This window comes from Prionailurus viverrinus, chromosome B2, assembly GCF_022837055.1.
Source record: "Prionailurus viverrinus isolate Anna chromosome B2, UM_Priviv_1.0, whole genome shotgun sequence".
In the NCBI taxonomy this organism is placed as follows: domain Eukaryota; kingdom Metazoa; phylum Chordata; class Mammalia; order Carnivora; family Felidae; genus Prionailurus; species Prionailurus viverrinus.
This window is the reverse complement of record NC_062565.1, coordinates 45,205,003-45,493,360: the sequence shown is the minus strand read 5'-3', so window position 1 is coordinate 45,493,360 and position 288,358 is coordinate 45,205,003. Positions and strand designations below refer to the sequence as shown.

General features: G+C 39.1%; 4 protein-coding genes and 1 pseudogene across 12 annotated transcripts; 1 reads left to right on the top strand and 4 right to left on the bottom strand.

The window, feature by feature from the left end:
* Positions 1 to 10,087: 10,087 nt before the first annotated feature.
* Positions 10,088 to 34,023, bottom strand: ADGRF4 (adhesion G protein-coupled receptor F4). Of its 6 annotated transcripts, none has more exons than XM_047860813.1 (11): positions 33,805 to 34,023; positions 32,608 to 32,897; positions 25,691 to 25,800; positions 24,472 to 24,526; positions 21,626 to 21,777; positions 20,622 to 20,873; positions 18,380 to 19,759; positions 16,150 to 16,191; positions 15,703 to 15,762; positions 14,614 to 14,670; positions 10,088 to 11,020 (listed from the first exon to the last, which is right to left on the bottom strand). In XM_047860813.1, exons 3-10 carry the CDS (start codon positions 25,775 to 25,777, stop codon positions 14,623 to 14,625), a joined length of 2,076 nt encoding a protein of 691 aa, XP_047716769.1. In that variant the 5' UTR covers positions 25,778 to 25,800; positions 32,608 to 32,897; positions 33,805 to 34,023; the 3' UTR covers positions 10,088 to 11,020; positions 14,614 to 14,622. The 6 variants fall into 6 exon arrangements, with proteins under 6 accessions (XP_047716769.1, XP_047716770.1, XP_047716767.1 ...); XM_047860814.1 differs by having other exon boundaries at positions 10,088 to 11,009; XM_047860811.1 differs by having other exon boundaries at positions 10,088 to 10,475.
* Positions 33,338 to 78,715, bottom strand: ADGRF2 (adhesion G protein-coupled receptor F2). Of its 4 annotated transcripts, XR_007152541.1 has the most exons (12): positions 78,531 to 78,715; positions 69,814 to 69,990; positions 63,087 to 63,187; positions 58,012 to 58,051; positions 57,156 to 57,307; positions 54,480 to 54,713; positions 50,842 to 52,203; positions 44,864 to 44,905; positions 41,937 to 41,996; positions 39,193 to 39,269; positions 35,337 to 37,745; positions 33,338 to 33,349 (listed from the first exon to the last, which is right to left on the bottom strand). XR_007152541.1 is itself a non-coding variant. In XM_047860817.1 (11 exons), the coding sequence occupies exons 3-10, from the start codon at positions 63,156 to 63,158 to the stop codon at positions 39,222 to 39,224; spliced, it is 2,010 nt and encodes a 669-aa protein (XP_047716773.1). In that variant the 5' UTR covers positions 63,159 to 63,187; positions 69,814 to 69,990; positions 78,531 to 78,715; the 3' UTR covers positions 35,094 to 37,745; positions 39,193 to 39,221. The 4 variants fall into 4 exon arrangements, 3 of the variants coding, with proteins under 3 accessions (XP_047716773.1, XP_047716774.1, XP_047716776.1); XM_047860817.1 differs by lacking the exon at positions 33,338 to 33,349 and having other exon boundaries at positions 35,094 to 37,745; XM_047860820.1 differs by lacking the exons at positions 33,338 to 33,349; positions 35,337 to 37,745 and adding an exon at positions 38,533 to 38,634.
* Positions 78,716 to 113,325: 34,610 nt separating this feature from the next.
* CD2AP (CD2 associated protein) lies at positions 113,326 to 255,025 on the bottom strand. The gene is made up of 18 exons (XM_047858581.1): positions 254,897 to 255,025; positions 218,622 to 218,782; positions 199,498 to 199,651; positions 188,409 to 188,509; positions 184,823 to 184,943; positions 166,062 to 166,249; positions 163,653 to 163,731; positions 163,166 to 163,260; positions 160,940 to 161,044; positions 155,722 to 155,758; positions 153,718 to 153,780; positions 137,542 to 137,707; positions 137,012 to 137,154; positions 127,418 to 127,530; positions 126,606 to 126,707; positions 124,701 to 124,882; positions 120,506 to 120,569; positions 113,326 to 116,356 (listed from the first exon to the last, which is right to left on the bottom strand). The coding sequence occupies exons 1-18, from the start codon at positions 254,898 to 254,900 to the stop codon at positions 116,315 to 116,317; spliced, it is 1,920 nt and encodes a 639-aa protein (XP_047714537.1). The 5' UTR covers positions 254,901 to 255,025; the 3' UTR covers positions 113,326 to 116,314.
* LOC125165543 (serine/threonine-protein phosphatase 2A 56 kDa regulatory subunit alpha isoform-like) lies at positions 226,919 to 227,715 on the top strand (annotated as a pseudogene).
* A 25,677-nt stretch (positions 255,026 to 280,702) lies between the features above and the next one.
* LOC125165806 (spliceosome RNA helicase DDX39B-like) lies at positions 280,703 to 282,237 on the bottom strand. Its single transcript, XM_047859144.1, is given in 2 exon segments — positions 280,703 to 281,621; positions 281,624 to 282,237. Coding segments are annotated over 2 exon segments (1,278 nt in total). The 5' UTR covers positions 282,072 to 282,237; the 3' UTR covers positions 280,703 to 280,791.
* Between the last annotated feature and the right edge of the window lie 6,121 nt (positions 282,238 to 288,358).

The window sequence follows — 288,358 nt, the reverse complement described above, 5'->3', positions numbered from 1 at the left end:
TATATAATAACATATATTTTTACTCAAGATGAGGCAATGCCCCAAAGGAAGATTAAATTGTGATTTTTAAAAAAGCTATTTCTGGTGCAGTTGAGTACGTGGGTTGAAACTATATGTCTATTAGATGTGAATATGTATTAGATAGGTAGAAAAACATAACTATCAAGTCATATATCTCAATTTTTTGTTCAAAATTATGCAATCACATTGGCATGCTAAGTGAAAAATGATATACTGGAAAAACTTTGTACTAGTTAAAAAAACCTGAATTTTGATCCTCAGTCACTATCCCCAGCCTTCTTTCTGTAGCCTTTACCCTCTTCTTCACTGAAAGAAATTATGATGTTTTTTCCATATTTCTACTGGTCAATAAATATCAGCCATGAAGTCAAGAAGTTACTTTGAGGAGTACATATCTAATGTCCATAAACCTGAAGATTTGAAGTAGTCAGCCTTATACTCTATGAGTCTTAATCTTATATATTTCCACAATTGCCCCCACTAATACTTACCCAGGTTTATTTTTTCTTTAATTTTTTTTATGTTTATTTATTTCTGAGACAGAGACACAGCATGAGTGGGGGAGGGGCAGAAAGAGAAGGAGACATAGAATCAGAAGCAGGCTCCAGGCTCCAAGCTGTCAGCACAGAGCCCGATGCGGGGCTCGAACTCACAAACTGTGAGATCATGACCTGAGCCGAAGCGGGTCGCTCAACTGACTGAGCCACCCAGGCACCCCCCTTACCCAGGTTTAAAAAGAAAACAGGAGCACCTGGGTGTCTCAGTTGGTTAAGCGTCCAACTCTTGATTTCTGCTCAGGTCGTGATCTCATGGTTCATGAGATCAAGCCCTGCATGGGGACACGGTCAGTGTGGAGCCTGCTTGGAATTCTCTCTCCCCCTCTCTGTCCCTCCCCCACTTGCTTGTGCTCTCTTTCTCTCTCTCTCAAAATAAATAAATAAATAAACTTTTTTTAAAAAGGAAGAAAAAACTAAAAAGGGAATATCAGGATTGCCATATAGAGTGAGGCATCAGCATTAATGCTCAACTAAAGACAATCTCAAGGAGAGTATTTACTAAGATAAATGATAGTGTGCCTTTCTCTGAAATGGGGGCTGGGTGCTACTTTGTAAGACCCCAGTAATTCTGACCTCTCCAGCCTAGTAACAAAGTGAGCATTGGATTTACCCAAAGTTAACCGTTACTTGATTCTGTAGCCCCTATGGGAACTATATAGGACTCATAGCAGCATAGAGGGGACACTAAGGAGATTCTCAAGGTATTATGTCAGTGTTGACTGCAAAAAAAAGAAGGCTTGAGAAAGCTTTTTAACAAATGCAGTCTCTCTCTCTCTCTCTCTCTCTCTCTCTCTTTCTCTCTGTCTCCCTCCCTCCCAGGACCCTCCCTCCCTTCCTCTCTCTCAAGCTTTTGAGGTGTTGTCTGTGCATAAAGGAATAAAAAATAAACACAAACTGGTGCTAACAAGTCTTCTGTGACCTATGCGGAATAGAACGAAACCCTTACTAATAAATGAGTCATAGATAGAAGCTCTCCTATAGCTACACGGATCCAACTCTTAGCAACTCTGGATGCCACCCACTCCTAACGCTGGCTGACATCAGAGTGTAGGCCGCATAAGGGCCACTACTGAACAAGACTCAGCTCTAATATGGTAAAGACAACAGAAACTTGTGAAATCAGTCAAAGTGTACCTTATGACGCCCTAACTATGCTTCATTTATTCAGATAATGAAATAATAAGGAAACAGTAGGGCAAGAAAAAGAAATAAAAGATCTAAGTATTAGAAAAGAGGGAGGCTGTCTTTATTTGCATATAACTAGATTGCATATGCAGGAAAAAAATCTAAAGATAAGCCATTAGAATATGTGAATACATTCAGCAAGGATTCTGGATATAAGAGTAATAAACAAAGATCAATTCTTTTCTTTCTACCTAACAGCAGTTATTTCTACTTAACAATTAGAAATTAATACCTCAAACTAATACCAACAATGTACAAAAAAGACCACACCAAATGCCTAAAAATAAATATAACAAAAAGATGCAAGACGCCTACACAGAATATTATAAAACATGTAGAGAATTTAAAGAAGACCCATGGGAGCTCCTGGGTGGCTCAGGCGGTTGAGCATCCTACTCTTGATTTCGGCTCAGGTCACGATCTCATGGTTCGTGGGTGCAAGCCCCACATCGGGCTCTGCACTGACAGTGCAGAACCTGCTAGGGATTCTGTCTCCTTCTCTCTCTGTCCCTCCACTGCTCTCTAGCTCTCTCTCAAAATAAATAAATAAATAAATACATAAATACATAAATACATAAATAAAATATTTAAAAAAAAACTTATAAAGAAGATCCATGGACCAAAAGCCTAACATGGGAGGATGAACTCCGCTAATGAGTTAGAAGGCACCATCTTGCAGAGCCACTAAGTCTCTCCCAGGTCAATGGAAGTCCAACCAGAAGTCAGTCAGTTGTTTCCCTGCGAATCGACACACCGTACTTAGACCTGGGGTCGCACAAGATGAGGGTTACTAGTACAGCAAAGTCAGGCTGACCTGGGCTCTAAACCCAGCTCCACCCCTTCCTGCCTGTGTGATCCGGACCAAGTTACTTAACCTAGCTGAACCTTACCTTCCACGTCTATAAAGTGGAGACAACGTCTCCCTCGTAGGGTTTCGAGAATAAAATGGGCCAATGTAGATAACATCTTTTGCAGAGTTACCCACTATTAATATTTTCTAGTGAACTATCTCTTTCCTTTAGTACGCAATAAGCTCCTTGCAGGTGGAGACTGGGTTTGGTTTTTTTTCCCGCAATCATAAACACAGTGGAGATGCTCAGCAAGAGTTAAAGTAATAAATGTATTTGGAAATATTGAAATGGGAAATAGATGGCACTTCGAGCAAATACTGGGCAAGAAGGCGTTCCTATGGAAGGTCAGGGAGTTTTCTGGGTAATGGGCAGAATTCGTGGTAAAGAACATCTGGAAACAGACATTGGCTATGGTCAGGGAGGAGCTAGAGGAATAGAGAAGGTTGGAGAAGGTTTGGAACTAGGTGGAGACCCAGCTTTATGTGGGCCTAAGGTCAGAGAAGCCTGTCAACACAGGGCACAGGCTTGTTATTAGGCCTGCTACACTGTGGAAAGGAGGTCTCAGGAGAAATGTGGACCCCAGGTACCACGACTGGGGCACATGGTCAAAAACAAAACAAAACAAAAAGACCTGTTTAGTTACTATTGAATCAGCTTGTTGACACAAGGCTTCTTTCCTCTGGATTAAGAACAAAATCAGTCCTAAAGCCTAAAGCCCGTCTGATCCTAAATTTTAAGATCAGGGGACCACAGTTAGGAGAAAACACCAAAGTCCAAGTAGGTCCATCATGTACCGGAGAGCCTTGCTACCAACACTGATTAAGACATAAAATAATAGGGTCTTCTTCTGTTTTTCAAAAAAATCTATTGGGGAGAACTTGTTATTTTTAAGAACTTCTCTACCGAGCTCTGTTCTGGGACAGGGCTAGAAGGCAATAGCAGCTTGTGAGGTGGTAGGGATAAGGATTAGAAGGAAGAAAAAACTCTTTCTTGCAGTATTCTGAGACCTCGGTAGAGAAAGCTAATGGGGAAGGAGAGGAAGCAAAGCTGGGCTGGACCCACAGGGAGTGAGCAGTCATCAGATTCCCAGAGTTCACAGGGGCTGGGTAACAGGTGCTTGACCTGGACCGTGAGCCCTAAGGAGTCTAGGATACTACAGGGGGCAGCAGCCAAACATGCCTGGCAAGGACGATCGATCCCAAGTGGCTGACCAATGAAGCAGGGCTCCAGCCAGGACAGAGGAACTGTCCAGAGAGGAAGTCAGGGCTCTGGTCCTGCAAGGTGGACAAGAGAGTAGGGAACAGTCACGGCACAACAGATGTTCGGTAAACCTGACACCGCTGATCTAGGGGATAAAGGAAATAGAACAGGCTAAGACCCTCAGGACTCAGGACTCATCCTTGGCATACCTAACCCAGACTGATAGCTGCAAGTCCCATGCCCTAAGCCCCAGAGTGCATGATTCTCCGAGCGTGCTTTCCAAAATGGTTGGACTTAGCTTAGACGTGGGCACAACTGAACTGAGAAGTAAAAGGCTTCAGTATCATAGCGACAGAGGCTGGAAGGCTGGGGCTGGAGCGGAGATCCTCTACAGACGGCGCAGGTCAGAGGTGACCCCACTGACCCCAGTGGTAGCAGAAGTGAGGAAACTGGAGCCTGCAGCTTGGGCCACCGTTCCAAGGTTGAAAGACAAATATTTGCTTATATTTGAGGTGCTTGTCTCCGAGTTCCTTTTAGGCATTGAGAGTCAAGATTAGAGGGGAAAGAAACCAAAGACCTGCGGCCTTGGGCCAGAAAAAAAAGGTGTCTTGAGGCTCCCAGTAACATGGTCCAACCCACTTCCTGGGTCTGGCTTCCCTGTGGGAATATTATTGCCCATTGAAGTGCTGTGAGGAAGGGCGCTTGGGTGGCTCAGTCAGTTAAGAGTCCGACTTCGGCTCAGGTCATGATCTCGCAGTTCGTGAGTTCGAGCCCCGCGTCGGGCTCTGTTACTGACAGCTCGGAGCCTGGAGCCTGCTTTGGATTCTGTCTCTCCCTCTCTCTCTGGCCCTCCCCTGCTCACATTCTGTATCTCCCTCTCCCTCTCTCTCTCTTTCTCTCTCAAAAGTAAGTAAACATTAAAAAAATATATTTAAAAAAAGGAAGTGCTCATGAGGAAGAGAAATAGCCAAAGCATTCCCCTTGCTTCTGAGCCTCTGACAACAGTTGGTCAAAGACATGGAGATTTGGGATCACAGCCAACCTTCTTTGCTCTTTGTCCACAGTGATAGGTGAGGAAACAGATGAACAGGAAGGTTGACTTTTCTTAGGTCCCATGCTTCGTAGCACACGGGTGCTCTCAAGAGCTCATAGCAGGTTCAAGAGCCTGAGTTTTTCCTTGTTTGTCTTTAGTATATAGTCGCTCTAAAAATCAAGAAAAGCACTAGACTGCTTTCAAAGTGGCCTCACTCCTCGGGTAAGCAACCACATCCCAAAACACGTTGGGTGGCCACATTCAAGGTCCACATTACAGGGTCCTAGAGCAGCCCGCAAGGTCATTGACTGGCAGCTCTCTAATTATGGCTGAGGAACTTGAAATGTGTGGATCCCAGGTGACCCTGGCTGCCGTGGGCTTATTAAGAAAAAAGTGACACTTCCTTTCAGAGGGCATGACCTATCATTAAATGTTAGAAAATTTTCCCCAATTCATTCCCTCAGTCTACCTTGCGGAAGGCTCAGACTGGCAAATACTTCAACTTCCTCTTCACAAAGAACAGCATTTGTGCATCAGTAACAATAGGAGACCGTGTGTGATGTCATTGGTCACATGTCCGGGAACACAGCCGCTGAGACGGAGGTTCGCTTGCATGAAATTTATTGGGGAATGTTCACGGAAACACCCATGAGGGACTAAGGGGAGCTAGAGAGGGCAGAGAGAGGATCAAACTGTGGTGCAGTCACAACAGAGGCCTCCGCTGATCCTACAGGAATTCTGGAGGTAGGTAGCCCTTCAAAACGTTCCCAATTTAGGCAAGGGGGCTGGGCCATGCAGCATCACTCAGTCTTTAGATGCAAGCGGATTCCTGCATGACCTCCGGGGAGGCAGGGCAACCTTTGCAGGGCACCGTGAGAGAGGAACCTTGCTGCGAGCCATCAGCCAGCAACACGCCTGGCGGCTGGAGGAGCAAACGTCTCTCTCAGTCCTGAAGGGAGAGTCCCAGCGGTGCACCGCGGCATCCACGACAAATGCTCCCTTCAAGAAGGTACATGGGCGACCCCTTTTCACAGCCAACCTTTTGCAGAATGGCCTCACATAGCCTTGGTCTATACCCACTCCACTAGCTGCTCTGATACTCTTCCCCAAATATTAGGATTAGATGTGTCTTAAGTGAAATCTGCCCCATTGTTGGCATTTTGTTATATTAATACTTCATTCTCCGTATGACACTATAACGATAGATACATCTCGTTGACCATACGTCCAAACCCATAGAATGTACAACACCAAGAGTGAACTTTAATGTAAGCTGTGAGCCTGGGGTGATTATGATGTGTCACTGTAAGTTCATCCGCTGTCACAAGTGTAGTGCTCAGGTAGGGGATTCAGTAATGGGAGAGGCTGGCCACGTGTGTATGTGGGAAATCTCCGTACCTTTCTCTCAATTGTGCTGTGAATTTAAAGTTGCTCTAAAAAATTATCTTTTTTTTTTTTTTTTAATCTCTGGGCATGTGTATTAGTTTGCTAGGCATGCCATGATATAATATCACAACATATATGAGGCTTAAACAACAGAAATTTATTTTTTTCACTATTCTGGGGACTAGAAGTTTGGGATTAGGGTGTGGCAGGGTCCATTTCTTCTGAGGCTTCTCTGTGTGACTGGCAGTGGCCACCTTCTCTCTACATGTTCCCTTGGTCTTGCCTCTGTACTTATCTGTGTCCTAATGATTTCTTCTCATAGGGACACCAGTCATGTTCGTTTGGGCCCACCTTTATGACCTCATTTTAACATAACCATCTCTAAAAAGGCCCTATCTCCAAGCACGGTCACAAACTGAGGAACTGGGGGTTAGGACCTCAACGTAAGAATTTTTAGGGGTGGGGCGCCTGGGTGGCTCAGTGGTGAAGCATCCAACTTGAACCCAGGTCATGATCTCACGGTTCGTGAGTTCGAGCCCCACGTCGGGCTCTGTGCTGACAGCTCAGAGCCTGGAGCCTGCCTCGGATTCTGTGTCTCCCTCTCTCTCTGCACCTCCCCTGCTCATGCTCCATCACTCAAAAAATAAACGAACATTTTAAAAAATGTTTAAAAAAAAAAGAATTTTGAGGGGACGCAACTGGCCCAATAACAGCATGTGGGAAGGGTTCATACTTTTACTACCATCCTGTAGCTAGAGAAACTGAGCCCAGGCTATCGATAGCTCTGCACACAGCTCATGTTACCCATGAACTTCTTAACTGTAATGAAGTGTAAAGCCGCCTCTCCCTGAAGAACCCTCAGTACATTCATTAGTTTTAGCACATGGAGTGCCCTTACTGCTAATCTTCCACAAAGCTCGCTTTGAATTGTGGAATTAAGTGACTAAAATCATTCAAGAATGGAATTTACCTGGGTGGCTCAGCTGGTTGAACTTCCGACTTTGGCTCAGGTCATGATCTCATGGTTCCGGAGTTAGAGCCCCACGTCGGGCTTCCTGCTGTCAGCACAGAGCCTGCTTCAGATCCTCTGTACCCCCCCCACCCCTCCCCCACTCATGCTTGCTCTCTCTCAAAAATAAATACAACATTTTTAAAAATAAATAAATAAAAATTTTAAAACAAGTGGAATTTATCTTCTCCATTACTCTGAAAATTATTGTTATCCCACACAGAATCCTTTACTCTCTTGCACCGGGCTCCGGATCTAGTTTTGATTTTTGTTCCTGAAGCAGATCACTTGCTCTGAAACCCTGCCCCATTCTTATCCTATGACTGGGCCAACCCACTAGAAAAGACATTTGAAGCTCTCTTCCAGCTCTTGCTCTCAAGTCCAGTGAAAATCCTAGCATACAGGCCCTTGATTCCACTTCTCCAGTCCACACCCCCACCCCACCTGCTACACAAAGCCAAAAGCACCTTTGGAGAAAAGGCAATGTACTCACACTTCCATCCCCAGATGAATAGAAGGATGGGGAAGGGGAACTAACTTTTCTGAAGTTCAAGTCTCCCATCTGTTAAGACACGGAGGAAGGTACTTTCACAGACATCACCTTCTTCGCCGTCCACGATACCATAAGGTATAGTTTAGATTACCACGACTTCAAGGATAAGCATTTTATGGAGACCCCTGAAGGCTAAATAACCTGCCCAAGTCACCCCTTAGATGTAGAAAGGACAGAATTGAAACATACATCTGGTTGTCTTCAACACCTGTCTTCTTTCCACTGGTCTACTCTGCATATGTGTAAAGGGCATCCCAGAGCCCCAGTCCACACCTATTCTATCCAAAACTCCCCAGGCCAAAGGCTGAGATATTTACAGTCCCTACTCCCTGAAGGTCACAGCCCATGCCTGTGTCTGAACAAAGGTTCTATCCACTGTCTTAAAACGTCTTCTGTACCTTGATTGTTTCCTGTTTAATGAGTTTCAACATCCTTCATGTGTTTTATCAGCTAAAATCTTTCCTGTGCTGGCTTCTCAGGTCCTGCCCTCAGAGCTCTTTAATCTTAGCAAGCCCCCTCCCATGGGAAGTTAAAGGAAAGGGACAGGATATGAGTTCCATTCTCTGGCTGCTTCTTTTAGTGCCACTCCTTGACCGACTATGTCCCAGAGATTCTGTATCTCTCTGGAAACCAAGGCGCCAGTCCCTAAACAGATTGCTACCTTTTGAGGAGCTGGGATGGCAAAGCAAACACCAAATAAAAGCCACCCCTTCTGTTTGTCATGCAAACTTTCAGGCACACTCCTAAATGAAATGAATGGGACATGGGAAGGTGGAAGGGGTGATAAAATATCACCTGGCCACATAATGAAGTTGAAAAATGGATTTCTCAATGGAAGTACAACCATTTAGCCACTGAGTTGTGTTCAAAGGTGAGCATTACCAGCAGGAGAAAATTCCTAGGAGAAAATCTGTCTTTGAGCTGAGCTGCTCAGGGCTAAGATACTTCTGCCTAAGATTCTGCCTGGATGTTGGCATATTATATCCCGAATCTCACGTTTCCCATAAGTTCTGTGGGTCTTATTGCCAATTTTGCTTAGTGTGGTGATTTTTCGAAATGAATGTGTTCTGTTATTGCACAATTGGCTACTCGTACCACAGTTCCATTAACAAGATGAAGAGCTTGGGAAAATAGGGAAAAGAAAAGAGACTAAATGCCACTATCATGAGGAAATTATTAATTTGACCTTGACACAATACCAAATAAATCTTCCAAACTAAAGGCAATCATTGGGCTTGGAATTACATGAAGCTCTGGAATTTCTAAATCTCGGGGGGGGGGGGGGGTGAGAGAAGTAAGAAGTTGTTTCCATAATGGCTAGAGTCAAAAAGGAAATATGGTCAAAAAAATAATATTCAGGAAATTTGATAAATCTGGAGGTTAGGTTCATGCCCCTCATTATGAATAATTTATTTTAATTTCAGGAGAGGGGCACAATTTCCAAATGACTGAGATTTTTCATCACTAAAATAATTGCTGTTCGATTTGAAACCAGTCCCTGTCCCGGTTCCAAACTACCAACACTAAAGGCTCTGAAAGCAGGCCTGCAAAGAGGTACTTGTTTGTGTGTGTGTTGTGGAAAAACAATGACTTAACAGGCCTTTATGTCTTCTGCTTTGGTCAAATTGCACTACTCATGTCCACGTGGCCAGCTTCAGACCTATTGACTAGTTGACTGTTTAAAACCAAAATTGGCGATAAAAATATCACTGAGCATGTCTGAAAAACAGTAATGCTGTTTGCCAAGTTTTCCCGGGTTATCACCTTGTAAGCATATGGTAGGATTACATTCCCGGGTCTCCTGTGTGTCTGATCAAAGGGCTGAGGTCGACTGATAAAAGGGCTGATACCCAAGAATGTTGTGGTACACTGGGGCCATCTACCTTGAGTGAACTCACACATGAGCCAGCTGTGAAAAGTAAATGTTTTTATTTTTATTTGTAAAGTAACAACCAGAATCTGTTTTGTGTATAGGGGTTTAAATACACACACACACACACACACACATACACACACGCAAATAACAATACCTACAAGAATATTTTTTAAGTTTCACAAATGAGGAAACTAAAACCCTAGCAGTTAAACTATTTTATTCAAGGCCTAAAATAGACTAAAATAATAAGCACGTTTAAAAGACCTTTTATTTTGCCTCTGTTGCCTATCTTTAGGAAACCTGCCATAACTTAACTGTTTCCAAAGTACTTCAGTATTTCTGCTGCCACCCCACCCCCAACACCCATGCCCACCCCCTACCCCTGAAACTGGATCTAACTCCCGTCCCCCAAAGTGCCCAGGATCCCTCCAGAGTGACAATGACAGGGCCTATGGAGCCACAGAGCAGGCCTTGGGAGTGAAAGCACACAATGTCCAGTAGAGCCCCAGGCGTGTCCAGCAGGTCAGAAAATGGCTCTTTGACTTAATCTTGCCAAGGCTGATCAAGAAGCCGGGCCCTTGCAAGTCATGGGCAGAGTCAGTGGTCCTACCTCCTTGAAGCCCCGTCACCAAACGGTATTCTTTTTCCTCAGCAAACATTTTCACCCTGACAGCTTAACTGTCACGCCTGGCAAGAAGAGAAAGTCTTCCGGGGAAGCACGGGTTGTCCCTGCATTCCAGTCTCCCTCTCCCAGACCTCAACTCTCAGTCCAAGACAGGGAACGTCCATGAGGAATGGAGCGGCCTAGGCAAAATGGTCAAAACTCGTGTTAACAGGAAGAACAACAGGCAATTACTGCTCATTCGAATCAGGAGTTATTCTGAGTCCTTAATATGTTAGCTCATTGAGTCCTGAAACCATCCTGGGAGGTATGTGTTATTATTAGCCTCATTTTACAGAGGAGGATATGCACCGAGGCCCAGACAATCTCCTCAAAGTCACACAGTAGGGAGGCTGTTCCTCCCCCCTACCCCCCACCCCCACCAAGCTTCATTTTTTCTGCACCCTCTGTCTTCTCCTTGCTGCTCCCTTAGCCCTAAACTTGGGGCTCGGTGCCCTTTCTTCCTCTCCAGCTATCTAAGCTTGGTCTCTGGAATGGCTGCTACTCTGAATGGACAACTTAACACAGAAAACGCTGTTGCTTTCCTCCGGGTATTTGTTCAGTCAGTCTCATTTCCCACTGCGGAATGAAGAGTTCTGCATCCTTTGAGGTGAATTCAGGCATAAACAAATATGTGGAAGAGATTTTACAGGAACCGAAGAGACTTCCTGGTGACCCTGGAATAACACTGGGTAAAAACAGGCTCCATTTGGGTTGTAGCAAAGGCCCGCCCTTCCTATGAACAGCAGAGGGCGCTGTGCAGCTGGCTTCATGGGAAGACCGTCTTCTCCCTCCCTCCTCAGCCTCCAGGATGGGATTTCCCCAATTAGAATCTATACCTGAAGCAAACTGCCAGGTCTCCACACCTCTGCAGTCCCTCCCTGACCTCAAGACCTCCTGACAAAACTTTCTGGACCTTATTTCCAAGAACAGTCAAACCTGAGGTCACTGGGATATGAGGAACTGCCCCCCAGGCTCAGGGTCTCCAATCTTTGCAAGACCCATTATGACTTCCGGCCCCCTTTCTCAACAATGAAATCCTGCCCATCTCCTCAGACTGCATCACCCTTTGATTTTGTGTTCTGATCAAGGCCGGAAATACTACTCTTCTCCTTGTGATTGGGCCCTGCCTTGGGCTGCGACCTGACTTGCACTTACCAAACACCCTGCGTTGCTGAGCTGTAACTCTGCCCTTAACCCGTGGCTGCAGGCCCTCTGTCTGCTGACAGAACTCCCTGGTTCTGCTGGGTTTCTATTCGCTTGCTGTAAATTTCCTGTCCCTGACCTCTAACTTGTTAGGCCCCTAAGATGGCCTGCCCCAGTGACAGCTGCTGTTCCTGATCTTTCTGGTTTCACATCCATCCAGATCTAAAAGGCACAGCTCCAATTCCTGACAAAATTCAATAGGCACAGAGCCACCTGTGGAGGACACACTGAAAGAATGCGATCCTCGGTTCATTCCCCACCTCACAGGTTCAAAAACAGAAGTTGAAGGGGGAGCCTGCGTGGCTCGGTTAATCACCCGACTTCGACTCAGCTCATGATGTCACAGCTCATGAGTTCGAGCCCCTGTCAGGCTCTGTGCGGACAGCTCAGAGCCTGGAGCCTGCTTCAGATTCTGGGTCTTCGTCTCTCTCTCTGCCCCTTCCCCGCTTTCTCTCTCTCAAAACTAAAGAAGCATTAAAAAAATATATTTTTAAATAACAGAAGTTGAAGAATCATGTGTTGAAGAATCAAATGAGGATTTCTTTGGGGAGCTGTTAGTGCATTCCCATCTCCTTCCTACACTTCCCCCAAGTACCAGTGGAAGCTTTATGCACCTCTCCGATTCCAGGAAGTCGTGCAGCCCAGATCCTGGATTCTACTGGTTTTCTCCAGTTTTTACTACAGCCAACCAGGTATGCCCAACTGGCTAGAGATTAGACTTCAACCATGCCTGTCTTCTCTAGGATGGTTAGATTTAGTACCCCTCAGGAGGCAGAGCCTCCTCCCCTTGAGATATCTAATGAACTTCAGAAAACAGGTCAAACTGGGACCTTGATGGAAAGGTCAGCTTTTACAGGTCATCTGAATCACCTCTTGATTAGTGACTAATCAAGAATGTTATAGTCATGTTCCACTATGGAGGAGCTCTTTAGACTAGGAAATGGGCAGAGGTGGGAGAGTTAACTTTTTTAAAACTCTACAATATCTCTCCTTCCCCCCTTTAAAGTTCTAATACAAAAGCCCAAATGTGAGAAAGATTAATTAAGAATAGTATGGGGGCACCTGGGTGACTCAGTCGGTTAAGTTTCTGACTTCGGCTCAGGTCATGATCTCACGGTCCATGATCACGTTCGAGCCCCACGTCAGGCTCTGTGCTGACAGCTCAGAGCCTGAAGCCCGTTTCAGATTCTGTGTCTCCCTCTCTCTCTGTCCCTCCCCTGTTCATGCTCTGTCTCTCTCTGTCTCAAAAATAAATAAACATGAAAAAAAAATTTTTTTTAAAAGAATAGTATGGTGGTGTTTTCCTGGCCCCCCACACATGCCTGTCAACGTATATGACAAAGCCCTCTTTCTCTCCCACCCTCTCCCAGGACCGTGCACCAATGTCGCACAGCAGCACAACGTGGGTTTGTGGGACCTGTAACACAGCAGGTCCCTTCATGATCCTACCAACTTAGAATGTCTTTGATGCCATGCGGTTGTTTCAACTCTTTGCTTTGCCCCGTTGTTCAATAGTCGGCTGTGACTCAGAAAGAGAATGAAATGTAGAAGGAGATGTGCCTGCCGCCAGATGGTGTTTAAAAAAAAAATCTGAGACTCATCTATATCCATGTACAAGGGCCGTGAAGACCTTACCAAGATTGATCACCCCTGCCCACACCCGCCACTACCTCTCAGGCTTCTGGCTGCCATGCTGCGACTAATTGCCCTTCATGGATGCCTAATATTTGTTTTCCTTCCATTTCACCTGTGGAGAAATATGTCTTATAGGTTGGCTGTTAGACAGCTAACTTGCTACAGTTCTACCCACACCCCCTTAGGGATGATTTTGGGCTCCAACTTCATTAGGGAGAGACAGGCTTGTTGCTTTGTGATTTCAATCAATTAAGTCTTCCTTCTAAACAATGAGGTTATTCTAAGTGTCACCACTCACTGACAAGATGAAATGAGGGTGTGTTGAGTGCCATAGACAGTAAGGGTGTATGCTACATCAGTACAGATGCGATGATATCATCCTCTCACTGAGGAAAGAAAAGGATTCCTAAGATTTGGTCATATAAGAATACAAAAATAGTAACTCAAAGTGATACATGCACCCCAATGTTTACAGCAGCATTATCTACAACAGCCAAATTACAGAAATAGCTCAAGTGTCCATTGTCTGATGAATGGATGAAAAAGAAGTCAGATAGACAGATAGATAGATAGATAATGGATTACTCAGTCATAAAAGAGGAATGAAATTTTGCCATTTGCAATGACGTGGATGGAGCTAGAGAACATTATGCTAAGCAAAGTAAGTCAGAGAGAGACAAACACCATATGATTTCACTCATATGTGGAATTTAAGAAACAAAACAAATGAGCAAATGGGAGAAAGAGAGAGGGAAGCAAACCAAGAAACAGACTCTTTATTAGAGAGAACAAAATGAGGGTTACCAGAGGGACGGTGGGTGGAGGGATTGGCTAAATAGGCAATGGGGATTAAGGAGCGCACTTGTGACGACACTGGGTGTTGTAAGGAAGTGTTGAATCATTGTATTGTACACCTGAAACCAATATTACACTCTATGTTAACTAACTAGAATTTATTTTAATTTTTTTAACGTTTATTTATTTTGAGAAAGAGAGAGAGCATGAGTGGGAGAGGGGCAGAAAGAGAGACACAGAATTTGAAGCAGGCTCCAGGCTCTGAGCTGTCAGCACAGAGCCCGATGGCCTGATGTGAAGCTTGAACTCGTGAACCGCAAGATCATTACGTGAGCCGAAGTCAGATGCTTAACTGACTGAGCCACCCAGGTGCCCCATGTTAACTAACTGAAATTTAAATTAAAACTTAAAAAAAAAAAACGATATGGTCATGTAAACTGAGATGACATAGGTTTTAAATATGTGCATGTTTTCATTTATGCGGTGAGCAATGAAGAAGTTTTTAATCTCTGAAAGATATATCCTCCTGTTCCCTCCCCACCTCACTCCTGCATCACATCGTAGGCAATAGTGTGCTCACAAGGAGCATTAAGGAGTTTGTCACAACTTGCAAGCAAAGCTTCTCCTTGAGTTTTTAATACTCACCTGTCATTTTCACCGATTCATTAATTTAGATCCATTGGTTGGGCTTAATGATGCATTCTAAATGGGAGGGAAAAAGGAACACTGATGTCAGTGAATAAGGGCATTGACAAAATGTATTCATATTTATGTATATGCTTGTCTAGAGATATAAATATGTAAAAATGGAAACATGAAAAGAAGTACCCAAACTGACACAGCTACACAGAATTAAATTATCATATTTCACTGAACCTAACATTGTAAGCCACATCATTATTTTTTTATTCCACTAAGAAAAAGAAAGGAAAAAAAAATCTTACCAATTAAATCATGGCATGCCACTGATTGTAAGACACAGTCCAATTTTAGAATTGTTAAAAGGTGAAGAAAATGCCTATCTTAGAATTGATGGACTATGGTACCAAAAGTCACACTCAGTAGTAGCTGACTGTAAATGCTGACTCTCAATGTGTGCAGAAAATTTTTTGTTTGTTTATTAAGAAAGTAGCTCTTATTAAGAAACTGTTGGTGGAGTAAATGGCTTCTTTCTAACTAATATAACAATGATGGTAATTTTAGTTGGTACCTTACAAGACAGACAGCTTGGTCAAAAGTCATCTTCAAGATCAATATACATGTACTTCAGCCCAAGAATGTGGCTTACTGAAGAGTCTTGAGAAAGGAGCACGCTAACTCCCATGATTCTCTGGGAGACTTCAGGCAAATCTCATAAGTACACTGGGTCCTGGTTTCCTTACCTATGAAATGACTAGGTTGGACTAGAGTCTCATTTCTAACTCATCTCTCATTTCCCAGCTCTAGTGTTTTATGAGTCTACGATCCTGGTTTCATGTTGTCCCATCTCAACGGTCCAGATGTCAAGTTGAAATACATCCAAGGTGGAAAATTCTCTTGAGAGGGATTTTCTACTGACCTGAAGCTTTAGCAGGATACTCCAAATTTGTCAAGTGAAGAAATGAATGATTGAATGCATGTCCTAATAATTCTCTTTGCTAACAAATCCTGAATACTAAGCTACAATATTTGTCTCTTCATGACTCTGCTGAGGACACTGACCCTTAAGTATTGAGACTGAGAGGAAGGGCTTACCTCTACCGCCCTTGATCTCCCCTTCAGTGAAGACATCCTCATCCGCAAAGCATCTCTTATCTGAAGAAGCAAGGACAGTGAAGAAACGACAACATCCCCAAAACCCAGAACTTCGAGACCAATAACCCTGGCAGAAGCAACGTCAGAAGCACTATGCTTAGCCAATAAAAGCTGAGGTGTCATTATAATTGGATTTACGATTAAAGTTAAAATTCTGGTTATGGTTTTTATTCTTCTAGATACACTCATACACAACCTCCTGTTGACTTGATTAAATGCAGGAAAGGAAGGAGTATAGTTCTCTGTTTTCCTCCTCTAAGCTGATGCCTGAAGCACCCCCATAAAATTCACACCCAGGGACCAGGCTTTCTTCTCAAAGCTGCTTCATCCCCCTGCTACCTGAGCCATGTGAAAATGTTTACAGTGAGTGAAACAAATTCAAATTACCTTGTGGTCCATGATGGTTCCAAACAGCAAGATGAAGAATCCCTGTGGCAAAATTCAACCGAAGTATGAGGGACTGTGAGGCAGACAATATCCCAACTGTTATTTTAATATCACTCTTCTAGATATCTTCAAGGACAGTTATTGGGTACTAGAAACTTCAGCTTCTATTGATGCAGATAAAAATGCATTGGCAAGTATTCTCTGTGATTGTACCTCAAAAAAAAGGATCACCTTCACGTCTGTGCATGAGAGTTATTGATATTTATTGAGTGGCTACAGATGGAAGAGAGTATTTTCTACATTATTGTATCTGTTTACTTTCCAAACCTTAAGTAGCTGATCTTACTCATAATAACAGCAACATGACACAACATGACATGGAATCTTGTAGTTCACAGTGACAATCATGGAAGGTGTCTGAGAAATGAAACCTGTATTATAGTTTACTTTCAGTTGGAATTAAAAGCCAAGAAATAGCAGGGCCTCTGAGCTGGTGGAATAAGTTTATATATAAAAGAAAGAAAATTACAGAAATATAAAATGCCAGGGTCTGTTCAAGTTTAAATTCTTTGGTTTCCTATGAAGTCATAATAATCGATAGTCAATCTTTCTAAATGGTGGAAGTTGAACTTTCAGAAAATTCTGCATCCTTCCATGAGAGTGGAAGGAGCCTGGGTTTCTGAGGATAGTTTCATGGCAAAGAAACACTACTCAGAAGACTGAAATTTTTAAATGTGAGTCACAGGAAAAGCTTGCTAAGAAAAGTTGGAGTGTATTTACCTAAAAGTTTTTCAGTGTTTTTCTTTTGAAAAAGAAACAGAATAAAACTTTCAGGGTTTAATTAAGTTGCAAAGTAAAAAATAAAATAAAATAAAATAAAACGAGATCATCAGTCACCAAAGTAACTTCAAGAGTTGGAGAGATTTACATGAGTCCAAGAGCTTTTGATTAAAAAAAAGAAGATGAAGAAACAAAAAACAAAAAAAAACCCATAAGTCAAAGGTTTCTCCTTAAAAGCCATGCAAGGGAAAGAGTGGAATGTTCTCCACAGTTATTGAAGAACGTATGAGGAAGATATATAACTGATCTGAGCTGGCATTTCTTAAAAGCCTACTTTCTGTTTTATATAACGTTTTAAAATAGGGTAATGGGGACATGCTATAGGAATACATTGTTGCTTTACTAAGCAGTTATATTTATATATTTAAAGCAGCGGTTGGAAATTTTTTTTCTGTGAAAAACCAGGTAATGCATATTTTGAGCTCTACAGTTTCTGTTACAGCTAGCCAACTCTGCCATCGTAGCTCAAAAGCAGCCATAGGCAAAATGCAAACAAATGAGTATGGCTCTATTCCAGTAATACTACTTACAAAACCAGGCAGCAGGCCGTAGTTGGCCAAGCCCTGATTAAAAGCCTAACTAAGGATATGAACTTGCCCAATTTGCTATTATTCGTAGGCATAAAAAGTGGTCTGGCTAGCGACGGCTTCCCAAAAGTACATGCACAGTAGTCACATAGAGTACAACAATTTTTAGAGGGATCATTTTGCCAAACCAAGTGTGGTTAAGGCAAGATAAAGACAATATAGAGGATTTTAGATTCATATCTTTATCTTACTAAGGAGAAGGCCGAGGCCCAGAGAAAAGTGACATCTCTAAGGTCCGGCAACATGTGCAAGATCCATTTCAGGGAATCACAGCCTACATTTATTTCACAGCGAAAGCAGGGAAGAGGTGTAAGAGCTCCTCACTGGTTAACATTCAAAGAGAATGGCAAGGGTTCTCTCTCCATAGTATGGAAAACGACTGTTTCACTGAATCCCTAAACTCCTTTAGAAAGGATAAAAAAACTGTGCTTGTTTTGAGGCATTATATGTGAGTGTAGACTCACACATCTTTGGCCAAAGACAAGTCTTTGATAAATGAAGGTAACCTTCTTCTGACATTGAAACGTTAGGAGGGATCAGGGAGGACGGAAGGAAGGAGATGCCCACCTAACCAGCCTGATCAGCTAAATCCAACTTGACAACCAATAAGGTAAGGGAGGCCACAGCCAAATGTCACTAAGACATGGAAAGAGTTAAAAAGAACATTTTGTATTCTATATTTTTAAATCATGGTCATAGTTTGTTGTATAGCCAGAATAAGAAATTATGAAATAAAAATATCTTATGAGTAAGACAATTAATAATAATAATTAGTAAAAATAAGTCTCCCTCTTGGAACTTACCTGGAAAGCATTGAGCAGGGCAAAGATTATATGGAATATCAAGGAAGTGCCTTCTATAAGTGTGGCTATTCCAAAACCCCAGGTCAGTCCCAGCAATGGGGTAAGGATGGCAACATTTTTGCTGATCCTCATAATTATGGCCAGATCCTGAGCCTTGGAACTGCCAATAGAGGGCCTCTGAGTGTTGACAGCAACAACCAAAACCACCACAAGGTTCACGGCCACAATGACCAAGGCTGGGATGGCAAATGCCAAAAGGGCTTTGGTGTTGTCCCAGTTAAGCCAGCAGGCGTCGGGTCTCATGTAGCCTTTCTCCGGGACTGTGATAGCAACTGTGGTGCCAGCAATGACCAACGGGCACCCGTAGCCAATGGCAAAGCCGATGGCCATCATGCGGGACTTCATCATCCTACGGAAAACAACCAATATCCCATAGACGATAAGCAGTGCTTTGAAGAACATCCAGAAAAACAGAGAGAGGTAGAAAAGGTGGCTGAAAAATGTCAGTGCAACACACCAGTTGGAGTCCTGGGCCTTTTTGTGAAAGTTAGAGTTTATGATGAACCACACGTTAGCAATCAGGAGCGACACGGCTATGTTGACGATGCACACGTGACGCATGTAGGATATCTCTGTCACAACCACCCGGGACCACACAGCGGCTTCAATGATCAGGCAAAGAATCAAGCTAAAGATGGAGATGCTGAGCCCAATGCAGGTGATGTAGTCCAGGACTTTGCTGTCAACAGATTTGGGGGACATCAGAATGGAAAAGGACATCACCATGCCAGTGTAGTTACACTGGCATTTTACTTTGTTCATGATCTCCAGCGTGGTTTCACACACATTTTCGTCCCACCTCCTTTTCCTGGAGTGCCAGCCAACACACTGGGCCCGGGCATTCTGGGATTTATTGATCTTCTCGAAGGTGAGTAAGACTTGCTTCAATCTTTCTGGTAAAATCACTGAAAGGACGAGACCATTTACAGGTCTAGGAAGACTCACATTCGGCAGGTGGACTTCTCTCAGTATGGCCCCCAAGGTGGGAAAAGCTATGCTAATGGCTTGGGATGCATTTGGTGGCAACTTCCACAGCTCTTGCCTGGGAATTTCTATCATTCCTATGATACCCTCTGTCACATTGTTCATGCTCGTGGAGAAGTTGAACTTTTTCTCTGAGGTATCATTGTTGATGTGAAACCCCTTTGTCTGAATGAAGAGTTCATCTGCAATGTTCTCAGAATCCTCGTGGATGTGGAGTTGCCTTGCAAACAGATTCATTGACTGCAAAAAATCCGAGCTGGTATTTTTGTCTGGAATGAAAGCCCAATTTGAAATGGCTGCTGTATCGAGGATGTGGTTGGCCACTTCACTATAACTCTGCCATGGACAAAAGTGGAAATTTACACTAAGGATTTACACATTATTGTAGAAAGTCAATTTCTAAAATCTGAAACTTGTGAAGATCAAACGATCTGATCTTATTTAACAAAATTTTCTTCCAATTCCCCGTTTATTAGAATTTCATGCTAATAAGCCTTCAGAGAAGGCAAAAAAGTGAAACAATAATTAAACTCAAATAAAAGTCACAGGTATAGTTTACTTGCTTTATTATGTGCCCTGGTGCAGCATTTGTAAACTGCAGTCCCTATAACCCAAGATTCCCGTGAGATAGCAATGATTGTTTAATGGAGGGAATTGGGAATAGATTCTATAAAAACCTACATTTCAGAAATACTGTGTGCCACATCCCGATATCCCCTACTCTTATAAAGAGGGCCAAACTTCGTTAACATATAAAAGGTTCTAAAAAGTCCCGCCATAAGGAAACCTGCTTAACTTTGTTTAACCCAGAATTCCTACATGTGTTATGTACAGAAATCTCCGTTAACATTTCTCGAAATAATTATGTTCTCCAGAATGAAATTTGGGCAACACTAGAGTGGACACAGTCTTGTTCACAGCCATCCTTTTGTGACATTCCCTTGAAAATAGTCTGTACAAAAACATGTATTAAAAATGTGCTAACTTCTCGAACACTTCCATAAACTAGAGTGAATTGATACACCAGGCTGAAATAAAATGCCCATCATTGTTATGGTTGCCGTGGTTGTCAACCTTGTACCCTGAAGAGTACACTTGAAACTGTTTAAATGCAAGATTTGTTTTAAAGAAGAAGAAGAAGAAGAAGAAGAAGAAGAAGAAGACTGTCAGTTTTTTCAATGAAACGAACAAAAAATACCTTCATCTTCTCTGGGGTAACATTGTCGGACAAATCCGTAGAAATATTTCTTAATAACTCCACTATAAATGCAATGTTTCCAGACGTGGCTTCTGACGATTTCACAACATCAATTATGCAGGCGTAATCAACTGGACAGTTCCTGCGGATTCCTTGGGCTACACTCTCCAGGGGCTCTGGAGCTCGGAAGTCAAGAACATACAGAGGGACAGATGCTGCGGCTACGGAAAGGCGTAATGCACTATTGAAGTCCTGTTTTTAAAAAAAAAAAATAAAAAAACAAAGTTGCTTTGTTCAAATGTGATTAAGAACCTAACATATATCAGAGTAAAGGAGCTAAAGGCACAATAAGCCACATGGGGAAAACAGAGAAGCAAGTGGTCCTAAAAAGTCATTGGGATGCCAGAAAAGACCGAGAGGAAGGTGGAGTCACGCACAGACCAGAGGTTCCACCAAAATTGCCCCAGAGATCAGGATACTGACCTGTTGCTTCCAGGACAGTGATTTTAACTCCAGTATGATAACAAGACAGTTTTCTCCAGACATGTGGAGAGATTCTAAAAACAAAATTTGCCTTTTTGATTTTTTTTAAAGGGGGTCCCATGGAATTTAGGGGTGGGGTGGGGAATGGGTTTTTGGAAGTTGGCAGGTCAAACGAAGAATTGCTAAAGTATCATTTCAAGAAGTTTCGAGTTCACTAATTAGGAGAAAGTAAGCACAAATCCATATTTAGAGCTCACTCTTTAACCTGTAAGCATTCACCATTGTGTGAATGAGTTTCAGATCTTATTTTTAGAAAAGATTCTGAGAGGGAGAAGGGGGTGGGGGGGAAGAGTACCGGAGAGTTTGGGTAAGGAAGGAGAAGAGACAAATTGCACCCACTGCACCATTTTCCCGAGTCCAGATGTGAGATTTATTGTCGTGCTGAACAGAACACATGAAGAATGCCTTTACCACATCCTGGGCTATGAGCCCCAGAAGCCAATAATATGCAAATGCATCACCTTAAAGAATGTTTCCACAGATAAGCTTGTACACGTTTCAGTTGACTTTTGCCACTTGTTTTGATGACATGTAAATCCTATTTCTCCGCGAAAGTGCTGAGCACAAGGCTGGCTGCAGTTGGAAGCAGTGAGGCAAGGTCCACGGCATTTCTCTGAAAAGGAAAGGGGAGGGGGCTACTCAGCATTTCTGCACTCTGACAGAGGCAGCTAACATTCCAGGGATTGGGGGATTGCTTTTCAGAGGAGGTGACACGGAACAGTGTCCTCAGCACCAAGTAAGGCTTGCCAGGCGGACTGCAAAGCTGATGTCTAGGCAGAGAGAACAGCACATAGAAAGTAGAGATCACAGGTCATACAGAAAGGCTAGGTCAGAGCATCTGAGCGGGGTGTAGCAAGAGATAAGGATGGGAGAAATAAGCAGAGGTCAAGGCATGAAGGACCTTAAATTCTGTGCTAATATGGGGGTTACCAGAAAACATGACTGGAGTCGCTTTTGAAACATAATTAAAGATAGTGTAGGCAGCCAAATTTTCTGTAAAGGGCCAGATAAAGTTGCCAGATAAGATACAGGAAGCCCAGTTAAATATTGATTTTATTTTTCAGATACACTCGATTCTCATTATTTGCGGTAATTATGTTCTACTGCCACAAGCATCGAATGAAGGGAAATCAAGGCAGGTTCTTACGAGCTTCTCCTCACAGCCTTTTCATCAACCAGTCAGTATATGGGCTTGTTTTGTGTGTTTCTATTTAAAGGCACCTTATTTATGTTGTTGATTCATTAGCATTGAACTCATGGCCAATAGCACCATCGCTCATAACAGCACAGGAACAAAGTTTAACTAACACATGCATTTACTCCTTAAGACACACGACAGGCTTCTTAGGAACACCAGAACTACCCTCAGGAGCCATTTTAAACTGCACCAATCACCAAAAAAATCACCAACAAAAAGCACAAAAGGCAAAACATAGGGCACTACGTACATCACAAAAAGAACACTTGTTTAGAGTAGGAGACCTGGAACAAGAAGGCAGAGAGCCACCTCGTTTGACTCGGAACTTGCACCTTAGCTAACTCAAATTATTTTTTTTCTGTCTGTGAATGATCCAGAAAGCATGGTGAGTAGAGATTGGGGGGTTACAAATGAATTTCAATGAGCAAGAGAATTTGCAAATACAGAATCCACAAACAACAGGGATCCACTGAAAGCATTCAGTTACACAATGAATAAGTTTTTAATATACACATGACCCATGCAATATCCTTCATTGTTTGTCCGACACGAAAGCTTAACGAGGCAGTCCATATTTTTAATTGCTAAATGACGACTGTGGCCAGAGAGTAAATATTTCCAGCCTTGAAGGCCATGTGGTCTCCGTCAAAACTACTTAACTCTGCCTTTGTGGCATGAAGGCAATCAAAGACAATACGTAAAATGAATGGGCATGGCTGTGTTCCAATATAACTTTATTTCTAAAACTTGGTGGCAGGCCTAATTTGGCCCTGGGGTAAGGTGGATTGACTTGAGGCAGGGAGCCCAAGAATGAAGTTGTTGAAGTAGTCCCAGGAAGAATTGCCTTAGGAGAGTGGTAGTGGAATGAAAAGAGGTAGATCATAATGAGAGCTGGTAAGGTGTTGAAATCAATAAGATGTAGTGAGTAATTGGCGGTGAGTCAAGGGATGCATCTATATTTGCGGCTGGGACAGCTCCGTGGTTGACTCCATTCATGGAGAAAGGAAACAAGTAAGTTTGCATTTTTCTTTACCATCTACCCAACTGCCTCTGGTTTGGCAAGTTATTTAAGCTGAGTGCTTCTCAATTTCTTTATCCAGACAATTGGAGGCAATGCCACAGTCTTGTTACAAACATTGAAGGAAATAGCATCCTGTACAGCACTTAGAACGCTGTTGTCATAAATACTCAATGAAGGTTACCTATCTTTCTCTCTCTTTTCTCCATTCTGCATCTATGTAGAGATGTGTTTGGGCTAAAAATATAGTTGGCCATGTCTGTGGAGAATCCAGGTATCTCTACTATTTGGGGGAGAACCACATGTTTGCACTATCATAGCATGATTATCTCCATAGTTTATCTCTGACTTCTTGAGAGCAACCAGTCTCACCAACATGATACCTATCTTACATCACTTCAATAGACCTCTCAGAACCAGTGTTACATACATTTAAGCATTCTGAAAATATCTTTGTAGGAAGGAAGGAATTCTGTCCTGTTCCCTCTTCTGCCTTGTGAGCTCATTAGTTCAAACACATTTCCCTTCAGGGTTTTAAAGTGAACACTTGCCTTCTCCTCTAGAACACACGTGAATATTTGCTGAATTGCATCAGTGACTATGTCATAGATAATGTACAATTGTCAGTGAGTCTATCAATACTGGTAAACAATGAGAACTTGTTAGAGACTGTTATTCTAATTTTTTTTTAACGTTTTATTTATCTTTGAGACAGAGAGAGACAGAGCATGAGCAGGGGAGGGTAGGAGAGAGAGGGAGACACAGAATCTGAAACAGGCTCCAGGCTCTGAGCTGTCAGCCCAGAGGCCAATGCGGGGCTCGAACTCGCGGACCGCGAGATCATGACCTGAGCCAAAGTCGGACGCCCAACCGACTGAACCACCCAGGCGCCCCCCTTTTTTTTAATTTTTTTTTAACGTTTTATTTATTTTTGAGACAGAGAGAGACAGAGCATAAGCAAGGGAGGGTCAGAGAGAGAGACTGTTATTCTAATTGAAAGCTCGTGGTCTGGGACATGCTTGGCGACAGCCAAGTCTTCCTTTACTCTGTCCAGTCTCCATATGGAAGAAGACTGTTCTGTAGACACATACCTTGTATCGTTCCAGTCTTGAGTTTCCCTTCAGGATGTTGATGTTTATCTCCATCCTGTAAAACATAAGTTCCCAAAGGTCCGCTTTACTAGACTCTCCTCTTTCATCTCAACATAGAGGCTCCATGTGGATATAAAGTAAAAATGTGTTCAGGACTAGGCCGGAAAACTGGCATCCATGTATGACATCATGGGAACTTGCAGAGGGAAGCATTAGAGGTGAGCACAGACAAAGAACAAACTATTTTCTGATGAGAGCTAGAAGCTTGCCAGTGGTCACTTGGGCTCTGAAGGTCAGGTTAATGGACTGAATCCATATTTTGGAAAGCTTTAAAAAAAAAACAATGAACATTACTCTTTTTTTTTTTTTTTTTAGTTTATTTCTTTTGAGAGAGAGAGAAAGTGCAAATGGGGGAACAGCAGAGAGAGAGAGGGAGAGAAAAAGAATCCCAAGCAGGCTTAGCACTGTCAGCACAGGCCCAGTGCAGGGCTTGATCTCACAAACCATGAGATCATGACCTGAGCTGAAATCAAGAGTCCAATGCTCAACCGATTGAGCCACCCAGGGGCCCCTGGAAAGTTGAAGTACCCAGGGAGAACACAGATGTAGCAATTGTAACACTAAGCTGGTCTCCATCTGTATTAACTGTAACTATGAAATGGAGCTTATATGACCCTCCAGATACCATTATATCCCCCAGAAAGGTAGAGATGAGCAGATGCTAGGAATAATCAGTAGGTGACAATAATAAAATCACAAACTCTTTTGTTGCTATAAAGGGCTATAAACATTATCTAAAAGAAAAAAAAAATACCCTGTAGGTTACAGATAAGGAAATTAAGACTCAGAGAAGGAAAGCAACTTGTGCAGCTAATGAGAAGGAAAGTTAAGGTCTGGAGCTGAATCAGTAGCTGCCATGCTGGTACTTCCTCCTCCCAATGGCTGCCTGTCTACATTCTCTGGGGCTTGAAAAGTCATTTTCCTACTCTCCTATAGTTCCATGTCACACCCTGCAAATATACTGTTGCAAGGCCCAGCCACCTCTCAACATTTCTTTGTTCCCTTTAAAACAAAAACCAAAAACAAAAAACTATTAGCAAGACTAAAACTGTAGTCATTTGAACATTTATTTAAAATCAGGTCCTGTATCATAAATTTAGCTATCTGGGAGAACTGACAGATTTCTCTATGGGACCACGTAAGAATGGATCAAACTTACTTTGATGCGCACCTTGGATCTATAGTGAGAACATTCCGTGGCCAGGAATAACATTAAACAGCAAAGCATCGTTTCCTGGGACTTCATTTTTCACACATTAGGATCTTCACCTGCAGGAGAATGAAGGTGGATCCAGCTGAAGGTGATAAGGCCGAACAATGCAAAACTTAGCCGACTAACAAAACACTTGGTGACCCTACAGGGTATTCTGAGATATGCACACCAAAACGTCCTGCTCTAAGAAAGAACACCAATATCTACTTTCAAGTTAGCTAACATGTAAAAGGAAGAAAAGAAAGAAAGAAAGAAAGAAAGAAAGAAAGAAAGAAAGAAAGAAAAGAAAGAGAAAGAGAGAAAGGAAGAAAAGAAAAGAAAGACTTTTTCTCAAATGTTAACTTTTCTACAAATAATACATGGGAATGATGGAAGCACCAGGAAAGATACATGTTCACCAAGACATCGTTTCTGGTCATTTAATTGATAATTTTCTGCGATAGTAACATTTCTCAAGACCTTTTGTTTCTTAGTCACTGTTCTGAGCGCTTCCTTTACTGTCTTCATTGCACCTGTGGAGAAGCTAAGGTACAAAGTGTTGAGCAGCTATGAGCCAAGTTCACTCAGATAAAAAATGATGGAGCCCACAGTTCAACCCAGAGGGTGCAGCTGGAGAGCAGAGTCTCTCGGCAATGGTACCATTGACATTGTAGGCTGGATAGTTCTTTGTTTTGGGGGGGGCTGTGCTGTGAATTGTAGGATATATAGTAGCATCTCTGGCCTCTACCCACCAGATGCCAGGAGCAGCCTCCTCTTTAGTAGTAACAGCCAAAAATGTCTCTGGATGTCTCCAAATGTGCCCTGGGAGAGAAAATCACCCTCCGTGGAGAACAACTGTTCTACAGTGTACTGTCTGTCTAGGCATATGGAGTCAAGTAACTTAAAATAAAATGAATATACACTATTGTCTGCTACTGGAACAAGCAAGGAAACTCTCTCATAGATAGATCAACTACTACTCAGAGAAACTAGAAGCACTAGAAGATAACTCTCTGTTCTCTGGCTATGTCTGCTTCTTGCCTGTTTGTTCTTTTTTTTAACATATCATTGACATGTAACACTACATTAATGGAAACATATCATGATTTGATATTTGTATTTTTGCGACATGATAGGTAAGTCTAGTTAACATCTGTCACCACACATGGTTACAAATGTCTTCCTTGTGGTGAAGCCTTTTTCTTGATAGTTCCACCTTGCAAAGACAGATCTCCAAGAATGCATCTTTACAACAGTTGGAATTCATGGACACCATCATGATCATCGCCATCATACTTATAGGCTAGTGGAAACTAAGACCATTTATTGGAAACAAAGTTCCCTAGAATGATTTTCCTGGTAGTACAAATGCAGCAAAGTGAAAATACCATGGGTCTTAGAGTCAGCATGAGTTAAGTTGTTATCATATTTATGCTATTGATGAACTATTTGACCTTCATGGATCCCATTTTCTTTCTCACTCATTTCATAAAATGTAGGGTGATTATTTATTCTACCAATGACCCTTTTTCAAGTGCCTCCTATTTGCCAGGCACTGTACCAGCCGCTGGGGTATGGAAATAAAGGTTGCTGTCATTTCCATTAAGGATGTCCAGTGGGGAATACAGACATGTCAAAGCAATAGTGAGAAGAGAGATCATCTACATGCTGCACATGAGGCAGAAACTGAGCCTCAGCAAACATAAATCCCTTTATGCTCCAATGGAGATGAACGAATTCTGATCCATCTAGGCCCACCAGGCAATCTGTAGCCAGGGAGCAAACAAAACTCAGTGATCAGGGATCAAACCCTTCCGAGGTGGAGTCAAGACTACGATGGACTTTCACGACTCCAGTGAGCCTTTGCATGAGACGATGAGCCACAGGTATTTACAGGAAGGCTTCCAAATTATCTTTGAGTTTAAAATTCTTTGAGTTCCTAACCAATGAACATATAGGGAAAGTATTTTGACTTCTACTGTCATCTTGCAGAGCAAGTCTGAGCAAGGGAAAGGAAACATGGCAGAATGACAGGCAAAGTGCGGTAATGGATTTGCATAGTTGTTGGGATATGTGTGTGGAATTCATGATCTTACAGGAGTGGTTGAAAGAAGTTCTCCTGTATGCAGCAAATTGGTGGATTAATACACTAAGCAATTTGCAATATTAATATTGTTTAGGGTAGATTTTTAACTGTCATCACAAAAGGAAATACCAGAAGAACCAGAATAAGTTGTCTTAGAAGTACCCATATGTTTCACATATATACTTGTGGATTTCAAAATTTTTTTTATCCTGACACAATAAAAAAAAAAGATCTTACATCATGACTCATTGTGTACAGACACATTAGAGATGCCTACATAAAACTGAAAAATACATAACCTTTATATTTCAAAAACTTTTATGTAAAATTACTTATCCTTCCCATCTATGAGCAAGATACTCTGCTATGTCTGTGATTTTTATCTTGCATTCCACTCTACCTGACATTCTTTCAGGGATTGGTTGCCACCCACTAAATTGACTCCACAACCCTCTAATGGATTGTGACCTACAATCTTAGAAGCAGAAATACAGACTAAAAGATTCATTTTCATTATCAAATCGAAAATCGTTCACTTCTCCCACTGAAGTGGTCCCTTTGGTCTATTCTCTTTCCTATTTTTCACAACTCTGTCGAAATCTCCTTCCCAAGATGCATTCATCAGGGAAAAAAGATACCTGCATTCAGGGTCAAATAATAGGACTGATGCTGAGAGTAAATGCAATTCTCTTCCACCTGGAGAGCATGGTTTGGAATGCACAGCCAAATGGGTGAAGGCAAGCCCACAGGAGGCCACTTATAAATAAGAACACCTGCTATCTAAGGCTTCAGGAGGAAGATTTTACTGTGTATGGTTTTCAATATAAGAAGTTTGCTTTAAAGTTAATCTTGCTGGGAGAAAATCAGACATCTGGCACAATGATGTGATGTGATGTGATGTGATTTGGGAACTCCAAAACTGTTTTCCCAACCAGTGCTAGGACTTTTAAGTCCACAGCTCCCAAAAGTGTTCAGAGAGGAAAGGATCCAATAGTCACGGCCTTTTCTGTAGATCATTATGCTCTATGTGGAACATTATGAAATAATGATACATTCACTTTTTTAAGAAAAAAATTACTAGCAGACAATCCATATGCAGTGTGAAATCACAAGCATGACCATAAGAAGCATAAACTTTGAACTGAGCACAACTAGCTGTTTGGAGAGTTTTGGCTGATAAACTTGCTATTCCATCAACCACGTTCTTATAGTCTGATGTACGCAACCCATCTACCATTCTGTCTGATAATTGTATGGTAAATTTCCTTCAATTATGACAAATGGGAAGGGGGGGATGTTTAATAACGTTACCCAAGAGGAGTCACCGCATTCTTATTTGTGTCCATTTTGACTGGCAGGGATGGGTCGGATGGATAAATGTTTTCAAGTTAGCCCCAACTGGATTGTTTCTCTTCTCACCAGAAAGAGTGGAATGGGATCCATCCTATCACAATTTGGATAGCCGAAGCCAAAATCCAGAGCATTCTGCACGGAACACTATGAGCCAGAGCTTTAGGGCTCTGAAAATGGAGACTTAAAAAATAAAAAGAAGCATTTCCAGAATAATTCATAATCCGAGGCTGATATTTCATAGGACAAAATGGAAAAAACATACTTTCTGAGATTCATCATTGCTAAAGACTTAATTAAAGTGAACTTTGAGTTTTGTGTAATGCCAAGCTAAAAATTTTCTGCAAATGAAAAGTACTTCTCCAATACCCAGCACAGTGTCTGCATGTGATAAGTGACCTCTTGAAAGAATGAGGAAAAGAACAAGGACACAAAATCTAAATATTAAATGTGACACGAGTGGACTGTCCAAAAGAACATCAGCAAAAACGCGGACAGTACCGAAAGAGGCAGCTTTCCAGTGTGAATCTATTCAAGGGCAACTTGCCTGGCCCAAGGGTCTGCTAGTTCCTAGTGAAGAGAGCCTGGAGTCAATGCCAGGTCCTATCCTACCTGGAGAATCCAGAGTTATTCTATCTCCAGTATGCTTAAATTACCTCCATACCATTTATTGACTTCTGGTTTTACAGTGTGTTCAGTTTAACGGCAAAATCGTGTGTTTTCATAAAATCCCTGCCTCTTTAAACCCCTTGGGTATGGCGGCAGGAAAACACTTTGTTGGGAAGATCTGTCACTGGCTATTTACATCAAGATCCTAGTCCCTGGTGGGGGAACATAAAAATAGTGAGCAGTAACTCTGACAGAATAGCGCTATAACAACGCATATTTATGCCTAGGGTTGACACATATCATCTCCCGCTTGCCTGCCAAGTTCGTAGCAGGCACCAAAGTTGAATTTTAAAAGAATGGAAGAAAAACCTGACGCTGAAGGCATTTTTATACACTGACTTAAGTGTTCTGTGATTTCAGGAAATCTGCCTGTTTTCTTCCTAGTAGGCAAACACTACAGAGTTTCGTGTCAATTGCGTTTGGCTGGGATACTGCGTCCTGAAGTGGGTTTCTGTGGAACGCGAGTCTCATAAAACACCAAGGGGTTCCATGGTCAAATGGTTTGAAGAACGTGCCAGCACCAGCACCCCCAACCCCTCACACATACATATATGCATGACACGGTTTCTGGGCATCCTTGTGGCAAAAAGACCTGTTTCATCCCGATTGGACCAAATTTACGCTATCGTCTAAAGTGCTCTGGGGGAATTTAAGGCTATTGTTCGAGGACCATATGTCATCTTGGAACACGTTAATTCACCCAGACTCAGGCTCCACGAGCATTTGTTGGGCGTCTACCACAGGCCAGTCCCTATGCTAATACCTTCATAGAAGGTCATTCACCGTGACCCAAAGCAGCGCAGCCGAGAGGAACAGACCTAGCCTTCAGTGAATCCTGAAAGAAGGAGGCGGTGGAGAGGTCATCTTCAACAGTGAAAAGAGTCAGAATTATCCTGAAACATAATGCTCCGGCTGGAGAGCTGAGGAAAGGCAGGCACAGATGGGGTGGGTGGCAGTCAGATGTTGGGGATGATCACAGGAAGGGGAAGGCAGACTCAGAAACGGATAATTAAAAAGAGGAGGAGAAAACAAGATGCAGAACTTGTACCTGAGGCCTCCATGGTAATTAGGTAAATAAAGGGTCATCTGATGCTTAGGAAGAAACAAGGCCTGCATCTTGTTCCCAAAGTGCCTGAAAGATGACCTATTTCAGAGGTGGAAGCAACAAGCAGCCTGCATTGGCAGCTTCTCAGGTTCTAGAAAAGTAGCATCCCAAATTCCTCCCCCCTGCTTCCCCAACCTGCCTCTCTTTCCCTGTGCATCCTTATAAAAGCTTGAATTACCAGCTACCATCCACTTTTGTCTTTCACTTGAGAATAAACAGCAATTCTAGGCCACTGAATGGAAGCCAGACTCTCTGCTCTAACAGAGTGATCACTTCAAAGAGAGAGAGCGAGAATAGCCTTTGCTGGCCCCAGAGGCTGATGACAATGTAGCTAGCTAGACCCAGTAGTCCCAGTGGCTCAGTCACATCAATAGATGCCTCCCACACCACTGTGTGAGCTCGAGGCCCTGATGACAAGGGGTTAGCAGAGCACAACACTCGGTCGTCCCAGCCCCAGAGCCTGAGAGAAGTTAGCCTGCATTTGGCAGATTAGGACCAAAAAATCAGGTTGTCATTAGTCAGGAGGCGAACACAGAAAGATAACTTCTCTGTCCCCAGCACCCCGCGGACTGTGAGATGCATAATTGATACCCAATAAACATGTGTTGGATAAATGGATGGATCAGTGAATGACCCATGCAGAGAATGATGCCAATTTCTGAAGCTTTTGTTTAAAAATCACAAGGCAACTTCTCTATCTTAGATGGGAAGATAAGCATATTTGCAACTCTAGATGCTTTTGAAACCTGGTGATTTAAGTAGAAATGCTGCCAGGGGTGCCTGTGTGGCTGAGTCGGTTAAGCATCTAACTTCGGTTCAGGTCATGATCTTGCGGTTCATGGGTTCGAGCCCCGCCTCAGGCTCTATGCAGACAGCACAGAGCCTGGAGCCTGCATCAGATTCTGTGTCTCCCTCTCTCTCTGCCCCTCCTTGCTCATGCTCGCTCTCTTTCTCTCTCAAAAATGAATACGCATTAAAAAAACTTTTTTTAATTAAAAAAAAAAAAAAGAAAGAAATGCTCCCAGCCTACCTCTTTGTTATACTACCTGGAACCTTATGTGACACAGGATGGTGAGGTCCCATCCAGGTGCAGCAAAGAACAACGTCCTGCCAGATTAGTGATGTCTGCCACAGGCGTGGCAGGCAGCCATCCTTTCTGCCCAGTCTCCACAGTCAGAACTCACAAAACATTTTCTTGAACAGACCTAGGGGACCCCAGCTGTTCCGAAACACCGTCTCCTATCTGTGCCACCTCCCTTGTCCTAAGAGCTGAGTTTCTGAATGACTTGGAATTAAATAATACAATTAGTCTGCCTGGGTCCTAGGGCTTGTTTCCGATATGCGCTAGCATGGGGTGGGTTGTGGGGAATGACTCATGAAACGGAGGCACCCCACACCTGCCTGGACACGCCGTGCGAGGGCTAGCATCAGGACTCTCAAAGCAAATTAAGAAGGCACAGCCTGGGAATGGTAACCACAGTCAGCCAGGAAGGAACGCGCTGAAAGCCGTGATCTCTCAAACCCCTCCACACAGAACACCCTAAGATGAGCTGGGTGGGAATGTTTGCAAACGAAGTGGACCCTTTCCCAACGGGTTCCCCTCCGTGAACTTCACCCCAAGGTGAGAGGGAGGGCCTACCCACTTGTTGGCTAACCTTCCAGGCAGCAACTCACCTCACACTCCTTGGCCAATCCCTTTGATGGGAAGAACCAGTTCAGAAAGGTTAACTGAGGGTTAGGACCTTAGAATCTGCTGACCCACATGTTGGGGTGTGTGTGTTTTGTTCCCCTCAGCTGAATTTCATAACCGTGCATCCCATCTACTGCGCTGGTGTAATTAGAACTCTGGTTATATAGTCAGATGGCTAACAAGTTGTTTGCGCGTTCTTGATCTCAGCCATCAGATGGATTCAGTCACTCTTACCAGCTGTCCCTTGCCATGGAGGAGCTGTTTCATAAGGAGCCTTGGAGGAAAGAAAGATACAAAAGATCTATCAGAATCAGAAGCATCTTATCCCCGCCTATTTTAGATGGCTTCCAGCCCATCTCTTTGTAGCCCAGTATCTTTTCTGAGAGTTGCAGTCTGGATTCAAATGCTGTTAAGTTTCAAGAATCACTTGATTTCAGAGTCCGGAAGGGATCTAGCATCTGGCCAACTATCTTGAGATTTATATGATTTTAAAGTAATTGACAGACGGGGCAATTGCTCTGTTCCAGGAAGAAAGTTTGCTGGAGTACTGCAACACACACAAAATAGCACCTTAGGACGCACACTTGAAAGGCCACACTTGTCCTCAGAATATAAGGAAGATAGGTCATCAAAGGTACTATAGACCACTCAAAACAAGGGTAGGTGCCTTTGCAAAGAGGTTTCAGCAGTAACTCAAGGAAATGTCTTAAGTTGGTATAAAGACAGCTTTATCAGCCCCATTAAAAGGAAAAACTACTAAAGAATGCTTAATTATATATTTATTTACACACACACACACACACACACACACACACACACAACTTTACAATGAGCCTAAAGGAAGGCAATCGAAAGCTGGTTTGCTCATCCACTTTATCCAGCAAGGGACAATCAGAGAACAGAGAGTCTAATCGCCTGGTGCTTTGCATTTTCACTCCTAGGAGTGAGCAACTGGACCCTGACAAATGCCTTTTGAAAGAAAAACAAACACAAAAGAGATCTAGGAAATACTTTAACCTTGGGCTAGCCAACTTGTAAATAATGTTAGGGAAGTTTCCTGCAGCAATCAAGCATTCCAGACAATACCACCATAAATCACACATTTTCCCCATCCCGGAATACATGCCAAAACAATCCGGTCTTCGGTAGGAGAAAGATTTTGTTGTGACATGTGTACTCACCGCATCCAGGAAATCTAGCAGCCCAGCAGGGAAGTCGGCACTGAGTTCCCCACCGCTGTGCCCCACCATCATGCGTGCCTGCCTTTGCACCTCTCATGGTCCCCCCTTCAGTGGCTGTGATCTCTCTTCTCCATTTTTGAAAGGGAAATCCAAGAGGCCCCGGTGCAAACCAGCCACCTGTTGTGAGAAGCCTATCTGAGAAGTAAAACCGCCCGGGGTTTCAAGGCTTGTGTAAGTGTGTGATTCACTCCACAATGGGTGCATCAAGCACGCCTAAGAGAAATTACAGGTTTCTCTCGTCTGAAGCAAATCCATTAAAATGAGTCACTTGTTTGTGCTTTAATGCCTCATCTTTATCTCGGATGATCACATGAGGCTGTGTTGCATCTACTGCACTGGTGTAATTAGAACACAGGGGACAGAAGGCGAAGTTGTGCCACTCTTGTAGATGATTCTAGAAGGCTATCACATTTTTGTCTGTATTGATGGTGAACGTGGGGGGAAACTGGCTAGGAAATGGATGGGTAAATCATGATCTAATCCCTACCTTACGCCAAAGAGATTTTTGTTTGACTTATTTATTTTTTAAGTGTTTATTTACTTTTGAGAGAGAGAAAGACACAGAGTGGGAGTGGGGGAGGGTCAGAGAGAGAGGGAGACACACAGAATCCAAAGAATCCAAAGGCACAGAGCCTGATGTGGGGCTCAAACTCACAAACGGTGAGATCAGACCTGGGCCAAAGTCAGACGCTTAACCAACTGAGCCACCCAGGCGCCCCTGTTTTACTTTTTTAATAACCGGCCAACAGTTGTTACTGAGCCTCGGGCCACGGCCAAGGGAAATTCAGACACAGAAGGTACAGTCTCCACTTGAAGGAAACGTCACATGGTTTGACTTCCGACAGGATAGACAATTTGGCTTTTCTTCACCACCAAAACCCACACATCCCAATTCTAGTGCCTTCTATTTACATACCCTCTCAGCCAGGAAATCTAATGCGAACCTGTTTTTAAATATTATGGGGGAAATGTTGACAGTAAGGAGAAATAAGGGAAAGACAGTTTGGTTACATCTTTTTGCCGTAGTGAAGATTAAGGAGGTCATGAAATAGGTGAAAATAGGTCATTTCTACCGAGGTTGCTAGTGAAGCACCGGGTCATTGGGAATCAGAAAAGCCAGTATCATCAAACCTTTGGTTGTGCAATCAAAGGCCTTTATTGAACACATTCTGTGTGTAAGACACTTTGCTCTGCACTTTGGGCGTGCAGAAGGGAGTAACATAGTGAGTAAATAAAGTGAGTAATGCCATCCCCCCAGGTTTACAGAATTATCTGAGAGAGAAAATATATGTACACCGAAAGGCTAAAAGTAAACAAACAATAAAACAATAAATACTAAATCTAAAGTGCACGGCACAGATTATAAATATTATAGGAAATCAGGTGAGGACAACCAGCACTTCTGGCCGGACTCTTCAGGGAAGAGTTCACAGAGAAGGCAAAAAGTAAAGCAGAGCTCAGACATGGTGCACCCTCAATAGAACCCCATGATGTATACTCTTTCTCAGTCAGGGGACTCTGTGTTACAACCACCACGGTAACACTGAATGAAAGAATAGTCTAATGGTAAGCTCGGCAGATTTTGCTGGCTGATACCCTCGATGTTGAACAGACCGAATCAAATGCTTCATTCTTTTATTGAGAAGTCAGTGAGCTAACTTCCATGAGACTGTCAATTTCCAGACTCATGCAAAGGGCCACAGTTGTGTGTTTGCTTGGGTTTGTGTGTGTTGTGTGTGTCCGTAAATTCACAGGTACTCTAATAAAATTAAACAGCTGACACTGTAATGGCCAGGTACTATTCTAAGTATTTTATCTACACTTATTCATTTAGTCTGTACAACACCCCTATGAGGTAGACTCTACTGTGTTCAATTTATGAATGAGAGAATCAAAATCTAAGGAATTTAAATAACTTTCCCAAGGATCACCATGTATCGAGTATCTAACAATGAATCTGCCTTAGACACTCTTAGCACCAATCTGTCCTTGAGCCACCTGACCAAGGCCCTTCCTCCGTGAGGTGTGAGTAGGACATTGAAAATGTCTCCACTCAGGGACTTCCAAAGTCAACCTAAACATGTGGTTCACTGACACCTTTCAGGAGGGGGCAGACCAGGTTGTGTGCTATAGGAGCAGAGGCACACGTTTTTTCAAGGGAGTTCCAAAAACTCCTGGAGTTTCTCTGTTAGCATCCATGGGCGCTTTCCTGGTTAAAAAGAATCCCAAGACAGAATATCTTCATTACGGCCGTCCCATCCTAGGAAGTGAGCACCTTGGAGCAGAATGTGCTCTCATACTAGATGTGACCGTCAAGTGCTTAACACATAATACTGACGAAAGACCAATCTCTCTCTTGCTAGTGTTCAGAGTTCCCGTCTGCAAGATGAGGCCATTGGACTCCACCTTTTCTAAAGTTTATCCAGATTTCTAATTCTATAACTATCTAGTTTCATGAGCTTCTGTCCTCGCTTCAATACCTTGGCTCTGGGTAAGTCACGTTTCTTGGTACTGAGATCTTTGCGTTACGAAAACCAGGACTATGCCTGCCCCACTCCCTTCCCTTGGAGAGACTCTACAGAAATACCAGGAAATGTCAAATTAAAATTCCTTTCTGTCTTCATTTGAGAAAAATGTGATTATTGTCACAAGATAAGCCATGCCACTGGAAAGATGACTTATTCTGCAGGTTGGTGTATTTTTCTCCCTTTGGATTGACTTCTTTATTGTATTTTTTGTTTTTTTCAAGCTTCCTTACTTAGAGAAAGTTTTTTACAGTAAAAAAAGAAAGATGGAGAGAGACCCCTACTCATTCACAAGTGAGTCTCATTTTCCCATTTGTTATATAACATCATTAACACTGGCTTTGTGGTAGGATAATTAGGGGCTACTCGCTGCTTCCTTTTCCTTTATCCACTCATGTTGGTCTCATGCATCAGCCTGGGTGCTTGCTTTATAAAGGAGCTTTCTTTTTCCCTCTGAAGGGGCTTCTATCTATTGTACTTCTCTCTTTGTTTGAATGTCAAATTTGTTTACATACAACATTAAGAAGATGAGCAGCTCTCTACTTGAAATATGATGGTTCCTCTTCCTCATCACTGGTTTCAAAAAACCATATTGTTGGTGAGGGTTAATCTTACATCATCAGAGTTGACAGCGTCCCTCGGTGGCTCCATGTCTTCAGGTGACATGAGTCCAGAGCTGGGAGCCTGCAGACTTGGGTTTCTAGCTCTGGCTTGAGCCTTGATTAGCTGTGGTCCATCACTCCAGGCTCCAGGCTCCTTAACTTACAATGAGCATCTTTCTGGTTCAAAAGCTCTATGTTTTTCACTTGTCTCACGGCCAAGTTGCCTCTAAGCCCAAGCCAGGCTAACCGTGTAATCAATTTAAATTTGGACAGGTGGACTGTGCTGGCAGTTGGATTCCTTTCGTACAAAGAACCAGCCATGACCTACTTAGAGTCAGCCCAACTGTTGGTGGCTATTCATGAGGGCCCCTCCCTTGGCAACCCACAGAATCCAGCCAAGTGACATCCTAGGCCACCTTTGCCAAGATGAACCAGACTCTCTTCCTGAGGATAAACATGACCCAACAGCATGGAACTGGAGGCTCCACAAGACCAAGGCTCTGCTGCGGCCCACTGTGTCTTTCTGTCCTGTTGTGGACGCCTGGCATGGCGTATATATACATTGATAGTTGGTGGGGAGAAATGTTCAGCATCACAGAGCAGCTTGGACAGAGGGGTCTTCCACCCTCCCCATACTTCACATCTTCCTCCATCAGCACCACAGCATGGGAGGCTTCCTTCATACTCCCCAGAGGCAAGAAGACAGGAGTAAGCACATTTTTCCTGGGGCTCTGCCATTCCCGGGATGTACGACCTTGTCAAGAACAGAAAACCACAACTTTAATGAACAGGTGGCAAGACCCGAAAGCCTCACAGCAACTACACTACAGGCTCACTCTTTCTGGAACAATAAGCCCCTTTGGGTAGAGCCTCCTTAGCAAATGGAGAGTCTCTTTATCTTAAGTCACTCTGGAAACCAGGGAACAGGCTGGTTTTCCACAGCTTACAAATGCTGAGCTACAAACCTTGTCTTTCTGTAAGCAGGACCGATTCCTTTCCTCTTGGAAAAGACCCCTTTCTTTGTACAAGGCCCTGGGCTGCCACCGAAGGTCTCAGCCACAGAGGCTCATGGGAGCCAGGAGGTATTGGGATGGGGGGAGGGGAGGGCCTCTGTCTATGTATCTGAATGCCTCTCTCTGCATCTGTCCTCATTTCTGTTGCTGTCACTCTATGTGTGTCTCTGAGTGAGGCTCAGTCTCTGTGTATGTTTCTGTTTCTTTCTGTTTTCTGGGTCTCTCTCTGTAACCCTTGGCTTCTCTCTGTATCTCTCTGACTCACCGCAAATGTGGGCATCCTGTTGTGGGTGTCTCCATCTCTCTGTCTGATCTTCTCTCTCTAGATCTATAGAGACCTGGACACAGAGGATTGGAAGACTTGCCTGCACATGTCCACATGTCTGGGTGGCTCTCTGACGACCCAGAGTCACCACGCCCCTCGGTGTCTCTGTACTTGTTTCCCCTGTGACTCCCGTCTCTCTGTTTCTACATCTCTGTCTCTCAGACATTACCTCAAAAGTGAATTAACTTCTGCATTATCCCTGAAGCCTCTCACAGGTGGTGTTTACGATAATTCCTTGATCTTTCAACACTAGGGAACGAGAGGGGCCACAGCAGGATGTGTGGGGACATTACTGATATCATGTCCTGGGGATGGGGAATTAGAGAGAGAAGAGAGGCAGCAGTCATGTAGAGCTGTGCAAATGCCCCCCTTTAAATACACTCAGGCTAACTTACAACCATTCTCAGACACGCCTCACTGTTTTATAGCGACAACAAAAATTTCAGGAATGCAAGAATTAGAAGTGTGACTGTAACTCCAACCATAGCTAGAGGAGAATAGATTGTATAAGAAGAATCCTTTCAGTCAAGAAAAAAAACATTCATGGGCACCTGGGTGGCTCAGTCGGTTAAGTGTCTGACTTCAGCTCAGGTCATGATCCAGAGGTTCATGAGTTCGAGCCCCGCTTCGGGCTCTGTGCCGACAGCTCAGAGCCTGGAGCCTGCTTCGGATTCTGTGTCTCCCTCTCTCTCTGCCCCTTCCCCCTGCTCGCACTCTCTCTCTCTCCTTCTCTCTCTCTCTCTCAAAAGTAAATAAACTTTAAAAAAACAAAATTTCAAAAAAAGAAACATTAAAAAAAGAAAAAGAAAAAACATTCTTAATTACAATGTCATGAATTTGGGAACCCCTTCCTTTGCACTCACCTCCCAAGTTAGGAGTATAGCCGGCTGTGTTAGCTTGGCCCTTTGGTGGGGTGACCAGAGAAATCAGTAGAAAGATTCTGTTGATGACAGAGGCATAATTGCATTTATCATTATTAGTCTGTTTTCAATTATCACAACTAGTCAAAGCACATAGAGAACTGTGACCCACAGCAATTTATTTCCTCCCTTCACTCTAACCCCCTCCTTCTTTGTATTAGCACCGCGTACAACACAGGAACAGGCCCGTGTGAGAGATCCCCCGGCTCCCACCTGGCCTGGCTCCCGGTCCTGAGGGGTCTCTAGTTTGGGAGGGAGATGGGGAGAAGGCAGCTGAGTGGCGTGGAGAGACAGAGCAACACTAGAATGCCTCCTAGCCCTCAAATAGCTTTTCTCAGCAGGCCTGCTGGAATCTTCCATGATACAGTCATCCTTTTTTTTTTTTTTTTTAATTTTTTTTTCTTAACGTTTATTTTTGGGACAGAGAGAGACAGAGCATGAACGGGGGAGGGGCAGAGAGAGAGGGAGACACAGAATCGGAAACAGGCTCCAGGCTCTGAGCCATCAGCCCAGAGCCTGACGCGGGGCTCGAACTCACGGACCGCGAGATCGTGACCTGGCTGAAGTCGGACGCTTAACCGACTGCGCCACCCAGGCGCCCCAATGATACAGTCATCCTTTTATAATGTACTTGAGTCTAAAAGATCCTCGTGTTTTAGGTAAATGTTGCTTAAGATGCATCAGCTCTCTGGTGAAATGATTACCGCATGAGCGTGGACTAACTCACCACACCGGATATCAAAAGAACACATTTCTTATCCTGAGTTTGGGGAGCTGGGACTGATGCCCCGCAGGCAGGTGTGACAGGGGAAAGAGTTCAGCCTGGCCTGTAGGAGATTGCTACACGGGGAGCAGAGGTCTGCAAAGCAGGAGAGAAGACAGACAATAAGCCCTACTTCCTCTGAGGAGGGCTGATAAAACCGACTTGGAACAGCCTACAGCTAGCGGGCAGGGGAAGGATTGTAAGACATTAGGATAAATTTACCAGGTTCCTAGACCAGTGGTTCACAGCCTTGGCAGCTCTTCGGAATCACTGGGAAACTTTAAAACAAACCAAAAAAAGTGACAGGCCCTACTCCCTGCTTTAAATTTTCTTGGATGTACGTGGTATTTTTTTAAAGTTCTCTAGATGTTTCTAAGGTGCAGCCAGCATTGAAAACCACTGATTCAAACAACCAACAAACTGGTAACAAAGTTCTGGGTATAATCCTGACTTGTATTTAAGTACAGACACAAAGAGAAGTGGGCCAGATGATCAGAGAGCAATTCACCCCTGTGGTGGCTGAATGGATCAGTACTAGAAATGCATAAGGAAAGGAACAGTGACAGACTGGAAGCAACTGGAAGAGCCAAGCCTCTCCTGAGAGCAGGGGACAGACCCAGTGAGGTGGTAGGGGGATACTTATGCCAGGCAGACTGATCGGGGAGGCAAATATGTACAATGCTAGGTAGGGTCTCAGCATCGGCTACGTTAGAACCACCCGGGGAGCTTGTAAAACTCCCAGACACATCGCAGACCGATCCAATTAGAATCTTCAGGCGTGAGACTCAAGCAACATTTTTTGAAGCTTCCTAATTGATTCTGATCTTCGGGTCATGTTGAGAACCACTGCTTTGGGTAACTATTGACGTTCATTCTCAATAAAACTTAGCTTTTGAAAATTTCAGCTGGAAAAGATATAGAGAGGTCAACAATCTGCCAGGTTTGGAGACCAAGGACCAAGTTTAGGTAAGAGTAACAGGAAAGGAGACAGGAAAATAGAGGGAACAGAAAGGAGGGAAGATAAAAGGGGGCCTAAAGAGGAGAGAATAGAAAGGCAAAGGACATATGGGGGGCCAATGCTGCTACTCAGGGCCATGGGTACCAGGTCTACAGTGATGGGGCACCCCTCTCCATGCACATCTCCTGCAACCCAGTCCACGCAGGGCGGTATAGATCCCATCCGATGTTGGCATGGGAAACTGTAGATTGCCTTTTCTCTTGTGACTCGGTATGTTCCCTGGGCCAACACTGATCCCCTCGTGCTGCCACTTAAACATTTTTTAGTTCTTCCCTCACTCAGAATAGCTGAGGGAGCGAACCTTTGCATAACAATACGTGATTTCTACACTACAGTGAACATCAAGGAGAGGGCTTGTGGGCTACTAAACTGTAGAGCCTTCTCCACAACACCGCTGAGCACCCCCGAACCTTCTCTTACAATTCCGGTAACCATGGCAGTCACCCTTCTTGAAAATCAAGCTATGAGGAAGTTCTTTGTGGAGGGTCAGAATTTGTCTCCCTGGACTTTCACACTGTGGATGTGGTTCAACCGATTGGAGTCGTGGAGAACGAACAGCCTATCACGGGAAGCTGAGATTTTCCCTTCTCTCATTTCCCTGCCTCATCACAGGCTTGCTCTCCCGCTGCATGGGTCGTGGTTTGTCCCTTCAGGTCCCCTCCCGACCCCCTGCCTGGCCACTCTCCTCTAAATGCATTTAAGTCTGCTTTCCTTTCTTTGGATGTGGTCCCAGCACTCCGGAAAGAATCTGAACAGCTCAAAGAGGTGCTCCCTTGGCACTTCTGGAAAACCCATACCACAGAGCGTTAAGGTGCTTGGTTTATTAACAGTCCATACGCCAGAAATGCCAACACTGTTGTCATCTTGTCAAACGTCTAAATGCAATAATGCACGTGAAGGCTTTACCTCTGAGATTCTGGAGATCCATTTTGCAGAAGTTACTCGACCCTTTAAAGCTTCTCTTATCTGGATAGAGAACAAAAGGGGTTAATAATTTAAAAAATTATGAGAGGCCATCACACGTGCCGGGGCCTGGCGAACGCTCTGGCAAGGGAGGGTGATACCAGCTGGGTCCTGTCGGTGGGTCATGGAAGGATCAGGAACTTGGAGGAGTGGTTCGGGAAAAGGTGGAGAGAGGGGGAAGCACAAGGAAGATGAGGCTGGCACAGGACACTCATACTCAGGGGCCTTCAACATGAACCCAGTAACTAAGAAACACATTTTGCCACGGGTTAGAGCAATCTTTGACTTAGCACTGGGAGTAGTTTTTTTTGCAGCCCTTGAATAGTTGAACATTTCCCATAGCTGCCAGTTATTTAAACCCTGCTTCCTAGAGGTCAATCCAAAGCTAAAAAAAAAAAAAAAAAGAAAAAAAAAGAATGCTATGCAACATGGCAAAAGCCCACGGAATGGAGAATAATAAGAATAATAAATAACAATTATGTTTTGTTTTTTAAATATATATTAAATAGATTTAACGTACATATAAATATGAAAGGTAAATCTATTTAATATATATTCAATACTATATAATATATGATGATATATTCTTTATTAATACTAATATAATATATAATATATAATATAAATTAACAGAATATTAATATAGCATATTAGTGTTAAATATATTTTGTTTCGTTAATTGTATTTTATTGTATATTTATATTTTGTTTTGAAAAAGCACTTTAAAGTCCTTTTCACACCTGCCATCTCATTTTATCCAAAAAACAGTCCTGTCAAATAGGTACTATTATTTCCATTTTATAATCGAGGACATTAAGTTCAGGAGATGAAGGGACACCCAAAGTCAGTTGACTGCTGAGAAGAGCCAAAAAGTCAGTTGACTGCTGAGAAGAGCCAAGACTTGAGTTCATGTCTCCTGACTCCAGACCAACCTGTCATTTTCCCTCAGTCTCTCTGGCTGAATGCAGGCAGGTCTTCTTGTTTTTTCTCTATCTTCCCTTCTGCTTTACAAAATGCTACTCATCTTCCAAGGCCTTATAGTTCTGTATTGACAGTTAATGGATGCCAAAGTCCTCCAGCTCAGGACTTCGCCCTTCGCAGAAAATGTGATATTCTTTGCCACACACAGGCTCTGGAGAGGAAGGAGCACCCCCCGGGGTTTGGGGGCTGTGCCCTCAAGGGTCCATGGGGATATGAGAAGACATACTGGAGGTTCTCTTTACAATTCTTTCTTTTTATGTTTCACAGTGTGCAAAATACATACTTTGTAAATTAATAATGAACACATCTGGGGACACATGCTCACTGTTTTTTACTGATGTAAAAATTTGACTACTGGCATATACAGCTTTGTATCAATTAATCATGTATGGTCCTGTGACATCTTTGAGTCTTTACCTATTATAATTTTAAATATAAGAGGTTTTGATCTTGATAGAAAGTTGTAGGTCTTAGAGTTCTTTGCACATCTCATAACACCTGGTAAATCAGTAAGAAAAAATGTTGCTGCTGATGCTTTGACAACAATACGAGTTGTGGTATTATGGTTAATAAAAAAAAACAAACCACAATCATACGGTATGCAACTGTGTACCACCTTAAATGCTTTGTGTGTTTTTTCACTTGCAAAATCACATTGGTTCTCTACCTCATCTAGCAGAAGAGGCAGGAAAATCATCATTATCTCTGCATTCTGTTTAGGGGATCTGGGTTCCTGAGAGTGAAGGACTCCCCAGTGTCTCAGAGATAGTACATAGAAAGACTGAAACACTAATACTCTGCCACCTCTAAATAATTTTTGTTAGGTTGATATGGTATCCTCATAACAAAATGAAAGGACCGGTGTGAACTGCCCCTTTCACAAACCCCAGACATTAACTTAATAATAGAATAGCATAGATAAAAAATTAATTCATTAACCGCCCCTGCAGGGAAAGTGTTTGCAACTACATTTGAGAGGGTGGCTTGCTTTTCTCACTCCAGGAGGCAGGGGGTGAAAGAGGGTGATCTTAGAAGGCTGGGTAACCATTTGATATTTTATTCATGTTTAGTTTTTATGTGTTTTCACCACTCACCACCTATACACACTCATCCGTATTTGGGAAATTCCCTTCTCTGGGTCCACCGCTCTATAAAGTAGAACTCACTGTCCCAACTTCCCTTGCAGCTAAGATGCAGCCATGTGACCTGGACTCAGCCAATCAGACATGTCAGTGCAAAGAAGCAGGTGCCAGGGGGCCCCAACAGGCAGGGTGAAGGTGACCTCCAAGACAACAGTAGCAGCAATTCTAGCTTACCATCTGCTACCTGACCTTGGCCTGGCAAGCTGTGCTATCTGGGCCCAGGAAAATGAGGAGGAACATTGGTTCCATGCTATGGATGGGGAACTGGGATGCCTCCAAGGTTCTAAGCCAGAGGGACGTCCCCAAAGATGATATTGTAAGATTTCATGAGTCCTCTTTCTGCTTCAACTTGTTAGAGTGGGTTTCTGTAGAGATCATGGGCAAGTTTAACCACTCTGAGTCTCAGTTTCCTCATCCATAAATGGAATATAAGAATACCCAAGATTGTTTTAAGGATTAGAGGTAATGCACATAAAATGCTCAGCTCTGTAAGAGTTTGTAAGATAGATATTACTTCCATCATAAAAAAGAGTGATGCCCTGTTTGAGTGTGTGCTCAAAGATGCTCAGTAAGGGGTCTTTCCAAGTGAGGATTCCAGGGCCAAATACAGTTAATGCAAGAGGAGGAGGAGAAGGAGGAAGAAAATGGGGCGGGGGGGGGGGGGAAGAAGAAGAAGAAGAAGAAGAAGAAGAAGAAGAAGAAAAAGGAGGAGGAGGGGGAGGAGGGGGGGAGGAGGATTTACAATACCTTTGGATCCAAGATTGTTCCAAACACCAAGATGAAGAAGCCCTGAGAAAGACAGAAGAGGAAAGAAAAGCCATTTACAATAATAATAATAATAATAATAATAAATGTTGGTATTTGTCAGTCCTTTTCTAGTTTAAAAAACAAACGAAATAAAAACAATTTATTAAATCTTTGACTCTGTTAAGGCCACACGACCTGGGTTCATACACTCAATGAATATTCATTGAGCCTCTTCCACGTGCCAGCCACTGTTCTCGACACTTGGGATACGTCACTAAACCCAACAGACCAAGGTCTGTGATTCATACAAGAAAATTATGGGGATTTCTTTTTAAGTAGGGCAAACTAAAAGCATTTAGCATTGACCAGGAGCTCGCCAGAACGTATATCTCACTAGAACACAGTCTGAGCAAGACTCAGAGGAGATGTTAGGCCATGGACAGCAGTTTTGCAGTCCTTGGACAAACTATAATGAAAGAAACTTCCATACAAACAAAGCAAAGCAGCTATGCTCAGCTTCTGTTAACACTCTCAACTTCCTTCCCCCATCCACAACCAAAGAAAATTATAAAACTTGAAAAGAAAAATCAAGTACAGGGGTGCCTGGGTGGCTCAGTCAGTTAAGCGTCCCATTCTTGATTTCAGCTCAGGTCATGATCTCACCGTTCGTGAGTTCAAACCCTGCATCAGGCTCTGTGCTGACAGTGCAGAGCCTGCTTGGGATTCTTTCTCTCCCTCTTTCCCTGCCCCTCCCCTGCTTTCTCTCTCTCTCTCTCTCTCTCTCTCTCTCTCTCAAAATAAATAAGTAAACCAAAAAAAAAAATTTTAAGGAAAAGTCAAGTACATGGGCCCTAAGACATAAAACAGATTGAGCTTCTAAGCACATAACAGGTGCTCAGAAACAGGTGCTCCAAATATGACATAGAGGGAATTATAGCTCTCATATCCCTTACCATCCATTCAAAAAGAGACCCCATTAAAGTCAAAAGGAGGGTGTTCCTCTATCATTACAGTCCATTTGAATTGGCACAGAACCCCCCTGGAAGAAGGAAGAAAAAGTATTCATCCCATTTTTCAGACAAGTAGAAAGAAACTCAGAGATTCAACTTTCAAAATGTAACAGATAGCAACATTCATTAGATAGTTTCTCCTGAAGGCGTGGTTACTTGAGTCCTGGCCCACCTGAGAGGAGAAGTGAGATAATGATTTTGATTAGCAGGGCATCCCTCTGTTAGGCTGCTTTGATCTCATAATCGAATGTGAACCCTTAGCTAAGCAGATGCCTATGAGGACACATGGGTTTAATACAAGTGGTGCCATAAAGATGTTGCGACTCAGTAGCAGCATATCAAACCCACTGCTACCTCTATTTGTAAAAGCTTAGCTGACAGGTGGAGGATTTCACAGGGACCAGTGCTGACCACGAAGCTCATCCAATCCCCAAACATACTAAATCCACCTCTCCATTCAGCCAGTCCAGCAAGCACTCCAAAGCTTGGAGACCTTCTATGAGATTGCTTTTCTGTGTGACACTCTTAGCCTATAAGATAACTATTGAAATCTGTCATTGTGTCTACCAAGAAAATGTCATCGCTAGCATGGTCATATAGGTGACAAAGCATCATTCGTATAAAGATGCCTGGAACAAATACAACCAGGTCTGGTTTGGGTACCGGGAATACATTTTAAATCAGAATCTCCATGAATTTGCCCAGGAGTTAAATTTTTAAAATATCTAGGAACTGTACGTTTAGCCCGTTTCTTCCAAAACATGCATTCCTTTGGCTAAAGGACTAAGAGGAATTTCTCTCCTTGTTAGATTTTCAATTTCTTGAGGCTAAACCAATTATATTCACATCTGCAACATTTAGCATAATGCTTGACACACAATAAGTACTCAGTAAATGTGTGTTTCTCTTTGTGTGTGTGCATCTATATCTGTGTTTGTGTGTGTTTAACTGCTTTATTATGCAACCTGAATTTGTACACTCATAAATATGTAACAGGAACATATTCCAGTAGGATCACTTTTTATTGGTCCCACCTTGGGAAAAGTTACACGACACGAAATACCATTCAGAAAATTTGGATAGATTATTAGTCAAAGTTTTAGTATCTGATTGATAAAATACACTGGTAGTAGCTTCTTTGCATTTCTTCTAGTAGATAAAGCTTAATTTGAGCAGATAAATGTCAAGGTGTTCTCCCATGTTTTAAAATACATGCTTTACTGCTATGGAAGGAATGTTCACATCCTCTCCGCCAAAATGTGTATGCTAAATCCTAATGCCCAAAGTGGAGGCATGCATTTGGAAGGTAATTAGGTCACAAGGGTGGGGCCCTCATGAAAGGGATTAGTGCACTTACGAAAGAGACCCCAGAAAGTTCCCTTGCCCCTTCTGCTATGTGATGTTCTAGCAAGAAGATGGTATCGATCTATGAGGCAGGAAGCAAGCTCTCTCCAAACACCACATTTGTATGTGCCTTGATCTTGGACTTCCCAGCCTCCAGAACTGTGAGAAATAAATTTCTGTTGTTTGTAAGCCACCCAATCTACGGTATTTTTGTTACAGCGGCTCAAATGAACTGAGACATTTATTTTCTCTAGCCACAACAGCTATGAGGGGGGCCCCACAGCTTACCCAACCTACAGTTACTGCTATGGAAGGCATACAAAAGGAACTGTATTTACAGTTGTATTCAGTAAATACAAGAGAGGATACCAACCAGAAGTTGTGGATTACAAGTGAGCAGTCAAATCAGCAATTGACTACATAATAATTATGATTATGGGGATGATTGAGCTTTAAAACCAATGGAGGTGCTCACATGGGGCTAGGACCAGGAAAGCTTCAGAAGAGTCTTTCTCCTACATCTTCTGGACCTCCCAGCGTGTTTAGGAGTCTCTCTCCCCTCTCTGCTCTATCAGCCCCAGCTGCCCCTCATCTTGGCTCTTCCTAGGACTCTGATTGTCCGGCTTCCTTCTGCTCACTTCATTGTGTCTCCCACCTCAACAGATCTGTGGCTCTCCTTTCTCTCCTCCGACACTGGGCATCCTCAGGATGCCCTGGTCCACGGGTCTGGTAAATAGCAATAACCGGCTCTCCTAATTTGAAGCACTTACCAGTCTCCATTTAAATACTCCCACCCTGGTTGATTTAAGTCTAGCAACACGACATCACTGAAGATGGAGTTAGAAAGGGATGGACACATCATGATACAGGGTTTTCACCGTACAGATACAGTAGATGCAAATACCCTCACAAGCATAGTAAAATGTAAACAAATAATTAGGAAGTAATGCATTTGGAGGATGTAGGACCTTAAACAGAGCCGTTGTTTTATTTAATTAAAAGTTTATATATTTAATTTTTAATGATGTCCCTTTGCAAAATTCCTAAAAATAGAAGTCATTTCTCTTGAGCCAGGACAAACCAGCTTCAGCACACCGGTGCCTAATGCCTACCAGTCCTCGTGCCCAGGGTCTACCCTTCACCCACACCCTGCCCTCAGCTTCTCACCTCCATCAGTACTGGCATTTGGATGAGCTCCATCCCCCTTGCCAGGAGTCAAGACAGAAACTGAGTTGAAATTACAAGTTGATCCTGTCATGACAGGTAAAGGAACTCATGGCACCGAAATACAAGTGCTCTGAGCCTAGTCCCAACAAAAATCACAGTAAAGATCTGCGCCCCCAACACTGGGTGACAAGGAAAGGGAAATGTTGAGGAGTAGATACATCAACTCCTTAAGGGTTCCTGACAAATAGCCATGGGATATACTGAACAGAAATTTAAGAACACTAGGTTGTTCTCCCAGCCCTATGCATGACTAGCCACATGAACATGGATAAGAGCTATACAAAAATTATAGGATACTATTCATACTTTCTATAGAAATGCATAAAAACAGAGATCCCAAAGACAAGGAACCATTATTATCATTATTATTAGCTTTGTTCTCCAAGGCATCAAAATGCTTATTATAAAATGAAATCACTGGGGCCCCTGGGTGGCTCAGTCGGTTTAAGTGTCCGACTTAGGCTCAGATCATGATCTCACGGTTCGTGGGTTCAAGCCCTGCGTTGGGCTCTGTGCTGACAGCTCAGAGCCTGGACCTTGCTTCAGATTCTGTGTCTCCCTCTCTCTCTCTACCCCTCCCCCACTCACACTCTGTGTCTCCCTCTCTCTCTGTTTCTCTTAAAAATAAACATTAAAGGGGCGCCTGGGTGGTGCAGTCGGTTAAGCATCCGACTTCAGCCAGGTCATGATCTCGCGGTCTGGGAGTTCGAGCCCCACGTCAGGCTCTGGGCTGATGGCTCAGAGCCTGGAGCCTGTTTCCGATTCTGTGTCTCCCTCTCTCTCTGCCCCTCCCCCGTTCATGCTCTGTCTCTCTCTGTCCCAAAAATAAATAAACATTGAAAAAAAAAAATAAATAAAAAATAAACATTAAAAAAAATTTTTAGGGGCACCTGGGTGGCTCAGTCGGTTGAGCGTCTCACTTCAGCTCAGGTCATAATCTCACAGCTCATGATTCAAGCCCCGCATCAGGTCCTGTGCTGACAGCTCAGAGCTTGGACCCTGCTTCAGATTCTGTGTCTCCTTCTCTCTCTGCCCCTAACCCACTCGCATTCTGTCTCTGTCTCTCTCAAAAATAAATAAACATAAAAAAAATTTTTTTAAATAAAAATAAAAAATTTTTTAATGAAATTGTTTATACACAAATCTTAAAATAGAAAGAGGAGAAAATATTTGACCCAAAATCTCTATTATCCATTAGGTAAAACATTTATTTCCGAATAAGCATACACTCAGAAGAAAGGATTATTTTAAAGGTCTTTAGAAAGATAAAAGCTTTCTTATCAACTAGTTCCTATCTACATATTTAACATTCAGTGTAATAAGTTTTGGCTCCTTGGTACCCTGTGACAGAAAAAAAAAACAATGAAAAAAATTCAGTCAAGTAGAGGATTATTGAATACGGCATACTATCCTGTCGTATTTCTACATGGTAACCTGGTAAGACGCTACAATGTATTTTTAAGTGAAAAAGTAAGGTGCATAATAATGTATATTTTAACCCCTGTATTATGTGAAAATATATTTGTATATAAGCATAAAAAATTTGGCAAAGATACCCGTGAAACTGTGAACATTGCTTAATTCATAGAGGTGAGAGAGGAGAAGAGAAGCCATCTTTAATATCACTCTGTATGACTTGCCTCATTACAATAAGATGGTTTCCAATGGGAACCAGAAATTCTAAATGGAAAGAAATGCCATGAATGTGCACATTTTAATACCTCCAGTTAGGTACCTAGATTTGGGGGAAGTAGTGGTATTTAGTGTCTGAACAGTAGCAGCTCAGCCTACTGTAGTGCTATTCATGATCTTTAGGTCATTTTTGAACTTGATGCTTTCCACCCACTGTTTTATTTCAGTATTTCAGGCAGGCAGTGGTAATACCCATTTTATAAGTGAGAAAAATATGGCTCAGAAAAGTTAATCAAATACCTCAAAAGAACGTTATGTATCAGTAAATGAGAGAGTCAAGATTTGCATCCAGGCCTTTCTGGGGAAAAAGAGTTTATTTCCTCACTTAATATTCTATTCCAAATCTATTGTCTTTTATAAAGAAATATGATTCTATGGGGCTCCTGGGTGGCTCAGTCGGTTGACTTTCCAACTCTTGGTTTTGCTCAGGTCATGATCTTCCAGTTCATGAATTTGAGTCCCACATCAAGCTTTGCACTGACAATGTGGAGCCTGCTTGGGATTCTCTCACTCTCTCTCTCTCTCTCTCTCTCTCTCCCTCTCTCTCTCTGCCTCTCCCCTGCTCGTGCTTGCTCTCTCTCAAAATAAATAAATAAATTTTTTAAAAAGACAGAAATAAAGAAATATGATTCCAAAAGCTCCCAATCACAAAACTTCTTCCTGAATTTTCTCACTTAGTACTTGGCCAGTAGCATCTAGACTTACCTGGAATGCATTGAGCACAGAGAAGATAATGTGGAAGGCAAGGTTGCTGTCATCAACGACCATGGCTATTCCAAATCCCCAGGTCAGTCCCAGCAGTGGTGTGAGGATGGCGATGTTCTTACTGATTCTCACAATGGCTCTCACCTCCTGGAACATGGAACTGCCAATGGCGGGTCGCTGGGTCTTGACAATCACGAGTGTGACTGTGACCAGGTTCACTACCACAATGGCCAGAGCTGGGACCACAAAGGCCAAGAGGGCCTTGGTCATGTCCCAGTTGAGCCAGCAGGCCTCAGGCCGTAGGTAGCCTTTGCTGGGCTCAGTGGCAGCAACTGTGATGGCAGCAATGACCAAGGGGCACCCGTAGCCGATTGAAAAGAGAGCTGCCACCAGGACCGACTTGGGCAGCGTATGGAAGACAATCAGGATTCCATAGAGGATAAGGAGTGCTTTGGCAAGCATCCAGAAAAACACAGAAAGGTAAAAGAAATGAACAAAAAATGTTGCTGCCACACACCCACTGTGATGTGTCACTGGACCGCTAAGAAAGGAAGCCACAACGAACCACACATCAGCCATCAGCAAGGTGGCCGCAACATTAGCGATGCATATATGGCGTAAGTACGAGATCTCTGTCTTTGTCACCTGGCCCCAGACCAAGGCCTCAATGGACAAGCAAAGGATCAAGCTGCAAATAGAAATGCCCAGGCCTATGTACGTGATATAAGTCAGGATCGGGCTCTCCAAGATGTGGGGTGACATAAGAATGGAAAAAGAGGTAAATAACTTGCTTGGCCTACATTTGCAAACAGCTTGCTGGGAGTTTTCTTGAATTATTTGACAGGCCTGCTGGTCCCATCTGCTCTCCAAGGAGTGCCAGCCAACACACTGTGTCCTCTTCTCCTCTGACTTGTTGATCTTTTCAAAAATCAGTGAGATTCTTTTAAGTTCCTTGGGCAAAATGACAGATAGGACAAGCCCATTCACTGTGACGTTTTCCAAAAAACTGGCTTTTAAGATGGCCCCAAGAGTTGGAAATGCAATGCTGATGGCCTGAGAAGGAGCGGGCACCTTCCGAAGTTCATCTCTACTGATCAACACCTGCCCAGTGATCTCACTGCTGGTGTCATTAACTCTCATTGAAAAACTGAAATTCTTTCCAGTGTTGTCTGGGGATATGGCAGTGCCCATAGTATGAATGAAGACATCTGATATGTCAATCGGATATTTATTTATAAATAGCTTTCTGGCAAAGGAGTTGACTGAGTGTAGCAGGACACAGCTGCTATTTCTGTCTGGGATGAAGGTCCAGTTTGAGATGCTTTTGCTGTTAAGAATGTGGTTGGCCATGATGCTGTAACTCTGCCAAGGAAGAACCAGCATTAGTACTGAGCTGCTCTGGGCATCTGCCAGAACAGTCAAGAGTCACTTTCATCAAGTGTGGTCCTCCATCCAACAGCATAGACGTCCCCTGGGAACTTCTTAGAAATACGCAATCTCAGGGCCCACCCTAGACCCGATGAGTCATAATCAGCATCGTAATGAAATCCCCAGGGTACCCACACACCACCAAAATGCGAGCTAAAGGATAGAGCAAGGAGTGAGTTGCCCTCGGGTCACATATGCAATGTCTCCCTGTGAGGTAGCCAGGTGGGCAGCTCATGGACATCATCGGTCCCACTTCACATCTTGGTGAAGCCAGCAACTCGCTTACCCTGCTCAGCGTACCCATCATGCAATTAACATCTATTAAATCTCAACTGTGTGCAAGACCCTGTGCAGGAACATAGCGAATTGACAAGTAACCCCAGACGCTGAACCTGCTTTTTGTCCTCTGCCTCAAAGATCAAAAATAAGGGGTGTCTGGGTGGCACAGTCATGCCACCCATTTTGGCTCAGGTCATGATCTCACAGTTTGTGAGATTGAGCCCCACGTCAAGCTTTATGCTGACAGCACAGAGCCTGCTTGGGATTCTCTCTCTTCCTCTCTCTGCCCTTTCCCCACTCGCATGCACTTTCTCTCTCAATAGATGATAGATAGATAGATAGATAGAACTTTTAAAAAACACATTATTGAAAAAAAAAGAAAGGAAAGGAAAGGAAAGGGGAAGGAAAGGAAAGGGGAAGGAAAGGAAAGGGGAAGGAAAGGACAGGAAAGGAAAGGAAAGGAAAGGAAAGGAAAGGAAAGGAAAGGGGAAGGAAAGGAAAGGAAAGGAAAGGAAAGGAAAGGAAAGGGGAAGGAAAGGAAAAAGGAAAGGAAGGGAAGGGAAGGGAAGGGGAGAAGAGAAGAGAAGAGAAGAGAAGAGAAGAGAAGAGAAGAGAAAAAAAGAAAAAAGAAAGGAAAGGAAAGGAAAGGGGAAGGAAAGGAAAGGGGAAGGAAAGGAGAAGGAAAGGAAAGGAAAGGAAAGGAAAGGAAAGGAAAGGGGAAGGAAAGGAAAGGAAAGGAAAGGAAAGGGGAAGGAAAGGAAAGGAAAGGAGAAGGAAAGGAAAGGGGAAGGAAAGGAAAGGAAAGGAAAGGGGAAGGAAAGGAAAGGAAAGGGGAAGGAAAGGAAAGGAGAAGGAAAGGAAAGGAAAGGAAAGGAAAGGAAAGGAAAGGGGAAGAAAAGGAAAGGAAAGGGGAAGGAAAGGAAAGGAAAGGAAAGGAAAGGAAAGGAAAGGAAAGGGGAAGGAAAGGAAAGGGGAAGGAAAGGAGAAGGAAAGGAAAGGAAAGGAAAGGAAAGGAAAGGAAAGGGGAAGGAAAGGAAAGGAAAGGAAAGGGGAAGGAAAGGAAAGGAAAGGAGAAGGAAAGGAAAGGAAAGGAAAGGAAAGGAAAGGAAAGGGGAAGGAAAGGAAAGGAAAGGGGAAGGAAAGGAAAGGAGAAGGAAAGGAAAGGAAAGGAAAGGAAAGGAAAGGAAAGGGGAAGGAAAGGAAAGGAAAGGAAAGGAAAGGAAAGGAAAGGGGAAGGAAAGGAAAGGAAAGGAAAGGAAAGGAAAGGAAAGGAAAGGAAAGGAAAGGAAAGGAAGGGAAGGGAAGGGGAGGGGAGGGGAGGGGAGGGGAGGGGAGGGGAGGGGAGAGGAGAAGAGAAGAGAAGAGAAGAGAAGAGAAGAGAAGAGAAGAGAAAAAAGAAAAAAGAAAGAAAAGGAAAGGAAAGGAAAGGAAAGGAAAGGAAAGGAAAGAAAAGAAAAGAAAAGAAAAGAAAAGAAAAGAAAAGAAAAGAAAAGAAGTCCAATTCCATTTCACACTTCTGCAGCACATATGTATGGCTGTTTTCTTTGCATTCAGTCATTTTCTATTTTAGCAATCTGTTATTCTGACTCAAAAATAAAAGTAAGAAAAGTCTCTGCAAGAACCAGAATGGTTCTTAGAGGTTTCCAGTAGTTAAAATACACATTGGAAAGCTTATTCCGGTATCTGATCCAGTACCCAATAAGTGCTATCTCTAAATGCTTACTGATGGAGCATGTTCACTTTTCTATGTCTTTTGTTCCTTGTTCAGTGAACATTTATTGAGCATTTATTGAACCCTTATTGTTATGCTACGCATTACAGATACTGATGTGAAAGAGGTGGTCCTCGGACCCCAAAAGCCCACCGAATATTCCAATCAACCTGCATTCCTTTCCACTGAGGTATCATTCTGCCAAATCAAGGCTACTCACCTTCATCTTCGCCACGTCAACATCTGTCAATAACACCGTGGATATGTTGTGTAAGAGCTGCACAATGACAGCGATGTTTCCCGGGATCCGGGGAGACTGCCGAATGTTCCTGATTACACAGGACAAATCCTTCGGACACGTTTGCATCAGCCTGTCTGTGATGGTCTCAGGCTTTCTGGCATACTCATCTACTTTTGTATTTCCTCCTAGTGGTTGGATCGAATATAAATTTGTCTAAGAAATGGCAAAAAGAAAGTTTTGATTATGTTACTTTTGTTTTGAAAATAAAAGCACCTTTACTAAAAGTGAGGACAGCCTTATCACACAATTGTGTATCGCAGCGTGTTTTTCAATTTCACATCTTCAAAGTCACATCTGCTGTGGAATAACTTGCCCAATACCAAGGCACACGGACAGAAAATGAAAGTCCCAGCTTGCCAGCTGCCTGCTCCTTAATCCCCTCCCTCCAGAGAGTAAATGTTATCTTTAGCATACCACTTCAGACCCCTCCTGTGTCTCTATATCGTATATATGTCCTGTGCACGTAGATACATTTCTAGTGTCATTTAAGCTTATTTTTACTATTCCTGAGGGGCAGAGCATGAGGCACGAGCGTATTTTAAAAAATGGAAATTCTGAACTAGATTTAGATGAATCAACTGACACCAAGGCAAAAGAATGACTGAACATAATGATCAACAGTATCGCCTACAGATTCAGCCTCTGGGGCCCACACTTCTGTGTAGGAGTGGCAAACATGGCCCCCGACTGGCTGCCTGTTTTTTGTAAATAAAGTTTTATTGGGACCCAGTCTGCTCATTTGTTTAAGTATTGTCTATGGCGGCTTTCATGCCACAATGGCAGGGTCAAATACTCGCAATAGAGACCCCATGACCCACAAGGACTAAAATATTAACTGTCTGGCCCTTGACATAAAAAAAAAAGAAAAACAAAAAACTGCCAGCCCTTACTTCAAAGGACCCCTTTCCGGCCTCCTCTAGCCTGGCCCTTCACAAGACAAAAAGTCTGCATGGGCCTAGAGGATACGCCTACTCAGAACTCATGTCCCTGCATCAAAGTCCCTGCTTAGCAACCCCAAGTCCACTTCCAGGGCCTGCATGGCCCTCCATCCAACAGCATAGACATCCCCTGGGAACTTCTTAGAAATGCTACCAAGGATGGACCAAGCCACCGGGGTGCTAGCCGCTAGGCCCGACAGGTGGCACAGGGACCTCTGTTTCCAGGGTTATGAACAGGTGGCCTTGGCTTTCCACCACCCTACAGGTGCAGGACGGAATCTGGGATGAAAGGTCAGCAGAATATATTCTACTTAGTGGTCTGTAAGCTTGATTGAAAGCATTTAGATATTAAAGTGTGTGGTACGTGGCTTTCTGTGAGTATCTTTGCAAAGGTCCCTCAAATTAGGGGTGGGCCGGTGACAGACACCCTGGAGAGGGCAGCCTTTGAAGTCTGCTCAGGGACTTCAGGTGAAGAATCCACTGGCACTCCCCGTGGCCACCTGCAAAACCACTGAAGGGGGATGTTCCTAGATGCTAAAGCATTGGCTCCTCTGAAGGAATCAGGAGCTGCACTTCAGAAAAGGTAAAGCCTCTAGGAGAAAAAGAGTACAAAAGGGACACCTGGGTGGCTCAGTCTATTAAGGGTCCGACTTCAGCTCAGGTCTGATCTCACCATTTGTGAGTTTGAGCCCCGGGTCAGGCTCTGTGCTGACGGCTCAGAGCCTGGAGCCTGCTTTGGATTCTGTGTCTCCCTCTGTCTGTCTCTCTCTCTCCCTCTCTCAAAAATAAATAAACATTTAAAAAAAATTTAAAAAACAAGAAAGAAGAGGAGTAAATGAAACACAAAGAGAACAGAAAGTATTTGTCCTGATTTTATCAAACATGTGATTTTTTAAAATGTGTAATTACTTAAGTATACATGGAAATGTGCTCATTTGTTTGATGACGAAGTCCTTCCCTTTAGGTCAGCTTGCTTCTCATGCTTTACTGAGCACAGAAATCACCTGAGGTGATTGATACCATGAAAATTCAGATTCAACAGATCTGGGATGGGGTCTGAATTCTGCATATCTAAAAGTTCTCAGGGTTGCCCGTGCTTCCGGTCAGCGAAAGCTATGTTAAATATCACAGCTCCTGTGATTAAAAAGCTAAAAGCTGGGGTGCCTGGTGGCTCAGTCGGTTAAGCATCCGACTTCGGCTCAGGTCATGATCTCACGGTTCGTGAATTCGAGCCCCACATCGGGCTCTGCACTGACAGTGCAGAGCCTGCTTGGGATTCTCTCTCCCTCTCTCTCTGCCCCCTTCCGACTTGCACTTTCTCTATCTCAACATAAATAAATAAAAATATTTTAAAAAGCTATGAGCAAAGATGGAGAAGTAGGCCATGATCCTTCCAGAAAGCCCTTCTAGCTCTGACCTCAGGATCAGGTTTCTTTTTGTCATGAAGCGTGTGGGAGACCAGAGCACAAACTTTTAGATGCCCACAGTTAGGATCTCCCTCCTTGTGCAGGGAGAGAAGATGAGCGTGTGTTTATGTATTCACGTACAAACACACTCGCCTACCAGCCCTGCCTTGTGCTCTCCCTCTCTCTTATTGACCATGCAATGCATTGCTAATGTGGGGACTCCACTCTGTGTGCGAGAGAAAGGATATTACCTCAAAGATGTTGAAGGCATTAAGAGTCTGACAGGTTTCAGTGATCTTGTGCCATTTCTTCTGCCTGCATAAAAACCCCATATTTCCCTGCGAGTCTGGAGGGCAAGGTTGACTGCAGTGGGAATTGTCCACACAGACGCCATCACACACACCTGGGGAAATAAAAGGTATCACCATCAGATGGAGAGGCTGGGGCTCTGGGCTGCACGGGACAATCACCAAGACGTCAGCACAGCGAGGGCACGTAAACCCTGTGGACATCGGGTGTGTTTTCTTTGCAAAGTGGGGGAAGATGGAAATAGATCAGTGATTGTCATATTATTTCGGTGGCAAACACCTATTGCTTCCAACAAAACATTATCCAGAACTCACACATATAAAGCAGATAAAAGTGGAACTATCCCAGTTGAAGTGAGAAGCAAGAGCCCGTGTTCAGTTCACTAGGTCTGTCACACTCCACAGGAACCCGCTGGACACGTCCTGTAACCCCTCCAGCTTCCCAGAACACAGTATGGAAGCCACTGCGCTCGATGTTCTTGGAGAAAGCTCCCAGCTCCGGAATGAGTATGTTATCAACGAATTCTCACAGACCTGTTCCTAGCCACTGCTCCCATCTGAGTTGGCTCAATTGAAAGAGTTTATGGCAAAGAACTCTCAGGCCAGGATGGAGCAGAAGGTGCTGAGAGGAGAGGGGAGCAGGGGTCAAAAGTACAATTTAATAGGAGAAAGATAAACAATCCACATGCCAGCCATCCAGGCGTCCCGTCTGCCATGCCAATAAACAGAGGGCTGAGCCTGGCTATTACAATAATAAACATAAAAACTTCCATTTGATTACTAACCGCTGCCGACATACCTTGTGGCCTGGGAGACATCTCCTTGCTTTTGTTAGCAACCTAGAAAGGGAAAATCAAAATACACATGAAAATTCATTATTGATATGCCAGCCCAATGATTCATTCTAGTCACAGACTAACAGCCACATCGGACTCAGCTCTGATGCCAAGATGCCTCCAAAAGCTGAGACCATGAAGTAAGTCCCCAATGGCCCCATGCCTCATCAGCCTGGATGGCTTTCTCTCCCACTGCTACTCAGCAGGAGCAGTCTGGCAAGAAGGATCAACATTCTATCCAAGAAATGCACCAGGAGCAGAGGTGAGCTTACGTGGAGATTAATGAAGGTTAGGCTGTAGAATTCCTTGTGTGTATGGGCCCCTTCCAAGCACTGAAAGAGGGTTTAGCAATGTGTTCACATGATCGTGTATTTTATTAAAATTTCAAAAGCAAAATAGCTTAACCACCATCTGTTCAGACCATTATTTTTTGCCACTTCACCTTTCCTTACTTCACACTCTCCCTCATTCTGGATAGCACTAGAGAATCTGGAGAAGTAGAAGTTGAGTTGGGGATACATCTAGTTTGAATTTAATAGCATGTATTTATGTAATTTGCAGTCATCAGCACATTACAAGGAGGACATCAACATATAAATGGTATTTACTTTAAGAGTAGTTACAATCAGGGGCGCCTGGGTGGCGCAGTCGGTTAAGCGTCCGACTTCAGCCAGGTCACGATCTCGCGGTCCGTGAGTTCGAGCCCCGCGTCGGGCTCTGGGCTGATGGCTCAGAGCCTGGAGCCTGTTTCTGATTCTGTGTCTCCCTCTCTCTCTGCCCCTCCCCCGTTCATGCTCTGTCTCTCTCTGTCCCAAAAATAAATAAACATTGAAAAAAAAAAAAAAAAGAGTAGTTACAATCAGTCACAGAACAAGAAAATTCTAAGTGTTCTGGACACTTTGCAGGTCATATATGAAAGAAACTCGTTAGATGTTTTCCCAAAGCTGACAAAAATCTTACATATTTACATGGCGTTACTAATAATGAAACAAGAAGCTGAAAGATATTCTTCTAAACTAGCAATAATAAAAAACAAATTGAATCAGCAATGCTAGAGAGAAAACTGAATAATTTTTCTATTTTCTCTCTAGAAAAAATATTACAAAATTATTGGCATGCAAATATGCAGCTAAAAATGTAGAGACAAAAATGTGGGCAGTTCATTAATTAAAATATTGCTATTTTACTGGACTTATTACTGAATAATGCTGAGTAATTACCGAATCTAATTCTCTTCGGCATTTCTAAATTTGAAATTTGTTGCAATCACTTTCCTAAGTAGATTCTCACTTTACCCTCAATCTTGTATTTGCATTTTGTATTCTTTTTCTTTAAAAAAAATGTTTTTAATTTTATTTTGAGAGAGAGGGCAGGAGGGGCAGAGACAGACAGACAGAGAGAGAGAAAAATCCCAAGCCGGCTCCACACTGTCAGCACACAGCCAGACTCAGGGCTCAGTCTCACAAACTGTGAGATCATGACGTGAGACGAAATCAAGAGTCAGACACTTAAGCAACTGAGCCATCCAGGAACCCCTGTATTCTTCTCCTTTTGCAGAACTCTCTTCACATCTGGCTTCCCCCTATCCTGAGCGTTTCCCACCCCTCCTGATTAAAAACCCTTCTCTAGCCCACCCATTCATCAGACTAGACCCCTCACTGAGCAGCAGTATCATATTGTGGTCGAAGGGTATACTCTTGGAGCAGACCGCCTGGGTCCAAATCCCAACACCACTACCTGAGACCTTGAAAAAGTTCGTCTCTCTGGGCCTCAGGGTCCTCATCGATAAAGCAGGGTGAGAATGATACTATTAGAATTGTGTGATACCTCAGAGCACTTTAATGAAGAATAAATGAGATCAGCTATGGAAAACACTTAGAATGGGGCCTGGAATATCGTAAGTGGTACTTAAGATTTAGCTCCTGTTACTATTCTCTGACTATGAACTTACTGTCTATTACATACAGAGCTCAAGTTCGTCCCTTCCAAGAAGTCTTTCCAGTTTCAAATGGTACATCCTTCCCTCTCTGTCTTCTGTAGGATTTGTTGTCTACACCACTATACCTCTCATTCAATGCTTCACATATACTCACCTTCCTGCCTTTGACTCTTTAATCATTTTTATATATGCATATTATCTCATTTAAATTGTATGTTCCTTAGGAACAAAATCCATGGATGGATGTTGTATTGTGTTTTTTATACCCCCCTAAGATGCTAGTTCTGTGTCTTGTACATATATGTGTATATACACATTAGCTTGTATGTATATACTGGCATACATGTGCGTGTGTGTGTACACGGAGAGAGAGAGAGAGAGAGAGAGAGAGAGAGAGACTGAAACTTCCTGTGTTTGTACCAGAAGTTTGCTCTCTAGTGGCTGGGAAGAGCCATGGTCCAATTCTCCAACTTGCATTCCAAGATCTAAACCACTGGGGAAGGAATTAGAAATTCAGTGACTCAACTGTGTGACTAACATGTAGAGGTCATGTCCCTCTCTCCTTCACTATATTGTTTCTCTCTGTGTTATCAAGAAGCAAGCCTGACACTTCCATTTTCTCTACCAAATAAGAATTTAAGAGAATCTGAATTGAGCATTTAGGGTCTGTCTAAAGTGAAGGGTATCACTGCGGACTCGTGAGTTACAATATCCTTCAAAGCACTGAGGCAAGCTGACTTCCCATTTTACGGTCTACAGATTCAAGCCTTATTTCATACCTGGGAGACTCAAAGGCTTTTGACCCCAACAAAAATAATAAAATGGCATATTTTTTTTTAGTTTTGAAAGACCTTCTTATTTTATAAATAAACAAAGTGCATCTTTGATAGACGAGGTGATTTACACAAAACCATGCAGGGGGCTCCTCTTAGAGTTGGAACTAGAACCCAGGTCTTCTCAATCCTACAACACTGTTCTTTCCACCAAGCCATCCCATATGCATGTGGAGAGAGCAGAGGAGGATGTAGGGTGTAGGGAGGTGATGCTCTAAACTCATCCTGAGAGGGTCATGGTCTCTAATACACCACAATAAAGCACTTAAAAGTGAAATTCCAAGGGCGCTTGGCTGGCTTGGTCAGTGGAGTGTGCAACTGTTGATTCTGAGGTTGTAAGTCCAAGCCCCACGTTGGGTGTAGAAATTACTTAATAAAGCCTTTAAAAAAAAAAAGTGAATGACTCCAGATAATACTTGGCCCATTATACAGACTCCAGTGAAGTCACATTATATTGATCAGATATGTGGGCAGAAGACCGTGGCATGCTATTTACAAAGAATTCTAGAAATTCTACCTTCTTAAGTGAAAGATCTGATTTACTTCTTCCCAGTGAATTTGCCAAAGCACATCCATATATGACTCCTGGTCATTTCATTTCTAGGGTGGCATCCAATATGAGCCACTTGAGCTTCAGATGTCCTCAATCTTCAGGAGCGCCTGGGTGGCTCAGGTGGTTGAGCATCCAGCTCTTGATTTCAGCTCAGGTCATGAACCCAGAGTCATGGGATTGAGCCCCGTGTCGGGCTCCTCTCTCTCTCTCTCTCTCTCTCTCTCTCTCTCTCTCTCTCTCTTTCAATCCCTCTGCCCCTCTTCTCCACTAGTGCTCTCTCTATCTACAAAAAGAAAAAAAAAAAGGTCTACAATCTTCAACATAACAGTAGGAAAAAGACCCTTTGAAAACCTGTAATCTGCTCAACCTGAAAAGCTGCCTGAGTGCGTAGACAGGTCAGGAGAGGGGTAGCACTCAGAAACTCAGCATCCAGCAACTTCTAAATTGAGAAGAAAAGGATGGAATGCTCATAACTTGATCCCCAATAACCAAGAAGACAAAGTCAAACTCCCAGGCTCTGCCTACTCTTTAAGTTCTGCCTTGTGGGAAAATATGGATGAGGAAATGAAGAAGGGGAAGAGAACCAAACTGTGGGGTCGGGATGTCTTCTGAAAGAGGTCTTTAGCCTCTCCCAGAAGCCAGACACCAGTTCAGTGCTGGGGAAAAGGGAAGTCATGGAGAAAATTCCCATCCAGTGGCACACCACTCAGAAGATAAAGTAAATATCATTTGGAAATTCCCAGAAAGAATTTCCAAAGTCATTCTTTCCTTTAAGGAGGCTTTCGCTAAGAAGGCACTTATTAAAATGGAAAGAACAGGAAACAGAATCTGAAGAAACCGGGGCCCTGGCCTTGGTCCTGTGGCTGGGTAGATATGGAACCTCAAGAAAATCACATTCCACACCATGGGCCTCAGTTTCCCTATCTGAATGTAAGAGATGGAACTCCTGTCCAGAACTTGTAGTCCAATAATAATACACTGTTCCTAAGAAGGTCAAAGTAGTCTTAGTCCTTCTCTCCCTCTCTCAATCGCTCAATGATTCTCCACACCTAGTTTGAAGTAAGTAACTGTTAAGGACATTAAAATGACTTATGGTATGAGTGAAAATATTCTAGAGAGAGTCATAAGGCTCACTGCCCCACAAAACTTACAAATAGTACACTGCTACAAACCTTACCCCAGTTAAACCTTGATTAACCATTGGCTGTCAGAGTTCCTCATTTCTCCTTCTGGCCCATCCACTGTGTTCACTATCACGATTCTCATTCTGGGTGGGACAATGCCTCATTGAGCCAGACCTATTATTCCTAGGGCCTGCCCACTAAATGCCATTAAGTATCTCCCAGTCATTGTGACATCCCTCACTGCCCCCACACTTTCAAGTGCCTCTACGGAAGTAGCACTGTCCAGTGATGAGCAATGAAAAGTCATCACCGTCAAAGGATATGAAAAAAAAAAAAAAGAGTTTATCACCCTTAAATCATTTGAGCCTCATTGCATCTCGGAAACTTGTAGAAAAAAATCAAAAGAAAAATAGTCTGAGGTTATTAGCTAAAACAGGTTTTGGTTACCCATAGCTGTAAGTTCTTCTGGCTGGACCACTATCTTCTCCCTTCACTTGAGCACAGGTAACTACGAGCTGCCTGACAGATGGGTTTTCGTTTCCATTTGCTCTCTCCCTACCGGTTCCTTCTCCCACCTCCCTTTGCTTACCTGGCATAATGTCCTGCAGGATTCTGTGGGCAAAAGAAACACTAAGCAGTAGAGCAAAAGCATGTGAGTCATCGTCTTCCACACCGTTGCCTTTCTTGCTTCTATAAAAATAAATGAAAAAGCAAAGTGTCTCCAATCTGAAGCTTTCAAAGTCTCTCACTGCAGTCAGCCCGTAAGTCTGGGTTCTGTCCTGAGTGCTGTCAACTCAGACTTCTCTGCCCCAGAGGTGGCGTCCCTGTGGCCTCCCATGGACCTCACCAGGAGGCTGCAGGTGTGAGCGGCTGGTGCCAGGAAGCACAGGCAACCTGACACCTGAGGTAGGAATCCTTCCAAAGGAAGCTGCCTGCTGGGGTGTAATGAATAATAGCCCACGTTCAGGGATCCAGAAGGATGGTTCACTCCCTGGGTTAGGCAGGCCTGAGAAACGTGTGGGTGGCTGTGGTGGAAGCTGAGTTGGGGTGCCTATGTGCAAACTCAGCCCAGAGACATCTTTCAAAGGAGAGTAAGCACCAGGCTTGGCCTATTATCTCATTCCCACCCAACTGGATTTTTGTAGGTAGGTAGCAAACTTCCCAAACTGATCTCAGACAAGTCCTGCTACTGGTATTTCTGCCAAAATTGATCTTAAAACTAAAATGATTCGTCAACACCTAGAATAGCGCTAGAAACATGGTGGTGCCCACAATATACTCATTGAGGAAAGAGAAAAGAAGAGAGGAAGGCAAGGCAGGCAAGAAACACTGATGATTTATATCTGATCTGTGCTCTATCAGATCTGATCTATATCAGATCTCTATTTTTTAATAGTAAATTTTAATAATTTTAATATTTTTCATTTTGGGTGAAATCCTCTTTGAAATGTATTTGATATTTCTTTGCTTTTAGACGGCAGGGTTCAGAAGACTTGGACGTCATCAAGAAAGGCCAGGAGCTTTTGCAATGGCTGATATTTGCTCTTTGACCATTTTTAGCCAGAAAGGAATAGCTTTTATCCCATTTGTGCATAATTCTACAGCAAATAAGGCCATTATTTTAAAGACTAGGCAAAATGTCTTTTTAGCCATATTTCCTATGTTGAAATACTAACCTAACTGAAATTCCACTGAAATCCAAAGGTTATTTACAATATTCTACATTGCCTGCTGCAGCCTCTTTCAGTGGTTTTCTAATTGTGAGGCTAACAACCAACCTATTTCTACCTATGTGCAGTCTCTTTGTTTTACTATAAATGGAATCCTGGCCTCTTGAAAAGAAAAAAAAAGTCACCATTCTGCATTTAGCTGTATTCAGATATTGCATTTCCATATATATTTTTTTTGTTTGTATTGTAAAAAATTCACATAATGGAGCGACTAGGTGGCTCAGTCAGCTAAGCGTCCAACTCTTGATTTCAGCTCAGGTCATGATCTCATGGTTCGTGAGGTTGAGCCCCACGTCGGGCTCTGAGCTGACAATGTGGATGCTGCTTGAGGTTCTCTGTCTCCCTCTGTCTCTGCCCCTCCCCTGCTCACTCCCTATCTCTCTCTCTCTCTCTCAAAAATAAATAGTTTTAAAAAATTCACATAATAAACAATGTTGTGATATAAAAAGAAAAAAAAAAAGGCTTTCTGCTGAAGGTCCCTAGTTCTTTAAGCACAAGGATTATGTTGTTGCTCATCAGTTTTAAGTATATTTAGTTGCAACCCACATGGGCATACAATTTCAAATAAATTTCAGCCACATTGGGGGCGCCTGGGTGGCTCAGTCGGTTGAGCTTCCAACTTCGGCCCAGGTCACGATCTCACCGTCTGTGAGTTCAAGCCCTGCATCGGGCTCTGTGCTGACAGCTCGGAGCCTGGAGCCTGCTTCGGATTCTGTGTCTCCCTCTCTCTCTCTCTGCCCCTCACCCACTCATGCTCTGTCTCTCTCTGTCTCAAAAATAAAATAAAACATTAAAAAAAAATTTTTTTTTTAAATTTCAGCCATGTTGGCATCCTTTTTTTCCAAGTCTTCCAAATGGATAACAATTCAGTATGAAAATCATCAGTCTTACCACAATGATCACCAATGCAGTTACTGCTTTGGGTAAAACCGTCAAAATTTTTAAAAAAATTAAAAGCCACTGATGAATTTGTTAACATAATTTTCATAAAATCAGAACAGGAGTCCATGTTTTTCTGATTTACACAAATTTAATTTCATTTTTTTTAATGTTCATTTTATTTTTGAGAGAGAGTGAGACAGAGCATGAACATGCAAGAGGCAGAGACAGAGGGAAACACAGAAATGGAAGCAGACTCCAGTCTCCAAGCTGTCAGCACAGAGCCCAATGTGGGGCTCAAAATCACGAACATCGAGATCATGTTGGACGCTTAACTGACTGAGCCATCCAGTTGCCCCTATTTTACTTCATTTTAAATAGGCTCGAATCACATGCTTGGGGTACCTGGGTGGCTCAGATGGTTAAGCGTCCAACTTCAGCTCAGGTCATGATCTCACAGTTCGTGAGTTCGAGCCCCACATCAGGCTCTATGCTGACAGCTCAGAGCCTGGTGCCTAGAGCCTGCTTCAGATTCTGTGTCTCATTCTCTCTCTGCCCCTCCCCGACTTGTGCTCTGTCTCCCACTGTCTTTCAAAAATAAATAAATGTAAAAAACAAGAAAAGAAAAGAATCGCATGCTTTACTAACTGAGCCAGTCAGGTGCCCCTTCATTGGTTTTATATTAAAATTCTCATTATACAGAACGTTTTCTCTTTAACTAAAACTACTTTTTAAAAAGATTTAAAGAATGATAGAAGACAACAAACTTTCACTGTTCTGCCCAAACACTCAAATAGATTCTTTTTTAAGGGCTGGGAAGAAGTTGAATACCTAGATAAGTTCAACAAAACAATATGAAAACTACTGTTTGCTTAAAATGTTAAGGTGTTATATTGAAAAAAGATCCTTATTTTAGGGTCCCATTGTTTTAAATTTTAAACATAGCTGTTTTAATTTTATCAATATGCATTTTGATTATTAATAAAATTATTTTTATGCATGGCAAAATGAGCACTTTGTGCTATATGTGGTAATGCCCTTCACAGACCTTACAGTATGGACTTTTTTGATAGTTATTCTGCTATTAAAATTTTGGAGCCCATGGGGCGCCTGGGTGGCGCAGTCGGTTAAGCGTCCGACTTCAGCCAGGTCACGATCTCGCGGTCCGTGAGCTCGAGCCCCGCATCAGGCTCTGGGCTGACGGCTCGGAGCCTGGAGCCTGTTTCCGATTCTGTGTCTCCCTCTCTCTCTGCCCCTCCCCCGTTCATGCTCTGTCTCTCTCTGTCCCAAAAATAAATAAAAAAACGTTGAAAAAAAATTAAAAAAAAAAACAAATTTTGGAGCCCAGAATTTTCTAACAACTTCTTTGCTATCCGGGACTAGCTTGTCATGGAAGGACTGGAGACCACAACTCTGGAATGCTATCTTTGCCCAAGTTTCAACAACAGTGGAACTCTAAGTACATTCTGAACTTTTTCTTAAGTCTTTTACTTAGAAGAAACAGTTTCTAAAGTTGGCTTTTTTGGCATTTTGCTTAAACACAGCTCTTTAAGTAAAGTGGACTTCAATAAAATCAATTTTCTTCCAGACTTGTTGATATTAAGCCATAGTCATTAGCTCTTTTTCCAATCCTGTGAAAGCAAAAAGTTTGAAAGAAGACAAAAGTATAGGGGCAAAACAGCAGCAAGAATCCAATCTTTGGACCCCCACCGCCTCCCACCTTCTTCCGATTTCCTTCTGAAAAGTTTTTGGTTTCTAATGGTTCAGACCTCCTTCCACCAGCTCAGCCTCACACCTTTCTGAAATGCAAGGTGGGGGGGGGGGGGGGGGGGGGGAGGTTGGGAATGTAACTCTTCCCTCTAAAACAAATGTTTGTAAATGTTACTTTTCGTGTAGCCCAAGCCAAACAATTTGCTACAGACATTGACCTCAGAGGAGGCTTATCTCTCAAGAACATACAACCTGAAAAAACAGTCATCTCATGCGATTCACACCAAAAAAAAAAAAAAAAGGCAATTACATCAGCACTGACATTTCACAAGGTAAAACGTGCCAAATACAAAATGTTACTTTTTTTTTTTTATTGTTTAGTTAAGAAACCACTTCCCTTCTCCTTTATAAAGGAGGAGGAGGAGAACAGTAAAGGTACTGGTAACTTGGCTAGATCTGCAAAGAGATAGTATTTCCAAAACATCCAAACTAGAAGATGTTTTCCCATTCTCTGCTGTCTGCTTTCGAAATCTGAAAAAGGTGCCTAAGATGTTTAATGTATGTGTTTATTCAACAGACAGAAAATGAGCTCCTCATTTGCAAGCAATGTCCTAACAGCTCGAAATTAAACAACCACAAAGATAACTTCTTTCCCTGTCTCCTCACTACCTTGGGGAAGCCACAGGCTAATGAGGCTTCTGAAACATCTCCAAGGGTTTGGGAACTTGGATGGGCTTTGTTCCCAGAAGTCCTGCAGACTCTAGGAGTCAAAGCTAGTCAAACAGGCATGACAGCAAGGATTCCAAAGTTCCAAATTTCACAAAAAGATTCTCATCTTTGCTAACAATTTAATTTCGAAATATCTCTTCCTATCTCTATGTCAAATTCCTCCAGCCCAAAGCCACGCGTTGACTGGCAACAGGCACAGGTCACTAATGAAAGACAAAGCAGGCAGGAAGAGCAGGTGAGCTGCACGCTGGGACATGTTCTCTGTGTGGCTCCATCAGAAACAAACATTTGCTTAATTTAAACGCACACACATCAGCGAGGGAGACCAGAGCTATTTTATAATAGCTTGATTAGGGAGTAACAAATCTTGATTAGGAAAAAACAAAGGTATACTGGAATACGAATCGTGGCAATCACGAACAAAAGGAAACAGAAGTCCAGACAGGACTTTATCAGCCACTCAGGAGTATTTCAATCACCAGCTGTCAGCTGACAGTCTGCAGCTATTACTTGCATAATTAGGTTTTGCAGTGAGTTGCTGAGGCTTCCAGTGAGATCTGCAAAATGCTGTCAAAGCTCCCAAACAGCCTGGGAATACACTTCAGATGATCTCAGGGGTGGATGATCCCATTGCGTCTGTCATTTAGCCATCCCACTGTCTTACCTCCTAGTCACTCACCAATCCCACCCGTCCTGCCTGAATCAGACATCACAGAAGGGAAGAGGAGAATAAAACAGTCACTGTCTGTTTACTCTGTGTCTGGCACTATGTCTGCCTTGACTCTTTTATTATTACTATTATTATTTTATTTATTTTTGAGAGAGAGCGTGCACGCACAGCAGAGAGAAAGGGAGACAGAGAATCTCAAACAGGCTCCAAGCTGTCAGCACAGAGCCCTACACGGGGTTCAAACCCAGAGACTGGGAGATCATGACCTGAGCCGAAATCAAGAGCCTAACACCCAACCGACTGAGCTACCAAGGTGCCACTGCATTAATTCTTTTAATGTCATCAAGTAGTTCTGTGACATTGAAGTGACTTCATGTTTTTACAAAAGTAAGGGGCTAAAAGTTGACCCTGCCTAACCTCACAGGTACTAAATGGCACACTTGGGATTTGAACCCAGGTCTGTGATTTTTTTTTTTTTTTTTTTTTTTGGTATGTCATATGGCTTTTCTTTTTTTTTTTTTTTTTAATTTTTTTTTTAATTTTTTTTTCAACGTTTTTTATTTATTTTTTTTGGGGGGGGGGACAGAGAGAGACAGAGCATGAACGGGGGAGGGGCAGAGAGAGAGGGAGACACAGAATCGGAAACAGGCTCCAGGCTCTGAGCCATCAGCCCAGAGCCTGACGCGGGGCTCGAACTCACGGACCGCGAGATCGTGACCTGGCTGAAGTCGGACGCTTAACCGACTGCACCACCCAGGTGTCCCTCATATGGCTTTTCTAATAGAAGAAAGAGTTGATCTTTGTATGGGGTTAATTCTCTCAGAACATTTTCACAGGTAACTTTCATCTTGCCATCATAAAATTTTATGAGCTAGGCAGAGAAGTTATCATTTTCCTTTTTATCAAAGAAGAAATTGTCCAGATACCAAGTAGCTTCCCCACAGTGGCACCCCAAGTTATTGGAAGACCCTGACTCTTTTCACCCCAATCCAGGCTCTTTTAACTACATCATTCTGTCCTTTCCTCCTTCTTGTCATGAAGATATAAAAAGGCTGACCATCATCTCTAGCAAAAATAATAATAATAAATTGATTGATTAATTGATTGATTAGATAGACAGATAGATAAATGAGAGAGATCTAGGTTTAAATGACCTTAAATAAACTTAAAAATTAAATAGAATTGCCTTCAGAATTCCTTCTGTGCTTTTCCTGAGTCATGTCCCATGCTGTGCCCAAATGCTCAGGCTCTTGCTTTCAGCTGCAGTCTAGAAGCTCCCTCCTTGGACAAAACTCCTCACTCTGAAGCAACCTTTCTCACATCAAGGCCCTCTTTCCTAGGTCTTAAGAAATTCATTTGACTGACAAGAGGAACAGTTAACCAATCAGATAAGCTGACTCCCAGTGAAGTGAAAATGAATACCAGTGGTGATGTGATTTAGTCATCCCAGGTAAGTATACATTTTAACAGGGTTTTTCTAGAGGTAACCTCTCCCACAGGAGGAAATAAAGGCAGGGACCCAGGTCAGTAGGCCAGATTCTTGGGAGTAAGGATGGCTCTCCATGCCCCAAACCACACCCACAGAGCTACATACTCACATGTTTAGATGAGCCCTCAGGTTTCTCCTGAAACCCAATTTTTTTTAAAACTTTAAATCATTTTCATTGGTTTCCCCAAACCTTGGCCAGCTTCTCTAAACCTTTTTTGAACTGGCTGCTTTCCTCCTTAGGCATGTAGGTTTCAAGCAGTGCTAAGTAATGGATGATTACTCATACCTGAAAGATAAATAGTAAACAGGGATGAAGGTGTGCAGAGGGCATCGATGTCAGGCACTTGGTATAGGTGTGCCCTGAGAATCAGCTCCCTCATGAGTCACCACAAAACCAAGGAGAGGATTTATCTAATAGTCAGAGGCTGCCAGGATGAGTTAAAGAGATCATACAAGTATACAAAATGTGGAAAGGAATGCTGAAAAGCCTGGTAAACCCAAATCATTGTAGGACTACAACACTTCTGGGACCCTAGCATATAGAAAGAGCTGGTAAGGCAAAAAGCATGGTGTGCAAATTTGCTGATGGCACTTGTACATACAGTAGCAGAAAAAAGAATATGGGAACAGTATCAATGTCAAACAACAATGAAGGGGATAGGAAAGTATGATAAATCTGTATAAAGGCAAGTATAATATTTTGTCAAAACACTGGAAGGACACCAAAGTATTAGCAACTACCAAAAAAAATGATCGAATAATTTTCCACATACTCCATTCTTTATTTTCCACAACTAATTAGATTTATAATTGGGGAAAAATAAACTCTTTAGCATTGTGGCAGAAAGAGCATGAAGTAGGTTGAAAGTCAGAAGATCTGTGTTCTTCCTCCAATTCTGTCATGATTCATGTTCTGAAATTTGGCAAGATCTTGAACTTCTCTGAGCCTCATTTCTTCATTCTTTCAGAAAACATTTATCTTGGGTCTGTTTCATGCAAATAAACTTGAGGATCCAGAGACAGTTATGAAGGAAGACAAACAAGACAAGGTCTTTGGTAATCGGAAGTCTAACTACAGAAGATGGAAAATATAAAGGGTATACATTAATGCTGTAAGTATTCCCTCTGAGGTCTACAAAATATACTTTACAAACCTATGGCAAAAAGTCATAAGCTCTCCCTCCAGGGACTTTGGGGAGCATCACAAACAAGGTGGCATTTGGTGTGGATCTTGCCAGGAGGTGAGGAAGAACAGTATTCCAGACAGAGAAATAGTAGGTCCAAAGCAGGAAGCATGAAACAGCCAGGCATGTTCAGAGATGACTGGGAAGGTCACAAAGTTGAAACAACAGGTGTGTGATGGAAAAGCGATATATGTAGCTCATTAGCTCTGATGCTCTGATGCCAAAATGAGGTGGGTTATGTGCCACAGGAAAGCAATGGGATTCTTCCATGGACAATGAGGAACCATCAAATCTTTTAGTGACAGCATCAGAAGTCATTTAAGAAAATTATTCTACCAACAGTGTAGAGGGTAGGAAAGAAGGCAGAGATGAGGGCCAGGAAGCCAGTGGGGAGGCCGTTCCTTAATCCAGGAGACCAATCATAAAGCCAGGACCATGGCAATGGCATTCGGATGGATTCAAAAAGAACCCAATGACCAAAAGAGCAAGAAGAAGGGATGAAGAAGTGACTACTACTAAAACTTAGGTTTAGAAGAGTAAGCAAAAGTTTAGGAAAGAAAGCATTCGTGAAAAAGGTAGTAGAGAAAAACGTGAGGTGGATGTTTCTAGACTAAGCATCCGGGTGGGTTGGGGTGACCTTAATCAAGAGAGGAAGTACAGAAGGAGAAGCAAGTCTGGAAGACAAGAGAAACAAAAGAGACAGCTGAGCTAATATTCAGGTAGTACATACCTGGAAAAATATGTCTCAAGAGTTATGTATTTCCATTAATGTGAATTTGCTCCCAAAGCACTTCTATCAGCTTTCAGCTTTCAGGAGTCGTCAGCATTTTTTTCTATAAAAGCCACACCACTGTCATGGCTGTGGACGACATGGAGCCATAAATGCTTTATCCTTCTGCAAAAGCCTCCCAGAGCTGTATCATCACAAGAGTGAAGGCTCAGAAGTGAACAAGCCCAGCATAAAAGCACATAATAACTAATTGTTATAAAACAACTCTTAGATGGTTAAAAAGCATAAGTCTCATCACCTAAGAATGATTTCTGAACTATGGGTGTCAATAAAAGCATTAAATTTGAATTTTGTACAATATAAACCCTCATAATTATGCTCCTTGGTGAGTAGTAATTCCATTTTCTTTTCACAAAATGAGAATATTAAAGTGAGAAATTAAAAAAAAAATTTTTTTTAACGTTTATTTATTTTTGAGACAGAGAGAGAGACAGAGCGTGAATGGGGGAGGGGCAGAGAGAAAGGGAGACACGGAATCGGAAGCAGGCTCCAGGCTCTGAGCCATCAGCCCAGAGCCCAACGCGGGGCTCGAACTCACAGACCGCGAGATGGTGACCTGAGCTGAAGTCAGAGGCTTAACCGACTGAGCCACCCAGGCGCCCCCTAAAGTGAGAAATTTTAAAGAGCATTCTTACTCTGATCAACATGGTAGTGGAGGGATTAAAAATGTGGATTTCTTGACTCAGTGCCTTAATAATTACATTAAAATATGCACACTCATTCAACCAGAGATATTTTTCATTAGATCACAGGTTGGAGTTTTAGATTATTTTTTTTATTTACTTATTTTTGAATGGTTTTATTTCTTTTTGAGAGAGAGGGAGGGAGGGAGAGAGAGGGAGAGGGAGACAGGATGTGAGTGGGGAGGGGCAGAGAGAGAGGGAGACACAGCATCTGAAGCAGGCTCCAGGCTCCGAGCTGTCAGCACAGACCTTGAACTCCTGAACTGCAAGAACCTGAGCTGAAGTTGGCACTTAACCGACTGAGCCACCCGGGAGCCCCTCTGATTACTATTTCAAACTGAAAATAGTTATTTCAGATGAAAAACGTCCGTGCTTTTATTTGGTGCTCTTTACATGTCTCACGTTTGACATTTGGTACCCTCTCATTTATATTACATATATTTGAAAGTAATTATCTAGGGGCGCCTGGGTGGCTCAGTCGGTTAAGCGTCCGACTTCGGCTCAGGTCATGATCTCGCGGTCCGTGAGTTCGAGCCCTGAGTAGGGCTCTGTGCTGACAGCTCAGAGCCTGGAGCCTGCTTCGGATTCTGTGTCTCCCTCTCGCTGACCCTCCTCAGTTCATGCCCTGTCTCTCCCTGTCTCAAAAATAAGTAAACGTTAAAATAAATAAATAAATAAATAAATAATAAATTAAAAAAAGAAAGTAACTATCTATAACTCATATGTATGGAAGAGTCATGAATTATTCTTTTCTAACATAAATAGAAAAAGAAAAATGTCCTTGAGTAGATCTTCAAAAACTATAAAACAGTAAAACAGTTAAAAAAAAAAAAAAACACAAAACACTAAGAAACCTGAAAGGGTATTTCCATCCTGTTTAGTTCTACATATTGGACAAAAAAATCTTTCTGGGGCACCTGCGTGGCTCAGTTGGTTAAGCGTCCAACTTCAGCTCAGGTCATGATCTCACAGTTCATGATTTCCAGCCCCGCATCGGGTCTATACTGACAGCCTAGAGCCTGCTTCAGGTTCTATGTCTCCTTTTCTCCCTGTCCCTACCCCACTCACACTGTGTCTTTCTCTCTCTCTTAAAAATAAACATTAAAAAATTTTTTTAAAAATCCTTCCACTTTTGGTTCCTTACATTTTACTTTCTTTCTTGTGTTACATGCCTTTTCTCTATATTCACTTCATTTCTTGCTGGAATGTATCTTTTTAAACTTCCTTTTTTTTTTTTTTTTAAGTTTATTTATTTATGTTGAGAGAGAGAGAGAGAGCGAGCCAGCAGGGGAGGGGCAGAGAGATGGAGAGAGAGAACCCAAGCAGGCTCTGGGCTGTCAGCACAGAGCCCACCGTGGGGCTCAAACCCACAAAGTGTGAGATCACGACCTGAGCCAAAATCAAGAGTCTGACATTCAACCGATTGAGTCACCCCGGCACCCCTTTTTAAATTTCCTTTGATGAAGATGTCTGCATTGCAAACTCTGTTAAACTTTGAATGTCTAAAAATATTCTTACTTTATTCTCATTTTGGATGATTCAATGAATGTAATGATCAAAGCATCAGTGTTTCCTTTTTTTAAATGTTTATTTACTTTTGACAGCGGGGAGAGGGAGGGGCAGAGAGAGAGGAAGACAGAGGATCTGAAATGGGCTCAGTGCTGACAGTCCAACGTGGGGCTTAGGCTCACAAACTTCGAGATCATAACCTTAGCCGAAGTCAGATGCTTAACCAACTGAGCCATCCAGGAGCCCTAAGGCAGCAGTGTTTCTATTCAAAGGGTGATTTGTTTCTAATTTGGTTCTTGGACAGAAAGAGACTTGCACCAAGTAAGTTTTGAAATGGCTTTCATGGAGGAGATCCCACAAGAAGGACAGCAGGCAAAAAGAACCAAGGCACAGGGAGCTCATGTGAATGAGGCAGAGCGTCTCAGGCATAGCCAGCATTTTGGAGGAAAGCAAGATCTTCTGGATAAATCCATCGGGGAGGAGTCAGCACTTTCTATATTTAGAACAAGCACACCATGACCGTGATGACCATGTGTAGCAGGCACACAGTTAGCAGTCATGAAACCAGGTTGGCACGGGGGTAACTATGTTTTGCACTACAATTGAATGTAAACAGCACTGGAGCCCTATTTGAACCAATGATGGAAAATTTGCCCATACAAGATCAACTCATTGATTTTCAGTTTAAACTAGGTCTCTTTTGAGCAATTCAACATTTGCTCCTTCTTTTCCTCTTCCTTTCTCCCCAGGGATGATATTCTAGCATCAGAAGAGAGGCATGCAAGGCTAAGCCTCCAGCCATGCTACTTTCTGCTGCTCTGGACAATCACAGCTGGTCTTTGGGCCTTGGTGTTCAGCCTGCACATCTGTGCCCCACTCTTTTCTCTGGCAGCCAGGTCCACAGAGATCACACTGATTATTTTCTCAATGTTCAAAAACTACCCAGATCAGGTCCGGTCTTTGCAACTTCCCAGGGACACAGGGAACTGCTCCTCTCTCTCCCTGCTCTGATTCAGAACACAATCTTTCTCTCCCCTAAGGTCCAGTTCTTGCTCGAAGAAGCCCAGTCTTCTTTTCGGAATCAGCTGGAAGCAGGACTCCATTCAGCCATTTTGCATTGGCTTTGTGCATCTCCTGCTTTCCTTCATCAGTTATTCTCCCTCCCCAACCCCCACGCCCCAGAGCACAGAGACTCCCTGGACATTGGCAACCCAGTTCCCCTGGAGGTGACAGGACCTTCCATGGGTACTCAGGGGCAAGGGGCACTAAATGCTGAGATACCCAGCATTAGGGGCCGTCACAAAATATCTGCACGACAAAGCTTGCACAGAAGTGATGGTGCCACTCTCTTTCCAGCTATGAGACAATCCAAGACTGCTTAAGACTTTCAAAATTCTTGCCAGACTCTTCAAGAGGGAACCCCTTCAAAGACAAGGCTGAGATAGAAATTGCTGCAAGACAATTGCAGGGGGAGGGGTGACTCAGAGACTGCTAACCAATTTAGAGAATTTCTATATGGAAACATGAAATCTTAAAGACCAGATGTGTTCTGGGGGAAAATGTATGCTTGCCACAACTGGAACATTGTGCCCAAGATGGGGCCTTTAATGGTATTTACTCATACACGTTGTCTAATGCATAGTAACTTATAAGGCCTGCTTTGATATGGACAGACTTTTCATTTTGTTGTTAAATAGATTTAATTTGTACTTTCCTATACAAAACTCTCAAAAGAACAGAATCATTCTCCATCATTCCATTCTTTTAAAACAATGACATATAATTTGAAAAATACCAACAATAGGAAATAATGACTTTGACTTCTCGACAGTCAGGTGTTCTTGAATGTAGCCTTTCAGAACTCAATGTGCATTTCTTTTGGAGGAATACACTGGACCCCTATTATGATTATTGTTATTAATAATTTGCCTAGCCGTCCCCACAGCACTCACATATGTCTGGAAACTGCTTATGTCATTCATGTTTACTGTTCATGCAGCCATTTTGAAGATGGGCCAGGCCAGAGCTGAGCCTGTCTGGGCCAATCAGTCCTCACCCCAGGGACTTTCAGGCTTCGATAGGAGGAAGGGAATGGGAGCCACTCATTTCTAGAGAAGCTGAAAAAGAAAGCCACCCATAGCAGTAATTTCTGACTTTGGTTGCACATTCCCAAAAGAACTTTTTAAAAAATTGCCAATTTCTAGACTCCAGTCTAGACCCATTGAATCAGAACTTCTGGCAGTAAGGCTCAGCACTAATATTTCTCCAAAACTATTTATTTTATTTTGAATAATTTCGTTACTACTGGAAAGTTGAAAGAATTACACAGTGAACACTAATATACCCCTTCACTTAGATTACATTAATTATTAATATTCAGAATGAATGAGTTTTTAAAAACTCCCCAGCTGATACTAATATACAGAAATGAGATCACACCCCCTCCCCACCCAGCGATCTGTAATTGCGAAGAATCCAACTACAAAAAAGGACAGTACAAAATGAAGCAGATATGCCAAGAAGGAAAAAGATTTTAAAACAAGAGAGTCCTGGTAATGCTCAGAATTTTGTATTTCATGCCCTGGGTTCCACGAGATACCCTAGTATCTTTATAATAAAATCACCTTTGGGACTTAAAGTAGTATGATTTAGGAGCTTGTTCAGTGCAATCAAAAAATTCAAGAATAATATACAAAGACAGTATGATTCTACAGACTCGCCCCTAACTAAAAATGAAACCAGAGTTTATTGACTTGAGAGATCAAATACATTAAAACACATACACACATGCACGCACGGACGCACGCACACATGCACTTAAGTCATGAATTCCCGAGATAATGGGATCACAGATAATGCCACATGCTAACCTAGGGCTCTGTGGAAGAAGCCACTGGTGTTCTAAAGCAGACTGTTTTTCCACTGGTGAATTAAGTCCCGTCTTGTGCAATGCAGACACAGTACCAAAGAGGGGGAGGGGGGTGGTGGCTGTGGGAGTACCCTGCCCCAATGGTGGGAACTAAGTATTCTATCAGTGAGGTGGTTCAGAACCACCAGAACATGCTGATAATAAAAGGGAGACTGAATTTTAGCTGGTTCTATTATTTTTTTAAGACACAGTTAGAAATATTATTCTCCATAGATATTGCAACCCATTATCTCCTGGACCCAGAACCACTCCCACCCCAGACCCTGTACCTCTGCTCCCTGGTCCAATTTTAAATATTTATTTACTTTTGAGAGAGAGAGAGAGTGCAAGCAGGGGAGGGGCAGAGAGACAGGGAGACAGAGGATCCAAACTGGGCTCTGCGCTGACAGCAGAGAGCCTGATGTGGGACTCGAACCCACGAATCGCGAGATTCACAAGCTGAGCCAAAGTCAGAGGTTCAACTGACTGAGCTACCCAGGTGCCCCATTCGTGATCACGTTTTAGAAAGACCAAGCTGTCACCAGGCTTGGAGCTGTTCCTCCGCCTCCCACCCCCACCCCCCCCCCCCCAATCTCAATACATTTGAATAAGAGTTGTGGTTTGTATTACAGATGTTCATTCATTTTGCAAAAAAAACAAGGATGCTGTAACTGTATATCATGCAAATACAGGGTTTGGACTAGTGCCATTTTAAGATACTAGCCCTACAGGCATAACGTACAAGTTTTGCAGTCTTTTAAGGCTAATTATTTGCCCTGCAATGTACTTGAAATCATTTCTCTGAGCTACAAATAAGTTGATGTTTCCAAACTAGAAGAATAAAAACAAACTCTGAAAGAGATTTAACGCAGTTAACCAGAGATAGTGTGAGATGAATTCAAGCCTCACTCTTTCATCTGTGCGTTTACTGTAGAAACACACACTTTGTCAAAATTCAACGGATAGGAGTTTTTAAGCAAAACTAAACTCTCAAAATTCACATTCAAGAAATAGCGATAAAGAATCCTTCTGAAAAAGGCAGGAAGAGCTAAGCAGCCACCACAGTAATTTACAGCAGGATGTGAAAGTCAATGGAAACAGAGGGGTTTGGGCATCCCCTGCCCACTGTGGAGATTGACGCAATGCAGAAGAGCTTATGAGCTGAGAGAAATGTCCCCAAAGTTTACAGGCCTCCTGAGAAAGTCTGATCTGAGGAAAGTGAGATTCAGGATCAAATTCTCAATGCCATAGGTTAGTCGTTGGAAGTGCAGGATCCTTTTTGTAAAAAGTGTAAAAATACTCCTGTTTTCAGAGAGACTTTGAAAGCTGGTGATATCCAGTAATAAGTAAAATTATAGAGAAGACATCACAAAGGTTGATGAGGGGAAATAATGATTTAATAAACAGTGAATTCGCTTCTCTTATTTGCACTTAATCATTTTGAGGCCATTAGAAAACAAAATGATGTCTTCAAAGAATCCAATTTCCTGGACTCTGATACTTGGATGGAATCAGAGGAGCAGAGGGTAATAAAAACAAAATATTTTCCTACCGGACTGGAGCTCTTAATGAATTATGTCAAGTGCCTTCAAATGATCAAATTCCTTTTTAATACTTATTCACCGTGTATGTTATTAATTAAATCCCAAATTACAAAGCCTCTAAAGTGTAGAATCATAATGCATGGCTCATCTCTGAAATCCTCTCCAAAGGAAGTCACTGGAGGGAGAAGGAGGACGTGGGAGTACTCACTGTGGCTAGCCAACAGCAAAGTCACCGGCACATTTGCCCCACTCCGTGGCAGCTGAAGACACAGGTGTCAATGGCTCTCCTCCGTTGTATCTGGCAACAAATCAGCACGCTCCTGTACCTCTGACCAGTCAATTTAGCCCCGAATGTCGGATACTCAAGCTGAGGCATTCAGGCTGGGCCCTGCCCTAGTGCCAGCCCCAAATACAGGGGCCCCACAGCCCGACAGACGAGTCCTGCATAGGAGTAGCTCCTGCAGTGGGAGGGGCACAGTACCGGAGAATGGATGAGTCACACACTAGATGATACACTCACAGACTCTCACAATAAGCAAAGGCTTCCCTTTTTGGCAATGGATCCAGGACTACAGTGGTGGCTCAGGATCCTTCGTTCTTGACTATAGCTATTGACATCCTTACGGATCTGCCTCAGCCTGAGAATGGGGAATGGAAAACACAAGTATCTATGCCTGGAGCTCTGTCTTTGGCTGACTTTCTGGTCACTAGGGTTATGGGACTATGGGTCTCTGCTTGTTTCTGGTTGTCCCTAGATCCAGGCACAAGGTAGCACTGCAGTTCCTAACCTCTCTGTGGGTCGATGGGGTCATGCATGTTTTTGGCCATGGTGACCAGCAATTCAAAATGGTAGCCTGGGTCACCGAATGACTGTGAAAAGCAGAGGGCCTTGCTGACCTCTGATGGGCATGAGCAAAAGTTACTCCTCATTGTTCTTAGTCACTGAAATTTGGGAGTCATTTGTTACCTCAGCATAACCCAGCTTCTATTCACTGACACAAGGACCAAGGTATTTGGAAGGCAACATGGGCAGTGATGTATCTTTCTAACTTCAAAACACTCTAATTTTTTTCTCTTTTTCAGCATTCATGGTCTTTCTAGCTCTCCCAATCTTATGTTTCAAAAACCACACTTATGTTTGTTTACGGAGTAGCATTTTTCAAAACCCTAAGAAGTTGTTATAGTGTTGTGGAGACATCCCTTATTTTTAATCCCAGCAGCAAAGTCACCGGCACATTTGCCCCATGTTTGCTTCCTGGCTAGTTCTTGATCTTCTAGGGCGTGGCAAGAGATTTGAGAATCCCCTTTGAGGCTGAAATCCACTCGAGTCCACCCATTGAATGGGAAAATCCAGCATTTTTGTTGTGTATATACAATGTGCCCAATGTGCCATATAGTGGTGGATATATTGCCTTACGTGAATATGACCCCTGATGTCTCAGGGCTCATGGTCTGGTTTGGAAGAGAAGAGACCTACACGTGAAAGTGGACAAGGCCTTCTCTGCTGAGAGCTGAAGCAGTTAGTCCAGTGCAGGGGAAAGTTGATGGAGGCTGGGGGTCAGGGCCGCTTCCTGGAGCATGCAGGGCTGGGCCAGGGCACATCCATTTATATGGATGAGCAGAGTTTGGGCAGCAGGAAAGAATGAGGCTTGTTCTTCGTTCATTTGCTCAGCAAACTTTTATTGAGCCCCTACTAGAGACCAGGAATGTAAAGGCTGGATGTGTTCCCAGAGATCATCCAAGCCCAACCTCACACTGCACACTGAGAAACCAACTCGGCTCTTCCTACCTGGAGCTCTTACCTTTTTAAAAGGTAAGTCCTGGCCTTAACTAAATAAAGCAGCGCTCACAAGCATGCCTCCAGCCTCATCACCAGTCATGCCCTGCCTCACGTGTTGCACGCTGGTAATGCCTTACTGTTTTCATCATGTTTCAAGGGTCCAGGCCTCTGGGCATACTGTGTCCTATGCCTAGGACAACTTACCCACTTCTGTTCGCTGGCTAACTCCTTGTCCCGAGTGAGGATTCAAACTCACTGTCTCTTTCTTGAGCAAGTCTCCTCCAGAGCCTGAGGTGAATTGAGTACGTTTCCTTCTGCGTACATCTTTATGGCTAATTTTGCGATGGCGGAATCTGAACCTTCCCCTCTGAAGTCATCTTCATCAGAGTTGCAACCTAGCCTGTCTTGTTCATCTTGCTCTAGCTGCCAAATTGGTTCACATCCCTTTTCCTTCTATTAGCCTCTTCTGCAGCCTGAAAGGCATCCGGCTATCCCCACCCACAGCTTCACTTGGATGACTCACTCCTCACTCTTATCCCCAGTCTCCTCCACTGCTGGACCGTCCAGGACCAACTAGCCCGGCCCGGTTCCCTGCTTCACACCGCCGTGATCCGTGGCACCCAAGACCGGCACCACCTCATCATTTAGGTTTCAGGTCAAATATCATCTCCTCGGAGAAGCACTCCCCGATTTGGCGGTCATTATTTACCTGTACAAGGTACAGGTCCTTTTCCTTGCCCAAAACCCACATCTGATGACTCATGATTATTTTGAATCAACTGTGCCAATACGGGTCCCCTTTGCTAGTCACCGAATCAAATGTGGGCAGGTGACTGTGTTCAGTGAGTTTCAGGGGAAAGTCCACTGGGAGATGACAGAGTTCTAAGAAGAAGTTTCTCCTGATAAAATGAGGGAGCTACTGTAGGAGGAAAAAAAGCTATCTTTTCTCCTTTCCCCCACCTCCTTCTCTCTCTGGTTTTGGGAGCCATAAGAAGATGTGATGTCTGCAGCTATGGCAGTCATCTTGAAAACACGAGGCTGAAGAAAATGAGGAAAATACCAACATGCTAAGGAGTGGAAATGAATGGAAAAAAGCCTTGACCCTTAATGACTCCACTAAATTACTGAAATCAATAGCATCTGCCTTTTTTAAATAGTTAAGGCTCCTAAGTCTTATGCCACTGTTAGGTTTTCTATCACTCATAGCCAAAGTAGTTTAACTCATACTCCAAACTCCCTATCTTAAGTAGCACCCCAATCATTCTCTATTATATTCCATTTATTTTCCTAGTATATATCACTAGTCAAAATTATCGTGCTTATTGGGATGCTATCGGTTAATTGTCTTCCCCCACTAGAAGGTAAGGACCCTGGGGGCAGGAACCTTGTCAATTTTATCACTGCTATATTTCCGGCACCTAGAATGGTGCCTGGCACTTTGTAGGAGCTCAAAAAATATGTGTTACCCAAGTGATTAGATTAATACCTCCGGGGACAACTCTGTTTCTTCTCTGTCTCTTATAGTAGACTGTGAGCTCCTTTAGATCAGAAATCCAGATTGATTGATTGATTGATTGATTTATAATACATTTTTTCTATTTTTATGTTTTGAGAGAGAGAGAGCATGAGTGGGGGAGAGGGGCAGAAGGAGGGGGAGGGAGAGAGAGAGAGAGAGAGAGAGAGAGAGAGAGAGAGAGAGAATCTTAAGCAGGTTCCATGTTCAGGATGGAACCCAGCGTCGGGCTTGATCCCACAGCCCTGGGATCATGATCTGAGCTGAAATCAAGAGGCAGATACTGAACCAACGGAGCTACTCAGGCACCCCAGATTCTATTTTTTCCCCCAAAACAGACTGCTTGAAATACAGCAGGTAATTAATAAACATTTAACGAATAGTGACATGTACTCTCTAGACCCTTCTTAGTAACCACACTCCAGTTAGGATACAACTGGTGAGTTTCCAATATGGGACACCTTGGTAAAGGAAATCTGGACTATTGTTTCATGATAGCTAATCTTACAAGAAAATTTTATGATAATGTCTTAACCCGGCAAAATATCTTAGGGATTGGCCTCGTAGACCAAACTTTCAGATGAAATACTTCCAATAATGAAGAGCAGATCACCTGAGGAACCAGTGCTCACTGTGACATTTCAATTACATTATTCCCCAAGTGAGCTCAAATAGGCTTCTTTGCAACTGACAGCTATTGACAACTGTCACGCTGTTATCTATGTATGTTGTCTGTGAAACCCAACCCCAAAAGAAATGCCTTTTCCATGTCTGCACACAAGCAGATGAACCTGGCAGGGATAAAACTGTCATATGTCACTGACTCTAAGATGCCACCGATTCTAAGATTCCCATTATTTTATGACCCACTAAGAAAAAGCAAAGCTGATGATGAAACTCTAAACAATGATATAAGTCTATGGAAGTGTCAGCCGAGAGAAGGAGGCAAAACTGAAAAAGAGCAAAGACCTTTATTTGTGGCCTCAGAATTGCACTTGGGGGGAGCACAGATTCCAGAGTAACCGGAAAAGTGTTCCACTCTTGTGGGAAAAGGAAGGGGGGGGGGGGTTATGAGAGAGAAGGATAGGGTAATTATACAGGTTAAATACAGAAAGGGGAAAAAATTAATTTGGTTCCAGCCAGTTGACCCACTTTTGATTACTGTGTTATTATTTTATTGGTGCCATCAAACAAAACTGTCCCTGGCATGTATTAATTAAATGTACTGTCCTCATATGATCACAGCACCAGTTGTTTGTTGAAACTTTATGAGCAACTGCTTGTGGAACAGGTGCTGCTTCCGGCCCAGTTCAAGAGTCCATTGGTCGGAAAGGAAGATGGGGTTTCAAAATGGAGTCTCTCCTGTCCTGAAACTCTATACAATCCCATAATACCCCCTTTCAATGAAGATTTTTTCTTAGAGAACGATCAGAGATCAACATTGTTCCCTCCTGGCCAGAGTCTGTTCTGTTCTGGACCTTAGGTAAGAAGCCTGTTGCATCTCTCATTACCCACTCAGTGTTGGTCTTGAAAACAGCTCAGTTTTGTGAAACAGTTTGTCTCATTTTAGGAGGTGGCCCCGCAGATAGGCTCCCAAAGTTAGGCCTTTCCTGTACAAGTAATCAGGTAACTAACAAGAGGCATTTCTCTGGAAACAAAAGAAAAACAAAGTTTAATGCTTGGAGCAAATGATAAAACCCAGTGTCTGAGTCGTGAGCACCGCCAGTAGGAGATTTCTAGTGTTGGGCTTGGAGCATCTTCAGATGCAGTGAGGGCTGTCACTGTGGTCTGACAGGCATGCCTGGTCTTCAGTTTGAATGTCTCTGGTGATCTTTTGTATAAACATGGGCCGTTTGGGCAATTTCTCTGAAGTTTACCTCAAGTCACCTAGCTTCTGTTTGCAGAGCTTCTGGAAAGAGGGAAGTTTCCGTTCTCAATGATTCCAGCTCAAAAGAATGGGAGAAAATTGGAGACCTTAGCTTGGAGAGTCATAACCGGATATTTGAGGAAACCAAAGAATTCAGGATCCAGCCCAGTTTTAGAGGCAAACAACAAAACCCTCAAAGACGATCAAAACCAGAATCTAACATCCATAAAGGTGTGTTACTGAAACATGATTTTTCTCTCTAAAATCACCCTCATTACTACCAAAGATAGCCAAAATAAGACTGCTTTGTTTGTAAGTCTGGTTTCAACAAACTTGGCCTGATTATTTACTTAAGCACAGCAAGAATGGTGATTGAGCATATAGGTTCTTCTAAATTGGCTTTGCTAGAACTTTTCATAAAGAATTTCAGATTGAACTTTGAACAGCCTCTCAAGGATAATAAGTCAAGCCAAATATTTGCCATCAGACTCACCTGCAATACCTATAGATTTGGGTGACTCTTCCCGAGGTCCCCCCAAATATCCTGAGGTTCTTGAGCCTGCCAGGAAGTGACCTTCTTTACTTATCTGGTGAGACTCCCAGAAACCCTATAGGCAAAGTATCAGGCAGATTTTTTGAAGGGGTTCTATGGGCTTCATGCTTCATAAAGTCAACCTTAGTTCCTTAAAGCTGTATGGTCATATCTGAGTCTATGACATTCCAAATATGACATTCCAGGAGTACCTGGGTGGCTCAGTCGGTTGAGCATCTGACTTCGGCTCAGATCATGATCTCATGGGTGGTGAGTTCAAGCCCGTGTTAGGCTCTGTTCTGACAGCTCAGAGCCTGGAGCCTGCTTTGGATTCTGTCTTCCTCTCTCTCTGCCCCTCCCCCACTCATGCTTTGTCTTTCTCTCTCTCTCTCTCAAAAATAAATATTAAACAAAAAAAATTTTAATGACATTCCAAAGTCTTGGTAATATGACCAATGTTGCTAATGGAGTCATGTTACAAGGAGAACAGATTCTTTATTTTTCTTCCAAGATTTTATTTAAATACAAGTTAGTTAACACACAATGTAGCATTTGTTTTAGGAGTAGAATTTAGTGATTCATCACTTACATCTGACACCCACTGCTCATTCCAACAAGTGCCCTCCTTAATGCCCATCACCCATTTAGCACCTCTCCTCCAGCAGCCCTCAGTTTGTTCTCTGTATTTAAGAGGCTCTCATGGTTTGCTTCCCTCCCTGTTTTTATCTTATTTGATTTTTTCCTTTCCTTCACCTGTGTTCATCTGTTTTGTTTCTTAAAATCCATGTATGAGTGAAATCATGTATTTGTCTTTCTCTGAGTGACTTCTTTCACTTAGCATAAGATACTCTAGTTCCAGTCACGTCATTGCAAATGGCAAGATTTTATTCTTTTTCATTGCCAAGTAATACTCCATTGTGTATATATATACCACATCTTCTTTATCCATTCATCAGTCAGTGGACATTTGGGCTCTTTCCATAGTTTGGCTATTGCTGATAACGCTGCCCCTTTGAATCAGTATTTTTTTTATCCTTTGGGTAAATACCTAGTAGTGCAATTGCTGGGTTAACACAGTTAGATAAATCAGAGAAGAGGAAAAAAAAAAACTAATTTGGGGCTGTCCAGTTGGCTCCCTTCTGATTACTATCTCATTGTTATATATGGTAGCTCTATCTTTCATTATCACATACGGTAGCTCTATCTTTAACTTTCTGAGGAAACTCCAAACTGTTTTCCAGAGTGGCTGCACCAGTTTGCATTCCCACCAGCAGTGAAGAGAACAGATTCTTACTGAACTTATGCAAATAATTATAACTGCCCTGAAAGTAAGAATACTCACTGAGTTTTCAAATCCTAGAGGGATCAGGTAGGGAGAAAAAGAGACATGTCTTATGTTTGTTTACAAAGGAATATTTTACCAAATTTCTGTAAGTCGTAGATAGCTTAAGAGAAAACATTTGCTAAAATCTAGAGGAGCAAACGTTAGGGAACCAGCAAGGTTTCAAGCAAAAGTCGCAGAAATTATAACTACCCTCCTCAGTCCATTCAGCCCCTGTCATTAATTCTTGTTCTGTTGGAATCTAGTTGTACCACTAGTGTCAGAAATTCTCCATTTAGTTTTCTGATCTTAAAGGTATTAGAAGCCTGTATTTGTCCAAAGTGTTTTCCAAGAATCTCCTTGAAAACGGAACACCTTTGCAAGAGCATCAGGGTAAGACAGTAACTGCAAATGACAAAAGACTCAACAATGGTCATGGTTACAGATCCAATGAGAGTTCACTGTAATGCAAATGAGAAGGAAATATGGTAATTTCTGTGACACACAACACTTAGAATTAACACAATAATTAGAATTAACAAGTGGTAACATTATACCAAACATATCAAAAATTTAGGAATTTCGTGTAATTTCTAGAACAGTGATATTAATAGCATTCACCTATACAGTATAATCTAAAAAGGTTTATCTTCATTTATCTGACAATGCTTTCCATGTAATTTAACATACCAAATAAATAAGCCTAATTAGTTAAAAAGACTTCATTTAGAACTTGAATTTGGGGAATTTTGTTAAAAATATCAGAAGATTTTAAAGCACATGCCTAAATAGGATCACAGATCATTGCAAAACTTAATACTTAATTATCCATCTAGCCAAGGTGACAATAGAAAATTCTAAAGGCAAGGGGCTCCTGGGTGGCTCAGTTGGTTAAGCGTCTGACTTTGGCTCAGGTCAAGATCTCATGGTTCATGAGTTTGACCCCCGCATCGGGCTCTACTCTGACAGCTCAGAGCCTGGAGCCTGCTTCGAATTCTGTGTCTCCCTCTCTCTCTGCCCCTCCCCGACTTGTGCTCTGTCTCTCTCTGTCTCTCAAAAATAAATCAACATTAAAAAACAAAAACTTTTTTTTTTACAAAAAGCAAATTCTAAAGGCAAATACTGAAGGTCACATAGTTGTTAGTAAAACTTCACTTTTTATTTTTATTTTTTTGAGAGATAAATAGAGAGCAAATTGGGGAGAAGCAGAGAGAGGGAGTCAGAAGCCCAAGCAGGCTCCGCACCATCAGCACAGAGTCTGATACAGGGCTCGACCTCACGAACACAAGATCATGACCTGATTAGAAGTCAATAGTCAGACACTTAACTGGCTGAGCCACATAGGCGCCCCAAAACTTCTTTTAGTATTAAGATTCAGTTTTCATTCCCAAAGACCTGATCAAGACAAAACACGGTAACTTTGTTTTTCTAGGCAGATTACATTAAAAGTGAAGAAAAATCTGTGTTAGCAATTTCTTACTAAGGACAGACCAATAATCTAAGAAAATTTTGTCATTCTAACAGAGAAAAATGAAATTTTAATCTTGCACCACTGTACTTTTGATATCAAGAAAACCAAAACAGCTCCTTCATTACAATCTTCGTCAGTGATAACCATGCATAAAATTCTTTCCCAAAGATGCCTTTTCAACGAACTTTCTACAACTTTTTTTTTTTTTTTCCATTCAGATTTTGTCTGTGTGTTTCCTCTTAAAACAACCAGCCTCACTTTAGGATAAAATTTCTCTTTTTCCTCAGCAAAAAAACGCATCTCCATTGCTCCTACTTTTCTTACCAAAAAGTACACATCTTATTCTCTCTCCATACAAAGATGGTTCTCTCATCATTTCTAGTAGTTTTATTATATTTTTTAGAATTTTTAACTCTTAGAAACCTTAATTACTAACAAAAGCTAAGAAGTAAGCAATTGTGAACTGTTATACCAGCCTTCTTTATATTAGCAAATTTATGAATACATTTCACAATTTTTAGAAACAAAGGCCTTCTTATAGTACATTTCTCAACATGGCAGAAAACGTGCTTATTAATTGAGTTTCTCTGTAATAGGAAGTGAAAAGGAGATAAACCCATGGTTAGGAATGTTGCAGTATTTCATCATCTTTGGAAATAACCTAAATATTTAAGGATTATCCATGATGCAATTTAACCTGGCAAAACTAAGCTTTTAAAGTTACAAAAAAATTATTTGGGGAAACTTTTAAGCAGCACAAAAGTTGCTGAAAAATTGTTATAAACTTTTATCTTACTTATATTTATCTAATTCATTTATTCTCTGTAATTATTCTCAGATTAGTTAGGAAAATTTCATGAGACATTAAACAGTTAACCATCACCTGTAAGTTATCTTTCTTGCTGACAAATTCTGTAACAGAGATAACATGAGCTTGTTTGACTTTGGGTAAACCTAAGTAGAATAAAAAGTAATGTGAGAAACAAAGGCAAAAGAAAAAAATTAAATTTTCTTGCAATTTACATCCCATTGACAAGTCCTTGAGACAGGCAGAGTGGACCTTCCTCTAGAAGTTCAGCTGCCTCCATGAGGAACTTTGCTAAGGGCAAAAGGCAATCTTAGCCTGATCCCCCAGGATTCTCTGAGTCTAGTTTATTATTTTTTTTTTAAGTTTACTTATTTTGAGAGAGAGAGAGAGAGAAGGAGAAAGAGAGTGGGCAGGGGTGGGGCAGAGAGAAGGGCAGACAGAATCCCAGGTAGGCTCTGTGCTGTCAGCTCAGAGCCCATTGTGGAGCTTGATCTCAGGAATCTTGAGATCATGACCTGAGCCAAAATCAAGAGTCAGACACTTAACCGACTGAGCCACCAGGCACCCCATAGTCTACTTTAAACATATAGAAATTCCTTTGGAAACTGCCTTTATCTCAAACCCCCAATCTGTATGTTGGCAGACATACTCCAAGCATATGGCCCCCTGATAAACATCTGAAGGGCCTCATGACTGAGGTTTTGCTAAACAGTAACAAACGACCCTTTCCTAACCCTTTCCTAACAATAGCTAGCTGCCTCAGGGCCCTGGAAACCTTGTTTCCAAAGTATCTTGGAGGTTTATGCCATCCCTAACCCCCTCCCAACTTGAAGGTATATAATCAGCCGCCTGTCACAACCCCAGTGCAGCATTCTCTGCCCGAGGGTCCTGTCCATGTGCTTTAATAAAACCATCTTTTTGTACCGAAGACTTCTCAAGAATTCTTTCTTGGCCAGCAGCTCTGAACCCCAACATTTCCACGTGAAAAAGTATTATAATGCTGACAACTCTAAAAACACGCCAGTGTCAATTCAACCAACAAACTTCAATTCGCTTTTATTAAAGGTTAATCCAGATCACATGAATTTGAAACTCACTTGGGTTGGTCTCTATTCTAATTTTGAGAATTTAATGTATACAAGTGCTTAACTTTCTTTAAGCTAATTAACAGAGCTCTTTTACAAGCTAATTTTGGCAATACCATCCAGAGGTAGAAAATAGCACACATCCACATACAGACAGACACAAACAAAAAGCTTATAGCTATTTTGTCACCTTTTTAGCCACGAGACCGGGACAATGATGCAGAACTCACTAGTTTGTTTATAAAACAACAGTTGGATCCAAACTATTTTTCTGGCAGACAGAATAAGTTAACGTTACCTGTTCAGATGGCTAAAGCTTTTTTTTCTGCTAATATCTGTGGAGAAGACACTTAGGCTTTGTATTATCCTTGACAAGTAACCTTATAGAAGCTGTGGGCTAATTTGGGCAGGGATGCTGTATTTTTAAAAGGTCTCTTTTTTCCCTTTTGTATTTTTTTTTTCTTCAGTGTTAGGACTAGGGGATGATCTAGGTAAGGGTTCCCAGAGGGGTTACAAGACTTTTGAGGCAAGTGGGGGAGGTTTGGGATTGGTGAAAAGTATAGGTTGAAGGCCTTTGAATTATTTCTGGGATTGTATCTCTACTTTTGCCAAGGTTTGTAAGACAAGGACATTTTTAATCCTTTGAGGAATTGAGTTGCAATTTAAATAATACCATAAGTTGATCTATTCATCTGACTACATTATAATCAATTTCTTTCTTTCCCTCTAGGTACATAGTTCTAATTTTAATTTAGGGGAGAAGGCTTTTAAAAATTTCTACTGGGGCTCCTGGGTGGCTCAGTCGGTTAAGCGTTGGACTTCGGTTCAGGTCATGATCCCATGGTTGGTGGGTTTGAGCCCCACATCAGGCTCTGTGTTGACAGCTCGGAGCCTGGAGCCTGCTTTGGATTCTGTGTCTCCCTCTCTCTCCCTCTGTCCCTGCCCCGCTTGCCCTCTCTCTCAAAAATAAATAAACATTAAAAAAAAATTTCTATCAGGCTCTGAATATCAGCTTCCAAGGACTACAGAGCTTTTTTTTTTTTTAATTCTTGTTGATTTTCAGTCAAGACAAACAGTAAATATTTCAGTATTTGAATATGACAGTATTCAATAAGTAAGTACCCACGGTCTGGAAGACAGGTTGCCAAAGAGGGTGCAAAGAGTAGTACCTTCCCAAGCTCCAGAATCACCCCCAAAGATAGCCAGAAGAAAGAACTGACAGCCTGCATGTTCAGGCAGGCAGACAAAATGAGACAAGTAGGAAGGCCACGGTTATTTCTCGAGCCCACAGGGTCTCGAGTGCCTCTGATGTGGTTTGAAGTTTGGGTCCATGAGCCAATGGCCAAGAAAGAATGCTTGAGACCTTTTCGGTGCAAAAAGGTGGTTTTATTAAAGCACAAGGACAGGACCCCTGGGCAGAAAGAGCTGCACTGGGATTGTGAGAAGCAATTGACTATATACTTGGGAGTTGGGACAGGGAAAGACAAAGGAAGTTCCCTGTAGGATTTTCATGTGCTATGGAAGAATCCCTGGATCCTGGAGGCCTAGCCATTGTCAAGGTAAGGTTGTTTTTCCCTCTAGCAAGGCACTAACGTTAAAATAATTAGGAGTTCCTGGAGGAATGTCATAGTCTGCGTGCCTCAAGTATTTGTCAATGGGCTGCAGGTTATAAGGAAGTGTAGTTTTATTTACATGTCCTTTTGTCTCTTTGTTCTCCGCATCATTCCCTCCAGAACAGTTTTGACCCTTAAGTGTTTAAGGTTGCCGAAAGTGGAAGGTCTTCTTTTCTGTAATTTCTTCCTGCTGGATAGGGCATAGAGATGTCCCTACCTATGGGTCAACATTGGTGTGTTGTGGAATTTACATATAGGAGTTACGGAAGGCAGAGGCAGCCAACCCAAGGTAGACGACATATACGAACCTCCTCAAGTAGAAAGGATGATCTGTCAGCTAGAAGTTATGACAGTGAAAGAGTCTTGTCACCAGGCAGGGAGACAGCAGAAAAGACAACGAAATAAGGTTACTATTATTAAGAGAAAGAGAAGCCTGAATAAATGACCTTTGACAGTTGGCCAAAATTTCCCCCCAGTCCATGAGCTTAACAATCACTAAAGGAAAGTGGGAGATCATGTAAAGCACCGATTTCAGTATCCATGTCTTTTAGCAATCCTGTTACATTTTTGTGTTATCTGGGATACATACACCCTTCTGTTTTTTAGGATAGCACATTTTCCACCTTGTGCGGCAGTTAAAACATGTAATGCTACTTTGAGAGGCCTTTGAGGCCTTAATGGTATTAGCCATCAGATACCCTGTTCGGTTCAGCAAGCAATCAGGTAATTAACAAGAGGCACTTTTATAGAAACAAAATAAAAAATATATAGGTTAATAGTTGGAGCAAATTATAAACCCAGTGTTTGGGTCTCAAATGCTACCAGTGAGAAGATTTCTAGATGTCAGGCTTGAAGCATCCTCGTTTGGAGTGGGAACAGGCAGCGGGAATCAGAAGGGCTTTTCTGTTTTGTAATTCAAATGTTTCTGGTGATCCTTTTGAATGGCCCATTGTAAGAAGGAATTGTCAGTATAAACAGGGGAAAGGAGAATGAAAAAGAAAGGTACAGCTGGTGAGGGAGCCAAAGGCAAGCCTGGAGTAAAGCACAAGCTAACAACCCAACTGGTAAACACCCCCAGGTGGGAATGTGTGCATTCCTCAGGCACTCCTGGCTACCCAAGAACAGAGGATAGGGAAAAACAAATGGTTAACTAATGGAGATCACGGTCATGCCGGACAGGAGTCTCCATCAGTTTACAAATGTCTTAGTGAATTACAAGGAAAAGGCAATCTCTAGAAACCTATAGACTCAGTTTCCTGGAGCCCTAACAGCACCGTCCCCTCCACAGTGATGTGGGGAACAAAGGCAAAAGAAAATGTAGATAGGTAAAATTAAATCTCTTTAAAACCTGCAGCCCATTGACAAATAACTTGAGGCTGGCAGAGTAAAATGTTTCTCCAGGAACTCCCTACTGTCTTAATGTTAATGGTTTGCTAGAGGGGAAAAATAACTTTAGGTCAACAACAGTAAGGCCTCCAGTATCTTGTGAGTCCTGTTTAGCATATTACAGTCCTTTTGGAAACCTCCTTTCCTTAGCCACCTCCCAAAACCATAGTATATAACCAGTCACTCCTCACAACCCCAGTGCAACTCTTTCTGCCCAGGGGTCTTGTCCCCGTGCTTTAATAAAATCATCTTTTTGCATCAAAGACAGCTCAAGAATTCTTTCTTGGCTGGCGGCTCTGGACCCCACTACCATTCCAAAACCACATAACAACCATCATTTTCACCTGAAGAGAAGTTTGAGGTCTTCCATGGGTTCTTAGGAATAAGAAGGTACGTTAGCTGGCACACTGGATTCCTTTGCGGAAGGTACAGATTTAATTCTTGATATATGAGTCCATGAGGAATATCCTTCTAATGTTATGGTTATGGGAGTACATAATGTGACTTGATAGGGGCCTTTTCATTTGGAATTAAATCCCCTGCTGTATTAGACTTCCAATTCTTTAAATAAACAATTTCTCTTGGGTTTATAGGCTGTAGGTTGCTAATAACTGTTAGATCAAGTTTAGAGGGGATATGATTTTGCATATTCATTTAGAGATTTATGAATTAACCCAGGCTCAAGTGAGTAATTTAATAAAGCACTATATTCTTTATCTATTGATTGGTCTACAGTGGGAAAAGACTTTTCATATACAATTATTGGGGAGACTCCCCCATTTTCTAGTTGTTCAAATAATCCTATGTCCATGGGTTCTTTTGATTATACCCACAGAATAATAAGCAAGAAGACTGTCTATACATGAGCTATTTCTCTGAAGTTTACGTCAAGTTGCCCAGCATCAGTTTTTCAATACTTTTAAGAAAAAGGCAGTTTTCATTATTAGTGACTTTAACTCAAGAGAATGGAAGGACTCTCCTTAGTTGGAGAGTCATAGCCAAATATGTGAGGAAACCAGAAGAATTCAGGATCTGATCTAGTTATAATAAGTAGTATTAACATATAATATCTACAAAGATGTGTTATTGAAACATAATTTTCTCTACAATTACCCTCATTTCCAGAGATAGCCAAATCAAGACTAAGACTGGTTATTTCTGTGACAGCTAACACTTCAGTAATTACAATGTTAAGTGATAATTTTATTACAAAAACGTCTTAAAGCTTTAGGAATTATATATATACTTGAACAGCTATAGCATTTACTCAAGCAATACAATCTAAGGCTAATTATTTGTTGACAATGCTTTCCAAATAACTTATACCAAATAAACAAGCCTAATTGGTCATAAAGTCTTCATTTACATTTAAATCTTGGGGAAGTTTGTTTAAAAACCTCAAAGTTACAGAGCACATGCCTGAATAGGATTACAGATCATCGTAAAACTTAAAACTTCTTTATTTAACCAACGTGACAAGAGATTCCAAAGGCAAATATGTAGGGTTAAATAGTGGTTAGCAAAACTTAGCACCTTTCATACTGAGACATTTTATTTTATTTTTTAATTTTTTTTTAACGTTTATTTATTTTTGAGACAGGGAGAGACACAGCATGAACAGGGGAGGGTCAGAGAGAGGGAGACACAGAATCTGAAACAGGCTCCAGGCTCTGAGCTGTCAGCACAGAGCCCGACGTGGGGCTATAACTCACGGACCGTGAGATCATGACCTAAGCCAAAGTCGGCCGCTTAACCGACTGAGCCACCCAGGCGCCCCCATACTGAGACATTTTAACTAAGTAATCAAAGATCTGAGAAAGACAAAACATAGAAACTGGTTTTCCAGGCAAACAAAAGAGAAAAAAAACCCTTGTTTATATTTTCTTATCAAGAGCAGACCAGCAGTCCAAGAAAACTTTTTTTTTTTTTAACAGAGAGAAAAGCAGCATTTTAATCTCATACCCATGTGCTTTTAAAATCCATTCATTTCAGGGTGCCTGGGTGGCTCAGTCGGTTAAGTGTCCAACCCTTGATTTTGACTCAGGTCATGATCTCACAGTTCATGAGTTCGAGCCCCACATCCAGCCCTGCACTGGGCCCTACGCTGACAGTGCAGACCCTGCTTGAGATTTTCTCTCTTTCTCTCTGCCCCTCCTCAGCTCATTCATGCTCTCTCTCTCTCTCTCTCTCTCTCTCCCTCTTTTGCAAAACAAATAAATATACTTTAAATAAAATCCATTCACTTCAACTATAGTCCTGACCACATATTAAATTCCTTTCCAAAGAGTTCCCTTCATAAGCCTTCTACAACTTCTTTATTCAGCGTTACTTCTCTTCTTTCCATCAGTCTTAACTACATTTAGCAGAGGAATTTTTACTCTTAGAAACCTTAGTCTCCAGTGAAAACTAATTGTGAGCTCACCAATTGTGAGCTGTTACACCAGGATTCTTTACATGGCAAGTTTATGAATCTATGATTAACCACAAAGCATGTTTTCCAACAGACCCAAATATTCTTAGTTTCTCTGCAATGAGAAGGGAGAGTGAAAACCTACATTCAGTAATCAATGCTTTAGTATTTTGTCTCATTTGGAAAAGGCCTAGATGTCCAATGAAATCAATCTAATTTATCATCCAAACAAAAACTTTAAAGTTTCAAGTTACCAAAGACTTTGAAAGCTATCTTAACAATTACCCATGAAAACTTTGAGACTGACAAAATTAGCCGTCATCTTTTTGCTGACAAATTGCAACAGAGATAACATGAGTTTATTTGGCCTTCAGTAAACCTAGATAGAATAAGTTTCACATTTAATGCTGATAACTCTAAAGACAGACATGTCTATCTGAATTAAACCAACAAACAAATTATTTTAAATACCAAATATGCTCCACCTGGATCTTCTTTTGAGAGTCAGTTTGTTCCCCGTTGTCAAGTTTTGCCTGGGGCACTGCTGAGGAAATCTGAAGTGGGTGGTTCAAGTCCAGGGAGGGGTGCTCTTTGGTCTTCAACAGTGAGGAGCGGAGGAGGAGCCAGTGATGCTGGAGGCACCAAGGACGGTACAGAAGCCAGTTATGCAGGCCCTGCCCAAGGTGGTGCAGAAACAGGAGGAAGGGGAGAGGGAGGCAGAAGAGGTGAGGTGCCCCCAGGGAGGCTGGAGGCAGATAAAAGTCCACAGGGCCGAGAAAGAGGTCTCCTGGTTCTAGAGCTCATTAGCTTGGACAGATGAAAAGACATATGTTTTTTCCACCAAGAAGTGGAATTAGGCAGTCCATGTCTGGCCAGAGAAGATGGGGAACTTCGCCAAAACAAGGACTCTCGGCAGCTGCTTGGGAATATTCCTTAAAGTCCCCATCCCAAGGTAGACTAACCAGAAACAGTAGGCTCCAATTCTCATAGCCATTAACTAGGGAAATGAATGAGGGAGAAGCCCTCACATACAGCTGGAGTATCCTGGATCTGTTAGAAGGAGCAGTGAGAGAGAGTCAGCGTCCCCTTTGTTAGGAGTGGCCTGTGTTTCCTCTAGAAACCTGGGTTTATTCAGAGAAGGACTGTTTGTTTTGTTTTGGTTTGGTTTTAGATGTTTTATTTATTTTCGAGAGAGAGAACACAAGCAGGGAAGGGCAGAGAGAGAGGAGGACAGAGAATCTGAAGCAGGTTCTGTACTGACAGCAGTGAGCCTGATGTGGGGCTCAAACTCATGAACTGTGAGATCGTGACTTGAGCTAAAACCTGCAGCCCATTAACAAATACTTGAGGCAGGCAGAGACAAATGTTCTCCAGGAACTCCCTACTGTCTTAATGCTAATGCTTTTCTAGAGGGAAAAACAACCTAAGCTTGACAACAGCTAAGCCTCCAGTATCCTGTGAGTCTTCTTTAACATATGAAAATCTCACTGGAAACTGGGTGGACTTTACCCCACCCAACTCCACAGCGTATAACCAATCTCTTCTCATGGTCCCAGGGCAGCTCTTTCTGCCCTTGGGTCCTGTCCCTGTGCTTTAATAAAATCACCTTTTTGTACCAAAGATGTCTTCAAGAATTCTTTCTTGGTCATCAGCTCTGGACCCCACGAACCCTGCTGTCACCCCCAAACACTTCATCAGGAAGACTGTTTACACGATTATCATCCAATATATCAGGAAGGGGTTTACTAGCCAAACACATTCTGCAAGAGGCCTTTAGGTCAGGTTGCTGATTTAGGGCTGAAAGGGCGGGCCTACGCCGGCCGACTCCATCTTGTTCTGTGTCCTTCACCTTGACCACACCTCCTCCCCTTGAGTAACCCCCCCCCTCACCTGCCTAACAGGACTCGGACCCTTCCCCAGGACCCTTCCCCAGCCAATCGGCTGAGGCCATAGCCATTACCTCACCAACTGCCCCCAGGCCCCAATAAAACCTTTGTCCTTTTGAAACTCCCTCTCTTTCCCTGGTATCTCACCGCTGCGTCGGTGCAGGTAGGGGATTGAGCTCGAGCTAGCTCGAATAAAGGCTCTTTGCTTTTGCATCGGACTCAGCTCCCTAGTGGTCTTTGGGGATCACGAATTCTGGGCATAACAGGGCCATGAAGTCTTAGACATAGGGTACCTCCGTTCATTTGCCCTGTTTCCTACAGAAGAGCTCTAACTGATAGATCATATTGAAGTTTAATGTTCCATTAATGGGCCGTTTTTTCTCTTCTCCTAAGGAGTACTGAGACCATGCAATGTTACAGAAGATCAGTCCTTTCTTAAATTTTGCAATCCGGATTGTTTACAGTTGGTTAAAAGGCATCCCAAGCGAGAATCCTTGGGGACTGAAGAAGATCCCATGCTTCTAGAAAAGTAGAGAAGGTCCATTACCAAACCCCCACCCCCGACTGTCAGGTGGCTCCCACACAGGTTATGTCAGAGGTTCCTGGTGTCAAGGCAACTGGAGGTGTCCCTCGAACAAAAGCGCTGTGATCACCAACCTCCCTGTCATAAAGGCCCCGCAGGAGGATACTAAAGCCCCCCTTCCCCATCTAGTTTACAAATTGGTGCCGGTGAATAGACCAAAACACCGTGCCATGCCTTGCCTTGCTCTGAAGGCTGTGCTGTGAAGAACCTGCCATTTTTAACCCAGAGAAAATACTAGAAAGGTTTTACAAGGGGATATTACCCAATTTTGTAATTTAAGTAGTTAGTAGGGGACACTGACAGCAAACAGTAAAGACAGAAATCCATCATGGTCTAGAGATATTCCAACACATGTAGTCTTTTACAGCCAACTTCCCTAGGAAACCATCCAAGGTTGGGTTTTAATTCACTCAGGTACTGGTTTCGGCCAGCTCCAGGTGGAGGTCTCACTGCCAGAAGCGGCTAGAACAGAGATGTGTAGGGGATCGCATTAGACCATTAGGGGGAAACCTCACACGGGAAGCTTAAGATCGGCAGCCATCCTGGGGACTTAGGTGGCTGTCCCATACCCAAGAAAGACAACTTTGTTTAAGGACAGAAATGAAGGGCATCAGGTTTATGGGTCTTATTACCATTCTGACCAGGATACTAACTTCCAGGCAGAAAACAGGCTTTCTCCTCATGGTAGAGTAGCCAAGGGCTAGAGGATGGCAGCCTGAGCAGTCGAATGAAAGTATTCCAGTAAGACCACACTCCTTGAAAAGCCCCTGAAATGAAAAGTAAAAGGAGAGGAGAGGAGTTACTAAGTTTGTGCCAAGGCTTGGAGTCCAGATGAGAAGATGAGAAGACTCAGGCCACCCGTTCAGACGCCAAAATGATGTGGTTTGAACTTTGGGTCCATGAGCCAATAGCCAAGAAAGAATGCTTGAGACCTTTTCGGTGCAAAAAGGTGGTTTTATTAAAGCACAGGGACAGGTCCCCTGGGCAGAAAGAGCTGCACTGGGATTGTGAGGAGCAATTGATTATATGCTTGGGAGTTGGGAGAGTAAAGACAAAGGAAGTTCCCTGCAGGATTTTCATGTGCTACAGAAGAATCACTGGAACCTGGAGGCCTAGCCATTGTCAAGGTAAGGTTGTTTTTCTGTTAAGATAATTGGGAGTTCCTGGAGGAATGTCATAGTCTGCCTGCCTCAAGTATTTGTCAATGGGCTGCAGGTTATAAGGAAATTTAAGTTTATCTACATTTCCTTTTGCCTTTGTTCTCCACATCAACTTCAGCTCAAAATAGCCCACATACCAAGATGGCACATTTGGGAGAGACTTACGAACTCCTTCCGTCCTGCCTTAGAAACTTTAAAGAAGTTTCACAATCTAGAAGGTAAGTTGAACTTTCCGTGCGCTGATCTGTTATTTCCCAAACCATTTCCTCCTTTTTTTTTTTAATTTAAATTTTAGCTAACATACTCATTTCCTCCTTTTGGGAGAAGGAAATATGTGCCTGATAAATTTCAAAACAAAAATTAAGAATTTAAGGTTTCTAAGAGTTATATTCTAATAAATATAATTAAACTAGTAGAAATAACAAGGGAAACATCCCGTATGCAAAGAGAATAAGATGTATATTTTGGGGAAAAGGAAACTGAAAAAAATAAAAGCCTTTATCTGGGGTCTCAGAATTGCACTTAGAGGAGCAGAGATTCCGGAGTAACCAGAGAAGTGCCCCATGTGGGGAACACAAGCTGTGTTTATGAGAGAAGGATAGGGTGATTACATGAGGTAGATAAAGAAGAGAAGAGGGAAAAAAATGGCTAATTTGATCCACTTCTGATTACTATCTTACTGATTATTTTATTGGTGTCATCAGTCATCAAAACTGTCCCTGGTATCTATTGATTAACTCTGATGCCAGTTGCTTTGTTGAAACTTTATGAGCAACTGCTTGTGGAACAGGTGCTGCATCTGGCCCAGATCAAGAGTCCATTGGTCGGAAAGGAAAATGGGGTTTCAAAATGGAGTCTCTCATGTCCTGAAACTATACAATCCCATATTACAATACTAGACTATATCTCAATTTCAGAGGTGTGTCTTAGAATTGATAAAATATAAAATACGGTAGTTTTAGTTTAAAATAATGAATACAGAATCTCACAGCTGCTCCACACAGAGGATGCATCCTATTATGATTCACTGGCAAGCTCTTTTTTTGCAGGATCCTGCGTGACTGATGACAATAAATTTGCTCTCTTCAAACCACTGACGTAACTTCTCCCCACCCTTCGTGTGACCAACCATACCTCACATTTCACAGAGAAAAATAGAAACCATCAGATGAGAACTCTATCCACGTCTCACCTCCAACCCCACAAGGCCCCCTGCAGGTACCCCCCACGTTCTCCTCCTTCCCTCCTGTCATGTTAGAGGAAGTATCTGTCTCCCGGTCAAAATTTGTCCTCCCCAGGATTTCTATCCCTTCTCCTCAGGGCTTTGTCAAGGATGGCATTTCTTTAGATTCCCCATTTCCTGCATCATCAATGTCTCCTTCTACAATGGATCATCCCGTTAACACTCAAATATGTTCAAGTAGTATCTTCTTTCCTAAAACAAAACAACAGCCCCTCTTTGTTGCTTCTGCCCCAGGTTTTCCTTCCTAGCTATCTTTCTCCTGAGAACTGTGTCATGGCTGTCTCCACTTCCCAGCCTTCCAATCTCCCTCAATCCAGTTTTCTCCTCCATGCCACCACAGCCAATGTAGAAAGGTCACCAGTGTTCTCCATCTTAATAAATCAACATATCAACTGTTCTCCTCTTGCTTGATCTGGCAGCCCTCAACGTGGTTGACCACTTCTTCCTTTTTTTTTTTTTTCAACACTTAAATGTTGAAAATGTGGTAAAAAAAATATATTTTAAAATTTACCACCTTGCCCATTTTTGCCATTGAATAGTGTTAAGTATATTCACATTTTTATGCAATAGGTCTCCAGGACTTTTTCATCTTATAAAACTAAAACTCTACCCACTGAACAATAGCACCTCATTTCCTCCTCCCTCCAGCCCCTGGTAACCACTATTCTACTCTTTGTTTCTAGGAGTTCGACTTGGCAGGATATCTCATACACTGTAGAATCATACATTATTTGTCTTTTTGTGACTGGCTTACTTCCCTCAGAAGAATGTCCTCATGGTTTATCCAAATTGTAAGCATTTGTCAGAATATCCTTCCTTTTGAAGGCTGAGTAATATTCCATTGTGTGTACATACCACATATTTATCCGTTTGTCCACCAACGGACATTTGGGTTGCTGAAACACCTACGTAAATCCATATGCTTCTCACCGTCCTATTTCCTCTCTGGTGCCTTCTCCGCTGACCTCTAAGTGTGGGTTTCCCAAGCCCTCCCCCCTCATCCCTTGACTCACTCCACTCTCCTTTCTCTCCTCCTCCATCCTTCCCTGGAACAGCTCATCCACTTCCACGGCCTAGATCCGCAGGCTACGTCTCTCCTCAGCTCCACATTCACCTGTCAGCAAGTCCTATGATTTCTTCCTCAAAATACATCTTCAATCTGTCCATTTCTCTCTATATCCATCCAGTCTACATCCAGGTCCTCTTTTCCCCTTGCCTACACTAATACAAACACTTTCGTACTGTCTCCCTGATTTTACCCTTGCCCCCTTCCAATCTGCCTTTCAAGAATCTTCTCAAACATATGCTCAATCACACCATTGCCCGGATTTAAACGTATTAAAAAAAATTTTTTTTAATGTTTATTTCTTTTTTAGAGAGGGAGAAAGAGAGATAGAGCATGAGCAGGGGAGGGGCAGTGAGAGAGGGAGACATGGAATCCGAAGCAGGCTCTGTGCTCTGAGCTGTCAGCACAAGCCCGACGTGGGGCTCGAACTCACGAACTGTGAGATCATGACCTGAGCCAAAGTCAGACACTTAGCCGACTGAGCCACCCAGGCGCCCCAAACCTATTTTCATTGCACTTAGAATAAGGTCTGTGCGCCTCATGTACCCTCCAAGGCCAAGTTGACCTGGGACCTGCCTGCCTCTCCAGCCCCACCTTGGGCCTCTCTTCCTCTTATCCACTCTGATCTAGACATAAGGGCCCAGTGGTAGAAATGCTCCAGAAACATACCAAGCTGTTTTCTACCTCTGGGCCATTGTGTATCCTGTTTCTTCTGCCTAGGACCACTGTTCCATGCCTCATTCTCCCCACACACTGGTCCTGCTGCCTTCTTCAGTGCACGTGTGCACGCACACACACACACACACACACACACACGCACATGCACGCTCCACATTCTTGGGACCGGTTATTTCTCTGCTTCAGCATGCACCTGGGAGCAAGCCTTAAGGAGGCCCTCACTCTCAGGGAAGTCTTGGGTGACTCTGAGAGTGAGAACCTCCTTAAACTGTGTCATGTCCAAGGCCCCTCTCCTGCTTCACCTCAGTCCAGCCTGGCTCCTCTCTCAGGTCTTCACTCCGGTAAGCCTCTCACAAAGGCCTTCTCTGCCCGTTCTCTCTAAATAGGAGCCTCCATCCATCTATCCAGCTCCCCGTAATCCTGAATCACTGCACCATTTGTTTCTCTCGGTTCATTTATTCCAAGTTAACATTATCTACATATTTCTTTATTTGGAGGTTGCCTGTTTATCCTACACTTCCCCAGGAAAACCAGAGCTCTACACACACAGTAAGTTTTTGGTTTTGAATGCATTTAGTACCCACCATTACTTCAGCCATCCTCGAAAGAACACTGCTTCCAATCCTATCAGTCTCTGGTCACCTTCTTTTGCCTTCTGGGGGTAAAGGAGAGGGTAGAAGGGAGAAGGGTAAGAGTTGCCACAGGACGAATATGGGAAATACAGTTTCTGTAAGCTCTTCGAATTTCCAAGGGTGAAAAAAATTCAAGGATTTCCAAGATCCTGGAAGAATCCAAAGAGATCTTGACATTTAACCCAACATTCAAAATTTCAAGGCCATTTGGTATGATACAGTTGGCCTCATTTCTGACACTATACAATAAAGTTTCATACAGGAGAGCAACACTTCACTTTAGACATGTCAACTGCCCAAATGACTACCAATGTATTGCTCGAACAAAGCTGATCAAAGTGATCAGCTGAACAAAGCTGATCAAAGCTGATCAAAGCTGAACAAAGTGAGACTCACAGTCTCACTGTTGTATGTAGTGAGAGTATACCAGCTTGGTAGATTTAGTTGGTTTCTGAAGAGGGAAGTCAAGCGGGGATATTTATAGGGTTTTCAAGCCTTGAAAACTGGAGAACTGGCTGGGATTGGGCAGTCTACACTATAAAGGCTTGGCTGGGTGGGAACGACACAGCAGAGGTCTCCAGCAAGTCTTGATGAACAAGCTGCTGCGGTCGATACTGAGCTATTCTACGCGGTTCGGAGCTTATCTTCCAGGAGAAAATATTTCCTGGAGAGCAAGTACCTGAGCTATTTTTGCTTATTTGTGTGAGTGTTATTTCACACTGGGACAGGAAAGAATGTTTAGTTCCAATATTGTTTCACACAGGAAAGTACTTGGTTTGAAATCTCAGCCATCAGGAAAGCTTATTTGTCAAGTTCTAAAGCTCACCCTCACACATTTAATTTGCATTCATTCCCAGTTCTTCGCCCACCCCTCACTGTTCTTCAACTCCATTGTTTAAGTGGTCAATAACCTCATTTACCATCTTAACCACTAAATAGGCTTTTAGGCTCAAATTTGATCAGTAGGAGATCCTATTATTTTTCTCTTACAGTGTCATTATCTACCACAAAATTAACCATCACTGGCTAACTTGACGAGTCAGGTTGCTGGAAGGGACTGTAATGGTGAATGACTCCCATCGGGGGATGCTTTTCCTTCTCGTTGTATTCATCAGTTCACCTCCCGGCCCCCTCCTTGCTTTCCTTTTTAAAAGACTGGTTCTTTCAGCTGATTTCCTGTATTGTGTAATATTTAATGGCGGCTCCAGTTCTGGTTCACTTCCAGATGTATCTTGCGATGTGTAGTGTAGTGTGGATGCTGGTGGTCTTGCTTGGGGTCCAGTGGGTCTGGGGCTCAGCAGAAGGCTTCCAGAAGCCTCTGCTTCCCTGCCTTTTCAGGGGCTGCTGGACTCATGGGTAGACACTGCTGACTTGTGGATTACAGAACCCCTCCCTAAGATTAAACAACAGTAACTCTGAAGAAGAGTTACACCCAACAGTTCATATAGGTGGCATCAAGGGCAAGAAAGGGTAGCACTAAACACGCCACTTTTAACCTGCATACGTTAGAGTTTTAACAGCCCTTACAATTCAAGTTTCTAATTTTTCACTTGAAGAAACAGATCCAGAGGTGTGATAAAATCTACTCAAGATCCCTGAGATGGTGAACACAAGGGCAGGTTAGATTGCAGACCTCAACCCCTACCTCCTAGTTCAAGAGTAGAAAAGAACTGTTGAGGGATTCTCAAAGCGTACAGACCCACGGCACCCGGGCTTGATTCTCTAAAAGGCACATTTATGCCTGCTCCATCACCAACCAGCTATGTGAACTTGGCCAATTATTTAATCTTTCCTTCCCTCGGTTTTCTCATCTGTAAATGGGGGTGTGGCAGACTCCTATCTGTCCACCCAATATTTATACTCCCTTTTCCTTACTAACAAGCTCTGATCTTTTTCAGAGTCGCCGTGTACTCTGTTAGAATACACACATTCCGGGGCGCCTGGGTGGCTTGGTCGGTTAAGCGTCCGACTTCGGCTCAGGTCATGATCTCACGGTCTGTGAGTTCAAGCCCCGCGTCGGGCTCTGTGTTGACAGCTCAGAGCCTGGAGCCTGTTTCAGATTCTGTGTCTCCCTCTCTCTCTACCCCTCCCCTGTTCGTGCTCTGTCTCTGTCTCAAAAATAAATAAACGTTAAAAAAAATTTTAAAAAAGGAATACACACATTCCAACAGACCCTTGCCACTAGGGCTGCGGATGTGACCAAGTTCTGGTCAATGAGATGTTAACTGAAGCCACTGCGTGATGCTTTAGGAAAATTTCCTGTTCTTTTGTACTAAAAGAAAGTGAAGGGGGGGGGCGGTGCCGGGAAGGGGGACAGGCTCAGCAGGCACATGAAAGCAGGTATTCCCCCTTTCTACCTGGGATTCAGACGCAATACCTATGCTGTAAAATTAACAATGAAAGCCACAGGCTAAGGATGCCAGAACAGAAACAGGAGAAGCTGTGGTTCTTCACGACTTCCTTGAGCATTCTGCACAAGTTCTGGGCTGACCGCCTCCCGATTTGTGACATTATGAGAAAAACTTACACTGCACCTCAGTTTGTTTTTTTTACATGCAGCCCCAAACGGGATTTGATAATATTACCTGCCTCATAGGATTGCTTGAGTGAATCCATTTAAAATCACTTCAGTAATTTTTTTAATGTTTTATTTATTTTTGAGAGACCGCAAGCCAGGGAGGGGCAGAGAGAGGCGGGGGTGGGGGGGGGTGGGGGGGTGGGGGTGGGGTGGGGAGGGGTAGTGCGCGGAGGGCAGAGGATCCAAAGCAGGCTCTTCCCTGACAGCAGGGAGCCCCATTTGGGGCTTGAACTATCAAACCACGAGACCATGACCTGAGCCTAAGTAGGACGCTCAATGACTGAGACACCCAGGCGCCCCTAAAATCACTTCAAAGAGTACCTGGCAGTTCACATGTCGTTATATGTGTTAGGTATTTTTACTACGACCCCTACTGCTTCAGTTACTACCCTTATTACCACTATCTCTTCCACCACTCGTATTGCTTCGGTGTAAGCTTGGAGCATACTTGCCTTGTAGGGGCAAGTAAAACAGAAGAGCAAAACAGAAGAAAAAAGCTGGAAAAGTACAAATCACACTGGGATGTGCTTTAAAGCTCAGGCATCGGAGTTCTATGCACCAGCTTGTGAAGCTAATCTGCCTTCTTACAGATCTAGTGGAACAGAAAGGCAGGGGTTCTAGCAGACTAATTAGCCTTAGGAACTCAATGTTGCATGATAAAGAGCTCATCCTAAGAAGAAAAAAAAGCTCCCCTGAGATGGAAAAGCCTCATCTGGGGCAATGCACCAGGGTCCGGAGGGGGTTCGACTAGAGCAGAGCATGAATGAACTTAACATTCTCTCATTAGATCTTCTCTAGCCTCGCTCTCCTCTCTCCTTCACCCTGGGCGTGTATTAATGGGTTTGTATCAATGTCATCTCCAGCTATAGCTACCATAGAGTTTATTACCACGGGTAAACTCGGGATAGGGGCTCAGCCCACTTGGAGCCCATGCAGAGTGATGCTGTTAAGAGAGATGTAGGGAGTATAAATTGGTACAACTCATTTAAAGGACTCTGGCCACATACATTAAAAGCATTAAACGTGTTTATACCATTAACTAAGCTGGTAATGCCACTTCTAGGTCTTTTTCAAAAAAAAATTTTTTTAATGTTTATTTTTGAGAGAGAGAGAGAGAGAGAGAGAGAGAGAGAGAGAGCACTTGCGCGTGCACGAGCACGAGCGGGGGGAGGGGCAAAGAGAGAGGGAGACACAGAATCTGAAGCAGGTTCAAGGCTCCAAGGTATCAACGCAGAGCCCAACGTGGGGCCAAACTCACAAACTACAAGATCATGACCTGAGCCAAAGTCGGACACTTAATCAACTGAGCCACCCAGGTGTCCCTAGGTCTTTTTTAAGAGATATATCCAAATATTCACGTAAAAGACGGTTTATCACAGCCTTAGAATAGTGCAAAACAGAAACCTATGTAAATGTCCAACAATCAAACAGTAAGTTATATTATATAGTATAACCATATGATGGAATAACACACAGCATGTAAATTCATGTTTTGAGCAATATTAAATGATGTGGGGGGGAAAAAATAACAAAATGTCAAGTAATAAAATATCCAAAAATATATCCCCCTGTCATGGGCAGCTATTTTTAAAAAGTTAAAATATTTGTAATTATTCTCTCCTTTCTGGTACCTGGGCTTGTGGGAAATTTTTTAGACTCTCATATTTTCCAAGTTTTTACAATGCATATATTTTCTAAGTTTAGAAAGGCACAAAACAAAAACCTTCCCCAGTCGGAATTCAGCTCCGAAAACTACAAGCAGTTCTTGGTATTCCGGGTACGGAGGGTTTTAATCTAGAGAATTCGAGAAGCTTCCACATCTGTCAGAAGAGAGGCGGGGGGGGGGGGGGGGGGGGGGGTGTCAGCAATAGGAAGCTGTCACCCAAAAGTGTCAGCCCGCAGCTGCAAAGTTGCTTTGCAGGCCGCGGGTGTCAAGAGCCCCCCAGAAGTCACAGAGTCTATGCGGACTCACCTTGCCCTGGAGACAGAAGGGTCAGGAGGGAAAAGCGCCCGGAAGTACGCGGCGGCCCCTGAGGGCGTCCAAAGACCGCGCTGTGGCACGTGACGCCCAGGCGGCAGCGGCTCGCGTGTGCGTGGGGCCCACAGGCTCCGCCTCTCGCTCTGAAGACCCACCCCCACCCCCATTTACCTGCGGCCCCAGCGGCCATCAGGCCACACCGTAAAGTAAAGGCCATACGGAGACGCAAAAGAGGAAAGTGTGTGTGAAAACCAAGCAACGCAACGACAACAAAAGTTTCAAAAGTGATAACACCATGACAGTTTCCACTTACCTCGAAATTCCCGCTTGGGGCACCAGAGTGCTGGGGGTGTACCGGGGGAGGAGCTCCTGGGGGTCTCGAGAAAAGTGGTGTCCAGCCAGTCCAGCTGTCTGTTGCACGTGAAACAGCACGTAAAGGGTTCTTTGTTTTGTTCCATGTTGTTTTTGTACCAAGGGATTTGTACAGCACCCTGCAGTCTCGAGTCTGACTGAACTCTGTGAGCAACTCACTGCTCAAACTCTGGGGATGGCTTTTTGAAATACATCCCCTAGAAACATACTTTTCTTTCACATGTGAACTGAATCGTTCCCCTGAGGCCTTTCCAGCTGCTCCAAAAAGAAGAGAAGGGCGAGTGCCTTAGCGCAGAGAGGAGGAGGCTGGGTTATAGGAACATTTCAGTCTGACAGGAAGCAGAGAGCCTGTGGCAGGCAGAATAATGGGGTCTCTTCCCCACACCATAGATGTCCGCCTGTGAATACATCCCCTTGTGTGGCAAACAGGATTTTGCAGATGTGATTACGTTAGGACCTTGCGAGGGGAGGTTAGCCTGGATTATCCGGGTGAGCCCAATGCAATCACAAAGGCTCTTGGAAGTGGAAGAAGGAGATGGAAGGGTCAGGGTCAGAGGGAGATGTGACCACACAAAAGGGTGGAGAGATGCAATGTGAACCCCCGCCCCCCCCCCCCCGCCCCCCCAAAAACATTGCTGGCTATGAAGACAGAGAAAGGGAGTCCGGAGTCAAGAAGCATGGGCAGCCTGTGGAAATTAGAAAGGGTGGGGAAGGAATTACTCCCCCAGAGCCTCCAGAAACCCACCTGGCCCTGTCAACACCTTGATTTAGCCCAGTAAGACTTCTGATCTCCAGCACGTAAGACAGTACCTTCTGTTGCTTATGCCACTAGTTTGAGTTTGTGGTGATCCCGGAAGCCACGGGATTGACTACAGAGCCCTTCTGCTTCTGGGACAGGAGGGGCTGGGAAGACAGAGCAAGAGCAGGGCAAGGAGATGAGATTAAGTATCTTCTCAGGTCTACACTCACCTGGGAAGGAAAGGGCAGAGGGAAGCAAGGGGCTCAGAAATACACAGCTACACTTGAGGAGACCCAAGAACAAGGATGAAAGCCTTATTTCCCCCAACATGTCACGGGGAGTTTCACATTAACCAAGGGGGTCTCCCGAGGTGCCCAGCATGTTGCTTAACGTTGAGTCAAGATACAAATAGAAGGAAAGGAAAGCGTGTAGTAAGACAAATGTTACGTGACCATCTGTTTTCCCTTGCCTGGGTATAACTTTACCTGGAAATCTGTGGATGCCATAGTTAGGGGAAGCTTCGAGAACTGTTAGAAAATTGGCATGGGATGAGGCAACGTTCAGAGACTCATTACCGGAGATTTTGGTGGGAACCAAGCGCATTATCAGTGCGATGGCATGAGAAACGAGCCAGGACGAGCAGCACCTCAGTGGACACGGGATCAGTGAAGATACTGCCCTGGGAGGGGAGGGGATGGACAGTGATGGCTCAAAGGACAGAGCACAGACCTGGGGTCTTGTCTCCTCCTGCTGCCAAGATGATGTATCTAATTCCCCTCAACACAGACACCACACTAAGAACAAAGGCTCTTGGGTCGGGGTAAACAGCTTGAGAAGAACTTTCATTACTACTTTATTTATTTAGTAATGTAAGCCATAGAGGATTTGTTGCCTTTGAATGACAAATTTTGTCTTTTCTCCTACCATCAGCGGGAGCAAGGGCTTTTTAGATCAAGATGAAATCAATAAGCACAAAGCATTTTTGCACTACACGTACATTGACACATGCCAGAAGGTAAACACACCTTATTTTATTTCATTCTTCATTTCCTCCCCTCCCAACATGGGGCAGGTGACATTCTTGGTGAGGTTAAGGAAATGGCTTTCTACATCTGAATACTTTTGTGTCCCACCTTGTTTTTGTCACACTCCGGAACCTTTATCACTGTTAAGCATCATAGATAACCTCTAGTTTTGTCACTTGCTCAAAATGACCATCTAAGCCTTGGACCTTTGTTTCCCGCCTGATATTCGTGGAAGCTTACTTCTCCCGGAAGCACACTGCCGATGGCTGGCTGTTCTTCTACTGGTTAGTGGAAGGGGCTACGTGATGTTCTCTCAGCTCTGCCCTCCTGCACCCTCCTGACCATGTCCTTTCTGTGGTGCTATTGTTCTCTGCTTCTGTGACCCTGTAGTCACTTCAGCACCATGAAATGGACATTTTCATTCTTTTTTGGAGAGAGAAGTCATTTTAGGCTTAGAATTTGAGCAGAAAATAGATTTGCATTTTCAGGCACAGTCACGGCACCACGGAGCCTCCATCGACCACCTGCTCCCGGCTGTCGTGCCAGACTCCAACTCTATGGCAATTATACTAGGCCTCTGGGGTCTTCACGAAGCCCACAGCACACGCTCATGATTTTGTGAGCTTGTTACAGAAGTGACCATGGAGATTTGTTCCCTTTGGCCTGGTGGGTATGGGTACACATTGCAGGACCAAATGGAGATACGGGAGCAGCTCCCAAGAAGCAGGGGCTGACAGTGACAAATCACGTGTGAGAAAGGCTGAAGACCCCCTATAGCAACCTGGGACCTGGAGCCTTCATGGTACCAACATCCAACAGGAACGACAAACAAGAGAAAAAGGTTTTGTTGCTGCTGTTGTGATAGGGTCGTTCTCGCAGGGGAAAAACAAATACAAAGCACTCAGAGCCCCCTTCCTCTCCCTTCTTGGAGTCTATGAGGCTGTTTTAGCAGTAATTTCTTTTTTAAGTCTCCTAAGAGATCAGGGAAGAGATGAGATTTGAGTGATTGGCCATGTTCACACAGCTACTAACTTTTAAAGCCTGTTTTCAAAGCCCGATCTCTCAAGATTCCAAGGCCTCAGGTCCTTTCACTCCATCTTGTGGAACCCAGCAGAAGTGGCTAGGCCAAGAAAGTGTGGTGCTGGGCCCCACTTCTGCATGAATTCAGTGGGCTGGAGCCCAAGGATTTCATTTGCAGCTTCTACAAGTCTGAGTGGTTTACTCAAGACACAAAAGAAGCTGAGCTTTATTAGGCTGCCATCTAGTGGGCATCTCTTTATGAAAGCTAAGTAGGATTTTTTCCTTCCCCACGTCTGCTGAAAAGCCATGAAAATCACTGAAGTTTGCAAAGATGTACACTAAGAAACAAAGAATCTTCCCTATAATCTTATGTGTTACCGTGTCACACAGAGAAATCTAAACGGACCAAGGGATCATAGTCTGATTGAAAAATTTGATACTCAAAGGATTACAAAGAATGAACTAAAAATAGAAGAATTTCTCAATTCAGGCTCCTTCCTTCCTATCCATGATCTATGTAGGGCTAGCACACGACCAAGAGCACAGGCTTCGAAACCTGTCTGGGTTTACCTCCATCCCTTGTTAACTGAGCACCCTTGGCCAAGTTGCTTAACCTCTCAAGCCTGTTTCCTCATTTGTGAAGGATAATAGTACCTATCACATAAAATTGTTGAGATAGACAGATAGATAGATAAAGATGTCACTTGCAACAGTGCTTGGAACATGGTAAGCACAACACAAACATTAGCTATTAGTATTTGACATGATGCCCATTTTTATAGTAAAGATAAGTTTGCTATTACCCTTAGGGTGTTAAACGGACCACCAAAAGCCAAGTACAAAATGTGTTAAAAGCATTTCTAGAGCCCAGTGCAGACAAGCCTTGGAAGCATGGCTATTTTGTAACAATTGGCATGACAGTGGTTAGTCCTGAGAAGCTATTTCAACTTGAATCCTTGAATAGTCAAAGACAGAAAAGGCAGGAGGAGAGGGGAAAGACATGGGGAGAGAAAAGAGGCCACATCCTCTTTGTCATTCATTTATCGATTCATCCACTAAACACTTACTGATGAAGTACCAGAGGCCAGGGACACCACCAGGTAATTTTAGGTCAGCAGTAGTTAAAGTGTGGTCCAGGAGGTCAAAACTTTCAAAATCATACTAAAATGCTAGTTGCTTTTTTCGCTGTTGACATCTGCACTGATGGGTATGAATGCTATCGTGGGTAGAACTGTGGCTGTTTCCGTGAATCAAGGCAGTGGCATCTAACGGCCATATTCTCTGCAGCCACACTCCCAGTAAATGCTTGGCCCTGCCCTGCCTGTCAGCATGATCCTTGCCCTTTTCACTCACTTCATACAGTGCATGAAGATGGATACATTACCTGATACCGAATCTTTCCAAGTGAGATTGGTCATGGTGATCAGGCTTAAAGTTATGTTGGATTAGTAAAATGAATTGAGGAATTTTCCATTTTCTGAAGCTGTAATTTAAAGCAGTTAAAACAGCTATGATTTCACTTTGGCTTTGCTGCCTTTTTTAGTGGTAGAGTTTTAATTACATATCCTATTTATTTATGGTATGATTAGCCAGTTAAAAATATTGATTTCTTTTTGGATCAGTATTCATTATCCTAAAGTTCCAGAACAACAAAAACGGGTCTTGGTGTTCTCCAACTTATTCCATTTTCTCCCTGGGACACTGGGATTTCTACTTGCAGGATCAAGCCTGTGTTTTAGGACCATTTGTTTTACACATTTGAATATAGCACATGCATCTAAAAAGGCACTTGTGTGTGGTGTGTCTGATTACTCACCTTTGAATGGCGTCAGGGACTTGCTGACTAGCACCGGGAGGAGCGCAAGGGAGAGAACCACAACGTTAATTCGGTCTGTTACGTAAAAAAAACAAAAAAACAAAAAAAAAAAAACCACCCTCTCATCAGGGCTGTTTTCTTTCCTAAGAGCACATCTCCCTCCCCCTGGTTTTCAGCCTTCAAATTAATAGTTGTAGTTAGTTGGCTTCTTTCCGCTGCTATTCTGCTGTATCGGATTTGGGCCTAAGATAATCAGATAAATATTTCAGAGGAATCTGCGTCGGACACAAGGTCTGTGGAGGCTTATGTATGTCAGATTTCACGCTGTCCCTCCTCCTTTTCAAATCTCAAACCATTTGGGAGGTTTTTGGTTTTTGTTTTCTAATGTTTATTTTTATTGTTTTGGGAGAGACAGAGACAGCAAGTTGGGGAGGGGGACACAGAATCCAAAGCAGGCTCCAGGCTCTGAGCTGTCAGCACAGAGCCCCATGCGGGACTGGAACTCTTGAACTGCAAGATCATGACCTGAGCCAAAGTCAGCTGCTTAAGTCCCAGGCGCCCCTGGGAGGTAATTTATTATAAATTGTGATGGTTTCCTTATTGGAGAGTGACTTTTTATTTTACTTCTCTTTTTTAATCTATTAAATCTAATTTTCAACCTACTTGTTTTTAGTTTCAAGGGAGATGAATAAAAATGTCATTACTCTGTCATATATTGTATTTGCATTCTGTTCAGTTAATGTTTGAGGAATATTACTAAAAACACACTATATACCATGAAATGTTAAAAAGTGATTTCCTTATTGAAGACTTAAGTTACTCAGTACACTTAAAAAATGAGTTTTACTTTTAATAACTTTATTCACACATCTTTTTTAGGAACTGAAATGTGGCTAATAAAAACCACTTGTAACTCGATAGGAAAGAATACCACCCAATAGTTGCAAAATGAAAACCACAACACCTTCTGTGATAGAAAAGATTATTGGCTCTATACAAAAAATATTGATACCTATTTCTAAATTTATTTTCCTATATACAACAAGCATATTCACAATAAAGGTGTTACTCACAAAAGGAATAGTGGTTAGGATTCAAAAATTTTAACATCAAGACCCAGTCTACTCTCTAAATCTTAATTGGCAAGTAATAACACCAAATAGATCCATTTCAGTTAAACTAAACTGCTCTCTGCATTTACTTCCTAGAATTAGACTAAATGTGCAATTGTGTCTTCATATAAAACGATACGCACAGGCATCGGATTGTCCAACCCCTTCAATGTCCCTTCAAATACAAAAATTCTATTATCCAAAAAATTTTAAAAAAGTAAAATTCTGTAATCCAAAACTTCACCATCCTGTGCTTTGTAAAGCTTAATTTATGCCCAGTGTTTATAAAAGCCAGTAAGAAGCATGTAGTTTTCAAACTAAAATTTTAACTGAAATGACTTGCCACAGTTTTTTTCTATAGGACTTCATCGTGGTGTCTTATTCCTTTTTGAGGATTCAAATCTTCCAGCGGATTCTAAAAAGCTAGAGTCCTGTGCGTGGTGTATTTTCAGCAAGAGGACATCGGCCTGGATGTCTTCAGGACTCTTCTTTTTTTATTTTTACCAGGACTTCCAGTTATGAGTTCAGAAGACCAAAAACATTTATGAGCAAATTTATGCTTAAGGAATCCAGCAGTGTGGATGGATAGCTGGGACTAGAATGCTTTAAAATCCTTCTGGATTGTTTCTTACTCTTTATGGTCTATTAAGATTTGTTCTTTCAAATCAGCGCTTTCCAGATAACAGACTTAACTAAGAGAGCAGTGCTTCTTGTTTCAAACAAACAAACAAAAAAATTCCGAATTTTAAAAATCTGTCTGAGTCAGTAATTCAATTTGGGCAAAGTACTCTCCCTTGGGTCAATCACCTCCCTGGTGGTCAGGAAGGCAGAATCTGTAGGCTGGGAGCAGTTTCATTTCAATATAATGCAAATGTCAGGAGTTATCTTTCCCCAAGAAAAAGGGATGCTGGACTCAAAAACAGCACAGGATGGGTAAGTACTATGCCTCCTTTCTTTTAATCTTAGCTGTCTAATTTTCATCATACATATCACTGTTAAATGCTGTTGAGAAGAGTACAATACAAGCTTCCACTTTTTTTTTTTTTAATCTACTCAATGCCAAGTATTCTCTAACATACTTTAGATAAATCATTTCAAATTCTCCCAATAAACCTGTGAGGTAGAAATTACTATCTCACAGTTTCAGGGGAAAAACAGAACCACAAAGATTCAGTAAAAGTCAAATAGGTCTAGAACTTCTAATGCTTCCATTTTACCATTTGCATGGTTTCTTGTATTGGAAAACTCAACCTAATAGAATTTCCATCATATTGTGCAATAAACATATGCTGATGTTAATGAAAAATAACCAGTAAAGACCGACACAACTGGCAATACTATTCTTTATTGTCTTTCTCTTTGAGGGAGTAGCATGCTTTTTTACAGCACCTGTAAACAAGTCAGTGAAGTATACTATTTTGAGTTTCCCCACATATATATTATTTTTATTTTTTTGGAATGTTAGAATACCACAACACCAACTGCATTACATTATAGTTACTGAAGGCAAGTCAGGCTAAAACAAGGGTAAAATTTTATGGCTAAAAATATTCATAGCAGCAACTTTTAAAAGATGATTTTATTAAATCAAGTCATTGCACTTGGTCATTTTATTGCTACAGCAAAACAAGGCCATTAAGTTTTTAACGCTTCTCATTTCTGATTTTAACTGATTGTCTCATTCTGTTCATACATTTCAAGTTTAAATGCAAGCATAAAACATTTACCAACAAATCAAGAGAGCACTTGGGTTTTTTTTTTTCTGTGATCACAGTAAGAAGCATAAAAAAGAGAACCCTCTGTTCGATGAGGCCCGTTCTCTCTTCCTATCTTCAGACTTAAATTTTGTGAAGAGGTAACAGCTTTATAGTAAGACCAAACCACTAAAGTTTAGTGGTCACACACAAGCACACACACACACAATACTCCTAATATTGAAATACAAGTAGGAAAATTAGTAGTATTATGCGCTTCAAATAGCAAACCTGAAAAATACATTCACTAATAATTTGGCAATGACAGACTCCATGCTGTTTATCTCTAGTCTGTCATTTATACTCACTCAGGAAAAACAATGATTTATTGCCAAATAAAGGCTATTATCATTACATACCATTTTGTGATATGAACTTTATGAATAAAAATACTAAAATCCCCATAACAAGAGCAAACACTGGTAAATTGCTAGACTGAAGTAATCATTTTTTCCCTTTGAGTTTGGCTTTCTTTACTATTTGGTCAATGGCAATAAAATAGAGACACAATAATGTTCTAAAAGAGACACAGTATTTTAATTTTCTATTCTGACTGAGGAGTATACAAAGCAAATACTCTAAATGTATTTCGGCATTCATGACCATCTTCATTTTATGCACTAGTGAGAAAATGACCAAGAAAAACTTTAAGGATGACCTGAAATCTACTGGAAACTTCCTTCAGCCCATTATTAGGGTGAGGAGGGGTCACTTAATAGATTTTCCAGTCAGAAAGCTGGAGAATGATTTCTAGGATACAAAGTTTTTATTTCTACCTAAGGACTTTCATTAAAAGAAAATAAAATCTAATTTTTTAGCAAGAAGGAAATCATTCATTTGACAAGTCATTTAAAAACATTAGAACAGGGGTAAACAATTTTGTTCAGTAGTGACCGCATCAGAAAAGCCCAAGGACTTCAAAGAGTTAAAATGTACATACTCAATGCACAATCAATGCACAATCAGGTTTCCCCAAAATCACTAATGTAAGTTGTGAATTTAACATTAAGTAATTACTGGAATTTCTATTATTTTCTACTTCAGTTTTCTTTTATACGAGACAACATGGCAAAATTTCATTTAACACAAGATTTCAGTATATAAAATTAAAACTTAAAGGCAAAATCTTGGTTTGGTGGTTTAAAATAACACAAAATGGAAGCATGATAGGTGGTATTCAAAATCTCAAAGTGTTTGTTGTGTAATAAAGCTGAAAATCAGGTTTTTTTGCAAATGAAAAGTCAATTTTTCTATTTTTAATATGAACCCACATATTTTAAGACATATTACCTACAGACGTAACATTTTAAAACATTCAGCTGTTCATAAGTGACTCTGAAGAAACTACCAATTCATCCATCTTGCATTCAAAATGCATTTTGAATATGGTCAACTACATTTGGTTTTAAATAAGCTGTACTGTTACAGCTTAATATAACAATAATATATTAACACTCTTTATAAAGTTGGTACCTTTATAAATGACAGCCTAAACTATCTCCACCAGTTAGTTTGGTCTTTTAGGTAAATTACACATTGTAAAACCTGAGCATTTACATGATGACAATTTGCCAAAGTATGAAACCTCACACTGAAGTTCTGAATGTTCTTAGTTTTGTTCTCCTTGTGTTATCATTATTAAAAGTCAGAGGGAGGAGCATGAAAAAGTAAATCACAAGATCATGAAATGAGTAATATCTGAGCCTGTAAAATAAGCAGGAAAGTACAGCAGTAAGGCTGGTGTTTGCATATTATATGTGCTGTAGTTTCTAGGCACAAGTTAAGGGTTAAATTGACATTTTTAGTTCCTTAGACCTAATGATTTTTTAAAATATAGCTCATATTTTCCCAAATATAGTTAACAATCCAATACATTTTAACTAAATTCCTTTTATGAATCCTATAGTGCAAGCAATATAAAATATTCTAAAAGTTGAAATTATTTTGATTATTTCATTAGTTATTACTATATGCATGGGTGAGTAATCTGGTTTATAGCTAGGAAACTCCTATTTCATCACCCAGAGTATAAACAGCACTGCAAACAAACAGGCACAACAGTGTATCCTGGGTAAGAAGCTAAAAGTAAAAAAAATATATATACAAAGTTTATATCCCTTACATATTATGGGAAAAGTAGTGGCTATAGTTACTATAAAGCTAATTTGTCCCTCTCAAATAGTATATTTTACAGATTATTTGTAAAGATATCCCCATATTTATAGTATAGATCTCTTTAAAAATAATACTACAAGTTTCAATAAAAAAACGATTGTGAACTTTCCTTTTTATACAGATTCAGTAGTATTTTCAAGCAAACTAAAAAAAAAAAAAAAAGTTTGCAATTCCAGCACATGAGAATTAAGGCCTCTTTTTTTCCATATTGGCAAAACAAAATATATATAAAAAAAATCCACCGTCTCCCTACTTTTCTACAGATTATAGTTCAAATACTCATATTTATCAGGATATCAGCATTTGTTATTTTTAAGTAACAAGTCAGGTGAAGTTCATAGTGTTGCTTCTGAATCCCTGGAACATTAAGAACATGGGCCCATGCCATTTCAAGAAGACAGGACTGCTTTTTTCAGCTTCTCTATTTCCACCTAAAATACAAAATGTTAAGTTGATAATAGATAACATTTCTTTAGTAAACTTTACTGTATTCTGTCATTAAGATCCAATCATACTTTCAAGCCTCCAGATTTTGATTTCCATTCTAAGATCCAATTTCTAAAGGTGTGATCAGTACAGGACAAGTTTAATAGAAGGTCACATCACAGTGCAAGTTCCTAAATGGCAGGAAACACCAAAAAGTAACTACAATTGTTTCAGCCAGAACAATGTTAAGTAATGTGAGTCTCTGAAAGAACTGTAAGAAAATTAACCCTCCAAAGAACAAGAGAATCCTTGAAACCAAATTAAGAAATGTAAAAGTACCTGTAATTAAACAAAGGGGGGCCATATAGAACTACAAAAATAATAATAATAAAGGACCAATTTAGTTCTATGTTTATCACTTACTACCTATGTGATATTGGTAAATCACTAACCTCACTTGGTCTCAATTTCCTTATCTATAAACAGTACGTTCTAGATTAAATTATTATTTAAAACACAGGAATATACCTAAGATTCAATGTGTTGGAAATATTTTCACCTATAGGCAGAAGGCATCCTTCACTTAACTGAAATTCACAATTTAAGAAACTTAAGAGAATTAGGAAAATTCATTACATGTTCACAACTGAGAACAGAATTATTTAATTCTGACACATAACAGCTAACAGAGTTGAGCACAAGATTCAATACCATGCCAACAGCTCCACACTAGCAAGTGGTATGGAACTTGTATAGATAGGGTCTCAGACTCTGACACCTACAATTTTCTAATCCTCCCAATTACATAAGGTGCTGATGATCTCTGACCTTTCACTGCATGCAAGAATATTTAGGCCTTACCTTCTCTTGATAGCATTATCCCTGTCCACAACATTGCATACAAATAACACATTCTATGGCTAACCTCTGACAAATAATTTATTATTAAATGATAAGCATTTTGTCACAGTCAAAATGTATGATTTCCATATGTTCACAATCTCCTAAGGGATTCTAACTACTCAAGAATGGTTTGTTAGTTGGTTCCAGGCTCTGAACTGTCAGCACAGAACCTGACGCGGGGCTCGAACTCATGAACCATGAGATCAAGACCTGAGCCAAAGTCGGATGCTTAACTGACTGAGCCACCCGGACGCCCCTCAAGCAGATATTTTTATTGCTAGAGTTTCTCTTCTAGCACTTATGTTCCTTGTTCACCTTTAGTTTTTTTATCATCCCTCAGGATAATTTAATACCATATGTTAACTTCATAGTTCAAAGTACTACTTTTAATCTTTGGGAAATGTAATTTCTCCTCTAAAGGTATGATCTTAAAACTCCAATGTCTTATTAAGTGTGCTTTTATAAATACAAGAGTCAAACTTTCTCCATTAGGAAAAAAAAAATTATAACACAAATCAGTGTGAGGCTAAGTAACAGCTGATTTTGCTTAAAAATTGAATCAAATGAAAGTCTTCAAAAAAGAAATATTTCATTGGACTCTTTTCATGATTTTTATGACAAATTAAATCATATATACAAGTTTAACTCTGTATTAGTTTCCTCTTGCTTACCTTGTTACCTTATTTTCATATATGTATGCAGGAAATATTTGTGTATGTAAGAAATACATATGTGTATGTAGGAAAGATGAGGAATAAAGATCAAGAAACTTTTTTTTAAATGTGTTATTTTGGGAGAAAGAAAAAGTGCGGGGGGGGGGGGGGGGGTGGATGGGAAGAGAGAAAAGGAGACAGAGAACCCTAAGCAGGCTCCATGATCGTGCAGAGCTCAATGTGAGGGCTCAAATCTCACAACCGTGAGATCATGACCTGAGCTGAAATCAAGAGTCAGACGTTTAACCAACTGAGCCACCTAGATGCCTCAAGAAACTTTTTATTATTTTTGAATTTCTACTATGTTACACACTGGCAATTACTGGGAATTTTAGACATTTTTAATATGTATTCTTTAATTTGAAAAAAATTTATTAGCTATCTAATATGCATAAAGCACTGTGCTCAGAGCTACGGACAAAGATGAAACAGAGATTTCCCTGGAACAGTCTTACAGTCTACAAGATGGGCAAAATAAGTCCTTAATGTCACAGTGATAAGATGCAAAATTATTACTTATTTATCCTTTTCAAAACTAAAGAACATGAATGTGGAAAAAGACAAAATTACTTTGAATCAGAGGATGACTGGTACTAACTAATGAAGGTGACTATTGTTGGGGAGCTTTGAGAATCTGTAGAACTTATGCATGAGAAGATGACACAAAAGGAAAATCCAAGAAAATACAATAAGAGCAAAAATTCAGACAAATTAACTGTGAGGGGCAACTGAAGATCAATCAGTGAACAAGAAAAGAAAGATAAACTAGGACCAGGATATAAAAGACCTCATATGCTAAGTTGAGAAGTCTGAATTTCATTCACCAAGTAACAGAAAGTTCTTCAAAGTACTGAGCAAGAAAGATTAATTTGAGATAAGAATGAGAGAAACTTAAACAGCTAAAGAGAAGATAAAGAGCAAGGGAAAAAGACAAACACTAGAAACAAAGAGATAAAGGTGAGGGAGTCAAGCTAGCAGGCCTGAATGGGAATGGCTTTAGAATGGAAGTACCATGTCTCCAGACTTGAAAGTCAATGAAACCATCAACAGAAACAGAAAATCAGAAGATGATGAGTGTCAAAGGGGACATGAAGAGTTCTAAGTTCACAGTGGAACATCCAGGGAGACTAGCAGCTGTAAACAGGACAGAAGGTGGGAAAAGATGAATTAGATTCAGAAGGGAGAGGCACAGAGCTAATCACGATAGATACTCTGTGGGCACAGGTAGGAAAAGAGAGCAGATACAGAAAGGACGGCCGGGGCAGTTCTGAAGGAACATTTTACCTTGGTTGTTTCTGTTTTGCAATAAATGAACTTCAAACGAAAAGTGAAAACTACAGTAGATCAAGAGGGCAGCTGGACCTGAAAGGGGGCTTTTGCTTTTTTGGAAAAGGGGAAAAATAGAATATTTTCATAGGAAAAGGGAAAGTGCCAATAAAATGGGTATGTCCAATATAAGAGTAAAAATGGAGTTTGGTAATCTGCCAAATACCTTCACATGTATTAACAACTAAAGCTAAAAGGAGGTTAAACAGTATAACTCAAGTTCAAACAGTATAACTTAATCCCTAAAAGCAAAGTTTCCGAAGTCTAGCTGTTTCTTTTAAAAATTTCAGCTCCACTGCTGACTTAAATCACTCTAAACCCTAGTTTCCTCATCCTTAAAACAGGAACAATAATCCTTACAAGTTGATATGTGTGTCTATTAATAATGTACAGAAGGTGCCAACCTGACACATAGTTTAGACCTGAAAGTCACAACTGTAAGTCAGAAGAGGAGCTCAAGTTTTTCTTATCAAGTCCCATGTTCTGTTTCACAATGTTAACAAGAGAAATAGGTAAAAACAGGGAAGCGTATGAAATACTTAAATACAGAATGGGAAGAGCCTTTGAAAAAAGGCAGAATAGGCTTTCTTTGAAATATGCAGAAAAGAAGTATACAAATGAAGACCAAAGTCAGTGAGGATGGAAAAAAAGTTAAGATAAAATAAATGAAATTGTCAGTCATCAGCACAGAGTGCAGATGTTAACATTATGGTTATGAAGTGAACTCTCAGTGAAGAAATCAAAGTCAACAAATCTAGAGCCATCCCATTATCACCCCTACCCCCCTCCACCCTTGCCTCCAGGCAAAAAATAAAAATGGAAACATTTAAAAAGAAAGAAAAGAAAGGGGGAAAAAAAGGTAACTGTGTAAAAAAGAGAGAAATAGCTCAAGAAAGCAATGTTGAGTTCAAAAGATCTAGAACTACACACTTACGAGGCAAGAATCATGTTTGTTTTATTTAAGAAAATATATACCTTATGCCTCATGCACTGTCTAAGAGAGTTAGTGCTCAAAAGTATTTGCTGAATGAATGAACGGAATGTGACAGGGAGTCAACAAGAGATTAATTAAATGGCTATCAAGCAGCAGGGAGTGTCCAACTTAAGATAGCATAATTTGTAGTGAAATCAATCACCTAGCTGGGATGGTGATTTATGCTGACTAGTTTATTTATGCTGACTACTATCTCAATGTTAGGAGAAATGAATTACCTCTAGATTACTTCTCATTGCCTTCTCTTCTTCCAAATCCTTTCGTAGTTTTTCCAGTTCTTTCCTAAAAACAATTTATTACTGTTAAGTCTTTCATTTAAACAGTATATTTGACTAACAGGATCTGTTACCTGACAGACCAAAACATGGGGGAAACTTTTTTAAAGAAAATAGCCATACTGATTGAGAAAAACTTCATTGGAATGGTTCAACCCAACACTTAAAAGCTCAGCAATACCATGGCAAACTTATCTGCAATAAAGCAATTTTTTTAAGTGAATACAGAGCAGCTCATGATAAAATAAAGAAATAGTAACTGGCCTTTAGAAGCAGTTTTCCATATTCAGTTATCATGCATTTCCCAGGCTGGACAAAACCCAAGTGATTTGGTAATGTCAAAACATGTCACAGAACAAGGCAAATGATTTAACACGATTACCTGTACATTTCTCTTTCTGTATTTTTTCAAATGAAACATTACATTAAAATTACCAAACCAATAAAAAAACATTAGCCAACAATCCTTCCTCCTTAACTCATGTTTTCATTTTTCTGTGTTTCCTTCTTTTTCTATAGTCATTTTCCCTCCACAGCTGCAAGTATATACTCCATATTGTGTCTTTTCACAAAGTATTTAAAAATACTTCCGTGCTGCTAAAATCATCATATTTCTGATAACTATTGCTTGACACTCAAATATCCAAGTTTTTTTGTTTGGTTACTTGGGTTTTGGGGAGATGGAAAGAATAGGAATTTTATTTAACATCATTAATATACCAGATATATCAAATTTCTAAATCAAAAAGTATGGACAAGTACAGACATTTTCAGCCCCTTGAAAATGATCTTCAAGAGTATTATAGAAATATGAGCTTGAGAAACACATTAAAATGCTAAGAAAGAATATATAAGAAAGGAGGTTTTCAATTATATAGTTTTGAACTAGTTTCTTCTGTGGTTTTAATGATTATAAAACTATATTGAGAGTTTCTACTGTTTCAGCTGACTATAATTTTTTAAATATTTAACTCAAATTTATCTACAGTTTATTTTGGTATATGATAGAAAATGAACTTTGTATTTCAAAATGTTATCACTAAATTAAATAATGCTTCCTTTTTCTAATTATTCTATTATTCTGAGTTTATTATACATTTAATTTATATCTAAATGAAGATCTATTCCTAAAATATTTATCCTGCTCTGTTTATCTTTATTTGTAACAGCGTTACATCATTCTATTTGCTCTTTGATCTGATAATTTAGTACCACTCTCACATTTTTATTGTTCTTTTTAAAAACACATTTATAATATAAAATTTTTATGTAACATTGTTTCCTTTTTACAGGAGCAGATCAAACTATGTATCTTGTTCTGTAACTTTTCAACTAAAGAAAGAAATTACTAATATATTTGTCAATCTTTCCATGTCAATATCATTTAAATTTTTTAAATGATTTGTTCCAAACATTTTAGATTTTAATACTGAATGCATAAAGATTCTGGATGTATTTGTAAGCTATAAAGATATAATCATAAAACAAAAACCCTGGAACTCCAAGTCAGCTTAAGAAATAAGTTATTATTACCAGTACCTCTGATACTCAGTGTCCCTCAAATCTATTTCCCCCTCTCCTTGATAGGAAAAGTTTTAGAGTATTTATTATTTCTTTTCTAATTTTACCACATATATGAATATATCTTGAAACAACACACTTACTGTTTGATTTCAAACTTTATGTAAATACTGTAGCATGTCGCTCTGACTTGCCTTCTCCACCCTCAACCTTTTTCAGATTAATTACATGTTGACATATGTAGTCGTAATCCATTTATTTTTTATTGCTGTACACTGTATAGTATTTTGTTGTATCAACATACCAGTATGTATTTATCCATTATCCTGTGATGCCTGTATTTTTCAGATTAAAAAATCTGCTATCCATTTCATTTTCCCAGAGGAAACAAGACTTTGAAAACATTTGCCCTTTGGAAAGACTTCTAAAATATCTGATATATATGTTTTAAAATATATATAAATCATAAAGATTTTGTTCATCCAATAGCTAATTTAAGAACACCTACAGGCAGGGCACCTGGGTGGCTCAGTCAGTTAAGCATCCGACCTGGGCTCAGGTCATGGTCTCCCAGTCTCTCTGTGCTGACAGCTCAGAGCTTCCAACATGTTTCGAATTCTGTGTCTCCCTCCCTCCCTCCCTCCCTCTCTCTCTCTCTCTCTCTCTCTCTCTCAAAAATAAACGAACATTAAGAAAACCCTACAGGCAATTTGTAAACATAATTATTAGTTCATTAAAAATAGCATACTTGGTATCAAAAATGTAAATGCCAAAATCAACAAATTAGGAGAGTTCTCTAACTCATACATGGGTGGTATTCAATAAATACTTACTAGATGAATGAACTTATGATTTATATTGTGTATATTGTGGAATCTGAAAAAAATCTGCAGGACTCAGATAAACTGAAGGATTCAAGAAAAGGCCTATCATGTGTCAAATTATAAACACACTCTCTCTAATATATATACACATAAGTACGTTTATTTAAGTAGTCACTCAAGGTAAATTTTTTTGTTTCTACCTAAAGAGACATTTGTAAAAGTGCTCTGCAACTATAAATACGTCATACTGTTAATCTCAATATTGTTTTTAATAAACAACCCAATGCAAATGAGAATTGAGGGAGAAATGGTAAATTCAGCTCAGAGGTAACATGGTTTCTGGCAATGACTTTTTTTTAATGTTTATTTTGTTTTTGAGAGAGAGAGAAAGAAAGGGTGCCACCGCGCGCGCACACACACACACACACAGACACACACAGACACACACACACACACACACACACACACACACACACACACGTGAGCAGGAGAGGGGCGGAGGGGGGGCAGACAGAGGATCTGAAGTAGGCTCTGTGCTGGGAGCAGACAGCCCAATGCAGGGGGACTTGAACTCACAAACCAACAGATCATGACCTGAGCCGAAGTCAGACACTCAATGAGCCACCCAGGCGCCCCTCTGGCAATGACTTTTATTCCAGATTTCAGATTCCATCAAATACTTTTAGAGGCTACAGGGGAAGCTGAGATAGGGGAAGAGAACCTGAGCCCTCAGCCTCAGTTCAGTTAGATCAGCTGATCTCTGATTCGTTTTACCTACTGGTCCTTTGCAGAATTATGTTTAAAATGTTAACAAGTTTTAAAATTCAAATAATAATGGTTATAGAAAATATCTCTAAACCAACAGAAAATGGATTTGAGTTGTAGCTCTGCCTTTTAAGAACTGTGTAATCTTGGGGCGCCTGGGTGGCTCAGTCGGTTAAGCGGTCGACTTCGGCTCGGGTCATGATCTCGCGGTCCGTGAGTTCAAACCCTGTGTCGGGCTCTGTGCTGACAGCTCAGAGCCCGGAGCCTGTTTCAGATTCTGTGTCTCCCTTTCTCTGACCCTCCCCTGTTCATGCTCTGTCTCTCCCCGTCTCAAAAATAAATAAAACGTTAAAAAAAAAAAAGTTAAGAACTGTGTAATCTTAGGTAAAGAGCTTTCTCTCTCTGAACCTTTCTCTCTTTAGTTAAAAGAAGAGAGGGGTCTATCAGAGGTGACCTTTTACATCTATTTTGGCTCTAGACGGTCCCTAACTTTCACTTAGGATCTCATCATATGCCATTACCAAAAGTTTCAGAGTTAAGAGAACAGCCTTAGAAATCACCTAAACACAACTCATTGGTTTTATTTAAATACCAATCTCAACCCTAGCAGAGACAGTGATCCAGTTCCTCTGAAAAGTAAATCTACATATAGATACACTCCAGATCTAAAATACAATTGGTGTTGGGATGAGCATTGGGTGTTGTATGGAAACCAATTTGACAATAAATTTCATATTTAAAAATAAAATAAAATAGGACTTTTCCTAATATTTTTGAGACTAATTAACTCCTTTGTTGGACCAGAAAATTTGTACCCTTAAATTATACCTACATATTATACCTTTTCTACAATCAAGCTACAAGAACAAATTTTCAAATTCAAGATTTTTGCAGAGTACTATTAATGAAAATTTCACTGAAAATATACTTGCTTATACCAGAAATTTGGCAGATTACATCCCTGCTTGACATGAAAGAATTCTTTACATACGTGTAAGTAGTATTGAAAGAAAACAAGGGCTACTTACCCATGATCCTTTTTTAGCGCTTCTACAATGCACAGCAATTCAATAATCTGAGCTCTAAGTTCATCCAAGGGATTTTTTTTCCCATCATCTGATTCTACTTTAGCTTTGACTTCCAATGGAGTTAAAAAAGCAGCTGTATTTGGTTTAGAAGCACTTGAAGGTGTTGAAGGGTACACAGATGGCTGAAAACATAATAGCAAATGTTAATTTATTGTATTTATATTTATAAAACTTTCATAAAAATTTTTATAGCAAGGAGATAATTAAAATAATACTTCAAGATAAATGATAAACTTGAAAATTCAAAAATCAGTTTGATAATATTCACAACTGGTAAAACCACCAAACAACCAAAGAATAAACTTGCAATCACTAGGGGTTTATGTGAGAAATGTCAAGGGCTTTATCAATAAAAAGAACAAAAAAGTGGAAAAGAAAAGAAAAATCTATTAGATTTATCTTACGAATGGTTTTCCCGGTGGCGCATCTAGAGACAAGAATATATCAGCATTTTTAAGGTGCTGTGGGTTTTTTTTTAAATGTTTATTTACTTTGAGAGAGCAAGAGAATGCGCATACACACACGAACAGGGTTGGGTAGAAAGAGGGAGGGTGAGAGAGAGAATCCTAAGCGGGCTCCATGCAGTCGTGTCAGTGCAGAACCCGACACAGGGCTCAATCCCATGAACCATGAGATCATGAACTGAGTCAAAATCAAGAGTTGGATACTTAACGGCCTGAGCCGTCTGGGTGCCCTGTGCCCCATTAGGGTGTTGTTTTGATCCTCCATATTACATATCCTAAGAGGTTCACTTAAAAGTAATTATGAACAATTTAGCAAGGCATTAACATCAATCCACGGCCTGATGCTCTTGCAGTATTTCACTAAAGTAACACGAAATAGAATTTTAGTCTAATGATGACAGTTGAGAGAATCAGATTAAATGTATCTGATAAATTTTAGCAGTAGCCAAATGCCCGGGAATGAATTTAAAGAGGAAACATGAACTTAAATTTAAGATGTGTATAGGATGTGATAATACTATCTTACATAACAACGACAAGAGTTTAGAAGAGTCTTAACACCATGTAATAAATGGAAGAATCCATGTATTCTGCCATTATTCCAGGATATATTCAGTGCTCATTATGGTGCCAAACAACAAGCTAGGTTAGGAATAAACAAGTGATGGTCTCTGGAACACAGAGTGTACGTTTAATGGGAAAATGAAACAGATGGGCACGCCTCGGTGGCTCAGTCAGTTAAGCATCCGAATTAGATTCAGGACATGATTTCGCGGTCTGCGAGTTCCAGCCCTGCATCGGGCTCTGTGCTGACAGCTCAGAGCCTGGAGCCTGCTTGGGATTCTGGGTCTCCCTCTCTCTCTGTCTCTGCACCTCCCCTGCTTACACTCTTTCTAAAATAAATAAACATTAAAAAAAAAAAAGAAAATGAAACAGATGGATGAGCTATGCCTTAAAAAACAGTATGAAGTATTTAACATTTATATTACTCATTTACAATAAGGTCCTCTACAAAATGAGCTACAGAGGATAGTGTGACTTTCATAACTCAATTTTTTAGCAGGAATTATTTTATTTCTTGGTAGAAACAACTTTTTTCTTAAATACTATTTAAGGGATGCCTGGGTGGTTCAGTTGGTTAAGCGTCTGACTCCTGGTTTCAGCTCAGGTCACGATCTCATGGTCCATGAGTTCGAGCCCCATTTGGGATTATCTCTCTCTTCCTCTCTCTCTGCCCCTCCCTTGTGCTTTCTCCCAAAAATAAAGAAAGACAGGAAAGAAAGGAAAGAAGAAAGAAGAAAAGACACTTTAAATTCCACAATTTTGCTATTCACAAAGAATCCTACAAATTATATAAATCTTGGGCCACAATTCAGCTCACCTTTGGAGAGTAGCATGAATCCTTTTTAAATTCAGATGGCTTTAAGTTGGCACTATCTTCTTCTTTTGGTAACTTCAAGATTTTTTCTGGGCTTTGAGTTGGCTAAATGATTTTTTTAAATCAAGAAACAGAAAATACCAAAAAAGGAAAAGGCAATAAACATTTGGATAATAAACTAAGTAACTAGTATCACTGTTTTTAGCAGTAGCAGCTACTATTCCAGATACTCCATCATTGTTAACAGGATAGTACATAATTTCAAGCTGAACAACAAAGTTGCATGTCTTCAAGGTAAAAATAGCCTGCCTCTTAGCAACAAAAATTTTCTCTACTTAAGTAATTTAAAAGCACTGTAACGCTTAAGAGCCAGCGTATTAAGGCACTACCAGTATCCCAGGCAAAGTCCAGAAAGCATAAAAAGAAGCCACACATTATGATACCAGCATTAATGCTACCAAAAAACCAGTGACTATCGCACAGGAAAAAAATGTTCTCATTCCTTCCTAAAGTGAATAGGTACCACTCAATTCTAATTATTGTTGTTAGATGGGTAGATTACATAGATACCCTGACCTCTTTTGACACTGTGCTTTTGTGGTTATGGTCTCAGGACAATTCTTTATTCCTGATTCTGTAACCTTCCATTCCAAGTCTCTCTGCAATGAACATAACCTCGTATCTCCCTAAATATAACCAACCATTTGCCACTTAAGTATCACAGCTATCTTCCTGATTTTTAAACTTTGGTGGAGGCATAAATCCTCCATCATTCTTAGAAACTTTTGTGTTTTACAACAGCAAGTGTAACTCACAGAATGTCCACCATTGAAGCGGCCAGGTAACCTTCTTCCAGGCATTTTCGGCCTATTTGCAGTGAGATGTAGCAAGTTTTCTGAGGAAGCTATGTCATCAAAATTTAGAAGATCTGGAGAATAAAATTAAACACATCTACTAAGAGATAACTACATTTTAAAAGATAAAAAAGAATGCTTCTGGATTTTTAACAAACTATACATTAAAAAGAGTACCACTAGGACTCACAAGTTAACCTGTGCTTTTCATATGCATTTGGAAAACAACACTCACCCTTAGAAACAAACATCCTCTTTACTGAATACATTTTAGAAGACTTTATTAACAACATAGAGTTCCTGTTTCTAATAGAGACTTAGACTTCAACAAAAGTTCTTACTGAAACATATAAATCTGAACCCAAAATTGTGGTATCATAAAAAAGCTTGTAATCTTAAGTCTTGCTTGTTTAAAAAATAAAAAAAGCATAATCTACTTCTTCAACTCATAATTGATTACAATATATCAGAAACTCAACACATAAAATTTGTTTTAAATTTCAAGTAGTATCCTAATATTCAAATTTTAAGGACTCAACTGTATGCTTTCCAATTGCATTTCTCAATGTAAAGTGAAAGTATAATGAGCCTTTATATGTGTGTGTGTGTGTGTGTGTGTGTGTGTGTGTGTGTGCGCGCACAGTATGTTGTAGCTGGGATTCAAACTGTTCATAGTTCACTACACTTTTGCTTAGACATTACCATGTTTAGGAACTATAAGATAAGTTAGAAATCTAAGGCAAATTGGGTATCAAGGAAAAATGCTACAAGGATGGTTCACATGTTTCCCCACCATCAGAGTCTGGTTAACTTTTGATTCAGTAACTTGGGTTTAAAGCCTATGTAATTCGTATCTCTGAAACAATGGTATATAGTATCTTCCCTTTTTCTAGATGATCTAGAAAACCTTGCTGAAAGAGGTGTGATCTTTAATTTTGAAGCCTAGAAATCTGTAAGTGATCCAAGTATCCTAAGGATAACTCTAGACATTTCCATTGTCAATGTAATCTTCCTTTATCCTAGATTCCAAACTAAGGCTATCAATCACAGTCAAGATAACTGATATGCCAACAGCTATCTTTGGTTTAGAAGACAGAAAAAATTCTGTATATTACCATTGCCTGGATATTTATAATGTTTTCTGTCGAATATTTAAATATCCAAACTCAGTGATTTGTTATTTCTTAACAGACATCCACAAATAGTTACTATTACTCCCCTCAAAGCTTATTCATCAATTTTCATATTCAAAGTAATTAATTTAGAAAAAATTTTAAGGGTTAACAAAGGTATCACTGTTTGACAATATGCATTTTATAACAAATTTAAGTATCTGTTGATCTGTTAATTCTTTTCCATTTTCACATTCTGGATTACTTTGTGTGTTCTATCTTCTATCTAGTCATGAGGTTAATACATCACAAGAGGCAATCAAAGGAGTTTAATTTTGGTCTTGAGTCTTGATAATTGTTCATATGTACTTATAAAATATAATAAACCATAGTAAGAGACACAGTGGCTTTAATGGCAAATGCATTATATAATGTGAAAGACCTTGAGTTTAAATATATTTTTAAATATTTCACTTTATTTGTAAATTTCATAAAGAAAACCAATATTTAAAAGATGTTAAAAACTTGCTATGGTTTGAAGGGTTAAAAAATGCTGAGGGGTGCCTGGTTGAGCATTCCAACCGACTTCAGCTCAGGTCATGATCTCACAGTTCATGAGTTCCAGCCCTGCATCGGGCTTGCTGCTATCAGCACAGAGACCGCTTTGGATCCTCTGTCTCCCCCACCCCCCGTAACCCCTCTTCAACTCCTATGCTCTCTCTTTCTCTCTTTCAAAAATAAACATTTAAAAAACTGCTGATACATGTGAGTATTGACAACCGACACAAAAGTCTAGAAAAGTACAATCCAATAATTTTGGCATGTGAAGATTATTTTCAAATGCATATTTAAGCAACTTGCAGAAAGAAAAAGAAACAAACAGAAAAACATAGGAATGAAGAGAAATGAAACTGAAAAGATAAATAAAAGGTAGATCTATAAAATTATAGACCATGCTCATGTAAAAAAGCCTTCCATATGTCCAGTTTGGGGCTACAACACCAAGACAAATAATTTTACTATTCTAAAACTCTCTCAGGTCCTCCATTTAAGCAATCAGGTTAGTAAAATAGTGCACATTTTGGACTCATGATCTACTTGAACACATTTAAATTTGCCTAAGAGTGATAAGAGTAGATTTATACTGTACACATGGCATGAAAGGCATGATAGTCACTTAACTCTTGCAATTACGTTGCCACTCTGCCAGCCATTTACATTTCTACATATTGTCTAAGAAGACATGGAATTTTAAAAAGTCAAAGTGAAATATCAAATTTTGGGAGAAAATAAATGGACTTTTACAGTTTTCAAATACAAAAAAAAACTTTTATCAAAAGAATATCTTACAGTAATCAGGAAAATTGTTCCAACATCAGTTTTATTTTCAAATGGAAAACCAAAAGGGTTAGAATAGACAGACAAACATGTACACTTTTAGTACAATTACAAAGAAAAATCAATGTGCACCACCTATTTATATTGAATATATTGTTTTGATTTCTTTTATAAATTGTCATCTTACCAAAATGGAGAAAGGTAGGATAATTTCCTGACACGTAAGAAGGGAAACATGGCAAACAGGCTAGGAAACAAAATCTGGAAAGAAAAGTCAAGGATAGGAATGTCTAGAAAAAAGACTAAACCAAAAAAATTATTTTACAAAGCAGGAAAAAAGAACAGCTGTAGAATGAATAGAACCATTTAAATGTTTAGCATATACCTACTGCAGTTTATCTAAACTTATATAAGATGTGTGGTAGATTTTAGATTTATTGTCTTTTCAAAAGAAAAAACGATGACTAGTATTAATTTCAATACACCATTAAGTAGAAAGAAGCCTTTTTAAAATTACTCACTGAACACCAACACAGCTTCGAAAAGGAGTTTTAGTAAAAAATTAGAGGTGAGAGTAATAAATTGATAGCTAACATATCAACTCATTAATATAGTTAGAACTAAAATTAAACTACCTTTCAGTCAAGTTTTAGTCTTTAGTGTATGACAGTAATTACAATGAAAAAGGCAATTTTAATTCTCTGGTATAATAAAAGAAAAATAGGACAAACAGTATTTTTAAATATCACTATAAAAATACAACTTATGCAACATTTAAAATCACATAATACATAAATGAAACTTCAATTATGCTTTATATGATACTCTCTATAAACATCAAGAAAATTATTATAGTAAAATAATTTTAATCTCTGCTCTTATTCTCCAGGTAAGTTCCACATTTTTGGGTGTGTTTTGTTTTTGTATATAGACTCATTTTTTATAGTGTGCACCACTCAACAAGTAGGCGTCTTAGAAAAATTCCACCTTGAATTCTTTCTGGAAGAAATATATGAATAAATATTGGGAAAGCAATCAAACAAAAATAGATCAATTATCAAGCAAAACTAAAGAGAAAGAATATTTCACCATTTAACAATGTAATGCTTTGGGATCAAATAATGTTATACATCTCTACAACTTCCTTTTAACCCAAGAATTTATCACAGAAAGTCAAAAAGGATAAAATACTGCACTATAAGCATACTTCATTAGCTGTGCTTTCTCACTGTAATAGGTATGTTACCACTAAATTTTCTATCTTATATTTTAAGACTAATTTTTAAATCAATGTTATGTCCCAGAAAGCTTACTACTTTAGAAATATTTAGACCATGTGAACTTTATAATTAACCAGTGGTAGCAGTGAGATTATTCTAAACTAATTTTTGATGAAGTGCTTGAAAAAGAGGGGAAAAATTAAAACATGGTTCTAACAACTATGCAATTTATAGTACTACCTTATATGTGAGAATATATACTGAAGGACATTTATTTTTAAAATAGTTTACAAATGGCTTCATATACAGGAAAGTCATATCTGAGAGGAGTGTTACAGATTTACATCCTCTACAGATGAGAGCAGAAACAGGAAACAGGATTAACAGAGGAAAGGAAAAGAATGGAAATATCACTTTATAACAACTTCCACATCACATATTCTAGTAGATACGTTGGACCAATTGTTATTTAAGCTAGAAAACAGATTAAGAAACAAGACCATGATCAATGAGTTGATAATTTAAAACCCCCATTTTTAATAGCAAAGTCAGTGTCCTTATTACTATATCATCACCTGAAATTATTTTATGTAATAATGAGATTCTAAGAAGATCTTCATGTATGTTTTAAACTTTCTGAAACATGTGAAAGGTCAAGTTTCACATACCATTTTAAAGATATGAAACCTGAAACTGAGCCAAAAATATAAATTAATATATCTAAACCTACTGCCAAATCTGAAGTTATCTGATGCAGAACAGTATTTTTTTTAAGGTGTCAATACCTCAAAAAAAGGATTTCAAACCCTTTTATGCTACAAATACTAAAAACAACATTCCAATAAAAAAAGGCAATGAGGAACAGCCTGAGTTGAAGTTTGAAACATGAGCTGTATGTTATCAGCAGCCAGGCCTTTTGTCTTAGAATAGTACTTGTGACTAAAATAATACCTGGGTATACTTGCTCAGTAAATATTTTCTATGTAATATAAACAAAATTTCCAAAATTTACAGGCATATCTCATTTTACTGCACTGTGCAGATACTACATTTTTTTACAAATTGAAGGTTGGTGGTGGCCCTGTGTTGAGCAAGTGTATCGGTGTCATTTTTCCAACAGTATTTCCTGAGTTTCCATGTCATATTTTAGTAATTCTCGCACTATTTCAAACTTTCTCATTACTATTGTACTTGTTATGGTGATCTGTGATCAGTGATCTTTGGTGTTACTATTTTAACTGTAATGAACTGTGCCTACGTAAGATGTTGAACTGAATCCGTAAGTGGTGTGTGTGTTCTGAATGCTCCATGGAAAGCTGTCTCCCATCTCTCTCCCTCTCTTTGAGCTTCCCTATTCTCTGAGACACCGAAATGGGGCAATTAATAACCCTACAGGCCTCCAAGTGTTGGAGTAAAATGAAGAGTCACACATATCGCACTTTCAGTCAAAAGCTAGAAATGATTAAGCTAAGTGAGGAAAGCATGCAGAAAGACGAGACAGGCCAAAAGCTAGGCCAATTATGCCACCAAGCCAAACTGCAAACGCAAAGGAAAAGTTCATGAAGGAAATTAAGTGTTACTCTAATGAATACATAAATGAGAAAAAAGCAAACAGACTTATTGCTGATAGGGAGAAAGTTTTAGTGATCTGGATAGAATATCAAATCAGCCACAACATTCCCTTAAACCAAAGCCTAGTCCAGAGCAAGGCCCTAATTCTTCAATTCTGGGAAGGTTGAGAGGGGTGAGAAAGCAGCAGGAAAAAAGTCCTGAAGCTAGCAGAAGTTGGTTCCTGAGGTTTAAGGAAAGAAGCCGTCTCCATGAAAAAAGACTGCAGGCAAAGCAGCAAGTGCTGAGGTAGAAGCTGCAGCAAATTATACAGAAGATGTAGCTAATTAATGAAGGTGGTTCACTAAACAACAGATTTTCAATGTAGATGGAACGGCCTTGTATTGGGAGAAGATGCCATTTGGAACTTTCATAGCTAGAGAGGAGAAATCAACGTCTGGGCTCAAAGCTTTAAAGGACAGGCTGACACACTTGTTGGGGCTAATGCAGCTGGTGACTTGAAGCTGAAGTCAGGGCTCATTTACCATTTTGAAATTCCTCAGGCCCTTAAGAATTATGATAAATCTGGGTTGGCTAGTTGGCTCAGTCAGATAAGGGCCCCGACTCTTTGAGTTCAGCTCAGGTCAGGACTTTGCAGTTCGTGGGATGGAGCCCAATGATGGGCTCTGCACTGACAGAACACAGCCTGCTAGGGACTGACTGACTGACTCCCTCCCTCCCTCCCTCCCTCCCTCCCTCTCTCTCTGCCCTTCCCCTGCATGTGTGGGCTCTCTCTCTCTCAACATAAACTGAAAAAAAAAAATTATGCTAAATCTGTGCTCTATAAATGAAACAAAAAAAGGACAGCAACATTTATTTACAACATGGTTTACTGAATATTTTAATCCCACTGTTGAGACCTGCTCAGAAAAAAAGATTCTTTTCAAAGTGTTACTGCTCATTGACAATGTACCTTGTTACTTCCCCAAGAGCTCTGATGGAGATGTACAACAAGATTAATGCTGATTTCATGCCTGCTAATATAACATCCATTCTGTAGCCCAAGGATCAAGGACTAATTCTGAATTTCTTCCAACTTTCAAGTCTTATTATCTAAGGAAAAGGCTTCATAAGACTATAGCTGCCATGGATGGTGATTCCTCTGATGGCTTTGGACAAAATAAATTAAAAACCTTCTGGAAAGGATTTATGATTCTGGATGCCAATAATAACATTCAGGATTCATAGGAGAGGTAAAAATACCAGCATTAACAGGAGTTTGGAAGATGTTGATTCCAACTCTCATGGATTAGTACTTTGAGGGGTTCAAGATTTCAGAGGAGGAAGTAACTGCAGATGTGGTGGAAACAGCAAAAGAACTAGAATCAAGTGGAGTCTGAAGATGGAACTGAATTGCTGCAAATCCAAGATAAAACTTCATTCATGAGCAAAGAAAATGGTTTTCTGAGGTGGAAACTATTCCTGGTGAAGATGCTATGAAAATTATTGAAACGACAAGAAAACATACAGAATAGCAGATAAACTTAGTTGATAAAGCAGAGGCAGGGTTTGAGAGGACAGACTCCAATTTGGAAAAAAGTTCTACTGTAGGTAAAATGCCATCAAACAGCATCACAGGCTACAAAGAAACTGTTCATGAAAGGGAGAGTCAATCGCTGTAGCAAACTTCACTGTTGTCCTATTATAGAAATTGCCACAGCCACCTCAACCCCCATCAGCCACCACCCTGATCAGTCAGCGGACATCAACATCAAGGCAGGACCCTCCACCAGCAAAAAGGTTGTAACGTGCTCAAAGCTCAGATGATGGTTAGCATTTTTTAGCTAAAGTATTTTTTAGTTAAAGTATACACATTTTTTTAGTCATACTGCATTGCACACTTAATAGACTACAGTATAGTGTAAACATAACTTTCAAAGGCACTGGGAAACTAAAAAATTCATCCAATTTGCTTTACTGCAATATTCGTTGTATTGCATGGTCTGGAATGGAACCATCAATATCTCTGTGGTGTGTCTGTGTATTTTCTGAACTTAACTGGGTGTTAGGTGTAGTACCAAAGGCAGCCTGATCGTGGGAGGAATGAAGTACACCAGTTTAGAAGTCAGATTTTAGTCTTCTGTCCTTACATACGTCTTGGCTCCTCTAACTTACTTCCTTATTCATTTGAAGAAAAAAAAATTAGGAATTTGCAAACCCTCTTTCACAAAGCCTCTTTGTTTTTTAATGAAGAGTAAATAATGGCTATGGATAAAAGAAAAGATTTGGACCAAAAGCAATAAAAAAAAAAAAAAAATTAAACTATATAACCACCAACAGTTTGACATTACTACATGTGTTATTTCTACTAAAAATGTAGCAAAGGAAACAAAGCTTGGTGATTATATATAGAAAAGTTTTTTAAAAGACAAAAATTTACGGGGCGCCTGGGTGGCGCAGTCGGTTAAGCGTCCGACTTCAGCCAGGTCACGATCTCGCGGTCCGTGAGTTCGAGCCCCGCGTCAGGCTCTGGGCTGATGGCTCGGAGCCTGGAGCCTGTTTCCGATTCTGTGTCTCCCTCTCTCTCTGCCCTTCCCCCATTCATGCTCTGTCTCTCTCTGTCCCAAAAATAAATAAACGTTGAAAAAAAAAAAAAGACAAAAATTTATCTTAATTTAGTTAAGTTTTTAATAGTTTCCATAACCTTGAGACAACTAAATAAAGCAAATAGTCAAGAATGTTATAAAGCAACAGAAAAATACAGAAAATACAGGCTCTAAATATTACTCTTTCAGCTCCTGAAGAGACTCAAAATGTAAGGCCTCTGTGATAAAGATTGCAGAAAACTGTAGAATTTCAAAAGACGATACAAATGGATTCTTTTATATAAAAATTTAATTTAGAAGTGTGCACACTTAATCTTTTTTGCTGAAATATTATTTTTGAAAACATATTTTCAGTAACATTTTAAATCAAAGAGAAAACAGTAAAAGCTGATAGAGTTATTTTTTTACTACTGACTTCAATAAAAAATAAAGGATATTTTTTAAAAACCTGTTATAAAGAGGATTTTTATTTTTGTTTTTATTTCACCAACGGTAAACAATTTTTACCAGATAAAACACACTAAATATATTTGAGTGAATATCTCTAAAGTATAATCAACATCTCACCACTTTCCAGAAATTATTAATGAATATGGTTTCAGTCAGAGCAGGCAGGAGCCAAATATAGAATGAAAGGATCTTTATAAAACGTTCAAATTAAAAAAACTGAAGGAGGCCATGCACAGGTCAGAGCTTTTACATTGGCAAATGACAATATGGAAAAATAATAAGATCACCTACAATTTTCAAAAGGTTAGTAAGCAGCATATCTTATAGTGACAAAAAAAATCTAAGCGTAATTGACCTTTAAGTCTGAATGTATTTATGAAATGTTAACATGAAGGCTAAAAAATATATTAAGACATTAAAACTTTTAAAAGAATATCATGAGCACTTTAGGGGATTTAAAGAATTCTCTTCTGATTTACATGATCTTGGACATGTAATGTGTCCAATAGTTTGATGACTTTAGACACAAAATAGCATCTGCCTTTTGGAATAACTATAAAGATAAAATAAGAATATAAATGAGAAAGTGCTTGGAAAATGTAAAAGAACTAAAAATAAATGCAAAGTACTATGTAAGAACTATTACCACAAATGATTGTGCAATGTTTTAATACTGAGACCTTTATCAAAACTTCTGTGTTCCAAGTTTTCCATTTTACAACTAAGAGGTATAAAAGACCAGGAGACAAAAATGATGGGTTGAAAAAATCTGTCCTAAAACTTAAGGAACAACATTTAGCTAAGGAAGTAAAGCCTGCTGATACACGCACACACGCATACGCGCAGATATAAAAAGCATATTTGCCTGAACTGGAAACAAAAGTACCTTGAGATAAAGTGAAGAAGTAAAAATAATCTTCAATGTAATCTAGTGTTGGCATTAAAAATCAATGTGATCTCTTTATTCTTAATTTTTCAAACTAAAATGTATTCCTATCTGCCTAAGTTAGATAGTACAGACATTCCATCATGAGGGGACAATGATAAATGGATTATCTTTTAATCCATTTCTCAGTCCTTATGTGAATCAAGTATTTTTGCCCATTTACCTTCTTTTAGTTTTATTTTTCTATTCCAGCTTCATAGATTTTAAATAAATTTTAATTAATTTCCACTATATCTATGCAGATATAAAATGCATGCACAAATTTCTTAAATAGTTTTTGAAAATTGTATTGGCAACTTTTTTTAAATGCACCACCTTTCTACACGTTAACTTACCTGTTTCTTTAGAGCTCCTAATTGTAAATGAATCTAGGTCTACTGATTTGGGTCTAAGTGGTAACTGTTCAGAATCTAGCTTTGGTTTTGATACAGGCTCAGTTTCAAATTTTGACGAAATGGTAGAAACTTCCCCATTAATCCTGAAATGAGAAAATCAAAACATATGTAGAAATCACTTGTATATGAATCATAACCATTTTTTAAAATTATGAATTAATGACACTAAGGATATTATAGCATAATAGTAATTTTTCTCTTTGTTTCACAATATTATTTCCATAAACATAAATCTCCACATTAAGACTAATCACAATAAAATCAGAAATGTAAAAACAGCCTCATCTGTGTGTATTCACCTAGTATGAATATAAAGTTAACAGAGAACCATCACAGTCTGCAGAAAAAATATGGAAAACAAATACTTTAGAAATGATTCTGAGATTCAGAAAAGCAGGTAATCAATAAACTTGAGATAAAGTAAATTAGTAAAAATAATCAGGTATAACTTAAAATTAGGTAAAACTTACTTGGCTGTGGGAGGTGGTGGAGGAACTGGTTTTTCAGGTCGCTTTGGGTACACGGTTCCAGGAGATCTCAATAAATTATTGGCTTTGGTGGGTGGAGTGGGCTTCTTGGGTGGGACCTGCGGAGCAGCTGGCTTAGAAGGTTTCTGCTCCAAGACTGATTTTTCATCTGATTATTTAAAAATATTTAATAAGTTATTAACAATCAAAATTATTTAGGTTTTTCTATTTCCTAAAGTTAATGTCAGGCTGGAAACATGTGAAATAGAAAGAGAGACATTATTTGTATAAGTGTACAATGTTTTAAAGTTATAACTTAGTAAGATTAAATACCTAAAAGAGCTTATTTTGGGGGCACCCTTTGGTGGCTCAGTCAGTTGAGCATCCAACTCTTGATTTCAGCTCAGGTCATGATCTCACAGTGGCAGGATGGATCTGTGGGGCTCCATGTTGAGCATGGAGCCTACTTGGGATTCTCTCCCTCCCATTCCCTCTGCCCCTCCCCTGCTTGCACTCTCAAAGGAAAAAAAAAAAATTAAGTTTAGTTTGGTAAGAAGGGGGACCACTTGTAAGTTTCTGAGAAACAAATAATGCCCGGTTTTTCCTGTCTTCCCAGCATCCTTTGTTTTTAGGGGTGGTATACTACTCAATACAATCACATGAGTTTACTCGAAGCAGAAAGTAATATTATCTATATTCAAATCCAGACCACTTTCTGAAAGTGAAGTATAGGAAACCAGTGACATTTAACATACGTATTTAAAAGTGATCACAATGACAAAGAATGCTAACAGGATAGCTTGATTAGACACAGGAGAGAAAATTACAGACTTGTACTTATAACCCTCATAATTGTACTAGGAATGCATTAACACAATTTCATTTTTTTCCAGTTTATTAACACCCTTAAAAACCCTATGAAGTAGATAAAATATGCTGGAAATAAACAACACAGGGAACAGTTTTATGCCATGTTAATAAAAATAATTTTATCACCAAAAAGGCATGATACTATATATAATGACATACTTGATTCCTCATCTTTCAGGTACTAAGAACAAGTATTAAAATTGACACGTGACTCTTAAATTCCAGAGAACAAACTGGTGGTTGCCAGAGGGTAAGTGGGTGGAGGCGTGGGCAAAAGAGGTTATTTTTTTAATTGACACAGGTGCATACATACTAGATATTCATGATAACACAGGAGTCAGCAAAAATGTGTCTAACACATATAATGCAAAAAGAAGAAACTCTTAGGTGCCATACTGAGTAATTTTCAAAATTTACTTGGTCTTTGTAAAGAATATCACAGGACCACAAATAATTTCACACCAATAGGAAACTGCTGATTATGAATCTTGAATATTGCAAGCCACAGGTAAACCCCCTCATTCAAAATAAGAGATTTAATTTAATAATAATGAAAATACAAACTACCATTGTTTCAGTTTTACTATTTATGTATAGTTTCCTTGGATCATTTGAAAATACAGCTTAGTCTATTAAAACCACGATCATCATTTGGTACAAAAATCCAATTTTAAATGGCCTCAAAACAAACAATGCATCATATAATTACATCATAATTATACCACCCAATCCTAACTATAAACCAACATAGCCATCTGTATCAGTTGAAACAGTCAATTAAATTTGTAGAAAATATTAAGAAAGATGTTTTATATAAAATATGAGGAAAAATACTGAAGGTCAAATAGAAGTTCACTGATTGAACATACTTCTTTTAACAGATACATAAATAACAGCTTGAAATCAATTAAACTGTGTAGTCTATTCTAAAACAAAAGAATACATTTAATATTCATGGAAATGAAAGGTGACAAAACTAAGATTCATCATTCCTGGTACAGCCATGACTAAATCAACTACAGTATGCTGATTTATCATATATGATGTCAATGTACGAGGTTTTATTTAGTTTTATTGAGGTGGAATTTATATAACATAAAATTAACCATTTTAAAGCGAAAAATTCAGTGCCAGTTAGTACATTCACAATGTTATGTAACAACCACCTTTCTCAAGTTCCAAAACTCATCACTCCAAAAGAAAAGTCTGGTTCCCGTTATTCAGTTACTCCCCATTTGCTCCTCTACCCATCCCCTGGCAATCACCAACCTCCTTCTGTCTCTACAGATTTATGTATTCTGGGCATTTCGAATACAAGGACTCATCCAGTATGTAACCTTCTGTGTCTGGCTCATTTCCCATAGCAAAGTGTTTTCAAGGTCCATTCTCAATGTAGTATGTATCATCATTTCATTCTTTTTTGTGACTGAGTAATAACCACTATATGCATACAGCACAACCCATTCATCTGTTGAAGGATATCCGGGTTTTTCCCACCTCTTGGCCATTATGAACATTTGCATGCAAATATTTGAGTATCTGTATTCCATTCTTTTGGGTAAGTATCTAGGAGCAATGGCCAGATCATATAGTAATTCCATGTTTAACTTTATGAAGAACTACCAAACTTTTTCACAGCAGCTGCAAGATTTTACATTCACATCAGGAGTGTTATGACGGGTCCAACTGCTCCATGTCCATGTTAACACTTGTTATTTCCATTTTTATTATTAATACAACAATCCTAGTGAGTGTGAAGCAGTAGCTCATTGTCATTTTGGTTTGCAATTCCCTAATAATTAATGATGTTGAATATCTTGTCATGTACTTATTAGTCATTTGTGTATCTCCTTTGGAAAAATGTCTATTTCAGTCCTTTGCCCATTTTTGGATTAGGCTGTCTTTTTGCTGAGTTGTAACGACTCTTTATATATAATACCAAACCCATTATATATTCCTGATACCAAATATAGGATTTATGCAAATATTTCCTCCCATTCTGTGGTAAATCTTTCACTTTCTTCATAATGTCCCTTCAGTGCACAAAAGTCCTTAATTTTAATGAATTACAATTTAACTTTTTCTTTTTTAAAATTAATTACTTTTTAAATTTATATCCAAGTTAGTTAGCATGTAGTACAACAATGATTTCAGGGGTAGATTCCAATGATTCATCCCCTATGTATAATCCCCAGTGTTCATCCCAACAAGTGTCTTCCTTAATGCCCCTTACCCATTTAGCCCATCCCCATTCCCACAACCCCTCCAGCAACCTTCTGTTCTCTATATTTAAGAGTCTTATGTTTTTATATTATTTTTGCTTCCCTTCCCTTATGTTCATCTGTTTTGTACCTTAAATTCCTCATGAGTGAAGTCATATGATACCTGTCTTTCTCTGATTAATTTCGCTTAACATGATACCCTCTAGTTCCATCCATGTGGTTGCAAATGGCAAGATCTCATTCTTTTTGATTGCCGAGTAATACTCCATTGTATATATATATACCACTAGCTTTTTTTTTCTTTTGTTGTCTGAGCTTTTGGTGTCATATCTAAGAATCCATTGCCAAGCCCAAGGCGATCAAGATTTAGCCCTATGTTTTCTTCTAAGAGCTTTAGTTTTGTACCTCATAATTTAGGTGAAGGATCTATTTTCAGTCAGATTTTATGTATGGTATGAGGCAGGGGTTCAATTTCATTCTTTTGTATGTGGATATCCAACTGTGCACAGCAGAATTTTAGTTTAGGTAGAAATTCACCAAAAACAAGAAGAAATTTAAGAAAAAAAAGTCTTATGTTATTTCTTCAAATGCCCAAAGAAAGAAATATGTAAGATACAGATGTTATAATTTAAATAGAGAAAAGAATTATCATAAGAGTATAATTTTATTGAAAACAGCTAAAATATACGGCAGCTAAAAAAATGCCATCAACATAAATGAAAAATTCCACATCTTATTACAGAATACGAAAATATATTATTAACACTGTATGTAGTAAATTAATCCATCTGTTAATTCAGATGATGCTTAGTTCCCTCCTGCATGAGTAAGAATAGATAAAATTCTCAAAAAACTAAAAACGGAAATACCATATGATCTAATAATTCCACTACTAGTTATTTACCTAAAGAAAATAAAAATACTAAAAGATAATATGCATCCCGGTTCATAACAGCATTATTTGCAATAGTCAAGATACAGAGCCAGTTAAGTGTCCATCAACAGATAAATGGATAAAGAAGATGTGGTAGGGTGTGTGTGTGTGTGTGCACGCGTGCATGTGTATGTGTGCGTATGTATACATCCCGTTAAAGAAACAGTTTCCTACTCCAAGTGCATAGAAATACTAGCTTATGGTATCTTGCAAAATATTTGTGGCACCACCACCCACATAGAACTGCCTTTTTTAATGCATACTGTAAAGTAGGTAGAAGCTACTAGGTAAGGTATAAGGTATTTATATGGTAGGTTTAAGATGTAAGTTTCACTTACTGAAGAATGCCCTTTACCACTTCTCCATAGTTGCAACTTTGGTCATAAGGCAGGTACCTATCAATCTATTTCTGGATTCAAATTTAGGTACAATGAGAGGTAGAGGTTAAGACTTACTTCTTATATGGATATCAGTATCACTCATTTAATTCATCTTTTCGCTACTACAATGGCAACTTTGCTTATAAATCACAAGGACTTAAAGTCCTCCTAAATGCTTCTTGTTACCCTGACTACTTTGTCAGCTATTTCTATAATTAGACCAGCTTTCTTTTGACTGGCATTTGTCTGGCATATTTTTGTCTACTCTTTTAATCATTCCTGAATTCTTATCATTAAGGTATGTCTCTTGTTAGCAGAATATGGTTGGATTTCTTTTTTCTTTTTTTTGAGTCTAGCAATTTTTCTTTTAACTGGAATGTTTAGTCCAGTTATATTTTCTGTAATTACTTAGTATTTATTTTTTCTTGCTTGGTCTGTTTCATTTTCTCTCCTTGCTTTTTTGTATTTTCATTATTCTATGTTCTCCCATTATCTTTTTATACATTATTTTTTTGTAACTGCCTAGCGATTACAGCACATATCCTTGAAGTCATATATAAATTTTTCTACTGGCCCTAACACTTTAACTCCATTTACACCCCTGCTGCCTTGTTGCATTTTTATTTCTATAAATGTCCAGAAGGCATTATTAACATTTTATACAGTAAATATTTAGATTTACCTATCTATTTAAGCATTTTTTAAAGTGTATTTATTTTGAAAGAGGTAGAGCGAGGGAACGCACAGACGTGCAAAAGGGAGAGGGGCAGAGAGAGGAGACAGAGAGTCCCAAGCAGGCTCTGTGCTGCCAGCTCACTGCCCAACACAGGGCCTGAACTTATGAATCATGAGATCTTGACCTGAGCTGGAAATCAAGAGGTGGAAGCTTAACCAACTGAGCTACCCAAGCATCCCTATTTAAGCTTTTCTGTTGCTCTTGATTTCTGGATCTCCCAGTTGGTATTTGGAATCATTTCCATTCTGCCTGAATAACATCCTTTAAAACTGCCTAAAGTACTGGCATGCCAGAGATAAATTCTCTCAGATTTGACTGGCCTAAAAATGTCTTACTTCATCTTTTTTTCCTGAAGATATTTTCATTGGCAATATAATTATAGGTTAGCAGTTATTTCCTTTAACACTTTGGTGACATGATTCTATGGTCTTTCAGCTTCAAACTTTTTCCAATGAGAAGCAACTGTCACTCTTCTTTTTGTTACTCTAAAATTAAATGTGTCTTAGTCTCTGGCCGTTTTCAATATTATTTTTTGCTTATAGCAGCATGACTAATAGTGAGTATATGGAGTAGTTTTCTTTGTATATATCCAGACTGGGCTCCACAGTATTTCTTGATTCTGTAGCTTTTTGCTTCATCATTTTTGGAAGACTGGAAACCATTATACCTTCAAATAAGGTTTCTAGTCCCTTCTCTCTCCTCCCCCATCTGGATCTTCAATTACATGTACATTAAACCTTTTCATTCTATTCTATATGTCTATTAAGATCTTTTCTATATTTTCCATCTTTCTTCCCACCATAAGCTTCAATTCAGAAATTTTCTTTTGAAAACACATACACATATATATTAACATATACCCACACACATATATCATATCCAGTTGACCCTGAACAACATGTTTGAACTGTGCAGGCCTACCTATATACAGATTTTTTAAATACAGTCCAGTACTATAAAGGTATTTCTTCTCCCTTATGATTTTAACATTTTTTTTCTACTTTACTGTGAGAATACAGTACATATTATATATAACGTACAGAATATGTGTTGATCGATTGCTGTTATCAGTAAAACTTCTGGTGAACAGTAGGCTATTGGTTAAGTTTTTGTTGAGTCAAACTTGTACGTACAGTGGGCCAGCGCCCCAACCCCTACATCGTTCAAGGGTCCACTGTATATTTTATAGTTACACAAATTCATTTACACTTACATGGTTTTTAGTTATGCCAAAATTATCAATCACATCTTTTATTATTTTGAACATAAATTAGGCATAGATACTTTATAGCCTGTGTCTGATATTTCAAATACCTAGAACACTGTGGACCAGGTTTATTTTCTGTTTCTAGTCATGTGTCGTATCTCCAAGTATGCCTGGTTATTTCTCTATGAGTAAGAGACATAAAACATTTGTGTGAAAATATACAAAGATAATTTAAAATTCTAGATGATGTCTTCTTCTCCAGGGAATAAGGGTTTACTTTGCTTCAGGCAGCGAGGCGAAGCCATGGTAAAATCCCAGAGCACCTTCTCTTCCAATCAGACTGAGACAATCAGCACGTGGGCTTCAGTGCTTTTGAGAGCTAGTTCTACTTCCATTTCACACTTCTTATTAAACGGAGTCTTTTTTGGAACCCAATTAAAGTTCAAGAGTCTACTAATGTATCTCCTTTTCTGTGGGCCCTAAACTCCAATTTTTGTCTTCTCAAACCCAAAAATACATTGAAAGTTCTTTTCATAGTCTCAGCTAGCACTTTCAGAAATGGCAAATGCCTCAAAAGGAAACACAGGCTCAAATGCCAGACTCACTTTCCTGGGCTCCCCTCCTCTCCTACATCTTGACCCTGTAACTTCTTGTACCCTTCACAGCTCTCCTATGTCTAGTATATATGTATATATTTCACACAACCTTTCCAGTTATTCTCACTCAGATCATTCTCTGCCTGTCTATATGATCACTCATCAGTTTTCTTCAAGAGTTCCAGTTCATCTAACAATTTCTCAAATGTACATATTCTAAGACTCTAAGCTAAACTCTTCCTATTATGATTTTAAGCAACCTTCTTGAACACCCTTACCTGTATCCATAAATCTAACTAGCTAACTTCCAAGACAGCACCTTACAAATAAATGCTTAATACAAACTCTCAACAAGATTCATCCCATATTTCCTATATTCATATCAAACCGTGTATCAAAAGCTGAACTCATGTATTTTCTCCTAGAAACTGTCTTTATTTTATTTTATAAATCACATCTCATTTTCCCATCCTCACAACCGTTAGGATCTAATTAGTCACCAAGATGTACTACTATAAACCTAAACCACCTCCCTTATGGGAGAGCCTGAATATATCTCAACATCTTTAGCAGATAATGTAGCTGATTCACTCAAATCTATCCTACCTTCATACGATCATACCAAGCTATTAAATAGACAGCATTCTTTTTACATTTATCTGGAATTGAACATGTACCCCAAATTGGTCCAAGAAACTGAAGAGGACTTACTTTCCACAGGTGTGGAGAGGTTTTCCTCTTTCCTATTAAATGGACAAAATATCAGGTTGCCCTGATGGTCACAGTCAGCATTCCTGTGACCTCAAGGGAAACCAATCTGAAGACAAAGTAGACAATAAAGATGGCAAATGGAGAGAGATATAATCCAGGTCCATAATGAAATTATTCAATGGAGGGTCATAAGACTCCTACTTCTAGACTTCCAATTATATGAGACTGTTTCCCTATTGTTTCAGTTTGAATAAAGATTTTTATTCTTTGCTCTGAAACCATTCCAATTTCCTTTTTATCCATACCATCACCAAACCTATTCAAATAGCACTAAAACAGTTTCAGAAAAACCTATCTGAACATGTCACACCAGTTTTTAAAAGCCTTCCAATTACATAGTAATTATTGTATTAAATATCCCTTATTCATTATATATTTTGCAAGAAACTACAGAACCAATGTCTAATAAGATTCAGACACACACACACACTACACCTTTGCCCCATAGGGTTTAGTGGTTTAGTCAAATGTGGGAAAAAGACAATATACAAAAAATACCTAATGTACATGTAACATACAATAATGAGAAATAACTATTTTTAGACAGAGTAATAAAGAAAAGACTAATGTCAAAGAGGTGACATTAAGATGGCTGTTTTAAGCTGGAATCTGAAAAAATGAGAAGGAATCACGTATGGAAAGAATCTGAAGGAGTGCAAGATAAAGATGAGATGCCAGGAAAAGGATACTATACCATGCAACTGGGAGGGCAGAAAACTGATATTCTATGAATGTTATACACTGGGGGAGCCGACCACAAACAGTTAACAAGAGAAAACTCAATAGGGAGCCAGATCACTCAAAATCTGGTAGGCTATATACTAAGGCTAATGTGGTCAAGAAAGTCTGCTTTTGGGAAGAAAACACTGTAGGCTAGAGTTTTTTCCCAAATGCAACAGAAAATGTTCAAATATATTAAGTTCATGTGCCATGCATCATAATGACCAACACATATTTATATGAAACATGTGCATATACCCTTTATTTCCATGATATAAATTCTGAAATCCTTATCACTACTTTAAATCCTTTTTGGTGCAAGGCAACATATAAACAGATAGTTAAATACAACTCTTTGCCATAGCATTTAAAGGCCTTTTATGAACTACATAAGTGGTTCTTAGTTTTATCTTCAGATTAGAATCCTGAGAAGAGCTTTAAAAATACTACTACCTGAGGGGCGTCTAGGTGGCTCAGTCAGTTGAGCGACCGACTTTGGCTGAGGTCACAATCTCGCTGTTTGTGAGTTCGAGCTCCACATAGGGCTCACTGCTGTCAACCTGTCAGTGCAGATCTTCTGTCCTCCTCTCTGCCCCTCCCCTGCCGGTGCTCCCCCGCAAAATAGATAAATATTAAAAAAAAATACTACTATCTGAGTTCTACCTTATAAAAATTCTGGAGAGGATCCTTAGTATCAGCATATTTTTAAAAGACACCCAGGTAATTCTAATATGCCACCAAGACCAAAAACAACTGCACCACGCTACATTTCTAGCTAATTTCTAGCTTCCTAAGTTACCTATATCCATTTCTTGAATATGCTTTCTCTCATTCTTTTCACATTCTTTCTGTGGTCTGGAACCACCTTCTCTTTTCCAGTCAACACATTATGCTCATTTTCTAAGTCTCTGAATAATTACAATCTCCTCATTACCATGCACATGTTAACTATTCAACTAGAATTATTAGAGTATCACTTAAAATAGAAAAAAAAATTAAATCCTAGTGATTAACATGAGCCAGTTGCCTCATACATACATATTTATTGGTTTTATGTTATTGCATATTTGACATTTATTAAAAGTCTGTCCCATGTGTGGGTTAAGTATAATAAAGAATATTTGCTACTTCTTAAGAGGTCAAGATTATTTTTAGGTTCAAACAGGAGTGATATATTACAGATACCAAAATATTCTTTGTAGAACATTAGAGATAAGTACTATTTCCTTTTTGGTAAGCATACTAAATATATAATACAATAGAGTTCTACCACAGGTGTCTCAACTCAAGAGTCTGTACTACAGACTGCATCACAGATAAAAAGGCATGCATTTGAGTTCAGGGTCTCCAATAATAACTGCCGCTAAATGAGTCAAACACACAGATCTTGATTTTAATTCCATACTAAATTGTATTACACCAAAATTCCAGAGCACATACTAATTGAAAAGCATATTTTGAATACTGATTTCCAAATAACTCTGTAATATGAAGAATACTATCCATAGCCAGCACATGAATAGAAAACTGCACATTTTTGTCACATTTCAATTCCATTAAGTTTTTACTCTGCATTCCTTTTACTGGCTCATAGGAAGAAGAGAACACTCCTAAGCAAACAAGACCTCCAGACTTACAGGCAATATGTTCAATTATGTACCAAGACCAATTTTGCCAGCTTGGAATTCAACGTAAGGCAAAAATACCAAGAATGAGGAGAAAAAAATAAACAAAACATGTTCTACCAGTAGGCCCTCCATAAAAGAAATTCGTTAAAAATATAAGTATGGGGTGCCTGGGTGGCTCAGTCGGTTAAGCACCCGACTTCAGCTCAGGTCATGACCTCACGGTTCGTGGGTTCGAGCCCCGCATCAGGCTCTGTCCTAACAGCTCCGAGCCTGGAGTCTGCTTCAGATTCTCTGTCTCCCTCTCTCTCTGCCCCTCCCTTGCTCACGCTCTGTCTTCCTTTCTCTCAAAAATAAATAAACATTAAAAAAAAAAACATATAAAATACACACACACACACACACAAACACACATATAGGTAGAAAATATGAAATACAAACAAATCAAAGTACAAACAGCAATGAATATGAACAAATCCAAACACTGACTGGGAATCAGCAGAATGCAGATGATGGTTAAGCCATGAGCTTTATATATCTGACTGTCCGAAGAATCAAAAATAAAACAAAAATCCAACTCTGATAGTCTTTATTAATTTTTAGTTCAGCAATTGAGCGAGTGAATTAATTAATGATGCTACTGGACCTTTGTGTGGGAACCAGCAGCAGTCACGCAACCTTCTGCAAGAGAAAATCTTACATAGTAAAGTACAACTGTTTCCAAAAGATAGGGTAAGATTCACAATTCAATCTACTGGGGTTCAGAGTCCCAGAAATCGGCCAACTAGACCCTGAAAATCTGTAGTCTCGTGTATTAGCAATGAATTCCTAGCATGTGACTACATTTCCCCAGCAACAATAACTTGTCTCCCTTAATGTCAGATACAGAGACAAAAAAACTCAAGAGGAACATCCACCAGCACAACTCTCCCTTCCTATTCTAATTAGGAAACAATACTGCCAATATTAACATATTGGTGTTTACTTCCTGCCTGGAGGTGTATGCCATCTGGTTATGTTCTGCTTATGAACTGACTGAAAAATAACAAACCCGGTCTTAACACCTGCAGGTATAGAAACTCTAGAGAAAAATGCTCCTCAAGCAAGTGAGCGCAGATTCACTGCCTCTACCAGTAAGTGTTGAATGGCTGGACTTTAGCCCATTATGCCCTTCCTATGGATGTGACTGAGGCTACCAAGGAGAACATGTACATAAAGGTAAACACTTAAATGACTTACAAGCCTAATAGAGCTCCTACACATTTATATGCCTCACTGCCTGGCACTCCAAAATAAACATTAGTTGCTCCCTTCCTTTCATACATAGTTCATACCAAGAACAAGTCATTGAGAATGGAGTGGGTTACTGAGAGGTATGTCCAAGAAACGTTTTCCAAACAGCAGGAGGAAAAACCTCTGCTTCAAAAGTGTTGATATTATTATTCTAATGAAGCATAATATGGCCAGCATTCAGGTATCTCTGAGAAATTAGGGGGCAGAAAACTGCTAAGCAGGTTTGAGAAAATCTACATGTTGGCACGGGCAGGAAATAGTCAAGATTTAAACTCCATTCTTTTTTTAAATTTCTTTTTAATGTTTATTTTTGAGAGAGAGAGAGAGAGAGAGAGAGAGAGAGAGAGAGAGAGAGAGAGAAAGAGCACGAGCAAGGGATGGGCAGAAAGAGAGGGAGACAGAATCCAAAGCAGGTTCCAGGTTCCGAGCTGTCAGCACAGAGCCTGACATGGGGCTTGAACCCATGAATCATGAGATCATGACCAGAAGTAAAGTTGGACACAACCAACTGAGCCACCCAGGTGCCCCTATAATAGCTGTTTTAATGTCCTTGCTATTTCCATCATCTCTTGCCATTTCTGGGTCTGTTTCATTGACTAATTCTTCTAGTTACAGGTTGCTATTATCCTGCTTCTTTCCATGCCTAATAATTTTTTATCAGATAATGGACACTATATTTTTTAAAAAAATTTTTTTTTAACGTTTATTTTTGAGACAGGGAGAGACAGAGCATGAACGGGGGAGGGTCAGAGAAAGAGGGAGACACAGAATCCGAAACAGACTCCAGGCTCTGAGCTGTCAGCACAGAGCCCAACGCGGGGCTCAAACTCACGGACCACGAGATCATGACCTGAGCTGAAGTCGGCCGACTGAGCCACCCAGGCGCCCCAGACACTATATATTTAACACTCTCAGGTGTTATACTCTTCCAAATTGTATAGAATCCTGTTCAGGAAATAGTTCAATCTGCTTCCAAGGTAAATGTGAAGACGACTTTAGTCTAAGGTGATATAATCTTTTATGGACTCCATCCTACACTTTATGAAGTCTTTCCCCTGTGGCTTGTGGGAACATGAACTATTAGTGAGTTCCAAAAACTGCTTCACCAAATGTTTTCTAGTAGTTATTTCTCTACCTGTGGAAGTTTCCTTTCATGTGTATATAATTCACAGTACTCAGCCAAAGCCTCATGGTAAGCTGTACTGAGATCTCAGAATGTTCTCTGTGCAGTTCCCTCTATTCTGGCACTCTGCCCCACAAACGGTAGCTGCTTTGACCTCCCTAAACTCCTTTTCTCCTGTTTCCTCAGCTCTAGAGGAAAACCAGACTCTGTTTGGCTTCTTCCTTTCTACTGCCTATAAACTGCTTCTAGACAATAAGCTGGGGTAATGTTAGGACTTGCCTTACTGGCTCAGTGATAACTTCCTTCAGTGATAACAGTCCTAAATGATCTATTGTCCAATACCTGAAACCACTATTTCATCTATTTTGTCCAATCTTCTAGTTGTTCAACTCAGGAGGGCAAATTCAGTCCTTGTTACTTCACCAAGCCAGGTCTTTGAGCAGATAAATGATCTAAAAATGGATCACCTTCCATTTTGTTAATGGGATCCACACAACTGATTTCAGGGAATATGGGAAGTCGTTACTACATTTTAATAAAATCCCTACCTACTTGATGGAGGAGACTATAAAAGGAATATCATAATGTAGGTAATGAAGTTAACAACATAGTTCTTACATTTAGTTCTCAGTATCTTTGTAAAATGAGTCTTTCATGTAGGACCGGTATTATAACCAGGCACCAAAATAAACCAATCCAATGCTCAGACCTAACAATAGCCATATTACATCTGAAATTAAAAAATACTTTTACTAAGTTGTTTTTGCATGACAAATAAAACATTCTCAAACATAAAGAAAAAAAGAATCTAAAAACTTCCCATGCTGAGCATAGATAACGAGAAAGAGATAAAGCTATGAAAATACATGGCATATTCAGGGACAAGAATGTGGTTACTGTATTTAGTGAATGAAAAGGGTAGAAGATAATACCAAAATTGTAATGGGGGGGGGGTCAGTTCCCAATAACAACAAAAGCTGGCTCAGATAAGGATCAACAGGAGCTTTTATTCATTCTTGATAGGAATGCAAAATGGCATAATCTGGAAGATGATGTGACAGTTTCTTATACAACTAAACATACTTTTAACATATGATCTGGCAATCATACTCCTTGGTTATTTTTGCCCAGGTGAACTAAAAGCTTATGTCCACCAAATACCTTGACAAGGATGTTTAATTATACATAGCATCTTTATTCATAACTGATAAAGTTTGGAAGCAACCAAGATGTCCTTCAGTAGGTAAATATGGATAAGCTGTGCTATAGATAGATAATGGAATATTAATCAGCACTAAAAGAAAATGAGCTGTTAAGTCATGAAGACATGGAGAAAACTTAAACACATATTAAAGTGAAAAAGCTACATACTGTATGATTCCACCCATATGACATTCTGCAAAACTATGGAGACAATAAAAAGATTAATGGTCACCAGGGGCTGAGGGAAGGGAGGGATGAAATAACAGAGCAAAGAAGATTCTTAGAATAATAAGACCTATTCTGTTAGACATTGTATTACACATTTGTCAAATTATACATTTGCCCAAACTCATAAAATGTACAACTCAGGAATGAACCCTAATATAAACTATGGACTTCAGGTGATAATGTGTTAGTGGAGGTCCACTCTGGTGCAGGATGTTGATAGTGGGGGAGGCAGTACAAGTGTGGGGCAAGGAGTGTATGGGAATTCTGTGTAGTTACTGCTCAATTTTGTTGTGAATCTAAAACTGTTCTAGAAAATAGTTTATTAAAAAATGAATCTGGCAAAACTATGAAATAGAAGCCAGACATGGGACTAAAGTGAGAGAAATCAGTTAAGAGAATACAGGAACACTGCAGGCAACACACAAGGATAGGCAGAAACGATATTGGCAGTAGAAACAGAAGCATTCTAAAATAGTATTCAAGGTTTTGTTTGTACAGTCAACAACACAAGGGTTAGGGGTACCAATACCCTACACAGCTGAACACAGTTACCTGAATATAACTTTTGACTCCCCAAAACTTAACTGAAAGCCTACTGTTGAATAAATGGCCTTACCAATAACATAAACAGTCAATTAACACATATTTTATGTTATGTACATTATATACTCTATTCTTATAATACATTAAGCTTAAGAAAAAGTTATTAATAAAATCATAAGAAAAGTACATTTACAGTGCTGTATCCTATTTATCGAAAAAAATTCACGTACCAATGGACCTGTGCAGTTCTTTTTTTTTTTTTTTTTTTTTAATTTTTTTTTTCAACGTTTATTTATTTTTGGGACAGAGAGAGACAGAGCATGAACGGGGGAGGGGCAGAGAGAGAGGGAGACACAGAATGGGAAGCAGGCTTCAGGCTCTGAGCCATCAGCCCAGAGCCCGACGCAGGGCTCGAACTCACGGACCACGAGATCGTGACCTGGCTGAAGTCGGACGCTTAACCGACTGCGCCACCCAGGCGCCCCTAGACCTGTGCAGTTCTAACCCATGCTGCTCAAGGGTCAACTGTATATATAACCTAAAATACTAGATATAACCATTGCAGATCTTTCTGTACACAAAGAGAAATAGTTATTTTCTCCAAATTAATAATAACAAAACAAAATGATGTTTTTAACAAAATAGATATGGTACCTTGGAATACTTTCCAAGTTTATATGACAAATACAGACAGTGAAAATTAAATAATACATAACAAATCACTTCCATGTTAGAACTCACTTTTAAAAAAAATTTTTTTTAACATTCATTTATTTTTGAGAGACAGAGAGAGAGCATGAGCAGAAAAGGGGAAGAAATAGAGGGAGACACAGAATCCAAAGCAGGCTCCAGGCTCTGAGCAAGCTGTCCACACAGAGGGAGATCATGACCTGAGCCGAAGTTGGATGCTCAATTGACTGAGCCACCCAGGCACCCCATAACTCACTCTTACACCTAAGAATTTTTTAAAATTTATTTTGAGACTGCAAAAAAGATAAAGTATAACTATTTAATGCTTACTTTCGTTATTTTTTGAAAAAACAAATAATAATAATAATATAATGAAATACTATAACCTTACTGAAGTAATAGTTTAACTTTTTAATGAATGTAAATTGGTATCAGTTTGAATAAAACCTTAATTTCCTATCACTCTTGATAAAGTACTTCCTCCCAGAAAACTCCAAATAAATACTGAACAGTTGTTAAAAATCAGTGTAAATCTGACGAATGGATAAAGAAGATGTGGTTTATATACACAATGGAATACTACCTGGCAATGAGAAAGAATGAAATCCTGCCATTTGCAGCAACGTGGATGGAACTGGAGGGTATTATGCTAAGTGAAATAAGTCAGTAAGAGAAAGATACCATATATTTTCACTCATATGTGGATCCTGAGAAACTTAACAGAAGACCATGGGGGAGGGGAAGAGGGGGGAAAAAGTTACAGAGAGGGAAGTAGGCAAACCATGAGAGACTCTTAAATACTGAGAACAAACTGAGGGTTGATGGGGGGTGGGAGGGAGGGGGGGGTAGGTGATGGGTATTGAGGAGGGCACCTGTTGGGATGAGCACTGGGTATTGTATGGAAACCAATTTGACAATAAATTATATTTAATAATAAAAAAAATCAGTGTAAATCAATCAATGTGGAGAGATATTATTATCTACAATGACAAATCCAAAGAAGAATTATTTTTCTGAAAGTGGAAGAATTACCCTTACCTTTTTCTTCTGGCTTTATAGGAAAATACTTCTTTTCTGTAGCTATTAGCTCAGGCTTTGGAGCTAAGGAAAAAAGCCAAAATTAGTACTTAAAAAAATTAGTTTCAAAGCACAAAAACAATTATACTACTAAGCAGAAAAGGTCAGTTTAAAAATAACATCAGAGGAAAACATGACTTAACAGAAACAACAATGTACCATAATCACTAGGCTAACTATCTAATCCTGCACCTACCACCATTACATGGCTGAGTAGTAACTCTGGTCTCAGTTCCTTCTTTGCCAAATGAAGGTGTTCATACCCTCTACAACACCACTCTCCAGTAGAACTTTTCCATGATGATGGAAATATTCTATTTTTGTGTTATCAATACTGAGTGTGTTGACTTGAAATACTACTACTGTGACTGGGGAATTCAATATTTTATTTGATTTAACTTTAATTAAATTTTGAAAGCCCCAATATGACTAGTGAATAAAAAGCCTGGAACACCAACTTCCATAAAAATTACTTTTAACTTATGCTTTCCTTGCTCTGGGATTAAGTCAGCAAACACAAAGATGAAAACTTGGAGTAGGAAAGGACCTGTATTATTTCTTAAAAGAGCAAATCTTTCAAGAAAATAATTCTACCTCACTTATAAAAATCAAAAATTAGGGGCTAGGGACACCTAGGTGGTTCAGTTAAATGTGGACTCTTGATTTGGGCTCAGGTCATGATCTTCTCCTGGTTGTGAGATGAAATTCCACATCGGGTTCCATGCTGACAGCTCAGAGCCTGCTTGGGATTCTCTCTTTCCATCTCTCTGCCCCTCCCCCTCCCACCCCCTTGAAAGAAAAGAAGAGAAGAGAAGAGAAGAGAAGAGAAGAGAAGAGAAGAGAAAAAGAAAACAAAAAACTAGAAAGTAACAGAAGAGGAGAGAAAAGAAAAAGAGAAACAAAAAGAGAGAAAGAGAAAGAGAAAGAGAAAGAGAAAGAAAAAGAAAAAGAAAAAAAAAGAAAAAAAGGAGAAGAAATGAAATTAGGATCTAAAACTTACAGAAATAGATAAAGGGCCAGATTATGAAACTGTAACTCTGGAAAACTCTTCTAAGTATACCATAATATATTCAACTGCTTAAAAAAATAAAAATAAACTCTTCGAGTTTGTTTAACCCTTCAGCATACTCTCTGAAGAAATACAAATAATTAGTATTTATATGAGACATTAACAAATGAATTTAATGTGAAAAAGTGGAATAACTAATTAGTCAGGTCAATATATTAAGTATTCTATTCTTTTAATTTTTAAAAATTATTTTTGTTTTTGAGAGACAGAATATGAGTGGGGGAAGGGTAGAGAGAGGGGGAGACACAGAATCCAAAGCAGGCTCCATGCTCTTAGTTGTCAGCAGTGCCCAACATGGGGCTTGAACCTACAAACTGCAAGATCATGACCTGAGCAGAAGTTGGACGCTTAACCAACTGACCCACACAGGTGCCCCTGAAGTATACTATTCTAAATGCATTTAAACTTGGTCAATTTTCTTAATTAGAAATGACAGGGGCACGTGGGTGGCTCAAAGTGTCCCTCTCTTGATTTCGGCTCAGGTCATGATCTCACAGTTCATGGGTTCGAGCCCCACATCAAGCTCTGCACAGTGCAGAGCCTGCTTGGGATTCTCTCTCTCTCCCTCTTTCTCTCTGGCCCTCTCCTGCTTGCTCTCTTTCTCTCTTTCAAGACTAATAAACTTAAATTGTGTGTGTGTGGGGGGGAAATATGACAAGTCATAACTAAAGTATACAAATTATTTTTAACATCCTATTGTATACAATTTATACTTAAAAAATACAGACTTAATGCATGTGAACACTCAATTTTTATGTATTTCTAGAATTTGTATATATTACATCATATTTGGTTTTTGCTCATATAAATAAATGGTTTACTTAAAATCCAATTTCACCATTTTATAACTTGAAAATATGAAAAACAGCAAACTGAATAATGTGTTTCCTACATACCTGGACCCTTAGCAGGAGGTGGTGGTTTCTTTGGTTTCTATTAAAATAACAATGGTAAAAATATGTGAATACTTACATCTTACATATGCTTAAAATAACTTCTGATTGTTAATAATCTAAATTATATGAGTATCTGTTATAAAATAGTAAGATCTTAACAACCAAAAGGCCACTGACAAAAAACTTATTCTATTAGAACAAATGCCTTCTTGATCAAAATTCAAATATGTCAAAACTTACCAGTGATTATGATAAATCTAAAAAATCTTAATGATAATCAGGGGCACCTGGGTGGCTCAGACGACTAAGCATCCAACTTTGGCTCAGGTCATGATCTCACAATTTGTGAGTTCAAGCCCCACATCAGGCTCCCTCCTTTCGGCACGGAGCCTGTTTTGGATGCTCTGACTCCCTCTCTGCTCCTCCCCTACTCTTTCTCTCTCTCTCTAAAATAAAGAAGCATTAAAAAAATCAAAATGATAATCAAAAATATTCATTATTGCCTCCCCTACTTTAAGATTCCAAGGCACAATTTTACGTCTCTTTAACAGCTGAGTACTGGGGAAAAGGAGAGAGAAGAGACTGTTTTTAAAACAAACAACAACAAAAAAAAGAGTCACCTAATAAATATATCTAGCTTATACTCTTGATTCTTCAGAACTCTCAAAGAGAAGATTCAAGGAAAAAGCCTGTTTTTCTTCAATTTATTCAAATTTGTTGGGTTTAGCATTTATTCATTTTTAAGACTTAATGACATCAAAAACTTGAGACATGTGAATCAGGTTTTCCCAAATTAAAATTAACTGATAGTGCTGTATGAACACCAAATAAGCCCTCCCAAATAATGTGTTCCTTGGGTATAAAAATAAAGCACCCGGAAGGCTGAATACTGAATGAAATCGAGCAAAAGAAGGGCCTCAGACAGCATTAACCCATAGAGTAACCTCTAGTGATTCACTTAACTACATAAAGACTGCAAAGTTTGGAAATTTCAACATTGGCTTAAATAAAATCCAGCAGACCATCTTGCTCTCAGTGTCTGCTCTCCAACTCCATTAGAAAAGGAGCAAGGAGGAGGCAGTCCAAGATGATGGAATAGGAAGACTCTGAACTGACCTTCTCTCGTGGACATGATAAAACTACACCTACATACAGAGCAATTCTTCCTTAAAAATTGAGGGTGGACTGAACAGCTTCTGTACAACAAACAACAGAGGGACCACACAGAGAACAGTAGGAGACAAGGTAACAACACAAAACACACCCCAGATGTAAGGACTTGCAGTAGGGGGTATCATTGAGGGTCCCAAGCAGACACACCTGCCCTGGGGCACAGAAACAAAAGAGCAATTTAAAGGGCAACTAGACTATAAGTGAAGACCATAGAGCTTCTGCCAAATGGTGGAAGGAACTGCTAGAACTCTCTCCAGGGTCGGAGATGCCTGAAATTGCCACTATTTCTTTCCCAACACTCTACTTTGACAGTGCCAATGAAAGCAGAGTCCAGGCACTCTTGCTGGCCTATTAAAACTGCCCCAGCAAGTCCCAGGCCCCTAACCCAGATCAGCTTTCCCACCAAGACAGCCTATTGCCTTTGCCAGCCCCAGCTCTAGCCATCCCAACAAGGTGGCCCTGGAAGCTCCAGCATACCCCAGGCCTGCACACAACAGCTCAAGCCCTCCCGCCCGTGTGGCCCTGGCACAGAGTACATTGGAATGCCTGGTCCCATGTCCACACCAGCTCAAGTCATACACCAACGAGTCTGCGCCAGCTCTAGCCGCAGCCATCCTGCCCATGTGACCCATTGTAGCAAGCCCCAGGGCAACCCTAGCTCACGCCTACTCCAGCTCCAACTGCCCAACCAAATCCTGTTGGCATACACAGTAAACAAAGGGGACTGCTACATAAGGCCACTCCTTCAAGACCAAGAGTTAGCTGTTCTGCCAAATTTACAGACACAAATGCAGAAAGACAAACAACATAAGGAAACAGAATGTTCAAAACAAGAGAACAACATAAAACCTCAGAAAAAAAAACCCTAATAGAGGTAATTAATTTACTTGATAAGCAATTCAAAGTAATGGTCATAAAGATGCTTGCTCAACTTAGAAGAATGAAGAAATACAGTAAGAACCTTAACAAAGCGGTAGAAAATATAAGAAGGTACCAAAAAGTAGTCAGAGCTGAAAATTTCAATAACTGAACTAATAAATACACTAGAGGACATCAACAGATTAGAGCATAAGGAAGAATGGATCACCTGAATGGAAGATAGAATAGTGGAAATCACCCAATCAGAACAGCAAAAGAAGAAAGAATTTTTAAAAAATAAGAATAGTTTAAGAGACTTCAGAAATGACAATAATTGTACTAACATTCACATTGTAGGGGTTTCAGAAGGATAAAAATAAGAGACAGAAAATCTGTTTGAAGAAATAATGGCTACAAACATCCTTAACCTAGTAAAGGAAAGACATCCATGTCCAGGAAGTACAGAGAGTTCCAAACAAGATGAAACCAAAGAGAGCCATACAAAGATATATTATAATTAAAATGGCAAAAGTTAGGGGCGCCTGTGTGGCTCAGTCAGTTAAGTGTCCAACTTCAGTTCAGGCCATGAACTGACAGTACGGAGACTGGAGCCTTCTTCAGTCTCTGCCTCCCTCTCTCTCTGTCCCTTTCTCTCCCTCCCTCCCTTTCTCTCTCTCAAAAACAAACAGTAAAAAAAAAAAATTAATAAGAAATAAATTCCAAAGACTGAAATCATAACAAGTATCTTTGCCAACCCCAACGGTATGAAATTAGAAATTAACTGCAAGAAGAAACCTGGAAAAGCACAAACATATGGAGACTAAACAATGTTACTAAACAATCAATGGGTCAACAAAGAAATCAAAGAGAAAATAAAAAACTATGTTGAAACAAATGAAAAATAGAAACACAACTTTCAAACCTATAGAACACATCAAAAGCAGTTCTAACAGACAAGTTTATAGCAATCTCAAGAAATATGAAAATTCCCAAATGAACAGTATTAATTTACATGTAAAGAAAATAGAAAAAGAACAAAACCCCAAGTTAGGAGAACAAAGACCAAAGCAGAAATAAAATGAAACAGAGATTGAAAAACAGACAAGATCAATGAAATTAAAACCAGATTACTGAAAAGATAAACAAAATCAATAAACCTCTAGTCAAAATCATGAAGAGAAAAAGACAGGACCCAAATAAATAAATTAAACACGAGAAGCTATAACTGACACGATAAAAATATAAAGGATCCTAAGAAATTAGTACAATTACATGCCAACAAATTGGCAAACACAGAAGAAATGGATAATCATGATAACCACATAAAAAGTATGATTCTAGAAATGTATCCATTTCTTCTGGGTTCCAAGACTTGATTACAAAAAAATAATAAATAGACCGATTACAAATAATAAAATTCAATCAGTAATTTTAAAACTCCCAGAAACAAAGGTCCAGGACCAGAGAGCTTCACAGATGAATTCTACCAACATTTAAAGAGTTAGTAACTATCCTTCTCAAATTATTCCAAAAAATCGAAGAAGAAGGAATGCTTCCCAACTCATTTTACGAGGCCAGCATTACCCTGATATCAAAACCAGTCAGATATCACACACACAAAAAGAAAATTACAGGCAATATCCCTGGTGAATATAGATGTAAAAATCGCCAACAAAATATTAGCAAAATGAATTGAACAATGTCAAAAGGATCATATACCATGATCACGTGGGACTTATTTCAGGGATGCAAGAATGACTCAACATTTGCAAATCAATCAACATAACACACCATTTTAACAAAATGAAGGATAAAAATCATATCATCTTAACAGATGCAGAAAGACTGTTTAAAAAAATACAATATCCATTTATAAAAACTCTCTCAACAAAGTGGGTATAGAAGGAATGTACATCAAAACCATAAAGTCCATACATGACAAACCCACAGTTAACATCATACTCAATGGTGAAAAGCTAAAAGGCTTTCCTCTAGGATCAGGAATAAGACAAGGACTCCCCCATGCTTATTCAACATAGTACTAGAAACCTTGGCCATAGCAATTAGGCAAGAAAAAGAAAAGCATCCAAATTGGAAAGGAAGAAGTAAAACTGTTCACTACTGGAAGATAATATATTATATATAGATAATGTATACATACACAATGGAATACTCCTCAGCCATTAAAAGAATGAAATCTTACCATTTGTGACAACACAGATGGACCTACACAATAATATACTAAGTGAAATAAGTCAGACAGTAATGACAATACTGTATGATTTCACTTATATGTGGAATCTAAAAAACAAATGAATAAACAAAACAGAAATAGACTCCCATAGACATAGGAAACAAACTCCTGGTGACCATAAGGGAGAAGGTGAAATAGGGAGCAGATAAAATAAGATTAAGGGGAGTAAGAAGTACAAACTTCCAGTTATAAAATAACTAAGTCATGGGGCTGTAATGAACAACATAGAGAATATAGTCAATAATGTTATAATAACTTTGTATGGTGATAGATGATAACTAGACTTATCACGGGTGCCATTTTGTAGTATATAAAAATATCTAAACCTTATGATCTACAATACCTAAAACCAATAGGACACTGTATGTAATTATACTTCAGTCAATCAATCAATCCTCAATTAGATCCATTCTTCCATGGGGGAAAAAGGAATCAAGTTGCAGAAAAGCAAAAGATCACTGATGAATGACTCAGCCTCACTTTATTCACTGTAAGAAGTGAGACAGAGGTCTTAAGTCTTGTAAGAAAGCAAAGACTGCTTCTTACCCTCCCAAAAATGCACTACAGAGTAATATAGTAAGATTAACAGTTCCTTAAAATAAGATTTTCAACAAAAGTACAATTAAAGTATAAATTCTTCCAGGCAAGTGTTAATTTGTCTAACTAGTATGAGAGACTTTTTTCTTTAAATTATAATAAAGTAATAAAGTCTAAGGTTACTTTTCAATATAGTCAGTGGGGAAAGAAAACCTGAAATAAAGCACAGAACTGAAATATTCTTTAGTTTTACTACAGCTCAAATCAATTTTACCTGAATATATAAACTGGAAACCGCCTCATAAAGTTGTTCAGTAATAATGCAAACAAAACTGTAAAGAAATACTGGCCAAAGGTTCATTAAACAGTTATCATCATTGAAAAACAAAAGCTTACTGGGAAGTCTTTATCCAGTTCATTTATCTGAATAGCAAAATTATCTGGAAATACTCCTTCTCTCCCATTAAGTTCACCCTTCCACCAGCCAGTTTCTCCAGTCTCCTATAATGCAAATGAAAAATCAAATAATTATATTAATTTTATATTATTTAAATATATATTTACTTATTAAACATTATATAAACTTATTTATATAAATACTGTAAACTATACACAAGTATTATATTTAAAATTGAAATATAATAATAAATATAACATTCACAATGCAAAATATTATATAATATTAATAATAGGTGTTATCTTTAAATAAGAAAAAAGTTCACAACAAAATATAAAAATACTGAATTCCATTATTTTTACAAGAAAAAAAAAGGGTTGGGGAGCTTGGGTGGGTCAGTTGGTTGAACGTGTGACTGTGGCTCAGGTCATGATATCACAGTCTGTGGGCTCGAGCTCAGAGCCTGGAGCCTGCTTCAGATTCTATGTCTCCTTCCCACCCCTCCCCAACTCCCACTCACATTCTGTTTCTCCCTCAAAAATAAGCATTAAAAAATTTTTTTTACGAAAAAGAAAAAAAAAGAGTTAAACAGATCATAAGGTCCTCCCTAAAAAGCACATATTACCCATACATTACTTCCAGCAGTAGTTATAAAATTGGGATTTTTTTTTTAATGAGTCAAAAATTTTAGGGGCACCTGGGTGGCTCAGTTGGTTAAGCATCAACTTTGGCTCAGGTCATGATCTCACGGCTTGTGAGTTCGAATCTTGCATCGGGCTCTGTGCTGACAGCTCAGAGCCTGGAGCCTGCTTCAGATTCTGCGTGTCCCTCTCTCTCTGTCCCTCCCCACTCACGCTCTATGTCTCTCTCTCTCAAAAATGAATAAACGTTAAAAAATAAATAAAAAACAAATGAGTCAAATAATTTTAAAATTTGGTTTATGAGGATAAAAGGTTTTCAGCGAAGAGAAAGGACAAAGTGCTGAGAAGAGGGTGGACACAGACTATGACTTTCTAACCTGTATCTTACTTAACATTCTTAACACTTTATATACCAAAACACAATCATATTATTCATTTCTCTAGAAATTAACAAGTTATTCTACAATTCCTTCTAAATACCACCTGGCCATGAGAAATAAGGTGCAACCAGTCCAAAACTGTATGGATATTAAAAATTACATATACTAAACCATCCGATAACAAAGTCAATTTAAGACAGGGAAAATTTTTCAGAAATCGTGCTATATAGTCATTAACAAAAACTGTATTTTATTTATAGTTTTCTTGTATTACGGATAGTTACAGGGGCACCTGTGTGGCTGAGTCAGTTGAGCATCTGACTTCAGCTCAGGTCGTGATCAAGCGGTTTGCAAGTTTGAGCCCCACATCAGGCTCACTGCTGTCAGTGCAGAGCCCCCTCTCTCTGCCACTCCCTCGCTTGCACTCTCTCAAAAATAAAACAATAACAACAACAAAAAATAGTTAAAGGATTCTGCCCAGACCCAAATACTCCTGGGCTTTTTCTTTTTCCATAATTTATTCTAAGTTATAAAACTACTTAACTCTTTGAAATAGCTGCATCATTTTCCAAACACAGTATGGTCTCATAAACGTCTACAATATTGATGGAATTGTTTCCCTATTCATTTTTTTTTTAATTTTTAAAGTTTATTTTTGAGAGAAAGAGAGAGAGGGAGAGAGAGTGTGGGTGTGAGGGAAGGGCAGAGAGAGAGAGAGAGAGAGGAAGAACATAATCCCAACCATGCTCCCCTGTTGTCAGTGTAGAGCCAGATGCAGAGCTCTATCCGATCCCATGAACCGTGAGATCATGACCTGAGCTGAAATGAAGAGTCAGACACTTAAACGACTGAGCCATCCAGGGGCCCCATTCTTTTTCTTGTTATATTATAAATGATACAAAAAGCATTAGATGCAAAAAAAATGTAATGGGGTAAACTAGGAAGTGAGAACAGAAACTTAGAGGAGCTGGGGCTAGAGAGAAAATATAACAGGATGGCAAAAGTAATCCCCAAAACATCAATTATTATACAAACAGACAATAAAAATCTACTCAAAAAAAACTTTCTGAGAATTTACCATGTGTCATGTTCTCAGGACACAGAAACAAGACAAAATCCCAGCTCCTCCAGAGCTTACATTGTACGGGGAAATAGAAGAATGAATAAATTAAATAATTCACCAAACACCTGACAAGTATCTTACCTTACTTATCAAGTGGATTATTTCTCCCTCTTTAAAAGAAAGCTCATCTTCATTAGTACCTTCATAGGCAAATAATGTTCTACAATATTCCTTAGCTAAAATAAAGAAAGTAAATAATGCAGATTAAATAAATTGGTTCTTTTAACAATACTTATTAAGCCTCTACTTTGTGTTAAAAAAAGTACACTAGAAGCTGTTAAAGATGAATAATGTCGGCCGACACTATATACTGAATTAAGTAACAATTTCATTAATTCACACTTTCAAATAGTTCCTAGTGCTAATATGTTCTAGGCGCTGGTTCTAACTGTAGGGAGATACATCCGTGAACAAAGCACACTGAACTCTTTGACCCTGCAGTGCTTACCTCTAGTAGGATCTAATACTCTGATCAAGTAGTACAGTGTTGATATACAGTTTCAAAAAATCTAATAATACATTTGAGCATGCTTCTTTCCCAACATGAAAATTTTATTCAAAAATTTACCTTTAATTTTACTTTCCGTGTCTGTTTTTGTTATCTCCACACTCTGAGTTTTGGATCCTACTGACTGTATAATTAAGGGCTAGAAAAGAAAAGGATGGTATCAACTATTTTAAGTGAGAATTAAGATAACAGTATTAAACAAAATTTTCATTTGCAGTAAGCCAGCCTTCCCTAATGGTACTTACAGCCAGGTTAGTAATGTGACTGAAAAGACAGAGATAACAAAACTACTGAAATGATAGCTCAGAACTTCAAATTTTTAAAACTTCCTATCTTAAGAATAATACACATTCTGATACCCATAATACCCATAAGTGTCACTTAATGTTAAACCTCCAAAATAAATAAAAATAATAGCACCTGAAAATGTACTGAGTAGGAACTCCTTAGCTAAACACTTTACATACCTTATAACTTAATCCTCTGAATAATCTGTATAAAGTAAGCATTATTATTCGTTCCTCTTACAGACTAGGAAGCAGTTAAGAAACCTGCCCACCTTAACAGTAATTTAGTAGTGGAGCCTGGATTTGAATTTAGTAGTGAGCCAGAGGAAGTCTGACTGTAGAAAGTGGGCTTTTAAACCACAGCACTAAACTTGGGGATAGAGAAAAAAAAAAGAAAAAAAAAGGTCTTTATACTTCATTGCTGCTATCTGAATGAAAACACCTAGGTAATGTTACCACCCTTACAACTATAGTCAGTAGAAAATTTTACATTGTAATTGACTAAAGTAAGTCCTTCATACTAGTGTTTTCCTTGACTTCTCTCCCCAGAAAGAACATTACTTTTGACCTTAGCTTTCATTAGTTAAAAATCTAAATATACTACTAACTTACCTATCACTGTGTGTTCTGTTTCTCTTTTAAGATACTCACTTTAATTTTTCACAAGTCTAACCATCATTTCTTCTAATCTGATATCAATCACCTACAAATATAGCAAATGTGCTCTCTATCAATTCCTGGATCAGTGATCAAAAAGCAAGGCTTGCAAGGCTCTCAAATAGGGTGATATTTGAGAGGACTCTCACTAACAGTTAGTCTTGAGTAGTGAACATTGTAAGTGGCAACTGAAAGAGTATTAGTGTAATCATTAACTAAATAAAATTATTCGTTATGAATCATAAGCTTTAAAGTTAGAAAGGAGCCCCAGATTATCTAATGTCCTTCATAATGCAAACAGTGCTTCTCCAGCATCCCTGGCTATTATATGGCTGGCTATACAACCATTCCAAAAACCACAAGAATTCCAATCTTTACCTTGAATCAAGGTATCAAAACCAAGAACCAATTAGGCCCCATAATCTTACTGCCACAGTCTCAGAGCTAGGAGAGGGTAGGGTAGAAAGTACAAGTTCTCTTTCCTGAACCCAAATCATTATTACATGAAAATATATGTAGCAAACTGGGAAAGAAAAAATATGTGGAAACTAACCATTTTAGAAGAAAACTTGAGAATATATTTCACCAACCAAATCAGTCTAATAAGTGAAATATAGCGGAACTAGGTAAGTAAATACTGAAATACTTTCAACTCTTAAAACTTAAATACAGACATACAACTGAGAACTAAAATGAAACAATGCCCTAAAAGTCAACAGGAAAACCTCTTAACTGAAGTACTCAATCTGTACCTCTAAGGTGTGAACCTCAAAAAACAGCCTTGAAATTCATGTTCTAAAAATTGTAGCTCTTTTCCCCCAAAACAAAACATTATTAGTTTATTTCAAAATCTGTTACTAAAGGGGTGCCTGCATGGCTTGGTTAGAGGATTGTACAGCTCTTGATGTCGGGGTTGTGAATTAAAACCCAACACCTGGTGGGAGATTACTCAAATAAATAAAACTTAAAAAAAAAAATCTTTGAAACCTATTATTAGATGTTATAATTTATGGTACATTCATTTTGATTTATTTCATAATGCCATCAAAATGCTAATGAAAAACAAAGTTCTCCATACATTTAGAGGAGAAGCAAATTTCACCACTGCCAACAATCCAGAGGAGAGTTAAGTAGTGCCTAATTAACTTAATACCTCATTGTGAATCCATTTTAAAATGACCCATCTTAGGCCTATTTCAAATTTAAAGAAAAAGTATGTAATTTTAGCTTTAAAAAAAGGCAAAAAACAAAACAAAAAAACTCCTGCCCTTTCCATTTTTACCTATGGTAACTAAAAACTTAGAAAAGTTGGTATTAATACCAATAAACATTCTCATTTTATAAGAATCAAACATAAACATTAATCAGTGTAATGCTGAAAACAGTTTCTCACAGTCGTCTCAATCATAACCAATTATTAGCAATTTCAAAAAAGGGTGTGTAACAGAGTTGCAAACTGACTTACACCTTAAAAAGTGCTTCATGAGAGAGTTAAGTAGAGTTAATCTAAGTTCACCATTATTACCTTTTCTGTTTTCTTTTCTTCTGCTTCACTGCCAGATGTTCTCGTCCTCAGTTTCACAGAGCCTTCTTTAAAAATGTCTCCAAATCCAATTCCTCGAATTTTCTTTGGCTGTGTGACTGATCCCAGTGCAGCCTCATTCCCACTGCCCAGAGACGCTGAGGGTGAGGTAGGCCCAGCGAAAACATTTTCTGAAAGAATAGTTTGCTTTTGAAGAATGCAGAATTACAAAGATCGTGATATTTCCCTCCCATATTGTTTACATCCTATGCCTAATTAAAAATGATAAAATAAAGTTAAATGACAGAGTACTAAAATATCCAAAAAAGTAAGATACGCTTATACTGCATTTTTTGGATACTGTTTAAGATGGTATCAATTTTAGGTATATTCAATTAGTAAAATGCTAATTAAGAAATGAAGGGGGCGCCTGGGTGGTTCCGTTGGCTGAGCATCTGACTTCAGCTCAGGCCATGAGCTCACGCTTCAGCTGGTGAGTTTAAGCCCTGCACAGGTTCGCTGCTGTCAGGCTGTCAGCGTAAAGCCTGGTTCTGGTTCAGACCCTCTGTCTCCCTCTCGGCCCCTCCCCCACTTGCACTCTCCTAAAAATAGACAAATATTTTTTAAAAAAAGATTAAATGCTTGATAGGATTCAGTATTTTGTGTGAAGACTTTTGATAATGAATTCAAATTTCTTCATATGCTACTCAGACTTTGTATTACTTCTATTTGTTGAGAAGTTGTACTATTCAAGGAATTTTTCCATCTAAGTTATCAAATTCATGAGTATATTTTTTCATTATCCCTTTAATGTCTGATCTGTGGTGACATTCACATCTGGTTATTAATCAGACAGTAATATTTTCTTTTTTCTTCAATCAGTCATTGGACCTTTATCAATTTTGTATCTTTTCAAAAAACTCAACTGTTGATCTTCTTGAATGTTGGCTTGTTTTTTATTTCATAGTTTCTTGCTCTCATTTCCTGCTCCAAATTATTTCAGGTTTACTTTGCTCTTCTTTTATTGATTTCAGATAAAAACTTAGATCATGGACATTAGTTTTTTCTTTTCTAGTATTAGCATTGAAAGCAATAAATTTCTCCATAGGTGCTGTTTTACCTGCATTCCACAAATTTTGATTGTTTCCATTTTTTTCATTTGAAAAACCAGTTTTTTCCCTCACAATTTCTTCTTTGACCCACAGGTTACTTACAAATATTGTTTAGTTTCCAAGTAACTGAGGATTTCCCAAATATCTATTACTAAAATAATTCCATTGTATTCACAAAACCTACTTCATAGGACTTGAAATCTTCTAAGTTTTCTGAGACTTCTTTGATGCCCAAACATTAAGGGTGTATCTGGTAATATTCCATGTACTCTTCAAAGGAATGTGTATTCTCTTACCAGGGTAACTATCCATAAACATCAGTTAGATCCACTTATTCGATTATTCGAGTTTTCTACATCATCACTAATTTCTATCAATTAATGAGAGAAGCATGTTCAAATCTATGTGCGGATTTGCCTGTTTCAGTTCTGGCAGTCTCTGTCTCACGTACTTTGAAGTTCTGGTATTAGATTACACATATAGGGGTGCCTGGGTGGCTTAGTCAGTTAAGCATCTGACTCTTGATTTCGGCTCAGGTCACGATTTCACAGTTGTGAGATCGAGTCCCACATCAGGCTCTGCACTGAGTATGGAACCTGCTTGGGATTCTCTCTCCCCCCACCTTTCCCTTCCCCTCCCCTGCTCTCTCTCAAAATAAATAAACATTTTTTTTTAAATAATGCAGTTTTAGAATTGTTACATAATTTTTATGAATTGACTCTACCATTATGAAATGTTCCTTTTTATCCCTGGTAATATATTTTTTTCCTGAAATACACTTTGACATTAATGTAACCATTCTAGATTTCTTATGCTTTGCACTGAATTCCCTTTTTCTTCTTTCGTTTAACCAGTACCTTAATATTTCAAGTGAGCTTCTGGTAGGAAGCATATTAAGCATATTATCCAGTCAACTGCCTTTTCAATTAGAGTTTTTAGAGAACTTAATTTTCATGTAATCACTGATGTGGTTTAAATCCATTATCTTGCTATTTGTTTTCTATTTACCCAGTTGATCTTTGTTCCTTTCTCTCTCTTTTTGTTTTGGGTTGTTTTTTGCTTTAACAATAGACTTTTATTTTTTTCATTTTGGGAGTTTAGAAGCCAGATCAGTGCTGGCATGTTGGGTTCTGGTGAGATCTCTCTTCCTGACTTACAGATGGCTGCCTTCTCACTGTGCCCTCATATGGCCTTTCCTCAGTATGTGCACATAGAGACAGCGGGCTCTGTTGTCTCCTTTTTTATTAAGATATAACTGACATATAACACTATATTAGTTTTAGGTGTACAAATAATGATTCCATACATGTATGTGTGTGTGTAGTGAAACGATCACCAGTCTTAACATCTATCACCATACAGTTATAAATTTTTTTCTTATAACGAAAATTTTCAACATCTTCTCTCCTATGAATTTTCAAATATACAATTTTATTAACTACAGTCACCATACTCTGCATTACATCCCCAGAACTTATTTTTATATATAATAAATTTATATATATATGTTTATATATAATTGGAAGTTTGTGCCTTTTGACCACCTTCACCCATTCTGCCCATCCTATACCCCTTGCTTCTGGCAACCACCAATGTTTTCTGTATCTCTAAGTTTAGTGTGTTTTTAGATTCTACATCTAAGTGAGACCATACAGTATGTGTCTTCATCTGTCTGACTTATTTCATTTGTAAGTCATCCATGACTTATTTTGCTTATAAGTTTTATCCATGTTGATGCAAATGGTAAGATTTCTTTATATTGTGGCTGAATAATATTCCATTGTGTATATATAACATGTTCTTTTTTTAATTTAATGTTGTTTTTTTTTTTTTTTTGATAGAGAGCACACACGAGAGTGTGTGCACAAGAGTGCATAAGCAGGAGAGGAGTAGAGAAAGAAGGAGAGAGAGACTTCCAAGATCAGCGCAGGGCCTGATCTCACAAACTGCAAGATCATGGCCAGAGTTGAAAACCGAGAGTCAGATGCTCAACTGACTGAGCCACCCAGGTGCCCCATAATACATTTTCTTTATCCATTATGTAAATAATGCTGTGATGAACACAAGGGTGCAGATATCTTTTCAAGTTAGTGTATTACTCTTCTTTAGGTAAATGACCATAAGTGGGATTGCTGGATCACATGGTAATTTTAAGTTTTTGAGGAACCTCCATACTGTCATAGTGCCTGTGCCAATTTACATTCCCACCAACAGTGCAGGTCGCTTCCCTTTTGTCCTCATCGTCACAAACATTTCTGGTCTTTTTGATAACAGCCATCTGAACAGGTGTGAGGTGATATTTCATTGTGGTTTCGGTTTGTACTCCTCTGAATATTAGTGATGTTGAGCATCTTTTCATGTATATATTGGGCATCTGTACATCATCTTTGAAAAAATACCTATTCAGATCCTCTGCCCATTTTTAATGGTTTTTAGTTGGATAAGCTCTCTCTCTCTATATATATACATGTGTGTATATATATATGTATATATATATGTATGTATACATGTGTGTATATATATGTATATATATGTACATATATACACATGTATATATATGTATATACATATATACATATATACACACATACATATATACACACATGTATATATATGTACATATATATGTACATACATATATATATATATGGAGATTAATGTCTTCTAAGATAAATGATTTGCAAATATTTACTCCCATTCCATAAGCTGCCTTTTCATTCCGTTGATGGGTTCCTTTGCTGTGGAGAAGATTTTTAGACGGATGTAGTCCCATTTGTTCATTTTTGCTTTTGTTGCCTTTGCTTTTGGAGTCAAGTCCAAAAACTCATCTCCAAGACTGATGTCAAAGAGCTTACCACCTAGGTTTTCTTCTAGGAGGTTTATGGTTTCAGGTATTTGTTGAAGTCCTTAACCCATTTTGAGCTGACTTTCGTGTCTTTTTTTTTTTAAGTAATTTTTACCACTTCATTTTATTATTTATCAGCTATTCCTCATTGTTTTACTTTCTTAGGGGTTGCTCTAGCTTTATAATATGCCATCTTTAACCCAACAAAATCTACATTCAAATAACACTATACCACTTCACATACAATGGGCACATTTCCATTTCATCTTCTGTGTTTAGAACTACTATTGTCATACATACATACCTATATTTTACTTCTACATTATGTTTCCCATGATATATTATTTTGTTTTAAATAGTCAATTATCTTTTAAAGAAATTTAAAAATGGGAAACTTTTATGCTTATCCACATATTTACCTCTATTTTTGTCACTCTTCATTCTGCTTATATAGATACAAGTTCCCATCTAGTATCATTTTACTTTTTTCCTGGACAATTTGCTTTAATTTTTCTTTAGGATGCATTCTGCTGGTAATGAATTCTCTATTATTCTTTGGCTGAAAACTTTTTTTAAAACAGGTTCCACGTTTGCCCAGTGCACAGCCCAACACGGGGCTTGAACTCAGGACCCTGAGATCAAGACCTGAGCTGAGAGTAAGAGGAAGACACATAACCGACTGAGCCACCCCAGGTGTCCCAGGCTGAAAACTTTTTTACCTCACCTTTATTCTGAAGAGTATTTTCACAAAAATAGGACTCTAGGTTGACCACTTTTCTTCTTCCAACACTTCAAAGATCTCATTCCATTACCTTCCACCATACTTAGTTTCTGATGATTATCTGTGGATTTTTATCTTTTTTATTTTTAAGTTTATTTATTTTTAGAGAGAGAAAGAGAGAGCGGACTTCTGTGTGACACAGGGAGAGAGAGAATCCTAGGCAGGCTCCTTGCTGTCAGCGCAGAACCCAACACAGGGCTCTATCTCATGAACCGTGAGATCATAACCTGAGCGGAAATCAAAAGTTGGATGCTCAACCGACTGAGCCACCTTTCTGTGGATTTTTATCTTAATTCTTCTCTACTTGAAGTGCCTTTTTCCTCTAATTCCTGAAATTTTCCACTTCACTGTTTATTTTTAGCACTTAATTATGATGTGCTTTTACCAGCCCTGGATTGTATGGTTACCCTTTTTGAATTTGTGGATTTATAGTTTGCATCAAATTGGACATATTTTAATATCTTTCTTCAAATATTTTTCCTGACCACCTTCTCTCTCCTCTTTTTCTGTAACTCTAGCTATGTATGTTAGACTCTTCAAAATTATCCCAAGTTTTTTGCAGTCTTTATGCTCTTTGTGCTTCACTTGGGATGCAGTCTACTACTACATTCTCAAGTTCGATCATTTTTTTCTTCGTGCTCTACTGGCAAAATTCCACAAGAAGGAATTCATTTCAGACATTGTGTATTTTGTCTCTAGTAGTCAGTTCCATTTGGTTCTTTTTTTATATCTTCTATTTCCCTCCTCATTAAGCTCACACTTTCGATTACCTCCTTGAGCATGCTGAGCATTTTTTTTATAGTTATTTTAACATTCTTGTTGCCAACTCCATCATTTGTGGTCCACTTTCTATCAATCAATTTTTCCTCCAAATTGTCACATTTTGCTACTTCTTAGATATATAGCTGGTATTTCATTTTATTCAATGTCAGTGAGTGCTAGATCTTGTTCTAATCCTTTAAAAACCACTGGTTCTCAACCTGGGGTGCTTCTGTACCCCAAGAGATACGTAGCAGTGTCTGGAGACAATTTTAGTTATTATAGCTGAAGAGTGCAACTAATATTCAGCAGGTACAGATCAGAGATGTTTATAAACATTCTACAATGCACTGAATAGACCCCAAAAGCAGAGCTATCCTGCCCAAACGTCATTAGGGACAAAGTTAAGAAACCCTATATTAAAGAAAACTGATCTTTTTCCAGCAAACAGGTAAGTATCTGCATACCAGTGTGAAGCTTTTTCAGGGTAGACCTAGAATAGCTGCTATTTGAAAACCCATCTACTCTCATTTCACCCTTCCACTGAGTTACCCATGTATTCAATGAAGTCTCTCAAAACCAAATGGAGAGAATTCAAAAATTTTTGACCTTGTTTAAATTCTGGGAATTATTCATGTTAATCCCCAGTAATTACTACTCTTCACAAACTGTTCACGTCTAACCTCACCAGGCCGCACCCCATACAATGACAGATTGGTATTCAGCCAAATACTCAAGGTAACTCTGTAATCACATTGCTAGAGCACTTTCACTTTCACTTCCTCTCTCCCTCTCTCTCCCTCTCTCCAGGTAATCAGTTCCACAATTCTAACTATCTTGGCTTGGTTGAACTCTAATCTCTAACTCCTCAACAAAACTGACAACCTTCTGTTGAATTTCACTCTTCCTGCACTACAGTCCAAATATTACCTCCTGGTAGAAATTCAGGACAATGATAGGGTTTTCCTTATTTGCCCTTTTCTCAAGTATCTCATTCCTGTGCTGCCTATACTCTGAAAATACTTGGGTTTTTTGTTGTTGTTGTTGTTGTTTTTGTTTTGTTTTGTTTTGTTTTGAGAGCACGAGAGAGAGAAAGCACATGTGAAAAGGGAAGAGTGGCAGAGGGACATGAGGTGGAGGGGGAGAGAGACAGAGGAGGGGGACAGAGCAGGGAAGGAGAATCTTAAGCAGGTTCCATGCTCAGGACTAAGCCCAATGCGGGGCTCAATCTCATGACCTTGGAATCATGACCTAAGCCGAAATCAAGAGTTGGATGCTCAACCAACTGAGCCATCCAGGCGCCCCTGAAAGTACTTGTTTTCAATAATTTGTTCAATTTCCCAGTTTTTAAGGTGGGAAAGTAATTCCACACTGTCTTACTCCCTCACTGCTAGAACTGTGGTCTAAATATTGTAATATACAGCTTCAATAACCAGTCTATCAGACAAAACAATATTCAGACAGAATAGTATGAGGTACCTACTGAGAGGCCTTTTAAAGTGAAACAATCTATGGTATTAATAAACCATACTCTGACAAATGCAACTTCATCAAATGATTTTAAGGTGCAATTTCCAGTTTTTAGAATTATGACCAAAAGTGAAAATTTTCTTTTAAATTTAGTGACTGTAAACTTTACAGGAGTCCTTAAAGCATATCATTAAAATAAATGCCTAGATATTAAAAGTTATCTAGTACTAATAGATAGGCTGATTGCTTTCACCTCATTGAAAATTGTCAAAACTACTATATTATTAAATCAATGGTTGGAAGGCAGTATAGTATAGCGATAAAGCACATGAACTTTAGAGTCAAACCTTTTTTTTTAATGTTTATTTATTTTTGAGAGACACAGACAGAGCATGAACGGAGGAGGGTCAGAGAGAGGGCGACACAGAATCTGAAGCAGGCTCCAGGCTCCGAGCTGTCAGCACAGAGCCCGACGCGGGGCTCGAACTCACGACCGTGAGATCATGACCTGAGCCGAAGTCAGATGTTTAACCTAATGAGTCACCCAGAAGCCCCACAGAGTCAAACCTGCCTAATTCATATCACCTCCTCTACTATATGTGCCCAGTGTCTTCACCTGTAAAACAAGACTCTCATAAGACTGCTATGAGGATTAAACTGATTCCTATAAAAGTGCTCGACAGTGTCTGGCTCAGTGGCTCTTATTTTTAATGAGTTTAAAGATGTATTACTGAGCACCATTCAAGTTAAGAGACAGCATGATAACACAGAACAAAAAACAAAAGGGAAAACATCTTAAACACAACAAGGAAGAATGGAAGGAGAAGGGGAGAGGAGAAAGGAAGAAAGGTATATGGAGAAGGGGGTTGGGTGTGAACAGGAGGTTTTATAACCAGAGAAAACAGAAATCTTACCAAATGCCTATATACTTCATCTGTCAGACTGTCCTTGAATTGCTAAGCTTGTAGAAAAATTGTATCTACATTTCACGTGTGCCACTGTCAGAAAACGTAACAAGCAAGTAAGTCTTCCTATTAAGCCTAAAACTCTCTCTTCCTTTTGTATTAAATCTCTATAGCAAAAGCCACTTAATGGCTTATACCTCCAAATAAAGTGACTTAAAATAACCAAAAGTCCTAAAATATAATTGTTGGGGAAAAAAAAAGGAATCTTTATGTGAGCTGTACTGAGTGCTAAAGAAAAGTAAAACAAAGTAGAAACTTGATGAAAATACAAAGCATTTGATAGAAGCAATCCAAGTTCACTTTTTTTTTTTTTTTTTTTTTTAGAGAGAGAGCATGTGAATGGGGAAGAGGGACAGAGGGAGAGAGGGAGAATCTTAGGCAGCCACCACACCCAGCATGGAGCCTGACATGGGGCTCAATCCCACAACCCTGGGATCATGACCTACAGAGAAATCAAGAGTTAGACGCTAAACCGACAGAGTCACCCGGGTCCCCCGGCTCACTATTACACATTAAATGGGGAACTAATGTAGAGTATCTTAAAGTAAAACATGTAAACCAAGTAGGACTTAGAATCTAAAGTTGCTAGCATAAATCCCCCCTCTTTTTACTCCAAAGAATATCTTTCAGCATTATTCAAAGATTTTGAAAATAATCCTACATTTCCTAAGAAAATGTTGTGTGTGTTTTAAATAGTTAAAATCTGTATTCCTTAGTTCCTAAAGAGAATCTTCAGAAACAGCATCTGGCTATACAAAGACTCACAATGTATTACCAGTAAAAGTATCAAAGCCCCACAACAATTTTCCTTACAAAGCTGTTCACTGGGAGTTGTTCAAGGTGAATGCCAATGTGGGAATACAAACACCAAAGCAAGTGTGCACCACCTTAAACCCTGCAGGCCAAGCTGCAGACCACCAAATTTCCCTCCACCACCTTTGGCACTTCCAGCATATACCCCATTCCACAAACATCCCGTGCACTAGCAACAAGCACTATCTTCTTTTCCAGAGCCCAAATAATCAAATGAAACCTCTGCTGACTCCTTCTAAGAGAATGAACCCTCCCTACCCATAAGAAATCAGAACTTCTAAAGAACAACCCATCAGGGTTTCTTAACCATTTCGTGTCATGCGTGCATCTAGTAGCCCGAACCCAGAGGAATGTGTGGCTCAAAACATTGAACTGGGAGGACCCTTTTAGTTTCCTCAAAATTCTGACCTCTCATTTTTAGCATCTCTCCTCTTTCATAGAAAAAAAACAAAAAACAAAAAAACTCAGACATCTCTCCTTCAGTTTCCCGGCACTAATGCTGGTGTCTCTCCAATCAATTGAGACTAATCATGATACCTACGGTGAGAATCTCACTCCCTCTACCTTCTGGGCAAATCCTGTTCTGGTGATCAATCCCATTCTTCTGAATTTGCATCTTCAACTCCTCCCTCTCCACTTGTTCTTTGCCACAGAATATATGTTGTTCTCAACTGCTGCACTGCTTTATACTTACTCTCTCCACTGCTTCCCCACCCAATCATCTTTCTTTACTGCCCTTAGGCAGGTCATGAATGATCTTTGTCCCTAAATCCAAGATTACATTTTATTTATCTTACTTACCTTACTTAACCTCACAAGCAGCATCAGGCAATACTGCCTATGTCCTCCCTGAAAAACTCTCCCCTTGACTACTGCACACTCATGGGTTTCCTCCTGGCTCTCTCTCTCTCTGTGTGCCTTCTTGGTCTTCTTTTTAGTAATTCTATCTCAGCTAATACCATGAATGTTGCTATATAGGATTCGATCCAAGGCTCTTTTCTTCACTCTAGACAGTCTCTCTAGGTGATCTCATCTAACTCCAAAGCTTCTGCAAAGGCTGTGCAACAGGAATGTTCCTTACATCTTTAAAACTGTAAGGAGACCAACATGAACAAAGGGGCGAGTTAAATAGGAGGCAAAGAGAGGTAGGGGGAGGCATATGTAGATGCCCAGTCACAGGGCTTTGTAGCCAATTTAAAAAGACTCTGGCTTTACTTTAAGTAAAATATGTACCTACTAGAAGGTGAGCACATTAACATTCAGGAGGCAGGTAACAGCAAATAACAGCCTACTACAATTGTACAGCAAAAAATAACTTATACCAGAGTAGGAGCAGTATTTAGCAGGTGACAAAATCAGCTAATGAATGTGAGATTAAAAGAGTTAAAGATGAATCCAACTCTTTGGTTTAAATAAAAGAAAAATGGAGTTGCCATTAATTCAGATGAGGAAGACAGTATAGATCAAATTTAGGTGCAAGGAAAAGAAGAGATGATCACTTTGACCACCTTAAGTTTGAGATGCCTATTAGACATCTAAAGGGAGATTTTTATAGGCTTAAGGCAGGGAGGAGACTCACACACAGTAGAAAATACCAGAAGCTATAGTCACTGGCTTTATAGAATAAGGGGGGATATTGAAATCAAGTCCTACTTAGCAAATTAAGTGGAATGTAAAAGATTACAAAGGACATCTAACAAAAATGGTTAAGTATATTTGACAAAATGAAAAAGGAGTCATTTCATTTTATAAAAATGGAAACATAACACTTCCATAGAGAAGCAAAGCTTTTCCTGAAATTGATTATCAGAAGACACTTATCTTGAGACTTTATAAAGAAATCAGCAAGTAATAGAATAGATTATAAACTTACCACATTCCTATAAAAAATGTAATAGTGACTTTCTTATATCTTTTATTCTACAGTTCTTCAATGAAAACTGAGGACATAAAAATAAACTGCCCATGACCTGCCTACACTGTCTTGAGTCAGGATTATCTTCTTAACATTAATAGCTGGAGTTCAACTGGCCAAACCAAGAAGACCACCCCATATATTTTAGTTTATTAAGGAGAACAGCTTTACTAAATGTAAAGGGGTATAAGGAGAAACCACATAAACTAATCAAATGTGCTGGATATGGCTTTTCAATACTATAAGCAAAAAATAACATTTTGTAATGTAGAGTATAAACACAACATACATACCAAATAAGTAAAACAATAAAAAGACTGTAATAATACCAATTACAGAGTACATTACATTTCGTTAGGACATAGGAATAGTGGATCAATTCTTCTAATCATAATGCATAAGATGGAACTCTTAAATCAGAACTTAAAAGGACTATATTCTTTTATCACTAGAGGTTTCTAAAGTCCTTATAAAGCACACACTCCTTGGCATTCAAATCAATATTCAAAAACTTTCTGTCCTAAAAGTTAGAGTTTTTTAAAAAATGGAATTATAGTGTACTTCAACCACTGACTTCCCACCCCATAATCACAAAGCTCCACATTTAGAATGTGATGTTATTTTAAAGGGGTTAAGCAAGCAAGGAAGTACATTTTTAGCAGATAAAATTCTGCAAAGTTACTAAAATTCAAACAAGGCTGAATGGTGCAAGAAAGTACCCAAAGTACTTATAAAAAATTATAAATACAAAATATAAAATATAATAAAAATTTAAATTGTCCATCTTTTGCTGGTGGCCCTATATGGACGTAAACTTTTGCACATATTTTAAGGGCTGAGTTTCCATGGCATCATACACATCATTTCACCATAAGCTTTAATTTGTAACAAATTTTAATGTTAAAAATAAATATCAGAAAATCCAGTTACCTATGAAACATAAGAAACAATAACACACATAAGAAGTAATTCAGGGGATAGTGTTAAGTAACAACTGTACCACTAAATTTAAGCCAGATGCTTTCAGTATTTGTTTGTTCTCTAATGGTTTTTACACATCCTTAAAACATAAGTCCTGACTTTAGAATACCAAGTATTCTCAAATAAGTGTAACATAAAATATCTGTTTTCTATGACTCTTCTATATCTTCCTATCTCATTGATTTTCTATCTTTCAATGTAATCAACATCTGCACTGAAACAGATTTCAGCGTCCCAACCCCACCGCACTCCAACTCATAGCAATAAAAACTGCTCTGCTTTACACAACTTTATCAGGTCACTATTCAAATACAATTGACTCCACATTTAAAAAAAATTTTTTGAATGTTTATTTATTTTTGAAAGAGACAGAGCGCGCATGAGCGGGGGAGGGGCAGAGAGAGAGGGAGACACAGAATCCGAAGCAGGCTCCAGGCTCTGAGCTGTCAGCACACAGCCTGATGTGGGGCTCGAACTTACAAGTCGTGAGATCATGACCTGAGCCGAAGTCGGACGCTCAACCGCCTAATCCCACCCAGGTGTCCCACAGACTCCACATTTTTTTAAACAGGCAAATTAAAGGAAAGAATGAGGTAAAGAAGTGAAAATAAAACAGTGTGGTAAGAAAAGTACTAACATCCATTATGCTTCAAAACTTGCCGGGTACTATGCCAAGTTTTCTCTATACACATAATCTGAAAAATGAGGACATGCTAGACATACATTTTCTAAAGGACACTAGACAGACATTGACCAAAAGACAAGTTTTTAAAGGATTCAATTATTTGTTGCTTCAATTCATGCAGTTTAGAGTACAGCCTTAGAGAAATTTAGAATCTTAAAAAGTTCATTGCAAAGTTAAGGAGAAAAAATACATCCAAAGAACACTTAGAAATGGGAGGCAACCTAAAAATGGAAATTTGCACCTTTCACAAGGCTACTGGCCATCACCATTTCATACTAAATACCCATGAAGTTAGTGTTCTTTTCATTAATTTTTTATTACATGTACAAAGCTAAAAAGTACACTTCAACACCTTTAAAAGCCCGATGAGTCTTTGTTTTTAGTTTATTTACTTTTTGAGAGAGACACAGAGAGACAGAGAGAGAGAGAGACAGAGAGAGAGAGAGAGAGAGAGAGAGAGAGAGAGAGAGAGAATCCCAAGCAGGCTTCACACTGTCAATGCAGAGCCCAATGCGAAGCTCGAACCCACAAATGGTGAGATCATGACCTGAGCCGAAATCAAGAGTTGGACGCTTAACCGACTGAGCCACTCAGGCACCCCAAAAGGCAATGAGTATTAAATAAGGGATTCTAAAAAGATAATCAATGATAGTATATGTGGCGGCTGTATTCTTATTTACATTTGGCGTCTCAGCTTGTAGAAAAATTTATATATCCCTGCTCTGTTTGACTTAGACATGACCATGGCTGTCCAATACAGTATTAGTGGAAGCAATATGTGTAAATTTGGAGCAGAAGCTTTAAAAGCCATGCTCCTTTTTCCCTGCCTTTGCAAGCATTAAGCCATAGGTCAAAGAGCAGACTCCATCAGTTTAAGTCCCTACATAACTATGTCTTTAAGCCTCCATGATTTTTAGGTTGTTTTCACTGCAGCATATTCTGAAAAACATATTATGCTACAGTTTATTTAAGAAAGAGGGGAATAGACAAATACATGTTTTCCTGTGTACCTGCATAAACACACACTGGGAGGATACCAAGAAAGTACAAATGCTTGCTATATGGAGCAGATGAGAAAAACCGGGTAGATGGAGACAAGTATTATAATACACTTTTTTTTTTTTTTTTTTTTTTTAAAGAACATATAGGGGAGTGTGGGTGGTTCATTCAGTGAAGCATCCAACTTCAGCTCAGGTCATTATCTCGCGGTTCATGGGTTCAAGCCCCACACTGGGCTGTCTGCTATCAGCACAAAGCCTGCTTCAGATCCTCTGTCCCCAGCCCCTTCTCTGTCCCAACCCACTTATGCATGCATACTCTCTCTCAAAAATAAAAATTTTTAAAAGAAAAAGGTTTTTATATTATAATGTACATTTTTATGTACTAATTTTTGATATTTTTTTTCTATTTTTGAGAGAGAGAGAGTGCACAGGGAGGAGCAGAGAGAAGAGGGGGACAGAGGATCCAAAGCAGGACCTGCACTGAGAGCAGAAGAGCCCAATGTGGGGCTTGAACTCACGAACCATGAGATCATGACCTGAGCTGAAGACAGACACTCAACTGGCTGAGTCACCCAGATGCCCTTACATACTAATTTTTGAACCAAGAGAATATATCATCTAGTCATATGTGTGTGTGTGTGTGTGTGTGTGTGTGTGTGTGTGTGTGTATACGTATGTGTGTATATGTGAACTATGTACCACATGAACTAATAGGTAAAATTTTATTCATATCATTATATGTATACTTTCCAGAGAGTGTACAGCTTTCATGTGCTTCTCAAAAGTGAACCAAGAAACATGAAGAAAGCAATACTCTTGCCTAGAGGCAATAATCACCCTCAAATGCTGACTGATCAACCCCTGATTTTAAAAGCACAACGCTTCTATGCAAGTAGGCGAACCAACTGTAGCAGAGATTCATCTACTTTCCCTAGAAAAAAACAGTACCATTATCTTCTGTTCCGGAAAACAGATGACATCATCAACTGGAATGAGGGCTACCTGCTCCATATATAAATTATGGAGTTTTATTTATACTATTTTTCCTCAAAGGGCTGGCACTATAAAAAGGCACATAAGTGACATGAGATAAAATATAATACTCTAGAGTAAAAATTAAACAGCTCATAAGCTATTCACTTTTTGGACCCTTCTATAGTCTCTGCCCATAAATAGCTGCCTATAAATAGCTGATAGCTTGGGGCGCCTGGGTGGCTCAGTCGGTTAAGCGTCCGACTTCAGCTCAGGTCACGATCTCACGGTCCATGAGTTCAAGCCCCGAGTCGGGCTCTGGGCTGATGGCTCAGAGCCTGGAGCCTGCTTCCAATTCTGTGTCTCCCTCTCTCTCTGCCACTCCCCCGTTCATGCTCTGTCTCTCTCTGTCTCAAAAATAAACGTTAAAAAAAATTTTTTTGTAAATAATAATAAAAAAATAATAAAAAAAGAAAAAGAAAAACAAAATAAATAGCTGACAGCCTGCTGGAGATGGAAGTCATAAACATGTACAACGGTCGTGGGTGCCATGATAAAAGTGTGCATAGACTAGTCAAATGTACTTCAACTTCAACCAGTGTTAAAGGTTAATTGCTTCAAGTTTTGCACTCCTTGCTTGCTAACCTAAGTCCCTTGATTTGCAGAACTAACTTACTTTGAGATTTGCAGACCACTGACCTTGAGGAGTGAAGGGACCAGAATATAAGGCCTAACTACATTCAAAAACAACTGCTGCTGCTGCCAGCAAGTCTGTTCAGGATCATGTCCACATATGACTATACTGCCTGGGCACCTGCTTCTCCTGCAGGTTGCACCCCCGCCCCTCACTTTTTTCCATGCCTTCCCCTTTAAAACTGTCCAGCTTTGCCTGGATGGGGAAGATGGTCTTTGAGACATTAATCCACCACCATCTTCCCAGGTTGCCAACTTCCTGAAAAAGCAACCTTTCCTTTCCCACCACCACTTGTCTCCTGAGTATTAATTTTCGAGCAGTGATCAACCAACAGAGTTTGAACGGATCCTCTGTCCAGTAACATCTTCAACAAATACTGCTAGGAAAATTAGATATCCACATACAAAAGAATGAAGTTGGACATTTGTCTGAAAACCATACACAAAAATTTACTCAAAATGAATTAATGACCTAAATGTAAAACCAAAACCTATAAAATTCCTAGAAGAAAATACAGGGGGAAAGTTTCATAACACTGGATTTGGCAATGACTTCTTAAATATGATACCAAAAGCACAAGCAACAAAAGAAAAAATAGACTACCTACATTAAACTTAAAAACTTTTCTACAACAAAGAAAATAGTCAACAGAATGGGAGAAAATAACTGTACATCATATATCTGATAAAGAATTAATGTCCATAATAAAGAATTCCTACAACTATAAAAAATAATAATAATAACCTGATTAAAAAACAGACAAGGGGGGCGCCTGGGTGGCTCAGTCGGTTAAGCGGCTGACTTCAGCTCAGGTCATGATCTCACAGTCCGTAAGTTCGAGCCCCGCGTTGGGCTCTGTGCTGACCACTCAGAGCCTGGAGCCTGTTTCAGATTCTGTGTCTCCCTCTCTCTCTGACCCTCCCCCGTTCATGCTCTGTCCTTCTCTGTCTCAAAAATAAATAAACGTTAAAAAAAAAAAATTAAAAAAAAAAAAAAACAAACACACAAGGAACTTGAACAGATACTTCTCCAAAGATGATACACAATGGTCGACAAGCATATAAAGATACTCAACATCAGTAATCATCAGAGAAAAGCAAATCAAACTCACAATGAGATAACATCTCATACCCGTTAGGATAGCTAATATCAAAAAACAGAAAGTGTTGCTATGGATATGGACAAATTAGAACCCTTTACACTGTTGGTGGAAGTGTAAAATGGGGCAAACACTATAGAAAATTATATTTAGCACTTCTTTAAGAGATTAAAAAAAGAACTATATATAATCCAGCAATCCCAATTCTGGGTATGTATCTGAATTGAAAACAGGTCTCAAATATCTGTATGCCCATGTTTTAGCAGCATTATTCACAACTGCCAAGAGGTGGGAACAATTCACACATCCATGAATGGATGAACAGCTACACAAAATGCAGTACATACATACAACAGAGTATTATTCAACAAATGAACTTTATGCTAAAAAATGATCAAAATGATAAGTTCCATATGTTTTTTACAACAACCATTTTCCAAAAAAAAAAAAAGTCCATATAGAGGAAAACAAGGGCAAGAATGATTAGAAGGAAAAACACAGAAGTTTAGAACATAACATCTTCTAAAAAAGTTGCAGTCAGAGCTACATATTATATTTGCTTTTGTTGTTGTTTTAAGACAGCACACAAGCAGGAGAGGAGCAGAGAGAGGAGGAGGGAGGAAGAAAATTTTAAGCAGGCTCCACCCCCAGGGCAAAGCCTGGCTCAGGGCATAACACTGGGCTCAATGTCATGACCTGAGCTGAAATCAAGAGTCAAACCTTTAATCAAATGAGCTACCCAGGCACTCCCAAGCTGCATATTTTATTTCTAATATTTCCTGGAACATTTCTGAGAAGACGAAAACCTACAAAGTAAGTGACAAACAATATATTCCGTTTAGAACTATATTTCACTAGTACCTCTTATACTCAGATCATTTTACTCTAGACTAAAATGTACTAAAATTTGAGTTCATATCTTGTCTCATCACCCAGAGGCCTGGACCTTAAGCTTCTGGACTGCAGAGGGGATTCTGTGCCCTCACAAAACCAAACTAGCACTTAGCACACAAGAAGCTTAAGAAACATTCACTGATTAAACTGGCCTCTACCGCTTCCTAAGGTCATATATTTTATTCTAAAAGTAAGATTAGAGTTAAAACTACTACTGATTTTTTTTAAAAAATGTTAATGTTTATTTTTCAGAAAGAGAGAGAGACAAGAGTACAAGCAGGGAAGTTGCAAAGAGAGAGAGGGAGACACAGAATCCAAAGCAGGCTCCAGGCTCTGAGCTGTCAGCACAGAGCCCAACGTGGGGCTTGAATTCACGGACCGTGAGATCATGACCTGAGCTGAAGTCAGATGTCTAACTGATGGAAGCACCCAGGCGCTTATTAAAACTGAGCAGAAATAAAAGTTCTTTAGAGAAGAATGTCAAGTAATAAACAAAGATGGGATGGTGGAGTTAGAAAATCATCATTTTGCAACTATCGAAGTAATAACTAATTCAGGCAAAATTTATCCATGGATGCTTAAACTGTTGGGAGAAGTTTGATGAGGAAACAGGATATTTACAAAGTCTCCAAGTATCTCCCCACAAGACACTTACCAATTATAAAGGAAAAAAAAGTACATTTACTGGCAACACAATTTGAACCAAGGAATCAAATTTCACATCACCAAAAATAAAGCACACAGACATCACGTGCCTTCTGATACAATGCAATGAGATAGCATCATTTTGTAATTCTGTCAATAAAATACACCCTAAAACTAATGATGAGGAATCCGGAGAAAAGCCCAAACTGGGATCTACTATATAAAATATCCAGCTTAAACTCTTCAAAATTGTCAAGAAAAAAGTAGAGAAAACCTGGGAAACAATTCTCAAGAAAGAAACTTGAGAAACAAATTCCCTCCATGCTTTTCCAGAAATATGAGAAAAAAATAGTTATATAAAGCATTACTAGAACAATTAAATCTGTATATGAACTATGGATTAAATGATATTGTCAAATTGAATACTGTCAATATTTAATGTCTTAATTTTGATAAGTATATTAAACCTCACTACATATACTGTTCCATACAGAAAAAGAGCTACTTATCCCTGCATTACCACTTATGAATTTAATTTCTCTTAAAAAAAAAAAAAAAAACAAAACTAATTCCACAGCAATTCTTAAAAATAAAAATAATAAAAATAATTTAAATTTAGCTTGGGATAAAATGCTCTTGATCATAGTTTTACATGGTGAGCAAATTTAATATAAATTTACAGGTGAGTCTATAAATGACGGCAATCACAAAATAATTAAATGACATTCTGGCTGCACAAAAAAATGTAATTATCTCAATATGGAAAAACACAAAAGCAAGTTTTTTTTCAATTCCTAAAATCTCTGAAGTAGACAGGTCATTTGCAAACTCAAATCAAAACACTATCAGTACATCTTAAGTGGTAAGAAATCAGAAAACATAAGGACTATCAATTCATAATCAGGGTACTAAACACTTAGTTTGGGTTGAAACAAACATCAGAGAAGGAAAAATATGAAAGTATTTGCCTAGGAATTTAGTTCATTTTAAGTCCCTGTCATAAGCTGCTTCATAAAAGTAGAAAACCTGAAGCTCAGAGTTCAACACAAGAACAGAGTTTCAAATAATACAGAATAAACACTAGATCATATATAATTTTATTTAAATCTATTCAAAATTTTTAAACAATCTACCTGAATCCTCCTGGGCTTCATGAGTTTCACCATCATCTGTTACCTCTAATTCTTTCACAAAATTTGAGGGAAACAGTCCCAACTTGTTGTTCAGGGTTCCACTCCACCATCCTTCTTCTACCTGAAAGAGTTCACAACTCAAAAATGATAAAAATTTCCCACTATGGGAAAATTAAGCCACATAAGTGAGCACAAAGTTAATGATGCAAAATAATCCCTTTAAATCTGTTAAGGAAATACAACGGGGAAAATATATTTTTAGTAAATTAAATCTAAATGGATTAGATTGATCATATATAGGATTAGTCATATCGGTAGTATTTTACAACATTTACAACGAGAATTTGTAATCAAGTGCAATGTATGACATAAATAATTGTTATGAAAATATCAGATAACCAAGAATAAGGTATTAATAGCAGGAAGTAGATAGCTCTCTCCTGGAATGTCACTTCTTTTAAACCCAACTAAGTCTCAATTTGTAATCATTTCAATATTTATAGTCTATTTCATATATTATTTAAGTACATGAAGATTTTTTATTTGGAAAAAGCTTGATGAATATAATTTCCCTTTTAAGTGACTCTTAACCCAAGTAAGAAAAAGAATCACTTATTTTTAAAATCCAGATACTAGGCTCTTCAAAACATTCCCCCCCACCTCAACCAGAAATATCTTCCGGAACCAAACTCTTTAGAAAAATATTTACATTCACTAATCACAAGGTTACTCAGTTTCATGAAGTTATTTAATAATATTTAATAACTGCTTTAAGATGTAGAACTTCTAAAAAAAAATTTAAGAGTAAACTATTCATTCTAAAAATTCACTTAACAGCAGTACATGAAATATCATAGGTAGAAAAGGCTCTTTATTCTGTTTAAAATATGTTTTAAGTGTTTTTCACCTCAGAATTACAAAGTAAACTTTAATAAGGTATTCATCCAGCAGGCACTCACTAGGTATAACACTTTGGTGTTAACTACTAGGGAAAGACTGATATTTGCATATGAGAAATCTCTGCCCTTGAGTGAAATAACCTAAAGAAAACAAACACTAAGCAGGTAGTTACAATACAATGCGTGCTGTAACAAAGCTATGAACAAAATGCTGAAAAAGCACAAGAGAAAGGCTTAAAATATTTTTTAAAAGGCTCCCCTAAAATGAAATGACAAAAGAGCTAGACATTAAAGGCTGAGTAAGAGTTTTCTAGGTACAAAGCAAATGAAAAATACAGTGACATAAAAATAAAGGACTTATTTCTAGACTATATACAGCTGAGATACAAGATGGCTAGAATACAAGCTGTCTGAGGAAGAAATGGAAGGCGGTTACGAGTGAAGAGTTCAGAATTTTTTTTAGCAGATTTAAAGAGACTCCAAAGTTTTGAGAGTTCTTCAAACCATATACTGTTGGTGATGGAGATATGCAGACCAAATGGCAACTAAGAGAGAAGCATCAGAAAACGTATTATCTACACCTGCAATCACAAATTGGCAGCAAGGGAGTAGTTAGGGTAAATAACCTTATAATTCCCATAAATTAAGGAATTCTCAAAAGGCAGGATAGCACAGCAATGAAGAATAGTAAGATTCTGCTCTGCTGCATGCCATGTGTATGGGCATGGGCAAAAATAGCTGAAACAAGATCTCCTAGCCTGCATGCTCATCAACAAGGTAATCGGGACACCCCTCCACCAAGAAGTGGTGGTCTTTGTCCCCACCGCCTTCAATCTTGCTGACTTCTGACATGTTTGTAGCCAAAAGAATAGGGTGAAAGTGACACTACCACTTCCAAGGTCTGATTATAAAAGGTCTCTAGGGGTGCCTGGGTGGCGCAGTCGGTTAAGCGTCCGACTTCAGCCAGGTCACGATCTCGCGGTCCGTGAGTTCGAGCCCCGCGTCGGGCTCTGGGCTGATGGCTCAGAGCCTGGAGCCTGTTTCCGATTCTGTGCCTCCCTCTCTCTCTGCCCCTCCCCCGTTCATGCTCTGTCTCTCTCTATCCCAAAAATAAAATAAACATTGAAAAAAAAAAAAAATTAAAAGGTCTCTAAAGGAAGTAACATAGTAACAAAATTAGGTTAAGAAAGATCATTAAAACAAGTAACAGCACTTTTAATTTACACACTGTATTTACTGCCATAGAATTTGTATGTATGAACAAAAATCAAAACATGTAGGCATTCTAAAATGTTTTTTTTTTTACTCTTAGCTACTTTGATTACATCAATCTTTAGCTTAAAATTCAACATGTTCACTGAAATACTTACACTCAGAGCCCTGAAATGCCATGCAATAAGTCCAAGTATCCTAAGGCCCCAATACAGTGAGAAAGCCAAGCCAAATGGAGAAGCTACATAATGGCTCTCCAGAGGCAGTCTTCAAGTCTTCTAGGTACCAATCACATTAGTAAAGGAGCCTTCCTAACATTCTACCAGCACATAAACTTTGAGTCTTTCGACTTGAAGCCCCCACACATCATGGAACACAGACAAGCCATCCCAGCTGTGCCCTATCTGAATTCTTGACTCACATAATATCCATGACCTAATAAAACAGTTGTTCTTTGCTACAAACTTCGGGATAGCATGATATGCATCAACAGTAACTAGAACAGTTAATCACTTATCTTCTATGACTCAAACTCTTCATTTATAAAGTAGAAATAAAAATTCCTGTCTCCTCAGGCTGTTAAGAAATTTAAAGAAAATAATAAATGTGAAACACTTAGCATAATGCTTCAGACACATAGGTTCAATAAAAATTATTATTGCCACCTGACAGAAATAAAACAGAACTGTCTTTTGTATAAATACATTGGAATTTAATATAAACATTAAGGGATAAATTACATGATGTTATGATATAAAATCAATCCTTATACATGATATACATGACTATACATGATATCAAAAGATACACTTGAAAATGGGATCTTCAGCTGCCAAATAAAACTTTTAATATTCCTTTAATTCCTTTAATATCCCTTGGTTAACATCTGAATATGATAATTCAAATAAGGCAAACCTTTTAAAGAGATTCTACTTTTGTATCCCTCTGCTATGCAGAAGGTAAAATTGATTCTATTTTATTGCTTTGTGCCTAAAGTGAATTCAGAATCAAAGAAAATGTTTATTTTTATTCTCAGCTACTTACATTACATTAATCTTTAGCTTAAAAATTTTTTATTCCTGAAGTCAATACATACAAATACAGTAAGTACACAAGACCGGGTGTAGTAAGAATGAATAAAGCTTGGTTGATGGGAGGCGAGGGTGGGTGATGGGTACTGAGGAAGGCACCTTTTGGGATGAGCACTAGGTGTTGTATGGAAACCAATTTGACAATAAATTTCATATATTGAAAAAAAAAAAATGAATGAATAAAGCTTTATTCCAAAGGATAAGACCACCTTACATAAGTCATTAAAGAACCATTTTAAAACCCGTATGTTAAAATGTGTATAAAAAGCAATGAAACTCGTAAAAAAGTTCTAATGAAAACTTAATATTCTTACAAGTCAGTTTTCTAATACCTAGAGCATCAATTACAGTTGCTGGTTCGTCTCTAACATAGGTTTTCCTTACCTCTTCATTAATATCAATAATATCTCCCACTTTCAGCTCCAGTTCATCCTCATTTTGTGGAAGGTACTCAAAGAGAACTTTACACTGACGCTTCTTGGTCTCTAAAGGAAGTAAATTAGTAACAAAATTAGGTTGAGAAAGATCATTAAAACAAATAACAGCACTTTTATTTACACAGTGTATTTACTGCCATATGTATGTATGAGTTTGTATATGTATGAATAAAAATCAAAACATGTAAGCATTCTAAGCAGCTAACCACAATCAGTTCTGGCTGGCTTTTCACCTTGCCCCCACACTACAACCTACTCATGCCAAAATAAATTCAAACCAACTACAAATAAGGTAACAAGGCTCCTAGCCATGAAATCTATGTATACGTGTGATCCCCAACTAGACAAAAGTAAAACAGCCAATGCCAATTGTGAGACTAAAAACACATACAATAAAAGACACTGTCGGCAAAACAAATTTTATCATAGCTAAGCTATCTTCCAAGACAGTAATTTTCAGACGACTTCCTGATGGAAGTCTAGGAATACTCAAAATGCGCTAATTTAAAAGTGTCTGTGTTAAAAAGACACAAAATGAATAAATCCAAAATGTATCTTATCTTCTTTAACAGCTCTACTTTCCAACAGATAAAAATCAAATTCACATAGGTAAAGATAACAGTAATTTTACTTTAACTTTTCAAACGTACTTCATTTATTTAGACAAATGATGTTAACTTATAACCATGCAGTTTGAGGTTCTCAACTTCTTTCAAACTCTAAGAATTGAGAACTCAGACTCACTCCCATCTTTAAATTTTAATCATCAAAGTACCTATGGATAGATGACCAGGTATCACCGATAAAAGGATTACTTCCTGCTAGTCAAATCCTCTATGTTCCTCAGACCAGCAGCAACAGTATCACTTCAAAGCTTCTTAGAAATGCAGGCTCTACCTCATACCTACCTGTTCTGGACTGAATTGTGTCCTTGACCGTACTGGGAGGCAGGACCTTTAGGGAGGTAATTACAGTCAACTAACATAAAAATGGAGCCCTAATCCCCACACACACTTAATTGTGCATGTGTGCACGTGCACACACATATACAGGAGGCTGTGTGAGGATGCGGGGTCGGGGCGAAAAGGCAAGACCTGCAAGCCTGGAAAAGAGGCCTCACCAGAATCCAACTCTGACAGCACCTTGATTTTAGACTTCTAGCCTCTGGAACTGTAAGAAAATAATATTGCTTCTGTTGTTTAAGCCATCTAGTTGGGGATATTTTGTTATGACAGCCCCAGCAGGCTGAATCAGAAACTATACTTTAAGATCTCCTAGGTGATTCTCAATCTTGCACTCAATAATCTAATTATACTGATTTCTAATTGCTTGAAAATGACAAGCCCTATTCCTTTTGAGACTTAAATACACTGCTTCTTTTAAAAAAATTAATGTCTATTTATTTGGGGGTGGGGGGTGGGCGATGAGGGGCAGAGAGAGAGGGAAACACAGAATCCAAAGCAGGCTCCAGGCTCTGAACTGTCAGCACAGATCCCAACATGGGGCTGAAACCCACGAACCAAGAGATCATGACCTGGGCCAAAGTCAGACACTTAACCGACTGAACCACCCATGCATCCCTAAATATACGGTTTCTTTTGCCAAGGACACTTCACTTTCATCCACAAAGTCCACCTTTCGCTGTCTTCAACTCATCTTCAGGTCTCAACTTAGAAAAAACGTCTTCCAAAACAGCTTTCTGGATTAGGTACTCTTCCCTTGTGCTTATATACTTAACACTGTTTACTTCTACAACCTACCTGTTACTAACAAATCTGTTTCCTTTTCAATCTATCATCATGATTTATTTTCTTGTGTGTACTCCCTGTAGTCTGTAGGCCAAAGATAAATGGGCACTGAATTTGTTAAATGCTCTCTCCCCAGCACCCAGCATAGTGCTTATGCTAGGCCCATTATTTACACACACACACACACACACACACACACACACACACACACACACATGAACAATTATCTAGGCCTAACCATACGGCATCAATGCCAGGAAATATGCCAAGGGTATCAACATTCCATCAGCCCTTTACCACCAACAATCCTAAGATTTTTCTTAATAATTTAAATGCACACTTAAGGAACTAACAGAATTTAGGAAACGGGAAGCAATTAGTAATAAAATACAAATACATAATGAGATGGCAAATATTTAGTGCAAGCTACAAATATCCCCAAAATTAATAAAGGATAGGTTTGGAGTGGAGCAGATGTGGAAGAATTCAAAGAAGAAATGGTAACAGAGTTACACAATTAAACATGAACACAATACAATAAGGTGGAAAAGATGTAGCAGACATTCTAGATAAAAGTTTTCCCAGTGAGTTGATAATACAAGGAATACAAGGATTCTAAGGAGATAGTTGTTGCTGACAAGAGACTCCTGAGAAGTAGTCTAGATAGATACAACTTAACTACATCAAATCATGTCAAAACAAGTCCAAATAAACGTTTTTATATAGTTAAAAAAAAAAAAAGATGCCATGGTCTAAAAGAAATAACACTAGTTTATAAGTCAGAAGACTTGGGTTCTAGTATAGCTGTCATTACCTTGTTATTTCACCTAAGTTCTCTGGGAATCAATGTCCTGAACTACAAAGTAAAAGAGCTGGACTGGATTAACTATGACAGTTACTTGAGCTCTGACATTTATGGATCTACGAAATTGTTCATCAAGACAAAAAATAAATCCAAATGAACCTCCAAAACAATAAAAGAAGCATATTGCATGCAATCAACACCATGAAAGAGGTGCAAAACAGACATGACAATCAAGCAGCAGGATCTAGAGTCTCCAAATAAGAAACAGTTACACCTCAGTAACTGTTTCTCCCACTTCATTAAGGAATTAATAATATCTGATTTTAAAACTGTTTTACAATAGAAGGAACCAAAACAAAAAACAACAACAAAAAAAACACTGACCATACTTTTATAAGTAACCTAGAGTTTATAGTAAAATTTTTCAAATGTCACTTTCATCACATCTGAGTTAATTTTTAAGTAGTAATAGTGGTTTTTATGCATACCATAAGAAAACTCCTCATCTCTTCTACTATAGATAAATATAGTTCATAAATACTTCTGGAAGTTAAAGTGAGCTTGAAAAAATGAGTCCATAAATGTGTTCTCTGTCATTAGCACTTCATAGATGAAGGGAAAATGATCTACATTACTGAAAAGAAATTCTCTTCTGCTCAGGGTGCACTTCAAAGAAAATCCTTTCTATCATTTTGGTGATCTTAGGCCTTTAAAAAAAAAATGTAGCTTGCTTCTTTTTAATGAGTATTAGTATCTTTTAAATTATTTAAAGTGGATAGAGAATTAATTAGCCCCCTGGCTCCCAAGCAGATCAATTAACTTTGAGGATCCTAGTTATATCTTAACCAGAAACTTTGAGTTTGTGGCACACCTGGGTGGCTCAGTCAGTTGAGCATCCAACCTGACTTCAGCTCAGGTCGTGATCTCACTGTTCGTGAGTTCAAGCCCTGCACTGGGGCACAGCTTGGAACTTGGAGCCTGCTTTGAATTCTGTCTCCCTTTGTCTCTGCCCCTCCCCCCCCCCCCCCTCTCTCTCTCTCTCTCTCTCTCTCAAAAATAAACAAACATTGGGGCGCCTGGGTGGCTCAGTCGGTTAAGCATCCAACTTCGGCTCAGGTCATGATCTCGCAGTCCGTGAGTTTGAGCCCCGCATCGGGCTCTGTGCTGACTGCTCAGAGCCTGGAGTCTGTTTCAGATTCTGTGTTTCCCTCTCTCTCTCTGCCCGTCCCCTGTTCATGCTCTGTCTCTCTCTGTCTCAAAAATAAATAAACGTTTAAAAAAAAAAAAATTACAAAATTAAAAAAAAAATAAAAAGAAACTTTGAGTTTGTGTTTTTTCTCCCTGGTCACACTAAGCATAATTCACCAGAGTGTTCTCCAAAGTAGTTGGCAAAATTATTCACAAAGATTTTTTTTTTATTTTTCAAAGAACCACATTAGATAAAAACACCTGAAAGGCCCCTATTATTGCTACAAAATATGAGCCATTTAAAAAATAAAATTTTCATAATTCCATATTTAAATATGGTTTACTCATAAGTTGAAGTGACTGCCTATGTTGTTGAGTTCATCTATTAATTGCCAGCACAATGAAAGGAATTTTGAGATTTTTTTATACTTCAAAAGGCATACACAGTATCTACTCGTAAATGTTTACTGAATTCCTACAATGTATCAGAACCTATGCTAAGCACAAAAGAAAATAAAATAGTATGTACAAGACTAGTTAATAAAAGGATACCTGAATAGGAGTCAATTTTTAAAATAACTATAACCAGTATTTCATCACAAGCAACCTCTATATAGCTTTTCAGATCCACAAAGAAATAGAAAATTTGTCAAATCAATGTTTTATAAGTAAAGCTATTGACAAGGAAGTAGCTAAAAGAGATATAGGGGAAAAAAGCAGGGATATACTTTCATGCCTTTTATGTGCCAGTACTATTCTAAATCCTTCACAAACATCTCCCCAGCAGATAATACAGTTTGTTGTCGTCATCTTTTCCCAGTGAGAAACAGAAACTCAGGAGTTAAATAACGTGTCCAAGACCAAAGAGCTAAAAGAGGCAAAATTAGAATCATACCCACATACGACTCTTGAGCCTTTTATCTTTCCACTTTATCGATGCTGTCTCCTTTAAAAATTACAAAGTGCCTTAACATAGTTCATACAATCTACTCATGTTGGATCCTTACTACCTGTAAATACCATGCGGTTGCTTATCTCCATGGATCTTCTTCCTAAGGTAGCAATTCTACCTGGACTGTCATAATCCCCAATCTTCATGTGAAGGACAAGTTTTACCTAAGAAAGGCTTAAATATATCTTGCTTGACAACCCAGTACAGAACTGCCCCTTTATTTGAATCATAGCTGCATACTTTAAGAACTATAATAATAGTTACAAACATTTATTGAGCACTTCTTATAATATTTACCTGATACGTTAATACCCGTCTCCTACGAGGTAATTATTACTATCATTTCTGTTTTATAGTAACTTGATGTTTTCGCCTGTTAGACTACAAGTTCTGGATCATCATCCATACCCAGTTTTACTTGGCAGATTTGACTGCCCCATTAACACTGTTCTCATAGTCTTCAAATTCACAGGTATTAAAGCATTCAGCACATCAATGTTGAAACTTTTTCAAAAAAATCTTTTAAAAAATATTTTGTATTTTGGGGTACCTAGGTGGCTGAGTCAGTTTAAGTGTCCAACATTGGCTCAGGTCATGATCTCCAGGTTCCTGAGTTCAAGCCCCACTTACGGCTCTGTGTTGACAGCTCAGAGCCTGGAGCCTGCTTCAGATTCTGTGTCTCCCTCTCTCTCTGCCCCTCCCCTGTTCACACTCTGTCTCTATCTCTCAAAAATAAACATTAAAAAAATATATTTTGTATTTTTTTAAAAAACAAAACCAAATTCTATACATTTTTTTTTAATGAAATTTATTGACAAATTGGTTTCCATACAACACCCAGTGCTCATCCCAAAAGGTGCCCTCCTCAATACCCATCACCCACCCTCTCCTCCCTCCCACCCCCCATCAACCCTCAGTTTGTTCTCAGTTTTTAACAGTCTCTTATGCTTTGGCTCTCTCCCATTCTAACCTCTTTTTTTTTTTTTTTTTCCTTCCCCTCCCCCATGGGTTCCTGTTAAGTTTCTCAGGATCCACATAAGAGTGAAACCATATGGTATCTGTCTTTCTCGGTATGGCTTATTTCACTTAGCATCACACTCTCCAGTTCCATCCACGTTGCTACAAAAGGCCATATTTCATTTTTTCTCATTGCCACGTAATATTCCATTGTGTATATAAACCACAATTTCTTTATCGATTCATCAGTTGATGGACATTTAGGCTCTTTCCATAATTTGGCTATTGTTGAGAGTGCTGCTATGAACATTGGGGTACAAGTGGCCCTATGCATCAGTGCTCCTGTATCCCTTGGATAAATTCCTAGCAGTGCTATTGCTGGGTCATAGGGTAGGTCTATTTTTAATTTTCTGAGGAACCTCCACACTGCTTTCCAGAGTGGCTGCACCAATTTGCATTCCCACCAACAGTGCAAGAGGGTTCCCGTTTCTCCACATCCTCTCCAGCATCTATAGTCTCCTGATTTGTTCATTTTGGCTACTCTGACTGGCGTGAGGTGATACCTGAGTGTGGTTTTGATTTGTATTTCCCTGATAAGGAGCGACGCTGAACATCTTTTCATGTGCCTGTTGGCCATCCGGATGTCTTCTTTAGAGAAGTGTCTATTCATGTTTTCTGCCCATTTCTTCACTGGGTTATTTGTTTTTCGGGTGTGGAGTTTGGTGAGCTCTTTATAGATTTTGGATACTAGCCCTTTGTCCGATAGGTCATTTGCGAATATCTTTTCCCATTCTGTTGGTTGCCTTTTAGTTTTGTTGGTTGTTTCCTTTGCTGTGCAGAAGCTTTTTATCTTCATAAGGTCCCAGTAATTCACTTTTGCTTTTAATTGCCTTGCCTTTGGGGATGTGTCGAGTAAGAGATTGCTACGGCTGAGGTCAGAGAGGTCTTTTCCTGCTTTCTCCTCTAGGGTTTTGATGGTTTCCTGTCTCACATTCAGGTCCTTTATCCATTTTGAGTTTATTTTTGTGAATGGTGTGACAAAGTGGTCTAGTTTCAACCTTCTGCATGTTGCTGTCCAGTTCTCCCAGCACCATTTGTTAAAGAGGCTGTCTTTTTTCCATTGGATGTTCTTTCCTGCTTTGTCAAAGATGAGTTGGCCATACGTTTGTGGGCCTAGTTCTGGGGTTTCTATTCTATTCCATTGGTCTATGTGTCTGTTTTTGTGCCAGCAAATTCTATACAATTTTACACTCAGTAAAGTTACTCTATTTTCCCTACTGAAACGGAAAATCTTAAGAAATGCAGCTGCATCAGGAATGGCAAATATTTTCATGGTTCTGAAACATTCAGATCAAACCAAGCTCTCAAAGTATGGAACAATTCGTCACTTAAGATTACAATTTTTAATCTCCCCATCAAATACTAAAACAAAGAGCACACCACATTCAGAAGCTAGGAGGCTGAATGCTAACAATTTCACAGACAGTAGCAAAAGGACTCCTGATCCACTTTTGGCTCTGTTTGGTTCTGGAAATTTATCTTCATGTTTTACTGTAGCACTGAAAATTTTCTGATGTCAATTTTTTTTTTTTTTTACCAATTTTTTTCTCCAATAAGCAAAGAAAATAATAAAATGCTAAGAAACAGAGCCATTTGCTATATAGGGCTGAATTTTCCTTAAATTTTTTTCTTATCCTCAGGAATAAAAAGCTCATACTGCCTAGAGCATTAATTGAAAGATCAAGCTATCTGAAGAATCTAACTATACTGCTGATATACTTCTTGATTATAACAATCAAAGCTTAGATTGTCATCACCATCATGAAGAAAAAACTCAAGTGATTAGGGATGAGGTATTATGTCTACAACATACTTGCAACTGATTCAGTTAAAAATGTGTTCTACATACACGTATACAGATAGAAAGACAATGTGAAAAATGTTAACATCAAACTTAAGTCTTAAATTAATTTAACATCAAACTTAAGAATATAAAATATTCATAGTACAATTATTCTTTCAACCTTTCTAGAAGATTTCAAAAGAAAATAGAAAGTTAGAACACGCTATCCTATTTATCTGATAAGCTGCAGCTGGAGAGGAGTCAGATGAGCCTTTTTCCCCTTTTGAGTCAGAATATTTTTTTTTTAATTTTTTTTTAATGTTTATTTATTTTTGAGACAGAGAGAGACAGAGCATGAATGGGGGAGGGTCAGAGAGAGAGGGAGACACAGAATCGGAAGCAGGCTCCAGGCTCTGAGCCATCAGCCCAGAGCCTGATGCGGGGCTCAAACTCACGAACCGTGAGATCGTGACCTGAGCTGAAGTCGGACACTCAACCGACTGAGCCACCCAGGCGCCCCATGAGTCAGAATATTTTAATATCAAAGAGAAGAGCCTGAGCTAATATGCTCATATTTTTTTTTAATATATGCTGTAAAAATGTATAGACAATGACCATATCTTGGTGGTATTCAGAATTTTCATTATTTTCTTTAGCACTGACTCAGAATCAGGAGGCAAACTATTTGCTAGCAACTATTTTCTAATAATGAAACACTAATGTTTGGCATTCTGGTCAACTAATTTTTCATGCAGCAAGATCATTTCTGTAGTATCAATCTCAATGTATCTTTTACATTCAAAGTAATTATTAACTAGATAAAAAATCACTTTTGCAGCACTAATAATGAATACAAAGTTACAAGCAATGATGTCTTCCCTCACTTATAGCAAGAGTAGATTCACATATGGCATCAATTTTTTTTCCAAATACAAAGTGAAATATCTACTCAATTCTTCACTGAACAGAATACGGAGTTGTGATGCTGAAAGATGGCAATTATTTATTTGCTAAGTAATATTACTCTACAATCATTATCTCTGCCTGATTTTACAAGGGCTCAGCAGCAATGGGACTAGTATGTGTTTTTGCTATAAGATGTGTAAACTTGTTCTCTTCTATAACTTTAGCAACTTACAATAATTGTCCTGGAAAACATTATTCTGCGCTCACTGTAGAAAAACCTGTTTGTTTCACCACAGTTATTATGGTTAACTTATACACAACAGCAAAAGTTTCAATGGCTTTATGACTAGACTTCATTAAAAAACCAACACTTTTTTGGCTTTGGAAACTACAGAAAAATAGCTAACAATTCCGGCTTCCAGATACTTAACCCCACAGGATGTATCCGAAATTCTCCTTTTTAGTTGCTTATACATTTAATACACATGCAGATTTCACTTGCCTTGGCACACAGAGATTAAAATTGAACATTCACACTGCAGTGATTATTATCAACCTTTACAATGGTTTTGTGGGGTTTTTAAAATTATTAATAATATTGGTTAGTAGTATCCACTACTATTTAACATTACAATAAACCACCTTTTAAGTAACTGGTCTATTTTGTGAATTAAGGATAAGATACAAACAGTAACCAAAAAAAAAAATAGATTAAAAAAAAAAAAAAAACATTAGCTTGCTTTTCCTGGAAAAGCAATCAAAGCAAAAGCAACCTGCATCCTGTTTTACATGTTAGCACCAAATGACCAATTTAGTCCTTGTAGCACATGCACTTAAAAACAAGTTATGGAGCATCCTTAGGAAAAAGTCTAAGTCTCCTGGCACCAGCTACATAACAGGTTTTCTTTTACAAGAAAAAGAATTATGACCAGTGTTCTTGAGGAAAGTAAAATGTAGTGTGTCTTTTCCTACTAGGAGACAAAATGAATAAAATGATCATAACCTTGAAGCCCTTGGTCTAGCCTCTACTTAAGAAAACTGTCCTTTCTTTTAGCTCAGCAAAGCTAAAAGTGGTAAATTGATTTTACAATCGAGGTCATAAGTAACTCTTCCATGGTCCTAAAAATTCTCCTGTGCACAGAAATTCTATATACAGTTTCACCTGTAGGATATGAACACACTCTGTAATTTGTCCCCATGTCTCTAAAGAAACAGAGTCTGAACATCCAGGACAATTAGAAGTACTGAACCTGTCCACCTTCAGGCAGTAGGCTGAAAGCAGTACAGGCAGTACCTAAATACTGGTTGTACACATTTAGTGGGAAACAAAAAACACACAGCATTCTTCTGTCCCAGAAGAATTCTTCTGTCCTTGTCTTCTGTCAAGAAATCTTTTTCATTTTTATGAAAATGTGTTTTCATTTTATGAAAATAATCAAAGGATGACAGCACCTAGAAAGTAAAGTCTTCCCCCAAACTTCACAGACAGTAACACAGAAAGTAACAAGATATAAGGAGAAATTTAGATAATATATGTGAACAAAATTTCTTCACTGTGGACTACGTGGTTCCACAGGGGACTTTACAAGCCACAGTATCAAAGGCACTGACATAAGATAAATGTGGTTAAATACTCATTTACTACTAACTCTCATCCTAGTAATCAGTATTCAATCTCTCAAGGGGCTTCAGATCGTACTATGTTAAAATACTATCTGCTCCCATAATGTTGTATTTTGTACACATTTAATGTTGAATATTTTTTTAATGAGTCTTTTCCAATACTGTAAGCATTCTGAAAACAGCAATACAATCTATGTTATTTACCACTTTCTCACCAGAAGCAAAATAAAATTCAAGAGTTTAAATGATCTAAGGGGGGGCGCCTGGGTGACTCAGTCGGTTAAGCGTCCGACTTTGGCTCAGGTCACGATCTCGTGGTCCGCGAGTTCGAGCCCTGCGTCGGGCTCTGGGCTGATGGCTCAGAGCCTGGAGCTTGCTTCTGACTCTGTGTCTCCCTCTCTCTCTACCCCTCCCCCATTCATGCTGTGTCTCTCTGTCTCAAAAATAAATAAACGTTAAAAAAAAAAAAATTAAATGATCTAAGGTCATAGGATGGACTCAAACTCATGTCTGATTTCAAATGGGGTGCTCTCCCTCTATACTAAAATGTTCTAACATATTTATAGAATACCAAATATTTAAAGGGCGCTCTGCTGGGCCAATGACCTTGGAAAACTGAGTATATGTTCAGATGTCTGACCACTGGAGAAAACATACTATCAAAATTCTTGCATCTACACTGCTTAAAATGAACAAACATTAAACATCCCATTAAATAAATGGTATTAAAATAAATTTAAGGCAAAGCATTAACTATTCAACAGTCTGTAAGGCTAATAAGAAAACAAAGCCTAATATTTTAATTTATAATTCCTATTAATAGTCATCAGCAGTTCATGCTCAAATATCTTATGAAAAATGACTACAGGGCCGGTAACTTAAATGTGAATATGTACGAAGTTTCTGCAGTCGGCCACAAAAGGTTAAGCTAATTTTTGTTTTCATAACTTCTAAACAGTTATAAAACATTCTTTATTTTGAATTATTTAAACAGGAAAGAAATTATTTACATACTCTTCTTAATGTTTTTGGTCTGTGGATGTGGCTGAATTCCTCCAGCTGGAAGTCCGTATGTACTTATCCGTTGTACAAGACTTGCTACATTCCCATGTCTTTCCCGTTTAATGGGCAAATTGTCATCCTTGGATTCTGGCTCTCTCTTAATTTCCTATAACAGGGGAAGAGTAAACAGGCAAATTAAGTTGTATTTTATCAAATTAAATCCTCAAATGTAAAATACCCAAAAAAACAGGTACGGTGGTTATTATACAAAACATGATAGCAACAGTCTTCAACATTTTTCTCTCCCCCACATCTCTAAAAAACGCAACACACTTTGGTAACAGTGACTCATTATGAGTTTAAGTCTTCTCAGAACTAGAGAAAGAGGTAAAGAAAGGCTAAGATACCACCTCTACCCCAAGATACACAGAAACTCTGAGATACATAAACAAACAATAAAACAAACAATAATTTCTAAGTCAGGTTGGGCAAACTTTTTCTAGAAGAGGCCAGACAGTAAAATATTTTAGGATTTATGGGCCATATAATTTGTTGGAAAAATGAACTGTGCCATTTGTAGTGGAAAAACAGTTATATACTTACATGAATAAGCATAGCTATGCTCCAACAAAATTTTATTTTATTTTTTTTTTCAACGTTTATTTATTTTTGGGACAGAGAGAGACAGAGCATGAACGGGGGAGGGGCAGAGAGAGAGGGAGACACAGAATCGGAAACAGGCTCCAGGCTCTGAGCCATCAGCCCAGAGCCTGACAACAAAATTTTATAGACACTAAAATTTCAATTTCATATAATTTTCATATGATGTTAAATATTGTTCATCTGATTTCTTCCAACTATTTATGAATTCTTAACTAGCATCCTCATCTCATGGGCATTATAAAAACAGGCAGTTAGATGTGGCCTGTGGGCTGTAGTTTGACAAACCCTGCTCTAAGTCATAGGTAATAACAGAAGATATGCAAGCAGATTATATATACTGAAAAAATATATTTTGTATTTTTCTGAAAAACAAAACCAAATTCTATAAAATTTTACACTCAGTAAAGTTACTTTCCTATTTTTCCTACGAAAATGGAAAATCTTAAGAAATGCAGGTCCATCAAGAATGGCAAATATTTTCATGGTTCTGAAACGTTCAGATCAAACCAAACTCTCAAATTATGGACCCATTCCTCACTTAACATTACAATTTTTAATCTCCCCATCAAATACTATAATGAAGAGCATACCACACTCATTACGCACACTGTCTTTCTGTTGGCCAGTTTTGCATTGATATTACCTATTTTCGAAGAGATTTTTCTCATTTGTAGGACGAAATTAAAAGGTTTTCTGAATTTGTCAATACTTGATGCTCTTCTTAAGTGAGGACACTTTTTCACTGGATTTCCTGGAATCGTTTTCAAAATCAGGAAAGTAAGTGAAGCTGGTGGAAAATAGATGCTACTATGTTAACATGTGTTTTATTTACTGGCTGATTAGGTAAAAGGAAGTAAAGGGCAGAAGAAGGAAGAAACACTGAAAACTTTAGTAACAACACTTCATAGGTGGTCAGAAAAAATTGTAGTCTGATGAACCCTGCTCTATGTCATAGTTCTAACAGAAAATATGCAAAGTATGAAATTAAAAGAAGACATACAAAAGGGAAGTCGTGCCACATTCAGTAATTAAAAACCCAATTATCATAAGGTTATCAATTCTCCCTAAAATTGATGTAATAATGTAATGCAATAAAATAGGCCAACAAAAATAAGAATAAATAAATAAGAATGCAACTACACTGATTTATTTGCTTCACAGATAAAGAATAAGAAGTAGCAAATTAAATGGAGATAAGAAACATAAACAAATGGGAGATAAATATAAGCAAATGAGAAGGAGCTAAAAAGGTTGGAAAGGATATAGTTATTCTTCATCTATTAATATAATCAAAGATATTTAACTCTGACTCCACTAACCAAAAACAACTTAAAAGATGATCAACAAAATTCACAAACCACTTCTTCATGCTGTATCTTTATTAATAATTTGGTGATCTAATCATTGCCAGTGCATGATCATAATCTGAAAAAAGTAAGCAATTAACTTCTATATCACAGAATTAAGTAAAAGTCACAAAGAATGACACAAATTAAAGGGCAAAAACTTATTCTTATTTCTCAAATGGAAGAGGTTACCCTAAGCAGAGTGAGTTCTGCTTATGCTAATTAAAATTTAAGGAATACACAATATTTTTAATTTCACATTCAGAATTTCCAAAAGTGTTATATAGAACTAGTACCTCGAACTCTATGAAACATAAATCAGAAGATACAGAAAAGTGATTTTTACTAAAGATTTAAGAATATAAGCAGGATTAAATATTTAACATATGCCCACTGTTTTAGCTTTGCCTGCATCAACATTAGACCCACACTTGAAAAATGAGATTTCCAACCTAATAAAAATGGTTTGCCCCATTCCTATAGTATTTATTGTTTTTAGAATATAAATGATAGTGTATAAGGAATAATCCAGAAGGAACTACATCAAATCATTAGATTTTCATTTTTCTTATGACCAAATTAAGTTGTATAGTAACAAAAAACCTTTAAGTCCAAACTGAAAAGGACCAACAGGAGAAAATCTCCTTAATATGAAATCAGTATGTACCTTCTGAGTGCCATCATATCAAAATCATGAAGGAAAACAACAATAACAGATATAACAGGACTATTTTGAAAGTTTCTAAGTCTATTCTCTCTCCCAAATATGCTCTTCTCCACATAATTATTGTCTCTCCAACCTGGACAAAGGGCCTTCCTATTGCCAACTATCCCTCCCCCATTTGGAAAAGGCAAAAGTAGGAAAAGTTACATACATTCATTTTCAGTGGCTACTCCTTTTCTTTCCTACTCCTTTCTTTTCTCCATCACAAGAATGTTAATGAGAGCCAAGTGAAGCAGAGTGGGAAAAACACTAAATAAATAACTCAGACATACCACACTGAAATGGACTGAAAATACCCCAACAATTTATAATAGTCACATTTTTCACACTAGTTACATGGATTTAAATATGTTATTCGTGCTTTCAGTCATAGGTTGAAGGGATTTTAGGATAAGAACTGCCAATAATGAGGGCTATAGTATCTATGACTCAAAAGACATCAGGCCTACTGAAGGAAGATCCTTCTCCCAAAGCTGCTAGACTCCTTGAGGCCACAGATGACATTATCAAGAAGACAATGAGTGCTGATCCAAAAAGCCAGGTCAGAAGATATCCCAGAAACCCAGGTTCTGGCACTCAAACTTTCCTGATTTAAATTATTTCTACAACTTGAGGGGCGCCTGTGTGGCTCAGTCAGTTAAGCATCTGACTTCAGCTTGGGTCATGATCTCACAGTTCGTGAATTCAAGCCCTGAATCAGGCTCTGTGCTGACACTCAGAGCCTGGAGCCTGCTTTGGATTCTGGTCTCCCCCTCTCTGTGCCCCTCCCTAGCTTGCACTCTGTCTCTCTCTCAAAAATAAACATTAAAAAAATTTTTTTTAAATAAATTATTTCTAATGATTTGAAATACCGTAGCAGGAACAAAATTTATTATTTCTCTTTAAGGGGAAAAATTAGAATTTAACTTCCCAGGTAAGTCCCACGTGAACATTAACATAGTTAATATAATAATGTTTTGAATTTAAATGTATGGTGTAAAATATAGTATACAAATGGGGAAGAGAATACAAATAATTCAGTTAAAAACATAGGTAACAGTCTATAAGGTATCTACCAGATTCCGAAAAGTGGAAGGAGATTGGGGGAGGGCTGTAAGGAAAGAAATGCACTTTTCACAATAGCCACTTCTATATTCATTGAATTTTGTTTCAACATGTATTATTTCAGTGATTTTTTTAAATAAAAAATTTGGTGTGCTCAGAAATAACAGTGCTACAAGTCAAATTGTCCTAGGGCATTTAGAGAAAGATCTTAGTTGTATGAGCACACATTACTAAATACACATCTTAACACATCTTTTCTAGCATTATCTGTACTGAACTCTTTCTTTAACTCAGTGAATATAGTCTCCATAGTAGGATTCAGAATATTATCAAAAATATTCCAAGTCACAGAACAAATTGTTCTTAATCAATGTGTATAATGTACAGTATGTAATAAAATATGTATTATGATGTATCTTAAGTGACTACACACAACTTTGACATTTTATCTGTTTTTATTGTAATTCCCAGAAAGGAAGTAGAGTTGTCTTCCATTTAGTATTCTGATACCTAATGTGTTTCAAATAGTGAAAGTAAATCAAACACAAAATTTTCTCCTGATACAAAGCCAGTTTCCTGAACTACTCTATCAAAGTCACCAATACGTCTTCTAAAACTTGAAAACACTGCTAAGGTTTATCTAAAAGAACTAACAGTGTTCATAAAATAAATGATTCAAAAAAATTAAGGTCACATAAAATCATATTGCCATTTCCTGAATTAAAAACCTAATTCTTCTTATAAGAACAGTGGAGTATCAACAGATTTAAAAATGAAATCAGCATTCTTCCAGAAAAAGGATGTGATAAAGTTTTGTTCTGAGACAGCAAGAGAGAGTGCACGAGCGTGAGCAGGGAACAGGCAGAGAGAGAGGAAGACAGAGAATCAAGGTAAGGCTCGAACTCACAACCATGAGATCATGACCTGAGCTGAAATCAAGAGCCAGACACTTAATGGACTGAGCCACCCAGGCACCCCAAAAGCTGCGATATTTAAAAAGCAAGAAATCACTAAGACTCATCCAAACTAGTCACAGATCACCATCTTATTCCCATATTGCTAGTTTTTCTTTAAAAGTAACTTTTTAACAAGATTTTAAATATACTTAAAGATTTAATGTCTATTTAACCATTTAATCAATGGAATATAGAAATAAAATAAGGGGCGCCTGGGTGGCTCAGTCGGTTAAGCGTCCAACTTCAGCTCAGGTCGTGATCTCACACTCCGTGAGTTCGAGCCCCGCATAGGGCTCTGTGCTGACAGCTAGGGGCCTGGAGCCTGCTTCAGATTCTGTCTCCCTCTCTCTCTGCCCCTCCCCCACTCACACTCTGTCTGCTCTCTCTCAAAAATGAATAAACGTTAAAAAAAAAAGAAATAAACATTTTTAATGAGAGGTAAGTTGTCAAACTGCCTAAGTTTTTTAAAAAAAAGGATTCAATGATTTTAACCTTTTTGTAAATGATGGAAAAAAAAAGGCTAGAAATTTAAGTCAAAATAAAGAAAAAATATCCAAAAGATTTTTAGTAACTTGTCAGCTTCCTGAAAATATTTAAGTGTTAATAACTTGCTTCCTTGTTCTTTATTATATAAAAAGTCTGAAACACTTTACCAAGCTCTGAGAACTCTTCAAAAGGGATCAAAATTTCGTTTTACATTTAAAAAGGCAAGGAACAGCAATTCCTTTACCAGCACCTGAGACCTCTTCTGTGAATATATATATTTATTTTCTAAAGTAAAAATATGTAACAATATCATGTAATAAACTATAATACCATCAGTATAAAGCTCACAAGAAAGCTCTATCAAAGCTCACAAATTAACATCCCTTATACACCAAACACTGTACAACTAATAAAAGTATTTCTGTTAACTTCTTTTAATACCTTATTTCATTGATATTTCTCTACTTTTAAGAAAAACTAGATATTATTGAAATTTTTTTTTACATTTATTTATTTTTGACAGAGAGAGAGAGAGAGAGAGCGCGCGCGCGCGCGCGCGCGCGCGCGCAAGCACCAGTGGGGGAGGGGCAGAGAGAGAAGGAGACACAGAATCCGAAGCAAGCTCCAAGCTCCGAGCCCGACGTGGGGCTCGAACCCACAAACTGTGAGATCATGACCTGAGCCGAAAAGTCGGATGCTTAACTGACTGAACCACCCAGCCGCCCCAAGAAAAACTAGCTATTATTAAACCATTTCTAAAAGAAACTCTATGTAGTGAGTTTTTAGACTTTAAGGATATGCATTACAATCTATTAAGTGCATAACCATCTATCTGATGCTTACCAGAGGGGAAGGAAGTGGGGAGATGGGTGAAATAGGTGATGGGGATTAAGGAGTGCACTTGGCGTGATGAGCACAGGGTGATATATGGAAGAGTTGAATTACTATATTGTACATCTGAAACTAATATAACACTGTATGTTAACTAACTGGAATTAAAATAAGTACTTTTAAAAACTGCATCACCAACTAGATTTCCCTTACGTAAAGATAGGACAGATGTACTTTTCCTTCTTCTTCCCACTAGATAAAATGTTAAAAACTCTAGACATTACATATTAAAAATAAATAGATAAAAATAATCTGGAGGCGCCTGGGTGGCTCACTAGATTAAGCATCAGACTCTTGATTTCAGCTCAGGTAAGATCTCACAGTTAGTGAGTTCAAGTCCCGCACAGGGCTTTGTGCTGACAGTGCAGGAGCCTGCTTGGGGTTCTCTCTCTCTCCTCCCACGCTCTCTCTCTAAAGCAATAAATAACTTAAAAATACAGATAAAAAATATTCTGAAAAGTGGAGAAAAGAAGACAGGTCAGCCAAGAGAGCCCAGGTTCCTTAGAACCTGGTTAGTGAGTTCACGAGGTTTCTTTTTGCCTCATATATTCTAGACTAAATACTGGAGAAGCTGACAACCTGTTAATGCCAATGAGGCGGGGTGTGGGAGGGGTGGGGGCGGGGGGTGGGGTGCTCCAAGAAAAGCTGGGGTCTCTCCAACCAGAGGACCAAGAAAAGGGTAGCCTAGCAAGACAGAAAACTCCTAGCCGATAAAATCACTCTACTACAGTCAAATAACACAGGGGGAAAAAAAACCCAAAAAACAAAACTGTAGCCCCCTCCCCACCTATGCCAGCCAAAGCTAAGTAGGGAACCTAGACTTTCTTCCACCCTCACCAGGCTATAACCAGACACCCCAATCACAACCGCTACCCCACTCACCCAGCCAGGGTGGTATCAGAGAAGGCCAAGTGGAGAGCCAAGACTCCCTTCCCCACTGAAGAGGGCGGGGAATGAGTCTCCTCTCCTCCCACTGCCAGTGGAGGCCACAAGGCAGTACTAATGAGGCACACCTGCCCTTCAGTCAAGGATTCAATGGAGGCCAAATGGAGCCTGAACTCCTACCCGACCCAGTAGTAACCAGGAGCTCCTATCTCTCCAAGTGTCAATGGAGACAGAGTGGGAAACTGGACTGGAGGTACCTCTTTTTTTTTTTCCCCCAGCACAGGTTCTCTAAGAAAAATAAAGTTTCAATATAGATCCAAGGTCCTCAACCAACATTATTATTTTTTTCTGTATTTATACTGCCAATACTTCTACCAAGACTTGAACACAAATCCTCAACTTTTAATAACAAGTCCTGACAAATGTCTGCTTTCTCTCCTTTCTCAGTATCTGAAACAACTTTCCAAAGGCATTTCATTTGAGCCCCCTCATCTTCTTAGAACTACCTTTTCCAGGGGCGCCTGGGTGGCGCAGTCGGTTAAGCGTCCGACTTCAGCCAGGTCACGATCTCGCAGTCCGGGAGTTCGAGCCCCGCGTCAGGCTCTGGGCTGATGGCTCAGAGCCTGGAGCCTGTTTCCGATTCTGTGTCTCCCTCTCTCTCTGCCCCTCCCCCGTTCATGCTCTGTCTCTCTCTGTCCCAAAAATAAATAAACGTTGAAAAAAAAAAAAAAAAAAAATTTAAAAAAAAAAAAAAAAAGAACTACCTTTTCCATTCCAAAGGACTTAAAAAATAAATAAAATAATAATAATAATAATAATTTCCTCCAGATCGCTCTTCTAAATATAAGACTTTAGTTCCCCAGACAAGACCTATCAAAATTAGTTTTACCCTAAGAAGCTAGAGCTTACACAAATCCTAACACACTAAAAGCTTTTTTACTGTCTAGCTTCTCACACAGCTGGCCCACTTTTAAACAGACTTGATCTGTTCCACCACAACCAACACCAAGGCTACAGATTTGGTTTAGGGAAACAGGCTAATCAGGCTAACTTCTTATCTCATATTTTCCCAATTACTTTCTTCTTTATTTTTGTCCTTCCTTAAAAACCACTGGCTTTTCTTAAAGAGAAATTAGAAAAGTTCTTATTTACCTATTTTAACATTTGATTTAACAGTAGCTGGTATAGTACAGGCACGGGGGGGGGGGACCTATTTATTGACTAAATTAACAACATAGGTGATTTTCTTCTCTGATTTTCCCTTTATGAAAAGGAAGTTCCTGAGCAAAATATAACAAGATGAAATAATAAATCCATTTCATATCTACATGCAAAGTACAGACACTCAAAATCTAATTCCTACCAACAACTCAAACAGGTGGGATTCCCCACCTTTACACAGTAAGAAATTCATGCTCTAGAGTGAAACATCTTTAAGGAAGAACATGCAGGAGGCATATGTATGGGTATGGGGGAGGTGGGGGTGGGAAGTCAAACAGAGGTCTATACATCCTGACTCCAAAGGCCACGTTCCTTTCCTAATGCCACACTATCTTCTTGACATAGCTCTCGTAGAGGAGTTGGCAACCACATCTATCACAGTAAGTCTACCTTCTTCTAATATCAAGATCCTCCTCAAAAGGAATTCATTCCTTATCTTCTCTACACCTTTCTGGGTTTTTCTGACCAAATAACCTCAGAGAGGCTATCCTACAACATCCAAATTAAAGTATCAAATGCCATTTTCCACCTCCCATCACTCACTTTTTCTCTTTCAAAGCACTAATGACTATCGAAAATTATCATCTTATTCATTTATTTTTTTTTTTACATTTGTCTGTTTTCCTCCCACCATTAAAAATAAATTCACAAAGAGAAGGGAACTTACCTGTTTTATCCACTACCATGTCCCTAGCATCTATACAAAGTCCTAACACACAGAAAGAGCCTCAGTAAGAATTTGGACAAATGAACAGATCACAAACAGAAAAGAATACGATGGAGAGGCAGGGTACGCGGAGGCTATACTGCAGTACTGCCACTGATCTTACTAAAACATACCTCAAAAGAGAGTACCTGGGAAATTGGGTTTCTTAACAGAGATACTGAAGAGGCTCGTGATCTAAAAGGAATTGAAAACCCTGCTACACAAGTGCTGCAGAAAGAGACATGTGGTTGATGAAAACTACAGGCTTCAAATACAGCTGAGAAGTATCCCCTACTTGGTGCTAAAGTTGCTGCTGATCTTACTTGCAACAGAGAAAGAAAGCTCTTATTTTACTTAATTAAACATAACTCACTAGCTGGACTACGACCTGTATGAAAGCATGTATTCCTTGTGTTATGCCACCACGGAGATTGTAATGCTGTTACTACAATGTAAGCTATCCCATTCTTACTGATACACTGGGCCTTCTACTTTCTTAACTTGTATAATTAAACCTTGTTTTTCAGCACAATTTCCAGGAATGGAGGCAGTAGGAGAACAAGAATGAAACTCTGATTTCATTTTATAAAGTTACCTACAGAAAACTGTACATGAGCATTGAGAGTTGGCTTCATTTTCTAAATATCTTATTATTTTTACATTTTTTGCATATTTTCATTCCATCTTTAGTCTTTGAAATGCCCTCACATCAAAGCTCAAGTTTAGTTTTGGGGGGAAAAAGTTTATTTCCACAAAATTGCATTTTGAGGAAGCAGTTTGATTTTTCTTTTCAAGAGTCAATTCTAAAGGTTATCAAAAGCACTTAATTTTGTCATTCTAACCTCTTTCAACTATGCTGATGCTACTGGAGAATTTCAACGGCTAAGATTCATATCACTTTGTCCTTAGATTCTTAAAAGCAGGGAATGTTACAAAATGTAATAACCAGCACCTACTACATAAAATACATTTCTCATCTAAAAACAGGCTGGTATTTGCCTGTCACAGAGCTACCTACTACCAAGCCCGTGGCCTACCGACTATCACCGGTATGATTTTGGGCATGAATAACATATTCCCTAATTTTCAAAGATGTCAGAATAAACTGAGAAAATGGATGGGAACATGCAAAGTCTTAACATGAATAAAAGGTATTATGTCTATTAGCTATCCATTTGCTTCCACTCTCACTACACTTTATAACTTCAACTCTTTCCTCTTTAATAAAATCTTTCCTTCTCACTAAGATTAATCCATTAAAGCATTCTATCTTCCTTCTCCTGTCTCCAAAACCTGTGATTTCCCTAGTATCTTTCAAATAGTCTTAATACCTTTAAAAAAAATTTTTTTTTAATGTTTATTTATTTTTGAGAGAGTGAGAGAGAGACAGAACAGGATTGGGATGGGGCAGAGAGAGAGGGCGACACAGAATCCCAAGCAGGCTCCAAGCTCTGAGCTGTCAGCACAGAGCCCAACCTGGGGCTCAAACTCAAAAACCATGAGATCGTGACCTGAGCTAAAGTCAAACACTTAACTGACTGAGCCACCCAAGCACCTCAGTGAGTCTTAATACCTTTAAATGACACTCAAAATGCACCGTACCACTGACTTCAATCCATACTTTTGGCCTTAAATCCCATTATACACACTCCCATAGAAAAACTTGCATTCAGCCAAAATAATCCATTATTTTTACCGCAAAACATTTTGCGCCTTTGACAGACATAGAGCACACTAATTATTCATCTAACTTCCTATCTTTAAAGACCAACTCATGGGGCGCCTGGGTGGCGGAGTCGGTTAAGCGTCCGACTTCAGCCAGGTCACGATCTCATGGTCAGTGAGTTCGAGCCCCGCGTCAGGCTCTGGGCTGATGGCTCAGAGCCTGGAGCCTGTTTCCGATGCTGTGTCTCCCTCTCTCTCTGCCCCTCCCCCGTTCATGCTCTGTCTCTCTCTGTCCCAAAAATAAATAAACGTTGAAAAAAAAATTAAAAAAAAAAATAAATAAATAAATAAAGACTAACTCAAGTGTTACTTCCAAAATCTCTGAAAAATATTTTCTCCAAGATCCTTTAGCACCTATTATCTTTACGACATATCTGACACTCAGCCAAAAAGGCACAGCAATTTTTCCACCTATTTTCATGCTGTTACCTCCCCCAATAAAGTAAGTTGTGGGAACTCCTCTCACCACACCCCAAAATACTTCATAGTCAATCACTAAGCATTTATTTAATGGAGTATTTACTTTGTTTCATCTCAGTTACAGCAGAGTGCCAAATATCACAAATAACAACACTGAATCTCAAAGTTTACATGAACAAACAAATCAGACACTTGAGTCTAAGCTTTAGTCTAAAACACTGAAGTTGAGAATGTGGAAAGATCTGATAAACTAGCAAGTTTCTTCCCAATTTTGGCTCAATTCTTAAACACTACAAATCCATAAGGAAAGAGTAGACTATTCAATATTTTTTAATGTGGAAAAAAATTTAATTAGTGCCTAAATCACAGCTGTACAAAAAATAAAGCAAGACTGATTAATGATTTATGCTGAAAATCAAAACTTTAAAGAAAACTTAGAAGATTAATGTCTTTAAACCTTCCCTGCTCCCAAGTTATACTAAGACAAGTCACAAAAAGCACTTATGATGTGAATGCAAGCTGGTGCAGCCACTCTGTAAACCAGTATGGAGGTTCCTCAAAAAAACTAAAAATATAACTACCCTACGACCCAGCAAATGCACTACTAGATATTTATCCACAGGATACAGGTATGCTGTTTCGAAGGGACACATGCACCCCATGTTTATAGCAGCACTATCAACAATAGCCAAAGTATGGAAAGAGCCCAAATGTCCATTGATGGATGAATGGATAAAGAAGACGTGGTGTATGTATGTGTACACACACACACACACACACACACACACACACACACACACACATATACATACAATGGAGCATTACTTAGCAATCAAAAAGAATAAAATTTTGCCATTTGCAACTACGTGGATGGAACTGGAGGGTATTATGCTAAGGGAAATTAGTCAGAGAAAGACAAATATCATATGACTTCACTCATATGAGGACTTTAAGAGACAAAACAGATGAACATAAGGGAAGGGAAATAAAAATAATATAAAAACAGGGAGGGGGACAAAACAGAAGAGACTCATAAATATGGAGAACAAACTGAGGGGTACTGGAGGGGTTGTAGGAGGGGGGATGGGCTAAGGGGGTAAAGGGCACTAAGGAAACTACTCCTGAAATCACTGTTGCACTATATACTAATTTGGATGTAAATTTAAAAAAAATTAAAATTAAATTCTCATTAAAAACAAAAGAATCTACTCCTGAAATCATTGTTGCACTATATGCTAATTTGGATGTAAATTTTTTAAAAATTAAATAACAAAAAGATAAAGAAAATAAAAGCACTTATGAAAGAGAAAAAGACACATAAGCAGAAGGAAGACAAAGGCCTAGTATTCACAATACGGAATTCACAGTAAGAATTCACAGTATTCACAGTAAGAAGTACTACAAATCAATGAGAATGAGCAAGAACTCAATGGAAAACTGGAGAGAAATATCTGAACAAGCTAGACACAGGAAAAGAAATTTAAGTGGCCAGTAAATGTGAAAAGATATCTAACTTCCCTTGTAATCACAAATATGAAACACTGTAACATGTGGATACTACTATAGATCTATAAGATTAAAAAGAAAATAAAAGATCTGATGGTATCAAATGTTTATAAGAACATGGAAGAAAGGTACTCATACTACTGGTAGGAATTTAAATATAATGGTATAATTATTTAGTGAGAAACTGTACAATGTCTAAAACAGTGGAATATGGGCATACCCTACGATGCAGCAAATTCTCAGCAATGTATATAACCTACAAAAGGATATTCACCACAGCACTGTTTTCAATAGCTAAGAAAAAAAAAAAAGAAAGAAAAAGAAAATAGCTCTAAATATTTATAAAATGTGGTAAAGACCTAGAATGGAATACTATGTGACTGTTAAAAAGGAATCTCTACTATAAAACTACACATGTATTCCTAAACATCTAACCTCCAGGGGGTGGGGGGAATCACACACTAAAATACTACTGATTCTGTGAAATCAAACACACGAAAAATACCAGTGATTATGAAGGAAGGAAGGAAGGAAGGAAAGAAAAGAAAAGAAAGGAAAAGAGAAAAGAAAATGTAAAGAAGAAGAAGAAGAAGAAGAAGAAGAAGGAGAAAAAGAGAAAGAGAAAAAGAAAAAGTTAAAGGAAAGGAAAAGCAAAAGGAAAAGAAAAAGGAAAAGAAGAAAGAGAAAGAGAAAGAGAAAGAGAAAGAGAAAGAGAAAGAGAAAAAGAAAAAGAAAAAGAAAAAGAAAAAGAAAAAGAAAAAGAAAGTAGGGTTTGGGGCATACCACTTTAAACCTATACAAGTTTGGAACCTGAGCACTAAAAATGAAAGTAAAAATAAATAACAATAACTGAAACCTTGGAAAATGGGTAATAACTTAAGACTGCCCAAACAGTCGTGACAAATGGATTCCTCTATAGCTATTAAAAATGCATTGGGGGGCGCCTGGGTGGCTCAGTCGGTTAAGTGTCCGACTTCAGCTCAGGTCACGATCTTGCGGTCCGTGAGTTCGAGCCCCACGTCGGGCTCTGGGCTGATGGCTCAGAGCCTGGAGCCTGCTTCCAATTCTGTGTCTCCCTCTCTCTCTGCCCCTCTCCCGTTCATGCTCTGTCTCTCTCTGTCTCAAAAATAAATAAAACGTTAAAAAAAAAAAAATGCATCGGGCGCCTATGGGTAGCTTAGTCACTTAAGTCTGACTCTTGGTTTCGGCTCAGGTCACAATATCTCATGTTCATGAGTTCAAGCCCCACGCTGGGCTTTGTGCTGACAGTATGGAACCCACTTGAGATTCTCTCCTCTCTCTCTGCCTCTGCCCAATAGCTGTCTCTTTCTCTCAAAATAAGTAAATAAACTTAAAAAAAATTAATGCATAAAAACAATAGAGTAGATAGGTTGGTTTATGGGTACTAAGATGATGCAGAGACAAGAGGAGGTAAGCACCAGGAGTTAAAAGCTGTAACATTTTATGCTAGGACTGTTCAACTTTGAGAAAAATACCTAGGTAGAGATGATCACATTAACAAATAAATAAGAAAGAAAGAAAGAAAGAAAGAAAGAAAGAAAAGGTTTCATTTAAAAGCTAAAAGCACTCCTGTTTATGCAAGCAGCCAAGCTAAGAGCCTATCCCTTTCTCACTAAATGATACTTTTACATTCTTTATCACAGCTCCCTTTACCTAGAAAATAAACCAACACGGCTTTCTCATCGTCCCGACATCATTCCTCTATTTACCAAAGAGTTTTGAGCTAACTGCACAGTGTCATAAAAACACAATGTTATGTATCACATTGAAAGGCATATTAAATTTTAAAAAGTCACAATATGACACAATAATTATGTCAATGTCTAAATCACACAAAATACTATTTGTTTATGCACAGATAAATATATATTAGAAGGATACATTTAATTTCAGAATATGGAGGTTGGGAGGAGAGGGAAATGATAAGAGGAGGTAACAAAGAACTCAATTTTATCTGTAATGTTCTATTATAAAATTAACACTCTAAAGCAACAATGACAAAATGATAACATTCTATACCTAAGTTCATGGATCCTTGTTCTACATTCTTTGTAAAATATTTTTTAAATCAAGTAAAGATGAAATAACTGCAAAGAGAAATGAACAGTTTGTCACAAAACAAATTTAGTGTCTATAAAGTCTGTTTTCAATAGTCTGCAAAAATGATTTAACCTTCCAGCCCAACTGGAATATCAATGCCCTTCAATATAGCTATCTGAAACTATAACAGGGATGTGAATTTTGAAGCCTCAGTAGTTCTACCATCCACTTCATAGTCTCAGATTTACAAATAACATACATATCTTAAAGTAACAGTACATTAGGCATAAAAGGCTTATTTACAGGTGGACAGTGAATTATAAATTACAACTTTCCCTTGAATCTTCACATCTGAAGTCAACTATCTTATTATCTACTGCTATTGACTGTCTCTGGTTAATTTTTCAATAAAAATTTAACTTTCGGGGTGCCTGGGTGGCTCAGTTAGTTAAGCATCCGACTTCGGCTCAAGATCTCATGGTTCCAGCCCCACTTTGGGTAAGCCCAAGCTCCACTTCAGGTCAACTTGAGCCCCACTTTGGGCTCTGTGCTGACAGTGTGGAGCCTGCATGAGATTCTCTCTCTCAACCTCTCTCTCTGCCCCACACTCACTCATGCGCTCTCTCAAAAATAAACCTGAAAGAATTACAAAGGTAGTACACAGAGCTCCCATATCCCCTTCATTGTTTCTCCTAATGTTGCATCTTGCATAACCATATTACACTTGTCAAAACTAAACCAATGACTTTATGAAGATTTCATCAGCTTTTTCACTAATACCCATTTTTTGTTCCAGATTCCAACCCAAGATACCACGATATATTTGATCACATGTCGTGTTAGGCTCATCTAGTCAACATCAGTTTCTCAGCCTTTACTTGGTTTTCATGACCTTGAAATTTTCTTTAAGCGCTGGTCACATATTTTGTAGTTTGTCTTCAATTTGGGTTTGATGCTTTTCCTCATGCTTAGACTGGGATTATGGGTTTGGGGGAAGAATAAGTATCACAGAGGTAAAGAGGATAAATGATATCAACATATCACTGATGATATTAGCTTTTAACAGTTGGTTATGGTAGTATTTGCCAGTTTTCTCCACTGTAAAGTTACTATTTTTCTTTTCCACCTATTTTTCACTCCGGCCCATCCTACAGGATGTTTTTGAGGGGAGGGGATGGAGGGAAAGGAAGTATCTACAAATATTTGAAATAATTCTCTGAGATTTATTCCTTCTTTTCCATTCACTTATTTACTCAACCACTTATCTATATCAGCACGGGCTTACATATATTTATGCTCCTCTTTGGGTAATTATCAAGTATTAGGTTATTCTGTTGCTTAAATTAGTCCAGCTCTGGACACTGGAAGCTGAGCCTGGAAAGTCTTTAGATTGGCTCTAATGCTGCTTTCACATGGGCCATCATTTTGTGGGGGTTTTTTTGAGCACTTCTCTACCTTCTGGCACTACATACAAGATGGTCTGGGGTCATCATGTATTTTCCTTGCTCCAGCCCTAGAATCAGCTATTTGTCTAAGGAGCCCTGCTTCTTTTATTGGAGAATAAGATTTAGAAAGCGAAATCTGGTAACTGGGGATAGTTGCTGCTACTGTATGTCACTGTTTCTAGGCCCTCTCAGTGGAAACAGCTGAGAAATATATGGACGTGCATTAACCCAAGTGTTAACACACACATAGTTTCTGTATGTGTTGATACATACTTTAAACTGAACATGAGTTCATACTTATGTCTCCCATTCTAATTTGGTATCCTGTGGTTACTTTTTAATCCCAGATTATGCTTCCCTCCATTATTTAGCATACTCAAACTGCATCCTCCATTCTCAGGCAGTGCATTAAACTCAAGTTCTAGTGTTGTCATGAAACAAGAAAGTAAAATATATTTCAAAATGGAGTCCTATGATAGTCATCTCCACTACCGGGACAATATATCAGCACACAATTAACAGAACTATACAGGGGCGCCTGGGTGGCTCAGTCGGTTGAGCATCCAAGTCTCGATTTTGGCTCAGGTCATGATCCCAGGGTCATGGGATTAATCCATGCTAAGCGTGGAACCTGCTTGGGATTCTTTCTCTCCCTCTCTCTCTCTCTGCCCCCCTCCCTCCTTCCCTCCCTCTGCCCCTCTCTCCAGATCATGCTCTCTAAAATAAATAAAATGAAAAAAAATTTTTTAAAGCTATATTAGTACTTAACATTTCATGTATTTTTCTTTAGTGTTCTATTACTTCAACATACTTTCTCTAAAAAGCCACTTTCCTGGTGCAGCCACTCTGGAAAACAGTATGGAGGTTCCTCAAAAAACTAAAAATAGAACTACCCTATGACCCAGCAACTGCACTACTAGGCATTTAACCACGGGATACAGGTGTGCTGTTTCGAAGGGGCACATTCACCCCAATGTTTATAGCAGCACTATCAACAATAGCCAAAGTATGGAAAGAGCCCAAATGTCCATCAATGGATGAATGGATAAAGAAGATATGTGTACACACACACACACACACACACACACACACACTGGAGTATTACTCAGCAACCAAAAAGAATGAAATCTTGCCATTTGCAACTACGTGGATGGAACTAGAGGGTATTATGCTAAGCAACATTAATCAGTTGGAGAAAGACAAATATCATATGACTTCACTCATGTGAGGACTTTAAGACACAGAACAGATGAACACAAAGGAAGGGAAGCAAAAATAATATAAAAACAGGGAGCGGGACAAAACATAACAGACTCTTGAATATGGAGAACAAACAGAGGGTTATTCTGTTGAGGGAAGAGGGGTTGTGGGAGGGGGGATGGGCTAAATGGGTAAGGGGCACTAAGGAATCTACTCCTGAAATCATTGTTACACTATATGCTAACTTTGATGTAAATTAAAAAAAAATTTTTTAATTAAAAAAAAAAGCCACTTTCCTTTTTTTAAAGAGACACAGAGAAAGAGAGAGAGGTGAGAGAGCAATGTCATGGCTTACCATATACTGACTATAAATATGCCATTTTAAGGATAAGAAAACAGATAAATTATGTGGTTTGAACTACATCAAATGACCAGCAAGGGACAAATCTAGAACTTGACCATATTTAAATCCATTTATTCTATTCAATTACCAAGGTATCTGCATTACACTCCATTTTAGGTTATAAGAAATAAGTCAATTTATTAAACAAAAAAACAAAAACAAAAGCAATCTTCCCCTATTACAAGTTCAAACCCCTACTATAGCCTTTCTCAGTTGTTTCAAGAGATAAAATGTATTTAGGTAGCATATAGTTACTTCACCTTCTCTGAAATCAATTAGCATTACAGTATGAGTTCATATTTAGACGTAAAACCACAACTGAATACAAATCTATTCAGGGAACAAATATTATCTAAATATCCACAGTGTGCAGGTATTCGTAACAATTACTATATAAGGTGGACAAAAAAATGAGACACATTCTAGCCTTCCCAGAAGAACTCAGAATCAATCTAAAGAGGCCAGTAGTAAGTAAGCATAAGAAAACTAATAGAGGTACCAAGGCAATTATAAGTGAAGCATAAATATACAGATATTCTTTACTTTTTTTTTTCCTTCCCTAAACTAGTGAGAACTCTGTCTGCGAAAGACTTAAGAATCTTGATTGTTTCCGGGGGGAAGTGACTAAATATTCACTAACAAAGGAATGTTTGGTAGTTAGTTGGAAACACACTCCTACTTTGATCAATAACTGCTACAGGGCTGACACTTAAAATAGGAACCTAAGATATTTGCAAAGGGGCTGCAAAAGCAACAAGATACAATTAGACTTAAGTAAATGATCCTGGATTTCAGTTCAGATTCTCGATCTTAGCTAGCCAACATTGGGTAAGCCATTTAACCTCTCATCTGTAATGTCACCATATTTAAAAATGGGGTCATCACCCACCCTACTTACTTTATAAGGCTTGAAGGCTCAAATGAGAATGTACACAGCAAAACTACCTTGTAAATTACAAAGTGCTACCCTAACACAAAGTACTATTTATTTTTATAAAAAGACAGGTAAATAGATACATATATACATACATAAACATATGTGCACATACATACACATAGTGTTATTATCCACCAAGGCACCAAACAACTGTAGAGTAAAAATTCACTTTCAACATTTTAGTTTTTAAAATACATGTATTTCTTTTTTTTTTAATTTTTTTTTCAACGTTTTTTATTTATTTTTTTTTTGGGGGGGGGGGGGACAGAGAGAGACAGAGCATGAACGGGGGAAGGGCAGAGAGAGAGGGAGACACAGAATGGGAAGCAGGCTCCAGGCTCTGAGCCATCAGCCCAGAGCCTGACACGGGGCTCGAACCCACAGACCGCGAGATCGTGACCTGGCTGAAGTTGGACGCTTAACCGACTGCGCCACCCAGGCGCCCCTAAAATACATGTATTTCTTAAAGATCAAATCCTATGAGGCAACAGCTAAAAATTTAGGTGAGAGTACTTACCTTAACAAAATTATCAGGAAACATTCCTCTTCTTCCATTTAATTCTCCTTCTAGCCATCCTTCCTCCTGCAGTTTTTTCACATTCCTGATGATTTCACCAACTCGAATAGTTAATTCATCATCATGTACAGCATCATAGTCATACTCCACGATATAGTCAACTAAAAAAAGAAAAATGAACGTCTAAAATTTAATTCATGAAATATAATTAACCATATTAATAAACTTAAAATTAAGGAACCTGTTTAACGACAACATTACAAAGATAGCATCAAGGCTTCCTTCAATGATTTTAAATATTTGGCTACATCTGCAAATTTCTCAAATGCCTTAGTATAAAGTACAGTACAAATTATAAGTAGAAGCCTGAATACAATGTATAATTCATATCATCAGGTGTTCTTATGGTCAGATGTATACATTGTTTGCAAGAGACAATCTCTAGAGTGGTCCCTATGACACCTGCCCAATCTCTTGATATTCGTGTCCTTGTGCAATTCCCTCTCCTTGACTGTGGACATGACTTATGACTGACTTCTAACCAACAGAATATGACAAAGATGATGGATTGTATATAATGATGTAAGATTACAATGTCTATCTTGCTAGGAATCTCTCACCCTTGCTGGCTTTGAAGATGCAAGCTGTTTTGCTATGAGCTGACCTATGGAGAAACTGATGAAGGTCTCTGGCTAACCACCAGCAAAAAACTGAGGCTATCAGTCCCAGAGTCTAGAGAGAACTAAATGATGCCAACAACCAGGTGAGCTTGGAAGCAGATCCTCCCCCAGTAGAGAACCCAGACCTGGCCAACACCTTGATGGCAGCCTTGCAGAGTACCTAATTAGTCACTCCCAGACTTACTGAAACACAAAAATTGTGAGATCATATATGTGTATTGTTTTAAGCTGCTAAGTTTATGGCAATATTGTTACTAAACAATAGAAAATGAATACACCCTTAAGTAAAGATTAATAAGGATCTATTTTACCACCTTTAAGTATAGAATTTTAGATTACAGGACATCATATATGCATACTATTAATATTTTACAGGGTTCAATACAAGAAAAGCTATAACAGATTTCATATTCAAGATGATAGACTAGCTATACCTCCATTCATCTTTTTCTCCTACTATGAGTATGATTTTTTAAAAGCACACACACACACACACACACACACACACACACACACACAGAGCTACAACCAAAAAAAAGGGGGGGGGAAGGATTATGGGCAGACACTGATTCCCTCCTCCTTTTTCCCTTCTTATTGAACCCTGATTTTGATCAGGTATTTTGAGACCCTGTACACTTTCACAAATGAGGTTTCTCTCAGTCCCAGAGGTTAAGTCTTTACTAGTTTAGACTAGTACTTTTCAAATACGAATGTACAATCAAGTCATCTTGTTGACTTGCAGAGATTATCTGGTTGACTCCTACTTAAATGCAGATTCTGAAAAGGCCCCAGATATCAAATGCTGCTGGTCAAAGAGGCAAAGGTCTAAAGATAAGTTTATTTAGAGTAATTTCTTTCTCTCTCTTTCTCTCTTTCTCTCTCTCTCTCTCTCTCTCTCTCTCTCACACACACACACACACACACACACACACACACACACAGACTGTTTTTCAAATACACATGTGACGGATGGACTCTAACCAGTAAGATATGAGCAGGGGTTCTGGGAAAGTTTTATCCAACCTTAAAAACAAAACACAAGGAAAAATAAGTCCTTCTGAAGACTTTGGATGTTCGTCAATGAGAATGTAATGCCCAAAACTGCCATAACTATTTAAGACAAGAAAAAGACCAAGAGATTGTCTCAATCCTTTAAGAAAAAGTTTAGGATGAAAGAGAAAAAAAAAAAAAAGAAAATGACCTGGATCTTTGCTAGAACGATCAAACTGCCAAATTAACCAACCCCTATGCTACAATACCTTTAGTTTTCTTGTTATAGCAGAGTTTTTTTAACTGTTAAGAAAATTTTTTTTAATTTAATTTTTTTTTTTTTTTGACAGAGACAGAGCACGAGAAGGGGAGGGGCAGGGAGAGTGGGAGTTACAGAATCCAAAGCAGGCTCCCTAAGAACTGTCAGCACAGAGCCTGACGAGGGGCTCGAACCCACGAACCATGAGATCATGACCTGAGCCCAAGTGGGATGCTCAACTGACTGAACCACCCAAGTGCCCCAACTGTTAAGTAAATTTCAGATGGGATTTCTATTTACAGCTGAAAACATCCCAACCTGAGAAGAAAGCCAGAAAGAAATTTTTCAAACTTATGAAAATGGATCCGTAACTAACAAAGCCACGAACAGAAAGTCCAGAGAACTTCAGGAAACTATAACTGAGATACCACACTGCCCTGCAGAATCCCATAAAGGCTAAAAATTCAGAAAAGGAAAGCTCATGAGAAACACAGAAATGAAAATAGGGAATTATCTTTACACGGAAGAGCTAACACCCACTGTCAACAACAAAAGCTCTAAGACAATAATGCTAAGTAGGCATCCATTTTTCTCTGAAGGCCGAAAACTAAAGGATTAATCTCCATCCTCCAACTCCCCGGCTGCTCCCCCACCCCCCACCCCCACACACACACATACAGTTTGGGGAAACTAGTAAAGCTCCTATAGATGAGTGCTCATTCTTAGAGAAAGGACTACTGATTCCCAGAATTTAGGTCTCTACAGCAAAGCTCAGCTCCCTGCCTGATAATTCTAAAGTTGTAAGTCCTACCTACATAAATAGTCCCCCCAGCTTGTTATTTATTATTTATTCATAAATATGAACAAATAATAGTTAATTGTGAAAAACCATAATAAAATGAAAAATTACTCCTGGATGAAACATATACCCACCTCCCCCCTTTCAACTCTCCAAAACAATTTAGTCCTTAAGTCATTAGGTATAGAAGAGTACAGTGGGAGAAAGGGGGAAAAGCCCAGGTGGGGGGTGTCTGGTATGAGAATCAAAGACCAAAAAATGTAAAAAAGTAAAAGGTATCCAAAACTGGGGTAGGGGTAGAGGCAGGGCCAGAATATGGTAAGGAGAGCATCCACATAAGGGGATTTTCCTAGTATAGCATATCAGCACTCTAAAGCAAGATGAGGAGGGCATCCATACAAAGGCAACTTGACAAGGTGTATCAGAGCCCAAGCACAGTGGAGAGGGCATCCAAGCTGAGGAGTAGTTTGGTGAGGGATATCAAAGGCCAAATGGTATTGGAGATGGGGGGTGGGAGGGCAGATTTCCATGCAGAGGTATAGAAGGGTAAAGCAACCTAGAATGAAGACTAATAGCCCAAGCAGAAGAGGGTGTCCATGCAAGGGTGAGGGTCAAGAGTGACAGCAGGGACGAAGACTGGCTAAATCCAGGGGACTGATTAAATAAGTAAATATATTAAGGATAATGGAAGTCAAGTTTCTCTATGTCAGAGAAGGGAATTGCAAACATAAGGGAGAAAAGGCTAGGTTCAATCCTGTAATGCTAAATGAGAAGTACCACCATGTACTTATGGTTTTCAATACACAAACACACACATGAAACACATACACATAAACACACCAGCTGTCCTCTTAAAAAACCAGCAAAGTCCAATAGCAATGCGCAACCTAATGCACAGATCCTGTAAACACCACTTTCTCTTAAAAAGAACTAGGAATCCTTGGGAAGACAGGCAATTCCGCCTCTGAAGCAGGAAAAGTACAAGATAAGCCAGAAGTACAGTACTGTGCCACAAAGCAAGGAAGTTAAAGAAAGATAAGGTGATGCCAAAGGACAGAAAGAAGTAATATCAAAAAGGCTCTTATTGGCCAAACCAGGACAATCTGAGCACCAGAATAAACAATGACAGTAACAGAACATATTCAGTTGAATAAAGAAACCAGAGTCCATACATATATAAATAAATGTTAATTATTTAAGTCTATGGTTGGATTGTGATTAAGTAGATCCTGGTTTGTAGAAAATACACACTAAAATATTCAGGATAAAGGCATCAGTCAGGGAGAAATTTTTTGTACTGTACTTATTTCTACAACTTATCATTTCAAAATAAAAAAATGTAAACGTGCAAATTTGTATCCTCAAGAGATGTAACAAAGTTCATAAAGTCAGCACCAAATGCTATGAAAAAAAAATGAAAAAATAAAAAAGGTTTGGAAATTTGTGTCTTTCAGCATGTCTCATTAATTTTTAAGTTTATTTTTTATTTTTGAGAGAGAGAGAGAGAGAGCAAGTGGGGGAGGGGCAGAGAACAAGGGAGATAGAATCCCAAGCAGGCTTCACACTGTCAGCACAGAGCCCAATGCATGTGGGGCTCAAACTCAGGAACCCTGAGATCATGACCTGAGCTGAAACCAAGAGTTGGATGCTCAATGGACTGAGCCACCCAGGTGCCCCATTAATTTTTTTTTCTTTTGGAGAAGTGAAGACAAAATCCAAGGAAGTTTTCCAGAAAAAAGACATAAGGAAAATATAAAAAATAAAAGACAGATGATCAATCCAGACAATTCAACATCCAAATAACAGTTCTAGAAAAAAAAGACAGAAAATAGAGAACTGACAATGAAATAATACAAGAAAATACTCCAAAGCTTAAAGGAAACAAATCTGCAAAAATAAAGAGATTTGTGAAAATCCAGCACAATAACAAAAAGTAAGTACTCACATCTAGATGAAATTTCGTAAAAAAGATAAAAAATATCCTAGAAGGGTGTCTGAAAGGAAATAGAGTTAGTCTACAAAAGAATGAGAATCATCAGAAGACTTCTCATTAAGGACACCAGATTCTACAGGAAAAATAAAAAGGCAAGGCCACTTAAGTATTAAAGGAAAATGAATTCCACGGTCAGCCAAATCAGCAGACAAGGGTGTTACAGTTTCACACAGGCAAGGAAAAGGAAATTAACTCTTACATATAACCTTACATGATGTTATCCAGTAAAATTAAAAAAAAAAAAAAAAGGAAACAAAAGAGAAGAAGACATGAAATCCAAGAAATAGTGGAGCCAATCCCAGAGAGTGAGAAAAGTGCTAAGATAGCAACCGTGCAACAAATATAAGAAACAGTCTACACTAAGCAGGAGACAAAAAGTTCTAGGAGGAATTTCAGAGCAAGAAGGAATGAAGAACAGACTGTGTATTAATTAACTGTACATTTTTAAAACCTAATAATGCACGTGATAATCACTAAGATAATAAGTGTAAAATGCCAAACAAAAAATAGTGGACTTGCAGTTTCGGCTCCAACATGTGAAAAACTTGGATGGTATCACTCCCACCCTTACAACAAGAAAAAAGCTAAGCAAACTGAAAGTCAGTGGCTTTTCTTGGGCCCACCATAGAACTGAGGACACAAGGCAAACTGCCAGCTCAGGATATGGAGAGGCAAGAACTACTGGATCACCTCAAACACAAACAACTGGAACCATAAACTGATAGGAACATTATATGAGTTTCCCAGGGCTGTCATAACAATCACAAACTAGGTGACTTAAAACAATAGAAGTTTATTCTTTCACATTTATAGCTCTGGAGGCCAGAGTACAAAATCAAGTTATCAACAGGGTTGGGTCTTTCTGAAGACTCAGAGAAAGAATTGCTTCACACTTGTGTCTTGGCTTCTGGAGGCTGCCAGAAATCTCTGGCATTCCTTAGCTTGCATAATTCCAACCTCTGCCTCCATCTGCACATGACCTTGCCCTTCTGTGTGTCTCAAATCTCCCTCCTCTAACTCTTAATAAGAACACCACTCACTGGATTTATGGTCAATCCTAAATCCAAGACCATACAACCTTAAGATCCTTAGTTATGTCTGCAAAGACTTCATTGCCAAATAATGCCACATTATTGTACCAGGGCTTAGAACCTGGACATATCATTTTGGAGGCAAAAAGTTAATCCACTACAAACACTTAAATGGTATTTTTTCCCCTGCTTTATTTTTTATTTATTTTTAAAATTTAAATCCAAGTTAGTTAACATATAGTATAATAATATCAGGAATAAATTTTAGTGATTCATTACATACATACAACACCCAGTGCTCACCCTAACAAGTATCCTCCTTAACGCTCCCCCCAACACCCCACCAGCAACCATCAGTTTGTTCTGTATTTTAGAGTCTCTGTATTCTCTGTATTCTCCCTCTCTGTTGTTACAATATTTTGCTTTCCTTCTCTTTTGTTCATGTTTTGTATGTTAAATTCCACATGAGTAAAGTCATCTACTTGTCTTTCTATGATTTATTTCACTTAGCATAATACATCCCAGTTCCATCCACATTGTTGTAAATGGCAAAATTTCATTTTTTTGATTGCCAAGTAATATTCCATTGTATGTATGTGTGTGTGTGTGTGTGTGTGTGTGTGTGTGTGTGTGTGCGTGCATCTTCTTTATCCATTCATCAGTCAACGGACTTAAATGGTATTTTTGAGAAAACTTCTGGGAACCACAGTCTTAGGGAAGTCACCCATTTTTGTGGGGTTTACTTCTAGGAACATCACCAGATTCTCAGAGTGAAGAGCCCATAAAGATCTCCTTGTGCTTCCAGCAGGGAAGAAGGTCAAAGAAGTCAGTGTGAAACAGAAAACAGAGCATTCACCCTAACAAAGACTTAATCTCCACAGAAAAGACTTTATCCACCTGTGGAAAGGTCATTTCTCTGATTCTGGTCCCCTCTTAACCTTTCTGTCTCACAGGAGGGATGGGGGACAGTGTGGGGGGGAGGGACCTAAGAAAGACCTATCAAGATCACAGTCCCAGGCCACAAACCCACAAAAAGTATGACATTTAATTATAAGATTATAGGATGCTTTCTCTCCTCTACACCTTACCACCACACCAGGGGGGCTCCAATACAGTAAGTTAATTACTGCTGAAAGAGTTACTGCCTGGTGCAGATTCCATCTGAGGAGTTGTTAGGAAAGCACAAAGACAGCCAGGGAGACAAAAATGGACACTAAAGAAATAAGCCTCTGGTACCTATACCTACAGCAAATATTAAACACAATACAACTCTAGGACAGATTAATTTAAAATCTCACACTAATGATCTGTTTATCTCAGTTCCTATTTCCTAACATATAATGTATGTCAAACTTTTCAACAAAAAATTATACATCATGCTTTTAAAAGGCAAGAAAAAACAAAGACAAAGCAAGCATCAGAGCCAGACTCAAATATAACACTTATTTTGGAATCAAATAGGGAATTTAAAATAACTATGATTAATAATGTTAAGGATGATAATGGGGGAAAAGGGGGGGGGGGACAAGAAGCAAGAACAGATGGGAAAAGTAAGCAGACGGAAATTCTAAAATCAAAAGGAAATGAAAAAACTAAAAATCACTAACAGAAATAAAGGATGCCAGGTAGCATGTCACTGCTCCAGGAAATGAGGGGTCAGTGCTAAAAGGGAAAAGTGGGCACCATGGCAACTGTGGTGTCTTGGAGGGGATCCACAATGGCAACCCATAAGCAGGAAGTTCCAAGCAAAGGTAGGATACACTGGCAGCAGCCACTGAGATGCTGGCCAGTGGGCTGGCAACCTAAACTGAAGGGACAAGTGGCATGCTCAGCCTCCACACCCCTGAGCCCTGGCCTCAGTTTCCTGAACTTCAGGCTCCCTTCCACTGGACCTCCATGCCCAGGATCAGCAACTTTTTCAAACCTCTCCTCCCCTATCCTTGCCTCCTTCAGCCCCTGGAGCTCCGTGAGAAGCAGGGACCGGAAACTTCCAGCACTGAGATATGGCCCTGAGGGGTTGACAGGCAGCAAAAAGGTCCCCAATGCCCAGGAGAGAATTACATTGAGGGAAGGGGACCGGGCAAAGGGACACAAGCTCTCTGTACCTCTCCCCACCTCTTCCCTCTGCCACTGCCCGTTCTGTGCAAGTAGCCCTCCTAAGCACCAGGGCCGTGGAAATGTCCTGGTAATCACCACTAATGGAAGCTGCCGGCACTGCCATCTAGGCCTCAGAGAAAGTAGTCAGCTTTATCCTGAAATGGTATGCGCAGCACAGAGGCAGAAGTGCTCCCAGGGCTCCTGACAGCTCCACAGCAAGGGCAACAGGCGAGGGGCACTCCTTGCCCCAACTCAAAGACGCCACCTCCAATGAACGAGAGCTTTCTGTCAGAGCTGCATCGGTGTTGTATCTGTTTGATTTCATGGGCTCTGTTTCAGCCTTGAAGATCAACAAAATTAAAAGAGCAACACTGAATGAACTGATGGAGTATGTTTCAACTAACTGTGAAGTAATTTGTTGAATCAGTGTATTGTGATAAAAGTAAAAATGATCACTGCTAACATCTTCTATACTCTTCCTCCAAGTGATAATCTAGATTTTGATCCAGAAAAGGATGAACTCGAGGCCTCTTGGCTTCACATACAATTGGTGTCTGCCTTAAGATTTTTGGAGTTCTGATTTTCTAGCCTAGCATTACAAAGTGATGTATTGGCCAGAAATTTGTAAAACAGTTCCTGGGCTTTTCAACAGTGAAGATACCTAACAGAATAGGACTTCCTGAAGACTGTTCTACACTGAATTTATCGGAAATTTCTTGGATTATGAGCATTCATAAGAAAACAAATTAACAACATTTTCCTCAGGTTTATGTATGATACACATTTCAAAGGTGTTGCTGAACCCCTTAAAATATTAGTAGTATTATCAATGGCTTTAGGCGATTACCACTGAAAACAGAACATATTGATGGCTCTTATTCTTAACCACACTGCAAAAGGATTAGCTTTGTCTCATGCTCAGCTAGCCTACTGTGTTGTATACTTTCTGAAGAAAAGATACAACACTAACATAACCAATGATTATAGGATTGCTGAAATTCTGGCCAAAAACATGCAGTCAGAAAGAGGTGATGTTTTCAGAAGAAACTGAAGAAATCTTAGATGTCACTGAACCAACACAGTTCAAAAGAAGTGAAGAGCCCTTTGCAAGCAGATATCCAAGTATGTACCCAGTTCTCAGTTTTAGGTTGGAGAAAGGGTACCATCCTGCTGTAATAATGAATACATTCTTAGTTTGAGGAAAATATTAACAAAATGCTGACAATTGCATTTCGCAGTTTGTAAAAAATCTCCATTGAACACTGGAATTCGACAACTGTAGCATTCGTATACAACATGCTGAAATCCCTAATGGACATAAAAATGTTTTTCTTTTTTTTTTCTTTTTTTTTAAGAATAGGTTTTCTTTTTTTAATTTTTTTTTTTTAACGTTTATTTATTTTTGAGACAGAGAGAGACAGAGCATGAACGGGGGAGGGGCAGAGAGAGGGAGACACAGAATCTGAAACAGGCTCCAGGCTCTGAGCTGTCAGCACAGAGCCCGACGCGGGTCTCGAACTCACGGACCGCGAGATCATGACCTGAGCCAAAGTCGGCCGCTTAACTGACTGAGCCACCCAGGCGCCCCTAAAAATGCTTTTCAACAACCTTACTAGCTCCGAAGATGAAAGACAAAAAGAGAAAAAAAAAGAAACTGGAACACAAAGAATTGTGGGCAAAAATTACAGGAGCTAAAGCTAAAGAAAAGCTTGAGAAAAGCAGAACAGTGTTTACAACATGCAAAGTATTCTCAGTAACACAAGTGACAAATTAAAAACAGAAAAGAGAAGAAAAGAAAATCAAAAAGCCTACCATCACCATTGGACAGGCACAGTTTTAGACACCATTTTGAAATATGTAAAAATTTTGAAACAAAATAAACCTCATCAGTATAATTAAAAGGCCAGGGTTTTTTTCCCCAGCAAATGTAAATGAAAAAAATTTGTGGACTAAACATAGCTCTGTGCTACGCCATGGTCACAGTATATTGTAATCATTGTCTAATCACTGATTTATTGTGTCACTTCTCAAGTTATGAGATAATTAGGAGTGGTAAGAATTGTGACGAATTTTATTGTGTTGCACATAGATACAGTGGTGTGCTCTGTATATTTCTCCTTTTTATAGTACGCTCTACATAATGTTATAGACCCTAGTTAGTTACAGCCTACGAAAAAGAGTATTTCCTAAAATAAAACTCAAATATAATTCTTACCCATCTCTTCATTTCTTCTAGAAATATGATGAGGATAATTACCCACCCTACACCTTCCTTCACTACAGATAATACTTTTGGTCTAAAATCTAAGCAAAAACATAAATCTCCAAGTGTTTTGAAGCACAAAACATAAATAAAAGCTGGGAAAGTAAACAAAACAAAACAAAAATGATAGAGGATGCCATTGGTGGGGCTCATCACCAGACTAGACACCACCAAGGACGGAACCAGCAAACTTGAAAATATGTCATTTGAAACTTCCCAAACCAAAATGTAAAGAGAAAAAAATAATATAAAAAAATAAAACAATGGAGCGCCTGGGTGGCTCAGTCAGTTAAGCATCTGACTTCGGCTCAGGTCATGATTTTGCAGTTCCTGAGTTCGAGTTCCACCTTGGGCTCTGTGCTGACAGCTCAGAGTCCGGAGCCTGCATTGGATTCTGTGTCTCCCTCTCTCTCTGCCCCTCTCCAACTAGTACATGCATGCTCGCACGCGCTCTCTCTCTCAAGAATAAACATTAAAAAATTTTTAATAAAAAAAAAAAACAAAATAGAACAGAAATCCAAGAAGGGTGCAACAATTTCGAAAGATAAAATATATGCATAACTGGAGTGCTAGAAAAGAAAGATAATGGAGAGTTTTCCAAAATTATTATCATACACCAAACCACATACATGGTAAGTTCAGAGAATACAAAGCAGGATAAATGTGGGAAAACCTACACCTAAGCATACCATATGCAAACGCAGAAAACCAAACACAAATTCTTGAAAGAAGCCATAAGAAACAAAAAAAAAAAAACTTACGTATAGAAGAACAAGGATAAGAACTACAGCAGACTTAAAAGAGAGTGGAGTAGGGGCACCTGGGTTGCTCAGTCAAGTTAAGTGTCCGACTTCAACTTATGTCATGATCTCATGGTTTGTGGGTTCGAGCCCTGTATCAGGTTCCATGCTAACAGTGTGGAACATGCTTAGGATTCTCTCTTTCAACCTCTCTCTCTGATTTCCTCCACTCTTGCTTTCTCTCTCACTCAAAAATAAATATATAAACTTAGGAAAAAAAGAGTAGAGAACACTAAAGTATGAAAAGAAAAAAACCTTCCAACTTAGAATTCTTAGAAGGAAGTTTACAGAGATAAAGGTCAACCTTAAGAAACAAGAAAAATCTGAATTAAATACTTTAATTTTATATCTAAAGGAAGTAGAAAAAGTACAAAGCTCAAAGTTAAAAGGAAAAAAAGATAACAAATCAGAGCAGAAATAAATGATATTTTTTAAAAAATAAAAAAGATCAATGAATCCAAGAGCTGCTTTTTGAAAGATAAGCAAAAATGATAAACCTTTAGCCAAACTCATCAAGAAAAAAAGAGAACTCAAGTAAATAAAACCAGAAATGAAACAAGTAACAACCAAGACCACAGATTTATAAAAGACTACTACAGAAATTTATATGCCAACAAATTGGCCGACTTAGAAGATATGCATAAATACCTAGACACATACATTCTTCCAATATTGAATCAGGAAAAAATAGAAAATCTGAACAGACTGATGACAACTAAGAAAATTAAACTGGTAATCAAAAAAACTTCCAATAAACAAAAGTCCAAGACCAGATGCCTTCACAGTTGAATTCTACCAAACATTTAAAGAAGAGTTAATACCTATTCTTCTCAAACTATTTAAAAAAATGAAGGAAAGCTTACAGCACTACCCTAATACTAGAACCAATAACACTATGAAAAAAGAAAACTATGGGTTAATTATATCTGATGAAAACAGAGGCAGATATACTCAACAAAATATTAGCAAATTTCACTCAACAATACATTAGAAGAATCATTCACCATGATCAAATGGGATTTATTCCAGAGATCCAAGGATGGTCCAGTATCCAAATATCAATCAACATGACACATCACATCAACAAAATAAAAGATAAAATCCCGTATGACCATCTCAATAGATGCAGAAAAAGCATCTGACAAAATTCAACATCCATTCATGATAAAAACTCTCAACAAAATGGGTGTGGAGGGAACACACTTCAACATAAAAAAGCCATATATAATGAACCCATAGCTAATGTCATACTCAATGGTGAAAAACTGAGAGCTTTTCCTTTAAGATTAGGAACAAGACAAAGGTACCTACTCTTGCCACTTTTATTCAAAACAGTACTGGAAATCCTAGCTATAGCAATCAGGCAAGAAAAAGGAATAAAAGAAAGGTACCAAATGGGTACGAAGAAGTAAAACTGTCACTATTTCCAGATGACATAACCCTATATATAGAAAACTCTAAAGATTCCACCAAAAAGACTTGAGAAAAACTGAATTCAGTAAAGTTGCAGGACACAAAATAAATATCCAGGAGTTGGCTGCATTTCTATATACTAAAAACAAAACAGCAGAAAGAGAAATTAAGAAAACAATCCCATTTACAATTACACCAAAAAGAATAGAATACCTAGGAATAAATTTAACCAAGAAGGTGACTAACCTATAATGTGATAATTATAAGACACTGAAGAAAGAAACTACAGATGACACAAATGGAAAGTTATAATGATGAATTAATCTACAAAATGATGAAATATGATGAATTAATCTACAAAAATGCAGGCAAGAAAGTACAGTGGAGCAAAGAGTCTCTTCTATAAATGCTGTTGGTAAAAATGGACTGCTACACACAAAAGAATAGAACTCGACCACTTTCTTACAATGTATAGAAAAATAAAGTGGTTTAAGCACTTAAATATGAGAACTGAAACCAGAATATTCCTTAAAAGAAAAAAAAAAAAACCAGGCAGTAGTCTCTTTGACACTGGCCCTGATAACATATTTATGGGTAGGTCTCCTCAGGCAAGGGAAATAAAAAATAAACAAACTATTTGGACTACCAAAGTAAAAAGCTTCTGCACAGCAAAGGAAGTCATCAACAAAATGAAAATGCAACCTCCTGGATGAGAAGAGATATTTGCACATGATTTATCCAACAAGAGGGTTAATAGCCAAAATATATAAACAACTCTTACAACTCAACACCAAAAAAACAAAGAATCCAGTTTTGAAAATGGACAGAATACCTAAAGAGACATTTTTATAAAGTCATACAGATGGCCAACTGACTCATGAAAAAAATGCTCAAAATAACAAAATATCAAGGAAATATAAATCAAAACCACAGTGTTAAAAAAAAATGTGTTATAACCTTTCACCAGTCAGAGCAGCTAGAATCAAAAAGACAAGAAATACCAAATGTTGATGAGGATAGAGAAAAAAATCCTCATGCACTTCTGGTGGGATTGTAAATTGGTGATACTGTAAAAAAAAAAAAAAAAAAAACAGTATGGAGGTTCCTCAAAAAATTAAAAATAGAAAGAATATACGATCTAGTAATTTCACTATTGAATATTTACTCAAAGAAAGCAAAAGCACTAATTCAAAAAGACATACGCAGCCCGTGTTCATTACAGCATTATTTACAATAGCCAAGATATGGAAGCAACCTGTGTCCATTGATAGATGAATGGATAAAAGAAGATGTGGTGTGTGTGTGTGTATATATACGTATATGCGTATGTGTATAAACAAAGAGATAGATAACGGCGTGTTACTCAGCCATAAAAAAAAAGAATGAGATCTTTCCATTTACATTAACAGGGATAGACCTGGAATTATGCTAAAATGGAGATAAGTCAAAGAAACACAAATACCATATGATTTCACTTATTTGTGGAATCTTTAAAAAAAAAAAAGAAAAATCCAGAAAGACTGTAAATACAGAGAATTGCCAGCTGCCAGAGGGGAAAGAGATGGGAGATGGGCAAAACAGGCGAGGGGAATAAGAGGTACAAACTCCCAGTTATAAAATAAATATGTTACAGAGATGAAAAATATAGGAAATACGGTTAGTAATATTGTAATAACATTGTATGGTGACAGATGGCAACTACACTTACCACTGTGAGAACTGCATAATATATAGAATTGCCAAATCACTATGTTATGCACCTGAAACTAATATAACACTGCATATCAACCATTATTAAATATTTTTTCTTAATAGAGTGAAGGAAAAGGAATAAATGGAAGTAAAACAAAATTCTTTTTCTTACTCGTAACTAATCTAAAAGATAACTGTTTAAAATAGTAATTTACTAATTATTGCACATCGACAGGCTAATAATATAAGTGACAGCAACTTCATAAAGGACAAAGGAAGAGTTAGGAATACTCTATGGTACCTGCATTACATGTGAAGTTGTGCAGTGCTATTTTAAGGTGAACTCAGGGGGCGCCTGGGTGACTCAGTTGGTTAAGTAACTGATCCTTGATTCTGGCTCAGGTCATGATCTCATGGTTTGTGGGATCAAGCCCATGTCAGGCTCTGTGTTATCAGCACAAAGCCTGTTTGGGATTCTCTCTCTCTCTCTCTCTCTCTCTCCCCCCTCTCTCTCTGTCCCTGTCTCTCTCTCTCAAAATAAATAAACTTTAAAAAATAAATAAATAAAGGTGAACTCAGACTGGTTATAAATATATATAGCAAACTTTAAGGCAAATACCTAAAAAAATTCTAAGTATAATTCATAGGCTAGGAGAAAACATAAAATCTGAAATCATAAAATGTACAACCAAAGGAAATAGGATATAAAAACAGAGAAAATAGAAAAATAGGGAAAAATCAATGAAACCAAAATTGATCATTTTAAAAGGTCAATAAAATTAATAAATTTCTAGGAAGAATGATTAAGAAAAAAAAAGAGAAGACCCAAATTACCAATATCAAGAATAAAAAGAGACACCATCACTAAAGACTTTATACTCATTAAAAACAATAATAATAAGGAAAACTGTAAACAACATACACATGTAGAAAACCTGAAAGTTTTGGGGCACCTGGGTATCTCAGTCAGTTAAGTGTCAACTTCGACTCAGGTCATGATCTCACCATTTTTGAGTCTGAGCCCTGTGTTGGGCTCTGTGCTGACAGCTCAGAGTCTGGAGCCTGCTTCAGATTCTGTGTCTCTGTCTCTCTTTGCCCCTTTCCCATTCATGCTCTATCTCCATCTCTCAAAAACTGAATAAATGTTAAAATTTTTTTTTTTATTTTAAAAAACATTAAGCCTCAAAGTTTTGGTGCTTTGGTAGTTTCAGATAATCTGAATAACTACTTTTAAAATTTTTTTAAGTTTGTCGTTGGAAACACTCTAGAAAAAGAAATCTCCAGACCCAGATGGTTTTCCTGGCAAATTCTACCAAATATTTAATGATGAACTCTCCCAACTGTACACAATGAGGTAAGTAAAAAATATTTATCACAATGGCTAAGATAAGAAATTCTAAAAAGGATGTGAAGCCATTGGAAATCTACAATATTGCTGGTAGCAATACCAAAAAAAAAAAAAAAGTACAGACACCAGTAAAGAGTTTGGCAGTTTCTTATAAAGTTAAACATACACATTTCCATATGACTCACAATCCCACTCCTAGTTACATATACTCTGGAGAAGTAAAATACATGTTCACATAAAAACCTCTACACAAATGTTTATAGCAGCTCTATCCATAAGTGCTACGAACCAGGAAAAGAAAAACAAACACCCTTCAATAGACAAATGGATAGAAAATTGTGGTATAGTCATGTAATGAAATACTACTCAGCAACAAAAATGAACTATTGATACAGTTAACGAACAAATCTTAAGAGCATTACATTAAATTAGGCCAATTTCAAAAGGTTACATATTGTACAAACCAATTATATGAAATTTTCAAAAAGATAAATCTATGAAGAACAGCTGGTTGCCACAGGAGGGAGAAGAGATGGTCACTACAAAATTAATAGAACTGCACACATCCAAAAAAGTCCATTTTCCTGTATGTCAATTCTAATAAATAACAGGATAACTATGTACAAATATAATCTGTCTTTTGTAATGCTATAAAGAGCAAGAGTCTAGTAATTCTGACATCAGTGAGGATAATGGTAATGTAGTCCTAGAAAGATGTTCGTGATAAATGAAAGGTATATTAAGTGGCATGTATCACACAATCTTATTTTTTCCAAAAAGGGAAAAAAAAGGCGGGGGGGAGGGAAGGATTAAAAAAATTGAATATAGAAATCCATAAACAAAAATGTTAATAGTTATTTCTGAGTGGTGAGAAACTTGGATTTTTATTTTCTTTCACTTTCTAAATTGCTCAAATACCTGATTTTTTTAAAAACTAATTAATACTACAGCCAGAATAATAAGGCTACTGTATTAAAAAGAAACAGAACAAAATGACACATACTCACAATACTACCATCAAGATAAAAAAGTGTCAAATATACGATTTCCCTTTTGTATAAAACACACACACATTGGTTTATATACCACAAAAAAAAGTTTGCAAAGATATATATCGCAATGACAGGTAATAACTTTGGGTAAGTTTTCCCCCTCATTTGCATTATTTGCAATTTTCTTATTTTTCTATTAAAAATCCAAATTATGTAGCTTGAAGAGCAAAATTTTAATCATAAAAATACACACACCTTAGGCAATCCATGTCAAACAACAGGTGACTAGTTAAATCAAATACAGTAAAACCATACAAGGGAATAAGACTCAATGAGAGACGATATAGTTTCGGAAAATATGAACAATGAAATTTCAAATGAATAAGGCAAGAGACCAAGCTACATGTAAAGTATAAACCAAATCTGTGAAATATATTTATTTTTTAAGATCTGAAATACATCAAAAAAACCACTCTGGAGTTTACAGATCTTTTTTCTTCTTCTTTATTCTCTCTGTATTTTCTAAACCTCCTAAATCGAACAGTTTCTACAATCAGAAAATATGTTACTAATGTTGGTATCTCAATATAGTGGATTTACAGAATGCTGGTGTGGCAGAACCCCAATTATGCAACAGTGTTCCTTATTATAATGAGAACTTTTCTGGTTAGGGCTTCATCCCAAGGTGATACAGGAGGGTATCTGAGGTTATGACCCCTAGTACACATCAAAACATTTCACCTAGGAAGTAGTAGAGCCAGTTAGAACCAACTGGGACATGTTTCAATCCTGAAGGGATCATTAAAACACAGTAAATTCCATCCACCCTACTCCAATAGAATTTCAGAATTTAGTTACCAAGACTAAACTTGATACAAAAAGGTTAACATCAATCTTCCAACATCACTTCACTATCTTAAAAACCACAAATTCTATAGTACAAGTCATATGAAACAAGATATGTTCCTGACTTCCAAATGCTCTGTTTTTCTAGTTCTTGGCTATTTATTTACTCAGTTAATAGTTCTACCTGCTCTTAGCCATCTACTTAATTATAATGCCTATATTTGGATATGAAAATTGTTAACCTTCCTTAGTAATATTCTTGTATATAATACACACATATAAACATACACAATGTTTTTCAAAATACTATAAAGTCATGAGTATATGGCAAAAAAAATATGTTCCAGTGAATGTCAGCAATACAATGAACGCCTCTTTAAATTATGTTGTATAGTCTAAATTATTTGTGCCATCTTGCAGAATTAGAGTTGACTTTCAAATATTTTATCCACTTTAACAAAGTCTCTACTCAAAAGTCAAACTTTCAACAGTTCACATCTTTTCCAATAAATTCACTTATTGCTTAAAAATTAGTTTGTTGTGAAAGCTCTTTTTATACATGTTAAAGTAGCATTCTATTTTTAATTTTTTCAAATAATCAAACTACAACCAAAAACACTAACTTCTCATTTATCAGAGCTAAATAAACCATATCCTCCTAATGTCAGTAAAATTCAAAATAAATTCATCTTAGATCTTTGGGGATATTTTTGCCAATATATAAAGAGCCATCCTAACCCCAAAGACTTAAGTTATGATTATTTAACTAACCAATGAAAAGCAGTAGCACTTGTATGGTTGATTAGCTCACCCAGCTATCCACTTCTAAAACATCTCAAAAGATTAAATACCTCAACGAAGCCTATCAGGATGAGCAATGAAAAATAAATTGGAGCCACAAGAGATTACAGAATACACAAAGAGATTTGTCAATTCAACACTCTAGAAAGAGATGCTGCAGAGTTGGGGCCAGACACAGAGGCCCAGAGGCATGTGAGAACCTACGACACTAGGCTCGTTCTTCGTTAGGCTATAAAGTTCCAAGCCTAAAAAAATAAATAAATAAATAGAGTGCCAAGCCTAAAAATCTCACTTACATGGATAAATTTTTATTAAACACACACACACACACACACACACACACACAAATTACTCAGGGGATTAAAAAAAAAAATCAACAGCTTCATAATCCAGGAATAAAATCTGAAAGTAGCCTAAAAAATGTCCTCAAAAACAGTTCTCCGAAACAGATGATTTACAAAACTTCACTATCTTAAAATAATTTATTCACTAAAATAATGTATTCATTATTTATTCATAACTTATTATTTAAACACAATTTAAATGATATTAAGACCAAAATTTGCACCCACAAATGTACCATCTCAAACATATAAGTTTCTGTATAAAATGCCAATACAGGGAATTCAAATACATAATTAGCCACCACAATAAGCAGGGGATAGAGGTTTAATCTTGGAAAATCTGGGGCACCTGGCTGGTTCAGTCAGTAGAGCGTACAACTCTTGAACTCAGGGTCATAAGTTCAAGCCCCACAATGGGCATAACACTTACTCTAAAAACAATAATAGGGGCTCCTGGGTGGCTCCGTCGGTTAAGCATCTGATTTCAGCTCAGGTCACAATCTCACGGCTCATGAGTTCAAGCCCCGCGTCAGGCTCCGTGCTGACAATTCAGATTCTATGTCTCCCTCTCTCTCTGCCCCTCCCCTGCTCATGCACGTGCACACTCTCTCTCTCAAAAATAAATAAACATTTAAAAAGTTTTTTAATAATAATTAATAAATAAATGTCTTGGAAAATCTCACTTATCATATAAATAGATAAAATACCATATGATCCACAGGTTCTAAACAGCATTCAACAAACTTCAGTCTTACTGTAATTTGTGTGAACTCAATCCCTCTTGTTGCAGTAAAAAGCTTCTAACATGAGGTCTTTTTTTTTTTAATTTTTTTTTTTTAACGTTTTTATTTATTTTTGGGACAGAGAGAGACAGAGCATGAACGGGGGAGGGGCAGAGAGAGAGGGAGACACAGAATCGGAAACAGGCTCCAGGCTCCGAGCCATCAGCCCAGAGCCTGACGCGGGGCTCGAACTCACGGACCGCGAGATCGTGACCTGGCTGAAGTCGGATGCTTAACCGACTGCGCCACCCAGGCGCCCCTAACATGAGGTCTTAAGCTCAAGCTTTGCCCTAGAAAACTTAAGCTTTGGGGCTAAATTACCAATTCAGTTTCTCTCAGGATAACTAGATTTATAACATGCAAGTTCAGAACTAATCTATATTAGGGCAATGATTCTCAACCAAGATGAATTTGCCCAACAGCTGGCAAAGTCTGGCGACACTTTTGGTTATGGCTCAGGCAATGCTACTGGCATCTCATGGTTAGGGGCGAGGGATACCACTAAGTACCCATCAATGCACAGGACAGCCCTTCACAACAAATTAATTTCTGGCCCAAAACTACTAAGGTTGAAAAGCTCCATATAAGGGGAAATATGCAACATACATATTTTCATTTCATACCATATCTGGTGGGTTCCAGTTGAGTTACTAAAAAAACAAAAACAAAAAACACCTCTTCTCAGGGCACCTGGCTAGCTCAGTCAGAACATGTAACTCTTATTTTTTTTAAGTTTATTTATTTATTTTGAAATGGGCGGGGGGTGGGGGGGAGAGAAAATCCCAAGCGAGATCTGTGCTGTCATAGCAAACAGGGATGCAGGGATCAAACTCATGAACCATGAGATCATGACCTGAACCAAAACCAAGAGTCAGACGCTTAACCAACTGAGCAATACAGGTGCCCAAAGAGGTATAACTCTTATTTTTTTTTTTTTCCCAAGAGGTGTAACTCTTGACCTCAGGGTTATAGGTTTAAGCCCCACATCAGGTGTAAATATTACTAAAAACTTATACTAAAAAAAAAAAAAAAAAAGAAGAAGAAAAAACCACGGTGCCTGGGTGCCAACTCTTTATTTCCTCTCAGGTCATGACCCATGGTTCCTGAGCTCCAGCTCTGCATCAGGCTCTGCACTGAGCATGGAGCCTGCTAGAGATTCTCTCTCCCTCTCTCTCTACCCCTCCTCCCCTGTGCATGTGAGTGCACTCTTTCTCTCAAAATAAATAAATAAACTATAAAAAAAAAAAAAACAGAATTCTTTCACACATACACACACAGAAGAAGGAAGGAGGAAGAGGAACGCAAAGGAGGGAGGGAAGGAAATGGAAGTATCAAAACTGGTGAGGAGACATTTCTAAACTTAGAGCAAACAAAACAATCAAAATTTAAAGCAAGCAAATTGGAAACTAGGAATAAATATCTGCAGCAAACCAGACAAAGAATTAAAGGCATTTGAAAGAACCAAAAAGAAAAATAATACAACCAAGATTGAAAAACAAGCAAAACTGTAGTATTTAAAATGAAGTACAGCCACTAAGAATTTAAGAATATATATATATATATATATATGTATATATGTATATATATATATATATATATATATATAAAATTTTTTTTCCCCTTAACAACTTGGCTGCAGGTAGGGGCAGTGTTTACTGGTAGTATTTTTTAAGGAGTCTACAATTTTATCTTCTAATAGTGATTTAAAAAAAAAAAAAAAACAATAAAAAAAAACACAATAGTGATTTTTTAAAAACAAAAGAATGCCTGAAAATCAAAGTTAAAAATCTTAAAATCCAGAATTTTTAAAAAATTATACACAAAATATTGATGGTAATATTATAATTTTGCCAACTATTCTGCCCTAATAAATATTTATTCTTCTGATAATGAAAAGTCACTTCATAAAAAAATAATATAAACAATTTATACAAATTCTAAACAGGTTTGAACTGTATGGGCATTCACTAGGGAATATTTACTTTGGTTCTGATCAATACAGTATAGATAAATATTACAATATCTAATTAGGTCTGTCAAATTAAATATACTCTATCTTGCATCACTGGTTATATTATACATTTGAGCTTTAACCTTTGTTTACTATAGCAAAGGACAAAATACAAGAAGTTGTACAGATATTAACAAAAAAAAAATTCCACTGTAAATTCAGAAACAATTATAAGCTTTACTCCAAAGAAGCAGTAATATGATAGAAATACTTTATACCTCTTATTTAAATAATTAAGATAAAAAATAAAAAATATTTTTGGGGGGCACCAGGGTGGCTCAGTCAGTTAAGCATCCGACTTCAGCTCAGGTTATGATCTCACAGTTCGTGAGTTCAAACCCCACATCAGGGTCTGTGCTGACAGTGCAGAGCCTGGAGCCTGTTTAGGATTCTGTGTCTCCCTCCCTCTGTCCCTCCCCTCTCCCCCTCTCTCAAAAATAAGCATTTTGAAATTTTTTTTAAATAAAAATAAAAAATATTTTTACTTTTTATTTTCGGTAATAAATATTTCTTGCCAAAACCAAAAATCTTTACCAGGAACTTATTTCCAGGGCTATTTTTACATAAATGGAGAAATGCAACTTTGATGAGCGTTGCTTAATGTTACTTGACATTCCATTATTCAGGTTCCCTAAAGTTACCCAGTCAAAATAGTAATGAAAAGCACGGTAAGCCCTAAAGTCCTTTTAGCCATATAATATCAGAATTTCTGTGCTCTCCTCAAATTAAAAGAGAACTGATAAACATGCTTTACTTTCAACAGAAATAAGTAAATCACTGGTAGTGATTTGTGCCTAATCTAAAGATATCATACACAAAATGCAACCCTCCTTTTTGTATTTCAAATAGAGTGCAAAAGTCTGCATAGTACCAAGTGCTCTTATTCAGAGTATTCAGAGAATAGAGTATGTAGTAGAAGAAAATTTTTACACAGTATTACATTCCTTTTAATATTACTAAGTCAGATCCATAGGTGACAAATATCTACAAAAATAATCTAAGTTTAAAAAACAAAAGGATTTTAATCACATGAAGACTTAGTTCAAAGCAAAAATATTACCATGCACATGTAATTAATGCCTCCTAAGAACAAATATACAAAATACATCTGAAAAGCAAACAAGGTGGAAAATTCTATTAAATATTCCTCATCTAGGGGCATCTGGGTGGCTCAGTTGGTTAAGTACCCAACTCTTGATTTCCCCTTAGGTCATGATCTCAAGCTCCTGAGATCAAGACTAATGAAAGGCTCAACACTAAGTGCAGCGTGCTTAAGATTCTCTCTCTTTCCTCCTCTGCCCCTCTCCTTCACTTGCACATACATGCACTCTCTCTCCAAAATAAAAATAAATAAGTAAATAAAAATAATTGTTTATATAGTCCTCATTCAAATTTTTAGTTCCACTATTAATTTTGAAAAAACAGTAGAAATTAGTTTTAAGCACATTTCAAGCCACATTAAAAACATACCATGTATTTGTCATAAAGTTTTACAGAATTCATCAAAAAATCTTATGATAATCTACTGGATACATAAGTAAAAGACCAAAGTGTAACACACAGCTGTAATTTAAAATCTTTTAAGAGAAAATAGTTACCCAAATACATGTACCAAATACCAAATACATGTGGATAATACCAATCCACAATTTTAGGGTAATAAATATTTAAATTTGTTTTCTTACACCACATTGGAATAGTCATTTCAATCTGTATCACTTGCTCTGTGTAGCTCAATTTTCTCCCTCAATGTTTTAAGAAATAATTAAGAGGACATGCTTTAAAATCAGAACAATGCAAGTTCACTCCAGCCTTCTCCACATCCTGTCTCTGACCTTGGGTGAGTAACAATCTCTTTAACTTCAATTTCTGATTCTGGAAAATGGAAACAATGATGTTTAATCCCAGAACGCTCCAATGGAAATTAAATACTGAATAAAATGCCTAGCATTTAAAGCATTCCTTAAATGCTAATAATTAGCCAATATATCAGTTAAAAAGAAATTTTAGCTTACCAAAAAATGGAAAATTGCTATAAAAGACAATTTCACTCTCAAGACTTTAAAAATGTAATGAAGTTATGTAAACAACTGCAAGAACCTATAAGAATAATCAGAATCATGAAAAAATCTAAAGTTATCATTTGAATTTCTCCATGTTTCCAAGCATACACCAAAAGTAAATACGTGCATTAAAAAAATAACTTAAATTCATATACTCAAAGAGGTGTTACCTTCAAGTTACCAAAAAACATTATCTGGCCAGGGTTGAGAGCAGGGACTTTGTTTCACTTATCTTTGTATTCCCAAGCCCTATCACAGTGCCTGATATATCAAATGTACATAGCTATTTGTAGCACTGAATTGGAAGATACTAAATTGCCTAGAATTTTAAATTCTTCTTTCAACACAAATATGATACTCCATACTCATTCAGCAAATATTTGAGGGGCTGCTACTGGAAGGTTCCCACTTGTTCCAGGCACCTGAATACATCTAATGAAGAATGAAAATTAAAAAAAAAAAAAAAAAAAAAAGTAGCAGCTCTGCACTCCTGGAATTTATATTCTAAAACTTTGTACACCCTGTATTTACATTCTAAAAAGGTAAGGTAAATAAGCAATAAACATGTAAGTAAGGAAATTACAAAGTCGGTCACAATGTGTTAAGAATGGAGGATTAAAAAAAAAAAAAAAAGTAGGGCAGGATATGGAAGATCTAAATGCCTGTTATCTATAACCCTAAAGACACCTCTCAGAGGAAGAGTTAGGAATTAGTTCCACATTTTTTAGTGGTTAAGAGTAGCACAAGCACTGGGAATACAGACAATTGCCTGGATTCAGTAGTAATTACCTACTACTTCTATGCTTCTTTCCTAATCTACAGAATGAGAAAAATAACAGAACCCAAAAACGTATAGATTTGTTGTGAGAATTAAATTAAATAATGCTTGTAAAGTGCTTAAAACCATGCCTTAAACAGAAGTACTTAATAAATATTCACTAAACGTTAACAGCCATTACAATATACTGCAATCTCCCCATTAATTGTTAAACAACCCAGGGCAAGGATCTTGTCCACCTTTTTATTTTGAATGCTTCTGTCAGTGCTGGTATACAAGACCTCAAAAAATATCTAATTTACTGGGGGCGCGTGGGTGGCGCAGTCGGTTAAGCGTCCGACTTCAGCCAGGTCACGATCTTGCGGTCCAGGAGTTCGAGCCCCGCGTCAGGCTCTGGGCTGATGGCTCAGAGCCTGGAGCCTGTTTCCAATTCTGTGTCTCCCTCTCTCTCTGCCCCTCCCCCCATTCATGCTCTGTCTCTCTCTGTCCCAAAAATAAAATAAAACGTTGAAAAAAAAAAATTAAAAAAAAAAAAAAAAAAAAAAAGAAAGCAGAATGAGGGGCGCCTGGGTGGCTCAGTCGGTTGGGTGTCCGACTTAGGCTCAGGTCATGATCTCATGGCTCCTGAGTTAGAGCCTGCGTCGGGCTCTGTGCTGACAGCTCAGAGCCTGGAGCCTGTTTTGGATTCCATGTCTCCCACTCTCTCTGCTCCTCCCCCAGTAATGCTCTGTCTCTCTCAAAAATAAACGTCAAAAAAATTAAAAACAAAACAAAACAAAAGAAAGCAGAATGAAACAAACTTCAGGCCTATTACATGCAATCTACTAAACTAAGTCTTTTTTCCATGAGAAAATATATTTATCTAATTACAACAGATTATCACTCGTATCTAATATAAAATTAATCAGGTAAGACCAAAAGTGGTTTATCATTAAGAAACTCTAAAAGAGTACAATTCCTTATGTGATAATTTGTAATTGTATAATAATTTTAAAATATTTTTATACTTTCATTAGATTCACAACAAACGTAAAGGCTTACATCCTAAAACTGTACTGTTCAGCTGGTAACACCTGACACATGAGATTACTGGGCACTTGAATTGTGGCTAATCCAAATTAACGTGTTATATTAATGTAAAATACACAACAGATCTCAAAGACAGGAAAAAAATGTAAACTATCTCATTAATAACTTTTTATACTGAATATACACTGAAATAACTATTTTCCTTAAGCCAACATAGCCAAAATATTAAAATTAATTTCATCTGTTCCTCTTTATTTTTTAACACATTAGGAAACTTTTAATTATATATGTAATTTATCAGGTTAGTATGCCCCAAAGAACATATGTATACTTGCTTCACAACACTCATTTAAGATGGTATAATTTTATAGTTCAATCAACACTGTCCAAGTTATTTTATTTATGTTTAGAGAGAGAGCGTGCAAGCAGAGAAGAGGAACAGGGGAGAGACAGAATCTTAAGCAGGCTCCATACTCAGCATGGAGCCCAAGGTGGGGCTTGATCCCACAACCCTGGGATCTTGAGCCAAAATCAAGAGTTGAACGCCCCACCAACTGAGCCACCCAGGTGCCCTGTTCAAGTTATTTTAAACAAATTTTGAGCAAATTAAGCCTTTATGCCTACATTTGTTTAACATGTGAAGACTCATATGGAAATGTCTCTGATTTACAAAACAGATAATCTTCCCTTTATTTACTAGGAGAATGTAACATCAATGCAACACAGATGCCCACCTGACAAGATGCTGAATATCTGACATTACTGACTTCTCTATTAAAATGAGTCATATAGGGGCGCCTGGGTGGCGCAGTCGGTTAAGCGTCCGACTTCAGCCAGGTCACGATCTCGCGGTCCGGGAGTTCGAGCCCCGCGTCAGGCTCTGGGCTGATGGCTCAGAGCCTGGAGCCTGTTTCCGATTCTGTGTCTCCCTCTCTCTCTGCCCCTCCCCCGTTCATGCTCTGTCTCTCTCTGTCCCAAAAATAAACGTTGAAAAAAAAAATTAAAAAATAAAATAAAATAAAATGAGTCATATAGAAAGGATTAAAGAGGGATTTTTTGTTTGTTTTTTGGGTTTTTTTAAGATTTTAAGTAATCTCTATACCCAACAGTGGGGCTCATACTCACTGGAGATCAATAATTGCACACCACCAACTGAGCCAGCCAGGCACCCCTAAAGGGTTTATTTCTAAAAGACAAGTTAGACCTCATACCAACTTGAAACAGTAGCTCCACTAGTCAGATTTTGTTAGTCTGGTTTAGGTGGACATACTTCAATATACCATACTTAAATTTGTATTATTCTTTAGACTGGCTGGATCCCTCTCCCCTATTATTCCAAATTAAAGTATTGCTGAATCATAGATTTAGTGGATATACAGCAGACTCATAATTTTCTGCCAGTTATTAAAGGTGATAAATTTTTTTTAGTAAAATAAAAGTGATGAGGCAAGTATGGTCATTCATTACATATGAAATGAAGAAAATAACAAAGGAGTTTTTATTCAGGCTTTAAACTCTGACATTCTAGCTATAATTCAATTGGGTTTTATAAAATATAAAGAATATAAGAAATTCAGGAAATGTTTATGGGAAAGGGGTTACCTTGGGGTCTAAAATATCACCTTTACACTTCCATTTGACATTCATTCTGAAATTCTAAACTTTCAACAGATTTATTTTCATCATTTAAGGCAAAATTGTTTTAACTGCTTCATAAAATGTGTTTGCTAAGAATGGTCTAACTAATAGTTAAGTAAAAATGGAGTCTCCATCTTATTTACACACACACACACACACACACACACACACACACACACACACTCCAAAACAGCAAGGCAAAATGAAAGAGGGAAACCTGCTGCAGCAAAGAAGGAATTTTGAAATCTAACAAAACTTTGATATTAGGAGAATACATTGCTAAATAACTTGAAGTTTGTTGTTTCTACTCTAAAGAATAAGAAAAAAAAAAAAGCCATGTAGGAGAGAATACATTTGAAAGATCAACTTCAATGTTTCCTGAAAACATTATACTCTAGCCAAGACTATAGGTCTCAATTTTACAAATATACTAACTTCTACACTTAAAATCCAAGCAAACAATTTGGCACTTGATTATTACAATAATCATGATAAATGCTCTAGAAATTTCACTCATAGTAAATTTCGGGCCTCAGTACTAGGGCACTGATAGATACTAACAATGTTAAGGCAGTTTTAATTTTTCAGGTAAAAGAATCTTAAAGATATCAGTTAAAATGAAGACATGCTTCACTCTGAAGACTCAGCACCAGGAATAGAAAAAAAAAATTAGCTTGGCTACTGCCAAGTCCTTACTATGTCACTGGTCAAACTAATGAGAGATGAACAAATCCCACTTGCCTTCCAACTGATCTTCCTCATGCTTCTCTATTTACATTTTAACATTTCTGACATTGGAATACATCTTAATGAACTACACTCCTTCTCTTGTTTAGATTTGTAATGATTCACATGTTAAATTTTATTCCTATTATGTTAAGTCTTATTCCTATCATAACACTATAAGCCATCTCAAAACATTCATGACACTCATCAACCAGGAGGGAGAAAGAGGCAGGAGCATTTATTTATGTTAGAATCTCCAGAGGCTATGAATTTTTTTTTCTTTTTTTTTTTAGTCTAGGGGATTCTAATAATATGCCCAATCCGTAACACTGCTATAAACTACCTGAGGCACCAAAATATATATCTGTCCTACTCTCCCTAGTGCATCCATCGCATGACATCAATTACAATCCTCACATTAAGGCAAATACTTCTTGATTAAGCTTTCACATACAGCTCCTTTCCTTGGCCATAAGACCTTGCAACACAGCATGTCTCTTAATCTTGGTGGTAACTACTTGTTACTGTTACCATACTAAAGTATCTTCCTACTAGAAACTCCCAGTGATTAGATGCCACACAGTCACTCTCTTGGAATTAATTACCTGGACACCGAATCATTAAAAAGAACCTGAGCTACATGACACTAAAACAGATACTAGAATTTAGGATCCCATATGAGTCATCTCTGTCTTTGTAAATTAGTTGAGAAAGAGAATGGGATCATGATGGGAAATTTAAGAACAGATACAAAATGTGAAAGATTATAAAATCCAAGTCTCCTAGAGGTACTGAAAAGGACTGATACCGTATAAATAGGTTCTAGCAAAGAAAGCATCTGTAACACTGCCATATCTGTAACAGATCAACATCTTAAGCTGGATCTCAATTTAGAACAATGAATTTTTAAGAAAGCAGTTTCTTTTTAGAGTAAAAGTTTCCCTAAGTGCAAAAAACTAGTAAATATACTTTCGATTGAAGAAACCAGTTAAGAAAGCAGAACATCCAGATACCTGAGACCTTCAGAAACAAACAAAAATCCAAAATACAAAAAAGAAACAATGTAAATTTAGTCCAAAATGCCTACTTCACTTGGAGCTAAAACCAGAGTTCTGACTGAAAAACAAAGTAAAATAGACTCTTGAAAACAGGTTTGAACTACTCAGGTCCATTTATACACAGATTTCTTTTCTTTTTTTTTTAATAAATACACTATAATACTGCAAATGTATTTTCTCTCCCTTCTTTTTTAAATAAGCTCTAACCCAAAGTGTAGCTTGAACTCATGACCCCAAGATCAAGAGTCACAGGCTCTACCAACTGAGCCAGCCAGGTGCCCCCACATTCGACTTTCTTTCTCTAGCTTACTTTATTGTAAGACTACAGTAAATAATACATGTAACATACAAAATATGTGTTAATCCACTGTTTATCGGTAAGGCTTCTGGCCAAAAGTAGGCTATTAGCTACGTTTTGGGGGAGTCAAAGTTATGCTCAATTTTCAACTTTAGAGATGGGGGGGCGCTCAGTACCCCTTACCAGAGGTGTTCAAGGGTCAACTGTATTATAACACAGTTTTGGGTCAGAGAAGCCCTAGTAGGATTATGAAAGGAATTTTATCTGCCTAACAATGGTAATAAATGACTCTGTGTCTAAACATCTAACATTAACCTAAAAAAAGCTGGAGGAAAGGGAGGGAGAGTATGGTGGGAGCAGTGAAAAGGGCTACAAATCAAACAAAAATCAAAACCAAAAACAAACAAGTCTTTCTAATAAATAGCCTAACTTTAATTCAGTGAAAGAAACCAAGAAACCAATAATTAGTGGTACTTTCAAATTTCTTCTTACTTGCCTGTTTAATATTACATATTGGTAGTTACAACTACTCAACTTGTTAAGGATTGTGTTCTTGTTTCTGAAATAGAAGGGTAAACTGAAACTGTTATCTGCTTTGCATTGGGGTGAAAAACAGCAAAGAAAAGGCAGATACATCAAATCCCTAGGACCAAGTAAAGAGAAAGAAGACCAAGAAGACCAAGTAAAAGAGAAAGACTGTGACCAGGAAATATCCTCTCAAGTATTTAGACAGAGAATCTCACATCACCCCATTATCCAAGGCCACTTACAGATCCAGGAACTAATGCAGGCTACCAATATACTCTCAAGACAGAAAATATATAACATCTATAGCTTAGGAGCTCAGTATTACTGCTTGGCTCATCCTACACAATTCCAATAACCAAGTTTTGTTCCTGGGAAAAAATACCTGCCTTGTCTCTCATAAAAACCTAGATGCTATCTGATTTTGTTTCCCTGTGGCTAGGACTTCAAAGACTACTGCCAAACCCCATTTCCTCCCTTTTCCCACAAGATGTCAGTCTGAACCTCTACCTAGTGCCTGCTACCAACCAACATCCCACTCCCACACCAAGCTGGGCCACTCTATTTATCTATACACACCGCCTTTTACATATCGCTCATGCCGACAGGCTGACTACAGACGTTTATGGATCTCTATCCAGATTCCCCACACCAGTATTTTGGCCTCTCTTCCATGTAGAAAGACCTATATATCTTGATTTAGGTCAATCTACCTAGTAGTTAGATATCAAATCCTACAGATGAGCAAGTCACAGATCCATCATAACAATTACCTAATCTGCCTAATTTCAATCACAACAACATATTAGATTTTATTTGCCCTTTCTCTTCTGAACACAAACTGAACAATTTCAGATCTTTAATACCTTGCTTCACCAGTTTACCTAGGAAGTAGAACTGCAGCTTTGTTCTCTTCTCACCCGAATCAAGAATCATTACACCCTTCTTTGCCTACATTCAAGCCCTTCCCATGACAAACATTTACCATACTTAAAATACATTTTATGTTTTTATTTTAATTCTAGTTAACAGTATCATATGTTTCAGGTGTACAATACAGTGATTCAACACTTCCATACAACGCCTGGTGTTCATCATAACAAGTGTGTTTCTTTAATCCCCATAGCCTATTTCACCCATCCCTACCCACCTCCCCTCTGGCAACCATCAGTTTGTTCTCTATAATTAAGAGTCTGTTTCTTGCTTTGTCCCTCTTATTTTTTCCCTTTGCTTATTTGTTTCTTAAATGCCATATATGAGTGAAATCATACGGTTTTTGTCTTTCTCTGACTTATTTCACTTAGCATTATACTCTGTAGCTCTATCCATGTCACTGCAAATGGCAAGATTTCATCTTTTTACAGCTTAATATTCCACTATAATATTCCACACATATGTGTACACACACGCACACACATATACACACACCACATCTTCTTTATCCATTCATCAGCTAATGGACACTTGGGCTGTATCCACATCCTGGCTATTATGAATAATGCTGCTATAAACATAGGGTGCATGCATCCCTTTGAATTAGTATTCTTGTATTCTCTGGGTAAATACCTAATGGTACAAATGCTGGATCATAAGATAGTTCTACTTTTAACCTTTTGAACTGTTTTCCAGAGTGACTGCACCAGTTTGCATTCCCACCAACAGTGCACAAGTGCTCCTTTTTCGCCACATCCTTGCCAACACCTGTTGTTTCTTGTGTTGATGATTTTAGCCATTCTGACAGGTATAAGGTGATACCTCACTGCAGTTTTGATTTGCATTCACCTGATGGTAAGTGATGGTGAGAATCTGTTCATGTGCCTACTGGCTATCTGTATGTCTTCTCTGGAAGAAATGTCTATTCATGTCTTCTGCCCACTTGTCAATTGGATTATTCATTTTTGGGGTGATGAGTTGTAGAAGTTCTTTATATATTTTGGATACTAACCCTTTATCAGATATATTATTTGCAAATATCTTCTCCAATTCTTAGGCTGCCTTTAGGTCTGATTAACTGTTTCCTTTGCCGTGCAGAAGCTTTTTATATTGATGTAGCCCCAACAGTTTAGTTTTGCTTTTGTTTCTCTTGCCTCAGGAGACATATCTGGGAAGAATTTGCTATGGCCGATGTCAAAGAAGTTACTGCCTATGTTCTTTTCTAGGATTTTTATGGTTTTAGGTCTCACATTTAGGTCTTTAACCATTCTGAATTTAGTTCTGTGTATAGTGTGAGAAAGTGGTCCAGTTTCATTCTTTTGCAGGTTGCTGTCCACTTTTCCCAACACCATTTGTTGAAGAGACTTTTTCCTACTGGATATCCTTTCTTTCTTTGTCAAAGGTTAATTGACCATATAATTGTAGATTTATTTCTGGATTTTCTATTCTGCTCCAGTGATCTACATGTCTATTTTTGTGCCAGTACCATACTGTTTTGATTATTACAGCTTTAAAATATAACTTGAAGCCCAAAATTGTAATGACTCGAGCTCTGCTTTTCCTTTTCAAGATTACTTTTGGCTATTCAGAGTCTTTTGTAGTTCCATACATACTTTAGGACTGTTTGTTCTAATTCTGTGAAAAATGCTGTTGGTATTTGGATAGGGATTGCATTAAATGTGTAGACTGCTTTGGGTACAGGCAATTTAACAGTATTTGTTCTTCCAATCCATGAGTGTGAAATGTCTTTCCATTTCTTTGTGTCATCTTCAATTTCTTTCACTAGGTTCTTACAGTTTTCAGACTACAGGTCTTTCATCTCTTTGGTTAGGTTCATTCCTAGGGATCTTTTTATTTTGGGTGTAATTATAAATGGGACTGTTTCCTTATTTTCTCTTTTTGCTGCTTCATTACTGGTATATAAAAATGCAACAGATTTCTGTACATTGATTTTGTATCCTGTGACTTTTACAGACCTGGATGCCTTTTATTTCTTTTCATTGTGTGACTATTGTGGCTATGATTTCTAGTACTATGTTGAATGAAAGTGGTGAGAGTGGACATCCTTCCTTGTCTTGTGCCTGACCTTAGGGGAAAAGCTCTCAATGTTTCCCCATTAAGGATAATGTTAGCTGTGGTTTTTCATAGATGGCTTTTATTACGTTCAAGTATGTTCCCTCTAAACCTGCTTTGTTGAGAGTTTTTATCAGGAATAGATGTTGTACTTTGTCAAGTGCTTTTCCTGCATCTATTGAAATAATAATATGGTTCTTATCCTTTCTTTTATTTATGTGATATATCACATGGCTCAATTTGCAATTAAAATACATTTAATAGAGAAGGATATTCCGTGACAAATAAGAGGAGGAAAAAAAAAATCACAGATCTGGATTACATGTAAATAAAAACTTGGATTTATTTTTGATTGGCAAGTGGAATGCACTTCATGTTTTATAACTTTGTTTTTAACTCAAATGCCTTAAAATTTAGATCTTATTAAGTTAATGTGACATCGTTTTACTTTGCCAATCCCCAATTTAGAAAAATATATGACAATGTGAATATCAATATCAATGTGAATTTAAAATACCAATGTGAATTTCCACCCTTAATGGGATTTTTTGGAACTATAGCTATTCAAAGTTTGAAACACTTAGAAAAATCGAATCACAAGTACTTACTAGTTAAGGAATACAACTTATTACTAGTTTTGCTAGTGATCGAACTTCGAAACAAAAAAGTTCTAATATTCCCATTTCATCCTCTGGATTAGTTTAATTAAAGTAAATCCTGAGACTGAAAGGTGAGCCTTTAGCAGGCAATTTCCATTTGCCACTACTTATCTGCATAAATCAAGATTTTCTCCAAACAGCGCAACAAAATAAGGAAATAAATCACTCTATTATAAAAGTGCATTTATCATCTCTAAACCAACTGCCTATTCCCGACCATTAAAACTGCCTCATTATTTAAACATGTTGAATAATCATATATGAGCTTAAAAAAATAATGTAAACTAAGAAGTTCAGAACCTTACCTAAAAGTAACAGAAATTCAATCCTTAAAATCCACTTACTTTTTCAAAAATAAAAATTCACACATAGTAACTAACACTTTATGCCACTTGCTTTCTGTCTTACTCCCCCTCTAAGATGCAGATCTGTACTTCTGGAGTAAGAAAAGTAAAGTTTTACCTTTCTATTTCTCTAAACTCTCCCCAAATTCTTTCACACAGAATACCTCAAATTTCTTTATGTTAAGTATTCTTCTATATTTAATAAATGTAGAAACTAAACACATAAAAGCTTAACATAAAATTCAAAGAAACTACTAGTCTCTCCTACTATTCATCCCATATACTTTCTCCTGAACTACTAAACTTACTCCCAATAATGGACTTTTTCAAAGTATAATCAACACCGGAAAAAAAACCCGTAAATTCCTACATAAATGTTATAAAGACCTATTACACAAAATTAAACTTCTGAAAAAAAATTAATTTCTGCATTACTACAAAATCATCTATCTTATCTCACTCTTCCTTTAAATGCAATACGCACCTTTTAACAAAGGTCAAAAATTGAGAATTGTCTTTATAAACTGGTACAAGAATTAGGGAAATCATTTGAAAATGAAAATAACAAGAATCAGCACTGGCTCTGTTCCAAACAATTTACAAGTATTAGTTCATCCAATCCCCATTACCATCTGCAAGGTTATTTTTACCCCATTTTTAGAGTAAGAAACTGAAGCACAGACAGGTTAAGTAACTTGCTCAGTTACAACAGCTAAAAGGTGGAAGAGCCAGGATTTGACCTTAAGCTGTCGCAGCGGAGAGCCAGAGAGCCATGCTCTTTAATTCTCTCGCTATACTACCTAAATAGTACAGATGGTAGGAACCGTCACTTAATGCGTATCCAATTTATTTCAAAACAATTAAATTAGAGATTTTTCATTTTGTGACACATCAGATAAAATATATAAAAATACATAAAATATTTTAAGCTACCATCTTAAATCATAAGGAATAAAGACTGCTGACAACAAAACCAAACAAATGAGGTTTATATTATAAAGGAAACTCCTTTTAAATGATTTGGATAACTTTAATATGAATTTTTACATGACTGATAAATTTAAAGTACGCGTTCATATGGAAATGTCTGACAAATACCTTTTAAAAATTAACTACAAATGCCCCCAAGTAATCAACCTGCAAAACACATTCTGAGTAGTCGAAAGCACACAAATACCACACTTTACCTAGATAATGCAGCAACTTGCCTAACCAGAACACAGCAGAGAAGTCACTAAGAAAAGGACTCTGGATAATTAGTAACTCCAAAGCCAAAGTTCTAACATTAATTTTCCTGAAGAGAACATCTCACACACTAAGGGTAGACTTATTTTTCCTGTATGCAGAATTACATAGAGAGTTAGAGAACTGAGGGTGAAGAGGGCACAGTAACAAGCACATCCAATAGCAAAGCAGAAAAACATGTATTTAAATAACTTCAAAATGCAAAGGAATCTGATCAAAAGTCCTGTATACAATCCAGCAGATCCTCAAGGCATCACAGTAACTGATGGTCACAAATGATGACCCTTGGTCATCAAGAGGTTTAATTACACTCTGCACCCTATTTAAGACAAAAAAGAATTACCTATTTTAGTATAAATGTCATCCAAATCGGTTTCAGTGGTTTTATAATTTGACGCTTAAAGGAATAAACCCTCAAAAACTCAGTTACACTCAACTAATTAATTGGAAATAATCTCATTTGTAAGTTCCAAACAGCAAAGGTTTTACTCTTTGGAGGTTTAAGAGCACTTTCTGTACAAAAGTTACCTGAAAGAACATAAAAGGAGAAAGTCTAGCAAAATACAGAAGAGCTAAGCGAGGACCTGTAAACACTATGCTTAAAGCATTCCGACAAAACAATGTGTGGGCAGAAGGTGCCACATCAGCAGTAGTCTGTATTTGTCCTGCTTCTAAATCATTTGTTAGTTGCATGAATTATTAATTTCGGTTAACAGTGTGTTGATATGAAGAGTACCAACTCTCAACTACAAAAAAAGGATAGAATCCTCCTGATTTACTCTATAAATCCAAAATTGGGATTATTCTTATAGAACATGCTTATGCTTTTTGGTGGCACAAATGTATGCTTTATAATGGCACACATTTATAACAGTACAGACACTTCTTTTAAATTGCTTTTAATTTTTAAAGGATTGAGAGAGTGCCTACCCCACACCGAAATTTGTTATCAAAAGAATTGTTATACTACTTAACAAAACTCCGTTTCAAACTAGGCTGCAACACAGTCTGCTTTTGCTAGATCCTAACAAAACTTTAAAGCACACAGTAAATAACATATAAGGCCGTGTACTTTTCTCTCCTCTCGCAAGGAAGTCTAACTCCAAACAGGAAACAGCTTCTCAAAGGGTTCAACACTGAAACCTCATCAAACCCTAACCCAGTCCTCAGGATGAGATTTAATATTTAAGTGCCAATACACTTGCCTACGTGAAAACAAAGTAAATAAGTCAAGTTTCCCTGTCCTTGAGGCATCCCTTGCAAGTTTCAGCGGAGGGAAAAATTACCTCTCGTAACAACAACAAACGGAAAACCTAGTAAAAGGCCGATCTATACAAAGCCTCGCTGAAGATAAAGAAGCTAAAAGTGCTACTTTGTCAAGTTTTTCCATCACCCTCCCCCATCCAACCAGAATGGGGGAGGGAAAGAGAAGGCTGGGGCAGGGAGGGAAGTTCGGCCCGAGGTTAGCCGGGCAGTGGGCGAGGAGAGGGGACCCGGTGCCCCCGCCCCCCAACCCCTCACCTTTCCCCAAAGCAGGATGAAGCGGGGAGGGGAGCGCAGGAGAAAGCACCCATGAGCCCTCCGACCAATTCCTCCGCGAGAAGAGCAAGGTGGAAGGCAGGGCGAGGAGGGGCGACGGGGAGGGTGCGGTGCGGCCGCGAAGGGGCTGACCCCGTCTCCTCCCCGCGGACACGGAGAAGGGGAACCGCCTGCCCGAATTGGGGAGGTGCAGTCGGACGGCGGGAAGCGCCCTCGAGTCTCTTACCCATGCTGGGGGCTCCCGCGGGGTGAAGCCCGGCGCCCGCTGCTCCTCCTCCTGCCGATCGCGCGGCCGCACTTGCGGCGGGAGGCGGGCCCCGCGCTGCGCTCCTTCCCTCCTGAGCTCAGGCGGGGCGAAGTGGCGCCTCCATCCGCCCGCGGCGTTCCCCGGACAGTCCCGTCGGCGCGGCCCGCGAGCAGGAGGCGGAGGCGGCGGCGGCGGCGGCGGCTCCTCGCGCCGGGCCTCCGCCAAAGCCGCCGCGGCGGGAGGGCCCTCCCCCGCCCGCCCAGACGGCGGCTTTCCCAGCCCGGTTCGCTCCCGCAGCAGAGGTGGGACCAGCCGGTTCGTCCTGGCCGCTGCCTCCAACCCGGAGCCCGCCTCCCGCGGTTCCCCTCAGCAACCGCTGTTCTAGAACGCGACTAGAACCGAAGTTCTAGTCTAGAACCGAAGACTGAGGTTGAGACCCGACTGAGGCCGGGAAGGTGCCGGGAGCTGCACCCAGGAGGAAGGAAATCTCGCGAGAGCCCCCTCGTTCTCCCTGCCCCGCCCCCTCCGCGGCCGGGCTCACCACCCGGCACCCCAGCTGGTGCCAGGTGCGGTGACGTCAGGGCCGGGGAGTCGCGAGCCGCCCGCGTCCAGGTGCAGTGGGCTGAAGAGGAAGGAATCCGGAAGAGCTGTGGCTACTCCTCCGCCTTGAAGTTCGGCACAGCTGGGACGGCCGTTTTGTATGGTTTGTCGCCCCAGATGGATACGAAGTTTTTGCCCATAGGCAGAGGGAGCCTGTGTTGCCCCACTTTCCGCGGGAGCGATGCGGTCGGTGTTGCTCGGTGCAGAGTAGCAGGCTCTGGGGGACTTACCCAGAAAAGAGTCGTCGATAGACAGAAAGTGAGGCAGAGAGACAAAGACCTCTTGCTTTCAACCTTCAGAGGCCCAGTTGCTACTGGGACCCCCGTAGTTTACCTCGCAAAGTTCCTAACGAATCACAAGCGTTTGTTCTTCGGGAAACCAAACGAAAACAAAACCCTAGGCACACACAGAAAAGCATGTTTTACAGAAATAAGTGATTGGTTCATTTAGCCTCTGTCTGCTGACTACAACGTCGAAATCCCTTTACCTGATCAGGGGGAGAAATAGTCATGATTTGAAATACTGCCCGACATTTTTTCTAGCCTCAGTATGAGGAAGGACATAGGATTGCTGTAATTAAACATAAGCATTTCTTAGAAGAGTTGGAAACAAGTATAATTCAGCCAACAAGTATAATTTCCCACTGTTCAAGTAGACCCAATTCCAGACAGATGTGAGAGAGCAACATTTGTTAAATGCCAACTACTGTGCCTAGTGCTTTTTAAAGAAATTATGTCATTTAATTCTTAAAACTATCAATTGTAAGAATTACGATTCTCGACACAAAAACTCCCTTGCCCTTTGGAATCAAGCAGACTTGGCGTTCTGAAACTTAGCACAGTTCTTTACTTTTTTGTGGGACCTTGGGTAAATTAACTAAACCTGGCTGAATTTCAGTTCCTTGAATCTGTTGAAAGAAATCTGTATCCTGCAAAGCACAGTGTCTGTCACTTAGTAGCAACCTTCTAAATATTTATTCCCACTATCTCATACAGACCTGCTTTTGCCTTCAATTTTTTTTTTTTTGGCTTCCCAAAATGTTGCATATGATACCTTTGTAATAAGAATTCGGAGTCACAATCAGAGGCTGAAAAGGAGAAAAGAAAAAAAATGTTAATATGCATACCTAAATGAGATGTACATGTTCAGCCTAATTGATATACCATATAATATTAGTACAGTTTGGTGATTCAACATATATACATTATTAAGTGAACACCAGGATAAATTAAGCTACTATCTCTCACCATACAAAGTTATTACAATATTAACTGTATTCTCTATGTTGTACATTGCATCCCCGTGTATTTTTTTTAAGTTTATTTATTTATTTTGAGAAAGAGTGCGCGTGTGCATGCGCAAGCCAGGAAGAGGCAGAGAGAGCGAGAGCGAGAGCGAGAGCGAGAGCGAGAGAGAGAGAGAGAGAGAGAGAGAGAGAATCCCAACTGGGCTCTCACTGAAACCCATGAACTTTGAGATCATGACCTGAGCTGAAATCAAGAGTTGGACGCTTACCCGACTGAGCCACCCAAGCGCCCCTTATTCATTTTTTAACTGGAAGTTTGTACCTTTTATTCCCCCTCCTCTACTTCACCCACCCTCCTAGCTCTTTCCTTCTGGCAACCACCACATTGTTCTCTGCTTTGTTTTGTTTTGTTTTAGATTCCACATGTAAGTGAAATCATACAGTATTTGTCTTTCTCTGACTTGTTTCACTTAGCATAATACCCTCTACGTCCATTCATTTTGTCACAGATGGTAAGATTTCATTCTTTTTATGGCTGAGTAATATCCCATTGTACATATATATACATATATATGTATACACATATATTATACACACACACACACCACATCTTCTTTATTCATTCATGTGTTAACAGATGTTGTACAGATTGTATCTGTATCTTGACTTTTGTAAATAATGCTACAATGTACATAGAGACAAAATATCTTTCAAATTAGTATTTTTGTTTTCTTCAGATAAATACCCAGAAGTGGAATTGCTGGATCACATAGTAGTTCTATTTTTAAATTTTTTGTCAGGAACCTCCATACTGTTCTCCATAGTGGCTATACCACTTTGCATTCCACTAATAGTGCACAAAGTGTCCTTTTTCTCCACATCCTCCTTAACACAAGTTACTTCCTTTCCTTCCTTCTTTTTTCTTTTTGATACTAGCCATTCAGACAGATATAAGGTGAAATCTCATTGTGGTTTTGATTTACCTCTCCCTAATGGTCACTGATGTTGCATATCTCATCATGTACCTGTTGGCCATCTGTATTTGGTGTTTTTTGGAGAAATGTCTATTTAAGTCCTCTGCCCATTTCTTACTTGATTACGTTGGGTTTTTTGGTTATTATTGAGTTGTGTCTGTTCTTTGATACATTTTGAATATTAACCCATTATCAATTACATCATTTGTAAATATCTTCTCCCATACAACAGGTTGATTTTTCACCATGTTGATGGTTTTCTTTGCTGTGCAATTTTTTTTTTTTTTTTTTTTTTTTTTTTTTTTTTTTTTTTTTTTAGTTTTGTACAGTCTCATTTGTTTGCTTTTGTTGCCCTGGCCAGAAGAGATAAATCCTAAACAGATAATTGCTAAGACTGGTGTCCAAGAGCTTGCTGCATGGGTGTTCTAGGAGTTGTATGGCCTCCAGCCTTAACATTTAGGTCTTTAATCCATTTGAATTTATTTTTGTATATGGCATAAGAAAGTAGTCCAGGTTCAGGGGCGCCTGGGTGGCTCAGTGGGTTAAGCGTAGGACTTTGGCTCAGGTCATGATCTCATGGTTCATGAGTTCAAGCCCTGCATCGGGCTCTACTCTGACAGCTCAGAGCCTGGAGCCTGCTTCGGATTCTGTGTCTCCCTCTCTCTCTGCCCCTCCCCCACTTGTGCTCTGTCTCTCTCTCTCTGTGTCTCTCTCAAAAATAAATCAACATTAAAAAAAAAAGAAAAAAAAAAAGAAAGTAGTCCAGGTTCATTCTTTTTGTGTATTTGTCCATTTTTCCCAACACCATTTATTATTGAAAAAACTATCTTTTCCCCAATAGTATATTCTTCCCTCCTTAGTCAAAGATTAATTGAGTGTATACACATGGTTTATTCCTAGACCCTCTGTTCTCTGTTCTATTGATCTAAAGGTCTATTTTTGTGTGGATAACATACTGTTTTGATTACTAGAGATTTATAGTATAGTTAGAAATCTGGAAGTGTCATAATGCCAGCTTTGTTCTTTTTTCTCGAGATTGCTTTGCTTATTTTAGGACCATTTGTGTTTCTATATAAGTTTTAAGATTGTTTGCTGCCAACTTTTGCATCTGTGTTCATCAGACATGTGGGTCTGTAGTTTTCTCATTTGCAGTTTTTGTTTGTTTTTGGTGTCAGGATAATGCTGGACACATAGAATGAGTTTGAAAGTCTTCATTCTTCTTTATTTTTTGGAATACTTTGAGAAGGATAGGTATTAACACTTTTTTAATGTTTGGTAAAATTCACCTGTTAAACTATCTGGTCCTAGACTTCTTTTTGTTGGGAGTTTCCTTTTTTTTTTTTTTTTTTTTTTTTTTTTACTGATTCAGTTTTATTAGTAGTTATCAGTCTGTTCAGATTTTCTATTTCTTTTTAATTCAGTCTTGGGAGGTTGTGTGTTTCTAGGAATTTATCTATATCTCCTAGGTCGTTTCATTTGTTGACATGTAATTTTTGTGGAAGTCTCTTATGATCCTGTATTTCTGTGGTATCTGTTGTACTTCTCCTCTTTCATTTCCAATTTTCTTTATTTAGGCATTCTTTTTTCTTTTTTTTTCTTTTTTTTTTTTAATTTTTAATGTTGATTTATTTTTGAGAGAGAGAGAGAAGAGAGACAGAATGCGAGCCAGGGAAGGGCAGAGAGAGGGAGACACAGAATCCTTCTGTGGGATTCTAAAGCAGGCTCTAGGCTCTGAGCTGTCAGCACCGAGCCCGACATGGGGCTCAAACTCACAGACCATGAGATCATGACCTGAGCTGAAGCTGGACAGTTAACTGACTGAGCCACCCAGGTGCCCTAGCCCTCTCTTTTTTCTTGATGAGTCTAACTAAGGGTATATTAATTTTATCTATTTTTGTTAAAGAACCAGCTCTTATTTTCATTGATTTCTTTAGGTATTTTTTAATCTCTATTTCATTTACTTCTGCTCTAGCCTTTATTATTTCCTTCCTACAACTGACTTGGGTTTTGTTCCTTTTTTCTAGTTTCTTTAGGTATAAAGTTGTTCATTTGGGAATTTTCTTGTTTGTTGAGCTAGGCCTTTGTCACTATGAACTTCCCTCTCAGAGCTGCTTTTGTTATGTCCCATAGGTTTTAGCTGTTGTGGTTCCATTTTCATTTGTCTCAAGGTATCTTTTTATTCCCTTTTTGATTTCTTCCTTGACCCATTCATTATTTTGTAGAAGGTCGTTTAGCTTCCAAGAGTTTGTGTTTTTTCCATGTTCTTCTTCTAATTGATTTCTCCTTTAATTCTACTATGGTTAGAAAAGATGCTCGATCCATTTTAAATCTTCTTAAATGTATTAAGATTTGTTCTGTGGCCTAACATGTGATCTATCCCAGAGAATGTTCTGTGTGCACTTGAAAAGAATGTGTATTCTGCTGGTTTTGGATGGAATGTTCTGTATGTATCTAGTAAGTCCATCTGGTCTAATGTGTCATCTAAGGCAATGTTTCTGTATTGATTTTCTTTTTTTTTTCTTAATTTTTTTAATGTTTCTGTATTTTTTGAGAGACAAAAACAGAGACAGAAACAGACAGAGCATGACTGGCGCAAGGGCAGAGAGAGGAAGACACAGAATCCGAAGCAGGCTCCAGGCTCTGAACCATCAGTATAGAACCCAATGTAGAGTTTGAACTCACTAGCCGTGAGATCATGATCTGAGCTGAAATCAGACACTTAACCGACCGAGCCGCCAGGTGCCCCTGTATTGATTTTCTGTCTGGATGGTCTATCCATTGATGTAAGTGGGTGTTAAAACCCCCTACTGTTAATGTATTGCCATCATTTTCTCCCTTTATGTGTGTTAATGTTTGCTTTATGTATTTAGGTCCCCTTTGTTATGTGCATAGATATTTACAAGAGTTATATGCTCTTGTTGGATAATCTCTTTATCATTATTAATCATTATTATATGTAATCATATAATCATTATTTATGCCCTTCTTTGTCTCTTGTCACAGTCTTTGTTTGATATAGGAATTGCTACCACACCTTTCTTTTCATTTCCATTTGCATGAAATATTTTTTTCCATTCCTTTGCTACCAGTCTTTGTATGACTTTAAATCTGAAGTGAGTCTCTTGGCCAACTGAGCCAGTGTCCCAAATGTGTTTCTTGTGTGAGCTACGTGTACCCTCCTATTGTGGCTGGATCACGATTGGTGAGGACTTGCTGTTGTATGAGGCTTTGCCCTGCTGTGACTGTATGCTAGCCCCTGGTAGGGCTGCTACACACATGCTATTAAGTGCCGCTGGCCCTGAGCCTGTCTGGCTAAGATACCTGGCTGCAGCTGCTACAGGCACACTGTTGTGTGAGTTTGGTCCCCTGCACGCCTGCCCAACTTTACACCCCTGGGCCTGCTGGAGGGCAGGGCCGGCCTCCACTGTGTCTGGCTACAAGGTCCAGTTGTGACTGTTGAAGGCACGCTAGTGTGCAAGCCTGGGCCCCCCAGTATGGGGGCACTTGGAGGGACCACTGATGCTGGCCAGGACCTCCCACAAGGTGTGGTGGGGCAAGAGGAGCTGCTTGAGAGCTGCTAGGGAGGGTGGCGTGCCACATGGGAGGAGTGCTGAGCTGGGTTGGGCAGGTCGGGTAAGGTGAGTCCGTAGGGGAACGCTGGTGCTAGCACAAGAGGTGGACAGTGTCAGAAATGGCACCCACCAGTGCTGAGCCAGCTGGGTGGAAGGGAAGTGACAAGAAAATGGTGCCCACCAATCCTTCCGTCTCTGAAGAATGTTCTAACAGATCCCTGCCTCTCCAGCACATGCCTTAAAATTAGTCAATGGCTCTCCTTCACATGATACCCAGGGGCTTTTCAAACTGTCGCCATTGCACTGGAACTCAGAGTGAGTGAGATTGTATGTGGGCTCTTTAAGAACAAAGTCTCAGTTTCCTGCTGCCCTCTGACTCTGCAGACCTAAGCCCTGCTGGTTTGCAAAGCCATTCGGGGTGCTTGTCTCCCCAGTGCAGGTTCTCTGAGCTGAGGAGCCCAATGTGGGATTTGGACCCCTTGTTCCTCAAGGCCTCCATGGTTATGATATCCCTCCGTTTGTGGGTCACTGCTGTGGGTCACAGGCTGTGGGTCCTGACTGGACTGCGTCTCCACCTCTTCTGCCCATCTCAGTGTGGTTTTTGCTTTATATCCTCACTTGTGTAAGGTCTGTTCTGTTAGCCTTCAGTTAGTTCATCCTCAGAGATTGCTGTCCTATACGTATTTGTCAGTTTTGGTGTGTCTGTGGGAGGAGGTAAGCTCAGGACCTTCCTACTCCACTGTCTTGATCCCCTCCTTCAACAAATATTTGTGGAGTATTATGTTCCTTGTCCCCTGCCAAGCAAACAGACAAACAAAAGCTGATGTACAGCCCTTATCCTTAAAGATTTTGCATGCTAACTAGGAAGTAAGACATGGACACGTAGTTTTTTGAAAGTATGAGGTAGTGAAGGTGAAAATGCCTGAGAATTGAAAGGAAAATAAATTACCATAGGCAAGGCCAACTTCTGGAAGCCAGTACGAATGGAACTAAATCTTGGAGGAAGGCAGTAATTTCAGCCTAGAGGAGTCATAGAAGTAAGGGATGCTGGTGGATATGCAAACAGACTATTCCTGAGTTTAGAGAAACCTGTGTGTCTCCAGCTGCCCATAAGAAATTAAATGATTTAAAAATTTGAAAGAATGAGCCTATTGAGAGGCAAAAGAGGATTCATGAAAGGAGACAAAGGAAAATACGATACAAAGGAAGAGAACTAAATTCCTAGGTCTCTAGGATCTCAGACATTTCAAGAAGAAAGACCAATGTGTAGAACTAAAGAGCGGTTAAAGAAAACAAAGAGAAGGAGGAAAGAAGACCACTGGATTTGACAATAAGGATCCCTTGGAAGGTATAATTTCAGAATGTATATAACAGAAAAGTTAGAAGTCAGTTAAATGCTTCAGTGTCTAAATGATTGATAAGGAGACCACAAGTAGATACGGTGACCTGATTTTCTTAACTAGAAGTCAGGTCACGTGATCTGACAACAAGATAAACACATTCACAGTCAATTCTATCATAGAAATTTCAGGATCTGTTTTATTTCCATAATAAACAAGGTACTTTACAATTTTGAAAATCGGAATAAGAAAATCACTTTGCATATTCAGAGGACAACATCCCATTGAGGTAATGTTGGGGTACTGGATCCTAAAAGAAGTTAGAAGGATCAGGGAACAGAAGCCGTAAGAAAGTTTGAGAACATTGAAGTAAAGCTAAGAAGTAATCACAATCCCAGAGTTATTGCCATCTTCCAAAGGTAAAGCCAGAGAAAGTCCCAAAAGAAGAATGAAATCTACAAATTAAGTTTTTAAATTTACAAAATGGCACGTAAAACTATGTTCTAAATGTTTAAGTATTAAGCAAATGTTTGCTATTAATTACTCCATGGCGGTCTTTCCATCTTGTGAGTCTGACTTCCCCAATGAGACTTCAAAGTATGGCACTACATTTTGTACATTTTCATATAGCCAGCACTCTACTCAGTTCAAAGCCTTGCTTTCCTCAGCAATCATTCTTAATGGGATGGTAGAAAATATGGTGAAAAGATAATCTCATACTACCCTGTATTCATATCTGACCTCAAATACCTTTCACCAAAAAACAAACCATCTTTTTGCATTTGTTTTCTTTATTGTTACCTTATAATAAATTAGGTTTTCTCTATCCATCTGTCTTCACCCTTCTTTGTATTCCCAGACAAATGGACTAATACCACTCCAACCATCACTTTCTCTTTTTCTGCTCCCTACTGAAGGTATTGATCTGGCATCAAAGAAAATATTATAATCCTTGTGAAAATGACATAACTTCAGACCAACCAAATTCACTACACCGCAATCATTTTTACCTATTTTTTTTAGGAATTTATCAGAAGATATCTATATTGAAAAAAATCACCTACCATCTTTCCTTCTGGTAAAAACTGTTCTAAGCAGGAAGATTATTCTGAAGGAAATTAAATATCAACTCGATTGTGTTATTTTTAAAAACATTCATTTAGCTCAAAACTTACAGGCAACTAATTTTGTTTGTTTCTTTTTTCTAGTTCCACAGTACTTACTAGATTTCCTGGCCAGTTTTCTTATTGTTCTCTTATTTTGGCTTAGCTAGTTTACTGTATACTTACGCACAAATTGCATCAATGTATAACCTGAATTTTTAAAATTATTCTTTAGAAAACAATTGCAGGAAATAATAATCTCAAACACAATGCCTATATTATGAGGTCATTGAAGCTGGAAAATCTCCCTGCTCAAACTGGTGACCCATCAGCTTGCAACAAAATCCTGCTACTTTGCTAGCAATTTGGGGGATGTGCTCACACATATGATCACTCTAAACACTTTTCATTATTGCACACTAAGAAGAAATTCAATTTAATACATGATGAGCCCATCCAAATGACTCAACACTTTGCCAACTGAAATTACCTTTTTAATAATGTTATTCACGCTTTATTCAGACAGTAGTGTCATCACAGAGCTGGTGTATAATAGGTGAGCCATAGAACCTCATAGGCTCTCAAACACAGTCTCTTTCAAGAAGCATTATTTTTCAAAAATGTTAAAGCTCGTCTCTTCTGAGGGGCCAGATGTTTTAGGTAGTCCCAATGACAAATATATTTGCTTTTTTCAAGTATCAGGTAATTCAGTTATACACACAATATTACATCAAGAATTTCAAGTCATGAGTACTCGTTCATTCAACTCAACAAACGTTTGCTGATCACCCAAGATAGATCAGCACCTGCTCTGTCATAAATATAGAGATAGAAAACACAGTCCCTGCCCTCAAAGAGGAATTTTGGAGGACCCCCAAGGGGTACATTGAAATTGGCTGGTGAGAAGGACAAGCAAGAGGATTCAGACAGCCAGGACAACAGGCAGATGTAGAACTGAAACCCTGGGATGCCTTTATCAGTCACATTCACAGTCACGCATAAAAATGGACCCATCCCAAAAAATTAGATATAAATTTTGATTCAATAAGCATTGATGAAGCACCCACTACCCTCAATCAATTGTGTGGGGGTTTTTTTCTAACATAAAAAACATCTAAGCTCATATACAAGGCACTGTGTTCTGGGCACTGTGAGAGATGCAACACAGCAAACACAAACTCTGCCATTAAGAAATCTGATTTCGGGGCACCTGGGTGGCGCAGTTGGTTAAGTGTCCGACTTCAGCCAGGTCACGATCTCGCGGTCCATGAGTTTGAGCCCCGAGTTAGGCTCTGGGCTGATGGCTTAGAGCCTGGAGCCTGTTTCCGATTCTGTGTCTCCCTCTCTCTCTGCCCCTCCCCCGTTCATGCTCTGTCTCTCTCTGTCCCAAAAATAAATAAACGTTGAAAAAAAAAATTAAAAAAAAAAAGAAATCTGATTTCCAGCTAAAGTCTAAGATAAGCTTAACTGTTTTGAACATATGCTTATTTAAGTAAAATCCACCTGATGGCAGAAAATCTGCACAAAAAAATGGCACAGACCAGTGAATGGAGCACATTCTCACATTAGTAATATATTTGCAATATTCTTACTTATATCACTTTGCAAATTTTAAGCACTAAATACAAATGAACTGTTGCCCAATAAGCAGAAGGTGACATTCATACACATCACAAGTTACTCTACCACAAGGTAGCCTATCTGAAAACAAAAATATTAGTCATCTGTGTTTTCTTCCCTTGTGAATTTGTATAAATGACAGAAAAGTTGTTTGTTTGTTTGTTTGTTTGTTTGTTTAGTAGTAACCCAAGGGCACTCTCAACCGAGGGTTCTGTGTGTATTTATTATCCCTTGGGCATTACCACTCCTGCATCTGGCCTACTGTGACAATAAAAGACACTCAACAAATTGTTACATTTCTGTGTTTCTGCTTACCTAGTGAGGAATTGTTTCTGAAACAAGTAGGGGATTTCTTTTTAATTTTTTTTAACGTTTCTTTATTCTGGGAGAGAGAGAGAGAGAGAGAGAGAGAGAGAGAGAGAGAGAGAAAGTGCGTGCATGAGCAGGGGAGGGACAGAGAGAGAGAGGGAGAGAGAGAGAATCCCAAGTAGGCTCCGTGCTGTCAGCACAGAGCCTGATGTGGGGCTTGATCTCACGAACCATGAGATCATGACCTAAGCCGAAATCAAGAGTTGGACACTCAACCAACTGAGCCACCCAGGCTCCACAAGAAGTGGAAATTTTATTTCAAATCCCTTATAACTTCCTTAATTGTTCAGATGACAATGCAGGGCATGTCCCCTCTGACATTGGAACTCTTAAACCACCCGTTCTGGTATTATTTTGATGCCCAGAATTAAAATGCCTGCCAAAGCAAAAGAAGCTCATTAACCAAGACGTTCTTCTTGGCATGTTCCTGAGATCTCACATTCTGTTCTTTTTTTTTTAATTTTTTTTTAACGTTAATTTATTTTTGACAGAGACAGAGCATGAGCGGGGAGGGGCAGAGAGAGAGGGAGACACAGAATCGGAAGCAGGCTCCAGGCTCTGAGCTGCCAGCACAGAGCCTGACACGGAGCTTGAACTCATGGACCACGAGATCATGACCTGAGCCGAAGTTGGACGCTCCACCGACTGAGCCACCCAGGCGCCCCACTCACGTTCTGTTCTGCTGGTTTCTGGGCCAGGTCTCGCCACTCCCCCACCACACTACATTCTTTAGTTTCCTAGACACTGTCTTCCTCCTTTTTCCATTCTTCCTTTCCCACCCTTTTCCTCTATCTTATACCATATCTCTTCTAACTCTTTAACACTGTGTTCAGATTGTCAGTCCAGTCTGCCTGGTCTAGTAAACCCTACATATGTAGCCTTCTTGACGTCCTAACCCTCCTTCACCATTAAATATCTTCACAGAATAATCTTGTACCTTATCGAGACTATTTTAACAGTTTTTTACACATTAATAGCACATAATCTGAACGTGTTCCTTAAAATACATCAGTGAAGTAGGTAATATTTCTTGTTTCACAATGTTAGCAACAACAGCAACATTAATAAGAGCTAACACCATCTGACCATTTTAAGTCTTGGGCAATGACCTACACACTTCATATATCTCATCTGATGTGATCCTCATTGCAAGGCTATAAGTCATAGTATCATCATCCCCATTTTAAAGAGCAGGAAACTAAGGCCAGTAATTACCTTGTCTAAGTTCACATAAGTATTAAGTGGCAGAGCCTGTGCTTGAACACAGTGCTAACGCCATAGCTAATGTTCCAACTTATCTCAAGGCCATTTGTTCCTTGAGCTATGATTTCTTCTTTTGTTTAAGAGCAGGAGCAAAGATGGGGCAGCTGGCTTGCTCAGTCAGTAGAGCATCTAACTCTTGATCCCAGGGTCATGAGTTCAAGCCCTATGTTGGGCAGGGAGCCTACTTTAAATAAATAAATAAAATAATGTTTAAAAAGGAGAAGGGAAGAGAGAAAGAGGTAGGAGGAGTATATAAAGGACCCTTTCTTCAAAGATCTGTTGTATAGATCAACCAGGAAAGGCACAGAGTACACACTTGATGTCAATTTCTTTCCCCACCTTTAAGCATTCATTGAAGACCTACTCTGTGCGAAGTACTGAACAAGGTGCTTGTATAGATGGGCGTAGAGAAGTGATGAAAGAGTTATGGTTCCTACCATCGTGGAACTTATGGTGTAAGGAAGGAAGCTGCATTTCCCAAGTACACGATACAAATCATCTGTATTACTTCTCATGTGCCACCTGCTACATGACTCCTTTCTTAAAAGTGTACTCCCCTTCTTCATAAACATTCTCCTTAGACTCCTCCTAGGATGTTTGATGTGCTTTCTTTTGTAATATAGCTAATATCATGCAACTTTCATTTCATGTTACCATGGTGATGTCCTTGACGACTGGAACTATGTCCTCCCTATGTTCTGCAGTCTTGCCAGCCATTAACACACAGGAGGTACTCGATAATTATGTCCTAAATTTAACAATAGAAAGACACTGTGAAATTATGTCTCTGTGTCTTTGAAATTTCAAATCAAGGAATTACTACTTTGGTGATTAGATCAGATTTTCCTTCTTATGAATGCTGTCTTATAAATGAGTTATTCACCACTCTGCAACAAACTCTTCCTGGAGATGATTAGCCAAGATGTGATTACCTAAGATATCTGCTTAACTCAGTGGTCCCTTATCTCTTTTTAGTGAAGACAGCCTGATAAACAATGAAGAAATAGTTTTAAGTTAATTTTTACATACCTGAATTTCTTAGAAATGTTATCTCAAAAAACCTGAAGAAGTACATCCTCTTCATTACAAGGTCGTAATTTTTTCTAATAATTACGGAGTGGGAGAGGGTAGGGAAACAAATGCTGACAGTGGGAGAGAAATGCTGGAAGAGTCTTATCTATTCCATAGTCCACCCCAAAGCAGCCACTCCTAAAGGTGAAGTCTGGGTTTCATCAGCCCCTGTGGAGACACATAGTTGTGCTTGTACGCATGCGCGCACGCTCTCTTTCCATCAGAGGTTCACCACCGTGTTCTTCAAACCTTACCTCTCACCCGTGAAGAGTGTACAAAGAATGAAGAAAACCGGTCTGTTACAACACTACAAGGTTGTGGGCAAAAAAAGTCATGACCTGCTGACTTGGAAGTTAGTCACTCACTACCCGAGTGCGGTTTTACCTCAAATGAGATTAGAAACAAGAACCCAGAATTTGGAGACAGGCTCAATGTTTCAGAATCCGATTAAACAAATAAAACATTTAGAAAGCAGAAAGATGTGATCACCACGCAACAGGGTTTTGTTAAAAGACGAAACCCAGGGACAGGATATTATGCCAATAGACACAGCCTTGTAGGAATTCCTTTTTTTTTTTTTAATGTTTATTTTCAAAAGAGAGAGAGACAAAGCTTGAGCAGAAGGGCAGAGAGAGAGGGAGACACAGAATCCCAAGCGGGCTCCAGGATCTGAGCTCTCAGCACAGAGCCTGATACGGGGTTCAAACTCACCCACCGTGAGATCATGAACTGAGCTGAAGCCAGATGCTTCACTGACTCAGCCACCCAGGCACCCCAGGAATTCCCATTTCTAATGGAAGCCCACATTCAGATCTCTCTTCCCCAAATGACTGTTAGTTTTTGATGGGTCTAGTAGAATATTATTTAAATAAAAATAAAAGGGAAAGGAACTTCATGGCAGACACTTTGTAGAGACAGGAATTGAAAGCACATGGGGATGGTTTCCTTTGTGGGGGGAAGACCCTGAGAAAGAGGAACTCTCTAAACAAATTTATTGACAGAAATGTCAGACGGTAAGAGGCCTGAGAGGGAAGCTCTCGTATTCATTCATTCATTCATTCATTCATCCATCCATTCATTCATGTTGAAAGGAGAATGTTTTAACCAGGACACAGGATGAATAAATTGAAAATGAATAATCCAATATAAATTTTTAAATTGGCCTATTCTTAAATTCATATGTAATCATATCCACATTTTTATGCGCCTCTTCTGATTATATAAAAAATACATATTGTACAAAATTCAAACAATACGACAATGTGTAAAGTGAAAGGTGAAAGTCCCTAACACTCCCACATTTCAGAGCGACCACTATAACAGTCTGGTTTGTATTAGCTGGAATTTTTGTTCATGTTCCTACATGTAAACGGCTTATAATTATGCTACACATATTGCTCAGCAATTGTGCTTTTTCATTCCATCAATAGGCAGAGTCCCATGCCAATGTATTTATTTCCCTATCAAGTCATTGCTTCAAATGGTATATTCCATTTCTTTCCTGACCATAACCAAGTTTATGTTAATGGTTTTCTGGATTATTTCCAGGTTGTTTTATTTTTTGGTACCATAAATACCGCCTCAGTGAACATCTTTGTACATAATGCTTTTGCATACTTGTGTGAAACTTTTCATAGAGGTGGAATTTCTAGATCAAAAGCCACCTAAAAATGTTGTACCAATTACTCATTTTCAACGGTTTATACAGCCACCAAAACTGAGTGTTAAAAATCTTTTCAATTTAGTCCACATGGTAGGAGAAATATTATCCCTATCGTTTGAATTTATATCAAGGAGGCTGAGAATCTTTGTAGATTGACTACTTTTATTTCTTTGTCTAAAAATTGCCAACTCACAAAGCCACACCCTTGGTTTATTTTTCTATTTTTGTTATTAATCATTTTCTCATTGATTTCTAAGAACGCTACCCCCCCCCCAGGAATATTAGTAATTTTTCTGGTATCTATTTGCTCTTAGATCCATTTCTCCTTTTCCCCTTGGTATGTATGGGGTGGTAGAGAGATATGAGGCACTGACCCATGCACACTGCTCTCCCCTTTGGCTTTTAGCTGAGTTTGGACAATGAGAGGCCCTGGTGGAAGATTGGAAGGTGTGAAAGGCAGAATAATGGCCCCTCCAAGACACCTAGGTTGTAATCCCTAGAAGAACATGTTATGTTACATGGCAAGAGGGAATTGGGTTGCAGATGGCATTATGTTTGCAAATCAGCCGACCTTAAAATAAAGAGAGCATCCTGGGTTATCCAGGTGGGGCCTATATGATCACAAGGATCCTTAAAAATGGAAGAGGGTGCTGGAAGTTCAAGAACCAGAAAGATGGCAGTAGGAGGGCTTAACCAGTCATTGCTGTCTTTGAAGAGGAAGGAAGAGGCCCTGACCCAAGGCAGGTAGCCTCCAGAAGCTGGAAAAACCAAGGAAACAGATACTCCTCTAGAGCCTCCAGAAAGAAGTGCAGCCTGCTGACATCTTTTTAGCCTCCTGAGGCCTGTTTCAGACATCTGAATGCCAGACTGTAAAATAATAAGTATTTCTTGTTTTAAACCACATAATCTGGGTTGATTTGTTACAGCAGCAGAGACTAACACAGGGGTCCAGAAGAAGGGATAATCCACCCCTAGCTCCTTGGTCAAATAGTATATCCAGCATTCAGTATGTCCCTCTGGCTTCTGTCTCCACCAGAGAGGCCTGCATGGTTTTGGTTTCAGCTAGTTGACCTTAGGTTCTGGGCTCTGGGAGTACCACATCTTCCATTTTCCTCTTGGTAACCTCTGAGGTGCATCCTCTTTTTGGCTTTTCGCCTCCTTCATCAGCAATGAAAACAATTCCTATATTGGATTCTCTATGTTTCAGATATTTAGAGATCTCTTTTGCTGATTGGATCCTGCTTTGACAGAGTCTGTACAAGGGTGTAAACAGATGTTTTTCCAGCTTGATGTGTTTGTTTGTTTACTTTTGACAGTGTTGTCATGCCATTCAGAAGGTTTAAACTTGTATGTAGTTAAACTTATCGACTTCTTTCTAATGACCTTTTGAGTTTTATGTTACAGTTGAAAGGTCTTTTCTCCTCCAAACTCATAAAAATATTCTATCATTTAACCCAGTTTTAAAATGTTTATTGATAAATAATATATAATCACAGAACTATTTATGTTATAAATGTACAGCTTGCTGAATTTTCACAAACCGTAAAAGCTCTAGTCAGTATAATATCACTTTTTCACTGAAGCTGAAATATTTGGATTTGATTTAAGGTGGATAGAGTGATATTGGAATTAAGATTTGTTTTCGCTTCAATGATTAGCTATCCATAATGTTTGAGAACAGTAATCCGGATTTCTCCTACAGATTTGAAATGCAACCTTTATCATATACTTAATCCTGTATCTACTCGATCAATTTCTGTACTCTGATCTATCTATACCTGTGCTTAATATTTTAATATAAAATTGTGAGAAACACTCCCTCTCACCCTGATTACTCACCCTCAGAATATAATCTGTTTTAAACATTTAAAATTTCAGAAGGGCCTTGCCCCTGCAAGAAAAAGTGAGTCAATATAAAAAACAAGCCCTAGGTTAGTGAACATAGTTGTTAGTAAATCGTTATGTATAACTCTGTGCAGATGTTTGTCTTTCTACTGCTGGTTTAGCCAGGACCTGGTACATGTAAATATTCAGTAAACATGTAGTTCCCAAGTCTGACTGAGCATTAAACATATGCCAGACACATATTTTGACTACATTGCAACGATTAAAAAGCAATCTTCATCAGAACTCATGATCAAAGCTGCATATAGCCATATAAATTGAAATAATAGCATAAACAAACAAATCTGAACTTTTCCTTTTCTTTAAAAATTATTATTCTGTGGGGCACCTGGTTGGCTCCTTCGGTTGAGCGATCGACTCTTGGTTTCCACGCAGGTCATGATCCCGGGGTTGTGGGATCAAGCCCCGCTTTGGGCTAGGCAGTAAGCACAGAGCCTGATTAAGATTCTCTCTCTCGCCCTCTGCCCCTCTCCCCAGCTCACATTTGCTGTCTCTCTCTCTTTCTCTAAAATAAATTAAAAAAAAATTATTTTAATAAAAATTATGATTCCAGTTGAACAAGAAATGCATCTGTCTTGGAAACAGATTGATGATGGGCAAAATACGTAATTATTCTGTGGTAAGTTTGTATGAGTAATTTGAAAATGATATATCCATAAAAGCCAATTCTTTGGTAATTGACTAAAGCAGTGTCTCCATAGATTCACAAATTGTCAAAGATAATTATATCTTTTAATTATCAAAGACTTCTTTCTAAATCTTTTTCTGTTGTTTGGTTAAAGAGAAAATTGGTTGTTTCTCTCTTTTTTTTTTTTCTTGAAACTCTTTACTATGTAAATGAAGATAATATGGATTATGTTGTGTGTGATTTTGAAGTTTTTCTTCTCCATGAAATATTGAAATGGTACACTTGATATCCTGCCTTTCATTTCTCATTACACCACGAACAGAATTCCCAAACAAGAAATTTTTTTCTTGACAGATCATTTAATTGGAAAGAAATTACTAGAAATTAAATATACTTCATAAGCCTTATTTTCTTTAATGCAGTGAATGCCAACATTCCTAACACTTCTACAAAAAAAAAATGCAATGAGAGGAAACATAATTTCTATTTTCTTTTTTCTATTGTTATTTAAAACCTTGCAAACAATTACAACACAACAAGGATTTAATGTTCTTTCCAAACTCCTTCTCAATATTTATTTTTTATACTCAATATAGTTCATTGCATTTTTCAGCTTCTAGAAGCCACCTAGGACTTCTTGACTTGCAGTTCCTTTCTCTGTCCTCAAGGCCAGCAACTTTGCATCTTTCCAATCATTTTTCAATAGTCATACCTTCCTCTGACTGACTCCTTCTGCACCTCTTCTCCACTTTTAAGGATCCTTGTAATTACACTGGGCCCACCTGAATAACCTAGGATACTCTCCCTATTTTAAAATCAGTTGATTAGCCACATTAATTCCATCTTAATTTTTCCCCCGGCTATTTAATGTAGCATATTCACAGGCTCCAAGGATTAGCACATGAATATTTGGGAAAGCCATTATTCTCTCGACTGTAGTATAAACATTTACATCCATTTTATAGGGCAAGATTCAATTGCAGAGATTAGCTAGCTTAAGCAGAAAAGAATCTATTTCAACGGCCTCAGAACTGGTGGCCAAATAACTAACTGGATTTCAGCTAAGCTTCCTGAAGTCATTTCGAAAGAACAACAGTGCAAAGCTAGGTTACCAGAGAGCTGACAATACTGATATAGTCAGGTGTATATACATGGAATCTGGAGGCTGTGGGTAAGGCTGTTGTCTGTAAAGGCAGCATCACCTCCGCTACCATCAGAAAGCTGCCTCTGCTAAATTGGAAATCCAGTGCTACCCTGCTGACTTGGGTGGCTTCTGCCATTATTCACACCAACAAAATGGATGCCTCTTGCCCTCTCTCCTCACTTAGCTCCGTTTCAAAATCAAGTGTCATTCATGCAAGTGCACCTGACTAGAGGAACCTAAATCACATCGGGAACTCTGATTATAATGGAGTCTGGGCGATTTATTTTTAGTTTTCCAGCTTCTGCCACACAGGAAGGCATAATAGCAAGAGGTTAAGAATGGATATTGAACAGATTAACCAAGATATCTGCTAGGAGCACTCATGGTATGTTTCTGGAAGGAAATGTAAGACATCAGTACAGTGGATGGAGTGGTTGGAGGCTGGGATGGGAGAGACACTGTTTTTTCACTGTGTGTCCTTTGTAACTATTGAAATTGGTACTTACTTGGCACATGTATTGGTTTTTCAAAACTAAATAATTTTTTTAAAGTTTATTTGTTTTGAGAGAGAGAGAGAGAGAGAGAGAGCGAGGGAGGGGCAGAGAGAGAGAATCCCAAGCAGGCTCTGCACTGCCAGCACAGAGCTGGTTTGGGGGCTGGAACCCACAAACTGTGAGATTATGACCTAAGCTGACATCAAGAGTCAGACGCTGAACCACCTGAGCCACCCAGGTGCACCCATAACTAAATAATTTTTAAATAGTAAAGGGCAAAACAAAACCAAGTAAACTAAAATAAAAAGATCTCTAATGATTCTGATATAGCAGCTGGTCCACAGACCATGGTAAACACATTGATTAATATGCTGAAATTACTGTGTTTTCTATTTGATCTAGTTGAGGAAGAACATAGGTGCAGCAGTAATTGATAATTATTGGATTTTCTTTTATATTACTTTTATTATTTTGACATCACTTGTGAAAAAAAATCATTTCTACTGTTACATATTTTCTTTACCCTCCATTTTGCTCTCATTTATTACTTTCTCATTTCTAAGTGTGACTAACGAACATATACACAAAAGACTGACTTTCAATTATCAGTCACTTGGGTAAAGCTGACCATTTGGACTGAACTCCATAGCCAGGAGCCACAGTCCTACTGTTGGCACCTGCAAAGATTAAAGACTGGATGCCAAAAAAAGGAACATTTCTGTAGGATGGTCTAACAAAACTAAAATCTATTAAATCATGAAAATACATTGAGGAGTCAATTAAACAATGCTGAGCCTGAGGGACTAGAAAAAGGCTTTATTTAACGAAATAGGGGAAAAAATGGGGAATCCAGAGGAAGTGGTATTTTGGCTGGGGAAGATAATAAGTTGATTTATGCAACATTGGGGTTGGTAGCTGGTCTTTCCAATACCAGAGTCTGAACATTCAGTTGAAACGAGGAACTGAAATTTAAGAGAGGGCAAATCTGCTGGACGTATGCATTTAATAATCATCAAGCACATGTAAAACCTTTATTATAAAGGTCTTGATGAAATCTGCTTTACCATAGGCTCAAAGCATGATTCCAATGTATATAATGATATGAGTCTCACTGTTAGTAATAACAAATGAAATCTATCAGTAGGAATTGAGTAGAAATGGTAACCTGAGGCTTTCTTTCTGGGAAATGTGGCATACAGCCCTAACTGTAATCAAGTTGTTGATTCCTTTGGGCATATGTCACTGAATTGGTCTGTGGACTCCCAGGGGCTAGAGGAGTAAGTGGAAAGCTGTCTAGTCAGCTGATGACCACAGTGCATCATCCGGGAGAAGGTACGCTGAATCCCCCTCTACACCAGTTGAGAGATTTCTGAGAAAATGGGACTTCATTCTTTTTCCAGCTTTATTGAGAAAGAGTGGTATAGAAAAAGCTGTACCTAATAAATGTATACCATTTAGTTAGTTTGAACATATGTATGCATTCTTGTTACCGTCACCACAATCCAGGTAATAAGTGCATCTATCACCTCCAAAAGTTTCATTATGTTCTCCTCACCTTTTTGTTAAAATGGTAACATGAAATTGACCATTTCAATGAAATTTTAAGTGCACAATATTTTATTGCTAACTATAGGCATTGTGTTGTACAGCAGATCTCTGGAATTTACTTACATCACTATTGACTGAATGATAGTCAATTCCCTTTGGAATTGGGTCATTAATTGATCAGGAAAAGCAGTACGTAACTTTGTATAGAAATGCTTAAAATGAGTCTTCTATGTCTCACGCACACACACACACACACACACACACACACACACTAGCTGCAGAGAAGCTGCCTTCAAAAGTTAATCATTGACTAGAACCAGAAAGACATTTCTCCACTGCTCTCAATATCACAATATGTGACTGTAGAAACCTGCATGTACACTCATGATTCCCTGGAGAATTCGCTGGGTGTGGAGGAAGAAACTGCTTCAAGCAGTGATCTGACCCGTGACCAGAAATCTGACTCCACCAAAGTAGTTGTAGACACTTTCAGATACAATCTCAGCCAGTTAACAGCAAGAACGACAGGAAGCAGGAGAAGGGCCACCTGCCTGGGGCCAAGGCTTCCAGGACCCCAGATGACTCAGATTGTTTCTAAGGTGGGCAGGAGGAATGCTTCCGTGGAAGCGTAGAGGTGGCTGGTGAATTTTCTGTTCTGCTTGGTACTAAAAGTTCTGCTCTATCCATCATTTTTAAGGCCAGGATGCTGGGAAATGTGACTGTTGGCACCACATATCAAATAGAATATCCTGTCACCGAGATATTCACCTCTGCAGTGTGATTTCACATTGCTGAGAGGCTGAAAGCATCTGCTCAAAATTACTTCCTGATCTCCAGAGGCAAGGCAAACAAAAGCACAAAGGAAATATTGGGACCTCATCAAAATAAAAAGCTTCTGCACAGCGAAGGAAACAATCTACAAAATTAAAAGGCAACCTATGGAATGGGAGAAGATAGTTGCCAAATAACATATCTGATGAAGGATTAGTATCCAAAATATATAAAGAGCTTATTGAACTCCACAGCCAAGGGGTGCCTGGGTGGCTCAGTCAGTTGAGCATCTGACTTTGGCTGAGGTCATGATCTCACAGTTCGTGAGTTGGAGCCCCACATTGGGCTTGCCACAGTCAGCATGAAGCCTGCTTTGGATCCTCTATCCCCTCTCTCTCTTCCCCTCCCCCACTGGTGCTCTCTATCTCAAAATTAATAAACATTTAAAAAAATAAATAAATAAAACAACACTCGAAAAAGGAATAATCCTGTTAATGGGCAGCAGACATGAATAGACATGTTTTCCAAAGAAGACACCCAGCTGGCCAACACACACATGAAAAGATGCTCAACATCAGGGAAATACAAATCAAAACCACAGTGAGATATCACCTCACACCTGTCAGAATGGCTAAAATCAACAACAAAAGAAACAACAGGTGTTGGCAAGGATATGGAGAAAGGGGAACTCTCTTGCACTGTTGGTGGGAATTTAAAACACCAAACAAACAAAGGGAAAAAAAACAGAGAGGCAAACCAAGAAGTAGACTCTTAACCATAAAGAACAAACTGATGGTTACCAGACGGGAGAGGGGTGGGGGGGATGGGTTTAATAGGTGACTGGGGGCAGGGTGGGTGACTCAATCAGTTAAGCATCTGACTCTTGGATTTTGGCTCAGTTTGTGAGATGGAGCCCCGTGTCAGGCTCTGCACTCACAGTGTGGAGGCTGCTTGGGATTCTCTCTCTCCCTTTCTCTCTGCCCCTCCCCTGCTCACTCTCTCTCTCAAAATAAATAAATAAACATTAAAAAAAAATAGGCGATGGGGATTACAGTGATGAGCATTAGATGCGGTATGGAAGAGTTGAATCACTACATTGTATACCTGAAACTAATATAACACTGTATAACTGGAATTAAATAAACTAACTAGAATTTAAATAAAAACTTAAAAAATTACTTCCTGAAACTCCTCCTGAAGTTCTTTGAACACAGAGGTGCTGTGCACTGTTTTGCAAGCCCCTAAGTGCTTCCTTATCGGGGAGGGGGTGGAGGGAATGTGTCCGACGGCAGGTAAGGGAGGGGCTGAAGAACCAGCAAGTTCATTAGGGCAATGGTTCTATTTATTATTATTTTAAGCAGTGGCGTCTCCTTTATTTTTCCAAACGAAAATTTATAGACAACCCTGATACAGAAAAGCAGAGCTAGATTATTGTCATTTCCGTTCCTCTGCTATGCCCCAAAAGCTGGCCCTCCTAAATTTTGAAACTACTGCAAAGTAGCAAGCGTTTTCCTTTAAAGTGTGAACACCCATGCGGCAACTATGTTAAGCCAGCATCTGATCTCTTCGTGGTTTAATGCCCCTTAGTTTCATTCATTTCAATCAGATTTCTGTTTTTCCTTACCTGGCTGAAATACATGCACCAGAAACGTTAATTTTAATGAAATAGAGGAAAAATAAAATTAGTTTTGAAGCGTGCCTCAGGAGGGCTTTGGGCCTGTTTCGGTTAGAAGAGACAAAAGCTAGGGAGCTGTGACCATGAGGACTGGCTTACTGCCACCTCACTAGGCACTTGGGATACTTATTGCCTGTGTGACCTTGGACAAGTTACTTGACCTCACTATTGCCTCCTTAATAACATGGCCATAATAATGATACATATCTTTTAGCCTTCTGACGATCAAACGAACTGATATTTTTTAAGCCTCAGGACACTGTCTGACACAAAGTAAACATTTTGTAAGTATGCAAAGTAACCATTCTTGACTCAGGATTCATAGTTGTGAAAGGTGGCTCTGCCTTAAATGGGACACACATTAAATCCATTACACAAAAGTTATCATTTTCCTGACATCAGCACTTTGTTTACTCAGAAATAATGTGATAAAAGTTGGTCTGTTTCTTTACAAACACAATGTCAACAAAACCAATAACCTTTGACATCAAAGATTATTACTACAGGGGCGCCTGGGTTGCCCAGTCAGTTAAGCGCCCAACTCTTGATTTCAGCTCAGGTCATGATCTCACAGTTTGTGGGTTTGAGCTCCACATCAGTCTCTGCATTGACAGCAAGGAGCCTGCTTGAGATTCTTTCTCTCCCTTTCTCTGGCCCTCTATTTCGTGCTCTTTCTCTCTCTCTCAAAATAAATAAATAAACCTTCAATTTTTTTTAAAGATTATTACTATAAAGAATATATTTATGGATGAGAAATTTTGAAGGGAAAAAGTATAACAATTTTTTCATCTGCATTATAAAAGCAGAAGTTTGTCACCAAGAAGTATCCTAGCGCAAAGAATTATCAAGTGTGTGCACTTGCCAATATGAAGCAAAAATGCACTTTGAGTGTTCTAGAAATAGAAAAGGATTTAATAGAAAAGAAACGTCAAAGTACTATGCAGGTGATCAAGAAATTTACCCAAGATTTAGAAATACTATGTAAACCTGCATTTTCTGATTACTCTGATTCTCGTCCCTGTAATTTTATAATAGAAATGTGGCAGAGTTTCATGGCTGAAAGAGGCCATAAAAGGCATTCAGTCCAACTATTAATCTGGCTCTTGAAGCTATGCTTGCCAAGTAGAATTCAGTCTATCCTTCAAGCCTACCTTGAGGCAAAGAAACCTTTCTTCAGATACCTCTGAATGATAGAGTTATTTACATTAGTGTGTTTCACTCTGCCCTCATAGGGCCTGACAGAGTAAGTCTAACCCTTTCTCACTGATCCCTTGAAAGATGTGAAGAGGGAAGCACCTGCCTGGCTCAGGGTGCAGCACGTGACTCTTGATCGCAGGGTCATGAGTTCGAGAGCCACATCAGGCATAGAGATTACTTTAAAAAATGTGAAGACAGCTTCTTACTCCTGAGTCTTCACTTTTCCAAGCTTGACATCACCAGTTCCTTCAACCCTTGCCAGCTGATTTATTTTATATGTCTTTCCCCTCCTGGTTGATAGTCTCCATTCGAGGTTTTCCAACAAACTTTTTAAATGCATCAGATGTCCCGACTAGTAAATTCTGCCGCCTATCATTCTAGACCCTCTACTTCTACTAATGAAGCAATGAGCACTTTCAGTGACTGCCCTGTACCCATCTTTTCCTGTGGTGTAGTAGGGTTTGGGGTTTCAAGCGTGATTCATTCTGTCCCGGTTGAAAGTGAAATTCAGTTTATTTGGCAATCCGTTTCTTTCGGATTATAATTTACTGCCATTCACCCCACTCACTCTATCAGTTTCATGCCACCTGAAAATCTGACAAATGGCTCTTCACTAATGTAAAAATCTGTCGTAGGGTCAAGGACAAAGAGAGATCTGCAGCCTGCTGACATTGACACTACTGATATGCTAAATCACCTTCTAAATAGTAGAAACATTTTACAGCTAGACAGGACTTACGAGTAAATGAAGCAGGCAGGTGGTTTCAAAGGTAGCACCAAGTTTTCCCAACCTACCAAAATGCATGCGCAGTTCATTCTCAATACTTTGGGTTCTAATAGTATCTGAGATTTTCCTTCTTATTAAAACAAGCTAACATCAAGTAGCACTAAATGCGTTGGTCTTACCTGCGTGGGAATTTATCAGCAAATTCCGGGATGGCAGATTTTCACAGGGAGTAGAGTGGAGACTGCAGGAAGGCCCAGGATATCTGAGAAGTAAGAGAATTTGAAAGGAGATCCAAGACACCCTCGCAAATTCCACTTACTTCAGTTTATTCAATGTTTTTGGACCTCAAACTCTTTTCACATCTACTTGCCTAAACTTTCATATGAATTTAAAAATAATCTCACCCTGGGCGCCTGATGGCTCAGTCAGTGAAACATGAGACTCTTGATCTTGGGGTTGTTAGTTCAAGCCCCACATTGGGCACAGAGCTCACTAAAAATAAAAATAATCTCACCTTTTTCTATGATATAATACAAAATGTTATAATGGGTTACGGGTCTCAGATGAGGGATAAACAAAGTAATAAAAAAGTGAATCTGGGTTCCATAACCACAGCACCACAGACTTTTTAAGAAACAAAAGTCAAATCCTAAAGAAGAGGTTTTAAATTTAAAATATTTTATTTTAGGTCAGCATACATAGTATTTATTATTGTATTAGGAAACTCATTTCATTGTATATATTCCTGGTGTTTTTTTTGTTTTTTTAGTTTTGTTAAAAAAAAAATTCAGACGATTCAGGAAACAGGAGTTTAGGAGTGGTGGTGATGCAAAAGGGGGAAGTCATGGGGTGGGGTGTGGGGGTTGCTAGGGCAGGTGGCAGTAGTGTCTCCTTCACCCCCATGCCTGCTGTCATCTCCTGAAGAGGGACAGACGGTCACACTCCAAAACTATGGGTGAGTCCTCTACCGTGTCTGTTCAATGTAGGAGGGAATGTCTGTCTCATCTGGCAGCTCACTAATATTGACTTCAAAGCGATCCTGCATGTCATTGAGGATCTTGGCGTCGTTTTCATCTGACACAAACGTGATGGCCAAGCCCTTGGTGCCAAACCGGCCTGCTCGGGCCACCTGACGCAGGTAGGTGTCAGAATCCTCAGGCATGTCAGAGTTGAAGGCAATGTTCACCCTTTCAATGTCCATGCCTCGGCCAAATAGGTTGGTGGCCACAAGAATTCGTCGTTGAAAATCTTTAAACTGCTGATACCGAGAAAGCCTCTCCTCCTGGGGCATCCCTTGGTGGATGGCAATGGCTGGGAAGTTCTGCTCCACTAGAAGCTGGGCCAGGGCAATGCAACGCTGCACAGACTTCACAAAGATCACCACCTGATTGAACTCAAGGACATCGAGAAGGTCAAAGAGCTTCCGGTTCTTCTCGTTGTCCTTCAGTTTCACATAGTACTGCTGCAACCCATGCAGCGTCAGCTTCGTCTCATCATCCACGAAGATCTCCATTGGGTCTTGCATGAACTTGCGGCAGACTGGACGGATCTCTTTGCTCAAGGTAGCACTGAACATCATGACCTGCTTCTCATTGGGGGTCATGCGAAAAATTTCCTGGACGTCCCGACGCATGTCGAGCTGTTCAAGCATCTTATCACATTCATCCAAGATAAAGTGTTTAATGTGTTTGAGATTGAGGCTCTTATTTTGAGCCAGGGCTAGGATGTGGTCAGGGGTCCCCACGATGATATGCAAGCAGTTCTTTTTCAGCACCTCTTCATCCTTCTTGATAGACCACCAAAAAACACCGCGACCTTGACATTGGGCATGTATTTAGAGAAGCGCTCATACTCCTTACTGATCTGAAGAGCCAACTCCCGAGTGTGACACATCACCAGCACAGACACCTGTCCAGTAACTGGCTCCGGCTGTTGCAGTGTGTCCAGCACAAACACTGCTGTCTTTCCCATGCCTGACTTGGCCTGGCATAGAACGGCCATTCCCAAAATGGCCTGAGGGATGCACTCATGCTGGACTTCTGGTGGATGCTCAAAGCCACAGTCAACAATGGCCCAGAGCAACTCTGGCTTCAGTAGGAAGTCACGAAAGCCAGAGCTGTGGATGGAGACATAGGAGCCCTTGACATCCTTCTTGGCAGGGGCCTCAGCCCCGTCTCCCCCTGCTGCTGTCTCCACCTCATCTTCATAGTCCAAGAGCTCATTGTCCACATCGTTCTCTGCCATTCCTGGGCCGGCAGGGGGAGAAGGGGAGGAGTCTCCAGAAGGGTTCACGCAGAGTAAGTGAAAACAAGGGAGGAGAGTGGGGGCTTGAGTAACAGTTTAAAAAAACAAACAAACAAACAAACAAAAAACCTAGTTTCTGATAGAAGAGCTGAGCAAGGCGAGCGCATATGGCCTATATTCCTTAATAAGAGTCATCATATGTAAAGATATCCAGTCTTTACCTACTTAACAAATAGGAATTATCTAATTATCTAATAATTAAATTAATTAAATGGTTATTAGATAATTAGATCATTATTAGATCACTTTAATTTTATAAGGAATATTTACTTACCAACAAATACATTTTAAAGGGCATATTATATTTACTTTGGAGAAAAATTTAACTGTTAGGGCACCAAAAATTGATAAATGCTCTCATAAATTGGTGTTTTGAATTTTTGCATTTTTCACTTAAGAGCAAATCAACTGCTCTCTTTTCTTTTGAGTTTCGTTTACTAATGATGAGGTAAGAGGGGTTGCAAGCACCTTCCTGCAAATGACACATGTGGGAGTAGTCATGTCCAATTATCGAAAAGTCTTGGTGGCAATAATCCTTGCAACAGTTTTGTATTTAAGTTTGATTTTTTTTTAAAGAAATCAATACATGTGGATGTACTGTTTAAGAATTTTTTTTAATTTTTTTTTTTAACGTTTTATTTATTTTTGAGACAGAGAGAGACAGAGCATGAACGGGGGAGGGGCAGAGAGAGAGGGAGACACAGAATCGGAAGCAGGCTCCAGGCTCTGAGCCATCAGCGCAGAGCCCGACGCGGGGCTCGAACTCACGGACCGCGAGATTGTGACCTGAGCTGAAGTCGGACGCCCAACCGACTGAGCCACCCAGGCGCCTCTAAGAATTTGATTATTGAGTGTTTCTGTTGGATCTGGAGAGGAGCAATCTGAGACTTGGAGAATTACTGCCATGCTTATGCTCCTCATTGATAATCTTGTATTTTACCATTAGTATTTATTTTGTTTTGTGAGTTATTAACTAACAATCCAATATGAGTATAACGATATATGAATAACAGAGTGATGTCACGCTACGTATTGACTAAAAACTTCATAGTGAGTAGCAGGTCCCACTTGAGTGATAAAACAAGTAGACAGAGTAATGAACAAATGCATTTCAACACCATTAACCAAAATCCTGTAAACTTTTTAGGAAATAGAAGCAAAAGTAGATCCCGTCACTGCCCTTAACAACCTGATCTCTTCTCTTGTATTACTGGTTGGGAAACCTTTCATAATTTTTCACGTGACTGAGAGGTTCAAAAAACAGCAAAACCTTCTGAATATCTTGACACAAGTATGGCCAAGAAAAAAACAATGCCTTTGTCAACTCTCATTCAGTAAACCTAGTGCGTCCAAAGTCAGTAAAAGATCACTAACATTGTACACCACCGAGCAGAGGTAGTAAACTTACTCTGCAGGTTATGAGACTTGAACTAAGTCTCAGTTAAATTAAAAGACATCTCAAAACAGTCTAGGCATCTGGTGAGTGAAAGACGTAAATGTTCCTTAGGTCAGAGCTTCTCGAACTGTACTGTACTGTGACATCATGCAGGGGAGTTACTGAAATGCAGGTTCTGATTCAGCATTTGGGAAGGGGGAAGGGGAGGTTTCTGGATTTATAACAAGTGTTTAGGTGATGCTGCTGCTGGTTCAGCCATAAGGGACTCTGAGGCCCTCTCCGGAGCTGGCAGGGGAATGCTAAATAACAGCATTAACCTTATTCAATGAGATAAAGTATATAGAAAAAAAAACACGAAGCCCCAAACACAAGCTACTTGTTATACTAGTACAATCTATCTGTTTCCTAGTTTATTTTGGTCCCTGGATTCTATATCTACCTGGTAGGCATGAAACACCATCACCTTCAGCAACAACCAAGACTCGTGCTGACCCCAAATCCATCTGTCTCCTATCAAAAAACACACCACACACTGAAACATTATTTGAGTTTTATGAAGCTGTGGAAGCTGTGGTTATATAGAAACAAAAGTCAGTAAAGATAGGTACACAGAGGCTCCTGGACGTCTCAGTTGGCTGAGCATCTGAGTCTTGATTTCCACTCAGGTCATGATCTCACGGTCCTGGGATCAAGTTCCGTGGCCAGCTTCGTACTCAGTGCCGAACCTGTTTAAAATTCTCTCTCTCCCTTTGTCTCAGACCCTCCCTCAAGTGTGCTCTCTCTTTCTCAAAATAAATTAACATAAAAAAAAGAAGGTGGGGGGGCGGCACCTGCGTAGCTCAGTTGGTTATGCGTCCGACCTCCACTCAGGTCATGATCTCATGGCTCGTGAGATCAAGCCCTGAGTCAGGCTCTTTGTTGACAGCTCAGAACCTGGCGCTTGCTTAGGATTCTGTGTCTCCCTTGCTCTCTGCCCCTCCCCCACTCACACTCTTTCTTTCTCTCTCAAAAATAAAAAAAAAAAAAAACTTAGAAAAAATTAAAAAAAATAAAAATAAAGGTATACAAATGGTGGGCGATGAGGAAAGGCTGGCAGAAAAGGATCAGAGAACATTCGCTAGCTCGAAAAAAATCCTGTATACTGACTCTTACTTGCTTTTGGGTCAGACTGGGATACTCTGTTAGGGAAATGTTCATATATTTTGTACATTTGTAAATGAAAAAGCCATATATTTGCATGAAAAGATGATATAAATAAATGAATGCAATAATCTGTAAACTGTCTCTTAGCGTTGGGGTGGGAATGGGGGTTGGTTAGGGTGGATAGTAGCTACAAACCATTGATTGAACACCTGCTACACGACATCTACTTTATATGGATCATATTTAATTTCCACTCAACCTCAAAAAACAAGTACAGTATTAAAGTACTCATTTTACGGTGAAGAATCTGAGACTCTGAGAGGTTAGAGAACTTCCTCACTTGTACGCCGACAGACCAGACTTCCAAATTTTCAAATCCATTTGTATCGTAAGAGTTTACAATGCCAGTCCCATACATTTAAAACTACACATAGATTTCTGTTTTGATGTTGATATTCTGACTACCTAGAAAAACCGTAACCCCCAGCAAGTGGGTGGGGAGTGGCTAGGAAAGGCCACATTAATGACAAATGCTTTTCAAATTAATTAAAAGACATATATTATATATAATAGATAATAGATAATAGATATATATAATATATATATCTCTTCTGCCCCCCCCCTTCTAGAAATGGAATTGCAGGGTCAACAACTCACAATCTCTAGGGATAGAGCCCTAGCACCAGTGTGACTCTGAGGCACAAAGACGGTGAAAACTGACCTAGATCTTACCTAGATCACCCCTAAAAGTGAATCTGTCATGCTGAGCCTGCTGTCACATAACTTACTTGATTTGGAAGTTCATTTTCTTTCCTTTTTCAAAGTTACTTTGAATCTATAAGCACTTGTTGAAAGATTCAAATGGCATTGTCTTCCACCAACCAGTGGCTGATATATTGAAGAACAAAGTTGGTGAACAGATCAAATCCGTATCCACCTGTCTGTGCTCCCAATGGAAGCATTGTGTGTCTGTGAGTCACAAGACCTGGCTGGCGGCTTCTGGCATGTGCACGGGATCTCAAATCTGCAGCCAGTAAGGAGGCTACAAATGAAGGCTTGTTTTTGTTTGTTATTGCTACTTTGTTGTTGTTGTTTGTTGATTTTTGTTGGTTTTTTTTTAATGATCTTGGATGGTACTTTCACTTGACGTGTTATTTCCTAGCCTCTGTAAGAAAGTTTATGTGTACTTTCAGGGATTTCTAATGGCTGCTTGTTGGGTGCCACAATGCTATTGATACTACTCCCATTTCATTCAACTTCTTAGAGCTCAGTGATTGGAAATGATAATGGTGGCTTGAGCAGGAAACCATCGCCCTAGGGAAACAAACGGAACTACAAAGTACTTTGTCAAAGTCTTCTCGATAGCCTGAAACTAAATATAACTTGCTCACCATGAAATTTAATATAGAAATTATTCAGTGACTCTAGCTCTTAGAAGAGCAGAGATCAGAAAGAACTTTCTCCACTCAGAGTTGTGTTAGTAAAACTTGGTTAGGGGACGGGCGCCTGGGTGGCTCAGTCGGTTAAGCGTCTGACTTCAGCTCAGGTCACGATCTCCCGGTCCGTGAGTTCCAGCCCCTCAGGTCATGATCTCACGATCTCGCGGTCCTGAGTTTGAGCCCCGCCTCGGGCTCTGGGCTGATGGCTGAGAGCCTGGAGCCTGCTTCCGATTCTGTGTCTCCCTCTCTCTCTGCCCCTCCCCCGTTCATGCTCTGTCTCTCTGTCTCAAAAATAAATAAACGTTAAAAAAAATTTTTTTTAACTTGGCTAGAGGATTAAATTCACCTTGTTATGTCAACACTGGGCATGAAAGAAAGAAAAATCATAGTGATTGCCAACTGGTCAACGTTTTAATTCTTACTAGCTACACTCAAAAAACAGGACCTTCTGTGGCACCTGAGTGGCTTAGTTGGTTAAGCGTCTGACTCTTGGTTTCAGCTCAGGTCATAATCTCATGGTTTGTGAGATTGAGCCCTGTGTTGGGCTCTGTGGTGGCAGTGCGGGGCCTGCTAGGGGTTCTTTGTCTCCCTCTCTCTCTGACCCTTCCCCGCCCCCCCCAAATAAATAAATAAACTTTGAGACAAACAAACAAACAAAAATAGGATATTCTTTTTAATCAGTCTTGCCTTTAAATATCTGTGCAGAAGGAGAACCAGATACACAAAATTAAGAAAAGAAAGCTGAGCTAAGGGCAGTGAAGCATGGACGTTGTTAAATGAAACTTAAATGGATTTTTCTTTTCATTCTTTGATCAAGTAGTCAATAGCTTCTTAAGGAAATTTTTTGTTTGTTTCTGGCATGAAGAAAGAGGACATAAAGTATATTAAAATACAAAATCAACCAGTGCATCAGTGACTATTTTTGGCTAACTTCAAAGGTTGATATTCTGAATAGTTAGGATTTTCAATCACAAATGCAGAAAATCTAGACTGCAGTTTCTAGAATATTCACATCCAGTTTCTAGACTATAGTTTCTAGAAAAATATGAAGGGCCAAGTAGATTGACACTAGTAACATGACACTTTCCCCAAATCAAGTTCCTGACTATGATGAGGGGTTGGACATACATCTAGGTGTAATGCCAATTGTACTTTAAGATAGCAAGCAACTTAAACCCCAAACAATTCAAATTTTGAAATCATTAAAATAAGAACAACAACAGAAAAGAACTAACCGTGAAAATACAACGGCGCCACCTAATTTATTAAAAGACAAACAAAAGTTCTTAGATTTTTTTCTAGCACAGAATTGTACAGGCCTCTCAACGCCTGTTGTGCTTAAATACTTAATAGTGTGGCCCTACAGCAAACCGGGAAACCTTTGGAAGACAAGGGTATGATACGCTGTCCTTGCTAACTGTAAAAACCCAGAATGGTTTTATTGATTTGAGCCACAGCATACAGAAGGGTGACAAGAAAGTGATGTCACCATGTGAAAGAAGACAGTGTAGCAATTTAGAAGAACTGTAACTCTTATCGCCCATCCCACTCCTGGGAGAAAAAGATAACATCTCTGGGTTCCTTGCATAATGGTATTAAAAAATGCATGTCATTGTGTGATATCTGTCCAACGCTGTCTCTAACGGTCATGTTCAACTAATAACATCCCATGTGCAACCCACCAACTTCATTGTACAGCCTATCTTTTCCTGTTATATATGTTGACTTGAAATTTTGGAAATTTGATATTAAACTGACCTGAGAGGTAATCTTTTTACATAAAGTTATTTATCAACTTGCAGTGCACAAACACATCACAAAATTGTATCAGAAGTCATTCATTCAGGTAAAGGGAATTAAAAAAAAACTAAACAAATACATTATTCATTCAAATATTTGTTTGATGTATATTTATTTGTCATGCACTATATGCCACAATTCTAAGCTCTAAGGAGATTTTCCTGCTCTCCTTATACTTACATACAACATGTGTTTTTAAAAGATCAAATTAAAATTTTTTTAATTTAATTTTTGTTTTTGAGAGAGAGAGAGTGAGAGAGAGAGAGAGGCAGAGCGTGAGCAGGGAAGGGTCAGAGAGAGAGAGAGACACAGAATCCGAAGCAGGCTCCAGGCTCCGAGCTGTCAGCACAGAGCCTGATGCGGGACTTGAACTCACAAACTGTGAAATCATGACCTGAGCTGAAGTCAGACGTTTAACCAACTGAGCCACCCAGACGTCCCTAATTTTT

Bases quoted from the DNA above. Each gene is read 5' to 3' on its own strand.
- ADGRF4 (XM_047860813.1), bottom strand. From the start codon at position 25,777: ATGAAGTCCCAGGAAACGATGCTTTGCTGTTTAATGTTATTCCTGGCC. The intron at 24,527-25,690 runs GTAAGTTTGATC...TATGTTTTACAG, and splicing joins GATCCAAGGTGCGCATCAAA to GATGGAGATAAACATCAACA. The intron at 19,760-20,621 runs GTATTTTTTGTT...TGTCCATGGCAG, and splicing joins TTACCCCAGAGAAGATGAAG to AGTTATAGTGAAGTGGCCAA.
- ADGRF2 (XM_047860817.1), bottom strand. From the start codon at position 63,158: ATGACTCACATGCTTTTGCTCTACTGCTTAGTGTTTCTTTTGCCCACA. The intron at 44,906-50,841 runs GTAAGTCTAGAT...TGTCTTTCTCAG, and splicing joins CTGTGCTCAATGCATTCCAG to GGCTTCTTCATCTTGGTGTT. The intron at 41,997-44,863 runs GTATTGTAAATC...TTCTCTATCCAG, and splicing joins GAACAATCTTGGATCCAAAG to ATAAGAGAAGCTTTAAAGGG.
- CD2AP (XM_047858581.1), bottom strand. The intron at 163,261-163,652 runs GTAAATTTTTGA...TCTTTATTTTAG, and splicing joins CACGGAAAGTAAAATTAAAG to CTAAGGAATATTGTAGAACA. The intron at 155,759-160,939 runs GTAAGCTTTTGT...TTATTTTAATAG, and splicing joins AACTGGATAAAGACTTCCCA to AAACCAAAGAAACCACCACC.